This window comes from Rhopilema esculentum, chromosome 7, assembly GCF_057945365.1.
Source record: "Rhopilema esculentum isolate cy_ngs chromosome 7, ASM5794536v1, whole genome shotgun sequence".
NCBI lineage: Eukaryota > Metazoa > Cnidaria > Scyphozoa > Rhizostomeae > Rhizostomatidae > Rhopilema > Rhopilema esculentum.
The window spans coordinates 3,636,872-3,913,840 of NC_142821.1; the positions used below are offsets into that span (position 1 = coordinate 3,636,872).

Here is a 276,969-nt window from a genome sequence, read left to right on the forward strand (position 1 = left end):
CTGCGTCCAGACTTTACTTTCCGTTGCGAAGGAGAACCACTTACAAATAAGGGTTCTACTTGCATCTTGGATGTTTGCAGATCCTGGTGTCACTCTATGATTAATGGTATTGGTCGGATATTTTCAGCAAGGATTTAGATCTACTTTACAAAATTTTTAGTAATTTCTATCTAGTTGGGTTTTACTGCTCTTCTCGATGTATGTGTTTGTTTGATCCAAAATAATTTGAAGGGTGAAGCGTAAAGTAAACTTTGTTTTCTGGGTGTCAAGCACAACAAATTCAACTAAACATACCCATATAGATACAAAACAGAGTACAAAGAAACGATTTAACTAGATATTAACCAAAATGGCATAAAGCTGAAAAAGATGTAATAAAAAGACGAAATTTTAGTGCCTGTTGTTTGATTTAGTTGTCTTATTCTTAATGATATTTGGTTGCATTAAATATTTTGCAAGCATAATTTAAGGGTTTATTAACAACGATATGTTAAGGTAGAAAAGAACTGGCTGCTGGCTGCTGGCTGCTGGCTGCTGGCTGCCATTACCATTCACACAGTGCCAGTTTATTACATTCATGATCAAAATGCAGAATGCCAGTTCCGACCGCCATAACATAAAACCAAACAAATCTCCGCCTAAAATTTTGGCGTGAAAAAAAAGGGAAATCGCTCTCCGATGGATTTCTCCGGCGGGAGGGCCTCGGAATGCACCCTGGTCAGTGTACAAGTAGCTTGGTAGAGAGCAATAAAAACAGCTGAATTTATGTCAACATTTCATCAGCAGTTTGAATGCAATCTGTGAATGCGAAATAGACAGAAAGTCTATTTATTGACGAGACAAAAAAGATAGAAAAATAGATTTTGAGATAACGTAACAGCCTTCTCCATTAAGCCTCGGGGTCTCATCTGAATCTCAAATGGGCAAATCAACACAGATAAAAATAATTTTTAGCAACCATAAAAATGGAATTAGCTGTAAAATAATATTATGTTTTAATGTTTTAGAAGTATGAAGAAAAATGTATTATTTTACACGCTTTTCAAGTCCTTTAAAGTGTAAAGCTTTGGGTGGGGGCTTGATATAGCCAACGTTTCTAAAAGACTGAACACTCCAAGAACAGAATGAACACCCAAAGAACACCCCAAGAACACTCTAAGAGCAAGCTATCAAGGGGCTGAGCACCCTTTAAAACATATCAAAATCGGCATATTACTCGAACAAAAATTTGGTCAATCAATCAAAATTAATTTTGGGGCGGGGAAGGGCTTGATAAGTCTAATGCTGTTGGTGTTGCTACAACCAACTTTTGTTTTGCGCGCCGAAAGTGTGAACGGGGTTTATACCGTCAACATTGCTAACGTTCGACCGACATAATCTGTATTGTTCTAAGAAAGATTTACAATAAAATCCTTTGTCAAAAACACAAGCAATACCATGTACTCAATAAGGAACTGTCGGGGTTCAAATACTATCTTGACAAAATAAAGTTGCTTTTTCGAGTTAATATACTCTAATCTTGGAAGAGTATAAGTGGGAGCCCCTCAGGGCTCTGATCTCGGTCCGTTCCTATTTTAGTTTTTTGAATGACCTTCCCCACGTTATTAACAACTCAAAAGTGTCTATGCATTTTGATAATTAGCCTGCGCGCAGACCCAGTATTCTTCAAAAGCGGTGCATTTGACTTCTTTAAATATGATGATAAATTTCTTTTTACTAAAGCTGGGGAGACTCTCTATAATGCCATTTGAGCCCCACTTCCAGTACTGTTGCTCTACCTTTGATTCACTCCTGTGTCTTAATTAGCCTAGATCTTATTTAGCTTACATTGAGTGAAAAAATAATAAATATAACTAACTCTGTTTGAATATAAGTAAAACTTTATAATTTTTCATTCTTCCTCAGCCTCATTACCACTAGACATTAGGGGCTTGGAACTTAGTCCGGCAGTCCAGAACTCAGCTTTGAAATCAAAATAAAAGTCTGCCATTTTGTTTATGGGGCTAAGGCAAGCGTCTTTTGCCTTTCCTTATACTACATTTATGCATCATTGTGTCCTATACTAAGTGGAAGGCGGCCGGAAAATCAACACGTGCTCAAGACTAAGAGTATTCCTCTTTAAATAGATAAAGTCAAATAAAGTAAAATCAGTCAATTTAAAGAAAAAACCAAGTGCTTTGAGGAACCTTCAACCTGCGTTTTATATGTATTGTACTGTATGTGGACAAGGCCTGTGCGCTATAGAATTAGGTGGCAGAAATATCTAAATACTGTCATAATTCTGCAGTGTAGTCAGAAAGAAATTCATATTCTGAAGGGAGAGGGGGGTGATGCTAGAGAAGAGCAAAACATATTTTGCTTTAAAATCTATACTTAGCTTTATAAATAATTAGCCTGTGGTTGGAAAATTTGATGCGGTCGCAGCCCCCTGACGCCCCACACTTCTCAAGTCTCTGCTTCAATGTGTCATTTATAAGATGTGCAATTTGGACATTATATAAATGACACATTGAAGCAGAGACTTGAAAGCAAAAATATCAAATTGATGTAATTTAATTGAATACTTGGCCCATATTGACGATCAAATAGTATGTGAGTAGATGTGAGCAGATTAGCACACTAATGACTTTTGTTTTTTTTGTCATTTTCTCAAGTCGGTCAAATCAAATATCAGTTGGTATCTAAAATTCAAAATAGTTGCAGGCTAAAAAAATTTTGCTTGTGGGCTAAATTTGGTCCCAATTTTACTGTACGCGAATACCCTTTAGTCTCGTGGCCTTGGTTACGAAAATCTGTTCTCATCTCAGCCACCGATCAGTGCTCCAAGCCCGCTCACGAAAACAGCAGCAACAGATGTCCAGAAACTGTTCTACAGCAATAATCGGCAACCAATAATGAATGTTGACTTTGTTTAATTGCCTAGAAGAAAAAAAAATTGCTGACTAACACTGAGTGCTTTGAAAGAACATATCTAATAGATCGGTGACCCTTGCCCGTATGTAGCTGCGCTTCTATTGATGAGCAAATTTGAAAAGATCACGAAAGGATCAGCGGGTATAAAAGGGCAAGGGTGAAAGGTGAAACTATCATTTTCCAATGAGAGTGCATAGGACAGCGGACAAAGAACACAGTTTGGAGCATATAGGACATGGCTGTGGCTAAGTTTGTAAAATACACGCTCTATGCTGCGTTTTTAGCATTGTTTTTTCTTTTTGTCAGGCTTTTGTATTTCATTCCATTTTTTAAAGAAAAAATAATAAAATGGTTTGTGAACCTCACTTATCTGAAAGGAGATCAAATCGATGGCTGCATTCTAAACTGGGCAATGTTCAAGGAAGTTCTGTATGCCACGAAGCAGCAAATTTTCAAAATAGCTTCATTACAGCTACCAGCACCCGATGCAGAGCTATTCAAAATCGACCAAAACAGCAATTATGAAGAAGGTATTCCAGAGATAGAAACCGAATGGAAAGCAGAAAGAAACAGTCAAACTTTTGTGCCTACGAAGTCAACTGTTTCACTAAGCAGCCTGATGCGCCCTGGCGTTCCACTTGTGCTGAATTTTGGCAGTTGTTCCTGACCTCCGTTCATGGCAAAACTGCATATATTCCGTCGCATGGTCAGAGACTTTGGTGGAATTGCAGATTTTGCTGTCATATACATAGAGGAAGCACACCCAGCGGATGGCTGGTTCTTTAAGGTATTAGTTTTACCACAGAAGTTTTACCACAGTTCGATCATATCCCTATAATGAGTCGCTGTGCAGTAAAGATATCCCATACATGTACCGTATTTAAGAGTAAATCTATGTTTTATCAAGATTTCTATGCTTCGTGCTTCGATCACATATCAAGCTGTTCATGATATCATAGGTTTTATCCATTTACTTTATCTTTTATGAACTCGTCCCACCGCTATGAATAATCCAGTTTGTGAAAACGGCTTCAAGTTTTCGGTAAAGCTTTTATTTCCAAATAGCAAATATTTCATTTCGTTGCTATTTTTACTGAGACATATTTACATTCAAAATGCAAACATATGCTTGGCAAGTCAATCTTCGAAATTTCTGTTGCTTTTGGTATGTTCTCAACGAGATTATTAGTACCACCTGATCGTATTTATGTTCTAAATTTTATATCGTGTACGGTAGAGATCATCTTGTTGCAGCATATGGAGTCCATTTGGTCTTATCCAAAAAAAAGTACCAGAAGGTAGACACAAATGCCAGTTTGTTACTCAATTAATCTTTAAGTGCTCCAAAGGTTTACTAGAAAAAATTTCGCTGCGCAAAACCATGGAATTCTTTGACCATTTTGGGATAAAAGCATATGTTTAAATTATGCTTAGCTGGAATATCATTTGCTTTGATCCTAATAATCACTCTCCTTTAATAAACAGATGCTCCTGTAGATGTTCAATAAACATTTACATTTTTGTACGAAAATATATAGAAATAAATCTTGACAGCTACGCGTAAAGTGACTGGAACTTTTGGGTGTGACAGTCATCCAGAATGAGGGGTCGAAGCAATTTCATAGCGATGATGAAATACTTTCAAAGTTGGCTGAAACATCTATGTGGGTAAATGCCCAAATGGTCTCGTGGCCATGGAATCTTTTAGATAATTTCTACAGAAATTTAGGCTGCAGACACAAAGCTAGGCGGTGATCATTTGCTAATGTGACTTTCATCCAAAACTAGAATTGGAAAATATGCAGTTGTTGAAATAGCTCGATATTTCGCTTGTGACGCAAATATATTTTAAAAGCATTTTACCAATCAGAAATGACTGAAATTTGGCTCAATTTTCATCTCATGTATTCATTTAACGCCAGCCATTCGCACGCGAAAATGTAATCAAGGAAGAAAGCAAACAGTTTTTGGAAAGTTTCCCATTTATATATAGAAACCATAAAAATGGATTGATCTGGGTAGGTCAAAGGCGCTAAGTAAACCGTATCTTAAGTTACCTGACAAGCTTTTAATCTTTTCATTATATACCTTTTAAGCTATCAAGCGCTCTAATAAAGCATGAAAAATGAATCACTCTTAATGTTGAGTTTAAATTATAAAATATAAAACAAGGCTGGCGCAAAGTTTTAAACCTGGAATATCCGGTAGCAGCACCATGGGTCTGAAAGATACCATGATTTTATTCTAAAATATGTTTTATCATTATAGTATGTTTAAACAAGTTTGCCTTTGCTTTCATTGCAGCTTTAGAAGTTGATTTTTTTAAGATAAATAGATAGATCTTGTTCATTTCTTTAAAAAATTTAAAAAGGGCCGATTTTTTCCATCAAACCCTATCGGTTTGGTGTAATTCACTAAAGAATCTTGGTAAGGAGGGCATCTGTCCAGCCTTTTTAAGATTTCTGAGCCTCAGCAAAAAAGTGAAGTAAAACTGAGAAATGCAAATTTTAATAGAAGTGAAATTGTCATCAAAGCAAATTTTAATAGAAGTGAAATTATATCAACTCTCTCAGAGATTCAGCCCTGTCCCGCTACCAGGCAATCTCCCTGGATTGTGCCTTCCTTACGATCTCCAAATTTTATCTTATTTCCTCCCGATCTTCTCATATTTTAGATTATAATATTTTTGCGAAACACAAATTTCTTTTCATGAGCTGTAGTGTAGATCTGTCATCTTTTAGTAATTATGAATCTCATAATTGCATTTACATGTGAAATTCGCGAGAACATCTGGCTTCAAGCTGCTAAAAGCTTAAATGTTTAAAGCCGTAAAAATCAGAATCTATAGTTTGAATCAAGGCACACACTGTAGGTACACTAAGGGTTGCGTGGTCCTCTGGTTAACATTTTTGCATGAGACTCTATTTCAATGCTTGCTTTTATTTTGTATGGAGATACAGATATTTGATGAGCAAATAGCAAACATTTCCAGAAAATTGTCATTTTTGTAAGACATTCATTAATTAAAGGTTCATTAAACTTTTTTCTGCCGAAATTCCAAGTGTCACTAAAATCTACCGATGAGCCAGATTTGGCCCTTTGGCTATAAGTCTCCTGTCCCAAATGCAAACCTTTAAATTAGTAGCCTACCGAGCTGAAAAGGTTTCTTGGGTATGCCTCTGGAAAAGTAACATTTGCATTTGGCAATGTTTTTTTAAAATACCTTAGCTGGAATATCTTGTCATATTGCCCTGTCTACATTTCAGGATGTGCCTTTATCCATACCACAACATAAGACCATGAAAGATAGGATTGATGTGGCAAATATTTTGCAGAGCAACATCCCAGAGGCTCAAGTGTATGCTGATTTGTTTACGAATACAGCAGGCCTAGCTTACGGTGCGCTGCCTGAAAGGTTATACGTGCTTCTGGATGGAGTTGTTGCGTACGAAGGCGGCGAAGGCCCGTACAACTATGATCTTGATGAGCTCCGTGAGTTGCTGGCACGTTTTGCGGAACAAAGGAACGCAAGCAGAAATGACAATAACAATAACAGCAATGGGGATACTGACATGAAAGTTTTTTAAATTTACAATTTATGAACATTTAATTGGGGTTTCACACAAGGAGGTACTGAATCGCATTTTGTATTCATGTCACTATGCTCTCACTGATTTGTAAAAAAAATTTCAATGCTCATAAAACGAGGTGTGGACAGGGGCGCAATAGGTGAGGGGAACACAGAAACTATAGCCACCAGACTTGTTGGAAAAGTTTGAAAGTTTTGCTGCTTTGTCAGAATACTTAGTAAAAATCTGTCTTTAGCCCCCCTCCCAAGAATTAAATCCCACCTTGCCCCTTGGCATGGTTTATTGATTAAAGAGAGATGTATTTGTTTTCTGTGTAATAAACAAGCCGCTATATTTTTTAAAGTTTAAGTAAAATGCAAGACATTTAGAAATTGTTTTCTCTAAAATCAGATGTGCAATATTGCCCATTTTGACAGTATTTTACAATTATTTAAGATATCAAACATAGCCGATTTGATCCTCAGTTTTAGTGCATGTTTTAGGGCAAGGAATAAACATTTTGACGTGTAATATCACGCAATCATGCAAAGTTTCTGCGTGATTTCAAAACGTTGCCTGACTCTTTGACAGATATTCAAGTTCCCTTGACACAATAGTGTCTTAAAATGTGTGCACGGAAGCCGTTGCCTGGTGAACGCCAGTCTCATTTTGAGAATTTGTTGCGAGTGTGCGTTTTGTTCCCAAATAGCTGCGCGCAAAAACATCGAATGGAAGCTGAGGTTTTTGGATTGACAATGAATTACACATTATCAAACCTTAAAGAGAAATTTCGCATAAGTTACAGAAAAAGGAAACCGACTGTTTGTGGGATAAGTTTCCTTGTTTGGTTTGCTATCTGCAGTGGCAGAAATTCATTTTTCAAATGGGGGCTCCCCCCCCCCATACCCCGCAATTTCCGCAACTGGCTATCTGCACTAAATGCTTAAAGATATAACCTGACTATATTGATGTTTTATGTTTCTAAAAAACTATTAAAACAGCAGACATGAAGCGTTTCTGCGTCCAGACATGAACTGTGTCATAACAAATGACATCCCAAAAAGACATTCATGCTAATGTTTACCCTGATGGAATCGCTTTGAACAGATCATGGCATCTCCTCAAGAACGAGCTCAAAATAAAACATTAGAAGCTCTTTCAATGTCAACCCGAAGTATTACAAAGGGGAATCAAAAACATCAAATGCAACGATGTGCGTGCAGGTATTTGCTGCGTGGAGAATGCATCTTAGCGCCTTTAATGCAATAAAACAGCGGATAGTAAAGGGCGCAGCTGGAATGCATCTAAATTGTGCTTAGCACATACATTTAATTGTCTTGAGTGCATCAAGGAACAAAGAAGCTCGCAGCACCAACCTTGAATTTTTAAGTGAAATCGACTTGATATTGAACGCAATTAAACCTTTCCCACGTAAGGCATCGTCAACAGTGTTGCGAGATTCAAGGAAACGTACTTTGCAATTACATTTTTGCAATTACATGTAATCGAAGGAATCATTAGATTGATACCATTCTATTACCATTCTTTGCAAACTTTTCAAATTCTTCATAAACACTTCGAGCTGGTGAAACAAACATAACAGGAAAAGTTAATTGTAGAAGATTTTGTGTTAAGCCTGTCATGAAATTATTCGTAGTATAAATTGCTGATAATTTGAGCTTGTAAATCGTTTGTACTTCTAGTTTGGGGTCTGGAACTCAGGCTAGTAAATCGTTGCTGGTAACCAGGAAAAGATTTGTTTTGATAAGCACAAGATTTGCTACATTTTCTGAAACTTAGGGATATCCAGTGGCGTCGCGTGACCATTCTCGGTTGGAGGGTTAAAAGGGATGCAAAAACATATTTTACCGACAGAAATTCTTTTGTTACATTAATATTCTGTGAAAAATTTAATTCTACCGACGAGTTCTCTGAAAGTTGGGGGTGAACACCCCGCAGCCCCCTCTCACCAACTCCCCTCCCCCAGCCCCCCTCCTCCTCTCGCACGCTACGCCCCTGGGGATATCCTATGCAATATTCAGTTTCTGTACATTAGTCTACAGTGCAATTTTGCTAGGATAAATTCAAAAACGGAATTCTTTTTGTTGACAGACATAGCGATAAAATGGCCAGTAATTATTTAAAGTTGTAATTATTTCTTTTCGTATTTCTCTTCTTGACGTGTTACCCTTCTCCAGTATTTTCATATTCGTGTAAACTAGTTTATAATTTATGCTTTTGTAATTGTTTGAGCGCTGTGTTTTGCTCTTTAAAATGTATTTATTTATCGATGAGTTAGAAGGGTTTTATGACGTTAATCAAGCCAATGTATTAGTACAGCTTATTAACTGAGATTAATTGACCCATCAGCCAATATAATATGCTCACGTGATTCATTTTTGAGATTTTTTCCTCCTTTGAAATGTATCCTAGGTAAAAATACACTGTATCACGTTAACATTGTGCATCATTGTGTTTGGAGTTGATTTTGTATTGCGACATGTGCTTAAAACCAGAATCAGTGGCAAAAATTGAGCTTTTAGAGTTATTCAGCACGTACATACAGTGAATGTTTCAAGTCACTGGCTTGAGTATGTTTGAATAGCTTTTTTTCTCCTGTGCCTAAGGCCTAAATATTAAATTCTAAAGATCAAAACAAATTTAAGGAATTACCCACCACTTAATAGCAGCATCATGAAGGGACTGGTGGACAGCCCCCAAGAAGTTTTTGGCAGGATTGATTTTACACTTCGTCTTAAATTCGACGAGAAAATGTTGGGGGAGGGGATTTATTTTTGCAATGTATTTTTGTCATGTAATTCTATGATTTTGAAGCTGCTTAGGCGTAACAAAAAGTTACTTATCATAAGCATTCCTTTTCTGTGAAGTAGGCAATGTCTATTGGAAAAAGGGCCTACTCTCTTTATTTGATCCCCCTCACAGCCTTGTGCCTGGGAATGCTTCTACCATCGCCGATTAGAAACCAAGGTATTCCAAGGACATTTTTACTCTGATTACTTACATGATTCTGGTAAAGGGTGGGGTCAGCCTTAATTATGCTGGGTTGACAGGGAGCTTGCCCAGAAATGTATTAGAGGCCACACTATCTTGAGTGCTTAAAACGCCCCATTTGTAGATATTGCAAAGGAAACAGCAATGAAGCAGTTGTTTCGTTTTAGGCTGAATAATTCAGTCCATGCATCATATAATTAAAACATGTTCTTTTTATAATAATAATAATAATAATAATAATAATAATAATAATAATAATAATAATAATAATAATAATAATAATAATAATAATAATAATAATAATAATAATAATAATAATAATGGAAACTTTTCATTTTCAATTCAATTAAAACTACAATTACAAATTTCACTATTACAAAGGTAATTTGCAATTGGCTAGCCTGGGTTTACAAAGAAAAAGACTATTACAAGCACAAACTAAAGAAATTAACAAAAAAAAAAAAAAAAAAAAAAAAAAAAAAAAAAAAAGGAAAAAGTATGTTCGTCATTGTTTGTTTTAGAAGTCGTCAGTAGCAGAGATCGTTAGAACTGAAGAAGTTCAGGATTATTCCAAGATTTATTTCTGCGGCAGAAAATGTAATAGGTAGTACGGATAGTTAAGTTGGATAGTTTGGAGATCATGAAGCGGAGATGATTCTCGCTGATATCTAGAGCGTTGCACATGTCGATGAAAGAGGAGCAAGAGAGACCAAAGATACCTAGGGAACTGATAGAAAGATTAACAAACATGATAGAGGAATAGGCTGAGCTTAGGCTGTGAATGAGATTCGAGTATTTCTGTCTTTTGCGGTTAGCATTAACATCCAAGTTAGTTTCGTATCCTACTGTAAGCTCGAGTATGAATAGTCGATGGTCAGAAGTGACTAGAAGTAGATCAGGACGGAAAGAGTCTCCTGTTATGATAGAGGGTGAGAGATAACCTGAGAGATCAGCGTAAAGAGAGCAATTAGGTACAGCTTTTAAAGATTGTGCTAGGAAGTTCAATGCAGAGTTATGGCGCCATGTGTAACGGCCTTCTTCGAGGTATGTTTTGCAGCCTGCAACAATGTGAAGTAACGTTTCTGGCATATGGCAAAAAGAGCAATCGGACGACTGAGTAATGTTCCATTTAGATAGGTTTTTTCGCGTGGCAAGGGAGTTGCTAAGATATTTGATAGTAAAACTGTAAATGTTCTTGGGCATGTTGCTTTGAACCGTGGTCCATATTTTAGAGGCTATAGGAAGAGAGTGGTCAAAGATGAAGGAAAGAACGGTACCTTGAGATACAAGATGGTTTTGAAGGCGCTCTTTATGTTCTGATCTAACAGCCTTCAATACTTCTCTAGTATTCCTGTAAACATCATATTGGATGTTCATGCTCTGGCTGGTATTTTTCCACAAAGATTGGATGTTTTTGTTGGGAGAGGATTTCAGTGCATTACGACAAACAGTTTGACACTGCATGAATTTAACAGAAGGAAGAATCAAGTTAAGACCGAACTGGTTTTTGACAGAATAATGCCACTTAAAGTAGCACTTATGGGTAAATCGAGCCAACGGCGGATAAATGCAGAAACTTGATTATCAAGGTTTTCGACGATCCAGGTTTTTGATAGATCGGCTACTGTGAGGTGCCACGAAACTTGTGAGAGAAGATAGCTGTTATAAAGAAGCAGCTTATTCTTTGGATGGAGAGGTAAAGAATCAATTTGCGTTAGGAGTTCTGTGAAGATGGAGCTGAGCTTAGACATATGTTCTTGGTTGCTCATATTAAAGTCGAAGTGACGCCCAAGATACTTAAAAGACTCTCCAGTTATGACAGGAGGGACCATTTCATTATTGATGAAGAGCTTTGGCTGATATTGTAGGGAGCGTGTTGAGAATTTTTTAATACCAAAGGTTGTGCATTTGTCTACTCTTATAATCATGTTAGACCATTGACACCATCTTGTAAAGCAGTTTAAGAGTAGCTGGTTTTCTTTCTCCCCGTTTGTAATGACTGCAGCATCGTCTGCAAACTGAAACCAGTGCTCTGGGGTAAACATACAGTCTGGTTGGCTATGGGGAGAGAAACCAAGTTGTTTGAATTTTTCTGCCTTTATGTATTGAATGAAAGTGTTAAAGCACATGTTAAATAGAAGGGGACTTAGGCAATCACCTTGAAGAACTCCACGCTTAACAGGAATAGCAGGGGTAACAAATTTATCTGTGATAATAGAGGTTTTAAAATTTATGTAAAGACTAGAAATCAGGGACTGGATGTTTTCTGGTACGTGGTGATAAGACAGAACAGATTTGATTAGATTGTGATGAACCTCTCCGAGGGCATTTTTTAGATCCAATAATGTTATGACTAGAGACCGTTGTTTTATTCGAGCTTTGTCTATTATATGGCTCATCATCGCAGTATGTTCTAGTGTACCCGATATCTGATGGGTAAAACCTTTTTGAGTCTGATGTTCTATGAAACTATTTTGTTTGAGAAAATCAAATACAGAATCTCGGAGGCAAGATGTGAAGATTTTTAGTGGGACCGATTGGAAAATAATAATAATAATAATAATAATGATAATAATAATAAGTGGTTCCCGTGGTGATTGGTGCTCTGGGAATGATTACTAAGAAGTTTGAGGGATACATCAAGGAATGTGATGACAATATCAGGATTGAAGTAATACAAAAAACAACTTTGTTAGGTTCTGCTCGAATCTTAAGGAGAGTACTGTCTATGTAGGACACGGAGAATGAAGCCTTGAAACCTTTGGTAGCTTGTTGCTACCTGCTTTCAAGGAATTTACCGAATTCAACAACTAATTCGAGAAATATGGAATTGAACATAATAATAATAATAAAAGAAACCTTTTTTGTTTTATATTCTTAAACACTACAGTTACAAAGCTCACAAGGTAAGGTACTTTGTAAATGGCTTGCCTGTTACACAAGTTGAGTTAATGTTACGCGTAGTCATAACAACAGAAAGATATCCTGAAAATAGAGAATAGTAATAATAATGACAATAGTAATAGCAACAACAACATTATTACAGTGTCAGATTGATTTAATACTTCTTCTAATAGGGAATACTTTTTACATACACTCTATAAACAATAAATTTAATCTATTAAAACTAATATATCTAAATGAAAATTCTTATTTCAAGAAAAGTTACAGAGCCTACAATAATCATTGCATGTGTTTTCTTTGAGTTAAGCCTCAAGGTCCTTTTGTCTAATACAGTTGCGGAAGTTATCAAAATTTGAACTAGCCCTTTCTTTTTCGTTTAATTTAGTCCATGCAAGAGGTTCTAGGTACCTCAATGAATGCTTTCCATACTTAACAATCTTTTATCTAGGAATTGTAAAATCTGCATTTCTGAGAATATCTTTTGTTTGGTATTTTAAATATGTCATTAATGTACTTTGGGCTCATATCATGTTTCACTTTGAAAATCATGATGGCAATATTTTGTAATCTTCGATTATTGAGCGTTTGTAGCTTTGCATGTTTTATTCATATAAACTATTCTTTTCACAAAAGACTGCTCTCAGTGCCCTCTCTTGAACTCTTTCAATCTTACGCTTGTGTGCCGCTTTACTCAAATGCTAGACAATATCACAATAGGTTAGGTGTGGCAATATATCAGTTTTGTACAGAATCAGTTTTGTTTCAGCAGGTATAAGATTACGGATTCTAAATATTACTCCAGCTCTCTGACTCGCCTTTGTACATACATTCTTTATATGATCAATAGAGTTCAATTTGTCACCAATGGTGACCCCTAACAACTCTATTATACTGGTTTGTTCAATGTCTTGTTCATTAACTTTCACCCCAATTTTTGTATCATTTGCTTTACTTTTACTTTCCTTGATAACCATTGCTTGATATTTATCTTTATGGGCAATTAGAAAGTTGTGCTGATACCGTTTCGATGTATTTTCTATATCACTGTTCAGTTCTTTTTCCACATTTTGAATGGATTGTCAAGACACAGACATCTGATGATCGTCTGCATTCATGATTATTTTACTGTTTCTTATTTTATACGTCATGTCATTTTGGAATATTTTCAATAGGAATGGACCAAATGATGATCCTTGTGGGCAACCTCTTTTTGATATTATCCAGTCACTTCTGATGTGCCCCATCTTTACATGAATATATCTATCCTCAAAGTAGAATCTTATCAGCATTAGTGCATTTTCAGTGAAACCATAGCTTTTAAGTTTCTTCAGGAGTAAAGGTAGCCTAAGCAGGCTAGAGTCAAGGTGGATGCATCGAATCAAATGCTTTGCTCATCTCAGTGAAGAGTATGCCAAAGATTTCTTTATTATCAAGAACTGCTTAGAATAATTAGCATAATTAATGTTGTTTCTGTACTGTTACCTTTCCTGTAGGCTGCAGATCTGCTTGTTTGTGATGTTATCAGTTGCTCAAAGACCTTATGTATTGTAGATAGTGTTATTGTTAGCCTATGATTTTTCTTTTGATACTTTCGCTTCATAGTAACACGAAGACGAACAAGGCGATATTGCAATATTTTGCACAGATTGGTAAAAAAGCTGGTTTTTCCAATTTTTCTAACGTTCATGCATTTCCTGACAAATAGATTTCTGAGTGGATCTACCAAATCGGTCGATGGTGTTGAAAACTGAAAAGAGACTGGAATCGTATGGAGCAGCTACCCCAGCAGTAGATTTAAAAGCCCGGCTAAGGAAGATTAAAGAGTCAATATGCAGCTTTGATTAGAATTTAAAGAATCTGAAATCTGAAATCAGACCAATTTGAAAAAGATAAGGCTGAAGGGAAATCTTAACTCGACAAACTTCAGCCTTATTACACAGCTGTTAGCCGGATGAAGGCTATCCAACGATGCAGTAGTTTTGTGGAAGGCCAATACATACAATGCATACCTTGGCAGGAGTTTATAATATGGGCGGAATTTACTGTTTTGCTTCAACATTTCATTTTTCCTGGCAAAGCGTAAAGACAGAACCAAGGAAGATTTTACCTCAAGTTCATTTCTAAGAAACTTTTAATCAAAAGATTCAAGGAGGATTTTGAGGAAGGCAAGTAGGGTAAAGCTTCATCATGAGGAAGGTTGCGGCAATCTCTGAACTCTGGTAAGAAATAGAGTGAAAACGGAAGTATAATAGAGGCATCATTCTACCAATGTACGCCTTTCAGTTGTGAAACAACTGAGTTGGTGTCCATGGTAGCCATCTTGTTCGGTTAAGTTTAAGTTCAAAGGTTTATGAGAATACAAACAATTGAATAATTTACTAAGGATTGTCGAAGTCCTTGCATATTTTGTTTCGATATCAATTCAATGCTGCAGTTGGAAATTTTCTAATAAGCTCGTGAAACGGACATGTAGTACTCAGTTTGATAAGAGCTGGTGTTTTTGTAAATAGCTACCAGCCAATCATGATCTGTCCTATCTCAAGATATTGGTAAAACTTTTCATGATCAGTCTTTGGGTACTCGAAGCAAAATACAAAAGGCATTGACAGTCAACCTATCAGAAACATTCAACTGAAATACGGCGCATATGTTACACGGGAAACAATGATTTCGAATTTTAACTTTTTCTAGTCCACTAGGCCTTTTTCTATCATCCTTCAAAATATCTTGTTAAGTTTGATTATCTATCTTATGTTTTGCAGAGGTGCGATTAACATCGACCATAAGAGTGGAATATCACAGGGATCCTGCCTTGGGCCTCCTTTGTTTGCAAATGACTTTTCATATCTTATAGTGGTGTACTTGAGATCACATCACATAACAGTTACATGTGCAAACAATAGGTGGATAAATTAATCACAATGGCCAGGAAACAATCCTATTTCTATGAATATTCCCAATTTGATAGAATATTCCATTGCGAAGAAGGCAAAAGGGTTAAAGCAGCGGAACATATAGGAATGAAAATCGAAGCAAATCTTATTTGAGGTTTGCAATCAAAGCGTCGAGAAGGAGAATAATAAGGCTTTTGCGTAAACCTGGTCTGATGAAAGCTACAAGAAATAAAGTTTTGTCAGTGTCCGAAATTCTAGAATAGGACTAAAACATTGCTACTTGGGGAACTGGGGAGGTGACACCTACGTATCCAGAAGTTAATCATAGACGTTTCTTTAAGATAAATTGGCGTTGAAAGGGCGTTTTCTGGCGGTAAAAAGCGCTTGGCCTAAAGATTTTTGTCTTGTCTTCAAGAACATAGAGGCTGGCACTGCTACAGGGAAGAATCACTGCCTAAAGTCTTCTAAACGTCCTCTTACACCGCAGACCCCTACCCCTAAAACAATTAAAGACTGAAATGTAGTTTTAATTTGAAATCTATTAGGAATCTTTTGGATGACGCTCAACCTCTAAAATTAATACAAATAGTGTTGCCTGGAGGGTGAAAGCATCTATGTGTTGTACCATCACGATGAGCACTTATGATCATAAGTGCAGAATCATATATTGAGAGGAGTTTCAAGGAAAGTCAGCTGATCGATGTGATAAGAGCACTATTGTACCCTCGTTTGTCTTTGTGTTAAAATCTGATAACTTAACTGAGGAGTATTACGGATGGGCCATAATATGACGTAGATGGGCCATAATATGACTACAGGGCTGACGTAGACTTGATTGGCAATCAATCTGTTTCGCTTTAAGTACTTACTAGAAAATTGACAACATGGTCTGCTTCTAAGGTGCCAAGGAGACATGGGGAATAAAAGAGGCGAAGATGTGAGTAGCAATTATCATTATTGCGTTATCTGAATGCGTTCTTGGTTAATAAGATTTGATTTGTAGATGTACATTCAACGTAGACGATTAAGAAGGGCGTAATTACCAATGCTTTTGTCTAAGCGGGATACGTTCATAACAAAGTCAGTGGATGTGCAACGCCAAAGTTTCTGGGGAGCGTATACAAATCGAAGCTTCAAGATCAGATATTACGGATAATGAATTGGGAAAGACTAATGGAAAGGGCGTCATTGTCGACCATCAATATAGGCTGCTATAATGAGATGTTGATGAACTGATCGTTGCAGGGCTATGAATGACCACAGCCTGACAGTTATGTATTTTGTCACAATCATCACCACTATCCTCAATCAATAATTATAATATGGCAATCTGTTAGCAAATACTTTGTGAAAATGATCGATTACTAAAGTAGCACTAGACTAAAATTGTGCATCAAGAGAAAATTGTACCGAACATTACGGGAACCTTATAGATGTGGGAAATCAAGCGTTAGCTTGAACTAAGAGAAAATGCAGATACTCACAGAGCATTATTAGTTTTCAAAACTAACAAAGTTTTGAACTGAGCCTGCCGTGCTTATTGGAATATGGGATGCAGCATTTTCAAAGAACAAGGGGAGGTATCATCTCTCGCAACTTGAATTCTGATGGACCGAGCAAAGAACTGTAGCTAATAGTTGGGGGGGGGGAGAGGCAAACCGTAGCTTATTAGTGCGGGGGCAAGTAGGGCACCCATGACAGACTTGCACGTTTTACTAGAGAAAAGTGTAGAAGCACATTATTTATCGTTTTGCCCATTATTATAACGGGAACTCTGGCGTTACAAAACCACTGAACTGCGTTACACCAACACCATTTCCTAAAAATATACAACTAAACTGCTACCAGCCTCCTATCAATCATGGTTCGGGCACTCATAAAAATTGCATACAAGTAATAAATGAAACCTTTATTATTTTGGAACCCGTCTCTGCTCTATCTAATAAATCCCACAACGAATCTGCAAAACGAAAGACGGTTGCAAGAACTTACACCAACAAGCTGAAGATGACTTCATACAAAAAACCCTCAGCAGAAGACCCATTTCTGCCGACCTCTGGTCGTGATAGCAGTTGGATGTTCGAGTTTTAAAAAACAGCATTTGTGGATCTTAATAGCCTTGCTTCTTGAGAGAAATGACAGCTCTTTAGAATGCCCGAGCCATGCTTAAAAATTGACTTCCATTTGATACAGTGTTGACGTAACATAATTGAATAGATTGCTAAATTAACTGCGGATATGGACAACAAAATGTATACATTTAGGCGTTTTTAACATTAAGTATTAAGTTATACAAAACTAAATCTTAATTCAAAGAAAAAGCGCATTTCTGACTTACGCGTATAGCTGGGAAAGAAAAGTTCAAAAAACTATTTTACATAAGCTAAATTTGACAGTTGCAGAAATTATAATTTAACGAATAATTCAAAGAAGCTTGCAGTCTTTGACTTTTTACCTGGCTAAGTCTATCAAATAAATGCCAATGATATTATAAATAATTATGCTAATAACCTCACGATAATTAGTGTCACTAGTCTTATTATAAGAAGTTAAAATTCGAAGCAAATGACGACAGAAATTCCATTACCTTAACAAATAAATTATAAAGATTGATTATTCTTTAGAAAAGCTGCTACGTAGAGGTAAGGCTGCTACGCAGAACCTACAAATCCTGGACTGCTATCAGTCATCAAAATATTGCAGAGGAGAGGGACAACTACCTGTCACCCAGAGACTGGGTAATCAACCCCCGTCAATTCAATCAAACAGCCCATTCGATGGGCTGAAACAGGCGTCAGCTCACTGCAAGGAGGGGGGATGACTCGGTAGGGATTTCTGTCCCGCCTGTCAAGTGATTCTCAATGCAGACAGCCTTTCTTCTTCAGATGTACATATTCACGTTTGCAATACATTGTAAAATCTTCGCTCATCAAGTCCTGGCTTTTCGAAAGCGTGTTTGACTCGGTGCAAGGGTTGGAATTTATAGACTGCTTAAGTTCGACAACCCCTGGGTTATAATGCATAAATATAAATGCCTTAAAGATTGAAGCATTATCGAAAAACATAATCCAAAATGCTACCATATAGCAATAATCTGCCATTAAAAAAATGTTTCTCGCTAAAGTACTAAAAACGCAGTCTTTTTGCATTAAGCGTTCAGTGATAATTCATTCTTTTTTTGGAAAGAAATACACTTGAAAATATTAAACAAACGATTATCAATATTGTACCTTATCTGATTTCCCCAATTCTAGTTCCACAATGACCTTAAAATGCTCAACATTGCCTTCCTTCCCTGTACACGATAAAACAGCAATATTATAATCTTGTGGAATAAAAATCGAATTCTTCATGGCACGATATGCGTGTGATATGGACGGTCCCCTAAACTATTTGCTGCAAAGAAAATCCAAAAAGCTGCCAAAAGCAATAAAATCATCCCAGCCTTTCTTACACTGAGGACCGGAAACGGGAATCTCTCAAAGTTTCACCATCTTATTTGAAAACTCTTGTTCGACAAATGAGAAACCAACCCCAGCAAAATATCCAATGCAATTCTGTGAATACTGTTAATTATAGTCAATAGGATGCATAACCTCCTGCAATTTGTGGACGATGTTTCTCGCCAGGTTGAGTACAGCCTTCGCATCATGTCGCTCCGCCATTTCTAAAATAAATACTAAGATGTTAACTATAATTTCATTTTGGCTTGTCACTGTTCTAGGGATTTTCTTTAGGTGATATCTTACATGTGATCTCGACTTGAAATTAAAGGGCTATTTAGAATCAATTTGAATTTTTATAGCCAAATATTTCTTTACGGAAATTGCTGTTGATGTAAACGCGCACTGGACATGGCAGTTGACCATTCTCGCGATATGTAGATATTTGATCTAGTTTTTTGAATATTGAAATATGGTTATATCGGAACTTTTAAAAAACCAGCAATGACCTCTTCCCAGAATTTCAAGCAATACTATTCATGAAATTGTGCATAGTTCATGAGTGCAATATAATTAAGGTAATTGTAAATAGTTTACTAATTGCTATGGTGAAAATGCTTAACTTGTTTACAACGAAGAACAGTACAAACATCAATGATAATCAAAACCGTTCGTCGAGCTGTCATTTAACAAATAAGACCATAGTGACAAATATCAAAAAATTTTTATAAACAAACCGTTAAAAAATTTGATTATGTCGGTCAAGTCCATGCTGTTGTCGATAATAATTTCTCTGTAATAAAAGAAAAATATTATTGAAAAAAACCCAAAATATTAAATATTGAATAAAAAAATTTTCGTAAGAAATAATCTACTGTAATATTATTTCCCACTTTTTGGACAAGTGTCCTTAGAATGTAAATCTCAAATGATTCAAGACTCGATTATCGATATATGATTTCAGAGTCGTAAATCACTGCTAAACGTGTTGAAATGAAACAGTGTAGTTCAACAGATCTCCTTTCATCCATCATTGGTAAATCTGATGTAAAAATGAAGTCTGGAGGCAAATCAACTATTTTGCTTATGTTGGTATCTACGTAATCACACAAATATAGACTATGTGTGCAATAAAGCCATACAAGAAAGAAACAGGCTCGTTAAAATGCAGGATAATTTGCAGCGTGGCCTGTTAGTTTCGAAAGAAGAGTCTTTATCACATGCACCTTAATATTGTGCAGTATATAAACATACAAGAGAACTATGGAATAAGGTGTGAAATATTACCGAAAATTGATATTAATTGACACGTCATGTAAGATTTAGCTCTCAGATTACAAAAATGGAAGTTATAAATACCTGTATAAAACAATTAATGCAACAGCTACGAATAAGCTAAAATTTGGCGCAGAAACATAGGTTGCAGCCCATATTGTTTCCCAGATCATGAAAACGTCGCTATATTGGACTTCTACGAGAGAGGAATATGGCCTACGTTATAATCAGCATAATTGGGTATTAACCTCGGTTCCTTACAGAAATGGCAAACACGAAGGACAAATTCATGTAAAAAGCATTCGCTGTAATTGCTCTGGAAGTAGCTAATTGACAATAAAAATAGATTGAAGGGTTTTAGAGAAAGTAATACGTAATATGGTCTTATGAGGGTGGCTCAATGGCTGGAGGCGCTGACTACAGACCCAAGGGTCCGTGGTCCCAGTCCCTGGCATGACCAAACTTTCACCCAGAATGAGGAGATTCGCCAGTAATTCCAGGCATAGGAATCACGAGGTGTGGTCGTATCGAGAGGAAGGACCAGGACACTGGTTTATAAGCAAAGTTTTTCAATTCTTTAAAAACTACCTTCAGAAGGTAGGTAGCAACAAAGACAAAAAATATATGTCATTGGATGTGTGAGAAAGTATCCATTTTCAAACAAAACTGAACTGTCGTCTCCAACTATCCTTTACTAAGTCCCCTTACCAAAACGTTTCCCTAACTAAGCGTGTTTCTTGGGCACACGCAGAAAACTAGTACAAACCTCTTTTAAAATCTAACAAAAGCCATCTGTAGCAGAAATAAAATATCGAACTGTCTTCATCACGGTAGAGCACTTCGTAAAGTTCAGGATCTAAAATCTATGGTGAAAAAACCAAAGAAATTTATTTCGCTTTTAATGTTATATATAAAAGACCTAGTCTTGAATGAAGCTAGAATAAATTTTTTTCTTGCTCATAAGAATAAATCTTCCGGTCTGCGATTACTTGAATCGGTTGAATAAATTTGCAGTAATCTTTAATTCGGTTTTCTTTAATCTATTTAAGCTATAATCCCTTCCTTTTGCTCCATTCTTTTCCTCATTTGCCCCTCATTTACTATATCTTCCCCCTTTCATTGCATTTCATCCTCTCTTTGAGGTCCTCTGTTGTTTTTCTAATTGTACTTTCAACGCTTTATCTAACAGCCTGTCAGCAATGGTGACCTGTGTGAGTCTGTGAAATATTACGTCATGACAAAATATTGTCCATTGCATAATGTTTTAAATTATTGATAAATCTTAATCATTTTAGTCATCAGTCTTTCAGTCTTAAAGATTAAGTTTCAAATCACCAAGAAAACAATGAACTGATGGATTGCTGGCAGACGAGGTTTAGACAGATCAAATATATATGATTAAAAGGGCAATTACCTGGAGAATTGATTGGATGTTGGCAAGGTGTGAATCCATTGCGGTACCATGAGGAAAATTTGGCTCCATTCTTTCCATTAGCCTCACGAAGCAGCCATAGGCTTTCGCCTCTGAAAAGAAGAACCAAGTTAAAAGCAATGGCGAATCGTTGGTTTTCAACATAATTCGCCTACATACCGATATATAAAAGAATTCAACATTGAAATGATAAAATTCACTACAACATACTATAATAAAATACAGCATTATCTATATGATAACATATTAATCATGTTCCTCGTGACGTCATGATGATCCGCTATCTACATGATATATTACGTTGCATTGCACCTAGATGATACGATAAAGCTAGTAAATATAGTATTTATCGTAAAGGTTTACCGTCATCAAATATAATCAGAAACGGCGCACAAAGGTCACACATTCCCTGAACATAGCCAACTTCAAGCCTTTCCCATACGTAACTAAAAAAAGAAACCACGGCAAAATCAGAAAACGAATGGTTTACTATTTTTTATAAAACCATTAAAAAAGCATTTTCATGTTTAGAACATTCCGGGGAGAACAATTTATTGCTGATTTCATTCAGTGAAGCTAGATGAGCAAAATCCCTTACAAATTCTATTTTCTAATAATTTGCCAAGATAATTCTCAAAACCTAGTTATAGAGAAAAATTATTATTGAAACTTAATCTCATCAACAAGATTAAAGTGCAAATAGGCTCGAGAGCTGTTTTTATCAAAAGAGAGAACATACAAAGAGATTAAAGTGCTAAAAGTTAGCAGGCAAATGCAAACCTCATAACAACATTTCGCAATTTGCTAAGATTATCCGAAGCAAAGTAAGGATGGTTTCGATCGCATCTCAAAACATCTTTATCAATGCGGTGAATATTCAAGGCAAACTCTCTCAATACGTCTTCCTAGAAAAGAAAATTTTGATTTTCGAGACCAGCAGGCAGGTGGCAAAGAAATTATTTGCAAAGATATCAAAATCAAAGACTGGCCTAGTGCAGATTGGTGAGGTTCGTCAAAAATGGAAGAGTAAGAATATCTAAGGACCAAAAGGAACGCACCGTTATTTAGTGCGCACATGAATGGCCTCTGGGAAGTCTTGGTCAGCGGCAACAAAAATATGCGCGGACTATAAAAACTAAACACCACCTGTAGTTAGCTTGCTCCTTCGTTGCGTATCATAACTGCTAAGTTTCTTGGACTATTTATGATATCCGATCCTCTTTGGATAATATTCAAAAGACACCCTTTGGAGTTTCTAATAAAGAGTTTGTTATAAAAGAATAAGTTTATTACTGTTTCATTGTACTGGAGGAAGGCCGATTGCATGGCTAATGCAGTTGTAAACCTACTATGGCAACGTGGAGCGCGTAGAAGAAATCGGGCTTGGACAATGGGGAATTTCATGACAAATGTCCTGAGTAGTCAAACAATAAAAAGCCTTGAGAAAATCCTGGAATAATCTTCGACCTACTTGAAGCATATTTTATGTCTGTTGAAACAACCTTTTAAACTTAAGAAATAGTTGTTCCATTGAGGGTGGATGGAAAAAAGTGGTCTGGTCAAAAAAATGAAAATCACATAGGAAGCGAAGAAAAAATGTGAGAGTAACAAAGGGAAAATTATAACAGCACAAAATAAAGAGAAAATACCAACCTAGTTTAGGAAAGTCAATGTATCTGCTTCCTATGTGAAAGTAAAAAGGAAAGAACTAGACAAAGAAGTAACAGCACTCACCCCGTATGCAGCTTCCAGTGCAGAAGCAGATGACTTTCGGTTGTCAAGGTCTTCTCCATTGACGATAAAAAACTTCGGCGCATCTACCGAATCTTTCTTCGTGTCGTCATATCGCTCACCAGTCTCCGGATTGGTGCTCGAGACAGACCGGGATCTCGTCTTCAGAGGCTCCGGGTACCCTATATTCCAAAGCTCGGGATCATCACCATTTGTCTCCCGATTCTGTAAACATGTTAAGCATTCAATATTGTCCATACTACTGTCATTTAATTTTCCGTCAAGTACACGCTGTTTGCTTTCGATTATCTTCTTCCCGCAAGTGTTACACGCAATTTCTAAGTCAAAACTAGTCGATGATAACTGTTCTAGACGTTTCGACGTTGGTTCGCTTTCAGTTCGACGGCGTAGTTGCTTTTTCTTTGATTTCTTAACAAGGTTTCTCCATGCTTCGGCACCTCGTTTACTCGCACTATCGACCATTTCCCGTAAACTGTCTTTTGTTTCCATTAAGCTGGATATGAGGGAGTTCTTATTCCATTCCGGATTTCCTTGGTGAAGATTGGTTGTGCTTTCGTTACTGCTTCCAAAGCTTTCGTCTCTGCAACCATCAATTACCAGGCTGTCAGACTGGGTATCGCTTTGTGATCCTTCTGAATTCATTTTCGTTTGCAAAATAGAACTTTCCCTCGATTCACCATCAACAGAATCACTCGTCCGTAACTCGACATCTCCGAAACCTGACATACTTAGCAAATCTTTCTCCTTTAGTCTCAGATATTTCTCGAGTTTTTTGCATTCTTTAACAATTTTGTTATAATCTTCACGTAAGTGTATTTCTGCTTGCATCAAATCTTCTGCAGTTGATCCAAATAAAACGTGTCCCAGTAGATATGGCCAGACCTTAAAAATGAGAAAGGAAGATCATTCGTGGACCAATACATCTAACAACATCTGATAACATATGACAACATATGACAACATATGACAACATATGACAATCATATGCTTTGTTCTTGTACGTTGGGCCATTAATTTTTAGAGGACTATAAATATTTCACAAAAGAAAAGCTACATGCTAAACCTCTCTATTGCAAAGATAACTAATTCTAGTAATAGGGTGGGGGGGGGGGGGGGTTGGGGTGTTTGGTTGAAAAAAAGAGATCATAGTAAAAAACAATAGTATCAGCTACAAAGAAGATACCTTAAAATATTTCTGTAGTAGGCAGAATAAAACTTCTAAAAAGTCTATATTTGATTGTTGTGTAACAAAAAAGTCTTTTCTTAATATTTCAATGCCAATGGTAATACTTAAAAGACAAGTGGGAATATATTGCTGTAAATTGTACCTAAATGAAAGAAAATAACACGAATAAAAAATTTAAAACGGTTGATAGCAGAGATAACTGAATTCATATCGGAATCATCTTCGTAGCCTTAATAATTAGAAGCTTAAACAAGATTTGAGCTTTTTACCTTGTATCGTATTGATGGATGGACACCACCATAATAAATGTACTGCATCATCAACATCATATCGTCAATCTATGAAAAATGAGGAAATACTGTTTCAATTACCAGTGGATAAAAGACTGCCAATAATACTGAAAACCCTTTACAAAGTGCAAGGTAATAACAGCGTAGTTCCAATATTTTATTGATTATACAAAATCGTCCAGTATTTGATGATATTCGACGGAAATAACTACAGAATTTAATCACATGGGTGTGACAATCAAGAGTATCAAAGCACCCGGATAAAATTGATTTAACACACTCTTCGTCAAGGACGTCAAGGTTTTTTAAATTTCAATGCAATTCTCAAATTCCCAATTTTAATAACTTAAGGTCTGGTCAAACGATCCAACATTTCACCTAACATTTCGCCCATCTCAACCTAACATCTCAACCAACATGGTGTTGGGCGAAATGTTGGGTGAAATGTTGGATCATTTAACCGGGGTTTTAAAGAATTTAAAACAACAGTAAACCTGTATCTTAATTAACAACGGCTGAAGAATCGAACTGAGCAAAACAATTCACAGACCTGTCCTTTGGCACAGAGTCTGTCAAACACTTTTTCAGTGACACCACTTTCAACATCAGCAGGCAATTTTTCTGTAAATCCGATTGGTAAGATTAACGATGCCAAATGGGTTCGAACAGTTTTCAAGTAACGGCAGTGTGCTATCCCTAGATTCAAAAAGAAGAAAATCTAATGATGGGGGAAGGGGAGCGCAAGAATCGCATTGGCGAGTACATGTTTCAGTACCTAGGCAGCAGAGCTTGAAGAAAGGGATATCTGATTAGGGAGGGGGGACACTTGGACCAATGCTTGAGTAAACACTATTCCCCAATTACAGCTACCGCCTCCTGAATTAAAGCAGGAACTAGAAATTACCCTCGATATAACAAAATAGATGCGGCTATTTTTGTCGAGCTAAATATTCTATGTACGATAACAGTGTTTTCCAACCACGGGTTTTGTTAGGGTTTTGTTAGGGCATTGATTGGTCGAAATACAACCAATCGGGGGCAACCTTTTATCTGACTTCCTCTTTATGTTCCATGGCTAGATACATTATCGTGGCATTCATGGACTCTGAGTGTTACATTAATAATAACTGTCTGTCAAGAATACAAAAACAATCGGCGTGGCCTTAAATCCATTTTTGAAAAGCTAAAGGACACACTGCATTTTTTTCAAAATAAATACCATGCCACATGGCCACAAAATTCTTTTACTTTTTAGGAGCCTTTTAACTAAAAAAATTCTAATGTATGATAGCATTGTATCAAAAAATTCCTTATTAGGAAAGGCACAACGTCCTTATTAGGAAATCTCAATATAGCTTGGATTTGAATCTTCAAGTAGTTGTTATTTCAAGAAAATTTCATCTTTTGCAGTAGTAACCCAAAACCGAATATAATTTTAGCTTTAACTGTGAGTTAACTTAAATCACTTTTTCGGTAATAAAGTTTTGTAAAGTGTCTACGGGTATCTGATAATTTTACCTGCATGTAACATCTGCTAACTTTTCATTTTAATTTTCAAGTATCCTGGATCTTGTCAAAGGACCCTTATTTAACAAACATATTTGTCGAAGAATGTTTGCGTCCAGGCTTTTAGCAAATAGATTATCTCATAATCCCTTCTTGTAGATGTGGATAACTAAGTAGATTTCAACATCAATCGTTTTTCCCTTTATCTGTACTTCAGTCAACTATAATAAGTGTTTTCAGCTCATTACCTTCTTTAAAACAAACTAAGAAATGAATGGAATAAATGAATGAATGAATGAATGAATGAATGAATGAATGAATGAATGAATGAATGAATGAATGAATGAATGAATGAATGAATGAATGAATTTGCTGCTCTGATTATTGTTAATATGGTGGGAAATTTTCTGCCAATTCCCAACATTTTCTGGGAACCTTGTTTTTAGGTTCCGACATTTCACTAGAAACTGTGTTAAAAACAGGTGAGAGATGAATTATTGCCTAGGGTGAGGCTGACGGTCGCATGAAATAAGAAGGCTTAAAAACACCAAAAAAGCGCAGAATCCTGCAAATGATCTCAAAAACATTGAAAGATGGATTCTAGCCTTGCTTAGAAACAAATCACCAGCTGCAGAACAACTGTGTTGATCATTTGTTTTGACTCATAGATTCGCTAATGCCCACCACGTTGGAAAGATGAACTGACAAAAGCCCTTTAACTTTTGCGTCAAGAATTCGGATATGAGATTTTCAATGTAGAAAGAGGAAAATTTCCCGAAATTAATCTGTTTTTTGAAAAATTTCGGTAAAACTAGAAGGAATACGGATAACAAAGGATGCAATGCAAGCAAACTAAAATCAAAGCAACTTTCAAGATTCTAGTTGTTTTGTACATCGACTGATTTCAGTTTCCAACCATGCAAAATTTCAGGCCAAGGCAGGTCATAAAGGAATCACAGTATTTAAGCCCAGGAATCACAAAGGAATTAAAAACAATATTTCAAGACACTATAGAAAAGTGTCAATGGTTGGGAATTCAGCAAAATGGGACAAAAATAAAAGCAAAAAGTACTGTTTGAAATGGTTAGCACAAAATAATCCCTTAGAAAAATTTAGAAATCATGAAAGTCTTTCGATCATGAAATTGAAAGGAGGAAATAAAAGTTGACATGCTATAAAATTGTCACTTTTGATTATGTACAAAATGTAATTATTCGATTTATGAAAGAGAAACTAGACTGCAAAAGATCCAAGTAAGATGGGCGAAGAAAAAAAAAAGTATCTGGTTCACAATACTTACATCCGTAAAACGCCCTTGACAATATCTGATGTTTCATTTTGTCATATGCCAACTGGACTGACACCCTACAGGAATAAATGAAAAACAAATTAAGTATTACAGCACATGTTCTCTCCTTCGGTGCCTGCCCATTTGTGTCTCATTTCTATAGTAGATCTTTACGTATTCTTTGAGCTAAGCTCAAGTTGTGTAAAGCATAAAATTCAATTTATTATTCCAATATAATCCTTTAAGGGTTCTTGGCCTAATTCATTCAACCTAACTTAGTTTAACCCCAGAAATAGAGCATATTAGAACGACTTCGGTCCAAATTTATTCTTCTTTAACCTTCTCTTGTGTAAACAAGGAGGTCATTATCGCTGGCTATTTAGCCCCATAAAATCAATAGCGTTGCAATATCCACAATGTTATACCGAAAGTCTAGCATTTTACACATAACAAAAATATAATGTTTATCCTATATTTCTTAACATTCTACACGACTTGGTGTGATATTCATTCCTCATTAGCAGAGCTGATGGTGAAGATACAATTAAAGCAGCCAATCGTTGCTAGCACACAGGCAGGAAGGCACTAAAAATGGTAAAACAATTAGCATACAGGTAATACGATGCTGCAAAGCTTGGCATTTCATACCTCGCTGGTATTCCACCGCTACGCTGCAATTTCACATTATGCATTTTCGGCAGTAGGTTTTTTCTCTTTTCTTCCTTTTCCTTCCAGATTGGCAGAATTTTGCTTGGAGTAGCATTCGATAACAGCTTTTGCAGTTGTTTCTTGTCTATAAGTTGAAGGATTTAAGGAGAATATTGACAATGTTCGAAAGAGAGAGAGAGAGAGAGAGAGAGAGAGAGTGAGTATAACATTCTTGACGGGTATATGAGTGTAAATGACTACCTTCCTTGCAAAATAAGAGCAATTAAAGCTTGTGCCGGTGGTTTTCCTAACAAAACACATATCTGTAGTGTACGTATGGATGAATAGATTTATCCTTCAAAATATAAGTCCCAGACAAGGAAGGCATACTTCTGTTTGGGGTTTTTGTGACTGTCAAGTATATCAATATAATTTACAATAATCAAGAGCTAATTTATTATACATGATAACGTAAGAGTGCATTATTCTTTGCCGCATGCTCTACCTTTTGTTTTCATCAAACACCTCTTACATCACCACCACCACAAGCAAATTAATGGGGGCTTGTTAAGTAAAATGAATAACTCAACTACCCACCCACGATGATCAACTTGTTTAATAAACCACCCATACATAACCTTAAAAATATGAGAGCAGTACGAGATTGGCAAATGTAATGCTAAAGCTTCTACTTTTCAGTCTCTACTACCCCTTACCTACTGCACTTGTCTTCATTCCGTTAATCAGTCTAAATACGAAATCCTGTGACACGTTTCCATTTACTTCCTCGCCAAGTTTTGCTATTTTCTCAGTCAACAAATTTCTTTTGTACTGCGGACCTTGCGCAGAGTTGATGCTCGCCAAATTGAGTGGAGGGTCGAAACGCCCCGAAGGAGACAAACCTTGTTCGAGGCAGGTTAAAAATGCTAGCAGCGAGCCGGATGGGAATGAAAAAGGGGGAAGCTGTAGCCCATCTTGGCCTATCAAAACAACAGTTCCATTCGTCCCATCACCTGGAAAAGAAAAAGAAATTTTCAGCCGAATCTTCCAACCACGATGTACAGAAAATTCTGCGCTATAATTTTCAATGCATCCAAATCTCGCAGCATCAACTATAGCTGCACTTTAATACAACAGATAAATTTTATTTTGGTTCGGTTCATAAGAAATATCAGGTCAGGACACCATTAAACTATTCTTACTGAAGCTAATTTGCAAAATGCTAACCAATACACTTTAATCTGCCAAGTTACTAGCATTTTAGGAAGTGAAAAGCTGCTGTACTTGAAGCCAAAAGACACGACGGTCTGGGATGGTCTGCTTTTATGAAGATATTTACAAAATACACCAGCAAAGATCGCGATTCAGCAGAAGACTTTAATTAAATAGAACTTACTTTCATCAGTTTTTGAATTTATTATTTCCAAAACAGGGCAAAATACTGAAAGCCGAGCAAATATTTTATGGAAGACCGATTAATTATCTTAATTAGTTCTGAGTTACCTATGAAATGGTTTTTGAAGAAACTGAATGCATCTAATTTGCTTTAAAGATAAGGAAATAATTTGCTTTAAAGACTAGGAAATAGAATGTCTGAGCGGTTAGCAATAGCTCAACACACTGCTATGCACAATGAGAGTAATCACAAGCATCGTTAAAGGCATTCTCATACCACTCTGGTGACAGTGTAGAAAGACAATGTCAGACATGTCAACTGTCAGCACCCTGTTCCAGTACAAGCTCTTTTCTGTCTCCGAGGCACCACTCATCATCAGGTTTGGTGTCCATTTCAAAAGCAGCGATTCTGGGCATTTGTGAATAGACAGGTAGCCAGCAACAGGTTTCTCAAATTCTGGCTGCAATGAATTATGCTTTGTTCATAATAAAAGGCGATTTCATTACGGTTTTTCTTGCAAATACGATATGAGGATGACATTGCAGTATTCTGTCTTACTTCAAGAGGTCACTTTGGGATTCAATGAACAGTCTTTTTCAGAAAAATCCAATTAAGAATTTATTTCCACTTTCGGGTATATTGAGAACATAAAAAAACTCTAAGTAGTTTTGTTCATAAATGATAGGTGCGAAACTGTCGGAAACAACTTAAGATTTATTTAGCAAAATGCAGCTATTGTTAAAAATTCTGAAGCTGCCTAAAAACTAGAAAATCATACCATGTCAATAACAACATTATTTTTGCCGAACATCAAAGAGGAGTGAGCATTCTGGTGCAGAGAACCAACATGCTCTCTTGCCAGCTGCGGAGCACTTGAAATCGCCTCACTGCTGGGGCTCATAAATAGCTGCGGCTTGCTAAGCTGTGGAGACGAAGATGCTGGGGTGCTACCGTAAATGCGGTGGCGCATTACAAGTTCATCGGCTGGAGGATCAGTCCAAGTGGCCTCTGGTGTTTTCATCTTCGAATAATCCAACGAGCACGGGCCATCTACAAAGATGAAAAGGAAAGATTTCGTCTATAAGAAAAGCCAGTATAGCCGTCTATAAGAAATATTGCAACTCTACAAGATATCTACACTGCAAACATTACCTGTTATTCTTAAATATTTGGCTTGAGGAAGTTAAGTGTCTACTTGAAACAGAAATGCAAGATAAGATGTTAGCTTGTTAAGTCACTTCGCTGTAAAAATTAGGTTTTCACGAATGGTTTTAATGAATTGCAGTGCTGAAATTCCACAGCAAAAGATCACTATCACTAACCGTTCAAAGAAATGAAAAACACTTTATAAATTCTGGTATTCGGGGGCGCAAGGGATACCAATGAACCTCTTGGGAAATTTCGAAATGCTCTTGAAAACAGTAATTTTCAAATGGTCTGATGTATTGCTTGAAAACCTCTTGATATAAATTGACAAATTGTTGAACTGTTCGTGCGTGCATGAGACTGCATGACTGCATCAGGCCATAAACCAAGAATAATAGGCAATAAGATAAACAATTAAAGATAAATGAAGATGCGAGATCGTATCGCAGGCGAAGATTTTAAATCATCAGTAATAGCTGGATACCAAGCCAGATAACTGGGATAATTGAAAAGAATTCGTGTGATTTGTAATTTGTCAGCTGACAGAAAAGCTGTTAACCGCCTTACCTAACAACCAAACGAGCGAAGGTCCAAACACTTGATCAGCGAGAAATGCATCACTTTCATAGAACTCTCTGGCAGTGAAAACAAAAGAAGTTTTGTCAAGCTGTTGAAGCAAAGCTAACTCTGGTGCAGACAGCGTAAAACATAGACTAATAAATCTGAAATTACAGGTACGTTGCTATTATACGAGAGAAGGGAAAACAGAACACATGGTGTGGGCAGCTGCCTTTTTAAAGAACAAATAATCCTGCTATAAACACATTAAATTGCTACGGAAAATAGTGCAAAATTATTAATCATTAAACCAGGAATGGATAGCTACTCATTCGCATTACGAAAACTGTATTTGTTGACTTCACATCGGCGTTGACTCATCAAAGGATGATTTGTGAATCACAGACGGCGATAAAATCAAGGTGAAATATGCACTGCCGCTTTAGACGACAAACCGCCGCGGGAAAATTAGCTGCAGCTGCAACTGCAATGAAAATCTCACTAATTTCCATTGTATCAAAACTTCACAAGCGGTGTTAATAACAAAGCAAAGTTGTGGGTTTTAGCATTCGATAAGACGTAATGTTCCTTACTCGTAATGTTCCAGAAGTGTTCCGATGATTTTAGAAAGTACGCGTTCTAAAAGGGCAAGCCTTATCCAGAGATGCTTTCCATGATGCCCTGACACATTGTAGCCATTGACTTTGGCAATGTTCTTTCGCTGTTGGTTATCTAAAAAGCAATCAGCTGCGGAACTCAAGAAACAATACTTTCTAAATTGAAAACGGTCATTTAAAAGAACAGAAAGCGGCTATCATCATGCAAACTAGTCTAAATAGATATTGCCAGAGCATATTTTGCTCATTAAAAATAGACCCTTTGGTTGAAAGAAATCATAGAAATTGAAAACATGATTTCAACAGTGTTGGACAACAGTAATAAGAATTTAAGTTTCATATATATGCTTTGCACGTATGCTATAGATACTGAACTCCAATTCTGACTATTGCAGTGAATAAATAAATCGGCGCATTCGAAGAGTCAATTTTCTCTGAAAAAAGCCTTTAAATCTTAACGGAAATTTTTAAGCAAAAATATTTTCTCTAGAACCTTTATGAAAAGCATTATGATTTAAATGGAGAATGGGAAATTTCAGTTGTAATTCAAACATCCTGATGTCTGCTGCAAATTCTGATTGCAAGCAAGCCTTTAAGATTAATAGCAACGGAGCCAGTGCAGTCTTAATGTTTGAAGTTGTAATGTGCTTCTTTGCACAACTAATTATAGCAGGCACCTGTCGTAGATATTCTGCTGATGTTGTCGTGTGCATCGCTGCATTGCTTGGCAATGTCACTCGCATCTTCGTCATACTTTGCGAATTTGCTGATGAGTGAGTCCGTTGAGCTTGATGACAGGAGGCCCCCAACTCTTTTCTTGAGATGATGGCCTAGGCAGGCATCAACAGCAGCTGAAAAGTAATTGGGGATTTCATTTAGATAGAAATATTCTCTACTGTTGAAATAATTGCCTACTGTCACAGAAGTTTCTATTCTGTGCTACTGTTATAGAAGCAATAAAGAATTTTGATTGAAAAAGGCAAGCGAGGGCAGGCATCATAAACGCTACTCACTCCACCTAAAATTCAAAATATTTCGCATTATGCTTGAAAATCATAATGAGCAATGGTATAAAAAACAATTGTTTGCAAGTAGGAGCCGCGCCAATGGGGCTGCATGGAGCCATGACCCCCTACATTTTCAATAAGATACATATTGTTGATAATGGATAGCCAAACTCTTTCTATTACTTGGCAACTTCATTTTAAGTTCACCTCTTAGCCCCTAGTAAGTCATATACACAAACAGGATGCTTTCTATTCATGAAATTGTTGAATTTTAACCAAAAACAATCTAATTTAAATTTAACCTTTCAGATCATTTCATCAAAAGAAGTAAACTGTCTTTTGTGTTTGTCTGGTGCAAAGACATTCAGTTTATATAAGCGATTTGGTCTAAAGTGAACAGTCCAAAAACTCTGGAAACCGAACCAAAAACAAAGCAAGTTAAGCAGACTTATACCTAGAAGAATCAACATATTTTATAAACTTATAATTTATAGCCTTAGCAATACCCACTATGTAGCAAGGTTACCAGTTAATGGCCAAAGATTTTACAGTTAACAGGCAAAATCATCCAGCAAAAAATATACGAAAACAGAAACAGCTACATTTTGGCTAATTTTGTGAAGAAATAGTGTAATCAAAATTGGTTTTGTACTTTAAGAAAACTCTCACTTGCTTTCATTTTCAATTTTTTGTTCTCTTTACTTTGTTTCGTGCATTGGCATTTTCAATTTGAGATTATTTTAGCAAAATATTAAATATTGTCTATACAAAAATTGTTGTTTCCTTGTATTTTTGTGGTTTTAAATGTGTTGAAAATTAAGCCAACTTTTGCTTTTTTTGCCAAATCAATTTCTGATGACCTTGGGGCTTTAAAAAATGGCAGGAATTTGGCTTTCAAATGGCCAAATGGCAATGCTACAAAGCAAGCTCTTAAAACACCCAAAACAAATATGAAAAAATCCTACAAAATCTAAGCATATAAGCACATATCAAAAAATTGACATGACATTTTTTAAAGTCCAATTAAAGTCACATCTTGATGTCATAAATTAAAATCACATTTTCAATCCTTGAAGCAAACCATGAAAGAGAGGGAGAAAGAGATAAGAAATATAGTTGTTAGTTTTCAGTTAAGTCTCAGAGAACATACTCTGTTGATCAACTACTTTTTATTTATTATTGAAAGACAATAAGCAAATGTTCCTCCCTCTTTATGAGGGTGTTTATAAACTAAGGCTGCAATTCTCATAGCATTTTAGCAATGATGATTACTTACATTAGATCCTCAATTATCTGTTCAGCTTGGAATGAAATATCAGAAGAGCTGTTCAGATTAGCCAGAAGTTTGGATGATTGATGGTAAGTATTTGGTCAGGAGAAATCACACAGAGGACATAAGAAAGAGTCAGAAATATCATTCTACCTTACAGTAATGCTCAGCTCAAAAAGGGCATCAGATAGATTTGATCAATTTGCCAGAGGTTTGCTTTCTCTGGTAAGATGGATTTGCTAATAGCGATATCAGAAGGCAAACTAATTTAGATGCTTGTGTGATACCAATATTCATTTTAGGGCTCAAATTTCATAGGAGATGTGCTTTCATTAGTGTTAGTATCGATGAAAATATGTTCAGATATAAAACATTATACCTAAAACCTGGCACAAAGCCAGCACTGAAAAGGTGGGTGGGCAACAGGGGCAAAGCCAAAATTTGTTGTTGTTGGTGGTTGGGTGCTGTATTGCTCTTTGCCGGCAAAAGGGCGTTTTACGCTTTCTAGGTGTGATCGCAAAATAAGTTATTGTAAGTGCTGCTTTTATGTGTTCTATTTCAATATTCAGAATTATATGATCAGCTTGTCAACTGAGTGAAGTGTAGGAGCTTGTTGCTTGTTAATTGGTGGCAAGAACTTGAGTAACAGTATTGAAGAACTTAGTAGCAGTATTAAAGAACTCAGTAATGGTATTGAAGAACCTTCAAAAACTTAATATTTTGCAATAGATACAGAATAAGGATAAAGATTTATTATCTTGCACTTAATAGAGAATAATTAAAATGTAATTAATGTTTTGTAGAGTCTTATTTTTCTTTGCACTTTCAAAAAAGTTTTGTTTCCTATAACGTATTTCACAGAATAAATCTAAAAATTAACTGTAAAATAATTAATCTACATTTTTAGACAAAACAGATTTTTGAATGGGTACAGAGGGGCACAAAATTCCAGTTGGGTGGGCAATGCCCCTTGTGTCCCCTTGGCTTCGTGCTTGCCTAAAACAATGTTCTAAAATACGAGGTTCAGATAACCAAAATTCAGATAGAGGAAGATGCACATAACTGAATTATAATTTCATACCACATAATGAAGAGACTGAGCTGCTATCTGCATGCACAAATCTTCTTGTAACTGCTTCTTCCATGAGTCTTTTGGCCTATCAGAATAAACAAGTCAATTGTAATGCTTGGCAAGAAATATTAGCAGCTATGAACAGGCAATTTTGCCTTTCGAAATAATCAACATCATGGAGGTTATAGGAGCTGAATAAATGAGTTGGTTTCAATTACAAGCATTCGGGATTCTAAATTATGCAATATATTGTGATTTCAATCAAAAATAGAAAACAGAGCTAAAAAATGACATGGGGCAACAGATCTTTAAGTGTTAAGAATCAAATTGAATAAGGAGAGGAATTTTTTACTGAATGTGATCATAATCCATAAAAACTCTTGAATTTTATCAAAGTGTATAAAGAAATAATAATTCATTTTTGGACATTCCCTTTTAATAAGAATATTAATTTTACTTTATCAAAATAAAGTATAAGTTAACATTGACATATAATTTATATTTTAATATATATTTTACCTCTGTTTGCCAAAAAATCATTAAGATTTAATAATAAAACAAGTGTCTTAGAATAGACAAAAACAACAAATACACATGCAAACATAAGGCTAAAGTCATTTAAATCTGGAATGCTGAGAGCTAGCTGGAAACAAAGGAAAGGTAAATTTAAGGCAGATGTTTCCACTGCTTGATCAGCCAAGTACCTGCAGAGTGTGGCCTGACCTATGCAATGGAATAATGTAGCTAATGTTCTTAACTTACATTGAAACAGGTGAACAACTGCTAGTAAAGTGATAAGCAATCAACTTTGCAGAAGAATTATGCTTATCCTTAGATTGAAATGAAAAACTTGAAACAGACGGCGTAATTATGTGAATTGCACATGGTTAAAAGTTCCAAAAATATGTGACAGCTCTTGCATAAGGGATTTTACATTTGACTGTAGAGTTGTCTTTGGTGAAAAAATGATCTGCACAACCTATTGGACAGAATCTTGCTTCAGAAGCATTTCAAGAAAAAGTGAAAGACACTGAGGAGGTCTGAAGGAGAAGTTGAGGAATACTGAAATGAGGAATAATAATATAGCTTATGAAAAATAAAATCAGATCGAAGAACTTATCAGTTAAGTCTAAACGTGCTTCAAATTTTGCTTTGTTTTGGTGAACATAGGCATTTTTGTTTTCTTTCACTAGATGGGTATTTTGTTGTCTTGATCAGAATTCTGTAGCAACAGAAGGCAATGAGCATGGTCTGATCAATGAAACTTTTCTAGTCTAATGTTTCAGAGAAATAATAAAATTTCCTTCTCAATTTAAAAGTAGAGGAGCTTAGAAAAGAAAGACTACTTTTCAATGTTAACTATGGCTGGTTCTATGACAACAACTTCTGGTAAAGTTTACGAGTGAAAACCTTAAATTAAATGATGGCAAAAACAGTTTGCTCATCCCAAAGAAAAATGAAATTCAAACATAAAAAGCACCAAGAAGAGTGAAAAAAATGGAACTCTCAGTTAGTGGCAAATCAGAGCACTAATGTAGTTTGCATGCACTTATACATTTTCTTTTGTACTACTGTGAAGGAGACTATAGAATGAATAAATGAATTTATTTTCTAGTGACAATGAACATTTGTAGTCATGCCATAAAAATGTCAACAGTATGCGAAAAATAATATTATAAAAGTCTTCAAACAATAATTTAGATTGTTTTATCCAAAATGTTCACAAAATTAAAAAAAAATTCTCAACAAATCAAAAATTAAACCATCTTTATATTTGTTTCTAAACAACAAAATGTGATATTTTTAAGTAAGTTTCATAAAGTTCAATCCTCAAAAAATCAAATAAATGTAATGAAATAAAAAACTAAAAAACATCCTAGCCAGAATACTTCATCAGAAGTTTCCAAAGTAATTCTACAAAAAAAATCCAAAGTCTATCTTATTATGAAAATATCTGTTGACAGAAAACTTGGAGGGATTTTACAGGATAACTTTCTTCTGTGATGATTCCATATGCTTCCTTTTCATGATGTGTAAACTTAAGGTTAGGGTCTACAGAGTGAAAAGCCACCAATCCCAGCCAAAGACTCCATGAGATTACAAAAGCATAACCCTTTAAAACAATGGACACCTTTGGAACCCTTGGTGTTCCAGTGTGATTTCTGAAGGCATGAATATATGGGAAACTGTAAACTGAATGATGAAACAACTTATAAGATGTTAACAACATAGCATGGAAAAATATGACAGGATGTCTACAGGCCAGTGGGAAATAATAGTATGCAAAATAACTGGACAATGAAACAGAAACAGATTTTGCCTAGCTTTGTGGAAAGTAAAACCTCCAAATTCTTTAACAAAGCACAGCTATTTTTAAACTTCATAATGCCTTTAATAAAAACATTGAAAATTATTGGCATATCACAAGCCTGTTAAGATAACTTTGAAACCAGAAAACTTTCGTTGTGGCTTCCTTCTAATTCAGTAAAATCTAATTGTTACTCTAAATAGGCTTTTTAGCACACAAAATATAAATGTTTACTGTGCATGCTTAATGTGGTCAGCAAATACAACCTCCAGATTCAATTTGGATCTATCAGTTCCACATGAAACATTTCGTTCACGTAATAATTAGGATAAACATTGCAAAGACCTAACCACCTGCAAAATCACAATTTTCAGTAGAAATAAAATTTAAATAAGTTCATATCTTTCCACAAATTTCATGTTGGTACTTGAAGATATAAATATAAACTCGCTGAATTTCTACCAAACCTAATTCAGGATGCCAATAAACAAAAGTTATATTCTACTTTGCAGCCCAGCACCGTGGCTCAAGAATCATGTCAATTTGCATACTTCTATTATCAACTAGACTAGGTCTTTTGATAAATTTTTCGAGTCATTGGTTTTTCTACTTGAGAGTGCTACTTGATATCGACTGGACTGGGGAACCTTGCTAAAAATTAAAATTATCACATAATTTTTTATGACAAACATGCCCTTGCGAGTTAGGGGGAGGTGCATAGCTATCATAGCATAAGACTGGTTATGACAAGGGAAACACCAGTAAAAATAAGATTTTGTTAATTGGTTAATCGAGTTGAGGTATGATTATGAAGCGAACAATTGTAGTGACCTAGCTTAGTCTGTTTCAATCTCTTAGTAACACCTGCAGATTATGAGCATCAATATAATCTTTGCCCAAATAGGCCTAGGCCAGGCTAATGGTTATCGGATCCTTAAAAACGACCAAGAAGCAACGGGTGATATCTTACCTCTCTCTTGACATTTTCAAGCAGTTCTTCTTTCTCCTTCGCAATTTTCTCTTGCAAAACTATACTGCTGTCACTTTTGCGGATGAAATCCATCTGCTAGGTGTGCATAATCTCCAAAATTACATCTTTTTCACTGCCGGTCACTGCACTCAGTCACCATCACATCAATGTCGACTGAAGCATCTGCTCTGCTCACTTGTCTGCATCTTAACTGTCATATCTCTGGAGGAGTTGCCATGTAGAGCTGAGGCTTTCTTTAAACAGCCGTACATACATAAACACATACATTAAATACATGCATACATGGCGTTTATGAGCATATCCACAACTAAAGTGTGGCTCTTCAACTCAGGCTAAAAAGGTTCTGTCCCCTATGTTTACAATTTTATTAAAAGAATAGTAAAATTGAAAATAAATGGAATGTACACGTCAAAATGAGAAGTTAAAGGATTAGAATAAAAGGTTAATTGGCAAGTCGTCCGTTAGCTTGCATAAAGAACACTTTCCGCAGGCTGTTACAGAACGAAGGCAGAGTTGTTTCGTGTCGAACAGTAGATGGCAGTTTGTTGAAATGTTTACTGGCATCCTTTCTACGGCATTTTTCTCGGAGCTTTGCCGATGTGCCCGTAAGAAAATACTGCAAAATAAGCAAGATATCACTATTTGATTAAAGATAAAGCAATTTTACAAGGATAACCAGTACAGTAGAAAAATTATATTGCTAGATGCGCTGCTTTGCTTTGTGCTGTGATTCAAGTGATTCGTAAAGTGTTCAAAATGACCAAGCCAAGATGGAGGATGTATGTAGAAGGGGGATACTGCTAGTTAGTCACTAGTCAAGATTTTTGGCTCCAGTTAGTCAAACAAATTTTTAGTGCAAAACTCCCGGTTTCAACATTTTTTCATAGTTTCATTTACTAACAGGGCGTTTAGAAATTGTTATCCTCATATCATATCAAAAGTAATGAAAATTGAAATTTTTTTCAAACACTTCCCCTAAATTATCAGTTAATAAGCAGTGGCAATGGGCCATAACAATGACAGTAAACTTTTGTGCTCATACCCCTCTCCAAATCTTGGCCAGATCTTGTCAGGGTCTTGGAGAATCAATCAGCGCTTTGTCATGGCTTGAACAAAATAGAATGATTGTGAACACGAACACATTCCATGCACTTTTTGTTAAAAAGAACCAGGGGCGTAACTTGGCCAATAGGTTTGGAGGGGTGAAAAGGGTTTCTGCCCTGCAAAATGAGTGGTGCCCTGCAGACCTCGTAGCAAAGGTTTGTCTATAGGTCACTAGTGAAAGCTTTACCAGTGTAAATTTGTCTTTACCAAAAACAAACTTCTAAGCAATAAAAACAAACTTGAAACTTCATTGCCTATGAAATATCTATTTTTTTACGTGAGCGTAAATTAAATGTCAAATTTGATTTTCCTTTGTAATAAAGCTTGTATTTCATGGCATATCAAGTTTAGCGAGGTAGGAGGACCCACCATGGTTGGGTCCGACGCGAAGAAAATTTCGAAATTATACCCTGTAAAAGGACTAAATAGCATCTCCCAGACTAAAGTTTAGCAAAATACTATATTGCTAAAAAACTGATTATTGTTTATTGGAAAAATAGGGAGGGAGGATGGTATGCTAAAACTCTAGTGATAGACGTTGTGGAAGGAAAGAAACGGTAACCTTTCATTTAAGATTGCACATAGTTGTGAATGACAGAGCAATGTTATTTTGATTGGGAGAATTTTATTTCCTGGACAGAAATATGCAGTTTCCTATCTCGAAAAGGCCGTGTTTACACTTCCAAAATGAAAACATTGCCATGATACAGAAAGTAATTTACTGAATTAATGCAAATAAAAGAAAAATAATAGAAATATACGTGAATAAGTTAGCAATTGGATCAAACAAAATCGGCATCTTAACATTTTATTCACTTTTTATTTCATACACTGTTAAAAAGATATAGAAAAAATGATAAAAAAATTGGGGGCCTCCAGCTCTCTATTCCCCCCAGTGGCGCCGCACCTGTCATGAAAATAATTTACAACTTGAATTAATTTGTGTGGACTCAACCTTGCCCTCATAAACTTATGCATCAGTCAATGCATCCATTGGCTATGACTTTCGGTAAGGTCATACTTTCTCTCTGCTAATAACGGAGCTCTTCCTGACATACCTGTTCCGTTCTCTAAAATGCAATGTCAGGAATGGAGATTCATAACAAATATAATATTTCGTTTCAAAATTGGTAAACGGCTCTTTACGAACTTCAGAGGTGGCGTTTCTGCGTGGCAATAAAGCTCTTCTTGGCGCCCTGCGAAATCTTCGATTGCCCTGCGAAATCGGTTATTTTTAAGATTAGGGGGTGTCACACCCCCGACACCCCCCTCCGGAATTTTCGCCCCTGAAAAAAACCAGACAAATGCTTCTGGCATAGATCTTAACTTTCAAGGACATTCTATCAAATCTGATAAGACTGTCAAACTCCTAGGTGTAACACTAGATTACAAACTGAACTTTGACCCACAATGTAACGTTTGCAAATATAATGATATCGATATTCTGTAAATTTTGTCCATTCATATCCAAGTTGCTTCAAATATCTAGCTTATGTATGTACGTATTTATTTCCTTAGTTATTTCCTTTTCATTTGTTATACAGTAGATTCGATTTAGATTAGTTGTATGTGTATATATCCATATAACGTACTATATATATATTTAATAGCTCCTAACTCTAAAGTTTAAAAAAAATATAAATAGATACTCAATAAAAAAATAACTTGGTTGACGTTTCGCTATAAGCTTCTTCAGAATAACTAATACATACATCTGGAGCGTAAAATAAGGAATACGAAACAAATGAACAAAAGGTAACACATTTTACAAGCAAGAACAATAATAGCTAATTTAAGAACATAATGATAGTTTCTTAGCCCAGCCGGAGATGAGAAAAGATGGATAAATACAATAGATAAAAGAACAATAGAACAAATGCGATAGCTGAAAGCAATAGCGAATTAAAATAAGGTAACAAACAAACAAACAAACAAGCATTTGGGTAAATCATTAGTCTTGGGTTTTACACATAATCAGCCATTAGTCAGTTGGCAAAGCAGTCTGTTAGTCACCTAGTCAAAACCCCTTCTACACCCCCAAGATGTGTTAATAAGCGTTAACAAGTGTCTTGGACTTTTTATAAATAAAATGTTAAACGATACAGCTGCTTGTCTCGACCAACTACTAGTTCTTACGACAAGGCTGCTTTCTCAGTGCTTTGCTTTTTAGCATTGTCTTAAAAGAGACGCAAATAGTCAATTGTATTATGTCCCTCTTATATAGCTTGATTAAATGAAATTTAAGAACGTTTGATGTATGACAAGGTACACCTTTTTATGTGTCAGGGAACACTGAAAAGATTATTACCTGTTTAAAAATCACTTTCGACTGGTACTTAGATTAAGACAATAGAAGGTAGTTGGTGTCGCATTCATTGATCTCAAAAAGGGCATTTGACATCGTAAACAGGTCACTACTTTGTAATAACCTGGAAAGATACAGAGTTCAAAATTAAGAAGAGCATTTGTTTCAATCTTAATGCTCTGGCAGGCAGCAGCTTTGTAGAATGAATATGGTTGACATTAGAGTACCTCAGGGCTCATGTCTTGGCTCTCTTTATTGCTTGCTTATATTGGTTTGATAACATCCTTAAATTTCTTCTATCTCGGCGATTAGCTTAATATGACCTATCTTTTGCTACATCATAGTACTTTAGATCAGCTAAATGAGATCATAAATGGCGATTTAGTTATTTTGATCAATGGCCTGAGGGGAAGTTAATGATTTTGCAAAAAATATATCAACTCTTCACAAGTTCCAAAAGTATTCTGTGAATAAGATCTGGAAGTGCAACACGCTAAAACCCAGAATGCTAAAGAAATAATATAACTAGTCTTCTAATTGATAGGTCTCGACATGGAAATGCTTGTGAACACGGTACCTAAGAAAGTTTGCATGTTACATATAACATGTTTTATTTTACTAAAATTTTACCAAATGCAAGACATCCTTAAGCGATCAACATGATGTTTTACCCAAATTTTTATGCTTCTTCGAAAATATCTAGTACAAGACAACTAATTTCTAAGCCTTTATAAAAACTCGACTTGCAAAATGCATATACAAAACAACTGAATATGCAAAATTTAGTCAAATCTGGAATCATACTTAAACAAGAGCTGCATAAAATAAAAGTAGCAGATACACTGTTATTCAAAGCAGATACGCTAGAGAAAGCATTTTCTAGTCAGTTGGTTCAGAACTAACTTTGGCCTTTAAAAGCATGATTCAAATGTTCTCTCAGAAGCCCTGTTTTGACTACGAAAACTTGTTGATCATTCTAATAAGAAAGTGGTAGCATTGTTTAGATATTCAAAGAAGAAAAAAATTTAACAAGATATAGTCGCACTCGGGCGGTTATTTTGTATCTGTTAATCATATTATCAAAAGTTTCTGATAGAAATCAATGTTTATGACAGAGACAATACTGTTTACCTATGTGTTGGGCATTGCTCGATGTCGTCAAGGCAGAGCTGAGCACACTTTGGTGTGTACAAGAGAAGGGCTCTAAGTTGCTCTGTCGTTAATTTGATGCCGTATAGATATTGTTGTACATGTGTTAGTGTATAGAACAAGACAGTTCGAAGTTGCTCTGTTTTAAAGTGGTTGATGCCGTATAGACAGAGCTGTACTACACGTGTTGGTGTATAGAACAAGACGGTTCTAAGTTGCTCTGTCTTAAAGTGGTTGATGCCGTATAGACAGAGCTGTACTACACGTGTTGGTGTATAGAACAAGACGGTTCTAAGTTGCTCTGTCTTAAAGTGGTTGATGCCGTATAGACAGAGCTGTACTACACGTGTTGGTGTATAGAACAAGACGGTTCTAAGTTGCTCTGTCTTAAAGTGGTTGATGCCGTATAGACAAAGCTGTACTACACGTGTTGGTGTATAGAACAAGACGGTTCTAAGTTGCTCTGGCTTAAAATGGTTGATGCCGTATAGACAGAGCTGTACTACGCGTGTTGGTGTATAGAACAAGACGGTTCTAAGTTGCTCTGTCTTAAAGTGGTTGATGCCGTATAGACAGAGCTGTACTACACGTGTTGGTGTATAGAACAAGACGGTTCTAAGTTGCTCTGGCTTAGAATGGTTGATGCCGTATAGACAGAGCTAAGTTGTATCGATTTGGTTTAGAAGCAGAGGGATCAATATTGCAACTGCTATTTTAACGGCTAACGATGTCATTTTTATTGAAACAACTATCTGCAAGCAAAATCAAGGCCAAAAACCATTAAACAGCTAATCAATAAAAAAAGGTAACGTTATCAAATACTGTAGGTTGACAACATTTTGGCTGGAAATTAATTATACTGTGTCGAAAAGCATCATTTCTGAAAATATTTGATAGAATGAAACAAAATTAATTTTAACAGAAGATTTATAATCAGATGATTCAGGGTTGATGTGACGTAAAAAAGTTCTCGGCATCAGCGTGTCAGGCAAAGATGAATAACACAAGCAAATTGTTTATGAAATATCAGTTATGCATTGTTGTTAGGTTAATTTAAGATGTATTTGAAGACACCTTTATGTGTCTAAAAAGAGTTTGGCCTTGGGGCAAACAGACAACCAAATTGAAAATGAAAGGGCAAAGCTCAGCAATTGATTACTGAAAAATCTGAGTTTAAGTTAACAGACGCCATAGAAGACAATCCAACACGACCAATTTGATTCTTCTTAGCATTTCACACTATGGCAGGTTGAAAATCATTGGAGCGAATCAGGCGACTGCAACACGAGCATGTACAAATAATGTGAAGAAAATCACCTAGCAAAGGTTGTCTATTAAAAGATAATGTCGATGATATCACGAATGAAGCAAAATTTGATTGGTACAACTATTCAAGCACATGGTTGGGAATGGTAAATCAAACAGGTAAGCTATCGAACTTTTCCAATTCAGAAATGATCGTATTTTTCGCTGTATGGAAAATGATTACAAAATGTAGTCTAAACGATAATTTGTATTTTGAAAGTAAAATTGTATTAAACATTGGCTTTGTTTGCTATAAGATCACTTATCGAAGCTTACATTTCAAAAGTCTTTAAAAACAAAGCTTTTTAGTCGGCCTAATTAACATCGCCTGGTGGTTGCCAGTGATAAGGCGCTTTTCAATAAAAATCAATGAAACAGTGAAATGAAGTCGCTAGGTTATCGGGCAAAGTGAAGCACGCTATATTCAATGAGAAGCAAGAACACGATTTTGGAATGGGTGTTTCACGATATTGTCATGCCCTGGGGTGCATGTTGTCTGTTAATTGCGTATTGTTTTGTTTGTAACATACAGACCTGTCAACCCTCCCGGTTCAGCCGGGAGACTCCAGGTTTTGACTGCCTTCTCCCGGTCTCCAGGTTTTTAAAATGTTTCTCCCGGTTTCAAAGATGTCTAACAGAATGGTCTAGGAATATTCTTCACCGAATGTTTGATTGAACTGCGCATCTTATGCTTCAAAGATTTTCTTATTACAAAGGGATAATTAAGATATAATGGTCACATTGAATTCCACATGACAATAATATTTTGTTAGTGCTAACTGATTAACAAAAAAGCACTAAAAGTTATTATGAAGATACTTTTCTTGATCACTTTTGTCATTAACTGTTTGTCGAGCACAAAATTTTATCAGGTATATTTATTCCCTTAACAAATTACTGTGATCTCCCTGGTTTTGACCGAATCTCCCTGTTTTTCTTTAGGAAAAATCTAAAATCTCCAGGTGTTGAAAATTTAAGGTTGACAGGTCTGAACATAAGAGGCATTTGATACGAACACAAGCCAAAGCCATTGCTCATAGAATGGGCGTGAAGGAATATCCAATAATGTAACTAGAGCGATGTTTGGGTGTAGACACACCTCTTCAATGAGACAGTCAATTTGACACATACTTACATTTTAAACTTGGGGTGGACTTGCACGGATCTACTAACTTTGCCTCGTGATATTTGAATCTTAGCAATAGGTGAAGCAAGCAAGCATGTAGCTGAGTAATCAAAAAGCTTGCGATGAAAAAGGAAAAACTTTCATTCAAAATCTTCCCCGTCAACAGAGAAGGGCAGTGTCGTCGCGTGACCATTATCGCTGGGGGGGGGGGAGGGGTTTAGTGTAAGAGATGCAAACCATATTTTGCCAACAGAAATTCTTTTGTTACATTGATATTTTGTTAAAATTTTAATTCTACCGACGAGCACGCCACGCCCCTGGAGAAGGGTTCTATGACTCTGCTGGGTAAGTCTTGAGATCATGATTATTCTGGCAAAAACATGATCTTTCAGTAGATAGCAAAAACACAACATTCCGATCCCTACCTCTCAGCACAGTGGCCAAATTAGCAAGGAATGTATTGCCTGCTTCAGTCCAAACCTCAATTCAAGAATTTAATTCCCTTTTTGTTACCGATAACATCTAAAGACGTGATCTTTTTAAGAGAATTTATGTGGTTCGTTGATTGGAAAGCTCTCATCAAACCGCACTATGTGTTAAAAACACGACTAGAAAGAGTTTGAAAACAAAAACTCTAAGAACAAATCACAATTCTACCATGAGTGAACGTCTTGGTAGAAGTCAAGAAAAGTTGCGAATCTTTGAGAAAGAAATCCAAGCAGCTACACCATCAACATACTTCAAGTTCTTAGGTGGGTCGGGAGGGGGAACTTGATTGAAGAACCCTGCCATTTTTAGGCAGAATCCAAACCCCAGTGAACGTAGTTTAAACCTCCTTTGCAGAAAGGTCTTAGAAATTCATACATTCTTTACACCGTGATCCTGTCCCTAATCTTCTGAGTTCCAGCTACCTAAATCCAAATTCCCAGTGCCGAAATGATTCGATCGTATTCTGCCACCTCAAGAACTTCTTTCAGGTTGTCATAAGATTTAAATATGGAAGGCAGAGATCCATAAATGAAGCCTTGGTATTTCTGCTTTTGAAATTCTGTCATGAAGCGGACTATTTTCTGGCTCTGGAAAAATATTTGAGATGTTGTTATATATTTTAGATCTACTCATATTCTTTGTTATGGCAGTAGACTTAAAGGGGCTTAAGTCACTGCCAATTAAAGGTTGGCCTCGACAGAGGGCTGATGCTTAATGGGTCACGAGGCTACTGTTGCCAAAAGACAATAGAACGAACTAAATAACGGAGCATTCGAGCGTGCAGTAAGCTAGTTAAAGAACCCGGTATCTGGGTAGATGGCTCTAATCCACCAAGGGCAACATACATACATTGTGGTGTAGGTGTGCAGTGAGATAGAGACGAGATCTACGGTATGAAACTAAGTTTCCTTTCTTGTTACAATTTTGAATTTATCGTCAACAGTTTGCTTAAGGGTTCAAATGTTTTTAATGCTTCTGATACTTGCTAGAGCACCGAAGTAAAACCAAGTTTTCGTTTCCTTAGAGTGTTTTTGGCAGAGGATAAAACCAGTAGTGTAGCGTGACTTTTTCAACTGGGTATTCTCTATTAAACAAAAGGGTGGGGCAGGGTGTGGCTCGATGGGGTTTGATGAAATAGGGGGATAATAGGAAGATTAAAAGGACTAGCAATTGATATTTTATCCAATTTTCTTTTTGGTTCGGTTGGCAAGTACTGCACTTTCAGGACGTTACTGTGATGAAAACGATACTTTGCTAAAGAACCCAACGCAAATACACTCTTCAAACTCATTCATTGCATCAAATTACCACTAACCATTTCATCAAAAGTAATTCAAATCAAAACATACCATTGATAGTCAGTAAAAATATACTTGTCGAAATATGTCACAATAGTTGTTGTCACATTAATCACAATTATCTGAGTCAGTGTAGCATTATGTTTGAAGTCACCTTTCCTTTCCACTTTGCTGTTAGTAGATTAAGATTAGGGGTCTAATGAGAGAATGATTATGAAACAGTAATACGGACATTGCAATAGTTTTTGAATGAAGTCATGTTTACTGTTTTCGATGAAGCTCCATCACTCCAATCGCTCCAACCTCCATTAACTGTATATATCGATCTCAAAACGAAGCTATTTTGAACCGACTTTGTTTTAGCTGATTAACAGTAAACATTATTCATGGAAAGGAGCATTTTGATTGGTTAAAGTACCGTCAAGGTGGTATTCACTGCGTATCCATGACCGATCTCCATTCAACATGAAGTAGTTAATCCCCTTTTAAAGGCATGATTCATTTGTGTTTAGTTCCAGCAATAACAGGACAACTTGTCAAGGAAGTGTCCCTGATCTCAGGGTTGCCAGATGGGATTTACAAAAGAAAGCCAGACGGGTAACCAACTCGGGCCAAACTGCGCATAAAAAGGGCAAAACAAACATTTTCCAAAAATACACAGCAAAATGGTAACATGAATTTCCACGCATGCGCCTTTTAAATAACATTCCAAACTAAAACAAGTACTGAGAGTTTTTTCTTTAAAAAAGTTCTTTTGCTAATTGTGGGGGATTCTACAGCGCGCATAGCAACCATTTAGTTATGTTATATTCTTAGATATATTGCTTTTTAAAGACAACATGATTTTCTCTATTAATTATATATTGCTTTATTCACTTGAGGACTCGAAGTAGCTTAATTTGTTTTGTTATGATATTATATTTACGTACTTGTCTCCTGTTAATGTGTACGTGAACAAGGTAAAGGAAACTGATATTCGTGATGTATTAAAAACCTACGTACGACCTTTGTATCGGTATAAGCAAATATAGGTTCACTGATTTGACATGTTGATTAGCTGAGTAATGTAAATTGAGTTTATAAAAGTACAGTAGGGCAGTGTTAGCGTAAAATGTTTTGAGGAAAGACGTGTAGATAAATTGAGATATGATGAGACAAGGCGTACGTTTGAGTTTTATTTGAAGAGATTTCTTGGTTCGTGGAGAAGTATATATGTTTCGAGCCAGCGTAATTGAGATAGATTGCGATCTATAACACTAATGGTTAGGTTAGGTGGTAGTATTTGACATCTGGTTTTGCACAGTGCAGCAGTGCTTTTTCAATGTAAGATTTGCTTGTTTCATAAGGTGTTAAAGTTTATATAAAACAAAGAAATGGCTTCCAGATTGCTGCTGAAAAACGCCCAAAGGCCAAATTTTTGTAGTAGGCCAAAAACAAATTTGCAAGGCAATTTAACTCCGAAAAAGACCAAAAATTGAAAAACTTGGTCTGGAAAAGTCCAATCTGGCAACCCTTTCTGGTAACTGTGGTAAAACTGCATTGTGTGGTTTTTACCGCTGGATTTTTAGGTTTTTGCTCTGCCGTGGCTAAGCACACTTGAAAACCGTAACCAAGACTACCGGATGAAACCAAAGGGTATGAGACGGTTTCAGAAACTGAGATTATTTTAATCAATAAAAATCGGCTTTAGATATTGTGACAGAACAATGCCTTCGACGAAAGAACATATCATAATAATCACCTTTGTGTTATGTATAAAAGTTTGAAAATTATTGATTACGTTAGACTCATGATGAAGTATTTCTTATAAGGTCGTAAAGATACAATTTTCTTAGGCTGTTGCAATCTTTGCATCAACTTTTTGATACACTAGATCTGTTTTCCTCGATTAATTCTGTTCAAAACGTTGGCAAAGATCAAATTCAACTTGATAGAAGAGAAATAAACTGCATTTTGCGCTGAAGATTTCATCGATAACAAAGCGGCTATATTTCGAGGTGGCAAAACTACTGTAAAGAAGCAAGCGGCACATTAACTGGAGGAAAAGTGACCAGGTATTCAACAGGTAACAACAAGCTCATTTACGATGAAATTCCAAATATTCCAAATATTCCACAGTCTTATTCCAAATAGAAACCTACAAGACATCAGTATTCTCAAAAGATATTCAGCCGAGAAGGCTGCTAATTACAAGGTTGTCTACAAGGTTGTCTAGTTTAGAATTTTGTAGGAGAAAGATGCCAGATTATTTCAGGCAATGGTTTTTGAGGATCAGCTCCCTTACATTTCCTTATAGGAGAAATTAGAGTCTGCGCGCAGGCTATAAATTTCCGTTCACCTTTTGATCCTGATAGGACATTTTATACTTTCAAGGCGTGTCAGATAAAACAGTGGTGTTTTAGCTGTTTCTTGTGACTTTTGAGGCTGATGCAATTATAGGGGATCACCGGCCTACAGTAGCCTAAAAGCAAGCCTGCCAGTAGCTCTTCTCACACATGTAGCCAAACTGTAGTTTAGTCTCTAAGTACTACTTTATTTATTTCCCCTGTTCTAGTAAGTTGCCCTACCAGGGTAGCGATAGACACATAGAATTTGAGATGGAGAGGGGTTTCACAAGCGGTGAAGTTAAACATAATGACAGTGAGTTCCGTTGCTGCTTAAAAGCAGCACAGATTTTAGAATCAAGCTGTTGGGTTTCTTACATACAAGATAATACATTTAAATTGACGTTTTTTAATTCAAGGGTCATGCTGAATAGTAAACAAGGATACCCAAAGAAATCAATATAGATGGATTAAGTATGAACTGTCTGTAATTGAAGTTTGATTGTTTTTTTTAAATTTTGGTCCATTTACAAGCGATTTAAAAAATCAGGATGCCTAGATTCTTATAAAAAAAACATTATCTAAGCTTGCAGGCTGCAGCTTCTTACTGTCAACCCCTGAATCAGCGTTTTGTGGGCTTATCATTAATTATGAAACTTTTTAGTTTGGGCCTATATGCAGAAATAATATTCATATTGCTATTATCATCTTCTCTGCTCGGCTCTCGGTCAATGTCTCGTTTAATTTTGCTTTTTATCATTGCCGCTGAACGCTGAATGTTTTATCGGTGGGGACTCATTAAGGGGGGGGGGGGGCTTATTAAAAATTTTACATCAAGGGTGGAGCTTAGTCGACTGTGGCTCATACGAGAGGGCCAATTAAAGAAATTACTGTAAATGTCCATTTCTTTATGGCCAGGACTAACTGCCACTTTTCATCAGAACCTATCGGTATTGTGTTGCCACTTCGCTAAACAGACCTGCAGTCAGTGGCAACCCACTACACTCTTTTTTTTATAAGAACCAGTAAATTTAAGTTCAGGCTGACTGTTCTTAATTTTTTCGAAAATCTGAGGCTGGATTGTTCTTAATTTGTTCTTGAATTAAGAGGGTGTAAGCGGTGCTATTGCTAGCTTTTTCGCTCTAAGGAGGTGTTCAGTCCTCATTTGCCAACAAATTGAGTGAGACAGCCTTAATTTGCTGATAAATTTGAATATTCACCGAAAAAGCACTCACACATCGCTAAAAATCCTCAATTTTGAGAAAAAACGTTGTTCAAAATTGCATTTTGCAGAAACTCAGCCTCAGCTTGTTCTTAATTCGTTCTTATTTTTCGACCAGTTTTGAGGCTCGTGTTCTTATAAAATTGTTCTTATAAAAAAAGAGTGTAATATGCCTTATATTTTTTATTAGTGAGCAATTTGCTAACAGTCGTTTTGAGAAGGAGAAAAGTTGGATGATTTTATACACAAGGCAGAGAACCATTAACACAGATCAAAGTGACTTTGGTGTGGTCATAGGTGTGACTGTGGGTGTGGTGTTGGGCGTGGCTTCTAGAACTTGTCTAAAACACAGTCCGAATATTAACTTTTTAGAGCGACACCACTAACTGCAATTGGTTAATTTGAGCTTTTTTCACTAAAACATAAATTCGTGACTCAAAGGACGATCTTTATTGGGTCGGGTTACGCACAGGTTGGCATACCTAAACTAAAATGTTGAAATATTTCAACTGACAAATATTTCAATCATTATTTAAACTGATGTTTAAACTATCATTTCAACTTATATTTCGACTCCTATGTCACTCCTTAAAATGCAATTTATTCGGGGGAGCATGCCATCGGACCCGCCTACTTGTGTACTGTAAAAAACAATGCCAATAGTTCTTCTTTGTAATTCGTATTTCACTTTGCGGTATGAAATAATACTTCAAAAACTTGTGGCGTCTGTTTCACTTGAGTTGTTCTTTTACAGTTTTGTGATCAGATCAGAAACAGCTTTGTGATGGTGAGTTTGTAAAAGAAACCGGATGTGATGTGATAAATGTTTAATTTTGTGTATCTCCTCAGGCTAATCCAGCCCGCAGTTCAACCACTCCAAGCAGTGGCATAAACCTTGAAAATGGAAAAGGAACCTTTGCGAGCCGAAGCACAATCTACTTATTCAGCTGATGAAAAAGCAAGCAATGACGGTAGTGGGATCGGAGTCGCATTTTCAGGCGGAGGTATCCGTTCTGCAGCATTCTCCTCTGGCGTTCTCCGGCGTATTCTACAGAAGAAGGTACAGGTGGCATATCTAAGCTGCGTCTCCGGTGGTGGATATACAGGCAGTGCATACGTGGAATGGAAGTATCGTAATGGTGGTTTAGACAATCCTCAATGGCACGAAAAGTTCTTCAACCATATGCGAAGAAACACGAGCTCACAGTGCAACTGGAGGAACCCAATACAAGGACTTTTCGACTCTATCTTTGTGGTAGTGATGCTGATTTTCGTTGTGTTTCTTATCCCTGCTTTGATATGGATGCCACTAACATTTCCACTCGCTTACTTGGTTGATTATTTGCTTGGGCCCCTTATGCGCTCAGGTTTTATCTGTGAAGGGCAAGCTGGCTTTAATACGACTTTAGCTAACCAGACCGTTGTTCATATAGTTCCCAATGATCAATTAATCTGCTATGCTTTAAAAGACAGAGAAGCCCAAACACAAGCAATTCTCTATAGCAGCCTTCTCATCGGAATCATACTCTTTTACAGCCTAGCTAAGATTGTGAGCAGCCAGGCTCAATATTTTTTTCAAATATCAACGGGAATAACTACAGTATTACTTGCCTTCACGTTCCTGCCATGGTTTTTCGAGCTGTATATAGCCTCTGTTCCTATATGGTTGACTGGAGTCGTCCTTTTGCTGGGGGTCATCCTATGGATGGGCATTCCTCCGCTAAGGTCCAAGGCTTCCTGGACGCTGCTTATTTATGTTTATACATACGGGATCAAGTACAGAGTGTACAAGAATCCAGTACTTGGTATTAAATACGACGAGAGAATATTTCTAATTATAACGTGGGCTGCTACTGGTTTGCTGTTGCTGGCGCCGTTTCTAAACATCATTCAACGAGGTTGCATCCACACTTTTTACAGGTAAAAAGCTTAGCATCGCTATCTCAACTTGCTTAGCGTGGCAGTAGGAGATTTGAAATAGTATGAAAGTGAGGGGGCGGGGGTTGTGGGGCTGTTGACATCATTTTTTTATGGCATGTCGGCCTCGTTTTAACTCGCAGCTGATATAAACAAAAATTCCCAATACCATCCTCTTTAAACAAATTCAAAACTCTTTGTAAAAAGCCCACTCTTAGTCAAATTTCATAAATACGTGCTTAGAAATAAATAGCAAATTTCACTGGAAACGCGAATATTATAGATATATATTTTACAGAAACAACCTTTGTATGCGCACATCTTTTTCGTCTCTTGAACAGAGACGAGGCTTCTAAACGACCGGTCTGCCCATGCAACCGCTTGCTTCCTAGATAGTCAATACCTTCACAGCGTCGCAACCCTCGGTTATTCCAGTAGCGCGGTTTCCTTAACCTAAACACAATTTAAAATTGCTTCATAACAAGTGTTTCTTCAATTTTGCATAGGTGCAAACTCCAGAAGGCATTTTATACGTCTCAGAGTGCTGGTTTTTTTGGATGTGGCGGGATAACATGTGCTGATTTTCTGACAGCAACAGCAGGTTTTGTGAAAAGTGAATACGACAAAATTGAAGAGCAAGATAAACAGATCCTGACACTTAGAGATCTAAGGCACATCCAACCGCTCTATGTTTGCAATATGCTGGTCGATAACTGGATTTATGAAGATTCTTCTGATCCGGACGTAGCTTTTACTGTCCTAACAATCAGTCCGGAGCTTATAGAGCGCATTGACGATGACGACTACAAAGATTTCGACGAAAACATGATTGGTCCTTCAGATATCAAGCTCTCAGATGCCATGGCAACATCTGGTGCTGTCGTATCATATCATATGGGTGGATACAAAAACGAGGCAGCTCTTAGCCTCCAAATGATGTTTGGTCTTACGATGGGGAAGTCATGGCTGGCAGATAAGAGGCTTTTGAAGAAGAGCACATGTGGAGTTGTAAGAAAAACAAGATTCTTTTTGTAGCAAAAATTTTATCTCCAAATCAAAAGAAACCAGTTGAAAATGTTTCTAAAGCTTATGATATATTGTAATAACCAAATGAAAGTGTTGAATTTGATAAGAGCAAGTTTCAAGTTTACGTATTGAATGACTTCAAGTGAATCTATAGAAAGTTGTTCATTTCCCGTCTTTTCAAGCAGCTTCATGTTGATAAAAATGTCATTTCACGCAAAAACATTGAAAAAGGCAATAAAATTAAAAATTGTTAATGAAATACAGTAGGTTAACAGCTTGTATCTTGAGATAAATCGTTTGTTCCATATACAAGATGTTTATTATGATCAAAGTGCACAAAATATACGGTACTACTTTTCCTTACTTGGCAAATTCTAATGGAACATTTTATCTCTAGATCGTGCCATACATCATTCAAATCATTTTGATGGCGCCATTGCTACTTGTGCCTGTGGTCGACCTAAATTGGTACCTGCCTAACATTGCTGGCTATATGCTTATGGGTATATTCATTGGATTTATGGTGCTTCTTATCATGATTTCAATGTTGCCAACTGGAAAGAGCAGGACCAGCCAACTGGAGATGTTTGTCAGGTAAGTTTTTCCATCATTTCGCAGTATTACTCATATGAAAAATTCATTTTCTGTGTTATGTAATTTGTAGACTATAAAACGTTTAAAGACAGAAAGCTGGACGATGCAGGATTCTGAGAAAGTCAAAGGTATTTCGTTTGGAACAGGCGGTTCGTTTGAGTTTAGTTTCAGTTTCATTTATATTTAAATTCACTCTGCATACAATCTTATAAATAACAATAACAACAAGTAACAAAACTACAAGGAAATAAAACACCATTACAGAATATTAATGCAATGATATGGAAAATTAATACAATATACGCTAACAAAGAGAAAACATGATAGATTGTATGGAGGGAATTACTTAAAGGAGTATTTTGCCTTTATCAAAGAAGTATTTTGCATTTGTGTGTACAAGCCAATGTTGATAACTTGCATTGCTTAAGGAAACAAATGCATAATGAAAATAAGAGAAGTTATGATACGAACAAAAAACAAAAGCGACATTGCAAAAGCTCTTGCAATCCAGATCAAGAGAAGATTTTGCAATTCAGAAACATCCTGCTCATTAATCTTCCCTGCCAAATGTTTATAGTAGATCATGATAATTTTTGTGTAAAGGTTTTGTTATAATTTTGTTGCTTTGCTGTTGCTTTATACTTTGAACTTCTTTTTAGATGGTGCATTGTGAATATTTATCAAGTACGATTCCTGCGGGAGACTTTGATGATAAACAACATTGGTGAAGTTCCTCCGCCAATTTTGTATCTGAGTGATGGTGGCCATGTTGAAAATCTTGGCGTTCTAGCGCTACTCAAACAGCGAATGAGGAAAATTATAATAGCAGACGGGGGCATGAAATCAAACAACGAGGAAGCCGGGATTGATCTTTTGCACTCGCTAGAAATGGCGAGGAAAAAGTTGCGGTGTTCCTTCAGCGGAGTTGACGGTCGTGACATTCTTGAAGATCTTCGCGATAAATTCGTTGAACCAACATTTGAGAAATACCCACGACATTACAAATTTAAAGTCCAATATTATGAAAAAAACGAGAAAACTGGAGAGACAAAACAAGTCGGCGAGGGAGATATACTGCTGCTAATGCCAAGGCACCCATCTGAAGGCGTTGAAGCAGATGTTGAGAATACCTGGGCTGAATACGAGGCTGATACGGGGGTCACATTGAAAACGAAGAAATGGGGAAAAGGCCCGGTGTTATCTGAAAGAGAGGCAAATAGATTGACAGGAGCGTTTTGCGAATGTTGCCATTTGGCTTGCTGTATGAAATGCTGTGCGCCGTTGTTTGGTCGATTCCCGCAACATAGCACCGCAAATCAGTTTTTCACACCGGCCATGTTCAGTGCTTATCACAGGGAGGGATACAGAGCGACGGTAGAAAGCCAACTGGACGATTTTCTGGGTAGTTAGATGCGCTCAAGGCCTCTCGTTGGGAATTAACTATGAGTGCTCATATTCCAATTCAAGTGTCTTAAGGCACTATAAACTTAGAAATTTGAATTGATTTACTAGTTTATGTTGGTGTTATGTGTTTTTGTGGCTCTCACTGGAGTGAAAGGACAATTTTTTAATATTTTAAAAACCGTGGGTATCCTTTGAACACATCATTTTTGTAGATCGCTGTGTACTTTATATAACGTGATGAATATCATTCAGGCTCGATAGAATTGTATCACCGATATTGACAAGCAAGCCATGCGCGTAGATGTTGTTAATCGGTTTTATTCAACACTGACAACATATACACGATCTAATATGTAAATAAATATACTCGATCTAAATTTATTTTTGTAATTAGCTATTTTCAAGACGCTTGCAGTGGTGCTAATGTCTATTAGGAATATGAAATTATGAATTATCAGTTTTAACGTAACTTTAAAAACTGATATTTATTAATCAGTGCTGAGATATGACCATGAACATGTTACAAAAACATAAAAAACGCTGCTAAGAACTTATAGGATAATCACCAAAAAATTATACTTTTTTAAAAAAAATAGAATACATAATTTTGAAGTTTAAATGCATATGCCAATAACTTCCAGAATAATCACCAAATAATAAGATTTTTGTACAACACGTTCAATGGGTCTGATTCACACGTTTACCTTGCTGGTAAATGATTGGGTGAAGAGGCAAGTTACCTGACTGTTAAAAAGAGTTTTCAAAATCTTTTAACCCCTAAATCAATTTTCAAATGCAAAATGTTAACAACATCTGCATTAACGACAATATGTTCAGCTTTTGTAGCAAGAAAAGTCGACCTAACTGAATCTTTTGCGAAATATTGCAATTTTGATATGGCAGCATTTTCCTTGAAAGGTTATGCCTCAGGGAACCTACAAATAGGTAGCGAAATGACTTATAGGTCATATGTTGGCAATGGCACTTTGTTGGAGTTTCAAAACAAAAAAATCAAATCTTTTCCAAAACATGTGGTTCTTATTGTAATTAACTACCAGTCTTGAAGTTTTGATTTTTTCATAAGCTTTACATTTCTGAGGAAGGAAGTCGAGAACTAAGTCCTCATGAACTCTCTGTGACAGAGACAAATAAACATTTTTCTTCTTTTTGCACTCCTGAATGTTCATCTAATAAAACAGTTGCCAAAAATTTATCGTCTCCCTAATAGCTTCACAAATTGTCAAGCAGCCCTGAACTGTATACAGCTGTTGCAAGCTTATCTCTTTAGAAAAAGCAAGCTAACGCTTTTGAAACCAGGACGAGCCTACTAAACCCGCCCTTGATACATAGCGTTCCTTAAAAGGGCAAAGAAAATATATCTTCAAAATCAAATTCCGAAGACGGCACGAAATAGCGGAAACATCACAGTACTTTTCGTCCGATTCATTTAAATCAAATTTATCAATTATGTCAAAATTAAATTCATTTAAAGAATTCTGTCTCTTAGAAGAAAGACATTAAAATGTTCATTTAATATCTTGATGCATTTTGTGTCGATGCAGATGCATTTTGGATATACTGCAAAATCTACTTTGCAGATTCACTCAAGGCACAAATTTAACGCATGTAAAACATGTAAAAATTTGGGTTGTGTGAAATTTTCGAGCTTTTTTTATTATTTTTACCATTCTTCGTATTAGTTCATGCTATTGGAATTAGCTCCTTATGAATAGCATAGATTATCTTGAGAAAAGTAGTTATGAAAATATTAAACTTCATGCTAAATGAGAATTTCTACAAGTTTATTTTTCATATTTCTGCTTGAAGCAATGTGTTCTTCTTTTCTATGTAAAAATTGGCTAAAAGATTTTCAATTAACTTAACTACAAGGACTTTTAAGAGACATACACGGGCGGTATCTGTTCCTTGGCCAAAAGGAAGGGAAAATCTTAAAATTTTCTGGCGGTGCAAAAATCAAAATGGCTTTAAAGAAGCAAACATCAAGCCAGATGTTTCGCAAAAAATTCCCTTCTAGCTTGAATTCATTATCTAAGAGGAAATTAATTTAGGGGAAGGTATAAATCCGTAAAAGCAAACATAATATAGGAATTAATGAGCTCCAAGCATAACGAAAAATCTTTAAAAAATGACTAAGCTACGGCAAAGGAAAAACAGACTTGATACACAAAAATTTTAAAGGAACGTTTTATGATCACACTCTATTAATATTTACAACCAACTGCAATAAAGTAATACTTCTGATACATGCGCCTAACTGGCGTACAAAAACCGTAGTTTGGTAGATTGATTATGCCAATCTCATATTTTACATACCAACCAAATTTGCTCGCTTTGTTAATCTAATGTCTTTAAGTGAAACTTAGGTACAAGGACCGAGACGCAGGGGGGGGGGGGGGGTGGCCTTGAACCCCCCCCATAAAAACCTAATACCATAAATAAAATACTTGTATTTTGTAAAATATGGCTGTTGTTACAATTATTTATCAGGCCCCCCCCTCTAATAAAAAGTTGTATCTCGGTCTTTGCTTAGGTAGACATAAAAACAAAGGCATACGAAAAGTCTAGATTAAAAATAAAAAACACTAATACTAAGTAAAAATGCAAGAATTTGGGAGGAAGATGCTAGAATCTGATAGTGAGAAGGTATGCAGGTCGAGCAGAATCAAAGATATCGAGCAACAAGAAAACATTGCTTGTCAATGTTAAAAAATGAGCTTTGAACTTGAAAAAATCAAATAAAAACAGGCTTTTAGCACAGCGGGTGCTCTCTCTCCTGGACTTGTCTATATATTGACGGAGCTCCTCCTTCAGAAAATCCTTACTTACCAATACCTTTAAAGTTAGTTAGTCTACAATTATATTGCTGTTCTTGATTGGTGATCTTACTAAGTTAAACTGAAAACCATTGTTATTTTGATATGCAGTCATTTTAGAAATATTTAGTAATTTAAGATGAAAATGGAGATTAAAATTTATGAAAGCATTCCGTGTTCGTTTTGCGTTATTGCGGATCTATAAAGAAGCGGCCTAGTTTGGTTTTCAACAAAAATTACATTAAATCTTTAATAAAAAATATTATCTTCTATTCAAGACAAACACAGAGTCGTGTCTCACGAAATAATCACGAAATAATCACGAAATAATCACGATGACCCGAGGTCTGCCGATCCCATCAATGATGTCGAAGGTGATTCAAGAGTCCCATAGTTATTTGTTATTGACAGCCAGTTGCGAGACTCCCGTGTCACTGCATCCCTGAAGGTCTTTCGACTCCATCCATAAACGAGACTGTTGAGAAATCCTTGCAGTGGTGCCGACAGGGTCTTAGGATAATGAAAAAAGGCCTATAAGTACTCCAATAGGTTGAGAAAGTGCTTGCTAAACGAAGGTTTGCAACTGGGAACAATTACGGGAAGAATGAGGTCAAATTTGGATATAGCCTACAGAATTTAGGTCTAGGAAGAAGCAGGCATGAAAATATGTTATTCTCTTGAAATCTTCACGAATTCTAACAGTCTAGCGATAGGCGACATAAACAAAGTCCATTTAAATCAGAAGCCAGTAAAGGGAAATGGACAGAAAGCCTCGTTTCTAATAAGAAGGTTGTTTAAATTCAAAAAGAGGATTCTAAATTGATATGATAGAACCACATACACAAACATTGATTTTCCTAGAAATTGGAGCTGACTTGAAAGATTTTAAAAATTTAAAAAAAAACAGTAGAGACTTCGTGAACTTTGATTGGTATTCTATTTGTTAACAACTTCTGTGATTTGTTACCTCGTCAGATTCATTTGCTGCTAGAATCATTTCGAAATATCAGATCTTTAAGCAAACATTAGTTTGCACATTGCTATATCCATACTGAAACCTTAATAGCAGAAAACAGCCACATCGAATTTCACTTCAGTTCTAGGCAAAGTTAACAATTAACCACTAAACATACTTGGATCACATAGAGACTGAAGTACTCGATGACCATTCGTTCGTCTCTCTTAAGCAGTCTGAGAGATGCTAGAATAAGTGCTGCAAAGAGAAATTGAAGCTGTAAGGACTGCGTTATGGAAGGAGAGTTACATTGCTAGTTTTAATTTGCAACTAAAAAATGTAAGCGTTGTATATTTAGGAAATCTACAAGTAGCTCAACGTGAATGCATCAATCTAAAACCTCTTTATCAATAAGATACTGTGAAATATATTTGTGTAGTACATATAATATTACTCTTATAAAAATCCATTATTCTACCACTGGTGATTTTACCTATCAACTAGAAATAATAAAAGTCAGCAATCAGGAGAGTGATTGCCTTTAGCATAGTTAGCACTGCTCTATAGATATTTCTAAATCAATGATTCATGCTCGTTTATATGTCGGGCTTTCATGTATAGAATATTTGCCTAATGACTGCATTAAGAGTGAAAATCGGAGTTCCAACCTAGAACAGTTTTGCTTTATACACAAAATAATAATATAGATATTTGCGGTGTTTTTTGTGTAGCTTACAGTTTCTTCGCTGGTCAATCCCGTTTTGACGGGTCGCTGGCGCTTTCAAAGCTGCAACCAATGAAATGTGAACGACGGGCGAAATTTAGCAAAAATACTCACCTGGAGTCCAGCAATAAATGAAAACGAGGACGTAAGCAGTAGCACGATGTGTCATCGCTTTTATAACAACTCGTTGTCTGTTTGTGTGGAAACCTTAGAAGGAGGAAAACCCCATTTTAATTAGCAAATCATCTTCATTTTAACAAGAATAACAAAAATACTACAGCATTCCAAGCATTTTGATTGCATTATAAAGCACTAACAGTAAAAAGATAAATACGAAGCGAATCAAAGAATCCACTCTTTGTTTTCATACTTACAAAGTAGCGTCTTTCGATACATCCTTAAAGTCGAGACGTACAAAACCTAGAAAGATGCATCTTAAAAACTCATCCAAAAAACTACCTCACATAATTCAAAACATGTCGCATTGAATACTATAGTCAAAATAATATGAAATTTGGTAGAAAATTTTTTCATTCATATAACATAGCTTGCCTGTCCCTAGATTGGCAAATACTTCTTGCGGCAAAAATGAAAAAATCACAGGGTCTTTGGAAGTTTAACTTCAACGCATTCGAGCAACGACTGGATTTTTACACTCAGTAGACAACTTTAAGGGTTAATTTTCGAGTTTCTAAAATACAGGAATTGATATTTGATGTCGATCTATCAAGCCTGTAGGAACGAGATATAAAAACAATATAGACTTTGATATAAACACATACAAAAACTCACACAGAACAGCGATCCAATATTTTGACAACTCTTTTTCGGTGATAATCTTTCGACAACAAAAGTACAGCTCAAACGCTTCATGAAACCATGACATTTATTTTGGGCAACGTTTATAACGAAAGACCAATTTTTTTAATGAAAACCATATACTTAAACCCAAATCCTGAAAAATATACCTCTGTTACAAAAATCCCCTTTTTTCTGTACTTTCCAGAATATATTCTTTAAGCAACGTCTGCATTAGTAGGGGGGACGGCATTACCATTTACAATCTACAAAAGCTTTTGTGAAAAAGACTAAGAAGCGTGATATGAATGCTACATCGCCTTTGTGCACCTTTGTTCATATACATTACCATTTTATACGCACGCAGAAATGTTGGAACAAAGAGTTAAGGTCTGCAAAAAAATTGTCAATTATTTGACAGAGTTATTGAAACAATAACTTTTCCAAAGAAAATTAGTTTTCGACTTTCAAAATGGAGGAATACAGGAAGTATCTTCAAGTTTGGCAAATTAAAATATCAACTAAACTTACGATAATAGAAAAAACAGCAAAAGTCAGGGTTGCTATCATTAGGACATAGCCATTGTATTTACCAAGTTTATCATCAGCCTAAAATTAAAAAATTTGATTTCAATTCATTCCATTCAGACCTAAACTTCATTATCACAAACAACAAAAACTATACGCATCATATACTAAAACCTCGAGACGGGCACATAATTTTACTCAAAAACTATTACCCGTAGCTAAAGTCTGGTATCACTGAACTACACAAAGCAACCCCCCTCCCCTACTCCCAGGCAGTACTTCTGGCTCCATAGGTGATCCTTAATTTTAGTATTAGTAGAAATTTTGAAAAAAAACCACGATACAAACATATCAACAGCAGAGGTCGAGTTAAATTTTTTGTGTGTAATATGCACCAGGCCAAGTCAATCCTTTCCCCGTTCTTCATCCTTTGACTCTCTGAGGCTCTGGCCCCAGGGTACGGACCAATGTGCAATGTGCACAAGGAATAAAATGCAAAACAATGCTAGTAAAGAAAATAAATTTCATGAAGAGGGGGGGGGGGGTTGGAAATAAGCCGAACGAGTAGTAAGCTATACCTAATTGGTTATATTTTCACCAAAAGATGTTCATTTTTCGACCAGAATCTAAGTTTGGAATAACTCACCGTTGTTGTACGAGGAGCATCTAGTAATATGATGCATCTAAAATATAACACCGATATTTAACGAGATTAAGTATAAAATATCATTTTATTCTACTTAAAGGCACAATGTCACAATGAGTTCCAGTGGTCATCTGATTTTTCATTTGGTTAGTCATACAATGGGCTAAAATGTTCTAATCTGCAATCCATGTCCCAGTTTCTCAATTGTAGATATGGCTGACGAATTATTGCTGGCATGAAATGTACACTGAGTGACGGGACATTGCGCTTTTAAACTGATGTGAGTTGGAAAGTGGGGAACCAGGATGTGTAAACTACAAACTAATAGCAAAAATGTAGCAAAGAACCTCTTTTGTTTTGCTAAATGTGAGAGAATGAGCCGTAGCTCCTTCACCAAAGACCACGATAAACAGTATTACAAATGGCTACTACTATGTGACATTTATTGCAGCCAGCTAATTACTCCTTTTCTAGTATGAATTGGTGTTTGATGAAGCATAGCATCAGCATATACAATTAACTGATTTAAGTTACAACTAACAATCCTCCTTACCGTTGGCAAGATGCTTGTTGTTGAGTGATCTCAAAAATCAGAGGTGCAATCAAGACCATTGGAAGCAACCTATCAAATTGTACACGAAAAATAACTTTGAAATTTCTGGTGCTAAATTTGCATACACAAGATATATAATTATTAATGCCTGCAGATGTGAGTCTATAAATGCATAGAGGGTCTCCAGGAAGGTGTCATAGTTTTAACAAAGTTTGCATTTTTCCCATTTGACAAAGTTCTAGTTTTAACAAGTTTGAATGCAATTCAAATCCCTCTGACATGGTCAGATTTAGTCTATTTCAAGTAAAAGGGGCTTGCATGGTCCTTCACCAGTAAAATTTTCCACATTTCCTTTTATGAATAGTTTTCTCTTTTGTTTCTATACTAAAGATACTAAACAACCTAATCATGAGTAAAGCAAAACCAATTTGGATCAATCATTGTGAAATGGTCAGACAGGATCAGATAAAAGTTGTATTTGCATCCGAAACAGATGAAATCAAAGAGTGCCAAAGTTACAAAATGAGGTTAAATAATGGACATACCACCAAACTAAATAGGCAATTGACTTGATCCGCTCTGTGTTACAGCCATTTTGCCCTGAGGTCTAAATGGAAAAAAATGGCAATTAAACAAGTAAAGCCAAACATCTAAAACCTCTCTTGCAACAAATTCTACTGCCAAATTCACCAATTTCGGAGATTTTTAGTCAGTAGGTGATTGCAAAATGGCTCAAAATAGTTTTGTAAACTTCCTTTGATATAATACAACCAACAGGTGTGGATGAAAATTGAGTAATTATCGAATGCTACCTAGCAGATTTCTCTTATCCCTTGAATCATTTTGATAATAATCTTTCAAAAGTAAAAGAATCAGAAGAACTGAACCTAATACTCCATGTGGGATGGCAAGTGATTAATTGGTCAGAGCTGACAAAGAGCCATATAAATGAATCAAACAAACATTACACCCAGATGCAGGTACAAAAAATAAAGTTGCTATTAATGCAATGAAAACATCAGTTTTCTTGATATTCTGTTTTACCATAGTATTTATAACTTAATGTTTAGTTTTTGCAGTAGCTTCAAAAATCTGTTGCTTTTTTGAAGTAATCCGATGTAAAAAGATAAAAACAGACTTTTAAGAATGCTTTCTTTTCCAAAATAAAGATTGTAACGATACATTGTTTGATAGATTGTTTGATAAAACAATAGATAGATTGTAACATAATAAAGATTGTGGGAAAATTTTTTAAAGTTCACATTGTGGAAATGTCAAGGAATGTCAATATCCCTAAGCCCTTGTCGCTATGACATAACAACTTTAATAGCTATCAAATAGTATAAACTATTTGTTACTTTTTGTTTGGTGTGTTACCTATGAACACCTATTTTCAAAATGCGGCATTCAATAGAGGGTGGTGTTAATCATAGGGTGGAGTTTATCAGAGGGCAGCATTTATTAGAGGGCTGCGTTTATTAGAGGAAATGCGGTACTGATGCCACAAAAAAACAAAATCTCAGTTGCTACAAAAAAGCATTATAATTTTGTCTTGAAATAACACCTGCAACTCTCCCATGCTGTCAAAAAGTACAATCCTATCTTTTTTCTCTTTCATTCTCAGGAACACATTCAATGCATAGTTGACCGTTAAAAAGAATGTCATCAGATGAACCATCTGTAAGGGAAAATGAAAAAAAAATTTCATTGCTCATCATATACCTGCATTAAATAAGATAATAAACAAAACTTTATCTATCACAGGTACTTATTGTGTCCAGAAAATGTTGAGAAATGAGCAGATGGGCAGTCAATTTGATTTTGAATATGACAAATGCTTTCCAATAAAATTGTTACAGATAAAAAAGGCTTCGAATGCAAAGGCTGTTTAGTATTTTGTAATTTACTTATTGACATTCATGGCTCTACTTTATATATTGAGATATAGAAAACTCCAAAATAAGCAGGAATCACAGGGTATCAGGGTGTGCTGGGAAATTGAGGGAAAGTGCTGATTGCTACAATTCTTCTTGGCCATGTATGCATCCTTGCAATTTTTACACCAGTATCTTATTCTGCAGTCATTTATACAGCTTTATCATTATAGTAACCTTTATTATTATTATAATATTATCCTGTCTCGAATGGAAATTCTTTTAAGTACCTCGGTCGTCATTTTGACTTTGAAATGACAAACCAAGAACATAAATCTGATCTTTTATCATCACTGTCCAACATGCTCAAACAAATTGATTCCCAGCCTCTACATGCAAAAAATAAGTTGCTTCTTTATCACAACTTTGTTCTTTCTAAAATCTCTTGGAACCTTACTGTAGCAGATCTTTCAAAGACGTGGGTTGTCGAGAATCTTGACAACCTTGTATCCAAATACATCCGCCAGTGGCTCGACCTCCCAATAAGTGCTACCTTGAGTAGCATTATTCTTTCTAAAAACCAGTTTGGACTCAGCCTAACTTTACCATCCGCCAAATTCCTACAGTGTCAAACTATTTTACGCAACGCATTGAAATCTTCACCAAACGATAACATTCGCTCTTTATGGAAAAATACCAGCAGTAGCACAAATATACAATATGATATATATAGGAACACGAAAGAAGCATTAAAGGCTGTCCAGCAAGAACATAAAGATCGTCTGCAAAACATTCTAACTTCCCAAGGATCTTTATTGTCACATCTTTTTAACCAGGATCTTCCACAAATAAACAAACTTTGGTCAAGGTGCAAAGTAGCATGCCTCAGAATATTTTCAATTTCACCATAAGGTACCTGAACAATACCCTTGCTACACAGAAAAACTTGAAAAAGTGGAACTTGAGCCAGACTTCTGATTGTTCTTTCTGTTTTCTGCCAGAAACCCTCCTTCACGTTGTTGCTGGCTGCAAAACATACTTGGAACAAGGCCGATACACCTGGCGTCATAACTCTATCTTAAACTTTCTAGCTACGTCTCTTAAAGCTGTTAATGAATCTACCATCTACGCTGATATACCTGGCTATCTTTCACCATCAATCATAACTGGAGAAAACCTTCGCCCAGATCTTCTCTTGAAGACTAACAACAATTACCTATACATCTTAGAGCTTACTGTTGGTTTTGAATCCAATCTTGACACAAATGCAACAAGAAAACACAACAAGTATGCTCCTCTCCTATCTGACTTACAGCGAAAGTTCAAATGTGTCTCTTTTGTGAATCTTTCTATGAGCTCTCTTGGCATCTTTGGCAATTCCTGCATCTCTTTCTTCAAAATGTGTGACTCTCTCTCCATCGATCAACAACAAAAACGGTATCTCATCTCTAAACTTTCCAACATTGCCATTCGTACTACGTACTACATATTTTGTTGCAAAAATAAACCATGGACAAATCCGGAATTACATCCGTTTTAATTTTGCTTGTTTTATTTTTCTCAGTTTTTCCTTTTACCTTACGATTGTTATAGTTTTTTCTTGTAAAACCAGGCTAGCCAATTGCAAATTACCTTGTAATAGTGAGATTTGTAATTGTAGTTTAAGTTGAATTGAAAATGAAATGTTTCCATTATTATTATAAGCTTTATTATTATTATTCATAAAATGTCCTGGATTGTATTCTCATCATTAACACCTTGAATTGACTTGGTATCCACAGTAACTCAATCAATCACACATTTTTAGCATCCTCTTATTGTATGTGTTTACACCCAATATTGTAATTAAGTCAATAAATTCATCAAGCCATAGGTCCACACAATGTATTTTACTGGCTCCTCTTCTACATGTTAAGGCAAATTTAATAAGTACTTGCAACATTCAAGGAAAAATATAGGAAGCAACAACACATAAAAGATAACAAGCATCATTAACAAGCATCTAAAACATCATTATGATAACAAAAGTTTGCCGATACTACTATGTCAGCAGTGATTAAGTAGACAACAGAAAAATTAGAATAAATGATTATAAATTTGATTTTGCTGAGAAATACCTCACAAAGTGCTTGCCACGTAGCACAAAAATACCCGATCTTCAATGGAGGAAAGCCCTGATTCTCATGCTTGAAGTGAATGATTGGCCCAGTTATCCAAAATAATGCTAGCAAAAGGTCTGCTATTGACAGATGGAATAGCGAATTCACCTGCAAAAAGGTTATTTTTCTTTCAATTCCTATTCTTAAATTTGCTATTTTAATAAACTAAACTTAAAAAAATTTAAAATTTACATATTCAGGTAAAGCCAGATTTTTATCTTGCTAAATAGATCTGCATTACATTCCGGGTAACAATGGAAAATAATAAAATGATTACATTTTGAGACTTGGAAAATTTTGAAACCACAGATAATACATTCATTATTAATTTATTAACAAATGTTTTATCATAATTAAAGATGATGAGATTTGTTTATCATCTTCCCAAATGTTTCAAAGGTTCCACTCCCAATAAAATGACATTTATATTACAGTAGGTATGTATTACAAAAAGTAATAAAAATCTTAGGAAAAACACAAAAACAAACACAGAAAGATTAGAACTCAAGGGCAAAATACTTACATCAGGGCTTCTACATATTCTGTTGTAAACAACAAAGATGATGACAGATCCAGCACCAATTATGCTAATGTTGAATTAAAAGGAATCAGTGCTATCAAAAGCAAACAAATGAATCAAAAAAATAAAATTAGTATTGTATATATCTGTATGGTCAAAACATTTTCAGGGTGTTTACAGTATCATTGTTTAATCATTGAACACATAAGAGAAAGCACTGCTATTGTAAACCATCACAACACTCCATCAAGTTAATCTCTTCAATTGATTCTAATGAACAATCCTGGATGACTTAATTTTGCTCCTCGGGTCAAAATAAAATTCCTGTCATCTTTTGCTTTTCAACCACTATTTCACTATTATGATAGTTTATAAGAAATCTAGGCTTCTTCATGGTCCCACATTTTTCCTATCAGTTGTTACTGCAGCCTACCTTTTTTATATTTCTGCAATCAAAACAAATTACAATCACATTCTTGCCTAAACATCATTCATTTGAAGCCATATAGCTTCTTAATAAAGACTCAGAATCATATACTGGAAGTCTTGATGATCTCACATCATGGAGGATCACTTCAAGCCTTACACTTTATTCCTGTGCTTACCTCAGTGAAGATGATATTATACTCAGGATACCAAGTATCTTTATCTACAAGAAAAATAAAGGAGCAACGTTGGTAACGTTTCCCCCAGTATAAGGCGCCCCAGTATACGGTCCAGCCCCAGTATAGGGATTGTCAATCAAGATTATGTTCTTAAGTGCCGCCAAAGCCGTTTCGGTTCGTTATCGTCGCGATGATAGATAGAAGTTATTTCAAGTCACAGCGGCTTCTCGGCCAGTAGACATTCAGCCATACACTTTCAGCAAGCGGCCATGTTGTAACAGCAGTACTTGAAAGACATTCGCGTAGCTCACCTTTAAAATATTATACCTTTAAAACTCATACAAAATATAAGTTTAGTTGTTTAAGTTTCGTTTTATTTTGCTCGTACCAAGTTTTGGTGCGACTATCGAGCCGAGTAACGTGGGAGCCTTTAGCAAGAATATAGGGCTCGCTCGTTCAGCTGACAACTACGGGGGTCAAATTGTTTCTAGGATACAGTTTTGAAAAAATCTTGACTGAAACTGTTTCGCCGGCCAATTGAAATCGGTGCACTTGCGTTGAGACTTTATTTGTTTTATTGTTTTGTGGGGTTCCTGGTGTTTAATGTTGCTTGCCTTGTTTATATGACGAGCATTGACTGGGGATTTTTATGAACTAGAAGTTAGAAGAAAGAGGGTTTCGCTATGTTCTCAAGGTTGCAAATCAACCTTTTGATTATATGCAGCATTCTGAAAATCAAGTCCACATGTCACATTGCGTTTTTTGCTTGTTCAAAAATTATCTTCCCCAAGAACTACACCTCGGTTGTGGGAGACACGCGCGGGGCCTTCACCCCCGGGTCAGACATAGAGAATTCTCAGAGTAGCGCGGACCTCTGTACACTTTTGCATAAATTTTGCCTTTTGTATGACCGATTATACCTTTAAAACTCATACAAAATATAAGTTTAGCTGTTTAAGTTTCGTTTTATTTTGCTCGTACCAAGTTTTGGTGCGACTATCGAGCCGAGTAACGTGGGAGCCTTTAGCAAGAATATAGGGCTCGCTCGTTCAGCTGACAACTACGGGGGTCAAATTGTTTCTAGGATACAGTTTTGAAAAAATCTTGACTGAAACTGTTTCGCCGGCCAATTGAAATCGGTGCACTTGCATTTAGACTTTATTTGTTTTTATTGTTTTGTGGGGTTCCTGGTGTTTAATGTTGCTTGCCTTGTTTATATGACGAGCATTGACTGGGGATTTTTATGAACTAGAAGTTAGAAGAAAGAAGGAAACTCTAATTTTAAGGAACCTGCACATTTTGATGAAAATAGGTGACTTTTTGGCGGGACCCTTTACAAATTTTTGCGGACAATGCTAATAGGTAAGAACAATCCATTTATGATTTTTGGTATCAAGATCGATATTTCATCTGCGACAATTGATGATACAAGAGGTCGACCGATTACACTTTTGACATTGCGTTCATGATAACAACATGGTTGTAATCGTGATGTTCATTTTATGCATTTTATCTTGATTTCGTGATTGGGAAATATGTTTGAAAATAACTTTTGTTTGGAAGAATCCAATGAAAATTTCGCCTAATTTTAACGTTAATAACAATTAACGTTAACGTTAATTGACATTAAATATACAATTGACAGTTTTGATTTTGGTCATATATTGTTTGTTTCATTATTTAGTACTGGCCAATAATTTATCAGCCAAATTTTGCAAAAAAGGCAGTGAGAGGTTATAGAGGCAAATTCTTTCTCTGCACATTCAAAATGGCGGATATGTGGATAATATTATGCTGAATCAGCAAAAATTAAAATAACTATAATATCTGAATGAGCAAGGATATCAACTTGAAATTTTCAGGTTATTTTTCTCTCAAAATGCTAAGTATCTGATAGGAGTATCAGGAAAATTTGAGAGGGTGCATTACATGACTGTCCCTCATTGGCATGGAATGACCCTGTTACAATTACAATTTTGTCTTCCTAAACATTGCTAGCTTTTCTGCAATTGACCCATTTTTTAGTGAAGCTAGTAAGAATTTATTCAAACTTTTCAAATTAACGTCTACTGCAACTTTCTTTTCGCATGGGCTCTCAACTGGTTTCAAACAAATGGGTTTTCTTTTCCCTTGTAAGGTTGCAGAATCTTTTTTCCATTTAGAACCCTTACTCATAGCCATTTCCTTCCTCTTTTTATTCAGCGGGGCATGTTGTGATTCTGTTTCGCTTCCAACTGCAGTGCAATTTTCGCAAAACCACTTGTTCTGCCTTTTTATTACTGCTTGGACACATTCTACGTGGAACCATTCATTACAACTATCGCAAGCAGTCATTGGGGAACCCCGTTCATAAATATCCCCAGTCAATGCTCGTCATATAAACAAGGCAAGCAACATTAAACACCAGGAACCCCACAAAACAATAAAACAAATAAAGTCTCAACGCAAGTGCACCGATTTCAATTGGCCGGCGAAACAGTTTCAGTCAAGATTTTTTCAAAACTGTATCCTAGAAACAATTTGACCCCCGTAGTTGTCAGCTGAACGAGCGAGCCCTATATTCTTGCTAAAGGCTCCCACGTTACTCGGCTCGATAGTCGCACCAAAACTTGGTACGAGCAAAATAAAACGAAACTTAAACAGCTAAACTTATATTTTGTATGAGTTTTAAAGGTATAATATTTTAAAGGTGAGCTACGCGAATGTCTTTCAAGTACGGCTGTTACAACATGGCCGCTTGCTGAAAGTGTATGGCTGAATGTCTACTGGCCGAGAAGCCGCTGTGACTTGAAATAACTTCTATCTATCATCGCGACGATAACGAACCGAAACGGCTTTGGCGGCACTTAAGAACATAATCTTGATTGCCAATCCCTATACTGGGGCTGGACCGTATACTGGGGCGCCTTATACTGGGGGAAACGTTACCAATATGGTTGAAATAAAGAATTGTATAAACAAGGCGCAGAAAAACTGCTAAGTTAGTCCTGTAATTTACGTTAAAGATTGTATACATACAAGCATACAAACATACGTAAGCCCTTTTAGTTTTTGAATACACAAAAACGTCCACACATAAGTAACTAATGTTTTGAAACTCATTATGTATGACTGGGGGTCCAAACTCGTTCATTTCTACTTACGTTTTCAACAAGTTTCTCTGCAGTTTTACTGTCTATCAGCGAAGTACAAAATCCAAAATCATTGCCAGAAACTTGAAGGGACTCCATTTCCAGTAACAACCTGATCTCTACGGCTAAGAAATCTCCTAAGCAGCATTAACGAACCTTGACCCACTGACGTTTCTGTTTTCGTTTCGAAGGTCGTTCTTCTTCTCCATTTCACGCAGCCTCTCTTTCGCTTAATTATAAAACGCTAACATCTGCAGCTGCACTATGAAGAATTGAGTAAAAGGGGTCGAAAATTTCCTAGCGAATTCATTCAAAATGGAAAAACGTCCCCTCCAGTGGATATTTGAATATCACCTTGGAGGAAACAGAAACTGATAGAAAAACAAACTAGCAAAGAAAAGTAACAGAAACTGATAGAAAAACAAACCGAGGTGTCATGAAGACCCTGCAGGGAACACGTTGTACATAATGAGTCTTGTTTCTTTTTTTCCGTGATGTTTATAAAGGGATCTCATCGAGATTGGGGGGGGGAGCTGATTTTTGGATCATCGGTTGAGTGTAGATTGTTGGGTTTATCGATTTCAACACAAGCGCGTGCACAGAATAAAAATTGGATATGTTTTGGGAATGTATTGTGGATATCATTTTAGTAATCATTTTGAATCTAGATTGTAGATTAACTGTTTCCTAAGACGACTGATTGAAAGAACTTTGGAATCATAGCTAGTTTGTTTCCCTCTTATTTTCTTGAACTGAATTTATCGTACGGGAACTTTGTTCGGTTTAACTATTCCTGCAGAAATTGTTACTTTTATGGATTATTTGGCAATGTTATACATCACGAGGAATACCAAAAATCCGGTGCCAAAAATTTGGGTGGACTAGTTTTCGGTGGAAAGAAATTCGGTCACATTTTTTAAATTTCAGTGTAAATTTCGGCGAGAACGTGAAAACTTCGGTGCAAAAATGAAATTCGGCGAGAAAAGAAATGAAACATTTTCAATAAGTTTTTTCTATCTTCAACATAACATTTTCTGGAACGCAATCATAACAGCTACGAAAATTGAATAGTTTGATATCAGCCCAATAAATGGAACTGAAGAGTAGGCCAGAATGTCAATTTACAGGAGGTCTTTTTTATAACCTATGGCAGAAAATTAATTGGAAACGTTTATAGTTAACTCTTTAGGATAACTCTTTACGATAACATAACTCTTTAGGAATCATCAGGGAAAAGTTGCCGTGATACTCGGAGTGTTCTTGTTGTTGTGTCTTATCGTGTGACATCGGCGACCAGTTTACGTCATTCTTTTCTGCTTTCCTTACTTCTAATAAGTACCAACATCCTGCTTCATTCTGCCAATCACTGAAGATGTTTGAACTTCTTCTTCCTCTTGCCCCTGTTCCTTTTATCTTTCCCGTAAGTGTAAGCTTTTCTGTTCCGTCTTTTCACATGCAGTATCAAAGGAACTTTTACAGTTGTTTCTTAACTTTTCCAACAGCCTCTTTCAGCTCCTCCTTCAACAAAAACATCTTCATTTGTTGAAGACTTGTCCATCTTGTTCTTTATACTCTCTAAAGAAACCACATCTCTGCTGCAATGATTCTCTTTCCATTTCTTTAGATACAGTCCATGGCTCACTTCCATACTTCTCTTTGAGTAGCAACTTAGCATCATCTTGTTCTGTTCACCAAAAGAGTGTACAGCTCTGCCTATGCGGTATCGAGGACTTTATGCAGACCGGTAAAGAGCAATTTTCATTAATTAGAATGATACATAAAAAACTGTTAGCGTTTGCAATGGTGGATCCAGTGTAAGATTTCGTGTCAAAGGATATCAAGGAACAATTTTGCATTTTAACAAAACGAGACATCTCGATATAAATATACTGTTGTCTACCAAATACTGACGGCTAGACTTTAGGAAGTCAAACCGTTAAGAGATATTGCTACAAACACAAGATAGTTTTTCTTCTCGTTAAAACTCATGTATAGAGTACGGTGTCATTCTTTTCATATAAAAATCAAGATAGGTTAACAGTTACAATAATGTTTTTGCGTCCTCAACAATCAATGATGCCCAGGCAAGTCTTTAAAAGATGTACTTTAATGGGATCTTCGACAGATGCTTGGCAAGTTAGATAATAGCCAGCTTAATGGAGACTAGCATAAACTTGAATGAACATTTAGTAAGTTGACTAAGTTCCCCGTAAGGTAGTGCACACATCTCCGGATAATTGAGCTGTGACATGTTCACAATGACTTCAATTTATGAGCTGTTGTGCCTCAGTGTACATCAACTTTGCTTGGTGAATCAATACTGGGCTTGACTGATACATCATATGTAACTTGGAACCGTATTTGCCAGACGACGCATACGCCTAAAAGTGAAGCAGATTAGTTACATAAAATTTTTTTAAAAAAGCAAACGGGTATAGAGAGGCTGAAAGTACATTTTCTTCATTTCTTAAGAGGCAACTAAATGTTAGAAACGTTAAGTAATTTGATGTTAATGATATGGAGCAGGTTAACTGATCGATTATCGAATGACTAAACGGAAAAAAGATGAAAGATGAAAGAAAGGAAGGGAATAAACTATAAAAAATACGAAAAATTAAAAAAAACTACGAAATAATAATGGTACTCACAGCCTTATCGCCAACATTACTTATTCACACAAAATATCGACTGAAGATTCTTGGTGGCTTTAAAAATGTTTAAATCTACTATTAAGCACCAAGTCATAACTTAACAAGTCACAGTCCCAGCTAAAACTGCTCTTCAAATAACGTCTATTCAAAGAAATATTTGCTTAAATATTATAAATACGAGAATTTTACAAAATTCTGCTAAAACGAACCTCGTATTTCTATCTTGATCGCGCAGTTTCTTTTCCATTTCGGCATCGGTAAGTGTTTCCAAGAATGGACACCAATGGTCTACGTCATTTCCTGTTCTAAATGGGTTGTCTATGGTTGGCAATGGCGCTTCACTGAAAGCATATGTCTTTGTGTGCCAACTCAGTTGTCCGCGGATGCTGTACGCAATAGCAGTGACGAATTCTCCGCCTAATCCAAGGTCTGTACATAATGACATTGCAAACTGCTCAGGGGTGTTCAATGGCTCTGCCATGTCCCATTCAAACTGATCGACCAGTGAAACATTCCCAACATGAATATTTAGCTAAAAAACAATATGTCAAAATAACATTTAGTGAGAATCATTCACAAAGTTTTTGGATGAATAACAATTCTTTAAGAAGGTAGCAATAATATATAAACCTAATACACGGCAGTTTGAATATGATACTAACATGGGATCCTTTACTCAGCTAGGGAAAGTACAATCAAGAAAGCATTTGAAACTCGTCATACAAGGAGGATTCGCAGCTGTATTGAACGTTTACACATTCTATAAATTCATGCTAGCCAACACGTTTTAGGGATTTGTCTCAACAACTGTGTCCCAAGATTGTAGGTGATTTGCAAAAACAAGATGAGTTGGTGTTAGGGGGGGGGGGGGGGAGTATGGGGTTGCCATACAACATACAAATTGTGTTAGGTTTCTCACATGTAACAGCTTCAACTTTCATGTCCCAGAAATCATATTTAACTCTTTTGCAATTTAAACAAATAAAGCTTTATTATTTTCTTGTATTGCTTTTCTCTAGCAGGATAGAATGAAACTTTTTCCACCTAAGTATGGGAATATTTGTTTACAGCACTGTTGATTAATTCATTAATTCATTAATTCATTCACTCATTTATTCATTTACTCATCCATTCATACACTCATTCATTCATTTATTCATCCATTCATTCACTCATTCATTCATTCATTCATTCATTCATTCATTCATTCATTCATTCATTCATTCATTCATTCATTCACTCATTCATTCATTCATTCATTCATTCATTCATTCACTCATTCATTCATTCATTCATTCATTCATTCATTCATTCATTCATCCATTCATTCACTCATTCATTATTCACTCATTCATTCATTCATTCATTTATCTGCTCATTGTTACTCTTTTAGGTAAGTAAACCCAATTAGTTATCATTCACTGCCATGCAGGGGGCTGGGATTGCAAGGGGCTGGGATTGCAAATTTGGAAACAAAGACAAGTTTTTTTGCCACAACCAAGGAAAACAAGACAAAAACCTTTATAATAACTCTTTGATCAGCAGCATCATCCATATTGATTTCTGTTTCTGTTGAATGTTGTTTGATTTGTTGCTGAATAGCAGATGCAACTGCTGGCACAAAGCTGTTAGCTGGAAGGTCCAAGTCATCACAGAAAACTTCAGCAAATGACTCTGGTGTAATTAGTGTCTCTGAAAAACATTTCATAAAGCTTGGCTCGTTAACAAGAAAGTTTTCAAAAAGAGCTAACAACTGAGTGGAAGTTAACATAGATTTCTGCCCAGATAAGACACATCCAAGCTACCACTGCAAGGAAGAAAAAATTTAAGCAAAAATTTATGACTCTGACACTGTCAAACCACCTGATGAAACATTTTTACATGAAATATATCCATAATAATTATAATTGCTCTATCTGCAATTCAGTTTTCCAACCATGGTTTAAATAGGTTTTAGGTCCTTAACAAAACAGGCAAAACTTCCAATGAAAAATATTTATTCTTCTTTGCAAAAGTAACAACAGTGGCCTTTGAATATTTTGCATTATTCTCATATAGTTAGCATTATTTGTGCATCTCGTTATGATAAGAAAGTCGTTGCAGCACATGCAGTACACATAAGAATACAAAGGATGTTGTGAACTTACCATTTTTATTCCAAGTAAAGGAGTCCCTTAACTTCTGTCCATCTATTTCAATGTCTAACCTTATAGGTATTAGTTCTTCTGGTAATGCAGCTGCCTCGTGTACTGCTGCCATATCATGATCATCATAGCTACAAATAACATGCAACATAATACCATATTTTCAGCATTAATACACAACTATTAAAAATTTCTTAAACTGAAATAGCTAGCATGCCAGCAACTTACCTGTCATTAAATTTATGATGAATTACTTTGGTTAAAAGAAAAATAAAATTGCACAAAATAAAAGGGTCATAACTGATAGAAATGTACGGAAAAGTCCCTTAGAAATGCAGTAATGTATTGACAAGTTAAATGGATGACAGCCTGAACTGCATACATATGATCAATCCTTGCAACAAAAATTTAATCTGATGGCCCTTGACTTTTATAATAGCAAGTGCACTATTTGCAGATGATTTCAGTTGCAAAATATATTGAATTTGTCATTTAATTTTGAATAAGGATGGTCCATTAATTTAACTGCTTTTAGCAAAGGCATTATCTAGTTTACTTGATCATTATCAATTGATATTCCAGTTGACCAGTTGACAGAGCATGACAAATGCATGCACTCAGCAGGATCAATTTATTACAAGGTTATTGCCTAAACTTTTTTGTTTTGTCCCCCCAGAGCCTTTTGGCTGGCCCTATCACTGATTCATAGGCCTGCTTAGTGTCATCCACATTATAAATATATGACAGGGTGACAGACAGGACCTTAAGTATGACAAACCACAAAGTTAGTCTAAATGCCAACAACTTTCCCTGGTCAAGGATATTGTATGACCTACCAAGTCGGGAAAGATTTAACTCTTTTAGGACCAAATCTGTTTCTGTTAATAGGAGTGGCAGCTGGAACTGCATCAAGATGATGGGAACTGTTCGGTAAAATATTTGGCAACCAAACATTACTACCGCGCTTGGCCTTGTTTCTATCCACATTCTGTAATGCAACCTTTTCACGTAATTCAACCTTATACTTGTCATCATCACCCTCGAGAATCTCTTCTATCTCTGTTGCTCTAACAAGCGTAATGTTTGTTGCCAGGGAACTTCCACTGGCATTTTCTTGTGAGGCTATTTTTTTTCTCTCGTCAATTGTGGCTAGCCTACGCCATAAAGATGGATACTTCTTGTACAAAGATCCTCGGAAAAGGCGTAAAAAATTTCCAACTTCACTGCCAATCATATAAGATTCACCATCATCCTCTAATTGAAACTTTTTGGGTTTGTTTCCATAAGTTAAAGGGGCAACTGAAGAGTTTGCTGCTTTCGGAGTCGCCATCTTTTCTTTGTTGTAGAGTTGCCTCTCTCCCGATATCTGTCGTTTTAGGAGTGAGACCGCTATACCCTTCAAAATTTGTGGTGCAGAAGGCGGGAAGATTTGAGAAAAGTGGCTGAGGGGATCGTATCTGCAGTGACCATTGTCAATTTATTAATTTTTTCCAGCCTCTCTGAATGTCAGTGACTGTCAGTGGCGTCGCTAGCTCGAAAAAACTGGGGTGAAAAAAAACAAATTTTCTCGGTCATGCCTTTCAGACTTTTGGAAAATCCTTTTTTAATATTTTTTACCTATTTCGAATTTTTTTGACAAGCAACTTTCTCAAGCAGCATTTTCCGTAACGGTGGCTTTTCTGCCAGTGCGAGAATCGAAATCGATGTGATCAGCCTAACTCCCCCCCCCCCCCCAAGGTTTTTCAACGGATTACGAGGAATTAAAAAATCGACTTCTGGGAAAACTGTGGTGGACATGTCCATCCCGTGGCGACGCCACTGGTGACTGTATCCATTCACAGAAAATTTATAAACGTATGAAACACTTCTGTAGGGTAAAATTCGCTAATTTTATCGTTAATATCTTCTTCTGAGTCTCTGGCACCCTGCGTACAGCTTAACAAGACTTCTTACTCTCCCAGTTCCCCTCTCGAATCCAAAATTTTGACAATGTTGATGCCTCGTTCACAATTTTATTAGCCTATTCAATATTCAATAGTTTATGAAAGAAACATTGTACAGAGGAAACGGATGTTGTTTAAATTCATTATAATTCCTTGTAGCATTTGCTGTTTATGCTCGTGCCTTTTATGCTAGGGGGCCTGTTAGAAAGTGGATTTGAAGAATTCTTCATCTTCTTTCAAGGAAAGCGTTAATTTTCCTTTGTCAAGTTTGTTTACTATAAACAACTTAGTGCCGTTTTCATTGGATTAGCAGGAATAAGTAATAAGGCGTAAAATAAAAGATACCATATCATACCATTTTGGCATTATCAGATCTCTGAGTTCTGCTCTTCTCTTTAGCTTTTTAGGCTTTATTTGATGTTGTGTTGAAACACAAGAGTTTATAAGTGGAGCAAGATGTACTTCTGTACCTTCGCCTCTTAAAGCTTTTACCGGATTCGCAGTCCCATGGATTTGGTTCTGCAAACAAGGTTTTTTGATAGGCACAACAAAACCACGCGATTTCGTTCCACCAGGACCTTTGAATTGCTGACCATCCCCTCTCAAGATTGCTTCACCGTCTGATGCTCTAATGCACATAAGCTCCCAATTTGCAAGGACTCTATTACTCACTCCAAGTTCAGATAAAATTTTCTTTTCATCTTTGGTAACAATTCTACGCCACAAATTGGGGAATTTTTTGTATAGGGCACCTTTGAAAAGATCAAGTCGGCTACCAACCTCACTTCCAATCATATAACTCTCATCGTCACCTGGAAAGCGGTAAACTGTTGGTAAATCCATTGCCTTTCTCAAAACCAAAACAAAATAGTGATAATTAAAGGTTTATTTGTTGCTATGAAATTCTGTCGTTTTTCGTTCGATTTCCAGACTTTTACCTGACTTTAACCCGGAGCAAGTCACGTGCTTCTGTGATGGTTTTATATTTAATAAATTGAGCTAAGAAGACTGATATTCACTTGCTCAAAATGAGAAACAAAAATCTGAACAAAGTTTTCAGGTCATACACAAACAATTACTGGGCAAAATAGTGAATTATGGGCATGAAATCGAAGGAAAATACCAGATACTGATTCGCTTGAAGCTAGGTAACTTTTTAATTTACGAAACTTTGAAGCCAAATTCTAGTTAAAAAATAGTTTCTATGCAAGCCACTAAGATTAAAAAATAAACTTTAATTAGCTTGCTTCTATCTCGTGTCAAGAATGAAGTCTTCAAATTAGTGCACCCATTTAACGAAAAACCGCATGAAACCGCAATTTCTTCATCGAGAGGGATCTGGGTCGAGCTACTGCTAGTGGCGCGAAAGTGAAATTTGTTTTGGATGACGCGTACAGCTAATAATCAAGAGGGAGGCAGTTGGCGGCCAACATGAAATTGGAAAAATAAAGAAAAAGAAAGTGAATGAAAGGTAAGCCTATAGGATTCAAGTTCTCGTCGAATGAATTAGAAATAAACGAGATTAATTTGTTTTGTTTCTTCTTTGATAAAAAGATAGTGTGGAGCACCGTGTAATAGACCTTCAGTTTTGAAAGGTGTGTTGCTTGATTATAATGGTGAATAAGAAAAGAAACGAATAAGAAAATATTATACTGAATAATAAAATATTATAACATATCAACCCATGGACATCTGTAAGTTCTGTTTTTTATATAGTGCATAGCCACATGGTAGGTGTCAAACCGACGTTAAAAGAAGCGAAGTGATTTTTCTTGATAAAGATTGGGTGTACAATTGAATGTGTTTATCCGAGTTAATTGTTAAACCCACCAAACCGAATGGTAGACTTAAGCCATTACAGTTTACAGTTTTTAGAAATTTATCTGAGAGATATTGTACTTTCTTGCTTTGGAATCGAGATCCTATTATTAATGAATCATTCTCGCTATTCCTTTATGAATCCTGATTATTTCAGTGTTTTCTTTTCTCCTTCTTCTCCACATTTTTTCTGATTTGCCTAGCGATTCAGAAAGGTCTTCCACCTTTCCTTTCAATGATATACCTAAAATGATTTGAATTTTGCCTTCACCTGTTTTATCTGAGTTTGTTTTGAAAGTTGCATCCTTTCCTTGCATATTGCAACATGAAGTCCTATCATGATAAGTAAGAGAACTAAGATAATCTAACTAAAACCTTATATTTTCTTCAGCTTGTGTATTTTTTTTCTTAGTAGTAAAACCTCTGTTCTCAAAATAAAGACTGTCATTGGCAGGAGTAGACCGTGCAAATGGGACCGTGGCTTTTGCATGTGTATCTGTGCTAGTATGTTTTATAGCAACTTTTCCCTGGCCAACTATTCTTTTACAAATGAAAAATGACAATCGAGCACATTAAACAGGAAGCAAAAATAAAAACGTTTTCTCCATACCGAAAGATTCACCATTTTTCGAAATCCTATGATCTTAGTTAAAAAATTACACTTTATGATCTAGAAAGCTGCGCGTAACTAAACTAAATTCTTAGCTTCTGTTTGCTTAAGCTCCGTCTTAAGTGCTTTATAAGCTGTGAGTATGTGTAAGCTGTAACTTTTTCTCAACGCAAGCAAAAAGAAAGGTCAAATAACTCAATAGCCTGGTCTAAAAGCTTTTAGAAATTCTTTTTCAAAGTTTTAAGCTATGAACGTGAGCTAGATCGCTTTTAGTAGTTTGTTTTTCCGTATTATAGCTTACCATGATAACAATGGGCAGTGCCAGGAAGAAGATAAAATGCATACCTGCCTTCGAATATGTTTTCTTAAAAAAGTAAACCAAACTGTGAACTTTATTAAACATACCCTTTTTGGAATCATTTACTTGCACAACAAGTAAAAATGTAAAGTTTGCAATTTCAACCGATCTGTACAGTCCTCAAGCCATCCCACTCTTATGAACTTATTCAGTAAGATTCTTCCTACTAAAGACGTAAGAATGTCTAGTTATGTATTTGCTATGAAAGTAAGAGTCAACTATGTATTTCTTAAGCAACACGAAAGTCAAGAGAAGAAAGTTGTAGTAAACTGATAACTAAATGGTTTATATCCATTTGTGACTGAGAATATTGATATATCATTTACTTAGATCTAGCCTTACTGTAACTACATTACGAATTTTGTAGGATAAGCTGCTCCAAACAATTGAAATGCAGAGGCAAGGCTTCCTATTCAATCCAACACAAGGAGCTTCCCCCCGGTCAAAACAATCAGCAAGGCAGCATGAAGCGAGTAGCGGTGAATTTGGACCGATCGGCGGTGCTCCAAGGTTCCAGAAGCTTTCTACTCGTACAAAAGATCCAGAACCTTTACTTTTGGCACAGGAAACAAAGAGTCGGCATCATGAGGATCAAGAGCACAGAGAACCAAGGACGGCAGAAAGGCTTACGACCCTACATTCACAATTATATCAACAAACTGAGAAGCTGAGACAATGGAAAATCAATACAGAGATACAAATCAGCGACAAAGACAGGAAAATTACAGAAGCATCCAAAACAATAGATTCCCTTAGAAAGTCTATTCTTGAACTGCAGCTCTTAAACGAAAGTGTAAGTTCAAAGCTACAGAATGAGAAGGCCCTCCAAGAGGAGACAAGTCAAAAGATCTCGACAACACGTAACATGTGCAATGCTTTAAAAGAGCACTTGGTAAGACTAGAGAATGGTGTGTTGACTGGTGAACAAATGCTTGGTGTTCAGAGAGATGATGCAAAGCAAAGAGCTACAGATTTTCAAGACCTTGCGCTACGATTTGAAGAGCTTCAGATAAAGGTGACTGGCAAAGAGCATGAGATGGAGCAAGCCCTGATCCGAAACAAAATTGAGCACAAAGAAGTAATCGAGCGCCTAGGAAATGAGCTTAGTGATATCGAAGAACGCTACAAAGACCTTGCTAAAAAGAACACAAACAGTGAAAATGAACTGAAACAAAAAAACGAAGAAATTGAACAAGCGAGAGAGGAGATCAATAGAATAAGGGCAGAGTGTTCATTTTGTCAGAGTCAAGTAGAGGACACAAGTAATGCCTTGAAAGAAGTCGAGATGTTGCTGAAAAATGAAAAGAAGGAACAAGAGAGAGCAATGCAGGAGTATCAACAACTGGAGGGGCAGTATAAGGCTGAGATACTTGCTTTAAAAAACTCTTGTTCAGAAAAAGATAATGAGCTGAGGCTACAAACAAGTAATTTGCTTGGCAAAGAAGAAGAACTCAAAGAGTCAAATTCAACCGTCAGTAGTCTTAATGAAGCACTCCTGAGAAAAAATCTGGAGATAGAAGATTTGCTGGGACAATTAAAAGAAGCTAGCGAAAAAAATTCTGAAATGAAGTATGAAGTGAGCAGTCTAGCTGAAAAGTTACAAAATTTACAGCAAATTCTAAACGATGTAGAGTCTTCATTGAAGACGACTAAAGAAGAAGAGGAAAAAATGAGGATATTATTAGAAAACGAGAAAACAAGAAATTTACAGCTCAAAGAGGAGGCAGAAATTTTACAAAACGAACTCAACAAGGCTAAAGAGTTAGAATCTGAAGTAAACAAAATGAAAGAAAAGATAGAAGAGCTCGAAGGCAACAAGGAAGAATTAGAGTTTCAAGCTAATTTTGCCATGTCACAAGTTGAAGAAATTACGTCGCAACTCCAGGCAATTACCAGCAAAAATCAAACATTAGAAGACGAAGCAGCAAAAACAAAGAAAGATTCTTGTCAAGTAGAAATCAAGCACGAAGAAGCTTTGAAAGAGCTGCGAGCTAAAGAAACCAAAGTCGCAGAAATGATTTCAGAGTTAAATAAGTCAAGAGAAGAATTCAGCCTTCTTCAAGCAAAATATGAAAAAATGTGCCTTGAAAAATGCAACAATGAAGGTACACTGCAGGAACTAATGATGTCAAGAGACAAGTCGGTCAATATGGCAGAAAATAAAGTAAAGAATTTGCAAGAAAGAGTTTCTACAAAGGTAAAACAAATCAGTAAATTACAATCTGAAATTAAATCTCTGAAATCACAGCTAAAGTCTCAAGAAAAACTGACACAAAAGATGGAAAGTGACCTTTCAGCTGCTAATGAAAACTGTAAAGCTTTAGAACAAAGTAACACAGAGATTACCGATGCTATCAAACAGAAGGAAAAATCAATAGAAGAAAGTTATGAACAATTTAGAATGACATCTGACAAGAAAGAAAAGGAAAGAGAACATCTTGAAAAAAAGATGGATGAACTAAAGAAAACAGCAGAGATCTCAAATGAACAATGTCTATTTGCTCAAAAGGAACTAGCTAGTGCAAAGCAAGCATATGAGGCAGACATATCCGAAATGTGCAGGACACTTGAAACGTACAAGATGGAGAACGAAAAGTTGATGAATGTCAAAGAAAAGGAGTTAGACCAGAAGACGAAAGACATATTGGAATCTAAAGACAAGTTGGAGTCTTTGGTAAGAGAGAGAGACCAAGAATTACAGATGTTTCAAAAACAAATCGCAGAAAAAGATGAAAAGATCGAAGAGCTCATTCAGAAATTGATAACTGCAAACAAAGTTCCCAGGGAAGAAAAGCAGCCGAAAGCTCCTTTCGATATGGACGTTGAGATGGTTTCTGTGAAAGCTAAAGGCCGGGAAGAGATTGAATCTTCAAGAAAATCTCCAAATGGAACCATGGATCAGGCTCATACGCAGAGAACAGAAAGTCCACATGTACGAAAGTTGTTCCCAAAGTCGCCACTTGCTACACCTTCAACAACTCCAAGAGGTATGTTACAATTACCTTCATCACATACTTTTCAGTAATGCTCTTAATATGCTCAATGAAAATTGGCATTTTCAAACTACTGAATAGAAACAGTACCAATTGCAAGGGAGGTTGGTGTACTGATTCTATTTAATAAAGCCCCCAAAGTATTTTCAGGTAGTTTCTTAAAGCAAAACAAAAGCAATCTTGTTTTGGCCTTTTTCATGTTTAGTCACCTCACCGATCCGTAATTTGCTCCGTGATCGCAGTACTAGATGTTATCCACTTATTAATAGCTAAGATATTGATAAATGCTGAGGTAAAGCTGTGAATAGAATCGCTATATGCTTCTTTACATTTTTGTTGATCAAGCAATTAATGAGCAAGTAGGATGCTATAAAGCATGTTATGATTTCGTTAAAAATTATTTTCACTAAGATGGACAATTGCTTTCACATTTTTTAAATTTCACATTCTTCCTATTGAATATCATAATTAAAACTTGATTCCTTCAGCTTCTTTGCAAACTCCACAAAGCATCCTTCGATATGGAGACGACAGACCTGGTAAATCAAAGAGAGTTGCATTCAATTTTAATGCTGATGAATCTTCAGACGAAGAGGATCCATTGAACAAAAGGCAAAGAGTACCAAACACCTCAGCAACATCTAAGCTGCCAAGCAAAATAATATCCGTTAAACCCACTGTCCGAGAATCTCCCAAACTGGTAGTGCCACCGACACCAAAAGGCACCAGGACAGAGAAAGTCTATAATCGAGGACATTCTGATAAAAAATCACCTGGCTTAGACAAGGCAAAGAAAATAAGAAATTCGGAAGAGATAGACCAGTTTAATAAAATCTTCCCTAAGCAAACAGGAGTCGAAGAAAAGGGAAGAAAAAGTGAAGAGAAGTCAAAGAAACCAGCTTTCAAGAGCAAAATCAAGAAGGTGGTGCCACGAACAAAGAAATCTTCAACAGAGAAAATGGATCTTTCATGGTTTGATGCGGACTCAGCTTTTGGTTTTGGATCTGAGGAATAATTTGTAAGAACTTCACACTGTTTATGAAGTTAAACATGGTTTGGGTTCGCAGTGAAAAAACGTTGCTAATCAATGAGTTACTGGATTACAAGTTTGACATCTTCTTCCCTTAGAAGTCTTAATAAGGATCTAAGTTGTAAAATGGATTTGGATTTTTAGACTTCAATTTCGCTTGTAATAGCTTAAACATACTTGAAATTCTGTCATTCAAAAATTATGCATTCGCTAGTAATTAAGAACATTTATACTGATGGCCTTTAGAATACAGTTCCTTTGATTTCAATAACAGTACTATGATCGTTGAATAGGTCTTGCTGACATTCCAGAGACTTTGAAGACTGTTGCAATGGCAACTATAGCATATGCTCATTGCTAACCATAACATTATGGCTTTAAAAGCGTTTGTTTACATGTATTTGAGTTTTTTGATTTTTTCACCGACTATGCTGATAAAAATACAATGAGTTGCTGTATTCAAGAGGGGTTTTATCACGCATTATTGGGCTTATTTGTATTGATGACTTCTTAAGCAAGAGATTTGCAAGCGGTTCTGAAACATTGCACTTCAATTGCCATCAGCATAGTTTGTAATAATTTTACCAAAAAGGCTAGGTTTCGATATCTTTAATCATCAATGGAAAAGTGTAAATCATATGCTTGAACTTTTGCGAATAATTCAAGGTATTTTCTTTGATTGGGAACTTCACGCATACATTTCTGAAACTCAACCAAAATTACCAAATATTCGAAGCAAGGAACTTTTACAAGTCTAGGAACATGTAACAGAAAAACATGAATTGTAAATGAAATTTTGTAGTGCGTTAAGTGAAATTGTGCAGACTGCTATCCACCATAATTGAAAAGAAAAACTTTGACAATATCTTCCTGAGTAATGAATACCATTAAGGTTCCACGTGTTTTCTTTATTTTCGATGCTGTTGTTGTTAGTTGCTATGAATTCATAATTTTATCAAGAAAGCATACTGTTGCGTAATTGTAATATCGACAATATTAAAAATAAATAGGCTATTTTGCATTTAACCATAATACGTTGACTATTCGACAATGCCGATTTCACTGTTCAACTTATAGTATGATCATAGAATTTATATTGTTATGAAACAATTGTAAAATAAAGGAATGAAAAGGACAAGATTTATTTTTGTATCCTAATGCTATTCAAATTAAAAAAACACAACTGCGTATAAAAAGAATTACTTTTTTTGCAGTTACAATCAGTTTTGTACGAAACAAGAAAATCTTGAAACCTTTTTTCAAAAGGATACTTTCTAGCCGAGATTTGGGGTCAACAAGTATTGTGTTACTCTAAAGTTACAGTTCTGGAAATCTTTGTACCTTGTATGTTTATTTTTATGTATTTTAAAGCAAAAATTCCTAAAAGAGCTCCTTTTGTTGCACATGAAAGATAAAAGAAGAACTTCTAAGGACTCTTCTTTAACTTTTAATGCAATATCAATAATATAGAGAGAGTTACCTTTGAAGCCTAAAGTATCTGCAGTATTTCACAACTTTTCTCTAAAGGAATTAAGCTGCATCTTTGTGACAATTCAATACGATTATTTGTTTTATAGGCAACAGCTTGAAAGTCTCTTTCTCGCAAACTTTTCTTGCAAAGAAAGTCTCCAGTTTCTCCCTTACTGTTTCTAGTGGCTTTAAAAAACTGATTATTTCATCTTCAAATCAGAAAAGGATTTTTGGAAAAAGACACAGAGCCAAATAAGCACGTGAAACAATGCATGTTTATGGTGTTTTGTCCATTAACACTGTCCGGTAACCTGCGGAGGTGGGCCAACAAAGCGTAACGTTATTGGCCTATGAGCATCACGTGACTTTATTTTGCGACCAAAGGTCCTGACAACTCATTTCGCTTCCTTTCCCAACAACTTAGAAGGCGTTCTACACGTGCAAACATCATTGCAGACCAGAGATACCAAAAGTAAAATGGCCTACCTTAGCTGTGAGCAGAAAAAGGAGCTAAAGCGGGTTGCTGAGGCAATTGTTGCTCCAGGCAAAGGCATTTTAGCTGCGGATGAGAGCACAGGAACGATGGGCAAAAGACTTGCAAACATTGGCCTGGAGAACACCGACGAGAATCGCAGAAGGTATCGAGAGCTGCTGTTTACTGCCGACAAATCTATTGCCCAGTATCTTGGCGGTGTTATTCTGTTTCACGATACTCTGTATCAGAAGTCAAAGGATGGCGTGCCATTTGTCCAACTTATAAAGGAGAGGGGAATCATTCCAGGAATCAAGGTTGACAAAGGCCTAGTAAATTTACCAGGAACTATCGACGAGACAACAACCCAAGGCCTAGATGGCATGGCTGAACGTGTTCAGCAGTACGTGAAAGATGGTGCTCAGTTCGCCAAATTCCGTTGTGTTATCAAAATCAACGTGGCAAATAACGTACCCACCGATGTTGCGATTCAAGAAAATGCCCAAGTCCTCTCGAGGTATGCAGTGATTTGCCAAGCCAATGGCCTCGTCCCAATTGTGGAACCAGAAATTCTTATAGATGGAACACACGAGCTTAACGTTGCACAACGAGTGACAGAAAGGGTTCTTGCATGTGTATACAAATCCCTAATAGACCACCATGTTTACCTGGAAGGAACGCTTCTCAAGCCCAATATGGTAACCCAAGGTAAGGCAACATTGCACTGACTCTTCTTTCTTTCAGTCATAAGGTACTTGTTGTTTGATATGAAACAACTATGATAAATAACAGAGAAAATAAAAGGGGGCGTTGTTGGAACGGTTGAAAAAAATTGCTGATTAACTTTTATCAATCTATCTCATTTAGACCTGTTGTTTGAAAAACCTCAAGATTATGGAATAAACTCTTCAACATTATTTACCAGTTTTTACTCTTAAAAATTTTAGAATTGTAGTTATCTGAACTTGGGAAAATTCAAGCTAAAACTAAAGACCATTTGAGTATAAAACTGAATTTTCTATAGCCATATCAGCCTAAACTCTGCTGCATCATAAATAAAGCTTAACAAGATACAATTTTTCTTTGAATATTTGATCATCAATTTCACATCTTCATTTGTTTATATTAATTTTAATTGGTCTTGAACAGGACAATCTTGCTCAACAAAGTACACTCCACAACAAATCGCAGAAGCAACCGTCACCACTCTTCAAAGAACCACCCCTGCTGCAGTACCAGGCATCACATTCTTGTCTGGTGGCCAATCAGAGGTTGATGCAACTCTTCACCTTGATGCCATTAACAAACACCAAGGTATTAAAGTTTTTTACCAGTATTTAAAAATTAATGTGTTTGTGTTGCTGTTATTTAGTAGAAAACAAGGTTATTCACTTTCTTAGCAAAGACCAAGGCCAGGAGAAGTTTTCTGAGAAAGGGACTAAAGCCAGGAACTGCAACATGAAATATGCATCCAACAATAGTATTTTTCTCCATCTTGGGGGGTTGCTAGGGGTAGCAAGGGGTAGCTTGGGGGCCTGATAATCGTACAGTTGATTGATGATTGCATTGAGCGAGAAACTTGGAGTAGCAACTTAAAGTTGTGTGAACGAAGAAAAGGCCACTGTAGCAGGCTGCTCGACGGGCTCCAAGGAGTTCTTGCAGCGAAAAGTCGATAAAAATGTAGCAAATATGAAACATGTAGCAAATCAGAGCAAAAGTTGATCTTTTGCTCTGATTAAGCCCCGTATGCCGGGGCGAAATATTAGCCTTTACTGATTTACGTGGTTTTATTGTTGTTTATTCTTGGCGTATTGCTGTGTTTCATATTTGCTTCAACTTAGAATTGACCTGTTCTTTACATAAAATAGTGTACAACTCTGTCTATACAGCATCAAACACTTTATGACAGAATGGTTGCACATATTTTATCTTAATGTCTTTGATTTGTAACCATGAAAACTTTTTTGTCAAAAGGCTGGTCGCACAAATTTCTTTTTTCCCAAAGTCAGACCCTTGATTAAACCTCCACTCGCGTCTTTGTCTTCAGAGAATAATTTCTTATATTTTCAGTGAGTTTGATTAAATTTTTGTGTTTCTATTTTAAAAACAGGTAAAAAGCCATGGGCATTGACCTTCTCCTATGGCCGTGCCCTGCAAGCTTCAGTATTGAAAGCTTGGGGAGGAAAGGAAGAAAACGTTGCCGCTGCACAGAAAGAATTGTTGAAAAGATCGTACTTGAACAGTTTGGCAGCACTTGGGAAATATGACGGAGAAGAGCTGTCAGAAGGAGCTCAGCAATCACTCTTTATAAAAAACCATTCATACTAAAATATATGCAGACTGAACACAAACTGATAGCATGCTGAAATTATTTACAAGTGAGATATTTAATATGACTGGGATTTTTCAATTAACAGTGTAATTCTTATAGAAAGATAATGTTGTGGTCCATGTTTTGAAGTTGGCGATAACATCTTTATTTTATCTTAATGCATTCTTACAATTGCTGAATAAAATAACATTTAACACCTGCAATGACAGTTTCTTTATTTGCTATTAATGGTTCCTTTTCCTGAAATTATCTTGCCAATGGAAGAAGAGTAAGTTGTGCTTTTGATTTGGGAAGTTTTGAAATATGGCTATGATTAATTAATTGATCATATCATATATATTTGATTAACCATATGGTAGAGCTTGGAGGAAAAATAAGTACACAAATGCTTAATGGATCTTATGTGTGGGTATTTTGGTTGGAACTTGTGCATTTACGGGTAACTGGGTAAGTAAATACCATTAAGTTAATATAGTATCACAATCTGTAGTTAGAACGCAATCAAACATTGAAGATTCAAACTTTAAGATAAAATTCTACCTTATTGGGAAATTCAAACTTTAAGTTTAGGATTAATGTTCTCTACTGAGAAATTTGACATCATTTATCAGTTCCAGCAGTGCCTCTTGCAGCTATAAAATGATTCAAAGATGTAAAGTCAGACAAGATTTGAAAATAGATAGATGATTATTTTCTGATATTTGATGCAACCAGAATGGCATTCCGAAACACCCTTTCACAATGAAACACACAAAGGTCCCAAATGTCTTAATATGGAATAGAATTTCAGATTCTTTTCTAAGTTTCAGTTTTTTCATAAAACTTAAATGAAATTTGTTTATGGAGATAAGAAAAACTAAATGAGCTAGAAGCTTGTAGCTATTCTTTTAAAAATATGACTGTGTTAAAACTATATTTAAAATTTTCTGTGAAATGTAATTTGTTGGTCCATCTGGTACTCACCTCCCCAGCTGCATCAACTGCTATAGCCCTCATCTTTTCAATTGAGAACTGTTTTTCAAGAAAAAAGATCAAAGGCACTTAGGTAAGAAAGTTTGGTTAATCAGTGTCACTTATATTGTTGATCAACATAAAAACAGGTTTTCTTTTCCATATTTTCCAGCCCATATTCCACCAGCATTCAAGGGTTATGACCAAAATACACACAGGTTCAGCAGTCTCAATATAATCAACCCCTCAAAGTATGATAACCTTTCAAAATAACACCAGTTAGTGGTATGGCTTTGTCAACTAATTGCCAGTCAACTAAATGCCTCTGGTTAACCCAATTGAGGTGCCTTTCATCAATGATTCATTTTTGCTTCACTGCCCCTTAGTCGAAGAGTTTTGGCTGTGAAATGTAGGCAAAATTTTTCGAAAATCGTTTTCTCCACATACACATATTAGACTAAGATGAAGGCTGCTTGAAGGCTGCAATGTGCAGAAGCTCTAATTGCTAAAAATGCATAAGAATAGGCATCACTAGAAATGGGTTAATTGTAAAAGCAAATTTAGCATTGATAAATTCACCCTGAAACAATAGCAATCAACAAAGATTAGGAAATACAAAAGGACTTATGGGCATTTATTGCCCAAAATCAAACATGCTCAACTTTTAAAATGGAAACTCTGGAATGTTGATAATGTTAAAATGTATGGCAATAATAAGGCAACCTCTGCGAATACACTAGGCATCTTAATTTACATCTTTTTTTTCTTTGAATTTCTAGTCTTAAAACATATCTAGTGGAAATTTAATTACAGAAAATTTCTGTCGGCATCGCTCACATGTAGAATTGTAAGAAATCTGACTAACCATGCTTAGGACCACATGAGCTAGGCTTGCATTTTCAGATTCCAACATTAGTGACTGTATCAACCTACAAGGGAAGGGTTTCTGCCAATAAAAATATGATACTTAGGAAGGTAGTATGGTTTAGTATGAAGGGTTTTTGGCTTTGATGATGAAAGTGAGCTGACAAAAAGTATAAAGATTGAAACCATATTTTACTTGCCTTACACTTAGAAGCCGATTTTCCATGGTGGCATCAGCTGATTGAAAATGAATAAAAATAATTATATTAGAGTTATTTAAAGGTTAATGTCCAAGGAAACCAGGCCTTGTGAGGAGCAAAAAGCAGGTGCTTCACAAACAGAGTACCTTTAACCTTCTAGGCGCTCAATTTAGCACCACCATATATCATCAATAACAAAATTTGGTTGTCAATTTTAATACATCAAAGCATGCTAGGTGCTTGATCAATAAAGCTCCAGTGCTTTCCAGGTGCATGTGGAGGTGCTTGATCGAGCTCTAGTGCCTCTTCTTGCAAGGCCTGAAGGAAACTAACTTGTAATTTGGAGTTGGAAAAAGTAGACACCCTTACTTACCCTTAATTACGGACACAAGTGTTTGTAGCAAAGACTTTTTCTTCGCCAAGTATTTTATTCCTTTTTGGTTGATGCTGCAAGGGAAATAGAGATGTTCATTCCTTTTGTAGTTTCTTCAGATTTATCACAAACATGTATATTACAGATTGGCACCAATGATTTCATTCAGCCACTCAAGTAGACCACTAAAGTTAATTTCAGGTTTAATAAAAGAAATGTCAATAGTTAACCTGGTATTGTACAAAAACTTCATGCAAAGGTTTCTCATCTTCATCTCCTGTTTCCTTTCTGGCAAAATTTTGCAGAATGTGAAAATAATGGAATCAACCAGCTTCTCTCCATTTTCATTGCTCATCAGAAATTCTCTCCCATAAGATGAAGCTGCAATATTGGTTGCCACACCGCACAAAGCCAGAACAAATTTGACCTCTCTTGAGTTTTCATCATAGGATTCATTTTCAGACAATGTCAGTGAAAAGCTTTCTATTGTGTGGCATACCAGTTGAATGAATTCATCAGTGTGGGTCTAATTTTAACACAGGGAAAGGGAAAAAGAAACACTGGGTAAGAAAAAATATCTGTTAACACTGCAAAACAGTATTGTCAAAATCTGTTTTTGTTAAAGAAAAGAATGTTGAATAATATTTTTGTTAAATGGTGAATAATAACAAGTTCAAGATGAACTAACAAAATTCAAGAAGTGACAGGAAGGAAAGAAAATTGAGGGCCTTCAGAGGTCAATGAGAGAGTGTAATGTTTGTTACCCCTGCAAGTATGGTTTCTGTGCAGTCTTCCCTTTGTGAAAGCCGCCAAAGTAGAGTGCATGTAGCTGCACCCATGCGAGAACAGTAGTCTGATTGCTGCGAATTTATTTCATTTAGCTCTTCTATGGCTTGCTGCAAAAGCAAAAGAGCTATTTATCTCATCATGTAAATCATTGTTGCTTGCATACAAATTCCTATTATTTTTTCTGATTCAATGAAACACAATTAAATGAAACTTTAAAATACATACTTTCATCTCAGCTTTTTCCTGAAAAGTAAAAGGATCAAAAATTTAGTGCCATCAGTACTGTTTTATTAGAAGCAACTAATGAAACATTATCAGCATCATGAAAGTAATCATCATCAGCAATCAATCATCGACAACAGCAAGCAATCATTATCATCTATCATTATATCCATCATCATTCATCAGTATACTAATGCACATGATACAGATTCTATGCTTCAAAAAATTGCTATAACTGTAACATTGCTACAGACTAGGTATTCAAGACTTTTCAAAGTAAAAAACCAGAGAAGGATAGCCTGTAGCATTATATGCTAAAAAAAATTTTTCACATTTATTTTCAAAAATTGGTTTTACTTGTCTTTCTCCTTCAAGCTCGGCCAAGTTATTCTGGTGTTTCTTTGTTGCCCTGTCAAGCTCACTTGCCACTCTTTGCTTTTCCGCCTTTGTTTGTAACAAAGCTGTGACAGGAATTTTTAGTCATTACAAAAGTTTACTTGTTTGATTACCTTTAAAGTGTTATGCTTGGGCTAATGCCAATTGAGGTCAATTTGAAAGCTTTCATAAGTTTATTTTCATTTAAACTGAAGTCCATGGTAAAAATTATGAGGCATAGCAAATAGGAAAATCTTATCAAAGAAATATATGGCACACCCATCCTTTTGTATTGAAGACAGAAAGATTTTGCATGTTGATGCAAAACACCTTCCAAATAGTCCATGCTTAATACAGCTCTACTCAATATTAGATAAGGTTTAATTTAGATAAATTGATTCATATTACATATTCCAAGACACATCTATTAACAGTAAAGTAACATACCTGCTTCTGTCTTATCTAGTTTAGTGTATGCCAAATAAAAATCTTTTCTTAGAATCTGCAATTGAACAATTTATTCTGATTGTGTTGTGGATGTGTGTTTTAATTTGGAAATCAGTTAGAATGAGAGAAGGGGAATCAGATTGTTTCATGTTTGAAATATTATTAAACTGTCCAGAGAAGAAAAAATAATTAAAATATTATTTTGTTTTTTTCATAATAGAGTAACATCTGAGGATGGTCAAGCTTAAAGCATTATCGCAATTTGAGATAGTACATACCTTAGGAAGATACTCTTTGATCTGCATTGCTTCTGTTGTTAACCTTTCAATATCTTTTCTACTAACCAGGAAGTATTCTTCAGACTCTAATTGCTTTTGCTAATGAAAACATGAACAGAGCTCTTGCAAAAAAAATCATTGGGGGAACTTTGTGTCGTAACCCACAATGGGGTGCAGTGAATTGTTTTGCAGAAAAGGTAGTTTGAGGGATATTTTAAATATATACATATATAATTCACCTAAAATTCCTGGAAAAGTACCAAAATTATCAGAAGGTGCCCCTTGTTTCCAGTCCAATTTTGCTCATCAAATAACTGTTACAATATCTTTAACTCTTATTGCTCATCATTGGATTTGTTGTTCCCTACTAATAAATGTGCCCAACAAAGCAAGTTACGGTCAAATTTTAATACAATTTAAAAGGCATTGCCAAGTATAAGTTCTTAGCTTACCAATTTATTCCAATTTTCAGCTGCAAGTTTCAGTTTTTCTACATGTTTCACTTGATTCCTTAGCTCAGTGTAAACTTGATTTGCTTCCACCCGTATTTCTTTTGTTGCACATAGCTGCAATAATGTTGAAATGTAAATTAAAGTCCATTTTTAAGACATACACCATATCTAAATTAAAGAAGTTGTCATATTTGATGGTAGGTACATGTGTGTGTTAAGTATTAAACTTTAGTTTTTAATCATAGTTACAAATTTTGTTGTTGTTGTTAGGAGGACTGGGCCATGTAACTTTGTAACCCTGTGATCTTGCCTCGTGTTCTTTTATTCGTTCGCTTGATATAATATAAAAATGGCGTTAAGTATCGCGTATTTATTCCTCTACTAACTCGTTTATCCACCACGATGGCTAGTTCAACAGGTTATGGGCCCAGGTCACGCCTGACATTCGATGGTGATGAGAGGAAGTATGAGCTGTGGGAAGTTAAGTTTTTAGGCCTAATGAGGCTCCAGAAACTTCATAAAGTTATTCTCCCGGAAGAGGAAGGCGGCGTCAGTGATGAAGAATTGAACGGAGAGAAAAATGCAGAAGCATTTGCCGAGTTAGTTCAGTGCTTGGATGACAGAAGTTTGTCTTTAGTGCTGCGGGATGCCAAGGACAAGGGTAGAGATGCTTTAAAGATATTAAGAGAACATTATCTTTCGAAAAGAAAACCAAGAATAATTTCTTTGTACACAGAGCTAACTTCACTCAAGAAAACAGATGAAGAGAGTGTCACAGATTACATAATCCGTGCTGAAACAGCTGCTACATCTTTAAAATCAGCTGGTGAAACAATCAGCGACAGCCTTCTTATTGCAATGGTGTTGAAGGGGCTACCAGCGAAATTTAAACCGTTTTCAACTGTAGTTACTCAGAAGGACAAAGATCAAACTTTTACTGAGTTCAAAGTAGCCCTGAGAAGTTTTGAAGAAACTGAAAAAGCCTACTGTGAAGAGCCAAGAGACAGTGTAATGAAGTTTTCTAAGCGATTTGGTTCTGGCACACGAAGAAAGCCTATAGTGTGTTACACATGTGGCAAACCAAACCACAAATCAACTGACCCAGAATGCCCTGAGTATGGTAAGAAGAAGAAATGGTGTCATTATTGTAAAACCAATACACACAATACAGATGTATGTAGAAAGAAGAAAGACTCTGTGAAATCAGTTGCAGAATCAGCTGCAAAAGAAAGCCCTGAACAACACTCTTTCATTTTTAAAATTGGTTGCAGCCAAGATGAAATATTTTGTGAGGCTCATGACATAAAAACAGTGCTTGTTGATTGTGGTGCTACGACACATGTTGTGAAAGACAAGTCGTATTTTATAAATATGGACTCAAACTTTGACTCAGAAAAACATTTCATTGAACTAGCTGATGGGAGCAGAATAAGAAATACTGCACAGGGAAGAGGAGATGCACGTATCTGTCTTATAGACTCTGATGGTAATGAGCAAGAAGCAATTCTAAAAGATGCTCTTTTTGTACCAACATTCAAGCAAAACATCCTATCTGTACAAGCTGCTACAGAAAAGGGGGCAGAAATAAATTTCAAGAAAAATTCAGCAGAATTAATCAGTCCAAATGGCACAAAATTCAATATAAAGAAGAGTGGTAGACTTTATTACCTATGCAGTACAGTCTTGACAAAGAGTACATCACACACCTTGAAAGAATGGCATGAAATAATGGGACATTGTAATTCAAGAGATATTATCAAATTGGAAGGTGTTGTAGATGGTATGAAGATTACAAGTAAAGATAGTTTCCAATGTGACATCTGTACAGAGGGTAAAATGACACAGTACAGAAACAGAAGTCCAGATAAACGTGCCAATGCACCACTTGAGTTGGTACATGTTGATCTGGCTGGACCGATAGAACCGGCAGACAGAAATGGCTTCAGATATGTGATGTCCATTGTAGATGATTACTCAAGTCTGATCATGGTGTACTTTCTGAAAGGAAAGAATGATGCCATTCATGCAATGGAGAAATTCTTAGCAGATGTTGCAGTCTATGGAACAGTTAAGAGGATGAGATGTGACAATGGAGGAGAATTCACAAGTGAGAAGTTTAAACAGCTATTGATAGAGAATAAAATAAAACAGGAAATGAGTGCACCTTATTCTCCTCACCAGAATGGAACAGTGGAAAGGTCCTGGAGATCCATTTTTGATATGGCAAGGTGTCTGTTATTGGAATCTACACTGCCAAAGTCACTATGGGTATATGCTGTGATGACAGCAGTATATGTGAGGAATAGGTGCTATAATCCAAGAGCAGAGAAGGTAACCAAATTACAATGAATCAAACTGAATATATTAAGAGAGTGCTTGAAAGATTTCACATGACAGATTGCAAGACAAGAAGTACTCCTTGTGAAAGTTCATACAAGGCAAATGAAAATACATCTGATCCAACTGATTCCAAGTTGTATAGAAAGATAGTTGGAAGCTTGATATATATCATGACTTCAACTAGACCTGATTTGTGCTATGTTGTCACCAAATTAGCACAACACATGGCAAACCCTACTTCAGCTGATGAGACCATGGCAAAACATGTATTACGTTACCTGAAAGGAACAATGAATCAGAAATTGATATTCCACAAATCTAAAGACGAAATGCATTTATTCGGATATTGTGATGCAGATTGGGCTAATTCTGAAGACAGAAGAAGCATTACTGGCTATGCATACCAGTTAGTAAGCAGCGGCCCCATGATATCCTGGAAAAGTAGAAAACAAAGAACAGTTGCTCTATCTACCTGCGAGGCTGAGTATATGGCCTTAGCAGAAGCAACACAGGAAGCAATATTCTTAATGCAGTTATTGAAAGACATGACAAACTCTACTTTATATGACAAGTTTGTACTGCATTGTGATAACCAAAGTGCAATAGCTCTAGCTAAAAATGCTATGGTACATCAAAGATCAAAACATATAGACATAAAATATCATTTTGTTAGATCAATAGTTTCAGAAGGTATTATGGATCTGATTTATGTTCCAACAGCGAAGAACATTGCAGATGTCTTTACAAAGCCAATTGCCAGTTTCAAGCTCAAGAAATTTATTGCAGTAATGATGGGAATATAAACTTGAACTATTTGATAACACTGCGTTTTGTTGTTCTTCATTAACTAGAATTTATAATTATATAATTACTACATAAAGTTTAAGTGGGGGTGTTAAGTATTAAACTTTAGTTTTTAATCATAGTTACAAATTTTGTTGTTGTTGTTAGGAGGACTGGGCCATGTAACTTTGTAACCCTGTGATCTTGCCTCGTGTTCTTTTATTCGTTCGCTTGATATAATATAAAAATGGCGTTAAGTATCGCGTATTTATTCCTCTACTAACTCGTTTATCCACCACGATGGCTAGTTCAACAGTGTGGAAGAAATTTGGAGACAACTGGGTAAGTTCTCTTTCCCCATTCACTAACTCCAATAGTATTTGAAACCCCTTTTTCAAAATATTGAAAAAAGTAAATACCCCAATAGTTTTCTTCTTGTGTCATACATCCAATTCTTTTTTATCTGCCAGACTGGTTAAAATCATTAACCATCTATTGAAGCAGGCTCTTTGATACATAACATTTGACTGCAGCAAACTTTTGTTCTCAGTTATGCTATTAAGGCACGGTGATTATCCATATATTTCTAATCTACACTAATTAATGCTTTCGTGCACCTAGCCAATCCTTTTTGATTTGATAAGTTTGTGATTTAATGCTATTTGATTATGTAAAGAAAAATTGTGTTGTTATTTTAGTTGCACAACAACAATCATTTTTTTATGCAAGATTTGTCAGATATTTTTTCTCGCTGGAGACGTCCTTAAAAAAGTTTGAAGCGCATCAGGGATCATTGAACAAAATTTGATCACCTAATAAAACAAGGCTTAGAAATTTCATATCTTTCCAAAAAAGCTTCCACACCCTGGTAAGGATGAATAAAAATGATAACTCCATAAACAAACAAATTGAAACAGATGTCTGCCAAAAAGGAATACAAGCTCACTAGAACTACTTACAGCTCTTTCAAGGTCAGTTTTGTCAACAATTGCCAACTCTCGTTTCGTTAAATCCATATTCGAAATTTTTTCTTATGTTGACATTTTGTTGAAAATGACGCAATATCTTTCCCGCCAATTTTTTAATTTACTCGATCCAGACCTTTTCAGACGATGGCCTAACTAGCATTGCCCGTGCCAGATAGAAGCATGTCTCAAGAATCAGAGGAATCTGACGAAGGTGACAAGTATGTCTTTGTTGCCAGAATGGATAACGCCAGGAATCTTACAAATGTTTTAAAGGCGATTAACTTCAAAGATGTAAGTTTTTAGATATATGCATTTTCATTTTATTATCAACAATTTAAAAAAAATAAATAGTAGATCGTATTCTATTAATATATTTACTATATTACACCAGTTCACTACACTCCCCTCTTATGGTATTATAAAGATATAATCCAGTTTTGATATGCTCATAAGTAAAAATTGAACCAAAAAATGCTGTAAGGCCAATGCTCGTTGGCAATAGAGCAAGGAGATAAACAGTAAACATGCATAAAAATAATGATAATAATAATAATAATAATATCAGATTTATACAGGTTAAATTGGTCAGCAACAACGTGCTGTTATCAGTAAAGGACCTGTCTAAAATATACATGGATTATCGAAATTAAAATTATATACATGATGAAAATGAAATCTTAAAAGTCAAAGGTAAAATTTTGACAAAAAGTCCTAAATCTTCAAATTGAAGTTTTACACTTCATTTTGTTATTAAAAGTCTTTGCTCTTCGAAAGTAAAAGGCCTTTTTGCCTGCTTCCCATTGTGCTTTGGGCAAAACAATATTTTTTGCATTGGCACGAGTACACTGTCTGTGTTTTACTCTAGTGAAGTAGTTTTGAAAGGCGTGTGGCGATGTGCCATTCAAACTTTTGAAAACTTCAAGATGCATGCAGCCATCACATTTATCAATAATATACAAATATTTTGTTACATTTCATCTGTTAGTTAGTCATGAAATAACAACTGTTTTTGACTCTATAAGATGAACAGTAATAAAAGCCAATCAAAACCCAGCTTATCCTTCCCATGTAGTTTAGCTATTAAAATAGAAGCAAGGTTAGCTAAAACATTTACCAATTATTAAGCCACATAAATAAAATTGCACCCCTTTTAAAAATGGACCAATCAAATGGCCAGTCTCTTTATTTCCTCGAAAATTGGTATATTATAATATTATTTGCTAAGTAGAAGCCTGTTTTATACTTTTTCAGGTAGCAAATGTCTTTTTGTCAGAGGATGGTCTAACGATAACAGTGGAAGATAGCAAATATATACAAGCCAGTGCTTTTGTCCAGTCATCTATATTTCAGGAATATTCATTCAAGGATGAAAATGCTGTTTTCACATTAAATCTTAATGTTATGCTAGTAAGTGATTTAAGGTCTCTTTAGAAACACAGATCACTGAATGACTGCAGAATTTGTGCACAAATCTTTTTCTTTTTATATTATGATGGAGCCTCCTTTGTTTGTTGTCATCAAAGCTTGTTCCTTACGTAATCCACAATGTATTTAGAATCTCATTACTGTGTTAGCCTTTCCAGCCTCAATGAAAATTTTTTCATATCATTCATAACATTTGGAGTCAAGCTGGAATTCTTTAGCTCATTTGTATGTTATGGCATTATTCAGTTAAATTATTTCAATTGTGAAATATGAGATGAATTCCATTACTTATAAATATGCATTATATTTAATCAAGGAGTGCTTGAATATATTTGGAAGCAGTAAAGATTCTTGTTCCTTCACTGCCTTGAAGATGTGTTATGGGGGCCACGGGTCACCACTTAAGCTTATGTAAGTATGAGTGTTGAAGCAGTTTGGAGTTTTATTATTGGTATTCCAGTAATAATAATTTTTTTCTATAAAAGACCACTGGAATCATCATAAGAATCTGCTTGTTTGAAGGTGGTTTTATGTCGCTATGTGACTAAATTTTTAAGGCTACATCTTGTTTTATATACATGGCATCATTATCATTATTGAGTTTTTTTGTAATGCAAAATACAGTATAGACTTATTTTGCATTTATCCTTTAAACACTATATGACAACAATTTAGTTATCACACCTAACATATTTAATGCAAACGTAGAAAAACAATGTAGCATGCTGTTCACTTCTCCACGCATATAGAAGCTGGTTTACCAGTTATATTATCTTGGTTTATTTTACCAATTCCATCACATCACAGGCTAGTTGAAGATGCTGGCATTTTGACTGACTGTAGTATAAAGACACAAGAACCTGATGATCTTCTTGAGTTTGATTTTTCTGGTGAAGATGTTGAAAACAAAATTATTATGAAGGTATTTATTCGAATTTTTGTTTCTTAGTCAAGGCATATAATATTGCTAAAATATGTGTTTTGTCAACCTGACAAACAACAGCCAATTCAAGAGGCAGAAAGTCATTGTTCATAGGGGGGGGGGCAAAAGCACTAAAGATATGTTTTAAATGGCAATTTAGTGGAAGCTGGAGGGCTCTTCTGGTCATTTCTGCACATGTTTTTTAAAAAAAAATTCTCAACAATCTGGCTCCAATTCTTTTACTGTTTTTTTTCATTCTGCTATATCTTGCATTTATTTGCTGTATTTACTTCATAAAGAAATCATTGAATTTTGCATTTTCCCACTGAATCATAGGAAATGAATTGTTTGATACTAAAATTTTTTTATCAGGTGTTATCTCAAATGATGTTATTTGCATGTAATATTTTCCCACAGTCTGATGCCCTTAAAGATGCATTTGCAGAGCTAGATATGACAAGTGATTTTATTGAAATACTAATGTCTCCTGATGCACCATATTTCAGAATATCAACTTATGGATATGCTGGCAGTAGTCATGTAAGTTACATTATTTACATTTATTTGTTATTTGATAATTATTGTATTTTTTATCCATTGACTGTTTGGCCATAAGCAGTCTACCAACAAGTTTCTCAACCTTTTTGAGATTGTTAATTGGCTAAAAAAGGAAACAAATAAAGGTTATAACTGCCTCAAAAATGAATTCAGCTGAGGTTGAATGCTATGACATATCACTCTTTTAGCATTTTAGGTTCACCATAAAAACCCAGCTGGGTAGCACTTAAAGCCATATTTAAGCCAAATTTGTTGTTTTGTGTGCTTGATTCTTAATTGAAAGTTGAATGCATTGCTAAATGTAACACTGGTGTTTGCTGTTAGAAATGTACAAAGTTTGTACGTATCTAATCATTGAACTCTTTTTCAGGCTGACTATCCCAAAGATTCAGACCTTGTCGAGGTCTTTGAATGTAACAAAACACAAACTAACAGGTGAAAATTTTGATCTATTGCCTAAACAAAAGGCTTGATTTTTTATAAAAGTTGTTCTTAATGCCACCTATTTTTTTCTGCAAAAATATCCTTGATGTAGCATTGTGTTATCAATTTTTCCCCTTTGACATGGACATGCTGTTTTAATTTTACCTTGTCACTGTTTCAAAAAACTTTGAAAATTCAAAATGCCATTACTTTTTCATTACACTTTTATAATATTTGACTCTAAGTTATTTTTAAAAGTTTCTTCATTTCTTTGTTGTTTACAAAGAAAATAAATTTTAAAATAGTAACAGAAAGCAATTATTTTGAACAGGGACGAAAACAAGTGGTTAATTTTGGGGGTTTTTGGAATGATAAAAATTCCAACTTTACATAAGATGAAGCACTCTTCTTTGATCAAATACTTCTGCTGCTGCTTCTGCAATGTTTTCTGGCTCCTCAGCAGATTTATCATAGCAATTTATGATAAAGAATTAAGGACCTTCACAAACAACTAGCATAGGCTTAGCATACACTCATTTTTATAATAAGTGTTGAGAATTCCTATCACTGAAAGTTCCCTATTTTATATTGAATTAACTACTCGTAATATCTTAAAAAATTCCCACTTAGATTTTTTCTGATCAAAACAGGGTATTATTTTTTCAAATCTGTAGGCTCAATACTTTTTTTAAAGTTTCCGGCTTTTTTTCTGGAAATTCACCTTCCCTGTTCAAAATAATTCAATTCAACTCCCGTCAAAAAGAAAACAAACGGTGCAATGGTGCAATTTGAGATCCAGTGGAGAAGGGCTTCACAATAGAAAAATATTAGTGGATGGGTCTGCTCCACCCTGTGAATTTTAATAAGATTTAAAATGTTTACATTTAAAATCCCGAATTCCTAAAATATAAAATTCACAAGTTTTGTCTTAAGAAAATAAGTCCAAGTAAACAGTAATGGATTTTCCAAACTTTAAGGGGGCATCGCGCCCCTACGCCTCCTGTTATTTAGGTGCCTGATTATGAATAATGAATACGTTTACCAATGAATACGAAATTAAAAGCTAAAAAATCAATGACAACATGGCAAGTTTCTTTATTTTTGTCACAGAAATTATTTCATTTTTTTAACTGCAATTGTTTTAGATTTTAGAAGTGTCTTGTGCTAAGATTCTTACAAACTGGTTTTTTTTAAAAAGTTTTTTGACGTAAGGATCTTAGAAATTATGATTTAATTATTGATTCAGTCATTTAATTACTGTCGAGTTTGTAGGGTATTGTTCAATGGCTGTTGTGATTCATTTTCTTCAGATACAAAACAACGCTGTTGAAACCATCGACAAAGGCACTTAGCTTGTCAACTAAAATTTCTATTCGGATGGATAAACGTGGTTTTTTGTCCATGCAGTACATGATCGTGACTGATGACAGGCAGATCTGTTTTGTCGAATTTTTGGTATGTTGTAAATTCTTATTAAAAAATGGTTTTCCTTTAAGGGTAGTTCCAAAGAATTTCTTGTTGTATTTTATAATTATATAGCCAAAGGATTGTAAAAACATTGTTTGGCTTTGCTGACAACAAATGTGGAACAAAATACTGAAAATACTTTAAGACAGACCTCGATAAATATGAAATAGTCATTAGTGTTTACTATATGTTTCGTATTATTAAGGGAAATGAGAGTTTGTCTTTTTTCATCAATAGTGTTGTCCAGATGAAGATGTCGGCGAAGAAGTTGCTGATGAATGAGGTCATATTTTCCTCTCTGTTAAATGAAGCAAAGTCTTTTACAAGCACGAAGAGAATGCAGGTTGATTTCATTTGGTCATTGAAAATACTAAGAAGTGAATGGACTTCATTGTAATTTGAAAGATGCCAGCAACTTCGTTGTTTGTCCTCCCAGTCCTGAAAATGAAAAGGAACTCAAATGCTGTTCCAAACGCATTCAAAACTGCTTATATGGTTTTGATCGCTTTTTTCTTCGTTGCAGAAGTGCATCCACTTTTTACGAACTCATGCACCCGCGTTATGAGGGTTATTTTGTCGTTTTAAACCAGATTTGGACCCTCAAAGAATCTCTTTTTGTTAATTAGTTTTAAAAACGTTCGTTTATTGGAAGTTTTTCATTACAGCGTCTATTCAATGCAGGTACTTTTCGTATACTTTCTATAGCTGATTAACAAAGAATCCTGGCGAACCCTTGCTAATCAGCTATATAGGCTTCACTCTATTGAGAGGATCAAACAAGATCTCTAGCACAAAGGAGATCGATAAACTTTCATTTAGATTTTCTCGAGATTTAAAATTGTAAATAAAACACTGCGTTATTTCTTTTGTAAATATTACTTGATGTGCATTTCTAATTGATCGTTTAAAATTTGGAGTCAAATAGATTTATATTTACCAGAACATGTGTATAATCATTATAGATCAGTTTGCTCAAGAACAGGTCGCTAAAAAACGGACCCATTTTTCGTTCAGCTATCTCGTGTACTGAGGATTTAGAATCTCCTGAACAGCGACGAAGTGCAGGGGGGGGGGGGCTATTTAGGCAGATATTTGCCTACCATTAATGCGATTAACATTTTATCATATTTAGACAGGATTTTTTCTTTTAAATCTTGAAATATTACAAATGGTTAATCTAGAGAGTTAGTTAATCATCCGAAAGTTCTAAATTGGCCAACCAGACCCAGTTTGTTTCCAAAAAACGGTTTGTAAACTTGTCACAGTTTGCAAGCTAATGGATGAGACACCAATCTCTTTGGTCGGTGCTTGATTGTAACCAAGTTGGTATGCTCAGCCACGCTTCAGCTGGAATTTTATAAATCTGCCCAAAGTTTTTTAGAACGCTAGAAATTTTAGATGTTAGAAAGACTAATGCTAGGAAGTCCACCATATTTGCCAGCCTGAATATGTAACTTAAATTTTGTAACCGAAAACTATGAAGGAAAATAGTTTAGGTCAGCAATTTTTCTTCATATTACATTTGAGTGCTGTCGTCGTTTTGCGGTTTTCGTACCTATCAACTAGCAATCTACTATCTACTATAGGACAGCAATATCCGCATAATTTTCCCGCAAAATGAAAACGAGGTTTTGTGGCCTAGCAAAGGTAAAAGGGCAGCTCTTGCCAGACTGGAAACTTTGCTGCGCGCCCGCAATATATTGCCCGCGCACACATTTGCGCGCTTTTGCATATTGGCCGCGCAAAATCCCCTAGATCCCTTGACAATAGGATTTAACATTATTAACAATAAAAATAACTAAGAGTGCATGATTTCAGGCGCGCAGTCTCAAATTTTCAAAATAAACTTGCCCGCGCAAGAAGCAAAGTTTCCAGTCTGGAGCTCTTGTAAGCCAGTATTGGTTAATTGCCAACTTTGATATGTGCATAGTATTCCTGCAATTCTTGAAGAGCCCTAACCTGCAAAAATCAAAATATTGGCTCATTCTTGCAGCAAACCGAGATGAATTTTTTCATCGTCCGTCTAAACCTGCAGATTTCTGGGAAAACCAAGAACACGTGATTGGAGGTGAGACGTTGTTGCCCTGCTAGCAGATAATTTAAATTTACCCGGCAAAAATGTACCTTTATGTTTTTTGCTTAGTGATTTGAAAATCAAAGATTCCGTATAGGGGACTTCTAGTCCTGTTGTTCGTGACTGATGACGATTCTTCTCCATCACTAGGACAGGATCTTACGAAAGGGAAAGAGGGTGGCACATGGCTTGGAATGTCAAGGAATGGCAAAGTTGGTATGTTAACGAATTATCGGAGCAAGGCAGATTATTTGCAGGAAAATGCCAGCGGAGTACTAAAACCAAGAGGACAAATTGTGGTCAATTATCTCACAGAGAATCGGCACCCACAATCATATGTGCATGAATTAATGGCTTCTGAGAAAGAATACTCCCCCTACAACATTTTACTAGGGAACTTTACAAAGAATTCTGGATTCAATTTCTATTATGGATCAAATGCAGTTAAGATGACCGAGAAGGATTTTGAACTGGAGCCAGGTATCTAACTCCATTTGTGGATATCAAATTATCAACATAACTTGTTTTAGGGTTTTGTAGATTTTGGGAGGTTGTAGACAGTTCTTGTTCAGGACCATGCCCTCCTTTGTTTTTCCCAAAACAGCTTTCCACAAAAGCTTTTGTTTTAAATCTAAATATCAAAGCTTTTCATTCAATATCCAATTATTTTAAAATTATGATGATAATTCCTGAAAATAATTTTTTGGCTTTTCTGTTTTTAGTATGAGCATGATTGCAAAATTGTTTCAAGAGAGATAGTAGAGAGGAGAAAAACTACAACATTGAAGCACACTTTTCTAGTTGTTATAAAGTGACACTTCCAATTAAGAAAAAAAGTGACATTTTCAGGGTCACTTTTAAGGACATTTCCAGATAAGTGCATTTCATTTTCAGCAAATAATTCTATAATTTTCATAGGTGTTCATGGATTAAGTAATGCAGAACTGAATTGTTCTTGGACGAAAGTTCAGAAGGGCAAAAGGAAATTTGAAGAAATTGTTAGCAATGATTTTGAAAAAGAGGAGCTTATACAAAAACTGCTTGAGTTGATGGAAAATGGTGAAATGTAAGTTGTTTACGAAGAAACTGCAGCAAACTTCAAAGCCAGTGAAATAAATCAAATAGAATGGATTTTTAAGAAAGTAATTATATCCTGCTCTGGAATACAGAGAATCATTAAAGGCAGTATGTCATGCCAGTCATTAGTTTTTTGAAACAGTGAGTTTTCATTTCGTAACAAAAGATGTCTTTTACTTGCTATTGATCAGTTATATAACTTGTCACGCTTCTCTAATTTTGAGGACCCTTGAAATTCAACAATCAATTGCTAATGAACAGCGCGACACACTGCCTTTAAAAGCACCAAGTTATGATGATATGTGTACCTAATACTTGTCACAATATTTGGTGGGCCTAAGATTTTTTCAAATGTAATTACCTTGTGGTAAATTTTGTCAAGGGGAAGTTGTAAACAGTTTTGGCCAAAACCACATGAAACTATAGTGATCACACCAAATGTGAAGGACCCCCTACAGGGGATGCCTATTTAGCATGACAGACTGCCTGGTGACTTAGGCAATGACAGATATTTGCCAGATCGAAATTTGGAAGACTACACTGGCTTTAAATGCAGTTTTTCTGGAAAAGAAATATTTTGCTCCCAGTAATTTGAAGTGTTTTCTAGTCAATCAAGACAATACAAAACATAATTGTAATGGTTGTAGGGCTTTCCCAAAAAATACCTCGCATCAGTGGATCTTTTATTTTTTTTCATATATAGAAATTACCCAGATCATGGTGGATCAGACCTGCATCTGGATGAAGAAATAGCAGTGCCACTCAGTGCTATATTTGTTTCTGTACCCAAGACTATGTATGGCACAAGGTGTAAAGGCTTTAGAATTTATCAAATTGCATTTAATTTGGTACTTGTACCATCATCATCCCATCATCATTCCTAGTTCAATTTACAATGGATTTTGTCTCTATCTACCAGGGCTAACCTCACACCCCCATGTTAACTCTAATTCTACCAAAGACTATCAGCAGTCTTTTTTCTTAATCTCATTCTGTTCACATCTGCTTTCACTCAGTATATCTCAATGCATTTTCCTAGGTCTCACGGCATGCCTTTTTGTCTTCTTCAAGATTCTCAAGTGCTTGATCACCTTCCATGACTCTTTTTTATCTACCTAAACCACCAAAACATTTATATTTTATGTTTCAGGACAATAACCATCATTTTGGTTGATAATGAGAATCAAGTTACATTTCTTGAAAAAACAATGATGGATGCAATGAACATTTCCAATCCCAAATGGCAAACAAAGAGTTATGAATTTACTTTAAGTTAAGTTTATTCTTATTAGTGGCTTATATCTCAATGTAATTATTTCATTTGATAAAGAATAAAACAAACAATAAAGTTTTGAGGCAGGCTGAATAAAAGATTTCAACAGAAAGTAAATCTGGTTAATACAATTGAATATTTTATCCTTTTAATATTGAATAACTATGTTTTTAAAATGCTAAAATCAATTTTTTTATTCCATCTGTATCTGATCTGGATTAGAGCCTGCATATTGAAACTCTAGATTAAAATTTCCAAACTTAGCTACACCATAATTGCTGCATAAGCCCTAGTGCAAGTGCAAGATAAAACAGTATATAAAATTGCACAATGCTTCTGGCGTTGATGGTTATTCCTCATGTTTTAAGCCTACAAAACATCACAATTTCAAATTTTGGGGGGCAAGCCTATTGTTTTTATAAGATGATGTCACAATTTCCTATTGCTTTGAAACAAAAGATCATAGCCCTCCAAAGTATTGGGGGTTGGGGGTGGGTGACTGCCCCCCTCACCCCTCATATTTCTGCCAATGATAGCTAAGCTGTTGTAAAATTCAGAAGTAGGAGTTCAATTTGATTTCCCACCCATTATTCAATGTTTTATCAACCTCTATTATTCTGAAAAGCTTCTTTCTGTACCAGCCAATTTAACTTTTGTTACATTTTATCCTACAACAAGTTTGACTTTCTCACGACAGCCACAGATCTACATTCAATCATTCCATACACTGTTACCCTCAATAAAATAATAACATATTTTGAATTCATAACAGAGATACAGAGATGAAATTCAAGGACATAATAATTATTATAAGGAATTCTCCATAGTTTGGAATGACAGAACCACCAAGTTACTCTTTATATAAATCTCTGATAATTAGAGGATTCCTAGTGCATGTTTTTTGATAAAACATGTTATTTGCATGCAATACCAAGTGCTGTTAGTATTTAGCAGCAAATTTGAAAACCCTTCTATATATAAGGGCTATCAAATGTTTAAGCTTTATACAAAAGGCCACAAAGTTTGTTTGTAAAAGATACCTTTACAAAGAAGAGTCATGTATAGATGACATTGAAAAGTTAAAATGGTATGAATTTGAATTAAATAAGGAGCCAAATGCTTCTAAGAAACATTGGGATTAATTATTTATCTTTCATTTTGTGAAATGTCCATGATATCAATTTTAGTTTCCTTAGAAAAAGCAAAAAAGTCAGCTAGATAACAAATGGTATGCAAATTTTTGTATTTTACTGTCCTGTTTTTTTCTTGGCAAACCACTCATCACTTTTGTCTTTCTCGATGGCCTGTTGATTGATACAAAAAATATAAAAATATTGATTGAGAATTATTTTCTATTGGTTAATAACGGCATATGACAAGATTATTAACACTGTAACCAGGCCTGGCCTTTTGAGGCGAGCGATAGCTTGCGCTCGTCTTCACGCTCCCCTTGCAACTTGAGGTGAGCTGTGCATTGCTCTCCTAAACAGAACATGAAGGAAAAAAGCTCCCCTAATATTTTCATTCATTTGCCCTTTTCTTATTCAAAGAACCTTTAAAAACTTACAAAGGGTAATTTTTTTCTAACAGCAATTTATCCCATCATTGGATATTTTGCAATTAATTGTTTGCCTATCAGGTGGTTTTTGTTGTGGTGGTCAAAAACTTCAGTCTATTTGGCAAATTATAGTGGAGCAAAAGGTACGTTTGTAGAGCTTAGAACCTTTCAATCTTATTAAAACAGACATATTCTTGGTAGGAAAGTCGAAGAAATTGCTGAGAATTGTGGATTGGGGAATAGAATAAAACGGCAGGTCCCTTCCAGCATTAGAAACAAAACTCTACCTCAAATAGAACAGCCTACTCGGTCTTGCAGATAAAAAACTACGACTAAAACTTGCAATTCCATTATTGAGCAGCATTTACTGGAAAACCCAGATTGTGGGAAAAACTATAACAGCGACATTTTTCAGACTGGCAAAGCCTGATCATTGTTGCATCTAGAAGTTTATGAATGTATCTACTAAATAAATATGACAAAATGCTTTTGTGTAGACAACAGAATGAGTTCGTTTTCATCTTAGGACTCCATTGGTAACATTTTCAATAGGAAAGCGGCATTGATTGGGCAACCCCAACAGTCATGTGCTTGCGTTTTCTAATTGGCTTATTTCGATCCACAACTAGGTCTTTTCCTAGCGTAGAGTTTTCTGTTTAATACTCTGAAGAGTGCTAGACAAATAACTTAAGTTTGTTTCAAAATTTGCTTTTCCAAGCCATTTTTGAATTCTGTACAACAAAAAGATTGTTATGCAAGAGAATTGTTATTTGTGTTGTGTAAGCTTTATATGGAACTGAAAGAGTCCATTTGTTAAATCATTCAAGTAAAAGAGCACCTGAGCCACAGTTAAAGCAAATATAAATTGAAAGAAGTAATACAGCATACTCCTTGATTTAAAGGCTATGTAAAGGTAATTGATAGATACTAAAGGGGCTTAAGCCATCTGTCGATTGCATTCTATGCATTACTGATTTAGCTTGCCTCAGCAAATGAGAGGAGCGATTCACAGCTCATCTACAAAAATACACAAGGCCAGGCTGTAATTCCTGCAAATTTGATTCAAATTACTCCACTCATTTACCAGCAATATGGTCTCATAATATTATTTTTCATGGAGTTTTAAGCCCTCAGATAAAAACCACCAAAATAAGGCAACTAAACAATAACGTAAATGTAACAATATTGAATACACACCTCATTGATTAAATGATCTCCTGCTGGGTCTGGCTGAGACAGCTCTCTGAATGCTTCATCTCCAACAAAGCAGATTTCATGTCCATCCTATGATGCAAGTATGTCTTTTAGTGTCTTTAAGTATGTCTTTAACAACGTGAAGTGCAACAAACAACTTGTCTCCCCTCAAGAATTAATATTTCTTGGTTGCCCACTTCATGGTTTTTTGTTACTGAAAAACTATCAAGAAAACAATTTTGATTTCTTTCACCTGTTGTGTGCCTGCACCTAACTCGCTCAGGAAATTTTTGATAATGAAAGTCCACTTTCCCATAAATATGTTTTTCCAACTCTCATCTCATTTGACAATTTTTTCCTTTAAGTATGGTCTATATTCCTACACATAAAAACTTTCTCAGACATTAATACCTTTGTAACTATGTTTTCTATGACATTAGAAAGATTTTAAAGAATTCCCAGCCAATATAGCAGACTGCTATTGTGACCTTTTCTTTATTCACACAATATAAACAAAAGGCCTTTTCTAAAATATTCATGCATTCAATTGTTCGGTATTGTTGAAAAGTGAATAAAAAGCCACCATTTTGAACCAGGTGGTGAAATACTTTTGATAGGGTAGTGTTAATTGGAGCCCAATACTCTCATTTAATATGCCTAAAAGCATACCATGTTTCAGAAGTATGTAAGCATAAAATTCTTAGTTTATCCTTTTGTACAGCATCACACGCAATTTTTCAGGGTATTATACTTAACAAGTATATATCCTTAGGCACAAAAATCCAAGCTTACTGGATCAGCCAAAATGACAACTTGTACTGTTGCTTTCCCTGGAGTATCCAAACTCACAAGGGGTGTTAATATGGTGTTTCCACTATCTTTTGCTTTTTGCTCAATTGCTGGAAGGTCTTTGCTGACACAAGAAAAGGCAATTCTGCCAAAGGCTGTAGCATGATCCACTGGTCCTTCAAGTTGAATAAGTTCAAGACTACACTGAAATAAAAATTTCATATCAATAAATCTAATAGGATTGCAAATTGACTGAAGCATATTACATAATCGTTTTCTCAACTGTTAAAATCAAGTGTTTTAATAAATGGTACAAGAAATTGCTAAAAATTCAAACTTAGTGTCTCCTTGACAAAGACTTTCAATTTGCATATGTTCTGACAAGTAGCAAATTTACCATGCCCAAGCTTTGCATTAAATGTGACTCTGCTGATCACACATAGAGAAAGTTGCAAAGTAGAATTACTTGTGGTCAATTATAATTGCTGTCACAACTAAGAGACTATCACAATCAAAAGATCATATGCAAATTGAAAACAGGCATTTTGTTTCTGAAAAGTATATGTTGCAACCTCTCCAAAAAGAATTAATTACATCATCTTTGTGCAATTTTTGCCATGTACAGGAACAACCTACCAATTTTATGGCATAATGACCAGTTAGACTGTAGAATAATGATTACCTGCTGGTCACTAAAATTTAATACAGCATTCTTGTCTGATTTGTTAATAATATTCATTCCCAGGATACCATTCCAGTAATCTGAAAGAACACAATTTAAACAATATTTCTATTATCCAGTGACAGTAACTGAAAACTATAATGCAAAATTCAAGTTGTTGTAACCTATAATGCAAAATTCAAGTTGTTGTAACCTATAATGCAGGAATTCAAGTTTCTACAAAAATTGTAATAACTGTATAAACTGTATAAAGTACAATAAAAAAGCACTTTAAAGCTTGTACAATATGTGAACAAATATAACTTGAGCACCTCTGAAATTCGTTACAAATATTACATGGAAGAATACAGAATTTCTGCTCACTCTTGTAACAATCTCAAAACCATTAGGGTAATGAGAAAAAGGGAGTTGTAGATTTTATTTTTTGTTTAAGGATGTCTCTACCAGAAGTGATTGTATATATTTTCAAGGAAAAAGTGACTTAGAAATTTATGATGAAAAATTATGCTCCTTAGAGATGAGAATGATAAATAGGAGAAGCTTAAAAGCTTTTTTGCCAATACTTCAACTGTCCACATCTATTACTGATACAAGGTGATCTTAAAAAGTGTCTGCATTATTAAACTAACAAATATCAGGTATTAAGAAACTTCATACCAATAGACTTTTGTAGGTTTGAAACACCTAAACTGATCATCTTTACTGGGTCTGTATGGATGAGAAAAATTCAACATGCTATCACTGAACAATTGAAAAATACCTAGTGTGTTTTTTTATTATAGCATTAGCTGTTTAAAGGTGTTCAACACCAATGAAGAAAGAGGACATTTAATATGAAACATCGTATCTATGAAATTACAATTTTGGTATATAGAAGATGATTCTTTGTTACTACTTTGAGTTTCACACTTAATGCAATCATCAGGTAACTGTTGATCACCAGCAACTTTCATACAATATATGAAATAAGACAACAAGATCAGATGGCTGAATTAACTGCTTCTTCTAACAGCATTTTGCACCATTTAGTGCCCAAGAAAACTAAACTAATTTATCATTAAAGAAAATCACTGTTCAACTGGTCTGTCATAAAACACTCAATGTTGTACATGTCATAATATTGCTCAAGGCAGAGCTGTACATGTTGTAAGTGTGTAGAGCTGTACATGCTATGGTGGCTCCAATTGTTTTACATAAGGCATGAAACCCTGTTGCAACCTAGAACCCGCCTGTGCTATGCATCATAGCATGATTTATTACTAACAAGGTAACATCAACAACATGGATTGAAACATTTCTTCTAGATAAGTTAAGACCAGAAAGAGTATTTACTTTTAGAATTTTATCATAAAAATTTTATTTTTAAGGAGGAATGATTACCTGATCCTTCTTTTTCTTTGTTATACACATAAAATTTATATCCATCAGGGGCTTGAAGTAAATACTTGTCATCACCCATTTCAGAAAATTGATATCCAACCTTTTTAGCATTTGGAATGATGTCTGTTGAATAAATACTTAATCCCTGTTGGACATAAAATAAACAATAACTTGTGATCAGGTATTGGTGATCTAGATACACATTCCCTACCAGCAAACTGATGCCTGTACTTTACAAGGACCCTAACCTCGGTATCAAACAATTTTTTTGAAAATACCATCAATAAGGGTAGCTGAGGTGGAAACCCTCGAGGGTAACAGGTGTCAAAAGATTGGATTTGCTTTGCACTGGCCCTTGAGATTTGCTTTGTTACATTTTGAGTTGGTGGATGATGCTAAAAGCAACATACACTTTTTGTTACAATGGCAAAGCATACCTTGGTTACTTGTAAAATCTAATCAAACTATAAAATCCAAGCAACATGGCAAAACTAAGCAGTGAGCAGGCCTGGCCATAAGACCTTTAGCAGGGGAGCATGAAACAGCTTGCCTAGTAACTTCCAGGTGAGCTATTTGTTGATGAACAAGAATAGAAACAAAGGAAAAACTGATTTTAAGGAGTGCTATTTTATTTTTAGATTAGTTTAGGAAAGCAATATGTAGCCTCTCTAGCATTTGAGGAGAGCCTGGAAGAGAGCAAGAGCTATGGCTCTCCTCAAATAACCAGGCCTGAGTGAGCATAAAACCAAGTAAAATATTATACAAAGTAAAAAACATGTAATAATTTGAAGCAAGGTAAATTAGAAATGTGAAACCTGAAAATCATTTCCAACTTTATACTCCTTTATTCCATAGTTGTATGTCAACTCTACTACAAAGTGATCATCCTCAGGGCCATATCCAACCATAGATTTGCTCCATTTTCCATCATATGGCCTTAAACCAGAAAATGTTGAAAACACAAGTTAATAATTTTCCTTTGTCAGATCTATACCAGGAAGATAAATAAAAGTGAAGGATGGCTGTGACATTGTTTTGATTTTGGAGAATTGAAACACAAAGCCTGATTACAAGCCTTTATACTGAGAAGACAAAGCTCAACCTTATAGTTTCTATGTTATTACATATACTTGTGCAATATGATTAAACAGCTTACCCATTGCAAGCTGCTTTGCAACCTTCTTCAAACTCCTCATGTCTCAGAATCTACAAATAGTTAGATCACTTTAATAATTTGAAGAAGCCTCAAGTTGGTAGGTGTTAAAGAGAGGAGCTTTGCTCAGCTGACTTGAGAGGGCGTTTGTTTAAAATGGCATACATAATATTTGAAAAACAACAAAATTTGTACTCAAATAAACCAGATAAAAATGACCTGGCTACAAATTTCTTGAATCAAATAACATGAAACTGAATACAGAAACATTGAATTTTATCAAGAAGCATTGAAAAAATTTGGGAGCAATTAAGCTGCTTCTTTCAAATGATCAAAATCTAACAGCATTACAAAGGCAAGGGTAGTTAAAGGCTTATTCTACTTATGGTAGTAAAAAGAGGGCTTATTAAGGTAAGGAGGTTACTTAAAAACATATTTGAGAGGGGAATCATTTAAGAGGGAGTTTGCTCAAAGGAAAAGCTTAATCAAATATTAAGGTTATCTACTAAGTTTTATCCTAAAATGCAAGATGCAAAAATGACTTGTACCAAGTTTTTAACTGTGTTTGTCAGTAATAATACTTCTTTCAAGTACAAGAAGTAAGCTGTTTATGTTTAAATGCATCAATACAATGAGTTTATCTAAATCAAACATCAACAAAGAACAAATGACTAGGTGTCCGATGTCATGTGACTGGCATAGAGTGTTGTGCTCTATTAATAATATTTAGATCTAATGTAAAAATTACAATTGCAAAATCTTATAAGTAACGAAAAAGAACCTTTCTTTAATTTTAAAATCATAGCCATGTGTGTATAATCTCTGGTCGTTTTGCATACCATACCTCATTGGAATCATTGGTGAGAGGGCAAATTGTGGATCTCAAAATAAAAAATCAGAAACCTTCATTCCGAGGACATTCCTGTAGAAATCTGTAGTAGCTTTCCTGTTAGCAATTTTAAACACAAAATGAAGAGCTCTTTTGGTTGCCATTTTACTGTCAAGATCCCTGTTAATGCAATCAAACACAGGAAGATTTACGTGCTCACGTGAACCTTCTAAAAAACTTGACCACAACAATTCGGGCCCAACAGCCTCATATTCCTTCCGTGTCTCTCTTTCGTGCTGGGTCATGTTTATCATTTTAGTTTCTTTGGTTTCGTGCCAACCGACGTGTTGCTGGAGATTTGTAAATTAGGGACAAAGAGAACTAAATTGATGAAAGCAATTGCTTGTCAACGTAAGAATCATTTTATTCTTTTTCATAGTTAAACACCATAGAAGTTGTTTCGGCTTATCAAACTCGACTGTATTTTGGTTAAAGATATTTGAACTTGCCAGCGGTAATGGCACAATCGATCAATTAAAAAGCTTCGACGTAGATTCGCTGTCCCTCCCACGTTGCCGATGGGGCTAGGATGTTATGGACTACATTTGTCAAAGAGAAACAGAACGTATTTTTAGAGGCTAGTCTGCACTTCGAAACTAGATTTTCTGCCAGGCATCTCAAGTCGACGTGGTTTTCAATGCCAGTCACCCAGTCTTACCACACTGTAAATGCTCAGCCAGATTTGTTGAATTCCATCTTTGGTTTCCATCGCTTCCTTTGCCAGCACGATCGTAGCTCCATTTAAACTAAACTTCAACCTTGTAAGTTGTTTTGTTTGTTGTTCCTTGAAGCTTTACTGCTATATTGTCAAGTGAAAGAGAGAAGCATAGAGACCTGAGTGCAAAAACTGATTAGAAAATAGGAAAGACAGGAAGAGGAGATAACGAAAAACAACGCAATTAAGTTTGATTGTGCTTGTTTTTTATCTTAAGGCCCAATAGTGTATAAATGGTAGGTAGGTAGAACTGAATTATAGAGCATAAGGTGACAAGGAAAGAATATTAAATAGATATATATAAATATATATATGAAGGTTACAGAGTCTTGCAGAGTCTGACATTTTTGGCACTTTCAAACATTTACTCAAGGCTTGAGGACACAGCCCTTTAACTTTTATGAAAATTTTAGGTTTTCAGAGTTTCAAAGCAGCCCTTTGAAGGCTATTAATGTGGTCATTGCTTTATGAATCACTGTTGAATTGCTTTGCTGGGCTCAGGAGGGACCAATTAGAGGACATAATGGTCCATCTGATGTAATTCTCATCCATCTGACTGGCCATCCCCCACCCTTTCCTCGTGGATCTTCCTTTCCAAAAGTCTTTAAAAGTCCTTTAACTATTCTTCTTGTTCTTGAAACTGTTTCAACGTTTGCTTTCTCATTGTAATGGTATTCTCTGTCAATATTGCCACCTAAATCAAAAGCTCCAGTCCATACCAGACTAAAAACTTTGTTGCGTGCCTGCAATATATTGCCCGCACACTCAAATTCTCAAATCCGTGCACTTTTGCATATTGGCCACGCAAAATCCCTTTTTGAATACATTTCACATTATTAACAATACAAATTTCTTAAAAGTGTGTGATTTCAGGCTCGCAGAAACATAGTTTCCAGTCTGGAGTCCATACCTGCAATCAGGCCTCTCCAAGAAAAAAACAACACAGGCTATAAAAGACCCTTGCGGGTTTGGCTACGTGGACTATTTAGCCCTTGCAGAACTGTTTTTAATTTTTTTACATTTGTGTATATACAAAGATAAAAATGCATTACCTTGCCAATTCTTAAAACATTATTTACCTTAAAAAGACATTTAAGTGTGTATTACTACCATTTACTTTTGTATTACCACTCCTTAAAGCCTGGTTTTCACTAGAGTCATAAGGGTCGTAAGGATCGTAAGAGACGTAATTTTAAGATTTTATGACCCTTATGATCAAGTGAAAATACCAAGAATCATAATCGTAAAATAATTAAGCACTTGATGTTATCTCTTAAAATTTTTGACATAAGGATCGAAAAGATCAACAAAATTTTCATTTTTACGATCCTTATGACCAGATGTTCCTTTGTTTTGAGAATTAGGTGACAAAATTTCCAGAATTCCAGTCAAAGGCCGCACACATTGCTCCTTCTTTCTTTGGCCTTAACATGAAACTTTTTCTGTAAACAAAATGGATCTATCTCCCTCGGAAATATCATCTATCATGAAGTTCAGCTGCTTGTAAGACAAGCCTTCGAAAGACTACAAATTGGCAAAACACCTTGCTCAGTTCTTCTTTGGAAAATTTTGCGAAATCCAAAACCCTTTCTTTCCTCATATTTTATTTACTTGCATTTCTTTGATGCCTTCATTTTTGATTAGAATATATACTGCCAGGAACAAACGCAGATTCGTAGCAGCCATGCTGTATCCATGCAGACAAGTGGGGGGGGGGGGGTAGGGGGGGAAGAGCGCCCTTTTCAAATCATAAGAAATCTCACTACTTTTACGATACTTATGATGCTTATGACATTGTGATAACAACAAAGGATTTTTTATTCTTACGACCCTAAAGACATTTTAATGATGGCATTTTCATTTGGATTATAAAAAACATAAGCGACACAGACTTAACAATTATTTTTTTAATGATCGATACAATCCTTATGACTCCAGTGAAAACCAGGCTTAAAAAGAAGAAAGAGGAAAACATAACTTTTTTTGGAATATAGAAAAGTTTTGCTAGGTTTTGCTGGTCAAATGTGGCTTTTTTGGGAATGCCTAGTTTTTATTTTGTGACTTGAACAAAAATTGTTTCGTATTTGACAGCATGGTGTAACGTTATTCACGCTATATGTTATTTCTTTCATGTGAAAACATTTCCTATTCCATTACAAGTTTAAGCAGATAATATATTAGTTTGTTAACATGTGATAGGCACATAGACGTGTAAGATCTCTTTCTCTTTACTTACTGACACCCTGATATTTAGTGGTAAGTAGTACAAACATTGGGGAGCTAAACTGCATGGATTAAATGAGAACACTCTAATTGAAAAACTGTGAAGGCAGAGAAAAGCCCTCGCAAATTTATTCTGCTCAGGGTTTGCATGGGCTATAGCCTGCGTCTCTGGGAAAGGCCTTTCTCCAATGTTTCTAAGAAATTAGTTAGTCTATGATGAAAGCTGTGCTGATGCAAGGAAAACAGGTTGCTTTTGGCCCAGGACTAGATCATGTTATTTCTTTATGTTTGCTGAAAGTAGCTATTTCCCAGGTTTTGTTCTATGCAACTTTAATATTTTGAATGAAAATTTGTTAATGAAAGTTTGTTGAGTTCTATTGAAGTATGGCATATTTTCTTAGAATGAACTTGTCAACATCATTTCAGCTTAGATGTATTGCAGTACAAATTGAGATATGAAGTTTTATTGCATCATTGTTTCTTTTCCATCTTAGTGATTGCATTAGTGATTGCAATTTTGTGATATCATACTTGTTGCATAATTTTGAAAGAACTTTTATGAGCAAAGGATAATGTTTTCCCAGGTTAAAAGACAATTTTTCGCATTTAGTACTTTTTTATATTACAAGAAACATTTACTTTATAAGGCATTTTGGGTCATGTTAACTGCACTGCAAAATGATTTGAAAATTGTTGATTTTGAAATGTTGTTTTGAAGTTATAATTTTTGCAGCTTTTCGGCAAGCTGAATGTATGGCAGGTTATATGCCTAGCAGTTGTTGTCACTGTTGCAAAATGTGTAATTTATATATTTTGTAATATACACAGTAATTCTAAACAGAAATATGCATTATTAATTATATTTTGTTTTCAATTAGATAACTTTACAAAGCCATTTGGATGTGGAAATATGTTTGATGCAGAAAAATATTTAGCAAGGAACAATGTCTGTCAATTTTGGAGACAGACAAGCCACAACATCAAAAGGTTAGTAGAGAAGATTTTTGCAAGCTCTATATACATATATAGGTTCTTGTTTTACTGTCAATCTTTTTTTAATTTAAACAATCAATTTTTGATCAATGCTTTATTTTCTGTAACCTTTTGCATATTTATTGGTTATAATTTTTTTAATAATATTAAATTTGCTCTAATAAACTCTTTTAAGCACATAAAAGGAAAACCAAACAATTAAATTTAGATTTAGTTTGATGCTAAACCTGAGTTTGATTTGAACTTAATCAATCATGGAGTACCTTTTGTTCTGGTTGTTATGTAAAAGCCCTAGGTTAATATCTTGGTTTGAGGCAAAAACCACTAATTTAACTTGGTTTTGCTTTTAACCTAGCAAAATTTTGAAAATATCCTGTTTCAACAAGAATAAATTCATATTCAAAACAAAAACAAAAGACTCACAGAGAAGACATTTCTGCAATTGTAACAAAGCCAAAGTTAACATAGCAACATACAAATTGCTCCTTAAAAAATGTCTAGGGCACTGTACAATATTCTCACTCCATTATAACCCTTGTCGGCAAGCTTAATTTTCTTTCAACAACTTATCAAGCTAGGTAGCCGATAAATCGTTCCCCATTGATAAATTGATAAATGTTAACAACATGTGGACCCATATGTTGACAACATTATACCATTAGCCCTGATGATTTAATTTTCGAATTGGCTTTGTCTTTTGAATAGTGAGGATGAGTTTCTAAGAGTTGAAAATCCATTTTTAAGCTAGTGTTTGCTTTTTAAATGGTTGCTGCAAAATGTAAAGCCTTATCCCCCATTGAATGCTGGAAAATTGTAAAAAAGTATTTTAAGCTCCCAATGTGTTAGATTGATATACTGAGTTGAGCCAGATGCTTTTTCAATATGACTCATGGTAGATTGCTGCACTTGGGTGTTAGTGATTCCAGGCTGATTTCAGTGATCCACACCTATCAGCAAAAATACAAATAACATATGCAAACATCAGTTATGACTTTGTTACAGTTGTAAATCTATAGAAAGGGCAGGCCACTTACCAGAATGACAGAATTTGCAAAGGCATATCATCATCCCTGAAATTTGTTCATTTATTTATTGGATTCTTAAGTGACCAGTTAATTTTCAAGCTAAATTATAATCTTAAATAGTCATACAGATCAACAATTGATGGGGAACAAGATACAAAAAATTGTTGTAACGGTTTTTTTGCAGTAATATGCGAGTGAAAAAGTGTCAAGGCAACCTGTTTCTGCTTGTTGATTGTAGAAAGTGATTTCGTTTTTACGTTGGTATGCTATCCTTTGTGTCAATCATTGAACGATTCATTGATATTCTTCATCCTTCAAAATTGACAAAGATGTGTCGAATGCTTGAAAATGGCTGCCTACTTCCACCTGTTTTCGCGGCAGTAGTCTATTACTGGGCATTGAAAATGGTTTTATTCGATATATCAAAGGCGTAAAACACCTGTTTAGTAAATTGTAATTGAAAGATTAATGGCACCTGTGCGAGTGAATTCTGAAAGGATGACAAACCGATCTAATTAGAGTACACGGGTAGCTTAATTGCGTTTGTCATATACAATGTTTTAGTCCATGTTGATTTAATCGATTCATAATTTTGCTGTACAAGGCCTGTTTAGATATTCTCGGTTAGATAAATCATTCATGAGGCAAACAATGCTTGGATACGCTGTGTTATCTGGAGTATCAGTAATTTGTACATGGTTTGTTGTTGTTTGCTAGACAACAGGGTCAGAGGTCTATCGGCTTAGTTATCAGTTTGTTTGGATTAGACTTCGTTAAGTATGGTTAACATAAAAACTGGATGATAAACGAATTCGAACCCAGGATATTTTGCAAAGAGGGAATTCAAGATGCAATTTGAAGTATGTCGTTTTAATCCTACAAAGATACTGGGTTAAATTGGTCATTCCTGACCGATAAAGCTACTTGGTTTATTGGTTTCAATAGACGGTCCAATGTTTCGTTAAAATGCGGTTTGTCACCCTTACTAGATTCAGTGTCGCTTAACAGTAAGATTATGCGAGATCAAGAAACATTCGAAGACCTGTAATGGTACATGGAATTGGAGCTCTCGTTCATCACAGCGTTAAACCAAATCGTTGTTTCTGTTATTGGCTCTTATTTTTTAGCGTCAACTGATATCCATAGACCATTACTGATGTTATGAATGTGCCTGGAATATATTCGCTGCTCCAGTTTAGTATACATAACAGTAAAATTATGTTTGTGAAGGTTTTGAAGGAACATGTTGATTGATCTTGTTTGGCTGCGACTGAATCTTTGACGCAACTACAAACTTTGAGCCTAAACAAATCTCAATCAAATAAGGTAGACAAACTATTTAGTCCGCGGATTGCTCGTTTTGGCAATGCTCATGTCTTGAAGTCAGTGTAGTTTTATAGCAACATATTTTCAGGCTTCAGGTCAATTTCTATATAGCTTTTTTCAGAATCGATCGTACATATTTACATACTTTGAAGATATATTCCATTGATTATAGCGAAGATATGATTTTACTTCCGTTTGATCACTTTGAATGCAGTTATCGTCAACAACTATTATAAGCTGTTCAGTGGTCTGACTCTCGTTTTTTTCTAGGTAGACACTTTTAAGGGGTAACAGTGCTATTAGAAGATCGATGATTATGATTTATAAGGAAATGTCTGTCCAGTGGCATCTGTTTAGGGCTCTCAAAGTTTTCGAAGCTTTTTGGGTTTTGTTTTGTTTTGTTTTCGCTCATATTTCTCGATGGATAGTCCTGTCCTTGGATCTAGCATAATTCTCGGTAGGCCGGCTAAAGACCCCTGTTTGGGTCCTGGAAATGTTAGGTATTCCACGTGATCAATGAAGTGAAATGTAATCTGTCTCCGCTGCTGAAAGCGGTTTCCAAGAAACCTTTCACCTGCCCGTATTATCTGACATTTTAGTCGAGAGCATCTGGTCTGCTTAGATAACTTTGTCTACTTGTAGAAAATGTCCTTCAAACTCTTTGCATCCGCAATGAAGACACTACTTTTCAGACTGTGTGTATGCTCTGAAGAATTTAACGCTGCTTTCTAAAACCACCTTTTTTAACTAGCAGCTTGACAATTATATTTGCCTATTGTAGCAGTAAAAGATTTTATCTTGATTTGAAGATCTACATAAAGACAGGATTCGCATACTTTTTTTTGGCATATGCATGATGATGTTCGTTTTAGAGACTTTTCTGACAACCTTCTGACATTGCAGGTATCAAAGTTCTCATTGAGAGCAATTGTAATCCAAATCAAACGAAATCTGTAAAGGTGAGCAAACATTATTGTATTTTATTCAAAGTTTGTTTGTCGATATTCAATTAAATTGCAGTTTCGTTTGTATTGACGTATGTTGATTTTCTTTCCATTGCTAACATACCAGATAGATTTTATATGGTGTGTTTTGGGTAGTCAATTTGATTCGAGCTAAGGTAGCCAAGGCTCGAGCTCGGTTTAAGTATTTTTGAAAGCGTGGAGGGAAAGTCAGGACTGTATGCTTGCAAGTATCGTTATGGACTCACGGAAGTAGCAATGCTGGAACGCAGATTTACACAGGGTATTTAGACTATTGAAATCAGCTGTTTTCTACTGGTTCAGATAAATGATATTTCGAAAGATATGTTATCACGACTGTAGTGGCATTGACACGAACTTCACGGTTGCTAGTAAAGCGGTAAAAATAATTTTGGTTCAAAGCTAAAAGGTAAGTTCCTGGTTTGCTTATGCTATCTCTAAATAAATAAAGGAATGAAATAGTGGATAAGTCAAAAAGACAAGATGTTTCAAGTTTAAATCCAAGTTAATATTGAGAATAAGACAATTTTAATTATTGTTTGATTCTGACTAACATATTGCTAGAATATGAAGTGTGACATAAATTCGTCAATATTTTACATTAGTATTAATGCTTGTGTAAGTCAGCAAAAATTAAGAACAAATAAGACTGTTTTCACATACTAGAGCTGTACAGATGAATTTTTCCAACACAGAGTTTTAAAATCACATTGCTATGAAGCATGGCAAGAATTTCCCTTCGCTGAAATATTTCCAATTATTTTTTGAATCATTGATTGGAAAGCGTAGCTTTAATGTAAAGTATGGGGACCACGATGAAAATCATTTCGAAAAAGATAACCCAGTGTGGTTATCGACACCCCAATGAAATTAAGAGTTTGCTAAGTTATGTTTGATACGAGTAGATTTGACTAAGCCATGTTGATTATTCAATGACTAAGACATATGCTAGTTCAAATATTCCATATTTTTTATAGTAATTAGTCAGAACATTTCACGACGAGTTCGTTTCATCTTCAGCTAAATGAAGAATATAGGATTGCCGTAAACATTTCCTATGTTAATTTTTCGAGAAGTGATGCATGGTAAACGTTTTTAAAAACTATTCACCTGCTCAAAGTACAAATGTTCAATTGGTATAGATGCAAAATTATCTTGGTCTGCAAATGATATTAATTATAATCAAAATTGAGAATAAGCCAAAAGATACATTTGTAGGAGATGAAGATGTACTGAAATTTTGCATTTTTTCGCTCGAAACTTTCTGTTCATTTACTATTTCATAAATTGCCGGAAATGCAAATTGAAAATCGTGTCTCTACTGCCACAGGATTAATTTAGATTTATACACCATATAGCTTTGTGTAAGATATTTTTTCAACAAATTCAGAACATCCAAAGTAAAATAAAAATTTTTTTTTGCATTTTCTTGCCTAGGGCTAGTCTTGTTATTGCATTAGGTTTAGAAGGCCTCTTTCCTTTGTTCTAGCATTCTGATAAGGAGGGGAGACCTGCAGATGACAAAATTTTCGTAAACATCGAATTTCCATTCATGCCTTAAAATAGAGTCGCTGTTAAGCCATTTCACAGAAAGCCTTAAATCTAGAGCTTGACCTGTTGTACGCACAAACATGAAAGATTCTTTTGCCGGTGCTATTGTCAACATCCTGAAATAACTGTTAAATTATGACTGATTGTACTTTCAGTAGGTCAGTTTCAGGGGGTAAAATAACTATCATCACTGTCAGGTCAAATACCTTGTGTATTGTGGTGAAGTTTAACGTTGCTAATTAGTTTTGCAGGCATTTTATTATTGAGATTATTTTATAGAACTGTGCTTTAATGGAAAGAAGCGTGTCTTATTAGACATAAAGATTAACACACACTCTTTGTTTTTGCTGAAAACCGCTATTTTATGTCTTGTGAGCAATTCTTTGTTTTCTTTGTCTGCATAAATTTTTTGCCAGTGAATTTTAAAAACTTATACAGTCTTCTTACATTTCAAGTATTGCTTTTATTTATAATTGCATTTTGTTTTTCAGAGAAAGAAAAGTGGAAGCAATATTGAAGCAACTGTATCGAAGTTTGCTAAATGCCTTAGAGGCAAAAGAAAGATGGGCTCTGGTGAGTGATTTCATTTGTTGATAGAAACCATCATAGATTTGAATCGTCTTTCAAGAATTAGAAAGCTACAATGCCTACTAGAAGTCTTGGGACAATGACGTCAGTTTGCAAGGTCACATTCAGCCATTAGGTCAAATCACCCTCTCCCCCACGAAATTATGTTGGTTTACTATAAAACAGGTCAGGGAATTAGAAAGTATCTTCTTTTGCGTTTGCCTTATGCCATTCTTTAAACTATTAAAATTGTTCCAGGGAAAGGGGCGGAATTAGTATTTTTTCGGAAAAGGTATGACATATGAAATGAAACGCAAATTGCTTGGTGTTCCAAGTACTTTTGGCCATGATTGTAGTTTTTGAAGACATAGATCCGGTAGCTTCACAGTGAAATGCTAACCCGGATCGGAGTGTTTGCTGGCTGTAGTGCTCAATGACTGAGTCGGCCCGGAATGCTAACAGAAAACCGGCCACTTTCAACTTTAAATTGGTACCTGGCTTGGATGTTGATGCATTGAAAGATGAACAGTCCATTATCAAATTTTTCCACACTCCTGAGTTTAGTGCTAAATTGTAATTGTGTTCCAAACAAACGTGACAAGTTTGGATATAGAAAGAATTAATGAATCTTTCGCTGTTCGGTTCGAAATCAAGAGTCTTTCTGAAACAATCTGGACGACATTTGTTATCCAGGCCGCTTTTATCATCCGTACACAATTTGGCAGTAAGCCTTTCCGTGCATATTCATACAAAGAAACAGGGGCGGACACTTGGTCAAATATTTGGGGGGGGCAGGCTTTTTGTTTTAATAAGATGACTTCATGTTTCCCACACAAGACCATTATCCTCTAAAACATTGGGGGGCGGTGACCCCCCTCGCCCCCCAAGTGTCCGCCACTGGAACAAACCCTCCCATAAAGGTTTTGATCCCTTTACTTTTCTCGCGTTAAACCCTTGGCAGATTAAGGGCCTTGTCATCTTGAATGGTGTTCTCTTTAAAATTTACAAATGGCTCCAGAATTATATAACTTTTCTTCAAGTGCAGGCGCAAGGATGGCATTGATGCTGGGATGGTTTTGACCATGCATCAAGACTTATTTCGCAAAGACTTTCCATCAATTTGTGTCACCAATGTTGTTCTGTCAGTTTGTGACTGTCGTTTTGTGAAATCTTTTACTCGAGAAATAGGGCTTTTTAGAATAGGGCTTTTTACAAATGTATAGGTTAACTAGCTATCAGGGGTCTGGGACACAGGCTAAGGCTAACGAGATACGAGTATTGTAAATTATGTCATTTTTTTCTTATAGACAGAATTCCTTTGTAAATTTATGTTTTAATCGGTAGGATGCACAAAGCATGCCGCCACAAATGTTGTTGCCCCTCTGGAAGAAGCCTCGACAATTTCAGTGGAAAGCACTGGGTAAGGAGGAGATTCACACTATATCGATATTCTGTTAAGCTATTTTTGGATAAAGTCACAGCTGTTTTGCTGTTTCACGGAGCTCGGTGTGGAAGCTGGATGTTGTTTAGACGAACGGACTTAAATGTTAGAGTTCTTAGAATATAAAGTGTAGCATAATAAGTGATTAGTTTGGAAGCAAAAGCTGAGTTGTAACTTGAAGTGAACAGAATACAAAGAATAAAATGTACGTGAAGTTTGGCAGCTATTACGTTATCCTTGGCAGCAATGGCGAATGACGAAAAACGTGAAAAGTAAAAGGCCTGAAATGTCATTAATGAGAATGCAGTGCTAGATTATTTGATTTTGTTCAATGTGTTTTCCTTTTTAGACCCAAAGTGAAAAAGCTCACGCCAACTATAAAGAAACCAAGTAAAGAAATCCGACCTGCGTTATCGGAAACATACAGCATTGAATCTGTCGATCAAGTTCTTGGGAAAGAGTACTACGAGCAAGAAAGAACAGATCCTGAGCTGTTACAGACAACTACGAACAAAACTGGGGATGAGAACACCGAAGAAACTATTCGAAGTAATAGTAATAGGAGTTTGAAGTCTGTCAAGCAAAGCACATCTAGAGACAGTTTAAAGCATTACACAGGACAAACGAACCTTTTAGACTGTAAGCAGGTGAGAAATAGAAGTGTGAGTGACGAAGTCTTTGATAATGGACAAGTAGAAGAGAGCCGTGAAAAAGCATCTAAAGAGAACATGCAGCTGCCACCAGTGCCAAAGCGTTTAAAACGGCAGCCCACTATAGAAAACACCTTGTGCTTTCAAGAGGTGAGAATTTTTGTATTCTTGAAAATTATTTTAGGCAAATCATTTTATACTTAGCTAGATTTTTACTGAAAATCTTTCTTGTTTGTTGGAATGAGATGTTGCATGTTGACACTATCTTCTTCCCCTCTTGCACTCAAAGAATTTTTAACAACTTCTCTCGCAGTTACGTGTAGCAAAATTCAGAATCTTCTTTATTGCGTTGCCTTTACAAGACATAAATGCGTCAAGTCACAATGATAGGATAATGTATACAAAAATATACTTTCCCATGTTTGTCGAATCATAATCGAAGTGTTGGGCCTGAGACTGCTCACGGCAAGTTATGTCTTATCAATTTTGAAAACAGGCTCCGTCAACGACCGGTTGTAGACAATTGTTGCCGAGATTGCACGGAACTCTATTTTTATCAGCGACAGTAGATGACGAAAGGTTGAGACCCCCTACTCATCATGACTTTATAACTTCTTATCTCGAGATCTAGTTGCCCCATTGCCAAGCTATATGTTGTTTCTTATTTTTCGCAAACATCAGCGTGTCTTGCAGTGCTTCGTAGTGTTAAGACCCAGGCTCCTACTTTGTTTGTGCACTATTTTGTATTTGATGTTCTCTTTATCATCTTTTGAAGATTTATCCTCAGTAACTTGTGTTGAGGGACCAAGGCTCTTTTCAATAACAAAATTAGATGATATTGATTAAATCTGTTACTTTTGCCAAGCCTTTCTCCGCTTCCATGATTTCAATTATTGCTATATTCTTTATCGTCGATCAATTTTTGTTGAGGAGATTTTGCAGTTCACTTGCGCGGTGTTGGTAGAATTGCTCGTTCACCATACTCTAGCTTATATATATATCAATAGAAACATTTCCTATTGCCGCTGTAGTGGAGTTTCTTAGATGTATCCAGTGGCTTAAAAGTGTGAATGGTCAGGTTTTCATGTACTTTAAAAAGTTTCCTGTAGAGGATAATGCGACTTGTACAAGCTGGAAAGGCTCTCGTTTTCTTCTTTTCACAGCTATAAACTGGGTACTGCTAGATAAATTATTTGATTTCCTGTGAGATTTGCTTTATTTTCTTCCTTGCATCGAAATATCGTCAAATATGGCCTATGACTTATCACAATTTCTTTTCCTTTATGCGTTTTTCTCTGTCTCTATCATTGACTCATCTTAAAATCCTTGAAGCAAAGTAAATGTTTAGACTAGATTATCAGATTTCCAATTGCTGGTACCTTTGGACTAATATTTTTCTATTCCTATTTCATAACACTTTGCTTAGGGGGATGTTTGGATAATTAGGCGCTATGAGGCAGTTTTTCTAACACTAAACTTAATCATCAACAAGGTCTACAAAATATTGCTTTAACGACAACAGAGAGTTCTGTACTAAAGAATTGGTCAACTTGCGATTGGGTAGCTGATAGAGAATTTAGTAAATAGGATGAGAGGATATCTGTGATGTTTTTTTATTATTTAAAGTAGGCCTAATGGTTGCTCGCGTTTCGATTGCAATATCTTCTATCATTACTTAATAATGGTTAGCTTGATTATGCATCAGAAATTGATTGACTGATGGATATTCCTTGATTTCGGAGAGCTCCCGCTTGATAAAAACCCAGTTCCACAGTCATGAAACACTCCGCTTTTTGCCAAGTTAATCGAGAGGTTTCGAGCAGCAGTTTTGTTGTGAAATTTTTAATCCGTCGTGAGAATGCTGTCTTTTGTACTGCAGGTGTTGTTTGGAGTACTATTTTTATTCGGGCATTAGTTTAGTATGGACTTGCCAAACCTGAATCTAAGTCATATTGACAAGTATTTGAGATGAATAGCAGCTCATCGATGTGCATCATGGTAAATATGTATTAACCTTGTAGTAGATTTTCACTAATATATCGCTGCTAAAATATATTTCGATCGTTAGGATATGCAGTATCTTTGCTTTTCACTTAACGTATTTACTGTCTGGCCACGTTATATAATAACGACCTCGATATTTGTATTGATATGTAGGCGTATTTGCGCTTTTTCCTTCTTTTCGAAATGCACATAGCATCTTCGTTGGCTTCGTTTTTGTAAACAGAATTCATATTAGATAAAAATGGTTTTGAAAAGAATGTTTCTGTAGTCAATATAGCTTCAGATTATAGTATTTTTTCTAGCTTGAATTTTGACAATCTAACATTTGCCTGATTTATACCTGGTACTAGAAATTTTACCTTCTAGTACTAGAGATGGGATTTTCATTTACGTTTATGGCGACGTCTATCCCCGCCATTATTTTATAGAAGTGAAAGTTGATGGTTTCTTGACATTTTTCTAGTAGCAGCAGATTTCATGACAGCTTCTTTTGTTATATCGAATTTTAAACCTGTAAAATTTCAAGGGGTTTCTATCTGAATCTTTTGTCGCATGATTCATCTGCATTTTTACATTCTTCTTTGTTCTTCGGTTGGTCTATGCTTTCGTCTCTGGAACATTTTATTTGTGATTTAGCGTGTTGATTTTGTGCAAGCCTGCCATAGGCCTTTTGAAGTGACCTCGCTGTCTTCTCGAATGCCTTTGTCTTTGAAAAGATTTGCATAATGGTACTTTTTGGAATGGGACTTTTTACTTTGTTGCGAGTTTGCCGTATTTGGAAAGCCAGGCTCATTTTGGTTGTTCAGACCATTCACATTGCGCGCTGGGAGAATTTAGTAGCAACGATACTGTGGCCTGTATGTAAGGGTGTATGATAGTCTAGTAATTGTACTCTCATATAAGATGCCTCTTGTTGTTATTGGCATTTAGAAGTATTTTGTTTGATATTAAATTGGAGATACGTAACATCGTTGTGACGGCCTACCTGCAGTTTTTATGCGAGTAGCCATAACAGCCCATTGTCTGTGGGGATTTTTTGTCATGGCTCCTTATTTTTGTGTATGGTATGATTATGGGCTGGCACTGTTGCCATGACAGTACGAGTTTCGATTTTAGTTGTGTTAAATACTTCACACCACATTTGTCACATGCGCTTAAGATACTCGTTAGGCACTTACGTTTGTACTACAGGTGGACGTGTGTTAGTTGCTACAAACACTGGTAGATTCGCTGATTCACTTCTTGAAATTGCATGTTCCTTAAACTAACGGTATTTCGAGGACTTTCTCCGTTTTCTGTTCCAAACATTTCTAAAAGTCCTTGTTGCTTCAATCAAAGGTGTCTTTTCTAGTATGCTGTGTTGATCTCAACACCTTACAGTAGCGTCAAGTTCCATTCCTCTGAATTTCCCTGTTCCAGCGGCTCGCAGGAGCAACTGCAATAGCTAATGCTAGTAACCTTCATAGAACAAGAGAACCAATCTGGTTGCTTTCGTCCCCATTGCCCTTCATAACGTTTGACCTTGGCCTAAGTTAATGCGTTTGATGTCTCAATTTCCCTGTTGAAGTTACTAGGTAATTGGTCACTGTATTGTGGAATGCAGTTTTTCCCGCTTATACCTTCAATAAGAAAAAAGCCGAAGAATTGAAATATTGGCGAATAAAAGGTTTTTCAATCGATTCTTTACCGATTGGAGACTCAAACTATACTAAGGTTAATAACCGTTTAGTTTTTACTGCCTCAATCTTCACGCTGTTTATACGTCATATCAAGAGAAATCGGGTTTTGGAAGCACAATGTTATATAAACAAAACTTCTTGACGAATCTAGATGCATTCATAATCATGTCACATTGTAAAATCTTTTGAATCCGTAATTGTATGTAAACTTTACATTCTTATTGAATTCGTATTTCAACATCTTATTTCAGCAACAACATATTTTGTCAGTATTTTGCCTTCTGATAGATATTTTGACGCCAAAGCCACTATGGTGTTCATTAACGCGGCAGTGAATGTCGAAATGCTTAAAAATCCCCTTGCTTAAAAATAGAAATCTAGAATGGGTATTTTTGCTAGCAAGTATGGATGTTTTTAATTTGTGATTTAGGAAAACGCCATCAGACACAAAAAAGCAGTTGCTAGCTCTCTTCTTTGTGTCAAATCTGTTTAAAAGCCTTTTTGTTTGACGTTTAATTTGGGCATCTAGCTCGATGAATGTCTTGATCCAGAAATAGTTTCAATCTCTCAAAATCTTTTTTTGGGCTAGACTCTGATCAACTGATTTTTTGTCATGCAGGATGACCAGATAAATCATTATCAAATACAAGAGGAAATTGGTCGGGTAGGATTCTTGATTTGTTTTTTAAATGTAGATACTTTCCACTTTTATCTAACATGTTTATTAAGTTTTTATAGACTTTATTATAGGCTATTATAGAAAAATTTTACGTTTATAAAGCTTATCCTTTTTGCTAAACGAAAAATTGTGTAAATTCCGCATTATAACCTATTTTTCTAAGTTTAGTTCGAAACATACAAGATTTCTTATCGTTTTCGGAGCTTTAGTATAAGCAATAGTTAACTGTCTCCGTGTAATGTCTTTTATTGATAAAAACGCATTCATTTGCGCGACCTCTATTTGCACATAACCTCTATTTGCTTCCCAGGGCTCCTTCGCAACCGTCTATAGATGTCGTTCGTTAAAGAACCAGGTTGAATACGTAAGTTGACGACCTAAATTTCTACATTTGAATTTTGCAGTGTAGGCTGGGTTTGTGTTTGAGGTATTGAGAGTATTAAGGAAGCTTTTAGGAGTTATTTTCACTGAAAGGAAGCAGAAATGAAGCTTATGCATGTTTAATACGTCACACCATTTATATGCCAAACTGTCACAGCTCGATCAACCAACAGACCGCTATTGCCGCTGCAGTCCTTTATACTTATAGCCCATTCTGCCTAAGTCAGTTCATCGAAAATATTTGTGTTGCTACATGAAGTTGTAGCTATTTAAATAGAAAAATTGTGTGACCATAGTCGTTATGCGGGTGATTCAAACCTTCTCGTTGCAAGGTTCAATAAAATAAGGAGGGAAACACTCTTGTGGGAGGGTTCTGCGGATTAATGGATGGTGGGAGCTTGCTTCATTCACGTTTGCTTGCTTGCTTGCTCGACTTTAAACCTAAAGGATTTAGGTTGAGTTGCAATTGAATCCCAGTATCCTTTGCCAGCAGGCCATTGCTGGTAATGCATTAGTAGGCTCCAATAAATGAATCAAAATCAGAAGAAAACAAGCAGCATTCTGTGAGCTGACCTACGTCACAAACCATATCGAATATCGACTTGTGTGCAACAAAGACACTTTCCTGTCCAAGTTGATATTCGATTAGGTTTGTGACACAGGCTACCTGTAGCAGGGCTGAAAAATTATCATTTCTAGATATGCAGATGTATAGCAGGGTCGGGTCTTTTTTATTTGCTGTCGTTAATATTTACATCAACTGACTGAGATTAAATTATTAACATAAAAAAATCCATGTACCGGATTGTTTTTTTATTTGACACGTTTGCTTAAAAAGCTTCGCTTCTCTTTGCTGTTTCCCTTTGTGCTCGATTTTTTTGTTGGCTAAAGAAAGTTTAAGGATCTTGTAAACCAAACCGCATAGCAATAATTGCCTCTATATTCGTTCGACCCGACTTACTCCATCCCTGTCCATATACAGCCTTCTTGCCAAATGGCGTTTGTTTGGATTATATTTTGATTTTCGCAGGCAATAAAAGTCATATCGAAGAAAAGACTGATCAGAAAGAATGGTCTGATGGGTAAGCATTTATTGCTCTTTAATACCAAAGATGTGTATGATATAAGTGCCAGTGTCCATTAGATCACCTACCATATGTCGACCTTCAGTTAATATTTGTTTGTTTAATGACTATCCCCAGAGGTGAGTAGTTTAAGGTTGGAAACCAAAATGTGGGTAGTTTAAAGTGGTAGGTCAAAAAGTGAGTAGTTTGAGGTGGTAAACCATTAGGTGAGTAGTTTAAGGTTGGAAACCAAAATATGGATAGTTTAAAGTGGTAGGTCAAAAAGTGAGTAGTTTGAGGTGGTAAACCATTAGGTGAGTAGTTTAAGGTGTAAAACCCGAAGGTGAGTAGTTTAAGGTGGTAAACAAGTAGGGGGGTGTCTATAGTGGTAAACCAAGAAACTGATCAATAAAGATTGGTAAATAATATTTTTTGTGTTACTTCGAGATAAATGTTAATTTTTTATCCTTTCTCGATAAACGTAAGCTTGTCTAACATCATAAACGTGATCATAAACGTAAGGAAAAATAGTCTAACATCTTGCTGCGTCATGCTCATTTCTATAACAGAGGAATCATTTGTTTAACTTTGATCATTAATTGATTTATTCATTTGGCCCATGGCTAGATTCAGAGGAAAATAACCACTTTCTACAAAGCAGCTAATTGGATCATTTCTACACAATGTTATCGCCAGTACTTAGTTATTAATGCCAAGTAAATCACAAATAACTGAGCCAAGTTTTAATTAAAGTTTTCTTCGATTTTCCAGGAACAGAAGTAATTAATCCACCACGTACTTTAATCTTGAGACCGATTGGAATTTTTGTTTCTTTTTCAGGTTCCAATCAAACAACCGCAATTATTTTAGCTAAATATACATAGAGTTTTTTTAATTATGAAAGAATGTAAAACCTATTTGATTTTGCTTTCCAGCTCGCCACCCACGCAAATCCAGAGCAAATCCTTTGGATGCTTTGCACAGGGAAATCGCAATTTTGAAGAAAGTTGATCACCCCAATGTTGTCAAGCTTGTCGAGGTCAGTTTTTTATCAAAGAGTTTTTGATAAAAACTACTTTTTGATGAAAATACTAAGGCTTTGGTATGTAGCATTTTTGAAAAGGATATACACTCCTTCTTAATAAGGAACGGACTAAGTCTTAAGATGACCAAATGGTAAAGAAATTTAACTTTAGCATCAATCGCTTTCAACTTTAAGAAAATGATCGAAAGTCTTCATTTGTAAAAAACGATGAGGCACCCATTTCCTGCTCAATTTTCGTAGACAATAAAAGGAGAACTCCTTGTGACTGATTAAGTGTTCTGTTTTATTTTATGAAATGTTATGCTTCGTGTTTATAATTGATAGTAGTTCCTCATAGCGTTGGGTACTGAGAAGCTTCAAAAAAACACAAAAAGTAAAAGCAAAAATTCAGAAACTTAGTATTAATTGTGAGCTTTGTTTCTTATAAAAATGCGTTTTGAGAAAGGGAAATGAATGTTAAAGAAAAACAAGAAAAAAGAGCAAAAATAATGAAAATGAAGGAGAAGAAAGAGAGAGAAAAGGATTGAAAGGAAATTGTGTGAGATATTAGCTATAATCTCAATATTTTCAGGAGTCCATTTGGAGCCATGAAGCTGCTTTTAAGTCTTTTCTTACAATACTTTGTCTGATGCTTTTTTCAAGTACTTTATTAGATTTATGTATTGAGAAGGAATGGGTATAATCGTGGATCATCGTTTCAAGATTCTTTTCTAGAATCTAAAAAGCTACCTTTAAAACACTGATTCAATATATTTTTAATAGTTGATCGTTTAGATGGTTTGCTCTGATAGACCATAGTCAAAACCTTTTGAATTGATAGCATGAACAGAATGAACAGAAACTGCGTGTGGCATTCCGCGCAATCATGACATTTTTGAATTTTTGAATTGAATTTTTTGGATCCTTTTATACTGATGATCGATTGGCATGATTAGCAAGGGGTCGTACTTGACCGCTAATTTTCTTACAAGGATTCTGCTTAATGAATTGATTGCTTTTAAGTTGCAAATGAGTTTAAAGAAGGAATTATGAACTATGAAAATGATTCAATCACGAGGGAATCTTGTTTGTGGTGACTGGTTTTTCCTTAAAGAAGTAAAGATTCCAAAATCCTTCAAGTTGGACCTGTTCAGCTTTCAATTTTGACGGATCATTTTCGAATAGTTACGATGCCCGCCAAAAGTAGTTAGAACACCGAGATTGTACTCGTAATAAATGTACATTTTTCAGTTTATTTCCCTGTTTAAAGCAGACGGAACCCTCTCCCCCCTTAAACAATGTTGTGAATGAAGATGAACATGTCCCTAAACATGGGTTACACAATTTGCGCTCCAACATACATTTGTTGTCATTTTCCAGTCCGAATCCAACATTGTATATGGGGGAGGGAGATGTTTAGTAGGAAAGATGATTGGACTGTTCCAACACTTTTGGCGGGCATTGTAGTATAACATTGGTCACTCATGAGTTGATTTTAGCATGCTATTGGTGACGAGGACATTGGTAAAACGTCACAGACCTTTTGTAAATGAATTCTCTATTATCTAGTATCCTATCAATATCTGTTTGAACCTTATGTACTTCATGTAGATCTTGTTCAAAATTTTTAATTGTCCCCTTCCTTCACACAGGTTATCGATGACCCGGAAATCGACAATGTTTATATGAGTAAGTGTTAATCTCAAAATATTGAAATAGTAAAAACATGTGAAATTTTGATTCATCACCAGGTATAAGTTACCTCAAAATATACTGTTTATTTTTTTAGTTCATTTAATCCTATGTTTAGTAAGACCCTAAATGACATTACCTATTTGATACGAGGCGAATTTTCGATGGCGGTGAATCAGAATATGATTCAGGCTGTACTAGCATCAGCCACAGTAGCAGCCTCCTCTCAAGAAATTGCAAAAATTGAAAACGGGGTTGTGGCCTGACCATTGGCGAGAAAGCCTGTTGGCATGGAAATTTGATAGAGAAAATTTCGATCGAATAATGCAGTTTAATTTCACTGAATGTGTTAATTTTCTTCAATGGACAAGCAAATTGGACTTCCTTTCCCAGGCCTGAACTTTGAATTACCTCTAGGGGACATATCAAGATTACCTCAGCAAGAAAGGTTTCTAATTATTTTATGATAGCATCAATGCCCTTGTCCAAAGCACTCAGTGTTCGAGTCCAAAAGTGGTCGTCCGCAGCCAACGCCCCCCCCTCCCCACCACTGTCTGCTGTATTTCCCTGGATGCTCCTAATTTTTAACTCAAGGGATGGTTCTTATTAAGATGAAGCCCATCCTAAAGTACTTTAATAAGAATTATCTATTCTCTATGACGTAAAGCTTTTCAGCCATGTTGCCATTTCCCGAATTTCTTTTGATCATATCTCTAGCCTAACTATATCTCTAGCCTGGCCTTCCAACAAACAGCAAACACGCCTGAAATTTCACAGCACACCTCCACCACAGGACGTTTCCTAAAAGCCATGTAAACCGTGTTTTTGCTCATTTCTTTCCCCATAGGTTTTTCGCTCATTTTCTAGACAGCCTGTTTCATACTGTATAGAAATCGCTTGATTTTATCTGAAAACTGTTTTCTATAGCTGCAATATGCAATTGTCAGTTATTTTGAAAGCAAAATCAGTTTTAAGTATAGTTTAGACTCGGCGTCTTCTACCTATCATTTCTACATTTTTCCATTAATTGTTGCTCATGGTTGACTATAGAGAATTTTCTGTCTCCTACCTCTTCTGAGTATTAATATGTTCCTCCAGGTGTTTTCCAGATAAAGCTAATTTTTATTCTCGTCTTTGATAATCATCCACCGCCATTATATATTCATCATCTACTATAATTAGACTACATATGGTTTGTTCTCCTCCGTTTACAGCGTAATCAACCGCGTGGATTTAATTGACAAAATCCTCAAAAATGATCATCAAAGAGCAGATAGTCTTTGAAAATCATTTTTTCCAATAATATTAGTCGCGTGTCAAGGTACTGTGTTTGGCTATCAAAAAAGGTGCATTTTCTGCACAGCATCTTGTCTGATTATCTCGATATTGCGCAAAGTTGGTTATTGAAAAAGGCAAAGCAGAGGGGATTGACTCGACGGTGGATAGAATGACTTTGTGAGAGGGGGTTGGGTCCAAAACTAGCAGTGCATGATTTGAAAATGTTTGGAAAATCTTCTTGATCCTCTTTTGCTATTCAATTAATCATTCTATCATGAAGATGTAGCCTGAACGAAATCATATTTTTAAATATTGCTTTAAAATCCTTCACGGAGTAGATTTTTCCTGCCCTGCCGTGCCTTCCTAAAATATTGGGTTTTGGCTGCTTTTAACAGAATTTGTCCGCAAAGATGAAAATCCAGTCTTACATTGCGGTGTTATTTATTTTTGGACCTTTCGTGTGGTGTCTTTGTTGTTCTCAACCCGTTAACTTTGCTGGTTGAAGTTGAATAATCTGGTCAATCCGCATTCTGTGAGCCTTTATGAAGAAATCGATGTTTCTTTTTCATGTGTTCTTTTAGGTGATAGATGATATAAAGATTTCTGTGCAAGTGATATATTCTATTCCATATCATAGTTCTATTTCTCATCATTTATTTTTACTTTTGTAGTTTTTGAGCTGATGGAGAGGGGGTACGTACGAATTTGCGAATATAATGCAGAATTAGAATTAGCAGAAATTTATTCTTAGCTCCTTGCTCAAATGTGTTTAGTTTCAATTTTTACTCCGTTTTTTGCTGGAAATGATTGTGTGTAGTGCCAAAATACTCTTTTTGTTTAAGACCTAGTTTTGTAGCCTCATTAACACGAGAGTGGATCCAAGCATGTTTTCATCCATTTGGATCCGATTGGATCATGTTTACATTCATTTTCTGCGTGGATTCAAATAAAAAAGGTTTCGTGTAAATGCAGACCGATTCGTATTGATTAGGTTTCGATCCCGTGAAAACGCGGTCTTAAACTTCAAATTTAATGAAACTTCGTTTTAAATTGCAAGTTTGAATAACACGCTCTCTCAATTTAGGCCTGCTCAAGAAATTCCAACCAAACACCCGATGAACGAAAGCAAGGCTCGTCGATATTTCATTGATATGGTGTTGGGTCTAGAATATCGTAAGCTTAGTTTTTTAGTTTTTAGTTGCTTATCGTTGTTTTTTTTAAATCAAGACAAAAGCAGAATGAAACTCTGTTGGCACCTTAGGGGTGTTATATTCTTGTTTTATCACAAATAGATCTTAGTCAGAGAGAAACAACTGTACACATCGGTCGAATAATAACAACTGACCAGAACAATGGTTAGGTATAACAACAACAACATATTAAAATATCACAAGGATTACGACATAGGGTGTCCATGTTTAGACTATATTACAAGGGGCAACAGTGGTGTAGTGCTAACAAATTAATAAGAGGGGGAGGGGGCTCTTGCACAAAATGTTACGAAAAACAATAGCAAAAGTAGAAATTTGCCAATTTTGGCCATCAGCAATTGAACTCAACCACCCTGAGCCCCCCTAGCTCTACACCCCTGGGGCACCCTAGGTATCATGTGAAAATGATGTCGAGAGGGGCATGCCCTAGCGTGCTTTATTTGTCTTCGACCAACAAAGAAAGGTTCCTGTCTCCGGCTGATTTGTTTATTAGTACTGTAAAATGAAATGGGTAAGCAAATTAGATTGCCCAGAGGAAGATTTCTGCCTGTTTGGGATGTTTGGGATGTCATAAACCCCTTGAGAAAGTCATGCATCAGCCATCTTCTTTGACCTGATTTTTATGGTGGACTTGGCTCTGCTGTTACTTATGTCAAATTTTGCAGTTTGTGGAAAAGGGTTTACATCGCCCGCATCGTGAAATGTTGATCCGTTCGACTATGTAAGGACAATTCAAATTTGCAAATAATCTTTTTGTGGTACAGCCTTAAACTTTCAAAAGACTCTTTTTCACATCTTCGGATGTGATCAAATATCACTTGTGCACTGCCATGATTCAACTTTTAATTTTCTGTTACCTTCTTAGTACATCACACGAAGATAATTCACAGGGATATAAAGCCAACTAATCTTTTGTTGGACGCTGAGGACCACATCAAGGTATTGCTTGTTACTAATCCTTATACTAACTGAAAAATCATGTATACGATCTGAGGCGACTCTGTTGATGTTCAATATAGATTCAACTGCTCTTAAGGTCATGGAATAGAGAAACCCAATTCTTGTCCAAAAAATTGGTTGTGCGGTAACCGAAAATCTGATCGTAAATTTTATTGGTCCATAACGCAAATCATTGTCTGTTAGCGGATGTTATTTTCAGAGAGCGAGTTAAACTTAATAAATTAAATTCTTAGGCAAATTTTCATCTCTTTTTTATTTCCACAGATGTATGAATTTTTTTCCTTCACATTCTGTTTGCAACCTTAAGCAAAACTATTATAGAGAATTGCACCAAGCAAAAGATTTCTCAGGGCCGTTAAAAGTGTCACCTTTCCACTAATCAATTGAAACTAATCACATAATAACATTATCTTCACAATTACGATAAGAAGTTCTTGGCAAGTACTTTTCTTAATTACTACTCATTGGAATTTTGCATTGAATCTTCCCTTCGTGGGTTGTTTTCTAGAAAATATCTTTCTTTGAATCTTTTTTTTCCTTAGCAATGATTGTTGATACCTTTTCCTCTTTTAGATTGCAGATTTTGGAGTTTCAGATATTTTCGAAGGAGAGGATGACATGCTTAATCGCTTTGCCGGGTCTCCTGCATTTCAATCACCCGAAGCAATTGCAGGTAATAAATGCCAACAAAAATCCCAGCCTCTGGGTCCTATGCTACCCGTTGTTGAACCAGAAATGGTTACAGATCGGTGGTGGACACCTGGAGGGCGAAGGGGGGTGGTCGGCTCCGAAATATTTTTTAAGGCAATGGTCTTTTTTCGAAAACAATGGACATATTATCATTTAAAATGGAAATAAAAACATTTGAAAAACTTTACAAACTGTTACTTTAAGGCTTTATGCATTGTGATGACCCTAGTCAACTGGAAGATTATCAATACAATAGGCCTGCCCCCCCCCCCAATATGTAGTAGGATTAATACTTTGTTTATCACTCTATTGTTGTAATTGCACATGCGCACTGTAAATAGTATAAAAGTCTTGTTGTTGTAATTAAGAGGAGAGTTGTTGAGTTGCAGAAGAATGATTATCTTGTAATGATATTTGCGTGTTGATATTATGGTGAAAATTACAAAGTTGAGTTTCCCTTAGTGTGAAACTAAATATAACATAAAGCTCTACCACAAATATCAATATTTGACCAAGTGTTCGCTATTGCTACAGGTTGCATCCAGGGTGAAAGGGGTGGTAATGGCTTTCTACCTTGTTTACACCTTCAATTTTGTGTTCGCATGTGATAATGTTTTGCAGGCTTTTTGTTGCCAGTTTGCGATTAATGATATAAAATCTTCCATGTTCGTTCACAAGGTGGTCGTGTAAAATTCAGTGGCAAGGCTGCAGACATTTGGGCAATGGGTGTCACCTTATTCTCATTTGTGTATGGCAAGGTGAGTCAAGAATGCTTTATGAAATTAAGTGGTTGGATTTCTTCTTTCGTGTTGATCTATGTTTTGAGTATGGTCGGTACTCTGTTAATCCTCTTTTTTTTTCTATGTAAGTCTTACAAATAGTTATGATTTTGTAGCCTGGTTTTGTTTCTGACAGGCTTCGTAAAATTTATTGATAGAGAAACAAAATAGTGCGCTCTTTTACAGTATCTAAATATATTTCATGCTTTGTATAATTTTGCCTTATTTACAATTTTTCCAGTTAAGGTCACAAAGAAAATATAAATCTTCATTTCTTTAAATAGTATTTGATATCAGTTTCCTAGGCATCAAAATTTATATTTTACTTTTTATCATTCAATCGAAATGAATTATTACAAACTTCATTTTTGTGAAAATTCAGCATTTTCATACATGCATCTATTTTTTTGCCTAATTCTGCTGATTTTAATGATAACGTCGAATCGAAATGCATGTTTGGAAAGCTGTTCTTTCCTTTCCAGTGTCCATTCTACAACACAGATATGCTAATGCTATACGACATGATAAATAACGATCCGTATGTATATATTTGTTTGTACCTTTTTGCCTTGTGAACTTTCTTGCGTGAAACCTGATATTATATTGTGGATATGATAGCAGATAAGGCACATAAACATCAGACTCTTCACCATGAAAATAGACATGTTTACAACTTTCAGAGCAAACTATCGAAATCTGAGTACCTCTGATCTGGGTGCATCCATATTTGAAAACTTGTCAACATCCTCCCAGCAGCTCATGATATTTATTACAGTATCTTTCTAAAATAAATTTGTCAAAATCTAGCTCTTTGTCCAATAGCACCCAGCTCTGCCAATCGAAGTCCAATCACCGCCACTGAATTAGGTTCAAAACTTAAGGATTGCTTAAATTTGAACCCAGTTCTGACCCAAGGGGCAAATCACTCATGGCAAACATTTATACCATGTCATGTAAATCCGTGTATCGTGAGTTGGTCTAGTCTTGCAGATCTGTTGCATTTGATTTTATTAGGGAAATTGTCTTGAAATCGTTTTCCATACGATGAATCGTACATTAAATTATCTTTGCTTCATTTTAGGCTCGTCTTTCCAGAAGAGTAAGTACACGTTTTTAGCTTTTTCTTTTGCAAAATTTCGTCTAATGTTCTGACAATTGTTACTCTAGTTGCCATTTGAATTCAGTTCGTTCTCTCATTATCTGCATCTCATATTATAAATATGAAAGCACTGGCCATTTGCCAATGTGTGGCTGATTTTACCGTAAATCCTCGAATTAGCCCCCCCCCCCCTTGAAAAATCTCCTCCCCCCCTCGAATAAGCCCCCACCCTAGAACTACACATTGTCAATAAGCCCCCCCCCCCTCGAATAAGCCCCATCCAAAAATATAAAAAATTATTAGGCCCCCAGGGGGCTTATTCGAGGATTTACGGTATTGCGATGTAAGATCAATTTCCTGGCAGTCAACGTACCGTCCATTCTTTTAGGCCTGTTGTTGATCCTCAGCTGCAAGATTTGATATCGAGGCTATTAGCGAAGGATCCCAAAAAGAGAATCAAAATGCAAGAAATAAAGGTAACTGAATTTGGTTTCATCCATCCTATCAGTATTATGCTAGTTTATTTCTGATTCAAGACAAAAATGTTTTGCGACATTGTAAATGCAACATAGCGCGCATGCAAATTTAAAAGAAATCTGGCTCAACCTACTTTTTCTGGTAGGATTCTCATAGTTTAAAATTAAGTGGATTACAGTGATTCATTTGTAACTAAACTGACCCCCTTTAGAGCTGTCGTTATCTCAAAAGACCTTCTTATGGTTTGGCAACCGTTTCATGAAAGATATGATATTTTTTGATGTCCTTATTTCTCAGAAGTAAAAGTTCTTTAAATAAAGCGATTTTTACACCAATGTGGAATGAGTTCAAATATAAAATTACGTAATTTACCCTGTAACAAAATTCAATAACACTGTTCCAGGAGAAGAACTGGCTTTGTTTTTTTCAAATGATACACAGATGCCTGTAGGTTTGGCAGTTATTTTTGAATCACGGGTAAAAGAACAAGCATCTCCCTTCCCTCTTCCCATTCAAACATTTTACTATTTGTCTTGGTTTCTGAAACCCATGCCTTCGTTTTGATGTTACCACACCTCGTGCTTCCAATGTCTTTCTACGCAATTATCTGGCAATTTTTTCTTACTCTAAGGAAGAGTTTGGTCAAGGTAGGTACTCGAAGAGTCGGTTTCAAGGTTTTGCTGCTTACGTAACAAAACAATGAAGTTTTATCTTTTGTTTAAACAGGAGCATCCTTGGGTGACCAAAGGTGGACGCGAATCACTTCCAAAGACAAACGAAAACTGCGTTGTCATTGAGGTCACTGATGAAGATGTTAAGAACAGTATTACACTCATCTCGAGGCTGTCCTCGCTGGTACGCATAATATTTGCAAAATGAATATAATAATATAATATATAGAAAATATAAAAGATATAATATGATTTAATCTTTGTTAGGTGATCGGTAGATCTCTGAGCATGCAGCCATTTTAAAATGGCGTTTTCAAATGTCTACAATTTTAAAATGGCTTTGAAAAAAGCAAACATTTTACAACATATTAACTAAAAGCTTTCTCGACTGACACTCCATTTTGTTTAATATGTTGTAAAATGTTTGCTTTATTCAAAGCCGTTTTCAAGTTCTGTACCGGCAAAGAACTGTCTACAACTTTAAGTTATCTTTGTAAAGAGAATTCGCTTTTAGTGAAACGTATTTTACAGTGGAATTGACACGAATGCTGTTCTGGAGAATTTGTTTTTCTATCACATATTTGTCATTTTATCAGTTTGATGCAGAGCTTTGACAGCTATAATTGCATAAAAAATACCTCTGCTTTTTTAAGACTTTATGTTTTGAACATATACAGGTTATATAACAGTTATAGAGGAATATATATTTAGGTAAGTTGCAAAAACCAAGAGCTTGCATGGAGTTGTTAGTCATGTCTTCGTCAATTATTGAGTACACATTCTTAAATATTGATACCTTTCTTTATCAAAGGTTCTTGTAAAAACAATGCTGAAAAGAAGGACATTCTCCAGCTCGAAGCAATCAAGACGGTCGTCAACAAGGTCAAATTCAACGCCTGATGTTAGTCAGTCGGATCCAAACTTTCCTCTGCTGCAGACTCGAGTCTCAAAATCGGCAACTTCCCTCATGGCAAGCAAACTAAAGGCATCTTCTGTTAGTCAATAGGGTTTTGAGGATGACTCATTATATTGGAGAAATTTTCCCCACTTAAAGATTTCTGTAGATACAGCGAATGCTTATACCTTTAAACAACGCCTCTTTCCTTTTTAAGAGAAGATTTTGATGGTAACTTTCTACTTGTCTAGAACGAAATAGTCAGAGGACTCTGAATGAAAGTAGTGGTTTTTAAATAAGTCGGTAGAAGTTTAATATATTAGTTTTAATATTAATAAAGTTTCGTATGCTATGGTAGAATTTTGGTGATTGTTTAGCAATCTTTGCTATTGCAAAAAACGAGAATGCGGTTGTATTGTATTTATCTTTTGATTAAAGGAATTTCGAAGCAGTATCATCACATTCGACTTCAAGAATGGGTTGTTACGTAGGTTAAGGTTGGGCTTTTTGATTACCTTGCATCCGATTCAAAATATGATTTACCCTGGGAAGATCAGATACAGTTCCCTAAAAACTTGAAGCTGTTTTCGTCATTGCTACTTCCATTTAAAGCAATTAACTTTTGAAATGTGTTCAGAATCCCAGAGAAAATCATTCCACTACCATGCTCATTTCCAATTGTTATGTAGCACCTTAACAAGAATCATTGGTTAACATCACATCACATAAGTAAAATTATTAAATCACACAGTAAAATTCTAAAATTTTTAGAAAGGGGACATATTTCCCTCAGTGTCCTTGCCCCTGTAGTCACCCTTGTCTAAGACATGTCCCAGAAAATGGGGCATGAAGCAAATATGGTGTCATCTTTGTCGGATATTGCTATCAAGTTCATTTTAGCATCCACACAATTATCTAAATTCTGGATGCTTTTTCTGGGAGTTTCTGTAAAATATTCTCGGGAGTGTTAGCGTGTAGATAAGTAATAATGTATATTGATGCTTTGTGTATTTTTTTACGAAGGATATTGTCAGCTTTTGTTTAAAGATACAATTTTATATAAAAACAGTCGTCCATTTTTTAATCCTGCTTCCTTTACTGTTTTTTGTGATTGTCATAGACCAGTCAATTGTCATAGACCAGGCGAAGAAGGGGGGGGGGGTATCGTCATCCATCGAGGGAATTTGCAAGACCAACTCTATTTGGTCAATTTCGATACGCTGATTACGAACATTACGAAAGCCTCTATTTCACTTTCAAACCTCGTTTTCGTCCAAATTTTAACGTTGAACGAAAGTTTGTAAATGAATCGATTTTTATCAATTTCGATGTGCTGATTTCAAAAAATTATTTTATAAATGTAAATTCAGTACCAGGAAGCCTCTATTTCATGTCCAAACCCCGTTTTCATCAAAATTTGAACGTTGAAAAAAGTTTGTAAATTTTTTATTCTCATCAATTTCGATATACTGATTTCGAAGGTTGATCTCATACGGCGGAATTCTGAATGCACTGGTCCCTTTTTCATGCTGAAATCGTGTATTTATCGTTTTCAATATTTCTAGAGTAAAATCTGCTGCACACATAGATTTGCTTTAAAAGCTTAAAAAAGATTATGTCAAAAGGCATTATAATACGGCTAATAAACATTTAAAGTTGTAAACAATCTTTTGGTGGTACAAAACTTGTAAATGGCTTTGAAAAAAGCAAACATTTAGTAAACTAAAGCTTTTCGTCTGACACTCTTCAGACTTTAAAGGGTCAGAACATAGATCGAAAACTCTACGCTAGGAAATATATATACCCAGTTGTGGATCGAAATAGGCCAATCGGAAACAGGAGCACATGACTGTATAGGTTGACCAATCAGTGCCGCTTGCCTATTGAGAATGTTACCAATAGAGTCCTAAGGTGAAAACGAACTCCTTTTGTCTACACAGAAGCACAAATGTTCATAAATTAAATGACGAACTATCATGCCCGTTTGGCAACGATTTAGCAACATACTCTATGAAATCAACAAAGAAAAGTTAGCAGTTCAGCAAAGAGGGGATCCAGAAAAAAGTTTGACCGTTGCAAATTTGCAAAAGAAAAAAGGTGCTAAAGTTTTATAACATTGACAACTAAAAACAGAGATATATTTTCTGAATAGCAGCATAAGCAAAATATCAAATCAAAATAATGGGTTTTCTACATCATGGATGAAGGGGTGACAATAGCCTGAAGTGAAAAACAGTGAAAAGTTGTGGATCACCTTGTAAGAGACATTAAGACAAATGCATGTGCTCTGTTCTGTGGGCGTTCTACTTTCGCCATAAGAATTTGAATTTGCATCAAAAAGCTATCTTTCCTGAACAGTGAGTAGCATTACAAACATAGATGCAAATAGACTGGAATGAAAAACAGTGAACAGTTGTTGAACACCTTGCAAAAGACATTAAGGCAAATGCATGTTTTCTGTGCTGTGGGCGGCTACTTTTGTCATAAGAACTTGAATATGCTTCAAAAAAGCTATCTTTCTTGAACAATAGCTGTAGCAACATGGATGCAAATAGCCTGGAATTAAAAAAAAACAGTGAACAGTTGTTGAACACCTCGTGGAAGACATTAAGACAATGCATGGGCTCTGTCCTCTGCCCCTCGCAAGTAATATCGCTATTGGAAAATGAAACTGTCATTCTCGATTCCTGAAACTTTCAACGATAGAAACAATTAAAATTTCCGGAAATATTGAACTAAATTGTCAACTTTAAAAAAGTCGCAACTGTCTTCATCCGCCCGTGCAGCAATCAACGAGAAATGAAGGGAAAAAGAGAAATGATTGCTATCAGGCGTGGCTTTCGGTCAAATCAACTTAAGTGGCATTTGGGCAACAAAAACAGCAATGGTTGTTTAAGTGTTTAAGTGTTTAAGTGACAGTAAGTTGTTTGTGTTTAATTTTCAAACGTGTTCATGAAAAGTTTGGAAAATTGTGAAAGGGACATTCTAAATATCGCATTTTTCAATATTATATGGGGATAAACGTAGACAAAGATTCTATTATTTATTTCAAGTAATTTTTGTAATTAATGTTGTACTTTTCGATTAATTTGACTTTTTACTTTATGTGATTAATTTTTTATTAAAGTGTGATTATTCTCGAAAGCCTACGTGATTTTAAGCAGTGATTTGCGTGGCCGCGGGCGTGCCTGTATCAGAATTGAAGATGACCTTTTTTACCACGTTGCCTGAATCTTACGATGAAAAACGAACACCAGATGTTTTGATAAGCACAATATTTTTATGAATAAGCTCGAAAACAATCTTCCTAAAGATATCAATATTCTATAAACCTTATCAACGCCAAGGGAAAAATATTTTAAAAATCTTAAAACCGTGTAGTACAAACAAAAATTATGGCTTAAAACCTTCTAAATGCACACAGTAAGCTGACAAAATTTAAGTCACCTTCCTAAATTAAATAGATTTTCAAAACTTTAGGTTTCTCATCTACAATCACTGCCAAAATTTTTTGGAACACCTAACAATTTGGGATGTGCTTGTCTATTTTTCGTTTGTTTTCTTGAATACTACCACTTCCGCCCCCCTTTCCCCCCAAAACAATGTTGAAAGTATAGAAAAATATCAAACAATCCACAAGAAAAAGCGTACTCCATAACCCCTTTCTTTTTTCTATAGTAAATCAACATTGTTCCTAGGGGGAGAGGGGGATGGCTGAATTTGCCTTTGAAAACCTACGTGTTCCAAGACTTCTGGCAGTGATTGTAGCGACTTCGTCGCTTATACAAATTACGTAATATTGAAACCGAGGCAAATTCAAAATGCTCGACCTTTACATGTGAGTTGTCATCTTTATGGCGGAGTTCTGTTCTTGGAAATCACTGAAAAGATAGAAGTAATGGAAGAACGGACACAGACGTTGAAAAGATGTTTCAATGGAATTTCGACTTCTTCCTTGAATGAAAGAAAGCACTTGATATTAACTATTTTGGTGCCCTGTATTCAGCATGAAGGTAAATTGCAGACTCTCTTAAAGACTGGCCTTCCGGTTCAATGGGGCACCAGTGTTTAAGACCTTTCAATCCAAGTATCAAATATATTGTCTGTTGCATATAAATGCGATGATACATATATAAGGCTTTAGCAATACCATGCTATAGACAATTTTTCAAACCAAAGAGATTTATAAATCATACTTAAACGTTTAACATTCTTTATATAAGATTTAAAAAAAATTATGAAAACTTGTTCTACAGAAGCATATGCATAATGTTAATGGGTTTTGTGACCTAGCCTTATTTTGGTTTGGATATCCATAACTTTATCAATAACTCGTAAAAACCAACGCTTCATTTCAGTGCCAAATGAAAAGCAAGCTACTCTAATATAATGTAATTTGGAGTAAATTATTTTGATAAAATCATAAAATCAATCCCTAATGGTTACTGAGTTTTAACTTTTATGTACGTGTATGAACTCGTTCATGAAAGAAGTAAGGAATCAAAGTCCTGAAATAATGCAGGAGTTTTTGTATGTTTGGAAAGGGAAACAGATTTTGATACTGGAATGAAATTACTGCTAAAAGCCAAGTTTATACCATAGGGGGAAACCATTATCTTTCAGCCTGAATAGTATAAAAGGGTAAATCCTACTTGTAAGGAAAACAAGAATCTGAAGTTAAGTAGTGTTTTGTTGAATAGTGATTTGCAGAGATTAATCACTTATGATGAACACCATTCAGTTCAGCATAGTTCATGAGTAACAGCAGTGAAGTATTTTTGTGTTAATCAGTATTATTAAAGGGACAAAGCTTGGAGGGTCATGTTGTTTGAGCTAATAATAATAAAGGATGTATTTGTCTAGTAGAAAGAATCTGTGTCAAATAACAAAAGGCAGAGTAGACAGAAACTAATAGCTATGGATTTTTTGAAAGGAGATAGTAAGAAATCTGAGCAAAAGAATAATTTTTCTTTCATGGAGAAATTACTGTTAATTTTCAATTTAGCCCCCCCCCAGATTTTCACTGATGCTGAAATAAATAAACTTGACAAAAAACAGAGATTTTCAATTTATTCATTGGTCGCTCAATGCTTCACATCAAAACAAAATTCACACCATGTCTCTTCCAGTCACGACAGATCAAAAGAAAAAGGTTTAATGTGCATTAAGCACAGGCCATGTGAGAACCTTTTACCAAATATACAGGCCGTTGGTACTCTGTGGGATGAAGTCGACCTTTCCGAATGCTCGATTTCAGAAAGTGACATGGCCCAAGGAGATATTTCAGAATTAAAAATTAATGACAATGACAATGACAATATTATTGATTATCAGTTTACCATTTATTATTAAAAATTAGTTTACCATTCTAAATGCTTTTTATTACAAAATATTTATTAAGCCCCTCTCTCAATTTAGCCCCTCTCTCAATTCAGCCCCCCTCTCTTATAAGCCCCCCTTTAAAGTGCTGTCAAAAAATAAGGCCCCCCAGGGAGCTAAAAGAGAATTTACAGTAGTCTATCAACAAAGGCATCAAAGAATGAAGGCATTAAAACAAAACCTTACCTGTATTGTTGTTGATTTACATTGTCTCTCTACTTAATTTCAGATCTCTCAGAGGCTCAGTTGAAAGGTGTTGCAAAAATTTTGACAATAACAGTTTTTAGATACAGGTATGCTAGACATTTGAAAACATGTACAATGTTGATAACTGGACTTGAAACGTTTTTTAAATAAGCAGATATAAACATGTTTCCATCTTCAACAACTGTAGAATATTTTCCTCAGGGTCTAAAACCTTCATTTTGGGGGTAAGGAGCATTAATGGATCAAGCCCATGTACAATATGTTTTACTTTTATATGGCTCCACGAGTTGTCTCCTTGCTAGCATAAATAGTGTTTCCGAGGTACAATCTCTTATGTCTAGATGCATGAAGAAAAATAGGTAGCATAATGTCTCTAGCCTTGTGTGATTACTTGAGTTGTAATGTGAATCATTAAAGAAAGATTTGTTGTATCTTACTTAACCAGATGCTTGTGTTTTTCTTATTCCTTGTAAATTTTATACAGCTGGTTATTGATATTCTAGTGACCACACATCAGAAAAGCTTGTGATACATGCTTTGAAAGTTCTCATATCAACACATGGTAATTATTTACCTCCATTCTTTTTTGATGATAGATTTGATATCACATTTTTACTGTCAAATACTTAAGTGCCCTTTATGATATGTTGTTATGTCAAGGTGCTTGAAAAATTCCAAGTTGCTGGAAGAATTCAAAGTTCCTATAGTTTTTTTTCAATTGTTTTCCACTCAAGATCTAGCATCATAATTTGTTTACATTTTGGCTATTGCAGGTGTTATCTCAAAGTTACCAAGCATTGATAAGTTTTAAAAATTATAATTTTGATTTGAAGGATATCAGTGTTATAAAATGAGTATGATAAGCCTTACTTATTTAATTATTGTTTTATGCATGTATTAAATATTTTAGGATCAAGAGCTACTAAACCAGTTATAAGTGAACTTGCAGGCCTGGCAGGACAGGTAAACAAAACTGGGTTCAGGTAAGAATTATTTGGAATATTTTTCTTTAAAAAATCATTGTTCCTTTGTGCAAGTTAGACACTTTGTACCTGTTTCAAATTAAACTTTTTACATGAAAACAAATCAATGTCAAAGGGTGTATACCAAAGTAGGAAACATAGTATCACATTTTCTTTAGTAGAAGCTGTTGAAAATGTTTTTGAGATTGGGAATAGTAGAAATTATTTACTTGGCTTGCTAGTCAATATAAAATAGCTATTATTGTTATATAGATTTTTGATAAAAACACAACAATGTTGCCAAAATATATGGCAAAGTTGCACTATAAGACTTCTTACACTTTGATGAAATATTACCTGTCAAAGCCTGTTGGTAAATTACTTTTGCTGCTTCCAACCATTTGAGAGTCCTTAAGCATCCTACTGACCTGGATGAAAATACGATACTGTTGATGATTACAGAATGGTACTGAAATTACAAGTCATTAATCACAATATCTTATTGGACTGATATTTATATAATTAGACTAGTACTTGTCCTAACAGACTAAATACAATTTTGGTATAAAATAGAAAGTGAAAACAATTTTTTTGTGTGAGTGGTGAATTTTCAGCAAATTTTAACTGCTCTGCTCTACCCATCATAAAGAACATTTTTATATCACATATTTTTATTTTTCAGCAAACCACTAGCAAAAGTTGCATTGCATTTACTTCACTGGTGCAGAGTTATTTTTGAAATTCTCAACAAAAGCTTAGATCAGGATGATTTAACACCTTTAATTCAAGCAAAAATTTTGTTGACCAGTAGGCTGTTCTCGTCAGAAAGCAGAACATTAGCTAAAAAGGGATTTAAAGTGCTATCAAAATTGTGGGGAAAATTTCCAGAAATTTTAGAGAAGTCATTGGAGAAAGCTGTTGTATTGAATCAGGTACTTATAGCATGGTTTTTGTATGTAATAGCAACTTTGAAAATAGAAATTCAGCTCAGCTTTGTACTGTTAATTTGTTTGAACAGTGTGTCAATGTATTTCAAATGATCACATGCCTGGGTGTGTCTTGTTGTTCACTTTTGCCTGTGTTTGTAGATTCCATGTTTGACAAAAAAGCGGAATATCATAATACTTAGTATTGAAAGCAAGTCATTAGTTTTTATCAGTGTATCTAATTTAGGATATTGGTAGATTGTTTTGTAATACACTGTTTTATAATTCTGTTGACAAATTGACTGCACCACATGAAATCATGAGCTTCCAGTCTTCTTTTTTCAAATGCTGTGCTCTGATGTATAGTCTCTGCTATGATCTTCACAAAGACGTTATTCTCTAGTTATTTACATTTAGAGAAAATTAATTTATCTCTTCATGAAAGTATTACAGAGTTTCAGCCAAAAATTTATGTATTCTTTACAATGATGAATTTATTATCAATATGCTCTCCGTGTGAGTACTGAACCTAGACTGTGCATATAAAGTCTTTTGGTGCATACAACATAATAAACATATTTTAAGTACTAAATTTGTGGTAAATTGCCTCTATTTATTTGTGTATTTTAAGATTCTAAACTCTTGTTAATTGTGCAGGGCACAATACTTGCTGTGACAGTCTCATGAAAGCAATCATTCTAATTGTTTTTGCAGCCAGAATCATTGTGTTTTTCTGCTATCTGCTTTGAATATTTGTCTGAAAAGAAAGAACTGAACAAGATTGATGACAAAAAGGTAAAGCACTACATTTTTTATTTGAATTTTTTAAAATTTTAGTAATGTAAAACACTGCTGTATTTCAGTTTGTCTGATATTTAGTAATGTAAAACACCCTCTGGTTTGGCTGATATTTGAATGAGAAAGTCATGTTTTGAATTTTTGTTTTGGAGATTGACAGTATTTGCGCAATCAAAGCTGATATGTTTATTAAATCTGATTTTTAGTAGTCATATTGTGATGATTATCTTTTTTACAATATTAAGGGTTTGCTGTTAGATGCATATTTGGACCAGTTTATCATCTGCAAAGTTTCTCCCCAACTTGAGTTTATGGTAAGCATGTTATAAATGCTGTTCTATTTATAATTTTGATATTTATTATCACATTCATACTTTTTATTCTATTCATAATGATCTTAAGAGATGGTGCAGTTGAAATAGAAACCTTGTTAGGGAAATGCAAACTTTGGAGACACTTCGAGACAAGCTGATGCAAAGGCTTCTGTACTTTTCAGTAAGATGTGTTGTTAATAATTTATAAACACACTTTTTGTGTTCTACGGACTTCTCTCTTTGAAAATCAAGGCATTGATGATCTTTGAAGATCCAGCATTGTATGCAGAAAGACATTAGTTCAGAAAGCAATATCACTTTCTGAAATTTTTTCCAGATTTTTGTAAGCATTTAATTTTTGCTCAAGACTGCCAATTCACTGAATATCTTTAATGGATAATAATGTTTACAGTATGAGTATATATTATACTAGTCATTTTTAAACATTTTTTGTATATTTCAGCGTGGAATTAAATATCTACTAAAGCATGTTGGGCATGATGAATTTAAAAAGTCAATTCTACCCTCGATTAAAAAGGCAATGCTTAGAAATCCCGAAACAGTCCTTGATTGTGAGTGGATTAACTGTCGTTGCAATTAGTGATATTTTTGTCTGTGATATGCTTGCTCATATATTACAAAAGAATACATTTTGGTTGGCTGATACCTGGCAATTTGTTCTCTATTGCACAAAGTTCAAAGCAGAATTGTTAGGATGAGGCTTTGAGTATAATTCACTTGCTCATAGAGGTATTCGTTTCAAAGGCCAGTCATATAGTGACCGATGCCATACAGCAATAGCTGTACACGTTTTGATATAACACGCATAGGACGTTTCTTAGTCGTAACTGTTCTGAATTTTTGCATGAAACGTTGAACTCGAATTTGAAACTTAAATCTGTCCTTAAGTGTAATTTAGTCTTTCATTCAGTTTGATAAGCTTCTAACTAACAAGTAATACAAGCCACGCAGCATTTGTTGAGTATGGGCAGTCGTTTTTTTTTGGAACTTTATTATTCTTTGAAAAGGATAATTTTTCTTTCAGAAGTTTAAAAGTTGTTTTTCATATTTTCCGTCTCGCTTTTAAAGTAAGAATTGATACTTATATTTAAAGCTTTTCTGTTTTCTTTTATATCAATAAAACGTTGCATTGTTAAAAGAGATATGTTTTTAGTGTTGTGATTGATAAACTTATTTCATGCTAGCAATCAGCTGCTTGCTTTCTCATCTGACCATCGATCTATCACAATATGCTGAAGATATTGGAAAATCCTTATCGGGTAAGTAGCTAAAGGTTTTCATTTTTATTTTATTTTTGTTCTGCTCAAAGTTGTGATTTGAGGGGAGGGGATGTCAAAGTTTTTGTCATAGACATCAACTGCCAAATATCCTAGTTCCTGCGATACAAGTGTTTAGCGTTCTCGACTGTTGCTGCCTTGAAATGACACAATAAGAGGTGGCGCAATTAAAATAATGTTGATGGCAATGCTTTTCAAGACAAGAAATTTCAGAATTTGATTTTGAAAGAAACAATTTTCTTCCTTAGCCCATTTGATTGGACAACAGGATGAACTAAGAGCCACTGCTGTAGCCGCATTTGGTAACGTTGCTAAGCAATGTAGTGATCCGGATGCGGTTTGCAAGCTGATAGATGTCCTTACTGGAGTGTTATACGGTATGCGTTTGTTTCATTCTTTGTATTGAATTATGTGGCAGATTTCAATTAAAGCAAAAGTTTCTGGTCTCCTCTTATATTCCATATTATCCTTTTCTTCTAATCTTGAGGTATGCTGGCAGCTCATAGAACACAGCCAAATTTCGATGACGTACGTTCAAGCTCTCCAAACAAAATGCTTTAGAAATTTGACTGCTGGTCCCTCAATTTTGTCAAACAGTATTGCTTAAAGCTAATTCCTTCATGACATTCCTGGATTTGTTCATGCCTGTGAAGTACAAATTTTTGCGATAAAGTTTCAGTTTGGATAACCGTATTTATGGCATTAGTTTAACTGCTGGTCGCAAGATGAATTTTAATGTAACCTTGCATTTATTTCATATATAATATTGACTCTTTTTATTTTGCTGTTTTGCTTTTGATTTTTTGTGTATTTTCCATGGTTTGGGCAGACAAAAATATTTCATGGGCAAGTTCCATGCCAATGATAAACTTTGGGCAAGTCTTATAGATTACGAATCTTGTTCTTAGGCTCCGAGGGAAAGCTTACTAAGTTCGAACAAAGATGTGATGTTATTGCAGGTATCTTTAATTTTTTTCGATTTGATATCATACTTTCGTTATTTGCTGAAGGACGCTGATTGCTTTTAACCGAAACACAATTTCTCACCATATCTGTTGGCCTACAATCTTTTACAGACCTTGTTGAGATTGTTCCCTTGATTCACTCTCATACACTTTAGGTTCGTGGAACCAGTATTATTCAAATTCATTCTTTTATTTTCCATTCTAAGCCGTTCTATGTTATTATTTATCATGTAAAGCAAAGTTCGTCAACATTCGATGCCAATTGTTAAAGAGGAAGCCATTCATCTCCCTTTAATTACTTGCAAGCAATTTTGTATTTTGTCAAAGTTTGCAAATTCATTTTCATCGAAGCAAACATGGTATCTTCGCACATCCATAGAACATAGATGAGATAAAAATAACTTATAATAAATGACATCTTTTTGCATTATTGTTCACCCCCTCCCCCAGCTTAAGATTGATATATCTGCTATTAAAGGGCGTACACCCCAACGTTGAATGGGGTAGAGGCTTGACTATGAGATACATGCTGCGGGGCATTTGTTTAGGCGTTTGTCCCAACAGCTCTGTCCAGGATTGTAGACTTCTGTGGCCTCTTATTTTCTTCGACCGTTTTTCAGCTCTTGTTGCAATCAATTGCAATGCTGTCAGTGGAAAATCTGCGAAACAACGATTAGCAACCCTTGTGTACGACAAAATGATGAAATTCATTGAACAAGAAGGTGAGAAAGGACTTTGCATGTATTTTTGTTTTGTTACACTCTTTTTTTGGCAATTACCTAAGTGAATTATACTCTTTCTCATAAATTGATGTCGTATATTCTATTTCTCAATAAAATGTTATCAAGGTACACTGAAGCCTGAAACATCATCTTTACCAGTGTATGCCTGAAGCAATTTGGATAAATGAAGCTTTCACAACATATGACATGCCTTATTTTATCTGTTAAGGACACGAAGGGACTTTATGCAGTGCCTTGAAAATGTTGCAACTCTGGGCCAATCAAATTTCTAGCGAAACTCCTGAAAATTTTCCCGAGATTCTCAAGGTACGTTGTTTGATTGTAACTTCTCACTTCCATAACGTCTCATGTAAATATAAGAGTTGCTCAGATGTTACTGTGAACCTATCAGATTGCATTGAAAATGAATGTGATATTTTGCATCTTAAAGGAGCAATGTACGTTATGATTTTCCATGTTTTAATTCAGGACTTCACCCTTTTATTAGGGGTAAAAAATTAGTCACTTTTTACTTTTCAAATTAGATTGATTCATATTAGATTGATCTTCGTTATTTTGTGCTGTTCCTGACCATTATTTTGGTCGGTTCCATGCACAGTCTCTTTCTTCTGAAATGTTTTGATAGCTGTGAAAAAGTTTTAAGAGTAACTTTTGTCACTAAGTCTATGTTAAAGTGAAGTCCGCCTTAGAAGTGTGTTGATATCTTTCACTTTCAAGTAGACAGCGTGTTAATAAATTTTATTTTCTATATAGCGTGGCTTAACTGCAAAAAACTCCACAACTTTGGTTAGGACATTTTATTTGCAGTTTGCTTCCTGCATGTATAAAGGTACGTCGGAGAAAACAAGGCCAGCGTTGCTCTATAAGGTGGAAGTTTTTCTAGCTTCCAAATCCAGTTTTTACTTAAAATCTTGCTTTTCCAAACTTTACTTTTTGCAATTCTGCTGCATAATTAATGAATAACAAAATAATCCGACTGACTATTGGAAACTTGATACTTTAGGGAAAGCAGTAAGAATTGTGACCTTTAAGAAAATTGAGGTGCCATATTGAGAATTCACAAAAATGCTATATATCTTTACTTCGACGTGAGATTTTTAAAATCTTTAATCGTTGTCTTAGTCGAAAGCTGGCAATCACAAAATAGAGATAAGTAATGACAGTTGTTTCAATGTGAATGGTTCAGTAAATATTATCGTTGTACGAAGAAAAAAGAACACGGAAACTATTATGATGAATTTGTGAATTTATGATGACAAATATGATGAATTTGATATACTATATATAATGCAACACTAGTGTTTCAATTTTTTATTATATCGTAGATAGTGGTGTAGTTAATTTGCTGTTTTATTAATCTAAGTAGAAAAATGAACTTACAGCATTGTTGAGCAGAAATTAATGAAATAAGGAAATGCAATTACATTCGCCAGTAGAGAATCCCTTAAGCCCCACCTGAAAGCAAAGTTCGTTTTCTAGACTTATTGGTAAAGGAATGAGCTTTCTATCAATATGTCTTATATTTCCAAAGGAAACACTCTTTCTGGAGCTATACCTTTGATGGACACATTTATTCAGGTACATTTTACCTATGTTTTACCACGTTTCGTGTAGCATAATGCTTTGGTACTGATGTTGTTATACTGATACTTGATAACAGGACTCGATTTACAGTAGACCCTTTTGAACACGAAGACCCCCCATCCCTCCAAAATTCATATTTTCATAGATTCTTGTTCCTATTATTTGTCATCCCTGTGGTGTAGTGGATAAACTGTTGCCTCTCGGTCTCTCGCCACGGTGGGCAGACACGTACCAGTTCGAATCCATTGTTCGGACCTCACAATATAGAAAGTGTAAGAAAATGGAAATCAGTTTAGCGGCAAGGAAGGCCTACGTACCTGGAAACCAAAATAATATATATTTATGTGATTGTTTATGAATTTTTGGAGAAATGGAACTCTCACTGATGACTTCGTGTGAGAAACTTTGTATGTAAAATAGTGTCGATATAATCTTGAAATCGACAATATGGACTTAAAAGTCTGCATTTTCAAGTTTGCATGACGAAATTCGAAATTGATTCTAAACGAGGCGGTTCTTGTAAACGAATTAAATGAGGCTGTTTTATCATGACTGATATTTATTCATCTCTATTACCATGTGTTCAGCTCTTCGTCATCCGTATCAATGTATGTGTTTCTGTTCAACATTCATAGTCGTATGCACTGTACTCCCTGTGTATTCTAGCACTTCGAAAAAGATGGTGGCCAATCAGCACTTGCGCCTGCAGTTACTGAAGCCCTGAGCGCCGCTGTGAACCTTGCAAATGTTGCAACATTAGATGATGTTTCCAAATGTAAGTACTGTTTCAAAGATTTATGGCAGCGATTCATTTACAGAGAACAGCTGGGACACGTAGACCTAACAGCGTTATACAATTTGAGCTCGGCAAATGAAAATTTCAGACAAAAAACAGTGTCCTGAGCTTCAACGAATCTTTCAGGCTGCTGCTGCAAAGGGGTTTAGCGCAGTGAAAGGAACAAAGAGGCCTTGCGGAAAACTTCCTTCAAAGGCAACTGCAAAATGTAGTAAATTGTTACTTTTCGTTTTTTACAAGGGGACTCAGCCCCCAGTCTCCCAGCTCCCAGCTGTCCAGCCTCCCAGCTCTACACTTCCCTACATACATATATTCGTTTGTGACTTGTTATGGTTTGGTAGACCAAGAAACTTCCAGCCATCTCTGTTTTTATAATGTTTTCCTAGGGATCTTTAGAGTAGCTGGGGAAATATCACTCTGGTTCTTTAAAAAATCTTTCCACCATTAGACTACCATCATGTCGTAGGGAAAAGCTTTGTTTGTTTTCATGATTTAATATGAAGCCGCAGAAGTCGTATGTGAAGTTTTCAGTGTAATAACATTTTACTCTTTTGTTTGGGTAAAACTGTCCCAATTATTGAGTAAATCAAAGGCATTTTTGTGTTTGAATACAAAAGCATTATCTACGTATAATTTCATTTAATTTTGGTCTTTTTGCAGCTTCAAAACTTCAGTCATTTTGGTTGCTAGTCTTAAATGAAGAGAAATGCAGCTTTACATCTGAGAAGTTTATAACTTCGGCTTCTGAACTTGGTAAGTGCACAGTGATAACAAAGCTTTGTTTGAATTTTGATGCATAAAAGGAGAACATTAAGTATCTTATCGTATAGCTTGTTATGTTGCCATAAGATGGTGTGGATAAATAGAAAGCTTTATCTTTCTTGCCGATAGCGCCAGCTTTTTCATTCTCCATCAGAAACGGTGTCATGTTAGGTTTACAAAAAACAGTTTTAAAAAGATTCAGTTTAAAGAAATATTTCGATATAATGTCCTAATTCATGTTTAGTTTCAACCTCCACTTTATCTTTTTGCCAATAATTAAAACCCGTATATGTATAAAAAGTATTTTCAATAAATCTAAAGTGTAAAATCTCTTAACAACATGCAGCTGCTAAGTCCTTAGATTCAAGGTTCGATTTATTTCCTGTAATGCATTTTTATCTGCCTTATGCAAATACAAGAAACAGCTTAAGAAGCATAAAGATCAAGAAATGTTAGGTTATGATTTTGTTAAATTGTTTTGTAAGATGATATGTTATTATATTCCTTGATAAAGAAACAATTTAGCTATATGCCCAGTTACATAAATGGTCTTGTTAAATGTTCGAAGCTATTCATTCCTTTGATTCATTTCTTGTATTTTTCAGCCCTGGAGCAGCTAATTATGTTTATCACAATTCTGTTTACAAGTCATTCCAATCAATTAAATGAGAAAACATCAAGGTAATTTTTCATAAAGTGGTTTTTGTTTTACAACTCTTGAAGATTTGTATTTGCAAAAAAGCAGCCTGTCTGAAGAGATTTTGTCAGATAATTATAATTTTTTATGCTAGCTTTCTTGTGATTGATACCTATTAATTTTTTCTTTTTTGATGAAGTCGAAAATTCTATTTGTCTTCCGTGTTTTTTGGCATTTATATTTATTGACTCGAAATCAGTCCAATTATTTTATGACGTTAATCATCAAATTGTCCATTGTAATGATCAGCATTATTTGGCCATGATTTTTGTAATACTACAGCGGATTAACAACCCTTTTTTATCTGCATGCTTAATTGCGTTTAGGTAGTAGACTGCTATTAGTAAGTAAGAGGATTGTGAACGTCTCCAATCCATAGGCCTTGGTATCGTGCGTTGGTCCTCATTTTGCTGCACAGTGCGTGGAAGACAAGAGCTGCGGGTAAAAAGGTTTTGAAGACAGTATTAGAGTCAGCACATTCGGAGCCTGCAAATGTGCAAATGGCTATACTAGAAGAGTTTCACACTGTGCTAGCGAGTCACAAGGTATGCATTTGTATGAGACAATCTAGTTTAGAAAACCACCCTACTGGTACTAGAAAATCATTTTCTTGAAAGATAAACCTTGAGAAATTTTTGAATAAATTTATCAGTTCTTATATAATAATTTGTGATTCTTTCTGCATCAAGTAAGAAGGTGTGAGGATATTTGCTTATTTCTTTGCCTTAAAATGTTTATTGGCTTTAAGAGATTTCCAACACCAACAAATTTCATACTAAATTTATCGTTATTTGTATATTTATATTTTGAAAACTGATGTTAATATCTACAGCTACCTCTTTCAATTGGCAACTGTATTTGATTTCAACTTTAATGGTGTAAAGCGTGATTCAACTTTTGTTTGTAAAGTAACATTCTTTTTGTTTAAATTTTCAGCCGGCGATGGAAATAGAAAACTCCACTGAAAGCTCTTCATTGAATTCGAAGCTTCTCTTGGAGGCTTTGAAGAACATTGTTTTTACGTTGAATTCACCAACTGATGAAGAGAAAGAAAATATCTGCCTCCGGGTTTTACTCGACGCATGTCACCCGGCTCTCGGTCAGTTTCTCTAATTTGTTTTATCTTAGACATTGAATTGCACAAAATTGACATTTGAGGCGTAGAAAGACCATGTTGTTTTGTGCCAGAATAGAAGCTTCTGCCAACTTTTTCGTAGATTTAAGGACAAACGCTGCTTCACCCATCTGTCATTTAGCCAATTGACCAGTTAGTGAGCGCGAGACAACTGATTGGCTAATATTGATTGACGGATGTCATAAGCTACTTACTAAGTATCTGTCGGTTGCTTTGAACCCAAGCCACATATAAGTACAAATAATAATTATTTTTATTTTCAATGTTAACAGTCGCATTTTAGGTGTTTTGATTTTTATTTATCCTATTTGACGTATAACACGCTGAGCTGTGTTGCCTATACAAGTTCGACAGGGGACTGTCTTCTAGTTAAAAGTAGCATCGCTAAAAAAACTTTTTCATAGCTTAATTTGGAGATGGATGTGTGGCATGCTCTAATTGACTCCATGTTGCTTAAACACTTAGCTGCTGTAAATAATGGCACCAGTGTTGTGCCTTATACATATGACCCACCATTATGTAGACGTCCCTTATTTTCGAATGTAAATTATTTGATTAGAAGTGAGACCAGATTTGAATTTGTTAACGTTGTTCATTCTTAAAAATTTTATTTGTGAAATTATCCAACCAGTACGATTTTTTTTCAAAATCTAAAATGAGTTTTTTTTTTCAGTTCAACGTGATCCAAATCTTTGGAGGAAGTTTTTGCTCACATTTAATATTGATCCTCTGGAGTTTGTTAAGAAATATAAAGATGATTTGTTTTCAATGGTAGAAGGAGAGAATTTAATATCTGAGGTGATTATGAGAAAATTAAGGTCTTATTGTGATTAAGATGAATTACATATAGTATTTTTCTCCTGTCAAAGTATTTCTCCTGTCATCGCTGAGCAATGATACACCTTTCAACATGCATTTGATCCAACTTCAGCTCATGAAAAGTATACGTGTAAAGAAGATGAAAATTGAATCGATAGTTTCGCTTGAAGTGACCATATTCCATGGAAAGCACATTCTTTTCCTTTTTGATCTTATTTTATTATCAAAGAATTGCAAAACATGTTTGCTTGATAATTTCGAACTTCATGAGAGAAAATATTATAGCTTATTGTAGTTTCTGCAAAATTTGTTTGTATGGTGTATATAAGAATACTTACAAAGTCAAGAAAAGTGTTCCTCTGGGCAAATAATCCAAAGCTGTGAAAAGTCTTCGCCAGGAGAAGAATGAAAACAGGGCGGGATTTGGGTTTGGTTTCGGTTGTTTTCTTTGGCTGCCATCATGATCGTTGATCGCCTTGCTTTCAAGGCTCTAAATTCTTCATAAGTGTAATAAGATATGGCAGAACCCTAAACTCATAAAATTGCTTTAAATCCAAGCTACCTGTCAATGATTATCTTCGTAGGCCCGAAAGTCAGCACTGGCCACTGTTTTGAAGTGTGCTCCGGAAGCCCTAGTGACCGAAATCGTAGACAAGTGCATGAAAGGCTTTGGGGATCCAGCTTTGACTTCCGTTACTCAGACTGAATATGAAATCATGCAGACACCAGATGGAGAGCTGTATGATAAAACGATTATAGAAAGGTAAAATTTTTAATTGCCAACTCTCATACAACTCGCTCTCATACACTTTTGAATATGGGACCGATTTTCTTCACATTCATTCTTTAAGTTCCGATTCTAAGCCATTCTATGTTATTATTTACCATGTAAAGCAAAGTTCGTCAACATTTGATGCCATTCATCTCCCTTTATGAATGCAGAAGCCATTCATCTCCCTTTAAATACTTTATATTTTGTCCAAGGCTGCAAATTCATTTTCATCGAAGCAACAATGGTCACACATCATTGGAATGTAGATGTGATATAAATCACTTTAATACCTGACACCTTTTTGCATTAAATTGTGTCACATTTCTTCTCTTCATTCCTGATCTTATTATTCAAGCGCCAAGTCGGTTGTCGAGAGCAAAAATGTCAAAAGGGAGTCAAAGGCTTATTCGTTCAAAGAACAGAAGTTGGATTTGGAACTCAAAGAGGTGCGCTGTTTTTCTCAAATGTTTTTTTTGTCATTTATTAAAACATCAGGTTTTTGCTAATTTCTTTTGCTTTGTTTTTATTGCTAAACTAGAAGTAGCAATTGCTTCATTGCTAAGATCTTTTGGTTTTATCATTCTACTTCACGTCTTCCTTAGCAATGCAGTTTTATGAGGATTAAAAACAAAAATATTGAGCTTATAAATACTCTCAATTTCCAATGCTCGTGACAGTTCTTTTGTTGTGTTTGCTTCACATATCAAAGTGGATATTCTCGAATCTGAAATTGCTGCTACTAATGTCAGCGGTCAAAAACTGAACATATGCGCTGTCAGCAAATCGTATATTTCTGGTTTCCGAACATGTATGCTTTGCTCCTTTGTCGCTTCGCAAGAATACTCTTATCTCTGATCTTTACTGGAATGGCGTTTAGAATGGAATCCCCTTGTCGGCAAGCGATGAAAAAATCAACGGAGCAAGCACGGTTAACGTCTAGGAAGAAAATTTTGTTGCAGCAACTCCGTGATACAGGCAACGTGATAAATTGGGTTCTATTCAACAGAGCAATCAGTAATTATGATGACGATGCATTTTTGATCTCTGCAATGTAGTACTCCTCGAGAGCTGAGCAGAATTTTAGTTTTGCTGCTTGCCTTTATATGAACATCTTCATTTCTTGTTTGCAAATTACAGGAACTCAAGAAGAAAAAGGGTGGTAGCAAGGCAGAAGAAATGCCAAAGCTTTCAAAGAAGCAACAAGAAATGCTTGATGATCAACGCAAGAATGAAAAGGAAATAAGAGACAGGCTTAAAAAGGTGAATAATTGTCAATCGCTTTTCAGTTTTAAGCTGCCGTTTCCGATTGTGACGATTTTATGAACAGCTCCTAGCCTGTTTTAAATGTGGCAAAAGACAATTTAAATTTGCATTTGTATCTACCTGTTTATTTAAAGGGTATTTTACCATAGCAGTGGTTCCCTCATGCATTTGCTTTGTATCACACACTTGAATTAGAAACTTCATACTCTTTCTAATTTTTTGCTACCTTGTCTGTTTAGCTTCTCTTTCATTAATGTTCACAACTAAGAGCATTTTATGCATGGCTAGGAAGACTTTTCCTGTAAATTGTGTCTTTCTCGTTCCAGATCCAGGATGTTTTTATGAAATTCGTCACAATGATGAAAGTTTCCACACAAGCCATTCCACATCAAATCGCAAAGCATTGTACTGAAATTTCAAAATGCCTTATTGCTCTTATGTGTTCACCCCTTGCTGCTGCCAGTGTTGTTTCCCTCTTCCTCGACCTGGGAAGATGTGTATTTGTTGGAGAATACAAGCACCTTGGTATGGAGAGTTTCATATTCCTTTTATACCTTTAGATCGATATTCCATTTAGCTAGGCGATTATGCATTTAACGTGCGTTTTTCAAATTGTACAGCCAGTGTCTTGGTTGTTCAACTGTTTTGAATTACCCGATAGTGCAAGCGAAGCGAATCATGTTGAAGCCTGTCTTAGTTCAGTCAATTTCAATTCAATTTAGCTCTGTTTGAAAGGAGTAACAAGCTCCGAGATTGAATATACAATTATATTATGTGGATATATTATTTTTTGGCAGAAATGTAGCAGAACTCAAGCATGCTTCACTCCAAATTAAAATGACAAAGTGTCTGTCTGAAACTATTTTGAAGTACAGAAGTAGTTTCACATAGGGTACCCGAAGCTTTGGTGATAAAAATGTTTTATAGCGATTTTCAGGGCTTCTTTCTTTTTGTTGTGATCAGAAATTGTAAATATTGGTAAAATTTGAGTTCATGTCCAAAAGCTCTAGCACTATTCTGTAGTATTTGATTCTCTCCTTATATCAAGTTTTTACCAGAGCCTTTTTAAGTAAGCCCCTGGAATAATGGACACAACAGATGACACAAAGGTATACAGGCTATATCGGAGAGAGGTCGAAAAATTGCAACACTGTCTACCAAGATTTGTAGGTTTTACGTTATCACGCATGCGTAACACTATCCTGTTGTGAGGCATGATCCTGTTTTTTGACAGGTGATCTGATTGCCTACGTAACTGTTCGCCAACTGCAGCCGTCATGTGAAATAGACGAAAACTGGTGCGTAGAGGACCTTCATAAGGAAACTACCCGTGCAGTTGAGATCCTGCTCTCCTTCGTAACGACAAGAAATGTTCCTCTAGTCATGACGTATACAGAGAAGAAAGTGTTTTCGTCATCAGCGTTCTCCTACTGTCTTCCTTTGATTCGAGCAGTCTTGAAGGAAAGAGGGGTACATGTGAAAGGGGACGAAAAGACAAGGCTTGACGTGCTGCAGTTTATGGCACTTCACAGCAAGGACAAAATCAACAAAGAAGATATGGATGATGAAAATGCCGCTGTACGTTCTTATTCATTCATCATTCATCTCGGTTTTCACAGGAAGCTCTTCATAACAATGTAATATTAGATTTTGTCTGTACAAAAGCCAACAGCCTTTCACAACTCTGGTATTGTCAAAAATGGCTTTTATACTGCGAAATTCCAAGAGTGCAAGAAACAGCAAAAAAACTCTCTGGAGTTTGACCCAAAGGGCATTTGTTTAGGCCGCTTTTTTACACAAAGATTACCAGGCAAAGTCTTGCAGCCAACTTTCTATATTGAGCTCCAGATTATTCCAGATTCCAGCTCCTAGTAGCACTTGTTTCTTTGCAATTTCAAATTACGCGATTAGTTTCGGTTAATCCCAAAACGCATTTTATTTTAACAGATATTAGTAATGATATCTAATTTAATGGAATAAAGATAAGTTTACCTCAATTTCGCCATTTCACTTATGTTGTTCTTGTGAAATTATAGTTACATTTCAAAGAAAGCGCAATGCTCCTTCCACGGAAAGAAATGCTGTCTATTTTGTCTGGTGTTATTTTGGATGCAGAAGGATACAACAAGGAGGCCAAAATCCAGGTAAAAATTTTTTATAATAAGTAATGTATCTTGTGTATCTTTGTAGGAATGCCTTGTTGTTATCTGATGATGTGCCAAGAATAAAAGTTTGTCTTATTTTTGGGGATCTTGTGAAAGGAATGCATTCTTGGGGGTATGATACTAAACAATGACAGACCCGGAAAAAAGCTCCACGTTGTTGAGAAAGACAATAGGTTTTTGTCTCAAAACAACAGGAAAACAATTCGATTGTTTGCTAGGCAATTCTTATCCCCAATACGTTTCCAAGCTTCCTCCTTTTACCCCTGGATTTGTAATAAGAATTTCTTCATAGACAGTTTTTGAAGCATTGGCTCAAAGGTCACCAATTTTCTATACATTTTTCTCACCATACATTGGCCATGGTTAACAAGAGGATTTATGAAAAGGTAATTGTGGTGCCCTTAACTGCAGTTTAGGGCTTTGCTGTCAACTAAAGTAGAAAAGAGACCCCGAATCAAAAAGAAATATTTCGAAGTCTCAAAAGTCTGAAAATGTACGAAGTCTCAAAAGAAGTCTCAAAATGTACATAGATACCAGAGCCATTTGGATATGATTTGGCTATGGCTACAAAACCTATAGTTTCTACAAAAACTGACGTTCTTGCTAGTTCATACATGACTAGTTTCAGTACTCATTGTTCGAGTAAATGGGAACCTCTCTACCACTTTTCTTCCAGCGTGTAGCAGCGCAAACACTGGTTGAGGTGTGCAAATCTGGGAGTGGCACAGATGGGTATGACCAAGCTGATGTCGAGATCTTGCACTTACTGTCGCGAAATCTGATGTCTGCATCTGCCACGTTGCGTCATTCCTCATTGGAAGGTCTTCATAGTTTAATTGAAGTGTTTCCACAAGAGGGAACCGAAGACAGGGAATCACTGGCAAGCAAAATATTGCTGGCAAAGTTTGATGTTGAGGAGAAGACACGAGAACTTGCTGAAATGTAAGTGATGTGTTAAAGGAATGCCTTTTGTAAGAACTGCTTTTCTTTTTTAAGAACTGTTTTTTTAAAGAACTTATTTCCTTTTTATGAACTGCCTTTGTTAAGGAATGCCTTCCTTTTAAAGAACTGCTTTCCTTTTTCAAACTCATTCGCTTATGTTCTTCTTTCTTAGCAAAAGGCATCACATATAGTACTTCTAATTTAAATAAATTGCATTTTTATTTCTGTGCAACCATCTTGCTCACTAGATTTTGCTTGTTGCTAAATTCTCATTGATCAACATCGCTGACTACCTTTTGTTTTGAAAATAGAATCTGGGATGAAGCTGCACTTAGCATTTCTCCGAACGTATCAACCGAGCTTCTACGTGACATAGTTATCCCACTAGATAATGTTCGAGTTGCGGGAAGCTCGGCTTTGGCAGCTGCAATAGAAACGTACCCAGACATGGCGCCTATAATAAGGGACCAACTGATTGAAATGTACGAAGAAAACAACAAGGTATAAAACACATTTACTGCCATTAGCCTTTATTGTTAATCTTCAGACCCGTGTTTAGTTTATTCTGTATGAACACGAGTTTTTCTCATCAAATTGGATCCGCATTCTGATAACAGAAATCGTTTAGGCCTATTTATTGTACGTTAACATCTGATGATTTTCCTTCCTTTCTTAGTATTTATAGCATACTATTGTTTCAAACCCTCTTGGTGCATCGAACCAGTCAATTTTGTTTTTTAGAAATAACTTGCCAGATAGGCCTTTTACAAAATCCATCTAGGATGCGATGTATTAGAGAACTATAAGACTAAAAGAATTGAATTTGATAATCACTTTTTTATGTGAATCAGCCTCCTAGCATCTGTGTCTCCCTTTATTCATATAGCCATAACTAGTGCCCTAGTTTAGGCAGCTTGTCCTTCTGATCCTCAATCTCTCTGTCTTTCTTTTTTTAGATTCCTCCACCAGTGTTTGACAATCTTGGTCGAATTTCATCGGCCCCTTTTGTTGACAAATGGGAAGCTAGAGCCGGCATTGCTATGTCACTTGAGAAGATTGCTTCTTTCATCCCATCTGAAGAGGTATGAATAAGTCTGAAATAATTTTTAAAAAGCTTGTTTGACAACACCTAACCATTTTTAGCAATCATATTAACTTTGGTAATCAATTAATTTAAGTTTCAAAATGGCTCCATATGGGAATTCATGCGTGTATGCTCAACCTCTGTCATTTGAAAACTTCAGCAATTATTGCACGATCCATCAATGAATTCCTTTATGTTCAGTCCAAGCGACTCTCCTGCTATTAATATCTATAGAAACGATTTCAACTGAACTTTATAGCAAAATTGCACCCCATGCAATAATGTACTTTGACCTTGCTGGCTATGGGATGTGATTGACAATAGTTTCCCTTCTTGACTAACCTTCAGACGTCTTTACTGTGTCCTTGCCTTCTAGATCGCAGAGCTTTTCAAATTCTTTGTTCCTGGTGCTCTTGGTGACAGGAATGAAATAGTCAGGAAGCAGATGCTTGATGCGGCAATGGCTGCCATCAATTCTCATGGAAAAGTATTTATTTTCATGATTTCTTACTACCTGTTTATTTAAAGGGTGCTTTGGTCAGCTGCCTACCAGTCCGAAGTATTGATTATTTTTTTACTGGGCTGGTGACTGGAATTTTTCATAATAGAATTTAACTATCGCACATGGGCAGTTTAATCAACATTTCATTTACAAAGTAAACAAAATAAATGAAAATTACGGATATGGTGTAAACTGGAAGTTTTCTCGTCCTCTAAGGTGTATTTTTTTGATAATTTGGCAAGTCTGCTAGTGCCATCGATAATACATTCCTGCCATCAAAGAATTTGGATTTTTAGGCTTATAACCATTTTCATCAGTAGAAGTGCTGTTCTTGTTTTTTGCTTCCTAAATTTTCAAAAACTGTTTATTTTAATCCAAGTGAAGCATGAATTGTGGGTTTTTTGTAATTTATAAATTTTGGCTGTCCACAACGACTCTCCATTCAGTTAATCGCTGCAAAAAAGAACCTGCGTCTGACTGATTTCAAGAGTCTCACTGTTCTTTGTTCTTATTTCAAAGGTGTTAATAGTCATTTCAAGGTCCTTATTCCAAAGGCTATATTACTAACATTTGCGGAAGTAGAGCCAAAATATTTAATGTAAAAACAGCTCAATCCATTTTTTGGAGACTCAAAATTGTCTACAAATAACCAGTAAAGAGTTTGGGGGTGGGGGGGGGACTGTAGCTTCAAATCGCCAACACATAAACATTCGCAAATGATCATCTTTCAAAATTTCATTAATTTGCTAGCTACCTTAAGAACCTCGTGTAGTTCAGGGTTTAAGGAAGGTTCTGAAACACAGAGTTTTCATCAAAGAAAAAGAGTTCTTAAAATTCTTGGTACTTTTTGAGTCTTGCTGTACCATTTTGATAGATCCTTTTCAATTGCCGGTTGTTAAATCTGGAAAGGCCGTTAAAGATTTTTATGTTACTTCTCAACTATTGAAATTATTGTAACGCCGGACACCTTGTCGTTAAGCTCTTAGTTTGAATGTCAACTGAATGTTCGATCTTCCTTTTTCCTGAAACAACGATTTGTCTCTAGGAGAATATTAATGAACTGCTGAAGATCTTCGACGAATTTCTCGCCACGGCTGGCCAGACGTCATCACACGACATAATAAGACAATCAGTCATAATTCTTATGGGGTCCCTTGCAAAGCATCTTGATAAAACAGATCCAAAGGTAAAATTGTATTGCCTGTATCTTATTTATTTCACTCTCTGTGTACACCCTTTAGTCCATGACACTGAACAGTGTGATTGAATTTTGTTACCCGAATTCAGTAAAAACAAACCTTTTCAAATATCATATTGTCTGAGTTTTTACATTTTGAGTTTTTAAAAAGTAAGTTTTTAATTCATACCATTCCAACCATGGAAATGTGACATTTTTACTAGTTCTTCTTTTAGAGTATGTTACGTCAGCGCCATAAGTTTTGATGCCTCATTTGGCAAAACCTGCAAAACGACTTTGTCTCCGTTTTTACTTTTAGCATTTTCCTTCCAAAGGCACTATATCTTATTTGCTTTAATCTTTTGTCTTTTAAAGTGTCCTTCAACCGCCATCTCAAACAATAACTACCCGTTCAAAGTGATTAGAGCCCTCATTTCCCTGTGCTTGCTCTACTAGCCATCTCAGTGCCTATCCTTACCTTATTTTTTTCTATTTCAGATTCGACCAATCGTGGCAAAGCTCATGGATTCCTTGTCAACTCCTTCTCAACAGGTACACAGTCGCCCGTTAGCAAGCTTCAAACATTTTATTGGCCATATCTCACCCATTTTTGGACATATTTAACTGATTTTCGCATTTAAGAGTATTTCATTGTGTTCTTTTAGGGTTTGAGGTCAAAATTTGAAAATTCTAACAATATATTTTTATGACGTCACACTGAAGAACTCTATTCTAGAATAAGCTATCAATGAAAAGGGCCCCTTTAATTGATAAAGGGGGGGTTCCCTCAAATTGGTCTGCCCTGCCAATAATTCAAGTGCTTCATTATTCCGTACATAGCGATAATTTTTTCTGTTTTCTCTAATTTGGATAATAAACGAATATGAACAGTAAACAGTAATCTTCAATCAAGTGTTCTTACACATTATTTACAATCATTTTCTTTACTTTGTATCATCAAGCCATCCTGTACTAAGACTGGTTTGTATTTGACGTCATTTGCTTCATTTAACAGGTACAAGAGGCTGTAGCTAGCTGCCTTGCTCCCTTGTGTTCAGCGATCAAAGATGATGCTCCTTCACACATTAAGAGACTCTTAGACACGGTACGTGTATTAAACTGGCAACTGGGTTGTTCAAATTCCTTTAAATTAACTCGATCCAGATATTTGTTAGCAGATGCCTAGCGTTTTTCTACCCTGATGAACCTGTTTTCTCAGCCTCATTCCGCTAGCTCTAACAATTTTCCATATACACTTGTTAAATGGCTTAGAGCTATTCAGTATCAAGTTAGGGCATGAAAACCCACCCAATCTTCAAAACAAAAAACACGAAGACAAAACAAATGTAGCTCCCATTTTTCATGCCCTGTATCAAGTATTCAGTATTCAGTTTGAAGTCAAACAATTTTTCGCGGCATTAAAGGAGCCTTAGTAACTAAGGGTCTTAGCGGTTGAGCGTATAATCAAAACAAGGCATTTGACGGAGATTTTGGGACAAAGTGCAACGGCGGAGCTTTTTCTGAACATGCCTTAGGCTAAAGCCAGACAAAATTTCTTACAGTGAACTTGTAGCAGGTGGAATGGTGGGCTAAGGGAAAGGTTTGGTAGACTCCGTAGCTGGTTTGTTGACTCCGAAAAAATGACAACGTGACGGTCTTCTCCTCACTTTGATCTTCTAATTTTCTTTCTGTGCAAGACATACCTCCAACACAAGTATTGTAGGAGTCATGTTGCTTTTTTATTATCAGAAAGACGACTATAGATGCACAAAGGCTCTTTGTTGCTCAGGCCTTTTTTTAGATTTAAAAATATCTCAACTAGTATCAATCAACTAGCTTAAACCAACAGGGAATAGTTGAAAATTTTAATAGCACATGTGTAGGAAGCCATTGGAGATAATAAGGATACAGAGTCCCATAAACCATTCCCCTTTCTCGCTCTTCCAGTGTATCCTAGCTTCCATGGTCGTTTTGAACTGCATCCAGGCCGCGTATTATGTATTGCCGTCTCTTTGCGACCTTTTTACTTTACAAATTATGAGTTTTCTAATTTAAAGGGCAAGTTCTTTTAAACAATCTGTTGTCACAATTCAACCCAAGTTTCAGGCAACGTCAACCAAATTCCTCGTCAAAATACTCTCATAGATAAGAACCTGGTGTGAGAAACGTGGACCGTGAAACTTCTTCAAAACAAGAGCAACAAGCAGTCCCTTGAAGTAGTCTCCTTAAATTTTATTTTAAACTCTTTGCTTTAGTTCTAGTTCCTATTTAGTGTGGATTGTAAGAGCAAAGACACATTTGACATTTCCTTCATTCGTAGCTCATGAATGCAGAGAAATATGGCGAGCGGCGTGGCGGTGCCTATGGCCTAGCTGGGATGGTCAAGGGGCTTGGCATTCTCTCCTTGAAGCAGCACGATATCATTGGAACCCTTACGACTTCCATTCAGGACAAGAAAAACTATAAACACCGGGAAGGTATGCTTTGAGTTTTCTTTTAGGGTTACCTTTAATGTGAGACCATTATGGCAATAAGCATAGTAATAATGTTGATCGTGATCATCACATGCGAGGGGCGGTTCACTCTTGCAAATTGCGTCCGAGATTTTGCCTAAAACAAAAGGATTTCTGGGAATTTTCAGATAAAACAATAGGATTTTCACGAAAGGTGTACGAGATTTCTTGGAGTGATTTGCCCCTCGATCACATGCATAAATATTATCTGTCATATTATACCACAATGTCGACGATGCATGCAAATGAAGTATTTTCAACAATAAAGCTATGTTTGTATAATACACAGAAATGGAAATCTCTTTTTTTACTAAGAAAGCTTTGCTCTGATTTCAGCGTACATGTTTCGGTAACAGGTGCTTTATTGCCGTTCATTCGTGACCTCGACATTTTTGCAATCGCCTGTTTTCTCAGGATGTCAGTTTTTATCAAATTTAAGTGAAAATCAATGAAATCGCGTCCGATTGAAAGCCAATTACAAAAGAGGAGTCATTTTAAACCAATTATTGCACACGGAGAGCTGGCAAAAGAGCAATGCAGGCTGAATATATGCCAAATTTTTATTCTAGTGACTGGAAATTTATTTCATTAATTAATTTAAGCATTGCGCTGAAAAGGAAACGGTTGTTGAAAGTCACAAGATGCAAGTATAACTCAACTGCTTATCAAATAATGGAATCAGTCCCGGTTGGGTTCTTTGTCTTTTTGTACATAGTTCGGTAATTCGTTTTAATTTGTGTTTTATCTGCTTAACAAACAGATAAATAGTTATCGGCAGGTCTTGTCCTATTCACCTGCTTAATCTTATAACGCCAACTTAAAAATTATCTGCATACACTTTAAGATTAGATTTTGAGCCAAATCCAAAATTTGTTTCTGTTTCAGAGTAAGCAAATTGTTTCGGTGTGGTCTGTTCTTGGAAGATATTTAATAGATAAAAATTGGTTGTTATATATTGAAATGAATCTGAAACCTATTTCTGTTGAAAACTAAAGCAAGCTGGCTACCTTTGACTTGCTAAAATTCTTCGTTCTGAGTTTTCTTCAAGGAAAATACAGCTTTAAAAGAGATTGTGCAAATAGTTATTAGCTTTTGTATTTTAACTGAGGCTGAGTAAGTAAACTTAGCTTGTGCATATTTTATTCCTTTAAATCATATTTCTCATCATTTTTTGTTACTCTTTCAAAGAAAATCAGATGATAGTTGTTCTTAAAGATGAAGTTTTTAGAAGAGCTTACGTCCAAGATTCGCCATTCACTATCACGAAAATACAATTAATAGCAACTGCCATGCCGATACCACTAGCAGTATAGTAACACATCAGAATCCTGCTGTCAGTTAAAAGCAGTACTGTTGAATAAGAATGGGTAGATTTATTTACAAGTGCAATTTAAAAGAAAAAGAGGCTAATGCATTAGAGGCTGCAGCTATGGTATATTTAGAAGTGTTCTATAGCGTGAGTTAAATTGAGAGTTGCCTCAAATTGCTTTTTGTTATCGGCTTCATGTATTGTGTCTGTACAATTTGGTCAAATTCTACCATATCAATAGTTATACGGATAATCCTTTACATCAGAGAAATTTAACTTTTTATGTATGTGAATTTGAAAGAGAGCTAGATGCTTTAATAAAAGCAATCGACAGATAGTTGCTTGAGACATCTGTCAATCAAGAACTGGCCAATCAATAAACTTGTCTGTGGTATTACGCTTCTTGATTGGCCAGTTTTGATTGTCATTGATTAGATGTCATTGTAAAATTGATTGTCATTGATAAAAGAGATGAATGCTGTTTCTTTATAGGGGCACTGTTTGCATTTGAAACTTTTTGCAACATGCTGGGACGGTTATTTGAACCATATGTTGTTCAGCTACTGCCTCATCTTTTGCTCTGCTTCGGCGATGGTAATCAGTATGTTAGAGAGGTATGGATGGCATTTTATTTTGTATTACTTTAGTATTTACTTTTCTCGTCTTTTTATCTCCCTACACAATATCCCACTCTGTAAACATTTCTGCCTTTTTTCTTTGTCAGACTACTCATATTTAAGGAGTGTACTTATTAACCTAAGATACCATAGAACAACGCGCGAAAATAAAAGTTGAAAGTGTCTTATAAAAATACTCTATAAAACTGTTCGTTCTCCTTTGATTTCTTCATTGCTTCTTGGCTTAACCTTGAAACCAGAAAAGAAGTTTTCAGTTTGTTATCAGTTCCTTTTGTCTAGCTGTATAAATGTCAGTTTAGGAGGGTCATTTTGTCTCTCTGTTGTATTTAGGCCGCTGATGAAACTGCTAAAGCCGTTATGAAGAATCTTAGTGCTCACGGGGTGAAACTTGTCTTGCCCTCGCTTCTTAAAGCATTGGAAGAAGATTCTTGGAGAACCAAAACTGGTAAAAAAATCTTTATTGTAGCAATGGCATCTTGTAAACATGTATATGCTGTGTCTGCTTAGAGAAGATGCCGTAAACAGACCTGATTATTTATCAGAATGAAACATGCTGGTTTAAGTCATTAACTATCTATTAAGCGTGTATTACATTTTTGTAAAGAGTCTGGTTGCAAGCATTGATGTGAGAATATCAGGGCTGTTGATTAAATTAGAAATATTCATGTGCTCATTGTGCTTTCTGTGATGTAAAGGAAGATCCGGGAGATCATGTCCTTTTACGACTTTTCGGTTTCTGTTTGCGCTAGTTTATATTCAACGGTAAAAGGCTAACTCAAGTTCAACAAAGCATTTTAAGAGATGTTTTTTTTCAATCATGCGTAAGTAGTGTTAGGTTGCCGAGAAGCTATATGTACTAGACATTGCCCTGATCCAGGGAGATCAATGCTTTCAGGTGAGTTAGTACAGTGGTTTCAACCACATTTGCTATCTCATGGCATAGGCCCGTCAATATTCAGCTACGTTGCCACTACAACAAAAAACGGTACTGAGCTAAACTATCTTAAGAGGTGGTATTGGCTTTTAAGCAGGAACTGTTAAAGAAAACATGTGCTACTGAAACCGTTATGGGTTGATATGTTTACAATGCAAAATGATTGATAGTGTTACTGTTTGTTTACAGGCAGCATTGAGCTACTTGGAGCAATGGCCTACTGCGCACCGAAGCAGCTTTCTTCGTGTCTTCCCAACGTAGTACCGAAACTCACAGAGGTGCTTGCGGATTCCCATGTCAAAGTTCAAAAGGCTGGTCAGCAAGCATTGAAGCAGATTGGATCGGTGGTTAGAAACCCTGAAATTCAAGGTATCTTGTCTTGATTTGTGAAAATGCTAGAAACTGCAAACACCCGCACTGTCTTCATCAGCAGCCCATGATCCTATATTATAATTTTGATTTGTTTTCCTTATCTCACGGCTCTTCAATCAAATCAATAATAAGGCAGGGCTGCTGTATCAAGATAGTGTCATTGTGGGATGAAAAATGAACAAAAAGGTAGAAAGGTTTTTTAGAAACAGCATTGAATTATGGCGTATAATTCCTAAAAGAATTAGGCCTATTCAGCTTGGCTAAAGGCCTATATGATCATCAGGCATCAGGCCTGACCTGCTTAGGTTTAAATAAGCCATGAATATACCCGATATTTCTGCGTACAAGGAGGCCTGCCCTTAAGGCTACATGGATTGGAAATAGCCCAGCTTAAAGCTCTAATTTTACATGTATTTCTCGATTTCTCTCAATTTCTGTCAATAAGTTGTGTCTCTTCTCTAGAAATTTCGCCAATAATTCTGGCAGCATTGGCAGACCCAGGTCAAAATACTGTACCGTGCTTGCAAGCTCTGCTAAACACGTCATTTGTGCACTTCATCGATGCGCCTTCTTTGGCATTGATAATGCCAATACTTGAGAAGGCAAATATCCAAAGATCAACAGAAACAAAGAAGATGTCTGCGCAGATCATCGGGAATATGTACGCCCTAACAGACCAGAAGGTTAGATGGCATACTGCATTTCTTTGAGTTGACTTTGAGGTTACGCCAGTCTTGAGTTTTAGTCGACCTTGAGTTTAAACAAATCTTGAGTTTTAGTCGTATTTGAGTTTAAGTTGCTCTTGAGTTTAAGCTAATCTTGATTTTGAGTCGACCTCGAGTTTAAGTCACTCTTAAGTTTAGGTCGATCTTGAGTTTTAGTTGAGGATGATTTCACAAGAAAGTGCGAGCAAAACAGTTGAAATTTTCCAAAATGAACATCAATTTTTGCCACAATTGAAGAAATTTGTTTCTCCTAATAAACCCCTAATTTAATGTCTATTTTCAATTTTCAGTTTCTAGATTATGCGGCAAAAATTATTTCAAAATTGATTTTGAAGGGGCAAAAATGTTTCCTTTTAAGAGAAATTGTAGAATTCCAATACTTTTATTGTACCAGAAAGAAGTTGAATACTTGCATAGGATGTTCTAAAAGAAAAGTTTTGTTTTCACAGATAGTTGAATTATTTTAATTATTGTCCTTGTCAATTGTACCTTGTTTTCAAAAAAAAGAATCTTGTTATCTGCATGTCTGTTGAAGTCTATTGATCCTTCCTACTTCAAATACACTCATTGGTATAATTCTAACCCTTATTGCGATTGCTTGATATCAAACATTAGCAATGACACGCGGTCCCATTTGCTTTCGTGTTAGGATCTTGCACCGTACCTCCCTGCTGTTATTCCTGGTTTGAAGAAGTCATTGCTAGATCCATCGCCTGAGGTAAGTCACCTGAGCTATGCTGCATGAGAACCATGTTGATGACGTCACCAAAATATATTTTTAGAATTTTTAAATGTAGACTATATAACCTCTAAGAAGGGAATTATGAAATTCCTCTTACTGTATTTAATTTATGGTTCATTAGTGCAGGCACTTTCCCACTCAAATTACTTTATTTTGGTCTTGGTTCTAACATCTATAAACTATGCCAAAACAACAATAATCCATCAGCGAACTTCAGTTCTTTCTTTCTTATTTATCTCAGTCAATTTGCAACAGACTTAACCTCTTTTGAGCATTAAGAGGTTTTTATTCAAAGGAATTTCATGGCGTTCTTTTTGGGATATGTTGTCAAAAGCAAAAATTTAAAAAGTAAATTTTTGCTGACATCCCTCTTTTTCTTCGTATCGTAATTCTTATTCAATTGTTTTGAATTCTCTTATTGCGCATGTCCTAGCAATGTAAAGACCTAGTAATGTAAAGACCTAGTAATGTATGTCCTAGTATGTATTAGAACGTGTCGTATCTGGAACATTTCATTTTCTTTGAAAATATATTGGAGTTTTGAAATTAGATTTTTGAACTTATTGCTTCCCTTTTCTCTTAACAATACGGATATATAATTTCTCAAACTTTTGATAGGTTTTTATTGTTCTTCAGAAGTTATTATCGATATATTTTGTTATACAGACTTTCATTTTTTGGTTATCATCGTGTCGAAAAGAGCTGCAGGATATTCTTTCTAGTGATTTTTATGATCGTTTGAATGGCATTTATGGTCTTTGTTTTTCATCAATCATGATATTGTTCTTTGGTGTGATTAATTATGAATTTTTTTCACTAATAAATGCTTGTACATCTGTATGCGCTTCTGCGAAGTTATTGTGAATTTTTAGCTATAACCTTGTTTAAGCGGTAATTGGATGTTGCTCAACGTAGTTTTCGATCATGCTTTTCAGGTTAGAGCTGTGTCCGCACGTGCTCTCGGTGCGATGGTCAAAGGCATGGGTGAGGAATCATTCAGTGACTTGTTGCCATGGCTATTGGAAACGTTGACGTCAGAACAGAGCAGCGTTGATCGTTCTGGTGCTGCGCAAGGTAACCTTATTATTCACAGCGACAAGTTCATTCAACTAACCTAATTAAAAGAACAGTACTCTGCTATAAAGTAGGTTATCATCCATTTAAAATGCGGTAGCAATCAAGGAGCTGGAAACAGCTATTGTGAGCTTAAACAAGGATTTTTGAAGTTTTAAGCTGCAAATGTCATTCCGCGTTTGCTTATCTCTGAATTGCCATATTTTAAATACCTTTGCAGCTTCTTGTTGTTTGAAATGCAGAATAGTTTTTCAAAATGGAATGGAATTTTGTATTTAATAGGCTCCTTCCTGTCATACGCTAGGTGTGGATCGTAGAGTAATTGAGTCTGTATGATTAGAAAAACAGCCAGTGAACTGATATCTTCTCAGTCAATGCAAGAAAACCTTGTTTATTTAATCCATATATCGATGAGTTAATACCACAAAAAGAAATTCGATTTCGGTGTGTATTGGCTTAACTGTGAGCATTTCATTTCGTGAAGATTTCAAAGCTGCTTAAAAATCTAAGTCACGTAGCGAGAAATCGCCATCAGGAGAAATTTGGATTTTGTTTCCACCTTTCCGCTTGTTATTGATGATTCAGTAAGATCGAAAGTATATCGATAAGGATTTTTCGAGCAATTTACATCACGGATTTCGCGCTCAGAGAGAGTTATGTTATTGCAATGAATATTTTTTTTACAAATGCTTTCCCTTTGCCTATTTGTAAATCGTTTCTTTCGTCCAAATATTTCTGTTTTCTAATAATGGTTTTCCTTTCTTATAAAGCTAGCCGGCCTCTATTACGGGACACATACAGTGTAAATGACTTCGATAAGAACGATTTTTTGTATTTGTTTTATCAAAGTTGAAGATTTGATGAAAAACTAAAATTGAAACCAAGGCAACATTGAAAGTAAACAGGAAACGAAGGAGCAGAATGTTTGGTGTTGGTGTTTAGCTGTTTATTACTATCTAGTTTCAGAAGGTAGTTTTATGACACTGCAAATCTTTGCCTATCCTAGCCACTGTGCCTATCCGATCCTAGCCACTGTGCCATGTAATCATCACTCTTTCATCGGAATCCATGTGTAAATGGTGAACTCTGTGGCAAATGAGGTAGATTTCAACACTAGCACCAATATTATAAGATTCTCTCAATCAAATAGTTAGAAAGGTTTTCATATACTGGTTCATTAAAAATGTTTCTCTTTAGGATTGGCTGAGGTTTTACATGGCCTGGGCACTGAACGGCTAGAGAAGTTGATGCCTGACGTCATCAAAACTACATCTAAGGAGGATCTTGCTCCCCATGTCAGAGAGGGATACCTTATGCTCTATATCTATTTGCCAGCTACGTTTGGTGACGACTTTGCCAAATATGTCGGCCCAATTGTGCCATCACTGCTTAAGGTACTGTGACTGCCACGTATATGCGAATTTACTCAATTGCCAGTCACTTTAATTCATGTATATTCCCTGGTTATAAATATTACATTTGCAAACAGTCTTTTCTTTCATGGATGCCAGATAAACATATCTGGTATTTTCAATATTATTATACAAAAAACATTTATATGAATCAAATACAATTATAAATAGGTCAAGAAGGTGAACGGAAATAACTTCAAGGGAGCTTCTTTACTGTTGTTCACATATTAGTATACAATTTTGAGTATACCATAGATTATATATAAAAATCAAGTTATAAAAATCCAATATACTTATCTTTTTTAAACACGTAAAAAAGACTAGTTTAACAATTAAAGCACGCCTATAGTAATCGATTTCTTGCTTTTTGCTCCATTTTTTCTTTAGTGAATAATTCGGTTTAATTTCTTAACCAAAGGAATTCTTTTTTGCTTTCTGATTTATAAAATTACTTTCTAAAAGCAAATATTTTGAAACATACTGAAGCTTTTAATCTCATACTCTTCAGAATATATAACATCAGAACATAGATCGAAACAGATTTTCATGTTTATGTATAGCGATTATAACTGCTAAACCGAAATAAAGCGATTATAATCTGAAACATGTCTTCATCATAGGTTTTGGGGCAATGTCAAGTAGCAGGGCCATATCAAGTAGTAAAAGATTTTCAAATTCTTTGCCACCAAAAAATTGTTTCTGGAAAATTCTTATCCAACAAAATGTACAAAAAGATGGAATAACTGCAGAAATAATGGATGTTGTTTGTATTACAGGGTCTTTCTGATGAGTCAGAATTTGTTCGCACTACTTCGTTGAAAGCCGGACAAAGGATCATTACTGCTTATGCAGACACAGCACTCAGCCTGTTTTTACCAGAACTAGAAAAAGGTTTATTTGATGACAACTGGAGAATTCGATACAGTTCAATCCAACTGCTTGGTGATTTGTTATTCAGAGTCACGGGCGTTTCTGGAAAGATGACAACTCACGGAGACGAAGACGACAACTTTGGGACATCACATTCAACCAAGGTATGGTCTTTCTCGGGGTTGGATACTCCATTGCTAATTCAAGATTTTTCATCGAGTACACTTATGAGATTATTTTTGGAACCCTTCAAACAACTTCCTTGCAAGGAAGTTTCTCTTTTGAAGAAACTCTATGCTTCCCCTTGGCAGTACCCTTTGTTTCTGCCTTAGTTTTATTTTTGGGCCTCTACAATTACACAAATCTTGCGCCAGTGAAAAACCTGACAGTATACATTGATGACAAATTTTCCAAGATAACACTGAAAAGTTATAACCTAGAGAAGGAGTCTTTCATAAACTTAGAAGATTTGAGTTTTAGAACCGGTTCCAAAATACCAGACAGCCGTTTTCCTAGTTCATGTTGAGAAGAGCCAACCATAGATAATATCGGGTTGGAATATTATCTTTGTAAGTTTCAAGAACGTCATTCAAAAGTAGTTTTTTTCTGCTTCATTCTTAAACTATTAAAGTTGTCCATGCATTCTTCATTCTATCCGTCTCGTCAGTTAGGAAGTTTTGTCAGTTGCAACTAAAGTCGATTTATGTTCAACTCTATAATGTGAACAATGGCTTTCAAATCGTGCCACTCATAACTTAAAATCGGCTTTTCGTTACAAATTCATTTTTATTATAGGTAGATTTGTAGGTAAAGATTGAAAAACATAGATCATCTGTGAAATAGAAAGCGTGACCTTGATAATGAAATGATAGAAATTTTTTTTTTGAGAAATAGTGACAAGCAATGCCGATGCATGGGAAATAGCTTTACATTGTAAATCTGTGCTATCAATTTATATCATAGGCCATTATTGAGCTACTTGGATTGGAGCGTCGTAACCGAGTTCTTGCTGGCCTGTACATGGGTAGGTCTGACATTGCAGTGTCCGTCAGGCAAGCCTCTCTTCACGTGTGGAAAGTTGTTGTACACAACACTGCGAAAACTCTTAAGGAAATACTGCCTACTTTGTTTTCGCTGCTGTTGGGATGCCTAGCAAGTGACAGTTACGATAAAAGACAGGTATTTTTACAGTATTTTTAATTGCATGGTAGAATTATATGTTTTTCCTGGGTTATTCGAACAAACAACTATTAGTGATGGCAAATCAGAAACAAGATGTTGCCTAGGTTTTGGTTGAAATAACATGACGCTGCATCTGATCTGTTTTCACCATTCAGCATCTTCGAGTATCAGTGAAGAAATATGCCTAGAAGAACCGAAAAAGTAAGCTCTTTAGCCACCCAATCATTAGAAATTTCTCTTAAGAAATATTCACGAAAGCTTCAACGCATTTCTGTTATGCTGTCCTTATTTATAATACGTGTGCTATTAGCCAGAAATGTTCTTTCGAGATCCTATTCTCCTGTTTAAAGCTTTTTCTTTCATTCGCCGATTTTAGACTGCAGGAAGAACACTGGGGGATATCGTTCGCAAACTTGGTGAAAGAGTGTTGCCTGAAATCATTCCAATTCTAGAGAAGGGACTTGACAGTGACCGCAATGATGAAAGACAAGGAGTTTGCATCGGTATAAGTGAAATTGTCAAATCTACAAGCCGGGATATGGTATGTTCAAAAGATTTTACCCAGAAGGCTTCTCGTTCGAAATTTTCATTATAATTACGTTTAATTGAGTTCTTTTCATTGTAGTTTCCTCAGTCTCATATCTTTTAAGCTGTTATTTTAAAACTTTCTCAGCAACCCTTTTTTAATACTGTGTCTTTCTTATAGAATCCCATGTACAATTGTTTTGCATCCAATCTCATTTGTTTATGGCTGTTTCCTTCGATAGATTCTCGCCACATCATTTCCAACCACTATTCATTGAATATCCCGTGTTAAGATTTAGGAGCCCATCCATAGTGAAATTGTGGTTAACATCGGAGAATTCGTCCCGTGACATGGGGAATATTTCCCTTTCTCAATCAGCCATTATTTACGACTTCAATGTTTTACCCCGCTTAAGACCATCTCCCTTATTCCATTCTTGAGTTTATTTTTTCATGTTGCCCTGAGATAATACAAATTGGTCAAGATTATCACAACTACACCAGGCTAAATAGCCTTTGTTCAGGAAATTTCCAAATAATAAGCGACAATTTGACAAACGAATTCTTTATCAGTTTAAAAACCATCGTTGTTTTCGAAAATTGGTCCTAGACATGCAGTCATGTTAGAAAATTCTCCGTGAAAATAGCAATATTTTCTTGGTTTTAGATTGTCATGTTTGAAGACTCTCTGGTGCTTACTGTCAGGAGAGCCTTATTAGACCCGTTGCCTGATGTCCGCGAGGCAGCCGCTGATGCCTTCGACAAACTGCACGATACGATTGCCCAGAAGGCATTAGATGGCACTTTGCCATATGTACTGCAGAAACTGGTTTGTGAAGTTTGTTTTCTATATTTGTTTTACATAATTTCAATTCTTCCATGATTCGTCGTTCTATCCATATAAGCACAAAAACCGCTATTGTGTAGACAGAAGGATTTCGTTTTCACCTTAGGACATTTCAATAGTAACATTCCATTGGTAACATTTCAATAGGCAAGCGGCACTTATAGGGCAACCTCAACAGTCATGTGCTCACGTTTCTGGTTGCCCTATTTCGATCCACTACTGGGTCTATATACATTTCCTATCGTAGTATTTTGATCTATGTTCTGACGTTTTATACTCTGAAGAGTGTCAGACGAAAAGCTTAAGTATGCTCAAATGTTTGCTATTTTCAAAGCCATCTTCCATAATTGCAAGATTTGAAAAACTTGGTCTATGGCTAGGACACCTATCGAATCATTATTAATTTTTCTCTATACCTTTCAGTTGTTCTTTCTTTTTGGTCATTGCCTCTTTTCTTAATATTGTTTGCAAATCCATTTAATTCTTTCTTGGGAAAGTCGCGAGTTGTTACCAAAATAGGATCAGCTTTTAACCATTGGAAAGACTGGAAAAATGCCTTTTGTGAAGATCGATTTTTTTTAATGCTTAGATAGTTTTGAAACTATTATCTTTAGCATGCTTGCTACATATTTCATTGACAGAATTTGCACTTATTTACACTAGGTGAGAATTTTACATTAAAATAGGAGACTTTCTATAAAGTGGACGTATGGAATTTCACAGTTTTTTACATATTTATTTGCAGTATTTATGATTGGAATCTCAGATCAATGGATTTATGATTGTCATGTTGCAACACAATTCTGCGTAAAAAATATTTGCTTGTGTCAAATCAGCCTAAGCGTTGAAATTTCTCAATAAAAATTCCTTCTTCCGAACCTTGCATGTTCCTCTATAGCTTTTTTAATATAAACCAAATGATTAACAAAGTTTCGTTTTGTTTTCTTTAAAGAATGAGGATGAATTTGCTGAAAGAGCTTTGGATGGCCTACGAAACGTGATGGCAGTGAAAAGCAGAGTTGTATTGCCCTTTCTCGTTCCCAAGGTGCGCTATAGATTTATTTTTAGGCTACTTTAAATCGACCCTTATTATTCCTTTAGTAATTTTTAAAAGATGTCTGCGTTGGATTAATTAGAATCAGTCGTTATCACTGTTGAAAGATTATCTCTTCCTATCTCTCAAAATCCGCTCATTTCTTCCTCAATCAATCAATTTACTTATAGGTAGATTGGTTTATGTTATATGCGTCTCAGTGGTTTTAGAGCCTCACAAGAATGAACTGTCATATGAACTGTCATGTGAACTGTTTTAACTCCGTTTTGTTTCTTTGCCAGTTACTTTTTAAAGTTGCAAGCTGTCTGGGTCGTTATTAAGTGTTATTTTTTTTAGTAATAGTACGATATTACCACCTTCAGAGGCAAGTGAATGCAATATTCAAGTGAATATTAACAAAAAGAATGGGGCCTTAAAATTTCCCTTAAAACATTTGCTGGATACAAAGTTGCAAATAAAATCATTAAGAAGAATGTCTTATGGAATTTTAGTGGTGATTCCACTGTTAATTTGTAGCATAGTGAATTAGGTATGCTGCTGAGAACAAAGCAAGCTCAATAAAGTCGTACAAACTACTCCCAAAATTTCCCATTCTGTTAATATCTTTGTTTAAAGTTTAACGGTAGAAAAGATGATTGATTCAAACAAAGACTTATATCGGTACACGTTAAAGTTGCAACTTATCATTACGCCAATCGTTCTTGGCAACTTAGCACTTGTCATTCTTGCTTCAAGTCACACTGTAAACGATTCACACATTAAACATGGCTCTTTTAGATGGTGCTTATAAACCCACTAAGGCGTGTCCTTAATCTCTTCTTGAAATTGTCCTGGAAAGCTGAGCGTCGACGTGTTCCTTTGAGCACCGTTAATAAGATTAAAATGCGGTGTAAATTCAAGAAGTTTTTCTCTATTATCATTGGCAAGAAGCGTTCATTTGCTTGCAAGCTTAGCCAATGTTTTAGGGATATTTCTATCCCAGTAAAGGGTACATGCTGTACGGTTTTTAATTTATAAGGTTTATCTGTGAACATAATCTTGCTAGATGATCGCGTCCTTGTTGAACGTTGTTGCCCCTTGCTGTTCACAGTCCACCCACCTATCTTTGCAAGAGTGTCTCTGTTACATAAAGCAGAGGGTTTACCTTTGCCAAGGAAAAGCTCCACGTTACGTTGGATACATAGCTTTTAACTTTATAGCAGAATTAAATCTACGCGCGTGCTTATACAGTTATATACAATTAATTACCCCTGCTTTGTAATTACAACCGATCTCTTTATCCCGCAATCCTATTTCTATGCTGAGATCGCAGCCGCACGATTATTTCGTTATCTACTATAACTAACATGTTTAATAGTGCCAATTATTTCTACCAATAAAGAAGGCAACATGGCTAGAGGAAGTGAAAGTAGATTTTGTTTAGCGAAGTGGGAATACTTTCTAACAGGAAAAAACGTATATTATTAACTTTTGCTATAGAGTTTAAACTTTTGAAACCTTTGGGTAAGCATTTAGGGCTACTTTTAGTCTGGATCTCATTCAATAAAAATGGCCAATATCACGATGGGGGGGGGGGTCGTCCCCTTGCCCCCTTCCAAAATCCCAGATACGCCATGATCCGTCCAGTTGAAAAGCTATTTTGCTAGAATTAGTGTTCAAGAATATTTCAATGATTTAGAAAGTTTTGAAATGTGTTTGTTTTATATTGTCAAAAATAACAATGTTCTTTGTTGTTGTTATTTTACTACGAACTGGGGTCGCGTATTTAAGTGTACAAAGAACGGGTATTTCAGGTCATCTGATGAATTGGCTTCAGTTTGACAGTGTTAAAGCTGTTAGAAAGTTCTCTTTTTTATTCATTTTGCGAGCGCCCTGCCACGCTTTGTGATCGAGAATAACGTAACTGAAAAACTTCAATTTGGAGGATGCGTGCCAACGGATTCTGTATGATACATCTAACTTATGTCCGAACTCCTAGTTACTGTCAAAAGTCTTGAGAAAAATATGTTTCTTTGGCTTTTTTCATAATTTTGCCTTTCTCTCAATAGTTCGGTTTTAACGTCTCTTGTTGCTTCACCAGCTCACTACGCCCCCGGTCAACACACGAGCATTGGCTATCTTGTCGACTGTTGCCGGAGATTCGTTAACCCGCCACCTCAGTAAGATTATCCCAGCCATGTTCCAAGCTATTGACAAAAGCAAAGATGCGGAACAGCAAGAACAGGTAGCCATTTTAATTCTCACCCACGTGATCATTGTTAGGAAAGATTACACCTTCACCCCATTCCTCTCTGTTCCTACCCTCAATAAACCACCTTGAAGGTTGATTTCTGAATCCGCTCGAAATAAGATGAAATATTTCATGATACAAAATTTTAAAGTTGCCGGATTATCCCACATTTCATATTCAGTGATGTGTCGGAGAAAATCATCTATTTGGCGTTAATGAAATTCTTATTCTTGACATTATGGGCGTTGAATAGAGAGGGCGTCATGATAAAAGGGAGTTGATAGATCATTATTATTATTATGACAGTGAAGGCCTTCGCATTCTAGTGTTTATTGTTGTTTATCAAGATGTATCTGGCAAAAATTGTGTTCATCATTTGGAAATATAATAAAATAAGTTTCAAGGTCTATCAGTCTTGATTTTGCTTGTTGTTCTACCTTTTTGTAAAGTAATGAAACCTGTATTTTCCATTAAATGAGCTTAACAGGGGGGGTCTTTAAAGACTTTACAAGGTATCAAGTAGAGGAGTCCCTTGTGGTGCCAAGCAGCATTTTTTGAGCTGCCAAAAAGGTGTGATACTTGAATTTATATTGTTGCGTACTTAGGGTAAAGTTTTGATAAAAGAATTTTGATTGTCTTAACAGGCTATCGAAGGCACCAAGGCATTGATACTTTCTGTCGAGAGCAACACTGGCATAACAAGCATTGTAGATGAATTTATCGACTCTTCAAGACATAATTCTCCTGGAGTTCGTAAGGTTGGTGTTCATTGATGCAATTTCTTAACCGTCAATAACATGACTTCTAACGGTGGAGCTTCGTTAACATGCAAAATTGTACGCACAAAATTGAAAGCTTTTGTTTTTCTCAAACGTATTCTGAGAATGAAATGATCCTGTATGTTACAGACAGTGTTTTTAAGGATGTTTAATCCTATTTAACATTTTCAGGTTTGATTCACGGTACTGCGGCGTTGAAATCATTTTAATGACGTAATTCACTGATAAAATTTGAATAATATGTCAAAGAAGCTGTATAATATATAAAAAGCATATGCAAAAGAAGCGGTGTAGGACAAGCAAGCATCCTGTGATGGCTTTTGTTAATGTACACATTTTAGTGTTTTGTTCATGTGTAATGTTTTAATGATGTAAGAAGTATGTGAAAGAGTCCAAATCCTCGTGCAGATGTCCATTAACCCATTTGAATGAAATCAACTTCGAGAAAATTGATATCATCATAATAAAGTGCTACAATGCTAGTCTGGCTTAGAACCTTGTCTATTCTTCTAATCAAATTGACATTGAGGGCAACCGTTGGTTTTTTCAAGGCATCAGCCATAATCATCAAAGCATTCTGCTCTGGTTGCAAAGCGGATTACAGTAACTACGTGCAGCAGTTGCTCAAGGTGATACTTCAGTTGATGAACGATGCTGACCAGGGTGTTTACACTGAGGCATGGGGAGCACTTGATGCTTTGATCAAGGTCCGTTGTTACTAGCTTTTTCTCTTCATAGATACACCAAAAAATTTTAATTCTACGTAACTATGCCTACGTTTAATTTTTTGCCGTTAACTCTGCGTAACCAGCTGTGAGTGATATTTCTTTATCTTAATGATACTAACTGTTGAGAACAACAAGGGTGTCCTAGAACGTTTCTTGAGACAAAAATGAACCTTTACTAAACAGTACTGATGTATTGTTTGTAGAGGGTGCAAAAGGTTGGTGCATTTAGGTGAAGTTTAGACCAGCCTTTCTTGCTTCCCTTGATGTTGTTGCGATGTTTTAGAATATTCTATCTTAAGACTTTCCGGTCTGTCTGTTTTACCCTATCAATGATTAACAAGCGCAAAAATGGTGTCCCTAATGCTGCCAACCTTACTCCCTTTTTCTTATGACATCAAGATTTTTAGCATCAAGTGTTTTATCTACGCAGAGGCTAGATCCAGCAGAACAGATGCAGCACATTGGCAATTTAAGAACAGCTATCCAGTATGCAGCAGAAGATGCGAGGGAGGGGGTAATCCCTGGTTTCTGCATCGTTGGAAAGGTAAATGGGCATCTTTGCTTTGTTTTTATATACCATACTGAGATAACTATTGTTAAGTAAATGGAAACACAAATATCTGTCCTATAGAAACATGAATCTTTAATCTAGCACGATTTATTTCGTTAAGAACAGAAACGTTTTTGGGATTTCGAAGACAAGAAGACATAAACTGATAAACTGGCTTTCTCTGAAGTTGAACAACCATTTATTGTATTTATGATGCTGAATTTGTGCCTTAGTGTGAAAATTGAGATTTAAAGCATTTTGGAAATTTGAAAAATGAAAATCACATTGTTGGTGTCTTATTCCTTTTACCTAATCGCAGAAAAGAGTTTTTAGGATGTTTTTAATTTTTCATCTTTTTACATGTTTTTCATTAGTTCCTCCCTCTTTATAAAATGTTATTTGTAAAAGTATGACACTACTCAACTGAACAATACAAAGCTAAAGAGTATAAACAATACATTGAAGGCATTTGTGTTCTGAAACCCATCTGCTGTACGCTTGTCTCAATTTTGTTTATAATTTGACTTGTTCTTGTATTCACTTAGGGAATCAATGCTATTTACCCAGTATATAAGGAGGGAATATTAAACGGTGGTCCAGAACTGAAAGAACAAACAGCCAAACTCCTGGGAGAAGTGGTGGTGCTTACAACTCCAGAGGCACTGAAGACAGCATTGCTAAATGTAACAGGGCCCCTCATTCGTATCTTTGGCGATCGTTTTAACTGGAATGTGAAAGTCGCGATATTAAATACACTGGCATTGTTACTTAAGAAGGTCAGTGTCACCAGTGTTTTACAATAAATATTTTTTACGAGACGCTTTCTTGTTATCACGAGTGAGCGATCTTTTGATCCCTTGAAGCCTTGATCCCTCCAAGCCTCGATTCCCCGAAGCCTCGATCCCTCCAAGCCTCGATCCCTCCAAGCCTCGATCCCTCCAAGCCTCGATCCCCCGAAGCCTCGATCCCTCCAAGCCTTTATCTCCTTCTGCTTTTCTGGTCTCAAAATCAGCTATTGAACTAAACTTTGATCCAGCTGAATTTGCCTTGCAGTTACGTTTGTCGTCGTCAATCCATTTTTTATGAAAAGGGATCCTATATTAAAAACTTTTATTTATATTTTAATGCAACTAAGACGTGGGCGATTTTGGGAAATTTTTATACCATGGAGAGTTTGCTAGCTGTGAAATTTTTTATATTTCATCTTTCTTTATATTGGCTTTGAAATAAGCAACTTTTCATGAAAAATTTTTTTCGTGTTCTTTTCATGTGTAATTCTTTGCTATTCGGTATGAATAATATGTTTGATGTTGTTGAAATATTATGATGTTGATGATAGCTTTCTCTATATATATTAATTATGTGATTGTTACTTGCAGAACGTATGTAACTGAATATTTCGTTAAATGCCATTGTATGTAGAAGATAATTTTTAAACAAGATCTTGATAAATTTTCTTTAAGGTTGGAATCATGCTAAAGCCCTTCCTGCCGCAGCTACAGACAACCTTCATAAAAGCTTTGAATGACAAGACGTTGGCCGTGAGGGACAAAGCTGGTGACGCTCTGACATTCTTAACTGCTCTTCACACGAAAGTTGATTCCCTGTTTACTGAGTTGCGAAATAGCATCAAAAACAATGAAGACACAGCTATAAGGTTTTCTATTATTTATTAACAAGTTTTTAACACCAATGCTTTCAATTATGTTTGGACACGGGCCCTTCATAAGCAAACTTTTCATCTCAAACACTATGTGAATTATGCAACTTTTGTAGGAAAAACGAATCAAGACTCTTCGTAAGAATCATTAGACTCTTTCATTAATACGAATCTTTCAGAATCTAAAAACAAGGAGATGGAAAGAAATTAAGTTCAAATCTTGAACTGATATAACCCGAAAAATCTTGAAAAGTCAAACATGTAGCATCTTATTGAAGCACATGAATCATTATGCCTACTATTTTTCAGTTACCAGTAAAAGAATCCCACGAGTGATTGTCCACTATATTTATACCCAGTTATCTGGTGGGCTGCTTCTCACACTAAACAAAGCAGTTCTCCTATGAAAATGGTTTACGTTTAGGATAAAAACATCTGCCAACATCTTTCTATATTTTCTATCGAAGGCTTTTAAGACCAATCCCCCTCTCTCTCTAGCTGTTTACTTTAACTGTTTATCAGTATGAATCCCATCGTCCCCCCTCCCTTACCTATTTTCTTGAGCCGATATATTACCTTTGTCCCGTTTAGTTCTTAGATATACCAAGTTTCCTTTTTGTTTTCAGAGAGAGTGTTTTAAAAGCACTGCGATCTGTGACGTTGATAGCTGGGAGCAATATGAGCGAAGCAATCCGGGGCAGTTTGGTAGCCACTCTCGTCCCCCTTCTTGCCTCAACCGAGGTAGGATTTTGATACAACTCTTCTTATCTTCTGTCGATTTGATAGAGTACTTCAATCCATCCTGCAATTAGCAATTTGATTATGTTATTACACAAAACTACTAAGCATTTCACGACAAAATATCGCTTTTAAAACTATTGATGCCGATATGTTAAGTGACATTTTCACCTTGTAAACTTGATGCCTTGACAATGTAGTTTTGAAGTTGTATTTCAAAGTCAAGACACAAACGATAAAATTACTACCAAAATTGCCAAGATACTCTCCACAGTTCAATTCTAACAAATGACGCCTTGCCCCAGACATCCAATTTCAGTTGGTTTTACTATCATCAGCCACCGAAGAAGTGAAGCTTTTTTGTCTTCTGGCATTATACCAGCATTCTGTATTCATGTATTGCTTTACTCGAGCTCTGTTTTTGAGCTGTTGCTTGACATTTTCTATAAGCAAGAAACATCCGTCTATATAGCAAGGATTAACATGCCACAATACGAGGATCGCATCATTTTGTGATTCATTTATTGCCAAACATACAGGAACATACAGTCCTTGCTGTTATAGAGTGATCAACCTTTTTTTTGGGGGGGGGAGGGAGGGGGTGGAAGAAGAAATAAGTGACAGCTTAGATAACTTAGGAGAGTAGTTATATCCTGTGCTTGTCAACTTTTGGGTATTGTAGTGTTCCAACTATTTTAATTAGGGATTCTGATGTGTGTTATTTAAAGGTTGGATGAGCATTTGTCTCGGCAGAGCAGTTTTTTCATTTGGTCAAGGTCATTTCCATTTAAAATGAGCACGATACTATTTCTTTATGTTAGGATGACGTCAGAGTTGGAGCTGGTGGCGTGGTAGGCGCATTGTGCATTGCTTTGTCGACCTTCGAATTAAAGGATCTTCTAAATGACGAGCTACTTGGTAAGTTTCGCACAATTGCAATGGAAATTTTCATGTCAAATTCCCATTTTTGCATAAATTTCTCATTAAGCTTTTCTTGTCGATTTTGTTAAGTTATGAATTTTACGAGTTTTTATCACATTGCTTGACACTAGGGAATTTTTTTGCAAAAATCACTGTCAAAACTGATAAATTTTTAAACTTGGCTGCAATAATAATACTGAAATCTGCTCAATGCCTTTTAGCAAAATGAAGCAAATGCAGAAGTGTCCACTTTATGTTAAAAACAAAGTTCATGAATCTGCAGGTGCACAAGCTGTCAATTTAACTGCATAATGTTTTTCTTTTATTCTGCTATAATGCTTGAACCGTTCAAAAGAAATTAAAAAGCTACCCAATAGACATGTTTTATTACCTGCCTAAGGCATATTTTTCAAGATAGCAAGGAGGAATTAAACTCTTAACTTAACCCAGTAACGTATCGACAAAGTGTAGTGAAAAAACAATGGAAAATCACTTTCATAGAATTGAATATTTGCTTAGCATTCTTGTATGGAAATTACTGATGTTGTTGTTAGGAATGAAGTCCTTCCTGGTGTACATCTTACTTTTCTCGGGTTTTCAATGTTTTGGAAGAAATGGGTTGTTTGACAGCAATGGACTGTTTTAATGTCCAGGCTTTCAAGATTTGGTAGTGCAATAAAGTCACCTATCTTGTAAGGTCTTCATAAATTTTTTGAGATTTCTTATCCTATTTATTGCCTCCTGTCCTTATTCAAAGGACATGTTTGTGATAGGCCTAAAATATGAACAAGGTTAAAGCTTATTATAGTTTGATATGAAATGTCCATCTCGGTTTGCTTTTAGATGCCAATGAATCTTTAGATTGGACTTTGCGTCATGGTCGAACTGTGGCACTATCATACGCCATATTTGATGCACCCGAAAAGCTGGATGAAACTGCTGGAAATGATCTCATCGCCAAAACTGTCTTAAAACAAGCAAGTGCTGACAGGGTATGCAAGTTTGAATAGACGTCGATGCTGTAATTTTACCCATTTATTAATCCAAACTTGCTATTGGCTATAACGCAGTTAAAGGAGTGTAGCTAAATGTGGGGGCACAGCAACTGAAGGTTTCCTGTATTGTAGTGAAAGGGGCATTGTATTAAAATGTTCTGAGTAATGCTTTCTAGGATAAATAAGAATTTAAGACCACTCCTTTTCCTCTGGTGGCCGCTGAGGGACCCAATAGCCAGAAAATGCGGCTGATCTTCCCTGACTTTAGGCCTACTTTTATTGTAAGTCTCATTTCAATTAAGTGGGTGCAGATTTGTTACAAAATAAGAATCAACAGTGTGCTTGCTGTTATCAGCCAGATTAATAATAGCCATTAATTTTAGATTTCTGATCAATCTGATCTAATTTTAGATTTTGGATTTAGATTTCTGATTTTAACTCGCGATGTGTACGTCATATCTCCAAAAGGGACATACATCGAGTTTGAGAGAAAAGAAGGAGTGCACATTTGCCTTCTTTGGGACTTTTATTACTTTTTTCAATAAGCACGGAACTTTGCGATACGAGTTAATATATTTTTTTAAGTGCATCGAAGCAAAAAAGAATGCTAGAAAACAAAGTCTCTATTGCTGGCGACTTCCTGTTCTATAGCTTCTTTGCATGTATTGTCTTTGCGCGTACTTTTTGCGTGTAATGCCTTTGCATGTAAGGTTCCTCGTTGCATGTCTTGTCATTTTGGCCTTTTTTCTAGTTTTTTTCGTGTTTTTCATCCTTAGATTCTTAAAAATTTCCAATCAGGTGCACTCCAAATGAAATCTCGCGCTTAACTCACGTAGAACAATGTTCTTTTCTTAAATCGATTTTATCCTTTATCGACATTTTAAAATCTACCCAAAGAAATTTCTGTTTTAAAACTAACCTAAATTCTCTTGTGCAATAGGCATGCTTAGCGGCAGTTGTCTTGAGAAATTGATTGTGTTTTTTTTTTATGCAGTATGATATTAGGCCGGTTTTGAGAATATAGCCGCAAAGCATGCCGGTTACGCAAGAACATGTAGGTCAATGCCGGGCTGGGCTTTCATGTATTATCCTCTCAATAGTTTCTTTATCAAAGAGAGCAAAAAGCTAGATGAATGTGTTGAAGCTTGGCAATATTCGATAAACTTTCATTTAAAAATAATCTAAGTTTTGGCTGTTTGGTTGATTAATAAATCACATTCCATTCTATGTATTCAATTAGTTGGCAGACCACATTCCCTTTTTGTTTTCTCTCGTTATTACTATGAAATATTTTTCTTGGTTTCACGATTGCTATTATTTTCCAGATTCCAATTTCAATATACGGCGTACACTCACTCGGTCACTTGATGATTTCGAATGCTCTCTGCAAGCAGGCAATTCCATCTATTGTTCTTGAAACAATGAAAAAGGTAAGCGAAACTTCGTTTGTTATGTTCATCTTGTTTTGAAAAAGCAACATTTTGTTAAGAAGTAATGTCATAACTCTCCCGATGATGTTTGAATGGCTTTTTAAAGACTTCGTGGAGAAACGGCAAAGACAAAGTCTGAAGTTCCCCCAAACCAATTCTTTAGGTTATCAAATGAAAGCGGGGTGATTTGGACACCTACCCCATTTACTGTGAGAGTTTCTTTATATATGTCTCTAATGTCAGTGTGGAAAAATTAATTCATTAAGCCAGGAAAAGAGTCAAAGTTGCTTATAAGCCTTCATGAAATCATTGTACTGGTGACATCATTTTGGCTGAAAATACAGTTTGGTGCAAGTGACCCTTATTCACAAGCAGAAAAAGCCTGATTTAGATTTGTACTGTTGTCACGAAAGAATTCAGCCCTCGCTTTTTGAAATGTTTCTTAAATCTAGGGTTGTAGACATTTCAGAGAAACCCCACGCAACCGACAAGCAAGATGTCTTATGCACAGGAGAGGGGGGCTCCTGTTTCCCTTGCTACCTGTGTTGTTTCCCAGGTTTTTCAACATGGGCGAACCATTTTCTGTCCCCCTCCGGCTACCAATCAGTCTGTGTTCCCAGTGGCGGGACCAGCGGGTGGTATATGGGGTAATTTCCCCCTTTTTTGTCAAATATGACCCTCTAAATTCTTCTAAAAATTAATGAAAATTCCATAGGTAGGGGTAGGTCAATTCTTTTTAAGATTTGCCGAACGAATATACAACTGTAAAAAGCCTCAAATGAAGAGGCAATAAGGGCGTTGTCTAATGGCTTACGCACATAATCCTCCCATTCTGAGCCATTTGTACCAAGTGACAGAATTACACATGAATTTGTACCAAGTGAGAGACAATTTTCAAATGAGTAAACTCGATCCAAAGTAACATGCTTGGCAGAACGTCAACTGGTTTTAGTCTTTTTTCATCTTTATTTATTCTCGAACGCTACCAGTCCTTCATGCAGACTGATTATTGTAAATGGCGGGGCTGGAAGTTTTGTCGCTTTTCACAAGGGCTGTTAGCATTAAACAGAAATTCCTGGATAGGTCCAAATGTTGACTTTGATTGAAATGCTGGCTTCCTTGCAAGTTTATTATTCAATTGATATTTCTGCATTTTTCCTTGCAAGTTTATAAGTTAATTGACATTTTTGCACTTTCGAAAGTTGCGAACTTCTTTTGCATTTGTTTGGCCCTTCGGGAGCATTCATATTCGGCTTTATATGTAAACAGAACCAATGTTTTCATAACCGTTAGTGATCACGCAATGATCTCACCGGGTAGTAACGTATTTGAATAAAATAAGCGGAAGCGATTAAAATTGTCCTTAGCAATTTGCCTAAATTACTGCATTAATTAATCAGATACGTTAATTGTTAAATACGGCGACCTTTTAGCGGAGAAAATCCTGAGTGCGCTGCCTTCCACATGTATTTTCTGGTTTCCTTAGTCACCGATTCAAATCGCTTAATCACTTAATTGATTTTGCTTGGAACTAACTTCCGTGTTTACAACTGTAGATAAGGATGTATTAAATATTCTTAATGCCCTAATGGCATTTTTCCTTTGAGATGTTTACATGTCTTCTAATTGCATGCGTGGCACTATCAAATTTTCTTTTCGTCCTTGTCTCTTTATAATGGCGTCGTGTTGCGTTACCGACTTGCAGGCTATCGCCAAGAATCCTCCTACTGGGAGGTTTACAAAAGATGCATTTTCTCAAAGCATGAAATTCCATTCATTGATTAAGAAAGAAACTTCCAGAAGTACATGCTTTCCGCCACTATAGAAAACGAGTTGTTGTTGGTCAAATTTTTGTTTTTTTGTTCTCTATGTTGATGATATTTCAATCCATTAGTGTTGCAGAAGTGATATTTCAAAGGCAGTGTGTCAATACAGATTGCTTGCACGTTTTTTAAAGTGCTAATGAAATGCTGACATCAATCAAGCTTTTCCTTAATCTGATTGGTTGTGACCATTCTACCTCTACTTTGATTGGTTAAGACTGAGCTCCACGAAAACATGCTACAGTAAAAACCTGCGTATAAGAACCTGATTTTTTTCATTTATGTCACAAAATCATAATTTTCATATCATGCAGTAATATTATACCTAAAGACAGTACAGACTTAAACAAAACAAATATATACTCAAACAATCACATTGCCAAATCTCTGAAATGTCATTTAAAAGACAAGCTTTATGTGTGGAAAACTTGGAGTAAATGAAAAATAAAATTTTGCACTTTTAAATGCTTAATATTAAGAGAATTTATTGGAATGACGCCAGCAGTAGACACAGTATTGCACCTTGGCTTCAAAGAAAAATAGTTTTGCCAAGTTCGTTTTAGATATAAGCAGATATTCATACTTTGGTTAATCTTATCTTTACTTTACAAAATCTTTACAGCAGCGCCACTGGTAAGAACTTAACTTTAAATTTTAGCCTGAAAAGTTCTTTTGTGTGTGGAGGAGGCCTAAATTTGAAGTTTTAACCTAACAGGCTCGCAAAACCCAGGTTCTTTTACGCGGGATTTTACTGTACCTGTACAGTCAGACTGCCTTTAAGATACCCGCCTTGGCATCACATTAAAAATTGTAGCAAATTTTTTTTATTTGTGTTATTGTGTACTTCAGTGAATTTTGTTACAGTTTACTTTAGGGAACTGTCATTAAGTCTGGTCTGATCGGTACCAGGGCAGAAGCAAATCATTGAAAATACCAAAACTCTTATTACAAAATATATTTTATTGGAAAATGAGAATATGTCGACAAATGCTCCTACTCTGCTCTGAGTTATAGCGCTACATAGAGGAAATTCAAAGCCTGGCCTCTCCTCTATAAATGCCTCAACCCTGGAGAGCTCTTTGAAATCGATAAGATCTTTTTCAAAGATATGCTTGAGATTGCGCAGGTAGTCCCTTTGAAGGTTCAACCTCACCTCTTTCCATCCACTTAAAATTCCAACACAACCGATATTCGGTTGACCCTTGTAATTGCCACTCGGCTGAAAGTAAAACTACATAATACAGTAACAGCTTTTGCAATACCTCTATTACAGGGGGTCTAAATGGGAGATGTACATATGTTTTGGCGCCACAAGAAACTGCCCATTGATCGTCATACCCCATACAGCTCATTGTAGTGCAGAAACAAGAAGAGTTATCGTATTAGATAGCCTTGACGACCAGGCATTTCCTGTTTACAAGTGTACCTTAATCGGTATTCCAATGCCACAAATACCTCTTTTTGATACCAGAAATGCCTTCTCAGAAGTGCAATTTGCGTCCTTTTTGAATACTGTTTAGAAGTCGTTTAGGATGTTTATCTGAAGTTCCCCTAAACCAGTTGTTTATTATAAATATGCTTGTAGTTCTAGTCGAAGCAGACTTTTTTCTAATGAAGATTTTTGGAAATGGGTGATGAAGTTTGGCTGGATTTATCGTGCATCATTTTGGAAAACTAACATACATGCATATCTGGGTTAGCTTAAAAGATCATAGTATGATCATACTGAGAGCTACTTGAAATTGAATAAAAGAATTCAAAATGTCATTTGAAAGCTGATCGCTCCATTTGAAGCTAGTTTTGTCAAGTAATGCATGCATGGAAGCTTATTTTGTCGAGTTTCTGCATTTCGGTGATATATTATCTGCATTTAGTATGAAGTTTTCACACTTTCCATAATCTGTAAATCAGGTGCAACATAAATTGAAAATAAATGGGTCGGATGCTCAAGAAGAATGTATGTAGATTTTGAAGTTGTTAATTATAGTCGTATAGATAATACAGAGGGTAGGGGTATTGGGGGCAGGGAGTAGGGGCAGGGTATCGGGGGGCTGTTAAAGGAGAGATAATTGTTGAAACCCATGTTGTAAAAACCTTTGGATTTTAAATCCGAACTCGCCAAGGGAGGCGGACATTTACTAGACATGTAGTCGGTTGCCCTAGAAGAACAGTTAAGCGAAAAGTTTTCAAAAAGATGGTAGTGACAACTTAGAAATATGTAAGGTGATGGCGACTTTGAACGCTGAATTCACTTGGCCCTTGTATCTTAAACTTTCCTGTTGTTTTGCTTTGCTTTTAGGGATAGGAAAAGTGTTTAGAAATGCTTTGCTACGAGATGATGAATTTCAAATGTTTTTTTTAAGTCAAAATACACGATCCTGGTGTAACAATTTTTGGCAAAATTGAAACAATTTCAAATATGGTGCTTTGGTCTCTTTAAAAAGCCATTTTATAATTTGGGATATTGAATTTTAAGCATTCTGAACCTGCAGTCTTGTACAGTTGTAGGCCCAGAACGTTACAACGTATGTAAATTTAATTTGATGAAATTTGTAAACACGCATTTTTGACCCATTAATACAGAATGATTAGAAGAAATTTTATTTTTGTTTCAGTCTTTGCAACAATCTTCCAATGATGTACGCCTTGCAGCCGTTAAGACCATTGACTACGTTGCACGTAAGATGCCAAGTGTGATAGAATCAAATGTTCTGAAAGCGTTGCTGCCAGAATTGGTATCGTGCTGCAAGGACCGCAATACCTCAATCAAAGCAATGTCCGAATTTGCCTTGATTTCGTTTCTGTCACTTCGAGATAGCGATCAAAAATTCGAGGTAACGTGTTATTGCTAAATTCTTCTACCCCAAATACATTTGCTTCTTCAACTATCCACGGGAATCCCCTCGTCAATCACAGAGGAAGAATTCCCACATTTACGTTGGTTCATCGCTTAATCGAGATTCTAGCAAATCTAGTAAACCTGCCAAAATTATTATGATCAGGGTGATATTTTCTTTTACTCAGTTCTAGGCCAAACCTAAATTAGCATCTAAAGATAAGCCCCTGGGAGTAATTACGTAACTTCATGCTTTCCTCAGCAAAATACCTTTACGCTAAACAACCAAACGTAGTTTGATAATCACCACAAGTTTCTCTGCACCCTTTGTGAACCCCTGCTGCGAATGCGCTTAGTTTCCGATATCACTGAAATGATCCCAGCGTGATATTTATGTGCCATGTCATCTATTCTTTCTTTTTCAAGAACATAATCTCTTCTTTCTTTTTAACTTATTTTAGCGTTACCTAGCTTTTTACCATTAATTGACAAAGCATATTTTCTAAATAGATACAGGAGAGTTTCTAATATCGCACCTAAAGCTGCAAGTCGAGCATGTTCGAAATTTATTGTTATGGAAAACACTACAGGCGTTTAAAGGAACATTTTCTGAATATTATTTTACCCTTTTTGTGAACGTTTCAAGAAAGGAATCTCTCTAAACAAGCTGGAATTTTAGTATAAACAAAATTAACTGTTCTGTAACCACAACTGTTGAAATTCCTCAGAAATTAATGGAGACCCATGATCAAAATCTTCATACTTTTAATACAGAGAAATAACAAGGAATTATTCGTGCTGCTCAATTTTGCAAGAAATTTTTTCTCTGCATTGTAAACTGAACACTTTCAATGTAAGGCCTTGGCAGTGTTTCCGTCCATATATACGTATTTAAAATGACACGACTCTTTTAATAGCCGCTAGATCGAATGAAATATTTACAGTTTTTCATTATTTCTTGTGCCATTGATAAAACATATCCATGCGATTAAACATAAGATAATCTTACACAGTGTTTACACTCTTTTAATTTCTCAACACCAATTTTTAACGCTATCTTGATCAGTTAATTTTGTAACCGGCTCGACCTATATTTAAGTGAAAAAGGGTTGTAGTTTCTCTGCATGGTTCTCCGATAAACCCGAGATAACAATTGCTACGTCCTTTCCTTCTTAAAATTTCTTTGCAAAATTTCGGCATTTCATGACCTGCCTAACTTATCTGCCATCAAGATAAAAATATTCGGTAGTTTTTTCTAAAGTTATCATCCTTACATGTCAAAGGTGACGTAAATGATTCATTCTTCCCCCGCAACATGGCGAGTACCAGGTCAGGTGCTACAGTAGTTCTATGGTTGTTCATCTCTATTTTCGTTTTGATGCGCTGCTTAACGTGAGTTTGTGGAGATAACATGCTCGATTCAATGTTATTGTGACGTAAGGTTTGCCATGATGATCGTTGCAAGTATTAAGAATGATGGTAGGCTAAGATAAAAGTGCCTGCTTCCTCTTTATCTTTAAGTTACACTTTGGCCTTCATTTTTACCACAACATAAGTTATGGCACTTCTTGTGTGCATATGGCAGTGAAGCCTACAGAGCTTTTATAACTCTTTCACTTGGATATGATGAATCGGTCGCTTCCATAAACGCTGAACCTTACGATCAGCAGTCAAAAACTACCCAGCTGTGTACTCCATTAGCTTAAATTTCAGTGGAGGCAAAGTGTTTCCTTATTCATCAACAAATAACGAATTCGCATTATGCATTGAGATTATACGTGCTTGGTATCGACACAGATGTATCGTTCTACAAAGTATCAAGGCAATGACTGTGATTTTAGAGACACGTCATCTGTAATATTGCTCACGCTCATGCTGAACAAACCTGTTTACGGAGAAGCAGATTCATAAGATCGAAAATATTCCCACATGAAAACGTCGCTGTGTTTCCTTCTCTTCAAAAAGAGTTAACTTCGAAATTTAGACGTTTCTCAGAAGTTGTCTGGACGATCGTTGCAAAATTACTCGAAACGTTATGAAATAAAGGCATGGGTAGAGCGTGGTACCTTGATCGGAATCAATAAAAAGCTTTCTTAATTAAAAACAAATCCCTATGCTTTTTATGCAAAACAAGAAAGGTTTGAACAAGCATCTTGAATAAGTCTCTGTGGTTTTCTGGCTCTGACACGAGTTTAAACGTCTTTTTTTAGCTTTAGGTTATACAATTCCACTTCTTTAATTAGAAAAAACATTTTTGAATTTCAATCTGTTTTTTTATCTATTCGTCATTTCAAAGCCTTCTAAATCATACTTTCAAGCCTGGTATAATGGGTTTTTACAAGAATCGTCCACCTTCTGGTTTTCCTGTTTCTCTACGATTCGGAATTTTCTTCCTTCGATTGAACTATTCAATTCTGTGTCCTTCTTACTTTTAAAAAACTTCTTGTATCCAATAATTCAAAAAGCAGTTACAGTGAAGTTGATGTTTTTCCTTGTTTCTGCTAAAAACTAATTCCCGCTTTAATTAAGCTAATTCAAGGAATGGGCAAGGCTTTTGCATTTCACGAGCAACACATTTCTGTAGATTTATAACTTAATCCTGTCTTTTTACTTTTGCGATCTGTTGAGTGCATGCTTTTCTGTTGCAGGATTCGCTTGAAATTCTACCGCATGACGTCAGCGAGCGACTTGGAGAGCTGCGTCGAATCACTCTAAATAAACTTTTGCAGTCATGTGAAACAAGAGAAGACTACCCATTTGAGGCTCCAAAAGGACAAAATTGATATTTTATAGATTCATCGATAAATATTTGAAATGTTGAAGGGTATATGATTCTTTTGATGGTTTTTCCTTTGGTTATTTTTCTGCTTCATAATAAACAACAATTTGCGTAAGGCAACTCATTCAGAGTAAGATTAGTTTTAAGGGTTAGATTAGTTTTAAGGGTTTTGTAAGTTTTTTCTCTATCTTCTATTTTAACATTTGCAATTTGTTTTTGCTACAGTTGTCACTTGAAGAAGTATTTTGTAGAAGTCTCTGACTCTTTCCCGTTTCGCAACAGATTTTCTACGAGACCTGTATAAGTGCTGAAGAAGGAATTATATGAACGATCTGCTGACTTCGAAAGTACATTCTGTGTCCAGCATTAAAGCAGGCAGTGACTTTTTCGGGTAATAATACCCCAGAGTTTATTTGATGTGGAAGAAGTTCGCAGGTGAAGTTCTTGTATGATAACAGCCATTAACTGTCTCTCGCTGCAGCGTGGTTTAATGCAGCTGCTCTTGTCAATAATTCAACAACAGATTAAATGACCTCTCTTTGACAGTGTATTTCCTTTTATCTGTTGTAGGCGGACGTTCTATGTTCCCCGTGCGACGCGCGTTGAGTGAAATCCTTGTCAAAATAGATTTTTTGCAATTCCACGTCAGATACCCTGCAATACCTCTTCAAAATGACCCCGAAATTTGAGGCCAATTTCCAATGCTTTGAATAGAACCGATGATACTGCGGTCACTGATTTGGATCACTTGATGCAACTACCTCTTCTGCCCTGCCTCATTTTGTAGTGTTATTTTTTACAACGTGAAAGATTCAGTTACAGTCTTGCGATAACTTCCTTATAATTCAGCAATCTAACAAAGCCGCCAAACCAGTTAGATCTTAAGTGCTTCTACAGAAAAATAGATTTAATGGCCAGTGAGAAAATAGCAGATAAAGTAAAGGTTTACCCCTTTACATAGGCGTGAGGGGCACTGTGGCTGGGTGGGCTGCGGCCAAATAACATTTATCGCATTTCAGGCTCCATTCGGGCGATTCTATTTAAATGAAAGCAAGATCCATATCTAAATGATAGGACAAGATCCATATAGAGCCCCCCCCTACCCCTCCCTCCCTCCTAATCATTTGGCATCCTCTACACCCGTGCCTCTTTGCCCAAGAAAGCTATGGCTACACTCTAGAACACACTTGGTGAGAATGGAGAGATTCGTTTTGCCAAAAAATTTATAGAAGAAAAATTATTAGATGAACAAATTGAAAGAAAAAGCCATGTGTTTTCGAAAATTTTCTCTCACGTGAAAGTCAGAGAAGATTTTGTCCGCTAATAAATCGTGCTACTTAAGATATCTTGCAAAACTGTTGTAATGGGGTATAAGAAACAATTAACTATAGTATAAAGTTTTAGAAATTTCTATGTTGAAATAAGAATCATGCTAAGGAGACCCGAGCCTCAAATCATCAAAATTAAGAGCATTAGATAATACAATTTTTTTTACAAAAACCCAGAAAAATTTGTCTAAGAATTACATCGATTATATAAAATATCCCTCATTTTTCTGAAGATGTTATTGCTACGGGCTTGTGGAGAGGGTTCAAAGTGGAAATTTGCAAAATAAGACGTTTAATAGGACGTTTCTGTTTGCTTTTTTATCTTATGAAACGTAAAGCTATAGTGAACCACATGACTGAATTCATTAGGAACGCCTATGGGATTGTTCAAAATGAGTTTGCATATAAATTGAAGGAATAATAATTTAGTATCGCCACTGAAATCCATTGTATTTCATTGAACAGTATGTGAGCCATCGGGGTTTGCGGAACAGCGAAATTATGTGGAAAGTTGTCGCGGAGTATGCAGTTTGGCAATTTCTCGACGGAATTCTCCGCATTTGCCCGAAGCGGGATTTTTTTGAAAATGATCCACTTAAAAGATTTTTTTTAAATCTTGCGGATTGGTGGAATTCTTCTCCTGATGTTTTGTTAAAATGGCCTTGCCACATCTTGGTTTTCTGGTCAGAAACATCGATAAACTATTTTGGGATGCTGAAATTTGGCTAGAAATAACCGAAACAACGGGTCTCAGCTAATATTCGCGCGGAACGATTGATTTCTAGCCCCCCCTCCCTCCAAAGAGTTAAATTGCGCGGAACGATCGATTTCTACCCCGCATGTAACTTCAGTGCTGAGCTGCTGTAGGGGAGAAAGAGAAGCGGGATCCACATTTCAACTTGGTGAACGATTCCAGTTTTTCCATAAAAATTCTTTAATCCCCTGAAACAGAACATCATTTAGGTCCAAGGGAATCTGCCCTTCCTGTCCCTTCTTCCTGGCCACTTGCAATGTTTCTGTTTTCAAAACCTTCTTGACAGGCTGCTGGTTTAAAAAAACATTATAAAGCATATTTTGAAAAAATACAACTTTTTAAACCCTTGCTGTGTGAATGAATATCATAATTCGGCGGTTGTTTTTTTGTTATAGGTGAGTGCACGCTGAGCAACTGCATCAACCGCACTGGATAAATGTAAAACAGTAGAAATTCTGCATTTATTTGTGCTTGGCGGTCGTTGGTAAAATCAGGCATGCAATACGAACAAGCCTCTTTTTGCAATACCCTAGAACTCTGTTAACTATTGTACGTACAATCGGTTCCCCCGTAGACGTTAATTCGACCAAAAAGACATTTAATAAAAGAAAATACTAATTGGGCTCTGGGGTTTACAAACATGACCGACAATTTCATTGATGAATATTTCAAAGTGTCTTGCTTATACCCTATGAATTCGCCAGAAACTTATAAGCATAAAGCTGGGAATAAGGTACTTGAAATTCGGGCGGATGGTTGCTTTGCGGCCTTTGTCGGTTGGATACGTGCATATTCAGTCGAGCGAATTCATACATCACATTGTGCTGCCTTTGTCTTGACCCAAAGTAAAAGTGATTCCCTATAATTACGGTGCCAAATGAATAGCGATTCTCTCAGTATTTTCTTATATCTTATTATTCTATGGGAAAACACCAGCTTCATTGCTTTACTTAGCCCCTTAAAGGTAATCACGTGTATTCCATTGACCATACCGGCTTTTGCCCTCTTCGACGCAGAGTTTTAAGGGCTTTCGCAGAGTTTATAGCTTCCTGTATAAGTCTGGGAGCGCTTGTCCAGCCTTCTTGTTTCATCACATGGCAGTCGGGGTTCATCGTGATTTCTGGTAAGTTTCTTTACTCACCTGCATATTATATTTGTTGCGAAATATCTTCCCAAAATGGCATTCAGAAAAAGACATCACCTGGAAGATTGCTGCAGATGATTTGCGTATTAGAGTGATGTGTAATTCAAACATAAACAGATATACATCTGATCTAACCAATGAAACTTCTTTTCTGAAAATTTCAAATATTTATGTTTCTTCAAGAAATGAATTCATGGCAATGATTCTATTTCGTAAGAAGTAAAAGACCTCAGAAACAGGCAGACGATATCCTACGGTCTCTAGCCTTTGTTTCTGACTTTAAGCATTTACGTGAAAATGAATCTGGCTTTCTGCAATGTGGGAAGTGGCAATTACTTTCTTCTGCTTTTGATTTTATTTCTCGCCATAATAATGCTCTCAAAAATCTCTTTTTAACTTCATTTTCGTTCTTGTTTTAAAGTAAAAAAATACCTCACAATGCTCTTATGATTTCAATCAAAGCTATATTACCGTCCACGGTCTTCCAAGGGGATTTCGTCTGAATGCTCGAAAATGCCAAGCCTTTATTCTGGACTAGTCCGGGAATGTTCTTCCCCAGTGTTCTTCCCTTTCAAATGTTGAATGCTCTTCCCTTTCAAATGTAACACTTGTGTTGGTTTCTCTCAATTTTTGCATTTCGCATCGTTTCTTGCCACCTTTTAGCAGCTTGTGACCGGTGCAGATTTTGGCTATTCCTTGTTCCAAGGACAGTCAGTGACAGCCCTCGACACAGTTCTCGTCTAGTTCATGTGCTCCCTCCATCTTTGATTTTTCATTTCCTTTGCCAGTAAAACTTTTAGCCATATTGATCCATATCCTTAACATTTTACCATTAATTTATTCCCAGAACCTTTACGTAGAGATGTCTCTTTAAGAAATATGACATTAATTTTCAAAAGTATACCATCTCAGACAAAATCGGACTTATTCAGAATTTCAGTCATAGTTCTATGATTAAGATCAGTCATCTTTAATCAACATCGGAAACCGATTCATATGCTGTTGTGGAAGCAAGGAAAGAAAGAAAGAAAGAAAGACAGGTTATTGAAAGTGTTAAATGCTATCGAAAGTTCCTAATAGTTAATTATTTTTCGTCTAACTCGTAAGATGCGACATTTAAGCAAAAAATTTTTTTTATGACATGATGCATTGTGATGGAAGTTAGAAAACGATGTTTAACAAACAACAGTAGCAAAGATCTTTTGTTCAAATTAGATATAATTAAAAACTTTCAGCCATCCTCTTTGCCCCTTTGATGAGCTTTACCGAGTCTGGTGATGCAGCTTATAAAAGCAATGGATTATATGAATAACAAAATAGGTTACGTGAAAAGTCTATGTAATAAGAAAATGAATAATGATAAATTAACTGACATTACGTCCCCGCATATAAGAATTTATCAGAGTACTATTTTTACTGTGCAAATAAAGTGATGGTCATTGCCATTGTGGAACTGTCTTGAATGTGAACATGATAAAATTATTCCAAACTTCTGCAGCTACCAATTTTTACTTTCTTTGTTTACAAATGGGCTTTGCAAATTTAAAAATGCCATAATACGTTTTCAGAACTGAAGAGCTCCTATGCGAGGCACCTGTTTCACAATATTTGCATTCATTGAGACAGAGAGAGGCAGCGGATCTTTGAATAACTAATTTCATCTGTCGATTGAATGACAGAAAGAAAATGACTTTCAAGGGTCATCTCCTCAGCAAATTTTCATGGAGATGTTCGTGCCCCAATACCAGTATTGTCTACAATGAGCTGTTGTATTTCTGTCATTAATGCTTTTAAACAGACTTTATTGAATGTCACTTAATATTTAGATAAGGTGAGGGGCAATAATACTGAATTTTTACAGAAACAGTCGCAGAAATAACAACTTACTTGTTCGAGTAGACAATCGACCACAGGCCATCGTTCAAGCAAAAATTTAATCGTTTTGCATAGGCAATTGATGATAACCTCAATTTAAAAAAGGGCAGGGTGTTTTATCGCTTGTAACCTACCAAGATATAGCACTTGAATCTGATGTTGATATAAGGAAACACAAACAAGTGACATTTTTAAGAATCGTCTTTGCATGCCGTGTCAAATTTTGTCGCTTAGCAGCGTCTTCGGTGATACCTTGGCTCTCAAGTCCACCAGCAAGAAAACTATTCATGCAAAACTCCCCGGGAGACTGAGAAAATTATTCTGAAAGTACTGGCCTTGTTTGCAAGAGAGTTGACACGCATTTTAAGTAAATTTTTCAGTATTGGCAGAGAAGAAGAAGCATGAGTTTAACAAGATCTCGTAGAAACGTTGGTAAGATATGATTGTTCTCTCTAGGTACCAACTGCTTGAGCTCGCGGGCCTAATTATGTTTGAATGTATATGGTACATTGACCATCATTGGTAGAACGCTTTCAATGTAATGTGAAATCAGAAACAACCGAGAGCTGCCTATTGGGAAAATTAGCATCTTTAAGCCTCAGGAAGGCAATAAATCGGCTATTGTTTTCTACAGGGCATCGCAATGCCTCTGGGTATAATTCAATTTATGATGAATAATACCTTTTGCATGCAGCCGTGGCGATCGGTGTAGAAGAGCATTACAATGTTCTCTCATTCATTGAAGGTTTTTAATTCTAGATGACGTGCAAAAGCAAAGGTAAATGGCGTCAGGAAAGATTCTGTCTCTCGTGCGGCCAAAGAGCGTTGTTAGTGGACTTGCCGTTCCCATTAGCATGGTCGTAAGTACTTTTCAATCGATATTATTAAGGCAGATTGCTGCATCAAAACGCAAACTTGGCTGTGTATTCTTATTTTTGTATTAAAATGTCATCTCCTTAGCCCGTATTCGATAGAGAATCCTGTTGAAAGTGTAACGTCTTTTTCGTGTGCCTTTTGGCAAGTATTGTTGAGTATTTTTCCCTGGCAATCGTATTACTTTTCGCAAGCTTTCTCGAGCTGCAGATGTAGTCATCATTTCGATAAGACCTACTTGCTTAGATCATTCACAAAAACAAAGCTAGCTTCAAACGGATATCTAGACCATTTTTGAGCTTAAAAAAATATTGTGGTCCGATTATCTTAAATTCGGGTCCGATATCTAGAGTCGATGAGTTTTCAATTAAATGTCTGCTGGATAAGACAGTTTTCTCGATGTGCACCTTTTACACTCATCGATCAATGTATATATATAATTATATATATACAATAACTACACTCTCCCTCATTATTCTTTGAGTTCAAATACACTTCTATTTATGTGTCAGTTTTTCAAGGTATTTGTTGTGAAACATGATAAAGAATAACTTCAAAAGTTTTTTTGCTGTTAGAAAGCCACATTGTAACTTAACATGACCAGTTTTAACCAAAGCTTCATGAACTTGAATCCAAGTTGCATCCTATGTCTGCTTTACGCATCTTATTTTATTTTGTGCGGTTTTAGATGCAGCTCTACTTTGTGCTTCTCTTAAATCATAATGCCTTGAGTTCTCGTATTTGAGAAACTGGGCATTTTGTTTATAGATTGGATCTTTTCGACTTTGAAACATAAAGAAAGTTTGATTACGAAAGTTGCCCAAGTATTATAGGCCTGGTAGTGCATTTATTCAAGGCAACTGTACCCTCAGAAGAACTTCTGCTCAGCTAGACGTTTTCGCGGTTCTCCATTTTAGACATGTCTTCCTGCTCTAAAATTCATGTGCCTCTGACTCCTTAGTTCAAGTCATTCGGAAAAGCCAAAAGATGGACGGGGGGCAATAAGTGCAGATTCTTCATCGGAATTTAAAAGATTAGGAAAGTTGCAGTAAAACATTAACGGTTAAGATTTTTCTTACCATGGACAGAGCGAAGCTAGTTCTAATAAATTTTTCAACCATCTGGGGGGTACCACAGTTCACCCTTTATAAGGATTTTGATTTACCAGCAAAGACTAGGAAGGATTTGCAGAAATTTTAGTGCTCTCCCTAATGCCGGAAATTAGTTGCACGCTAGATTGTGTCCTTGCATTTTCCTTGCAATTCCTAGGAAAATACCTGTACTGCATCTATCAATTAACTTACCGGTAGGATGAATTCTTGATAGTGATTCTAGGAATATCTTCTTCAATTTGGTTTATCTTATTCACACATGTTTCCTACCCTTACGTCAACGCTTGGCTTTTGCAATCAGGAAACAACAACCCCTTCTGTGGGTATCCCCCTTCCAATCCTATCCAAAAATACTTTGGGGTTTTTATCAAATAGTTTTTCTGTTTTTTTGATCAATGTCATTGCTCATCAGTAACTTGCGATCAGCATTTCTCTGCTGATCAAATTTTTCGTCAATGACGTCACATTTTTCTTATATCAGTTTCCCTGTCGTCGGCCTTAGTCTGCGGTACGCCACCAATGCATGGTAGTTGCAGTTGATTGTCTTTGTGTTATCCAGTGCCAGGCATACAACGTGTGCCTTTTGTGCAAGAAGTATAGTCATGACCCCAACAGCCATCCTTGGTTTGATTTTTATCGCTAAAAAAGATGACCGGTGTCCGAAACAATTAGAAATTCAACTGTATCAGTCTGAGCATAGTATTTTCCTTTTTTGAAAAGCAAAACAGCAAAAGCTGAAGTTAACTCATTTAGGCTAAACCACAACAGCCACGGAGCATTGGCTGTTCTTCGAACAACGGCGGTAAGACCCATGTTTTGGATACAGCCTTAGAGACTTGCTATAGATTCCCCCTGAATTCAGAATTACTGAGAAGGCAAGGGGGGCTTTGTATAGCCTGTGCTCCAGACCCCTTACTTGAAAGTTAGGGGTCTGGAACACAGGCTAAATTTGTAGAGAAACACCTCACACTTTAATTGAAAAAAATTGAAACCAGCTTGGCTAAAGTTTATCAGTACCAAAAGAATGGCAAATAAAACTTTGTACTTGCAAGTCATGTTGCTTGCAAATCATCATGAACGACGCACTCTTTTGTATTAAATCTCAAGGTTATGCAATCGTCAATGTTTGCATGAAATATTGATACGTTTTCGTATCACAGCTGTCATCTTAGTTGTGACTGCGTTGTTGGGATAAAAGAGTAGCCATATCCCCCTAAAATCTTTACTTCTCTGTAAATCTGAAACTGCCTTTATCCTCAATTATCTATTGCTGTTAAATGTCCACCCACTCCTGTCTTGAGATTGACTGCGTTGATGAGCGAAAACCTAATTAAAAAATACGGATTTTTTTATAACAGAGACACCCTAGTTGTTTAGACTGTTCATTTGTTAGAACTTTATATGTGTGTCATCTGCCAAACACTCTTTTTTAAAAGACCCATTTGGTTTCTGCCAAGGTCCGAAGTTGTTATTTTTTTGATCTTGTTTGAACATTGATTTTTACAGCTACATACTGTAGATTGTTTCTATGACCTTTAACCAAAAGATATGCTTAAATTTTTTGAAGGTACGGTTGATGAACTGATGAGGCCTGCTCTAAATGATGACGAGATAACATTTTCAAACACACATAGTTTTTCCTTTTTTAATTTTCAACCTGTTCAAGTTCATGTTTTATTTCAGTGGTAAGTTTTGTTCCTTCAAATTATGTCTTATAAATAAGGAGTTAATAACGAATGAACATAGGTGTTATTATCCAAAATAAATTTAACACATATGATTTTGAAATAAGCTCATTTGGAGTATCAACACCCTTTCGAAAAGAACACCCTTTCTCTGCAGAGAGCCCTTGTCTTTCAGTGGCGATGGTAATCGTGGGCACAGGGTTTGTTTGAGAAGAAAGAATGTAGCGGAGCCAATTTGAAAACTTTAAGGATATTTTGCCACGTGCATTTCTGTAAGAGATTCGGTATCGTTTTGTACAATCCCTGCCAAAATTATTTTATATTGTTACCGTAAACTAAACTCCTGAACATTTTCTGTTGCATCCCTCTTTCTCCCTCAAAACAGTTTTTTCATGTAATGTATATGTGGTCCAATTGGTTACTGCCAGGCTGTAATTATATTCAACTCAACATCCGACTTAAACAACAAGCTCACTTAACTCGACAAGGTCCAGAGCCTATTGACCTCCCTTTATGCCAAAAATTTAAATACTATCTTTTCACAGCAATTTCACCTAAGTTTAGCTTTCATCTGAGCTTTTTTCTTAGCGTTGAAAAATGAAATGTCTTTCCAGCACGAAGTGACGAGAAGCCACAAACATTTGGCTACATGGCATTTTTGATAAAAGGCTCACATGGGGCACGGGGTACAGGGTAAAAAAACGCCAAATTACGAAGTGTGCATAGTGACGAACGCCGGTGCACGCCAGTGACGAACGCCGGTGCACGCCAGTGATGAACGCCGGTGCACGCCAGTGATGGACGCATCGTTTTTTGCGAAGCAGCTTTTTTTAGCCAAGCAACTGTATTTGATTAAGCAAAAAGATATACTTCTTCAGACAATTGTTATTAACAGTAGAATGCTAATGTATGTCAGGTGAAGGCTGATTCTCCTTCTCCTGAAAAACAGAGTTGATTTACATAATGCAGGACATGGGTCTTCAATTACAACCACCTCACACTTTCACAAATGTATTGAAGTGGTATTAGAGACTTTATATTCTCAGTCAAAGGAAAATGCAGCTGTGGGCACATGAGTTAGCTCCTCCTCTCAATTGATTTTCAGAGACTTTGCTGTAGTTTTTATTTCAAACGCACAACATTGTTTCTACAGCAGATGTTAGGGAACATGAAACTCCCATGCAAAATTGTGCAACGGTCAGAAATTTTCCCAAAATTTGCCATGTTTGGTAGACACAATAATAAACACATTTAGCACTAATCTCCTGCTAGCAGCATCAACAAGTTTGAGGCTGGCCGTCCTCCTTTTTGAAGGCAAAACTTATAAATGGCAGCAACCTGTCTTCTTTCCTCTGCATTCTGCACCCCACACTGCCTTCCTCTTATTGCCTTTCATAGCAGAAACAAAGTAGCACTTGCTCGTATCCTAGATAGTAAGGATGACTCCATATTGTCTGGTATGCCTTAAAGTGTTCAAGGGACTTTTACTCAGGCAAACATGTAATCAGGTTTGTTGGCATTACCCTTCTCTTTGCTCTGACTTTTTCAAAACAGCCCTTCTTTTCCGAAAAACTATGGATGTTCGTGAGGATAATGAATGTCACTATTTGCAGCCGCCGGGTTTTATTCGCTGTCTTCAGTCACATTCCCGTTTGCGAGTTTCTAGATCAAGACAAGTCCACCAAGATCTTGGCTAACGATTTTGCCAGACACACAAAACTAACTGCACAAGCTCTAGCACAAAACAATAGAGCTATGGACAGGAACGGTGGAACACGGAGGCGTACAGGGGCAGTTGCTCCCTTTGCCCTCGCAAAACTGAGCATTTAACTTAATTCTTATTGTTTTGCCTCCTATCCTATAGCGCTTTTAGTGTCCCTTGCTATGTAAGACTCCCAGCTCTTTCTGGATCTCTGCATTTCTGCTCTTGTCACTCAGGTAACGCGAAGACGTCGCTGGATATACCACCCAGACTCTTTCGAGCGCGTAAATAGAAAACCAAGCGGAGGAAACACTCCTCCGCTTAACCCCTCCTATCTTTTATTTTTGCGCTCGATTTTATGTGGCTCTGGTATCCAGGGCATGGATATGCATATTTTTGCTGAACCAAGTTTTTACAAGTGTCGCTTCTTGTGTCTAACACTCGGCACCATACTGCATAAAGACGACATACCCCATTGAATCTTTGGTAAAGCGGTCACTAGAAATCAACGAGACATACATCATCATATGATTCAATTCATTGCTACAGTCCAGATAATGGGCTGATATCATTCAGCTGTTTATGTCGAACCAAAAGCCTCCTAGTAGCGTCTGTATCTTTAATTAGAAATGAGGTACCAGGTATTCAAGCTCTCAGGGGGTAATCTCAGTTTTTTATTCGCTAATGAGTTGCCAGGTACCGCCAAGCATATAAGGGCTCGAAGATTAGGAAGGGAGTAAAACGTTTCAATACGCTAGCAACCTGAATGAAGTATGAATCATTGGGTGATTAATTGTACCTGGGGATTATTGGAGGCATGGGGGCTGAAGCTGCTTCCACTCACTTCTATGCATGCTATCTGTGTAAAAGTAACAAAATACTTTTATCTAGCAAAGATGTATTGAAGTTTTATAATTTAAATTAAAATAGGCCATAAATTCCATAGCAGCATTACTCGCAAATACCTGAATATTTTTCTTTATTTGTCTCTTGAGAAAGTTTTAAAACAGACAATGAAAGTATATTATTAAGACATGCTTGAGGCTTCTGCTGGAATTATTCATAGCGCCAATAGTATCTGTCTTTGTGGCCAGTCACAGATATCTTTTGCTTGTTGCGATGCTCTGTATTTCATTGCCAATTGACATTCTAAACCAGTCTGATCACATGAAAATCATGGTACATACGATGGTTTACATTACCGTGGTTTCGAGGCCATGATTTGAAATTTTCTTTCACTGCACATTTTGTGGACTGATGCATATCGCGCAGGGATAGGAAAAGGAGTTATAACAATTCAAAAACTTTTGCTTTCTGGTAAAAAAAGTAATCTAAAGCAGACTTGGCCTTGAATTTTCTGCACCTACCCTTAGCAATAGATATCAATTTTTACACATATACTTGCCTTGAGATTTGTAAGGTAAATCTTAAGGCCACCATACCAGTTGCTCATTGAAAAGCAATATTTGAATGACAGTACAATTAAAGTAAAATTATAAGTACAATATTTGAATAATTTTCTACTGGATTACCTATCTTAAAGTTATATTAGCTCAACGGGATAATAAGTATACATCCAATTTCTAAGAAATGTTTTTTTCTAGGAAAAGATTTATTTGAATATTTCTCCTTTTTCGGCGACATGGTGCCTCTTCCTACCTGTGCCCTACTTACTTTGAAATGCTTCCTTCGCCCCTCTTCCACGATAAAAAACACGGGTGACTGCCCTATTAATATTTGCATAATTCTCTGATCGCTTCTTATTATTTTTCAAATTTAATATTTTTTATTTTCAAATTTTTTATAATTATGAATTTTGCTAAAATTTTTTTGTGGCAAGGCCTTTTTTATTGCAATCTTTTTTGCTTATTGATCTTACATAATATTATTCTTAATGTTTCTAAAATTTTTAGATCATGTAATTTCTTGTCGCTTGCAGTATTCTTGCGTGGTAAGCTTCAAAATTATAGAGAGAAAACGATTGCAGTGTGTTAGATAGGGGATACACTGCCTATTTCAAATTTTTCAAAATGTTTCACAACAAAAAGCATGCTTTATTGGCAAATTTTGTATTTTTGGTTATTTACGTTTTAAATCTATCCAAATATTAGCCGAAGGTATTTTTTACAGAAATTTCGTTCTTATGTTAATAAGACAAATGTTTTCTAATAGGGACACTATTGTAGATAATGAAATTGTAAATAGTCTAGGCCGAGCTGCTTCGTCCATTTGCAACGTGTTGTTAGTTCTGTTTATGCTAGTGACGTGTCGGCAGTGGCGTGCCAAAGGGCTTTTGAGTGGGGGGTGGTGGGGGGGAGGGGTGTAACATGATAAATTTGCCGACAGGGTTGATTAAAGATAGCGCACAAATTTTACACTCTTGTTCCTTAGTGGTTCCTTTATGTCTAAACTGGATGTAACAAAATTGCAAACTGAACTTATCTTATTGTTTTCAACTTGATTGAAATTTAGCAGATTACTTGCAAAATACTCATGTTATTTCGTCTAATGATCCCAACGAAAGCGGCATTAAAAATAATTTGGATCCCTGGAAGGTTAGGGTCAGGAAAATATTCACACCATCAAACAATATCGATATATATACATATAGTCCTGCATGGTATAGATTTATATCTTCATTCTTCTAGTTTTAAGAATTGATCAGCTATCTGCAACTTCATCAAGATCCAAACGATCTAAAATGTCACTGGAACATGCAGCTACCTTTAGATAGTCTAAACGTTATTCTTTCATTGTCGAACGGAGGTAACCCTTGAAACCAGCTGTTTGGTTTGCAACAATTTATATGTAAAAACAAAAACGGCAACAACACTTTCTATCGTAATCTAATTTTTCCCCGAAATACCGACATGCTGTTATAGTTGTGTCAAATTTTACTGACACCCTCCCCCCACACCCCCTACTTCGGCACGCCCCTGCATGTCGGTTTCCAGTTATAGCGTGGAGTAGTGCCCAGGCTATGAGAAATAGTTAGACTTTGCCTTATGTTAACTTTTGTAAGCTCTGTGGCAAAAAGCGATCAAGTTGACAATACACGCATCAATTTGCTGGTATTGAATTACCTGGAAATGTAAGGGGAATGAATTGGGCACAATGAAATATGATCCCACTGCGGGGCGATTTCTTAAGTCCCTGCGCTTTGTGCTTAAGTATGATATTGCAAACTGGTTTTCTGAGCACAGGATATGCAAATCCCGACCAGCCAGCATCTCAAAACACAATATACGAAGGCTGGAAAATCTGGAGGTTCAGTGATCAAATTAAAATTTTATAAACTGTTTCATTCGATTTTCCATTACTGGTATCAGGTCGCTGTAAAAGCCTGTTTAACTTCATAAAAAGAATCGAATGGATACAAACACAAAGATACATTCCAAAAGTAGGTTTGAAAATGCAGCCTTCAGTCTCTAGAGTCCTTAAAACGGGTGTAAAGAATTCGATCGATCTCTTTTTTCGCTCCCAGCTTGAGACTGATAAAAAACCAGGATATTCCAAGTTTTTGCCAAATGGCCGGGTAAAAGAGAAAAAGCCGGGAGAGTTGAAAGGTCTGCAAATGTTCCGTTTTGTTGGACCCTAAAGAAGGGTCTTTTGTTTTGCACCAATTCGCACTTGCCCATAGTATCTTTTTTCACAGACAGGATATCACAAACATCCTTGCCTACTTTTACAAAAAGCAGACTGTAAGTTCAGCTGCAAAAATCTTTACTCACCACTGTTTGCCAAACGGGAGATGGAAAAGAGAAGATGTTCCATATCTTCTATTCTGCTCATTATACTTTGCAGTATTGGTGCGCTTGTAGGCGGTGGCGGTGCCGGTCACTAGGCTGTTGCAAAGGGGCTATACAAAATAAAACTTTAAGGCCAAATTCTGTGAGCACATTGCATTGTCCTATCAGGGTACGCCAATAGGTAGTAAACACCCGTTACTAGCTTTGGGTACGTAAAGGCAGCTTCAAAGTATACAAATTACATCACAGAGGATACTTTGCCGAAATTCTACCACTCCCCAAAAACATTTTCCCGTAGAATGTAGACGAAATACAAATAAATCCAGCCGGAACTAGGGGGAGGAAACGTGTCCCCCATTCCCACCCTTAGCACCGCCGTTTTTATGGGGCTTTTGCTTCAGAACTAAAAAAATAGCCAATTAACCAAGTGTCCTTTGCAGAGTTGGCATGTAATTTTTGTGGCAAAAAGTACTAAACTTTATCTGCGATTTGCACCCATCTTTTTCTCTTTGCGTTCACACTTCAACTTTTCTAGTCGACACTGTATTTAGTCATCTATAACTCAGTATTATGCCCTAGGATTTGAAATTCAAAACTTCTTTTTTACTGTCTTTTTTACCGAAAAGATATCAACATTTTTAAAAATGAAAAACTGACAAAAAGTGTGAACAATTACCAACTCGCACCCCTGGTCGCCTGTGAACCTATTGAGTCTTTTAATCTAAATATGAATTTAAGGCTACGTATATTTCTAGACATTTCACTGTTTCTTCAGGTTTTTCATCATGTATCTAGGTTGTTTGGAATTGTTTTCTTTATATATGCATTTCTTGGATTTTACACTTGTTTGAGTCAAAATCCTCACGATTTCATATGTTTTAGAGTGCCAATGCCCTCGATGCTGTTGTTTGGACAAGGGAAGTGTTAAAGCAAGGATATTATCTTAAACGTTATCATCAAAAGGGCTGCATCAATGTACGTTTGATCCATAGAAAGCTTTCCATGATGGTATTTGGCAGGCACTGCGGAGCAAGGAGGGGCGTTTCTGCCAGGAACTTAGAAAACTGACCAATGGACCGCTAGACAAGCCTCTTTTTATTCGGTCCCCCCCCCCCCCCCCTACACACACACACACACACACACACACACACACCTCAACTCTATTCAGTGCCTGTTTGGGCAAGGAAATGTAGGTTGCTGTATTGCTGAAACAGAAATGCAAAAAGTGTGTTTGACATCAAAACAAAAATATTTTTGAAACACTTGAACCTTTATAATGAGTCGTAGGTAGCAAAGGGGGACCACGGGTAAAGTCATGACAAATCTGCAGCCTCTTTGTTAGAAAATTAACAGATTTTCAAATAAAAATTTTGACCTAGCATAAGCAAAGATACATTTGAGTCGAAAGCCTGGATTGGAATTTGAAAAGTTAATTTCGACATATCTGGGAAATCTCTGCTAATTTTCCTGGATCAAAGTCTTTAACAGCAGGAGATACAGACCAATTTTTCCAAAAAAGCGTTTCAAAGTAACTGGAAACATACGGGAAGCGTTGAAGATTTCCCAACTCTGCTGTGAGAGCTAGGGTTGGGGTGATGTTCCGATACCCTTTGAAGCACCGAAATTGTAAACTCTCAAAGGAAAACAACTTGCAATGGCGGACTTGCAAGAGATACTTGGGATGCAATTACATCCCGGGCCCACCCTTCCTTTGATGTTCAGAGAGCTCCTTTCTCTACTTAATTCTGTTGATCACCAGACAGAGCCTTATAGTACATGCAGCAGCGTCTATGCAAGTGATACCTGTTCACTCCAGGCAATTTGTTTCCAAAAACAGAAAGTTCGAATGGTCAAAAGGGGTCTAAGAAAAGATGATGGCGAAGGAATCTCAAGAAAAAAACCTACCAGGAACTCAATTGTTAGGTTTTGACTTCGTTGAAATATATGCAAAAGAGCAGAGTAGCTAAAGTTTTTGAAAATTTTTCCAGGATACCATGTTTGTTTTTGCAACTTTTGCAGGCGCCTTAACTCCATTGCTTTTTGCATGTCATTCCAAAGAAGATCAAGCAAAGTCCTCGATGAAAACACTTAACTAACACGTGGCTATTCCTTCTCTTTGAAACATCTGTCTGGTATTGCTAGTATACAGCGATCGAATTTCACAAGATATGTGTAGACATTTGCATATACTTAATTATGTATATTTCATACTAAATCTGGCATTTTCGAGGAAGACTGCTGAGCATCAGTCTATTATAGGATAATTTAGAGTGGTTTTGAGAAGTTATTTATAGTCATTAACAACAAAACAGACACACTACTCAACTGTATAAATCAGGGAAACTTTTTACATAAAAACTAGTGAGAAAATTGCCCACTAGGCCCTAAGATTCCCACGCAAGCAGACCCATGATTCTGCATCAGAGATTGTTTTTTAAATTAGCTTTGAAAAACAATTTGTACCGTGTTAGGTTACTGCTTGGCTTGTGAATGTTCTACCTATCTGTAACATTTTTGTAGCCACAACCATAATGGTAAAAGTGCATATTCGGTCCCCTGTTTTCTTGGCTCTTAAAAGCGTCAGAATAAGAAAAATGCCCCTTTTGCAGCTAAATCCCAGCAGTAGAAATTCTTTTAAGGATCTCCTAGGATACGTTCTTGAACATGGTCGCGCAGATGCAGATGTAGTCCTCAAAATGCTTAATTAAGGTATTGACTACTTTCCCTCCTTTAAATGCCTTTCGTGTTCAACGTGCTTTGATGTAGTGGCAGTCTCTTTCAGTTTCTTGCGATCCTTGTTTACTCTTCCAAAAGCCCATTATGGAACTTTTTTGAGATTCTGGACTGAACTTTTTCAACAGGCTATGGCGCAAATAGGATTTGTTAGTCATATTCATTAGTGGGGCGTTCGAGAGTTGATTTGCTTTCATTGACTAAAGTATAGTGATTATTCAACAAAACGCCCTTTTATAAAGATATTCATGGTTACGACGTCGATTTTTAGAATGTAAAATACATTTGTTTTTACATTTCAAATACTCTGATGGTGGGGCAAAAATAGGTGGTTGGCTAAAAAAACATTCATCTAGACTTGGATGGGTGTATGATAGCAATATTTTGATATTATAACCGTTCCTAGAATAGATAAAGTAGTAGGTACGATACCCCTTATTATGAGGGAGATCTGGGAGATCTAACTACCTTTTGAAAGCGATACGCATTCAATAAACAGGTGTGTGTGTTTGGGGGGTGTATTTAGAAATGAAAACTGCTACCCTTCTGTAACTAAGAGGAATTTACTGCCCTTTTCAAAGATTCATTTTTTTCCAATTGGCATTAAGTACTACTACAAATGACATTTGCCACGCAGCTTTCTCACCCTACAAGCACTGAGTACCCAGCATTCCTCTTTAAAATGTAAAAACTCTAACAATATGGCTCAAACCAGCTCATTCAAAATTCATTCTTGGGTGACTGGACTCTGTTAAATATTTTTGGGTTGCATGATGGGTAGCGCTAGATAAGTCTTATTTGCCTTTCAAGGATTGTGGTATAGATATATCGAACTAATCGACTTTGTTATCACATACATCTCGCCACACTATCAAAGACGTTATCTAAAGAATCCGCCAGGTAACGAAACCAATAATAGTACTATCAATTGTCTACCAGAGAAATTTGGTCACTGAAGTAAAACGAATAGGCTACTATGACACAAAATGGGCGAGAGTTAACCTCTATATTTGAGGTTGTCTTCTTACCCACGATTTGTAACGCCAATTGTTATTGAAATCTGAAGGATTCAGATCTAATATTGAAATTGACGGGGACGCTGCATAGGTCTTAATAAGATTGATCAAAAGGCATAATTGATCATGGGTACCAAAATCAATTATGCAGATACACCGTCAGGAAAACATCACGGCCTCACGCCATTGACCTTGTCGGAGGAAGTTTGTAGAAACAAAAAAAATTGAGGAAGTTGGCCAAAATATTGTAAACTTGAGGAAGTTGAAAATTTTCATTACCTTTCGGTTCTTAAAAATAATCCATGAAAAAAATTAAAAAATCCAAATTAAATTCAAAAACCTCTTGTTCTTTTGATGTGAATATGTTTACAGAACTACTTTACACTGTAAAATTTAGGCATTAAATGTTCATGATCTAAATATCTAAATTATGACAAGCTTTTGTTAGTAATCGATATAATGAAGAATTTGCTCGGCCGAAGGAAGATTGACAACTTTCCTACCCCCCCCCCCCCAAACAAAAAGTTGTATCTCGGTCTTTGATGGGCAACAGGATTTTGAAAAAAATAATTAGTAGAGAGTGCGGGAAAATAACCTACCCGAGCGAGGCTCGAACTCACGACCCCTGACTTTGTACGTCAAGTGCTCTAAGTGAGATTGCAAATGCAGGCAAAAAGAGGCAACTCCGTAAGCTGCAAACAGACATTTTACTTCTGTTTCTGAATTCTGTTGGGACACGTGCCCTGGAATTCCCGATACCCCCAGGGGCATTACAACTTAATATAGTAAAGAGAGGAGTTTTAACAGCTGCCAAATGATTGCATTAAGCGTTAAACCCGGATTAGCTGTTCTACTCAATACACCAAGAGCATAAAAGGATAATATATAGCCAATGAAAGATTTGGGGTTTTCTGATCATTGATTGTTATTTTAGCTTGGTCCCTAAGTTTATTTTACATAAAACAAATTACCATGATTTGCTAGCAGAAGATCCGGTACTCATGTTGGCATACCACAGATATAAAACGTATTTCACACGATGCTTTGTCTTTTCGTCCAAATAAAACCATTCTCAAAATGTATTTTTCGCGACGCCATCACTCGAGAACTCTTTTGATAGAGAATATAGATAAGCGATTGTAGCATCTCCGTCATTGTTTTTTACATAAAGAGATTACTTCTGCAAGAAAAGGCGTGGCGAAAATATCCACTTTATTATTTTCAACTCTTTTTGCCCAGCCCCTTGTCAAAACAAAGCTTTATCATTGTCATATCACCATAAAAGAGATCACTGATATATAGATAACAAATTTTTGTGCAATCATTTCAATCCAAATACAATTTTACTTCAATACAATTTCTGTGATACAATACAGTTTGATTTCTAAGGCAAGCTGAGTCACAGACAAGAGTGACAAGCTAAAAAACAACTCTTCCTAAATTTAAAAAATTTGAAAGATTTGATCATCACAAATAAAAACAAATATAATTTGAAGATTGCTTTAAGAGTACAAGCTCAGAATTCAAGCATTTGCTCTTTCAAGCAGCGTTTTCGTTCATACCAAGTAACAGCTATGAAAAATTTTGGTTTGAGCCTATAACCAAACTATTCAGTAATCTTCTATAACGACCCATCGACAAAAATACTATAGTTTGCGCTTATTCTGATTTGGTTTTATGGACTTCTGAGCAATTTGGTCGTAGATTTCATTCACTCAAGAAAACTCTAAGCGTCAAAATGCCAATATATAGAGCCTGCAAAATTTATATTATAGTATTGTAGCCTGAGTTCCATTACTTTTAGAAAGGTGTCTGGAAATGAAGGTACAGGCAGGCCATGCTGATTCTCATTCTGTAGGCTTTTTATGCATAGCCACATTAAAATTGACTATGGCCAATAGATAAGGATAGGAGGGCAGTTTTCATCATTGATAATCATATCATTATTTGATTTTACCGTTATGAAAATTTTTAGATTTTTTATCAAGACGTGTGTGAATATTTATGATAAACTGGTTTCTATGCAGATGATTATCGCAATCGCGCTATATTTTCTGTTCTTTTTTCATTTTAAAATTGATAGTGAAAGTCATCTGTGAGTTGCTCCTTGCATTATTTTGTTTTAAAACTGTCATATGCTGATGCTAAAATTTTGTTAGAAAGACGTATTCGTTCTCTAGTGTTTTCTTATACAACCCAAGCATTTTTGCATCTTTGGACCCCCATCTTTGGTCGAGGAAAAATTATTTTACAGCTACATAATTGTTTTTTAGCATCAAGCTACAACCCAAGGCGAGAGGTGACTGCCCGTATAAATTAGTACATTTTTTTTACCAAGGGCTCAATAATTATTCCTCGTTGAGGTAAAAGACACTTCTAATAGAACTTTGTTTTGCAAAAGAACCTAATCATAGAAGGTTGAATTTTTACCTAATGGAAAATACTCTAGTAAGGTACACTACTTTGGCTTTGAAATAAGACGGTGCCTGGAAGCTTTTGCTGGACATTGTGCACCTTCAACTCTAGTCCCAGCCTCGAGCTCACAGAGCCTCTCTTTGCAAAAACATATATCCTGTGATCTTAAAAGCAAGTAGCTTTCTGTTGTTTGGCTCCTCGTAGAAACAAAAGAAACAGAAATAGGAACAATAGACCTATTGGAAGTAACATCTTCCATCATCTGTCAGTACCATAAAATATGCTTGCTTGTCTTCTTTTCAAACCAAGCTTAAGTTCACGACACTTTCACTGCAAATTCAAACACGACTGTTATGGCTCACATCTTCGTCAATAAAAATGTGATAACATAGTTTTTCTATAACACATGATATGAATAACGCAATCCATACTTTTTATCTTACGTTCCTTGTCCCTGAAACCCATTGCTTCCGTTTAACAACAATAATGAAATCTTCTTGTTTGAAGAAGTCGATACTGAGTAGAAAATTCAATAATCTGAAGATATAAAAGTTATCTCTTTGAGTATAAAAGTCTTTTCAACGGCGTAACATTGCATTTTGAGCCGGGTTAATGCCAAGGACAACTAGTGTTATTAAAGGCCGACAAGGAACTAAAGTTCGATATCACAGAATATTCCGGGTTTCATACTTGCCTGCAGCTTGTACAGTTCTTTGGGGTGCGGGGTTTGGGAGTTGTAGATTTTGGTTTGTAAGCATTTACTGGTCAAATCCAATAAAATATTAGCGACCACGAATTACTCATTTGTTGTAACCGACATGTAAATGACCGAGGAGGCAGGTGCAAAAACATTCCGTTTAGGTTCTTCGTTAGTCAGAGGGACAGTAATTTTATTTAAAATAGCCATACTAATTTGGAAGTCTCAATTCATTTCACTTATTTCAGCTAGGCATTTAGCTTATCTATACCACTAAAGTATTGGTCAGCGTAGTATGTATTATAGTTGGAATATCCCGTAGGCAACACAGCCTCGTTTGGCTCGTGTCTCCATCTCCGTAATGCTGATTGGCTATCGATTAGAGACAACAGAACGAGGCTATATATTTTAATCAGGCTTCCAGTTGTGACTGGTAAAAGTCCACGTGGCAAAGTTGTTGATATGTTATGTAAAATGTCGTCATGTCAAGTTAGATTGTTGTTCAATGCTCCCAACCCGGGGGGGGGGGGGGTACTCCCATTAAGGCCTTCCATTACGAATTCTGCATTTTGCAAGTATACTTGACTGTGTATCCCACATGTAAATGCATAGAAAAATTAAGATGATGCATGGAAGTGCAATGATAAAGGCGGATTTTGAGATAAGAAGATCCAACTTGAATACAATATTCTTGTAAACTAAACCTCGGTTTTGCTATTTCAAAGATGTGATAGTTCAATGCTAGGTTTTTATTATTTTTCTTGCAATCCTCTTTAAATTAGACCTTGGGAAATGGGTAGACTTTAGGAGTATTTGCTGAATCTGTTCTTCCGAGCCAGTAATCCACCATACGCTGGCCAGGACCAGGATATCTTGATTAAAAGGATAACAGACAACTGACCTTTGTATTTTGATTGAGTTGTTAAGCATTTGAAATTATCAAGTCAATTTTTATACTCCAAAAACGTGGTGCATAGGTTATAGTTTCTTATTTGGATATCCTCTCCACTCCTGTTTGTTTCTCTATACATCGAGTATGTCTTGGTCTTTGTTGAGGCTTTAGCAGTGCTAAGGAGAGGGGGGGTCAGGGGGGTCACCGACCCGGGGACCCATAACTTTAGGGGTCTATAGATAATAACTTTGTAAGCAGTGCAGTTGATAAACAATTGATAATTAGCGATTCAGGGTTTCCATTATCAAAACTTTTCAATAATAGAGAAATTAATAGGAAAAACCTTTAAATGAAATAAGGTAGAAGCAGCAACAGTATTAAAACCCATTACGTTTGTCAAACAGAGCTAGTAGCTTTAGGTAATTTTCTAATTAGCTAACAAAACAATTTCCAAGTCTTTGCAAAAAGGGTCCATTATGGGGCTATAGTAAAGTTTTTCGGAAATTTCAGTTCCTTTGGACAATTTTTTAAACGATATTTCAGCTGATGCAACACTAGCAGGCAAAGTCAGAAACAACCTTAATGCAATGAAAACATTGGGAAATAAGCGTTGGAAATTCAAATGATTAAGCTTGTTCAACAGCTGCATTGGCTGATGCTTCTTAGAATAAGTGAAAGCTTTTTTGCTTGGTCATCTCCTTAATCTTGTGTATAATCAAAGAATACTGAACCCCTCCCATATCTCGCCAATTGACGTGAATCACCTGATCATCTTTGCTGTAACACTATCAATAATAACAATGCCGACATTATCTTAAATTTTACCAAAGGCCTTTTCCTGTTTTTCACTTCAAGATAGAGACAAACGTGACTGATTTCCCTTGGTCTTCAATTTTTTGGAACATCTAGCCCCTCGTCTAAACGAGCTTCTTCCAAGATCGAATCAACTAGTTTTATATTGACATTGAAAGGTTGCATTCTGATTGCTAGGTGTAAAGTTTTTCAAGTTATTTGAATAGTGAAAATCTATTTGGTGGAGCATGTCCGTTTTGATCAAATTTAGTATTTAAACGTTTTTCACTTCCTAAGATTTTTTTAATGTAAAGAATTGCATATTTTATAGTTAAAAAAAATGTGCATGCATTATGACGATAGTACACCAGTCATGCTTAAACCATGCTTAAACTTTATTAAAAAGACTGGAGAAGTAAGAGCCACCATCGCAATTCCAGCAACCAAAACAGCCGTAATTTTAGCAAGAATCGTCTCAAAAATTTTCTCCGGGCCCCTTAAAAGAGTGTGCCTTGCTTTTTTCTTTCGTTTTGACCCGGGGCCCAGAAATCCTTTCCGCGGTCCTGGGCTTTGGAGTCACTCTTGGCACACCGAGATTACAATTTTTTAGCCTATTTATCTCAATGTAATGTGTATTCTTTTAAAACTGGCGCCAAAATTCCCGATGCTTTTGGTCCCCTTTCTGGAGCAAATAGATGTAAGTGGCTTCATTCCAGATTTGCAAAAATGTCACTATAAACTTCATAATCAATCCGCTGAAGAGCATGAAATTCAAAAGTCATAGAATTCAAAAATCAAGGAAAGATTATTTATTGCCCTGTGTAGATTGTTTGTTATCTTTTTATGGTTGCCAGGGACGTAAGTTGATGGATATTTTTGGTAGGGGGAAGGGTAGAAAATTTCAGGCTTACAATAATCCATTGTAATTTTCTACTAAACTTTTACGAAGCTTTTGTTCACCGAACCTCGCCATTATACGGTTCTGTCTTTTCCTTTGTGAATTAAGATAGCTCTCGGCATAATCCTAATGTAACATCATTCTCTTGTGCAAATAAAAAAATTGGAATTACGACTTCGTTTTTCCAGTTACTCTCACTCCCACGGTATGTCCATGCCTGTATTGTATTTTATGTTTTGAAATGGTTTGCGGTATGGTGATGTGACATTTGTATTGTTCTCTTTTGCGTAAGCTGTTCAAAAGCTTTCCTCTCCGAATGTGAAGGATTTCAAACCAGTGCTTACTTTACTAGCGATGTTACTTGATCTGTCTTGATGCTAATTGTCATGTTCGCAAAAAATTGGCATTATCTATGAGAATTTAATGTATTCAGGGGGCATGCCTATCTAACAACTTATTTCATAGGAGGGAGTTATAGTAGCAGGTTCATATTTCAAAGGATCAGAAACATTTGGCCAGCCATGTTTTGGAACTGCAAGCAGCGTACAAATAATAATTGCTGCAGTCTTATCAAAAGGTCTGCAGTCTTTCTGTAATCTTTTGTTTGGTAAAATAACATGCTTTATGATTCCAAAAGCCCCGAATTTGGCAACAGCAACTTAAATGAAGCTGTGCAAGATAGCGATATATTTTGAACAATACACCACCTAGAAGAAATGTTCCAGAATTTTTTTTGCTTTCAAAGCATTCTCTTATCGTTATTAATTTGAGTATTCTCTTTACATTTATTAAAGCTGGATCATTTAGAATTCGGGATCAAATTAGTGGTACCTTCAAATATCGTAGACCAATTTTTGGTCCTGAGCCAATCACTGACTGCCTTTATTAGCACAATTATTTTTATCACCGAAAGCTTTTCCTTTGCACCCAGGTATTGAGTTTTAAAGGTCTTCATTTCATTAGTCATCCTGTGGCATGACAAGGCACTTTGAAGAAAGAAAAATATTTTTGCTAATAGAAATATAACTTTTCAAATGAACAAGGCAAATCATTCATTTATATAAAAAACAATAGTAGTCCTAGAAACGAGCCTTGTGTGACACCAAAAATAATCCTATTGATGCATGATGTTACACCATTTATTTGGCAAAATTGTTTTTATTTTTCTTAATGAGAGGCGAACCACACAAGTTTACGGCCAATCATGACATATTTTATACGTTATTTTGAAAAAAAATCAAGATGAACAGTATCGAACTCTTTGTTTAATCTTCAAAGATCACGGCATTGCTATATCAATTGTCCATGTGAAGATATCAGTCATAAAACCCGTTTACACTTAAAAAAAGAACGGGACTCTTTGGTTTCGTGCCTGAAAAACGACGATAGCCCTTGCGTTTACACTAGGTATCTTGGTTCCGTGCTAGTTTGTGAACGGCTCCGTTCTTCTTTAGTTTCGCTAAGATATGAAACTCTTCGGTTCCATTACTACTAAATCGTGCTTGTTTTCTCTCGTGTAAACGGTCAGTAACGGAACTTTTTTTGGTTAAGATTGAAAACGGGGCTTTATCTAGGGTTGGGGCGAGGCTTTCTTAAAATGTCAGACGTCATGGCCACTGTGCTGCGCATGCTTCGCATGAAGGTTCCATTCTTATTATATTCAAGTGTAAACTGGCTCAAATTTGGTTCCGTTCCCTTTTGCTACAGTGTAGACTCAATAAAAAATAGAAGTATCGTAACCAAACAAGAATGAAACCAAAAGTTCAGTTCTTTTTTCTGTAGTGTAAACAGGGTCATAACTACTCTTCAACAGGTATGTTACAACGCGGCGCAGATTCATAAAATCTAACTTGTTTTCATATATTGACCCATTTTCATCAAGATATGAATCTTATTTTTGTAATTGAGCTTTTTGGGTGTTTGGTGGGTGGGAGGCAAAGCTGATATTGGTAGGGAACTTAGTGAAAGAAGTGAAAGATTAAAGATGTCAGAAAGATTCCCCCCTAAAATGTGCATACAAACTTATTACTAAAATAGCTGGCCTTATCCCTAAAAATTTGCGGACTACTCTTTTTCCATGGTTATCGCTAGGAAAATGTGGTTCTGAATGTTACAGAATATGCCCAGGCGTAGGAGACATAGGGACTGGGAGAGCTGTCCCCTTATCAGGCAAAATATATCCCATTTCAGGCTCCATTGTGGGAGGGGGGGGGGTTCTATTTCGATGAAGCAATAATATACGGGCAAGATCCAAATTTGATTTCAATAGGCTTCTGGAAGCAGCAATACCTGTCTATGAATTCTGGCTTAACAGTTACTTCATTACTTCAATTTAGATAAAATTACAAGGAAAGTCACAAATGCTACAAAACAAACGTGATAACATCAACTCGATAGATAGTTTTATTCCGCTTATTCAGAACAAAATGCACAGACAATCTTTAGTTTCCTACTATCAAAAGATACATTATCGAAAAATTTTTTGGGTTTAATTGATGTCGGACTTGAGTTGGCTACATTTAGAAATGTATATACTGGATTGTCAATTCTCTATCTACGATTTCAAGGAGCTTATGATACCACAGTCAGATGAGCAAATATGTGCAATCAGTATTTTGTAGCTAGAAGCAAGAAATCAGCAGGATTATGAAAGGCAGCGAATTAGGGTTCGGTGTTTTAGGGGCAATAAGTCCCCTCCCTTTAGTTTGATTTACCAACCGTCATTTTTTTATCATCTAGGACATGTGAAGTACTTCCGTCATCTAGGACTTGTAAAGTACTTCCTTTTACTCTTTTCCTTCACGTACCCTTTTTGGATCGGGGAAGCTGGATCAGTTTTCAGCATCCAGCCGCTTAATTTAAGCATTAACACAACAACAGAAACTGGCAAAAATGACCATTTGTATCCGTGGCAGTCGTTTTATAACCCACCCAGTCTTTTTGTTTAAAATTTGAAAATTCCTCCTTTTTACACGTCTTAAAAAAGAGATATATAACCTTTTTAGTAAAAGCAATTAAATAAAAACAAGAGACTCAAAACTGGTAAAAAGTTTAAAAAAGCCGAAGCTGAGCTACTGTAAAATTTAATTTTTGGACAAAGCTTTGAAACCCCTTTAGAAACAAGGAGTTTTTGCCATCTAGGGGCACTTTTTTATGAATTTTGAATTGTTTTCGACAAATAAAGGATGGCTCACTCACTTTCTTGGCAAAACAACCCAGCCTCACGATTAAAATTAAGAGCAGCCAAGCCAGGGACGCCGGAACGACCAAGGAACAACGGGAGGGACAGGGTTATGTAAAAAGGACGTTTGAAAGATAATTCCCTGCTTCTACTTATTATGTATTAATTGTCATATCATTTCGTATCTCGAATCTTGGTTAACTTTTGGCATGATAGTTTTTTTACAAGTTTTGATAAATTTTGTCATGAATAAGGCCCAACAGTCAAAATTTCACAGGAATCTTTCTGGTAATTACAAAAGGCTAATGTCAAGGGTACTTATATTAGAAGGGCCCTTTGGTCCCTCTTGCCCCTCCTATCAAAAGGCAACAGGGGCGGCTGACCCCCTGCGCCCCATTCACCGCTCCGGCGTCCCAGAGCGAAGATGGACTTCAGTATGCTGAACTTTATAATAAAAGGAGTGTATCCTAGTTTTTGCGCGCAGGCAGGGATGCCTGCACAAGATTAGGGCAGGGGGAGCAGTGTTGGTGCCGAAGGCAAATCGTTGAATTTTTTCTAGGTGGGAGGGGGGCGAGGGTGGGGTAATATAATAAAATATTAACTTGAATATGTGCCACCCATACAGCTGGGTTTTTTACCATCAAAGATTCTAAACATAAAGAAAATGTTGACGAAATTATCCATAAATGAAAATGGTTATTAAATGGCCTTGTCACTCAACATTCACAATATTTGGTTTTATAAAAATCATGCCTGTTATAAATGGGTTGGTTGTAAAATTTGATTGCCCGCTAAGTTTTTATACTGATCTACCCATCCTCCTTAGGTTCCGCATTTTTTGTTTATCATTTGATTATCTTTGCCGCTCTTCCTTTGTGGCCGACCTTGTCACAGACAAACTTTTCATTCTCTGCATTTTTGTGCTGCTGTTATCATCTTCCTAGTATTTTCTAATAGATATTAACATAACGAGAGTAGTCAAAGTGGTCATCATATTTCAGGGCATTTCGTGCCCCTCCAGCCCCCCTTGTGTAGGCGCCCCTGCGCGCAGGGCATCATACGCATCATAATTTTCACCCTTTAACAAAGTCCCTGTCTAGATCAAATAGCATCATTATTTTAAATTTCATGAAATTTATTTCCAATTTAATTTTCCGACAAACCGAGTGTTATGCCCATTTTCTTTCACAAGACAGCATTTCCAGACTTATTTATAGAGGTCTTTCAGCTGTCTTGCTGCTTGCACACAACCGCTTATGCATACGGGAACCAATCTGTATAGACTTTTGATCCCCAGGTTTTGTCAAATCTGCATGTGATCAAGTACCCCCGTCTGTGAAAGCCCCTTGATCGAAGCACCACAATTATATTTTGTTATAAATAATGAAACTTTGAAACCCCTTTTTCGGATCCCACACTGACCAAGCACAGCAGATAAGTGAAAAAACTTTTCGCTTTGTGGGGATAATAGTTGACGTAATCTCCACAAGCATTGGGTCAAATAACATTATGCAGCTCCAAGACACATGCAATATGGGAGCAGCGGCACAAATCAGGCAGGAATTCTTAAAACCTTTGTTAAAATACAATTACTGGTCTGACAAGATGCTTTTTAAACAAAAGCTCATCCACCAAAGCATGCATAATTCAAAAGCTCCCAGTTTTTGGTTTGCTATAATCAGGCTGCAATCCAACTCGACAAAAAGTTATTGGGGTTCAATTCACCGAGAAATTTCTGCGCTTTTGTCAACACGCCAAAATCGCTTTTATCATACCTGAATTGTGCGGTTAGTTTTGAATTTAAAACCGTCTGATTCCTTTCAAAGACATTTCCGGTTTTTGAAGATCCAAAATGCAACTGTAACTTCTGATGCTATTCTTTTACGTGGACTCCCAGGCAGGTGACGGGTAATATTTGGGGCATGCCCATCTTATTGTTTTTTTGCGATCACAGGGTTTTCCCCAATCGATCGACTTAGCATATAAAATTAAAGTTAGGATTTGAATCGTTTGTCGACTTCTTGTTCTATGACTTTTAAATCAAAATAAAAAAATTATCTTTTTAAAAGGAACATGATCAACCGCGGAAGAAAACATAATATTGAGAAAATTTCAAGACCAAATTTTATGTACGCTGAAAATAAAAATTGAAATTTTAAACCGACAAATGCAAAGTTTAGTGATCTGTCATTCTTTCTAATTGACTTTGGTAAGAACATCGTGCCGTATTATTTGGAAAAGCGAAAAAGCCGGTCAGCCGACCACTTCCCTTCCTTCCCTCCACTGTCGCTTCAGCTCTGAACAGGTTCCCATGTGATCTGTCAATTTTCGTTGAACTCCGTCTTTCCCCAAGCACGTTGTTTTACAGGTGTTGCTTTCGGCAAGCAGTTTTTCAAGGAAACTGCGAAATGCATTGAGAGGATACAAGAAAGTTCATTGTCAAGAGAGAAATTATTACAAAGGAGAAGAGTTAAAAGTGTGATGTGAGATCTGCCATAATAACCCATCTGGCAGTTTATGCATTATAATGCGCGCGAACCGAGGCATTGAATGGCGCACAATGGAAGCCGCGGGCGCAACATATGCGCGCATCTGCGCATGGCATTATACAGTAGCAAAACACTCGCACCGCACAACAAAGCAGTACGACGGATCACCCGTTCAGCACGACACTATGATATCGAACATTTACAAAGTTCAGACAGGCGTGAATTATTCGTGACCGCGACAAAAGCAGGCATTCAGGCAGTGAACGTCCTCAGCAGTGAGCCATTTACCGGTTCCGTGGCACTCTCTCATGCTCATATAGTGTCTACACGGCAGTTTTATGCGGCAACAAAACAGTTTAGGGGCAGACATTTCGAGGGATTCTGTTCCTAAAATGGCAGCTATTGTACCACAAGTGCAGGCTAGCCCCAAGTCAAATGGCAATCCAGTTGATTCAAGTGAAATTCCAGACACGGCCAAGTCCAATAAAGTGGTGAGGATTTATTCTTCTCGTTGTTTTCGGTTTTCTAATACTGTTTCGGTGCTATTTTCAAACTATACCGAATGCATTTTAAGAGCTTGTTAAAAGACGGCAATGATATCGGCAAGATGTCATCATGGATACCAGTAAAAAGTTATTATTTCTTGCTACTGTCCTCAAAGTTTTACCAATAAAACTCAATGTTTACATATTATTCGGAGGTATCAATTTTTAACCTTTTTACTGGGGGAAATTGCAACTTTTTCATTGAAACTGTGACTGCGTACTCGTCTATTGTATTATCTCATCCTGTAAATACCAAGAAGGCAAATGTTTCTATTTGCTTTGAAAATACCGAACTTCGGAAGGATGGACTTATATTCTTGTATAGTCTCAAACGATGCCAGAAAATAGGACGAAAAATGCATATGCGAAAACCCATCAAGGGCATTGTCTACAAATCCAGCCTAGAGCGAGGCATTTTCGACAAGTTTTGTTTTCCTGTTCGACGTGGAAATCCCTACCTGTAGAGGGCATTCATTTTGTGGTATATCCACCCGAAATTACTAATAAATTTCTTTTATGCGATTGCTTTTTGGAAAACTATTATTTTTCCGGACAGACTTTGAAAAAGAAATATCGTATTACACAGTGATCCTTTCCAGGTAAGGGACTTAAAGATTTTGAAAAATTGAAACTGTCGCATTTACGTGGCGAGAGAATCCAACCATTAAATCCGTGTTATTCATGGTTTCAGAAAGTCACAATTGCCTTTTGTATGCTGCATTCATCGCCTTCAAATGCCGCTGTTGTAAGCGTTACAAAAAGAGGCAGCATATTTTGGTCGCATATTCTCCCTGGATGGCGATCTTACCGCGAAAGGCAAATGTAAACATTAAAAATCCGGGGGTATTGTACACGCTACGACTGCCTGCTGCCAATAAGATGAAAAATTTCTATCTATCTTATGATAAAAAATAACCAATGGGATTTTCTGTGAATCAGTTATCATTCATGTCGTTACCAAGTTATGACAACTTCTTAAAGTGTCAAAATCTGAATTGACATCAATGAAGTCTTTCTTAGCAGAGATCAAATATTTTTAGAATAAAGGGCATTCTTACATCTTGATTTCATAAGAAATGGACAAGTGATCAACTTATCTTATCATTGTAGCATCCTTTTTTGTACCCCCCTATAAAAAGACAATGCCAAGAAACCTTTTCAAGAATCCTTTATGCAAGGGCTTCAATTTTGCCATAAATTATAATAAAAGTGGCTTGTTATATTTGCTATATATAATGATTCATTGAAATGCTTCTGCTGCAAGTTTCGATACTTTTCCATTGCAATTACTTGAGAGCCTTCAAACCCATCCCCAAGATGGCTTGATCATTTACTGTGCTAAACAGACTTGTACATGAATTGCCTTTAAGTTTACAGCCTACTATACTATGCGCCAAAATTTCAAGGCTGCTTTTAGTAGCAGGAAGAAATGGAGGTTACTGTTCCCCGTTACATCTCATGGGGGGAATGACACACCCTTACTTACCTGGAATGTGATTTGCTTGGGGATCAGATAGTGATAAAAGAGCGCGTCTAAAGTTATGCGTATCTGACGAAAGAAATTCTTTGGTTCGAATTTCTAGTTGCACTGGATATGATAAATATGACTTGGTCGTTCTAGTCTGATAACTGCCTTTTTCTTGACCTTGAGGTGAAAATCCTGCGCATCATTGGTTTTATCCTTTACCTATTTGGTTAGGAATAAAATAAGCCTCTCGAAAGTTTTCAAGAGAGCAAAAAGGAAATTTTGTTGAACGATATGCTGTACATCATGAGGGAATTTTATGATATTATAATATACTAAAGGAAACAAAACTGCTGTTCTGATTTTAAGTGCGATCTTGATTGTCATTATTTGGCCACCTTTACCTGGATATTTTTATATGAAACTGTTTTATGTATCGTCTGTTACAGTTTCGAGAACTGCCTCTTAGCCAGCTGTCGCCTGAGTGATATATCCTTGAGAAAATGCCACGAAATTCTATTGTTTTTGGTCGTTTCATTAAACGCATTAGAATCAGCCGTGGTCAGGCCTATCGCAGGCATAAGGCATCACTGTAAATTTGTGATAAGATTTGTGGAGCAGCATAAGCAATGTTTTTTTAATTATTCATGGAATAATTCAATTTTATAGTAGTGCTTAGCTTTAAACAGTTGCTACATTATGCTGCATGCATGTCAATCAGATTATGAAGCTGAAGTCATGTAACTTTATCCGATAGTGGTTTTCCTTTCAGGCCGAAGCAGACAGTCCAGGCATTTGCGTGAATGTTTAGGCCATTCCAATTAATTGACACCGCAAAGGCGTCTAAAAACCAGGTTGCCAAGAAATATTTTTCAGATTAACATAGCATGAAATTCTATTTGAGCTATTCAAGCTCCCAGGTCTATAGTGAAGTATGAAAGCTTTACAGCATGCCACCATCTCTTATGGCACATTGATTGTTACAGGATACAAAGAGAATGATCGCCGTCATATCCGATGGGTGGGTGCAATCGAGGCGTATTAAAGCCTTTAAAGCTGACCTTAGTTGACGTAGTCAGTGAGCTTTTGAATCCATTCCAGGAAGTGCACTGTCAAGCATCCAAAACTGGCTATCTGCTAAATTTGTTGCCTCCTACATTACTTCAAACAAATCATGTTTTTTTTATCTTTTTTTCTAACGTTCAGTTATGTGATGAGCTAGATCCCGGCCAGCGCGTGTCTAGTTTCATCTTATGCTAATTTCTTTGATTATTGACATTTTTCGTTTCTTGAACTCAGACAGTGTTTCATATTATTGCTTAACCCTTGCTTCAGAACATACTTATTTGTGTCGGGTATGATCTTCGTTATTTATCCAACAAAAAGAGTCTTAGGGAAGGTATTGCCAGGCAGTCTGGGTTTGGAGACCGACCGCGACCGGTCTCAGTACGTAGTGAATGTATACTGCAGCGAAACGAGGACGCTTACTGGTGGGTATATTCAGAAGCAAAATTCCTGTAAGAAAGAATGTTTGATGTGGATCTGCATTGCTGGAGATGTGTAAATTGAGCCCCTTATTTTGAATGTTTATATGAAAGAGAACATAGATTACTAACGTATTTTCATCCTCCATCTGCAAATAAACCAAGTCAGTAAGGAGGGGCGATAAATTGAGATTTTTCCTAGCCCCCCCCCCCTGAACCCTCTTTATCTACGCCACTGAACCAAACTGTAAAGGTTTTTTTCAAAAACGGTGGAAACTAGGCATCTTCTAGATGTGGTAAACAAAATCTTTTGTTTTTCAATGACCAATCCTTGGAAACAGTTCAGGCGAATCCTTGAAAAGCTTTTTCTCCCACTCCCTCTTCGCTGCTTCACGATCAAAAGCTCCAATAATGACAAGAATCAGGAGTAGGATATCAAGTATTTTATTTAAATGTTAACTGATATGTAATATTGGGAAGGTGACCAAGTCGACAGTGCTAGCAGCGGGTAAGCCATGAATATGGGCTGATTATACGTGGCAAAGCGATAGGGAAAACACCATTGCATGCTGGCATGACCCTGGCATGCTTCAAAATCAGCTTTGCAAATCACTTGGGTATCGCTGTTTTTAATATCCTGATTCTCTTGCGCTATACCTTCGCTAGTAGGTAGATTTCCTGCCTTGCAAGTGCAGAGCGGCTGGCAATATTTCAGAGTCAAGCGACCTAGGTCTTCTTGCATCTCCGGGTTCCTGTTGCGTTAAACATAGCAGTATGTGATTATTCCCATACGGTTGTCGAAACTCACTATTTTCATGCAGTGGATAGGGCGAATGCAATGTCCGGCCGGTAATGCAACATTTCGTGACCATTTACAGAATTTTAATTGTGTAAGCTATTTGCTGTAATTATTGCTTCAAAATCAATAAAACTATCAAACAAGTAATAAAAACCAACAATGAACAGATCTTAAAAGTACACCATGTCACCAAACTTGTGCTACCAAGCGGTTACTAGCACCAAGGCTGTCACATAACTCATCATTATTATCATCATTATTGTTGTTATTATTGTTTTTCATTTGTTTTCTGGTGGCAATAATTAATTCGTTGTACCTATAGCTAAAAGCTATGAGCCAATTGAAACCGACATTTAAAAAGCTAATTTGCAATTTCAACATCAAAATAATGCAATTATGAAACTTTAAATAACAATTATGTTTCAAAATACAATGCAATATAAAAAACCCAAAATATTTCTAAAATATTTGCACAATCTGCAAATGCAACTTTCTCCGTGCCATTATGTTATATTGTCTTACCAATAATTGTCAAAATTTCATTTCATCAAACCTAGGACATTCCAAATTCACATACAAATTTCGATAGGGCTTTAAATATTTTCACATTTTTCGTGTAATGTAACTTGTCACTTTATCAAAACTGTCATGGTCACCGCAAGCTCGATACGTTATCATTCAGATGTATGACTTTTGCTTTCACCAACTTCTATTTTGCTATCCAACATAAGACTGTAAGACCGTTCGTGCTTCTCGTCTGACTATCTTTGAATAAATATCTAGGAAAGATGAAAAACTTTTTGAATAATCATACTTGCTGCATAATCACCACCATTTTTGTCAGTGCAATTTATTGCAAATCATCAAACCTGTGAGCGAAACAGACTTTTCACATCTTCAAAATTATAAAAATTTTTAAGCTGTTAATGTCATGTACCGCTAGGTATCTGTCCAATTTATGAAACCTGAAGTATTACTAAGCGGTATCAACTATCAAGATTATTGTATCATAAAGTGCGTAATATTATCAAGTATTCTTATCAATTGTCACGTATCAGCCATACACCATCTATGTAACAAGCGAGTCTAACGCGTAATCAACTCAGGTATCTCTGTAAGTTTGGAGATTATTAAGACTGTCATATCAGTTTGTCGTTAATTTGTTCATGTTGCTTCTCAAGAAGTATTGTTTTGGATATCATCAAGCGCAAAATATTGTCAAAATATCATCTCAGCTGTCAATATTTGAACAAGTCTGTCAAATTACCTGTCCAGGATATTTTGAAGCCTGTTATTATATTTCGCTGTCATTTTATCAAGCCTGACTTACCTCTACGCCTATCGTGTGATTATGTTTTTATTGTTTTCAAGCTTTCTAACAACGTACCTACTAATGAAACATCATTGTATCTCTTGTATAAAGTTCAACTTTTCTTTTTGCTCAATGCATCCTTCCATGACTTTAAATCTATTTCCTGTCAATTTTAAAGTAGATTTCGGGGGAAAAGACGATATTATGAATTGGTGCGCAAAATTAGGATATCAATTTTTTCAATTCTTTGTTTATTTACTAGCAGCTTTAAGATTTACTTTTATGAATTAATTATAGGATGATTTATGCTCGAAAGAAGAAGCTTTTATTCTCAGCTGTCATCAGAGCTTTCTTTAGCAACAGTTTTGAAATTGCATACATAGGCCATGGGGCAGAATCGAAGGAGAAAGCTTTGAAACCCTTTTAAGTTATATCTTAAATCTGCCATTTTAGCTACGCAAAGTCGATGAAGGTTCTACCATAGATAAACAATCATGAGTCATAAATAACTCAGAAAGAAACTTCCCGTTTTGATTGCTCTTAATCTTCAGGAATTACACAACGAACGTACATCTATATCTATCTTATGTGAGAAATAAGGAAGAAAACTTGTCATGAGAAAGCATTTCATCATTATGATATACAAGACTTTGTCTTTTCACAATTTTATTTCTTATTTTCAAACGATGCTGTTTATCTGCACTGAACTGTTTTGTTTTTCCAAGCCTTTTAAGTGATAAGCGCAGTTTTACAAACAGCTGTAATAAATTGACAGTTAAAGTTCATAATTCGCAAGTGAATTAATTACTATTCTGCAATCTTCCTTGGTAACTGGACGATCCACTCAATTCCATTAGTCTTTTCAGTGAGAAGTTCCCATGTTTTTATTTGTTAGAGAACAGAGTGTCTAGGTTTTATCTATAGATTGGCTATGGCAGTTTTAGAATAAGAAACCACAGATAGTTTATGGAATCTATTGGCCATTGTAATCAACGGACTATGCTGAATGACTGACCAGACCAGTTGTCTTCGACTGAAATGTTGGGGTGATGCTCAGTTTTGTATGATCATGTTAATTTCAACAGTTACTTCCGCAATGTATGTTTTCGGCTAAATCAGCATTTTGTTATAAACATGCTTGCGTCACTCTGTCATTTGCAGCAAAAGGTATATCGTTGATTTGATGCCCAAGTTACAATAAACTGTCATCTTGCTTATACTAAATTCAATCAGATGTGGACTTTGTTGCTTTTTATGAAGCACCTTAAAATTGCACCTTAAAATGGGGGAAGGGACACAATAGTTTTGCAAATGGACGTGACTGTATCCAAGGACCAAGATGCCGGGGGAGGAGAGTCCCAAAAAAACATACAGAGTATGTAAAATAGTTTTATTTTGTGAAATGTGGTTGTTTCTACACTTATTTATTAAGGATGACCATATCCGCTCCCAACAGAAAGTTGTATGTCGGTCTTTCGCTGTATTTCAAATGTAGATACTGTGGACTTCAAGCAAACTAAAGTTACAATGTCTTATTTTTATGTAATAACAATTTATGGAATATCATTGAAGACTTTTTGTCGATCTTTGCCTAGGGGTATAATGCTATGAAGAAACCAACAGACACTCTCGGTCTCCATTTTGGCTAAATTAAAATTAGCAAAAATTCTGAATTGGTTATTTGTCATTTTCCAGCTTTGGAAAAAGCGTTCGGCCCCCTTCTTTGCCCCTGGAATATAAGCTTTTTAACGGGTACCAGTGGTCAGGGCCGCCTGCGAAAGAAAAGGTACCCTGCCAGAAATTTTTTTTTGCTTTCGCGTCGTTTAGGTTAGCTTAAATGCATTGGCCCCTAGATCTTGTGGTCCTGGAGCAATGCACCCCCTGCCCCCTACCCTCCTGTGCAGTCCTGCCAGTATTGCCGTTATTTTTATCAAACCATGCAAGTCTTTTTGGTTTTGTAAGAGCATGCGATCTGCTAAAAGGGTGCGGATGGATTGAATTCAACTCTGCCACAAGGAAACTTTTATCTCAAAGTAACGCAGAGCCTTAAGATACTTCGGCTGCTTAGCATATCCAACAAGCATCTTCTTACGAGATGGATGCAGTTGACCTGGATGGCCTGCAATCAACTCTATCGACTGTCAAGTTGGTTTTCGTAACGAGATTTGCTGATGGCCTCGTAATAAAGATAATCAAGGAAGGGAGCTTTGGAGGGTTTTTAAATTTTATGAATGAATTCATGCAGTTCACAAGAAAAAAAGGCGAAAAAAGCCGCGATATGCCCAACGTTTCATACATTATTTATTTTTCTAAATTCACAGTGTTAATCACTACCCACTAGCTAATGCCTCAAAGAGCTAATCCCAATATGGTCATGGCGAAGGTTATCGCGTTCTTGTTGAAGCTAAAACGAAGTTAGGCTCGAGGATCGCATGGAGAGTTTCCTGGGTGTTTCAGACTTTTTATTGTCAAGAACTAGCCTTTGCAGCTGGCGATTATGTAAGAATTTCAAAAACTATTGCCAGTGGTTAAGCCATGCGGAATCTTAACCCTTACATAGTGAGGGATTTCCCACTCGTCTTTCCAGTCAAATGTGTGAGAGCGTGACGTCAATTAACTCCGAAGCCTTGCGCAAATTGTGCCCCCTTTCCCAACTAATCACCCATATACTGCTCGAGAGGCAGTACACAGCAAAATAAAATATTAATCTGCTTCTCAAAGCTGATTTACATCTCAAAAGTAGCTGAGCAAGCATAGATTTTGGCCAGGCCGAGCTTGATACACTGAACTCTTACGAAATCAACAGATGACTATTTGTTCGAATTCCTCTTAGATTTTAAGAGTGAAAAGGCACTAATTCATGTTCTCATGGTCCGTTGGTCATTTACTTTATTTGGTGCCTTTTTGCTCCCTCTTGTCATTTTCCAAGTTTTCTTCGACATCGTATCAGAACTCATTTTATTGTAAAAATCTTACGTCTTATGAAACTTTGTTAAAAAGCTAAGAATAAGCATGCCATAAATTTTTCATTTCCTCCTCTTATACGAAGAGTAGCAGAATTTTAAATGGCTTTTCTCACGATCTTTTCGCAAATTTCGATAGGTAGATTAAATATTCTTCTACGGGATTTTGCTCTATATAGAAAACTTGTGTTGAGCAGTGCTATTTTGGAACGGTTTACTATTTTAATTTCAAGTCTCGTACCATTTCTTTCTCCTGGGAAATTTTGTTTCTTCTAAATAGCTACGAGCGATCGTAACAAAGTCACACAATTTGTATATTACGGGAACATCGAACGCAGTTCCAAGTGGAAAAGCGAAAGCCTAAAGGCCCTATGACTTTGAAAAGAGGGCACGTTTCCCAAAGTCTACAGGAAGGCATTTTCCAAAATTTTTGGGGCACGTGGCCCTAATGTTCCAAGTTTTGTTCCAAGGTTTCTATACATACGTCAATTGCTGCTATACATAATTTATCGCTCATGTTTATTCACACTCAGTAAAAAATTACATGCATTATTGCTTAGATTCGCCAATTCTTTAGAGCAAAGTTTATGTGCATTAAGTTCCCGAATGAGCACAATCATGGTCGAGCTTCAAACAAGCATCACGTGTACATTAGAATCTCGCAAAAGATCTAAGGTTTTTGCATGTACATTTTAAAGAAGAGAAGCTTTAAATGATTAAAATGATATGACAGTTATCATTTATAAAAATCTTTTGGGTCACGCCATGTGCCAAATGTCTGCTAGCAGAACGTTTCTTTAGATGACTGCCCATGATTGCACGTTGATACTTTAATTTGGTAGTTTTTGTACTAGATTTATTTCATACTGCCTAATAATAAAACAATTTATTGTTGCAATATTTTATAAAATTTCGAAAACAATGCTGTCGATTTTCAATCATTCCAGATAGCCCTGCTATAATTTCAGTAAAAAATTGTTATGATTTTTGGTAAATCTCTTTTTTCAGGTAACCGTTTGCAAACAAGGAAGCCCAATAATCAGAGTCGAAAAAGGAACCACTCTGGGTGTGTTGAAGCTGCTGTATGAAGCAGAAAATGGCCCTCAGAAAATTCTTGGTGTGAGACCGCAGAAAACATCTGAATCAATGCCGTGTATTATAACCCTTGATGAGTCAAAGTTGACAGAATCTCTTTATGACATTCTTGTTTTTGGTAAGTATTATTATTGTTTCATTAGCGGATTCGAATGTTATATTTAAATAGTCAAAGTCAGTGGCGCAACGGGCAAAAGTTTCCTTTAGTTTGAAAACTAAGGGCCCCTAACCTTTAGGGGCCCCAAACAAAAATGTTTTCTACGTTATTTTACTTTGAAGTGATAAACGAATTCAAGGTACCCAAAGCCTGTGTGATATATTAGTCTAAATTAATGGAAAGTCTGTTGATTAGCATTTTATGTAATGCTTATACTGTTTCACAAATGCACCTAACTGGGGGGCCCCAAACTGAGTATTCCTAGGGGCCTCTGGTGCCTCCGTTACGTCACTGGTCAAAGTAGTAAGTCAGAAAGGCTGGTTGGTTACTAATATCTCAAAGAGACGTGCGGGGGAGGGAGCCACTGGTGGGGTTGTGAAATGTTTTCTGAAATGCTTTTGTTTGTCGCCAGAGATTCAACCCTAGGCCTTATTTTACTGGCTTCCTCTCCATTGAGTTCGTTATGATTTAAACATGTCTACACTTCCTTGCGTAGAGGAATATCAGCCAGGCTGCTGCGAAAAATGTTGCCCCAACATGTTATCAGAGAGATAAGAAAGAGCAAGGCGTTCGCTCGGCGCTAGTGAGCCTGTTTGCGCGAGGTGTTTTTCTTTGAATTACACTGAGATTTGGCGGGATTTCGGTAACGATAACAACTGAACCACCATCAACACAATCAAGTCATCACAGGGCCCTCATTAAAGGCAAATCAAGCAATTGAAAAAGTCTGTTCAATATTTAATTAACATGAGAGCACCGCGCTACCAGATGGCTGCACGGTCGGTGCACTAAATGAAGCCATGCCCGATTTGCATTCACCGCATGGCATACATTGACCTTCTTCGCAATTATTCTGCATATGCAAGGCTGCCGTATGCTACATTATTAATATAATCAGCTTTCGAATAGTTTTAAGCCATAGTGCTCTTATAAGCTACAGTAATCCATCGGTGTCTCGTAGCCATGAAATGACAAATACTACAATACAAACTACAAGATTAGTGGGTGGTTGCTGAAAGATCTAAGCCAAGAATGGCCCTCATGCCAAGTCGGTTAATTATAATTGCATAAGCTCGTTTCTTGCAAGGAAATGTCATTTGGTATGAGGGTTCAATGCAGTTACTATCCTTGCTTCTTCTGAAGCCAATGCCACTTATGAAACAATTTGTTACCTTTGTGTTCCAATCTGTTCAAATTGTTTGCTCTCTTTGTGTTCCATTGGTTGATCACAATCAGCGTTATCTATAGATAGCCAATAGAAAAGTTCTTAAATCTCCGAAAAGGTATGAAGGCAGCATCAAAGCTGTTAAGAAGCAATATTGAAAAAGCAAGATGTTAAAGTAAAAAGCTTTGGAAACTGCATAAAGCCTTACCCGGTTGAATCTGGTTGTCACTTTTCTTGTTCATCGTAACCTTTTATCTTGTCGATCAAGAACGAGTATCACCTTGTCATACTACTCAAAGGTAATAGCAAGAGCCCCGGGAACTGATTACTTCTGATGCTTAATTGTATCATATTGTATTGTATCGTATTGTATTGTAGATTATTTAATGTTAGTTTTTACAATAGTGAATATACTCTAATTAAGACTAACATTAAGTTATTTCAAGGATTGCACAAGACAGTTCATTTACTGAAAAATAAGTTTTGATCAAATTTTTAGATTGTCAAGTAATTTTGTGCTGTCTTTATTGCATCCGGAAGTGAATTCCAGATTTTAGGCCCTTAAAAACTTAATGATCTGATACCATTATTGGTAGTTCTGGCTTTTGGAATGTCAAGGGGGTTTTAAGTAGCGCATACCTTATTTCTAGAGATTTTTGCCTGCTCTCAAGAGATTGCGCTTAGATCTAATGGACTGCTCTAATAGGATAGATTGCCATGAGCTGTTTATCTGAAAATGTGAGCGATACTCGTTTGGCTGTGGTATCATATATAAAAAATAGTTCATTTTTTAACGAAGTAGGTAATAAAAGTGTAATGAATAAACAAATAAATGACACGAGCATCTTCATAATTGGGTAATTGATGTAGCTGAAATCCAATATTGCTGAAATAGTAAGACTGTTAAAATTAACGTTATCGTACAAAAATTGAGCATCGCCCAAACATTTCAGTCAAAGTGGTCTGGCAAGCCATTTCGTTTACAATGGCCAATAGATTCTCTATGCTATCTGTGGTTTCACTTCTCCATATAATACTCCAAGGTTATTAAAACGTGCTTTTATAGCGTTAGAACACTGTCAGTCATGTTCTGCCTTCTTCCTTTTACAGGGACTATTTCCTTCTGAATCTGGATTTACAATTTTTTGGATTGTAAATCCAGGCTTAACAAAAGTTTATCTTTTCTTTTCTAAAAAGGGTGCATAAATATTTTTAGGACGATATTTTCACTTGCTGGTTCAGGAAGGGGAAATTTTTAACTATGTTGTGAGGTAGTTTTTGTGCAGCCATTTGACAAACATATTTTTCTTTAAGTCTTCATCGACATGTGTTTTAGGGGACACATGGCATGCATACTTAAACATGGAAATCTATTATAAAGTGGATTTGCTGCTGCGATATCATCTTATATACTTCGATCAGCAATGACATTATCTGTGAAGATGAAACCCTCTATGTCAACTTGAATCTTCAATCAGTTACTGTGTGTTTATCCTGGACTGAGGCCCAATACGACAGCCAATAATCCTGGGGAGTTGAAATCCTGCATAATTACAGGAGCTCGAAGATTTCCTTATACCTTAGCTCACCGCTAAACTCTTCATGCATTAGATAAGCAGATAGTTGTGAATAAAAGCGTTATAATACAGACAGGTGCTGCGGCTCTAATGGATTTACCCTAATATGAGGACACAATGCATTTTTGTAAATGAATTTTAGGGCCTACTCTTGTTCAATTTCACATGACAGGTTCGATTTTTAATTGCTTTTCATTGTCATAGCCGCAACTGATTCCAGGGACGGCGGAAATAAGGAGGCCGAGGGGGCTTTAGTCCCCCCAATAACTTCCTAAATTTACATAAAACCATACACGAAATCGCTTTGCTCTTGGATTTCGAATTTTTACCCTCCCCCCGGAAGTTTTAGCCCCCTTAATCTGTAAAATGCTCCACGGTCCTTGACTGATTCGCCAATCGCCAAAGTTGAGTATTTAGAATGGTGAATATTTCTTTTCACAATAACGAAACCAATAGGCTTTATACTTCATAGAGTAAGGATGTTTGTTGTGCAAATGAATGAACCGACAACATATGATTTACATGTGGTGTTCTGGTGCAGCTCTCATGGACTGTGATTTTCCATTCAAATTGCGCACAGCTTTTTGCGCACAGATTTCGCGCACGACGTTAAGGGGTCAGCTGTTTGTCTTTAGAGCTTTAAGTGGGTGTTTGAGGATAAAGGGACAATCACATCCGCACAGTGCTCGCTGTTAGTTCCGCCGGGGGATAACGCAACCTGTAAGAGGTCAAATCCTTTGGGAAGACAACCTAAGAAGCAAACAAATATGAAATTTCAAAAATGCAATTTGCTAACGAATATTTGTAATGAGTTTTCTTCCATAGATTGCTTATTTCAATACTCGAACCAGGTACCTGAAAATACCAGGTAATTCATTTTCAACCTCACCACTGATTTGTGGGAATATAGGTAGTCAACCGCCTCCAAACTTTCACAGAGGTCAAGATAATGCATTGCGGTAATTGATTCTAACTAGCTAATAATAAAATTGCCTAGCACCATGGTTTTAAAGTCCAATTTTGTATTAGCCTATGCTAGGTGACCATTCTCAAATAAGAACTCCCATTTACTATATTGTTATCGTAGGAAGATCATAGTTGCGTTGTCTTGCTGAGAGGGTGCATTGTTCTGTATCTATCGAATGCTTTTGTCGATTAATGTGTTAGAATACAAAATATCCAGTTTGCTTTACAAGCTGTTTCCAGGCTTGTTCTTAAACTTATACCAATGAATTGACATAAAAATCGCTGAAAAATTGAATGGTAAACCTTTTATATCAACCTGGACCGCTAACTGTTTTATATTGCAAATCTTTCTGAAAACATCGTGGATATGTTTGAAGTGGTCGTTTAATTGATGGCTAGAAAAATTGCCAGCCGGTGCTTGGGTGTGCTGGTAGGGAGTGATAATTAGAAGGGTGACTATTGGATGACCCAGGAATATGTGCGATTTATCCCACTTACGCCAGTATAAAATTAAATCCTACCTGGAGCCCCTTTCATCCTTCTGGATTTAACTTGGTTGAATTTGAATAAGAATGTAAAAACGTTCGTATGCCCCTTTGTATAGTTAATGCAGATGCACCTGCGTGTTGGGTTACTTTTCAACGAGGATATGAAATTATGTTATTGTATGCGACTTTACGGCAAGCAGATCAGGGAAACCCCGCCTATTTTATAAGCAACCTTAATATTTATAGTTTTTTAAAATCGCAAGGTGCGTTGTTTTTACAATAAGTCATACGATTCAAACCGCAGTCAAAGGGGCATCGATAGTAAAAGGGTTAAGAGAAATCTCCCTTTAAGGCGAATTAGCAGAATCTCAAGCATTCAGGGAGCTTGATTGAGTCCAAGTGTCTTTCGAATATCGCAAAAACCACGTCAAAACTAATCGATAATCTGTCTCGTGTTAATTAGCTTGAGAGTGAAATTTTTTCAAGCAGATCACGATTCTGGCCTAGGTTTGTAATTCTATTTTCTCTAGTGAGGGTATTTTCTCTAGTGAGGGTATTTTCTCTCATATTTTCTCTAGTGAGGGTATTTTCTCTAGTGAGGGTATTTTCTCTCATATTTTCTCTAGGTACGTATGATGATGAAACTAGCATTAATAAAAAACATCGCCTGTGTATCACTGGTGTAGTGCTATCAAAATAACAGGGGGGGGGGAGTCTCGCACAAAATGTTGCAAAAAACAATAGCAAAAGTAGAAGTTTGCCAATTTTTGGCATTGACAAGGGGGGCTAAGCCGCCCTGAGCCCATCTAGCTCTACACCCTTGCTGTGAATGTAAAACCAATTGTTTGCAAGTGGTCGTATTGTTAAAATAGTCTTTTTATTAATCACTTTGTTACTTATAAAAAGACTTGACCCTTGAGGCTTGCTGATTAATGATTTGATGCGATCTGGTTTTAATTTGGATGTTAGCTACTCGATTGAAGTTCACTGGAAACGTTGTTTTTCTAGATAAATGTGGCTCACCGCAGATTCAAGACAGAGGAGATAGAGATCGTCAAATGTTTGGCAGCCAAGAACGGTATGATAGATACGCCACCGCGAAATGCATTGATTGCTCAAGAGAGTCATGGAAGTCAAAGAAATTCACGACAACAGGAATGAACACTGAGGTCAGTGTCAATCCGAGCATAGAAATAGACTTGCGAGTATTCTCTGGTATTAATGGAACGAACAGTATCCATTACGTGCACCCGCAAACGTCAAATGCTGCATCATACAACGGTCGGCTCACTCGCCTACGGTCATCGGTTATGAGACAACCGCAGCCCATTGGCCCTCCTCCCGGCATTGTCCATATGAATGGCGGCCGTAAAGAGATAGCTGTTACAGCACTCCCTGCCATTCAAGTGAGTAGCATCAAGTCAATGGCAAGTGCAAATGATCTAGACATACCCAGACCAAGAGAGGGCTCGCCTTCCCTGTCACCCAGCCCAAGCCGTGAAATACCACCAGTAGCATTCTCTACTTTCCAAGCAACACAGATCAGCTATCCTAGAGGGCAAGCGCCTTTCCACCCACATGCAGACATTCGCTATGATCAGCCACCGACCTTACGTAGTCCACAAGTAAGAAGTCCCCATGAAGTGCAACGGAGTCCTCCACATATAAATGGTGACGCTGCTCCACATCATAGCCACTTGCAGCCACCAACTGTAGCTATGAAGGAGGATAGTCCAGATGGTAATCCAACGGTGTATGTGCTTCCCAATGACTTTGATCTTAATGGCGGCTATGAGCCTCACTTTTCTGCATACGGTCCTCTTAGCCACGATGACGTTAGACGACATGATGAGATGCGTAGGCATGAAGAGATGCGACGCCAGGAGGAGGCCCGCAGGCAAGATGAAATGAGAAGGCAAAGGGAGGCAAGGTTGCAAGAGGAGAAGAGGCTGGAGGAGTCAGATGCATCCGCTGCTAAACGGATGAAGCAAGAACCAATGCCGAGTTTTGCACTGCCAACTCAGGTGCGTTTTTTAAGGCCTCTACTTTTGTATGCTCATTTCCTGCACGTTGTTTTATGGTAAATTTCCACATGGTTTGAAATAGGTTAGATTGTATGCTCGTTTCCTTCTATGTTCCATGTTAAGTGTTACCCAAGGGCCAAAGTTTACTAGCAGCTAGAACTACAAATTGCGGAACTGGAATTTTTAGAGACGTTGGCTGTACTAGTAAGGCTTCTAACAGGAAATCTTTGCTAATTTTTTCTGTACAAAGTTTACTATCAATTATATTCTGAATCACCAATCCATTTACTTTTGCGCAACATATGGCATGATTTATATTCCATTTTATTAATTGTTTTTGCTAAATCCATTAACTGAGCTGAATTAGATCCATAAAAACAGAGGAAGTAAGAGATATGGCAAAGAGATATGCGCCACGCTCTTAGCATACCGTAAATTCTCTTTTTAGCCCCCAGAGGGGCTTATTGTTTTTCAGCACTATAAAAAGGGGCTTATAAGAGAGGGGACTAAATTGAGAGAGGGGACTTAATAAATATTTTGTAATAAAAAACGATGTTTAGTGGTAAAACAAGTTTTTTGTTATTTGCCAAATAAAAACCATCAAATCAGCCTTCTACATCATGCCATGTCGCCTTTTGAAATCGAGCATTCGAAAAGGTCGACTTCATTCCACGGAGTACCAACAGCCTGTAATTTTGGTGAAAGGTTCTCACATGGCCCGTGCTTAATGCACATTATGTTTTTGTCTTCGGATCTGTCGTGACTAGAAGAGACATAATGTGAATTTGATTTGATGCGAAGTATTGAACGACCAATGAATAAAATGAAAATCTCCAAAATGGAAATTTTGGAGAGGTTAAATTGAGAGGGGAGGCTAATTAAATTTTTCTTTCTGAAACTGGGGGGGGGCTACTAAGAGAGGAGGGGCTTAATTGAGGGCGGGAGGGATTAAAAAGAGAATTTACGGTAAACATTTTTCTCCTATTTTCACTAGCCTTCAATTCCCTGACAAATCTTGAAATCTTGTTTTCGATGTATAAACTAATGCATTGCTCCCTAATTACATGACATATTTTAGGTATTAAAGGTATGATAAGTATTAGGTATGAGGGTATAAAAAGGTTTTTTAGTGTGACGCATTTTTCTCTAATTTCCAGGTAAGCCTAAATGACTCAGAAAACATGAAGCCTGAAATCAAATTTTCACCTCAGAATTCAAACAGCTGCTCTCCTTCGTCTCTTCAAGAAGAAAACGAGAGCCCAAACACTGAAACAGGCAATACACAAAAGCTTTACTGCAAGATCTGTCACAAAGTTTTCAGTACCAAGAGTCTGCTATACAAGCACCTTCGAGGCCATAGTTCAGATGAGAAGCCTTATAAATGCCAAGAGTGTGGACAGGGGTTCACATTGAGCAGCAATCTGAGACAGCACAGAATTATTCACCGAGGCTACAAGCCCTTTCAGTGTGAGTATTGTGGCAAGAAATTCATGAGGTCAAATGTATATAAGCAGCATAGAAGGATACACACTGGAGAAGAAATGTATAAGTGTAGCCTTTGTCCAAGTGAGTTTCTTCAGAAGTATGCCCTAGTGAAGCACATGAAGAAGCAACACGACGTAGACACTGGTGATAATATATAAATCACTGGTATGCATGTGATAAGCACATGAAAGTAGATGGTAGAGCACGTGAAACGTGGCAAGTAGCACTCAAGAGGTAGTATTGGTAGATTCGTTAGGAAGTTTTGCTGTCACCATGACAGTTTTTGGGGTTTCTGGGGGTATGAATTCGTCGTAGATACATGGTAAGGATGCATAATTACGCTTTACCGCCTTCTGGATTAGGGTTCCTAGCAATGCGACTAACATGTACGTCTGGCTGCTTCAGAGCAGCAGGCGTCACTTGCCGTTTTCATACGATTGTTTAAGGCTGTATTGAATGGTCTGTTTGGGACTGTTGTAGCACGTAGTTCGTGAGGAGTGTGTTAGCGGCTAGATATGAATTTAATAAAGCAGTTACGAGGCTGGATCAAAGTGAGGTTTTGGAAGTTTTTACCAGTAGCTTGATTGACATTTATCTCGGAATGGAGCAGTGGCCGAAACTGAAAAATGTCCGTTACCCAAATGACGCAAACTATCTTCTACCCTTGAAAGCTGCATGCAAAACGAGATGTCGAAAACATGGAATAACAGGGAGATATATTTGTCTTGCACCATCTGACAGCCACTAAGAATATCAATATAGAGGAATTGGGATGATACTGGAAGCTGGCTCTGCAGAATAGCCAAGGTAGGCAAATAAGTAAATTGTAAAAAGATACTTGTGCTAAATGGCAAAGTTGTGCTAAGTGAAGGGTAGTTTACTTTGTATGACTAAAAGCTTCGTCTCAGTGAGGAACGCCAGTTAGCCGCCTTGTAAAGGAAATCTTTCATTTTTCATACGAACCTATTTGTTCATTCATATACTCTAAATCATTGACAGCTTAGGAAAGAAAATGCTTCTGCGGAGGAGTCGCTTTGCATTAATTTACTACGTGGCTGAGAAAGTTTGACTTTTTCTTAAGCTTTGTAGAGTTTGAAATTTTTTAAACACATTTCTTTAATTTCAAAACTGAAACCCCTTTTTACATTGTTTCACTTGACAATCAGTCGTTAAAATGTGATTTTACACCAATTGCCAATAAAAAAGAAATCTGGAATTGTTACAATGTTATAGTATAACAAAAGTTAAGAGTCTTTTCTTAGATTTTCACAATATTGAAAATGCAAGTATAACTTGAATCCCATTGTTGTGAAAAAAGCTTGCTCCGGAGCAAGCAATGCTATATTAGATTATGATTAAATGCAAACCGGGAGCATTTTTCTCTATAAATGTACATTAGATCGAAGGTTGTAATTGTAAAATAGTTGGTAGAGGTATTAATTTATATTTCTCTTGATTGTTGTAGTAATTGTGACCAAGTCATGTAAGTAAAGTTTTAATTCAACAAAGTTGTAATAGCATTTTGTAGGCCAAAAAAAAGGTATCAGTAACATGCTTTGAACAATCCAACGAGCATTTTTAAACTTCAAAATCTATATAGGGCCTTGCGGTTGGTATCTTGTCCTGGTTCCCATAAACTTTTTGAGTTGTTTTATTACCTTTTCCCTTAAACGGAAATTTCAAAAGTCCTTTTTAAAAGATCTGTATGCATGGTCATGCATTAGTCCTAGACACAACGGTTAGCAGTTTGTCACTTCGGGTATTTGGTCAAATGTTATAACACCTTGCGACAGTTGTGGGGAATTCCACCTACATTCTTACTCAAGAAATGTTTTTATGGATTACCTGGCGCTCTCTGTACAACGCAAACGAGAATAGTGGCGGTGGTTGTTATGAAGGTAACCCCCTGATTTTTTAGTATTTACTTCCCCGCCAAACTGCACGCTCTGGCAGGTTACCTGCAACTGTTAAATGAATCCTTTTGTTACCATGATATCCTTGTGTCTATTTACTCAAACCGCAAACAAAAAGGCAATTTATTTCTTTAAGGCTAATGCATATCTTTGAGACAATGTCTGGTTTCTTTTTACTTCCACTACAGATGTCTGGCTCGAAATTTCGCTCAATTTGATCCATAGGTAAATGTTTTGTCTCCTCTTAGGCCCAATATTGTTTTCAATGGTACTTTATGCAAAAGACTGATGCATTAGGATAGGCCTGTATTACTGCGTGGATTCTACTTGCTGACCCGCTCAACGAATAAGTTATATTGCTCCAAATATCAACTAAAAATCCAGTTCAATTTGCTTTGCAGTTAAGTTTACCATAGAGAGAATTGCCTCCTGGCTGTTCAAAATTAGCAACTGTACAGTAATAATTCAGGAATGGGCTGGAAAATTTGAATTTAAAGCACAATATCTACAAGAAATGTTTAATGCCTTAAGTTGGAATTTAGCACAATAAGTTTGTTTGAAAAGTCCTGTTGACAATTAATACCAATTTACAGCCTATATTGTTGTCAGCACTTATGCTTACTGCAGTATTTGGAACTGTCATTGGCCAGGTGGAACACTTGCTAAAATAGTAAGATTTCTATAGAGACAACTAGAAGAACCTCTTTCGGGAGACAAGGTACTTTTGCAAAGTTTTATTATCTCACGCCTCTAAAACTAGAAGGAAAACCAACATAAAGGCCAGTTTCGTGAGTGAGACTTCATATAAAGCTTCTGTACATTTCTGGAACGCTCTCTGGCAACTTCTAAAAGATTGTGAGGAGAAATAAAAGATGTTACTGCGAAGGCGGCTTTAGCTTTACCTAAATGATGTAGTGGCGACATAAAGCAGATTTTGAACTTGGTATGTGAAGGAAACTTTGTTGATGTGCAGAAGAACCTGATAGCGCTCACTTGCCGAGCTATAGTTTGAAATAGTATCTTGTTAATGGTGACCCTGATTTCCCTGAGTAAATGAGATAGCGAAAGATGATATTCTACCAGTCACCAAAGGCGTGGTATGCATTTCTAGTGACTGGATTTCACTTAGGTATCTTGATACTTTAATAGTAGCAAGCTTTCTCTCTAATTAGATGCACTCTTTAGCTTGGATCGTATCTTCTTTTTCCCAATAGAAAACTGAGCAATTATCTCAACATGCTAGCGTTAAGGAACTAGGAGGGTTGTTGGTTTCTCAGTTACAATCATTGGCTACCTTACTTGACTGAATTGTAAAAGTGTAGATTACTGAAATTACGTATTGTCTTGGCGTAACCACTAACCACGTTGATAAGACGTTCCAACCTTACTCACTTAGCAAATCTCATTCTAAACCTCACATGCCTTGCCCTTTGAAATACAGTAACAAGAAATTACCATGCCAAACAGACAAAAGCTGCAAAAGATCAGACGGCCGGGTACAATAAACTAGACGCTGTCTAGACTTGTGGTTTGAGGAGTAAGCCACACTGGCCTATTTCGAAAAGGTAATACAGTTATCTATAGCACAGCGGGATATGAACAATGCCACGGTAGATATCTAGCGTTGTCCATTTGACGGTGTTTGAGGTAGCAAATAGCTTCTTAGCTTTATTGCGTAGCTCAAAATAGCATTGCAGAGTTAAAAGAAGTTTATCCTTTCTAGCTAACTGTTTTCAATAGTGCCACCATCCACACAGTATACGTTTGACACATCATCAGGAAAGAACTCACCGCAGTTAGCTCTTCCACGCGTCATGCGCGCGGCGAAAACCTTTATTTGCTCAGCAACAGAGTTATAAAACACCCTTAATTGTTGCACTATGTATAATCTTGTATAGGAAACCGAGTGACAAACTGCGTAACCTATCTACTTGTCTCTTTGCGGATACGTGTTTGCTTTAAGAATCGATTTCTCGAGGCAGAAATCGAAAGGGATGCTCTCAAAGCTTTGTTGCTGCTGCTTTTCTTCCTTTTTTATGGAAAGAAATTTTGTTTTAGCTTTTCATTTTTTCTTCTTTGTTTTAAAAAATGTTTTGTTCCATGGAGTTACGGCTAGCTTCACCTTCATTTCGCTATTGAATGACGCGAGGTCTTTGTTGGAATGTTCCTGTCCAGTTAAGATTCCGTGTGAAATCTATTGCGGTAGTCATTAACGTGTCTAACTGTTCCTCCACGTTCAATAGACATCCCAACACTAGGAGTTCAATTGCAAAACATAACTTGTTCCTTGCGATAAGAATTTAGCTGGTTGCTTTAATTAACCTACTTTAAGGCTAGCCGTAACTCACCATGTTTTGGAAGGAGTCCGTAATTTCATGGAAATCCTGAAATACCACCACGAAGGAGCATGCTTATTCGACACGACTGCTCTTTCCGATTTTGGAAAGTGATAGTATTTATCATGGCTAATGCAAATGGTATAGTTCTTTTTTGGCATTTCAAAACTTGCCATTTATACGGCTTGGACTAATCAGAATTTCCCTTGATATTGCAGAGGCGAAAACTTAATGGCATCTTTAGCACAAGCCTACTGGAGCACTTCACAGTTCTGCTCAAAAATTTTACGCATGTTAGTTCTAGATTTTAGGATGGCCACTTCCCATCATGCCACGCGGGCGTAACAGTCCTCCTTGAATACTTTTCCTTGGCAAGATTCAAATACCAAAGGGATTTTCTCTAAATCCACCAAACGAGACAATGCTCCAGACATAATCTTGACTGAGATAACACATACGCCTAATTTCGAGGCCAGCGAATGGGTGCAGTGGCTTTCGTAAATAGTAATCCTTGCTTCATGTCACTATATTAACTTCAGTGGCGAAACGAGCGACTTATTAGATTAATGTAAAGTTTTTGACTTGAGCCTTTTACGATTCAGCCCATGCTTGGCAATTGTAAGTGCTCAGTAGTCTTGAGGTTTTTCTTCTTAGAAATCTTATCCCCAGATGAAATATATTCTTGGTCACTTTTTCGATTTTGATATGCATGGTTGGTTTAATCAATTGCAGTCAAAGCGAATACCGCAGCTAAGTCGATCGCATTTACTCGCATTTGTGCCTAAACAGCTCTCGTTGTTTTGGTAGTTTTGTTACCTCGTCAATCTAGTTTCTATATAATTCTATATATGCCCAAGAAATGGGAGGTCAAAGGTCCTTCCCATAGCCTTCAAATCTAAGTTACTTATAGGGAAATTAATTCTAGAATATAAATTATGGACTCCTTCCACCTTATTTTGTTCGGAACCAATATCAGATGCCCTGAAATTCTGCGTATCAAGTTTTTATTTCCAAGATTTTTAATGATTAAACGATTTTAGAAATTGATGAAAATTTCGGCCGTTTTCAAGTTGGCAAAACTTTAACTGCTTACTCTTTAACTTATTAAAGAACTTCAAGGTATCTAAAAATTATGGATTAGCAATTAGCTGTAAAGTATAGTATTTATTATTTGAGAGTTAGTTAATATTGCTTTGTTTGTTTAGCAAATGATCGGATTTAATATAGTTTCTTTGCAGCAAATCGTTTGAAAAGAAAAACTAACTATTTATAAAGACTTTGTTACTTTTCGTTCTTTTGGATAGGTGCTCATAGTTAGTTATTAACATTTTCTGTTGGGTATTTTAAAGTCTCTTCTAATTTAGGTCTCCCGTTTGTACTTCATTTTTAGTAGATGATAATACACCTTCTTTATACAATCAACTGTGTTTTTTCCTTATTTTTCCTTGCTGTCGATATCTTCTAGTCCCTATCAGGCATAATAGTAAGAATTTGAGGTTTCGAAAAGAGGATTTCGAAAAAAATTCTCCACTAAGTAAACTTCATACAGATGTATCGTGAAGCCAAGAAAAGCACATTTCCAAGGAGAGGCCATAGGAAGAAACAACCAATTCACTTTTATTTACTGGTTTAGAATTTTTAAAACTTGCTGAAATAACAGGGTTTACAAAACAAACAACGTGAAACTCAAAGAAATAGCATTTTTAATCATTTCTTAATTTTTTCACTTATAAGGTACTCTTGCTATAGCAGCTCAAAGTTTTTCAAATTTCAAGGCAGATAACCTTAATCTATATCTCAGACTGAAATATTGTCTTAAAGATCGTTCTTTCTACACTTTCCCTGGAGCTGCTTAGAAGTAAAGCTGGAAGGATAATATCTCTCTTGCCGTTTTTTTATTTGCATGACAGTAGTCCACAGAAGCTATGTTTTAAAATTTAGGTTAAAGAATTGATTAGTTTGAGCATGAATGTTGCTGTGTATTTAAAACAGCGTTCAAATAGTATTTTAATGTGGAGGATTTGAATGACAAATGACTGCCAAGATTGAAGTTTTCTACTTGATTCTGTCGTGTGTCGACATTAGTTAGCTGACATCCAAAAGTCTTATGGTTTATTGCACAATCTTTTCATTTCTTAAAAAATTTATATCAACCAGTTTTCAACCAAAACAATAAGTTTAGGTCAAATTTCGTGTCCAAGGTTGAAGCCACTAGTCGGAAGTGAGTCTTTTCCAAGAACATCAATTTGAAGAGAGCCAATAGCCTCTCCCTCAACAAGGTTACAATCGAATATGAGGCTGTAAAAAACTTTTATGACAATAGCGGGGACTTGATACAGAACTTTAAACGTCTGTATTGCAAAGAATCAATTGAATTTGGAGAATTTCATATTTCCAATTATTCTTTGCTAATGTGAAAAATCTTTCATGAGAGAATCTACAAAGCGAAGCGGCCTTTCACCTACACAAATGTTTGCCTTGTGCGCACTTCCAAATAGAGGACGGTAAACATGTTGTTGTAAAGGCTTTCAATTTCAAAGCAATAATGTTACCATCACATTGCCGGGGGTCTTCAATAAGTACGGCTAATAAATGTGTTCTCGTCTCTACTACCTTTACTTTCAAAATTGTTGCAATAACAACTAAGAGGCTATTATCTATATAAGTGGAATTCTATCGTGACTACATGGTAAAACAACAATTTGATTATATATTATTCCTTTAAAGTTATACTTAGAATCAGTGTATATTGAAAGATGTAATACACATCACAAATCAAAACATATTTAAATTATATTCTATTTTCATTAATTCGATACCAGGGCTGAAGCCTAGAATAGCCAACCAGAAATCACATGATATAATAACTAATTAATCGTACCTATTGACTCTCATCCCGTGCAGTGGTGCCCAGTGTGGATCTAAAATCTACAGTTTCCAGCAAGTATAGATTTTACGCATACAGAAAAGTGAGTGGATTTGAAGCACAGGCCTATCCATCCATCCTCGTGAATTTTGTTGTGTGCACCGCGTAAATTCTGGGATGTGGAAAAATTAAAAAACACAACAAAATGAAATGACTAATTAGATAGACAAAAAATTTAGGTTGAATATCACGTTTTCACGCATTCGACTGTGACAAAGCGCGCGTTATCCATGACGTCACAAGGTTTGCAAATATGGAAGCAGATGGCGTTTAGTACACTGAGGAGTATAGAGGTCGCTATTAGAACTACAGTTAAAATTGCTGAAGGGGGCAATATTAAGTCAGGTTCCATGTCCAATCTCTTTAAGCGCATCAAACTGTTCTTCTTTGCAAAGTTTCATACTGTTGTACCAAAGTACGACTGAAATACAATAATACCGTTTATTAAGGGTCTGGGGCAGTGTACCCCAGTCTTAAAATAGAACAAGGGGGCAGTTTTCAGATGGTGTTTGTATCCTATTATTTTCTACATATCAGATTGCAACCTATTGCAAAGTTTCCTGCTATTGTGCATACTTTCAGCAAAGATATCAAAATAACATCGTTAGTGGAGTCATGCGGTAAAGTACCCTAGTCCAAAATAGCCAAAGGAGGGAATTTTCAGCCTGGGTCTATATACTATCTTTTTCAGTATATCAAACTGCCTTATTTTGCAAAGTTCCGTGCTGTAGTATCTAAATACGACTGAGATGCGATAACCCTGGTATCGAGCAAAGTACCCCAGTCTAAAAATGAAAAAGGGGGCAATTTTAGTTAGGTTCTATATCCTATCTTTTGAACCGTTTCAAACCGCCCCCTGTTGTAAAGTTTCGTGCTATTGTACTTACTTTCAGAAGATATATTTTAATAACGAATCAAACTTCCCCTTTTTGCAAAATTTCATGCTGGTATTACAATTTGCACAATTGTCTGACTAACAGCCCTGACTAAGTGGTATAGTGTGTTTTTGTGAAGACGGAACCAACTGCAAACCTTGTGACGTCACTGATTCTTATGTTTTGTCACTCGCACTCATTGTTTTTAAAACTCCCAAAAAAAACTTTCCCGTGAAAATTTTCGAGCTAATTTTCGTTATATATTGCAACAACATGTAGAAGTTTTAACTTCTTTTCAAAAAACTATGTGTAAAATTTCATTTCATAGGCAATTTAAAAACTTTGAAGCGAAACGACTGTGTATGTATATTCAAGAAAATGCAAAACTTAAAGTATATAGATTCTAACATGCAAAGCTTATAGTATCTGTATTTTGTTTTTGAGACTGTATACCCGACACTAGAGGTACAATAAAAAAGAACCCCTGGAGTTATCTCCTTGGTGAATATGTAAATCGTGAAATTAATTAAGGTATCTGTTGCACAACCTACACTTTAATTAAACGAAAAGACTGTTTTGTGTTATTGATTTGTTTAATTTATGAAGCAACCTGCTTCGTCTGGGTATTCATATCCAATAACTTATAAATAGCTGCCCTCTAACTGAGATTAGGCATGACAGCAGCAACAACGAGCAGATGGCATGGCCTAATTGGTTTCTATTGGTTGCTATTGTAAAAAGGTATTTATTTCCACACACATAAACTGTGACATCTGCATTCCTATAGAGATATCTGTAGAAGTAACGGGAAGTTTTTGCTTGAAGTTGCATACTTGGAAATCATGACGTTTTTTGCGACAGTTAAGCATCACTTTTTGGAAGTTCCTTCCGATGGTCGAATCTGCACAAAGACTTTTCTTGACGCGTGTAGTTCAATCGTACCGTTTTTTGGTAAGTTAAGAAGACGGGTATACGTTGCTTCTAGTTACCACACCCACATGTTTTATTGCACTTCGAGAATATTTTGAATTATTTTTTTGCTGAATTTTGTTGCTAGGTATTGGCAAAATATCAAAGAAAGATCGGGCTTCCAAATACCAACTACCCTACATTCCTGCAATGCAGGTTTGAAGTTTGGATGCTATTCTGGATAATTAGCAACAAAGGTGTAAAAGACATATAGGCTGGGCGCGGGAACCCCGCTAGTCAGACAAAATTATGGCATTTCAGATTCCATGATGGCAGTTTTTTATCTCAAAAAGCAATAATTTGGGCAAAACCCATATTTACTCAAGCACCGGCGGAGCGTTGAGAAACGTAGGGGGTCTAAAAATAGTGGGGGTGCTAAAACGGTATAAAAAGAGGCTTTACTGGTAGTTTATTACTTAGAATTTTAATTTTTTGCAAAAAGTGGGAGGGCCAAAGCCCCCCCCCCAGCCCCCTGCTCCGCAGTGCCTGTTACTACCGTCAAAGAGAGTAGGCGGATCTTTGCTGTTTTTATTCAGCAATGCATTCTCACCAGTGGCGTAGCCAGGGTTGGAGGGGCAGAGAGGAGTCCAGCAGCAGGCAGTCTGGGAACCCCTGGAAAAATATTTGACTTTTCTATATAAATCCTAAAACGAAAAGGGAAATTGGAAAACATTCTGTTGAGATAGAGACAAGGGTCCCCTAATTTAAGAAATTTTTGTGACCAGGCCCTTTAGATTAGCTTAAAATACATTTCAGAAAATTTTTTACAGTCATTTGCTCGCAGTCATTATAAATGTTTTAATTTTGTCTGAAAAATCAACGATCATTGCTTTTTCTTATCCTATTTGTTTTATTGCCTCTTTCCTAACCCTAGCCAATTAGTCTCCATCAGTGACACCTGCAATCAAGGTGGGATTATAAGAGACAATGTGCCAAAAAATGGTGAAACACAAGCAAAAAGAGAAAATGCTTTATTTTGCAAGGGCAGTGGAATCGCTCATTCTACCCTCCATGGTGAAGGCATCCTTGATCTCCTTGGATTTCAGGCAAATGATTATAGACAAAACATAAGACTCCTCAGACAAACAAAGCCACCATCAATTAGAGATGTGGTATAAAGTAATCGAAAGAAAATTTTAAGATATTGCTTCTGTTCAGTTGGTACTCAGTGTAGTTTACAATCCTTTATTGCAAATTTATGTTTTTTGCAAGGGATTTTTTGCAAAAAAAATGCCTCACAAGATATTCCCTTCATAAGTTTCTTTTTTCATATTCATGCAAGAAAACATGTTAAGGAAATTACGAATCATATATTTTGAGAAAATAGAAGGAAACAGACCCAAGAGATGTAGAACAATACTAAAAGAAAATAAATTTTTTCAAGATAAGAAGTTCTATGAAAGGAAAGGAAACTCTCATGTTAAAAGAAAACCTGTTTTTCAATTGAAATTAAAATTCAAGATACATTAGGCTTTGGGGGCCATTGATGCCTTATCATTTTGGTAGGATAACTGAAAAAAAGACTTATTTTAATATTACTAAAATCAATATGATATCTCTTTACAGGATCAGAATAAACCCAATGATAGTTCGTAGCAAAATAGAGCTTTAATGACTTACTGTTGTTGTTGTCACAGCTTTTTTGCCACATTTGATGTTGCTGAGAAACAAAGCTACATATTAAATCAACATCTAAAATGCTTTTTGCAGTATAGCATGCTTTTGCAGTATAGCAGTTGAAGTACATAAACCTTACATACAAAGGCCATTTGCTGCATTTGCCTAACAAGCCCCAAGATGTATCTCTCATTGGCTCACAAAAAATTATGCCTAAAGTTTGCAATAAGCCCAGCTCTTTGATATTTCAGGAAAAATCCTGTTTCAGGAAAATACATGTTGAGCACAAGCAATACCTTTTGAATTAAGATTTGAATTAAAGTCTAGTCATGGGAATCAACTGAATTTTATTGCATAGATTAGTAGTTGGTAAATTAACCAAATATTTTGACTTATTAAAATAGGGTTTTGACTTCAAGCAAGACAAATTATTTCTCTCAGGTTAGAGAGGAACTGTTTGCATTTGTGCTACTTTATGCCTTTGGGTAAAAATAAAAATGAAGATCTTTGTTGACAGTTGCTTTGAATTTTTTTAAAGAAATGTGCAAAACTCTTAAAAGAGAACAGATTATGGCATCTTTGTGTGCTGAAAATACTTGTTTGTGCCTTTCAAGAACCTGTATTCAAATTAAGTTATACTTTGCTATAATTTTTGTGGGTTGGCTTCTTTGATTTAAAAATTCCATTTTGATTTATCATGAAAATTGAGAGCCTCCCCGTAAAAGGATTGAAAAATCTTGAGATAATATCATGGAATCCATTATCACACAATTACAGCCTAAAGATTGTGCTCTTTCATGTATTAATGTGTATATTCTGACTAGTTAAATCTGATAGGATTTGAACAAATGAAAACTAGACCCTCTTTAGGATTTTTAACTCAGAAATATTTATTACTTTGAGAAGTTTTGTATTGAATAGGATGAAGTTTGCTGCTTTGTGTTATATTTGATAGGATTAAAGCATGCATATTACAAGATTACATTATCTGTAATAATGTTTTACCTGTTGTTTTCTTCTGCTAAAATAAATTGAATGGTCGACATTGTATATGTAGAGTGTAAATACATGCAAGTTCCTTGAAGATGTATTGACTAGAAGACTTGTAAAATCATTAATCATGAATGGTCATAGCCGTCTAGTGTTCTGTTTGCCATGGCTCAATAATTTGATTAGGAACTATATAAAAACTAAATTATCTTCAAAATTCTTTGACTTTATTGTATTTCCGATGGTTACAATGTAGATGTATTGTCACTGGTATTAACTTAAGAATTTGCATTCCAAAAATTTCTCCAAACACATGATTTCCACAGTTAATGTAAAATGCTTGAATCACAAGCACTTTTCTTTTTACGGTGACTGAATAACTTTTTCTGTGGCTGAAAAACTTTTCTTTGAAAAGAAAATAAAAGATTATTCTTGAAAATGAATACATTTGATATTTTAATCACTCTTCAACTCATCAGACATAGTTTTTTCAAAAACAGCTAAAGTTTTATTTAAATCAAAACAAATATATATCTGTTGATATAAGTAAGTTAAGTACTGAGGACATACAATTTTAGAGAAAAACAGAATCTGGGTTATTGCCAGTAATATGCAATCATACCTATCTAAGCTTTTTGCGTTGCACCTCAATTAATTTACTTTGGTTTAACAAGACAAAATTTCAAAAAATTAATTCAATCTTAAGGCAGCTGCTGCTTAGAAAAATTATTGGTGTCAATAATTATAGAACCTACATACCAACAGAATCTGGGGGGGGGGGAGTCACAGCTTTAGCTCGACTAACTTCTTTTATATTTCAGGTAACAGACTTTAAAACCCCTTTCTAAAAGGAAACGAGATTGACTCCCAAGTTGACTTCGCTTATAAATGTTATGCAACACATTATGACTTTTTCTATCATTCATGCAATTTCTGTAGATTTCTGGTAGTGAATTCTAATCTAGTATAAATACTTACTCAGCTGCAAAAGCCTACCTACATACAGCTTGTGTAAAGTTATAGAACTACTTCAAGTAGCTGACCACACCATAATTAAGTAGCAAGAAGAACAATCCATTAATGATTTTTGATATCAAGATTGATATCTCATTTAAGACAATTCATGATACAAGAGGTCGACCGATTACACTTTTGATAAGTCGTACGTTCATTCATGCATTTTATCTTGTTTTCGTGCCCCCGAAACCTCCATAATTTCAGCCACTGTCTGTGCCATTCAAATCTTTGATCCCATTTTCCAAAAGCTCCCTTCCCATTTTAAAGGGTTTTGCAAACAATTCTTGGTCTGCATGATATTTCGCTTAAAGATATTGACTGAGATATCTGATCCGGGAAACCTGTTTGGGGAAACATAGTCTTTTCAAATCTATGGATTTCCTTAACAAAAAGCAATGCAGGGTTTCAGGGATTTAGAATTCTAACAAGGGGAAGGTCATGCACCCAACATACCATCTAAAGCTCTGCCTTTACGGTATTGAGCACTTTATAACAGACCGGTAAACAGCAATTTTTCATGCGCCTCTTTATGATATATATAGAATTTGAGAAAGTCGAGCTTAAACAGTTGGCAGAACCACTTTTAGAATCAAATATGGGTGCAGTCATTTAAACAATGAAGATTAATTCGTGTAGAAGGAAGAGAAACATGCTGAAATTTTTAGTAGATTAAGCAATATGAAAACTACAAACATACAAAATATATCGATGATATGTCATAATACTAGAAGTGATGGATTTCATGGAAATTATCCTTTGCTAACAAAAGAGAGAATTATTTGGATCTACACATGTTCAATGACGCATTATCTATCATTAACGATTACCGAAGAGGCGATGGCTCCTCGAGGTCATAGGAATACAGTAAAATCCATTCATTTTTATTTAGTTCGATCCGCAAATGCTAATGTCACCGAACTAGTCATTCCGGTCGCCTCTACGCTTCAATTTTTAAACAGAACAGAGATCACCACACAGTGTTTTATGTTCTTTGGGAAGTTTTTTTCTCGTCTTTACGTGAAGGCAATTCCTATCTTAACTGCTTTTATAATACCCCAGTTAGTGTGTCTAGTAATACATCCTTATGCTAATCTTGGTCCTGTTTTCTTTGTAGATATTCTTGGTGCTACAGCGTTTGCGCCAGCCAAGTCAGACATTAATGGAAACATCAGCGTAAGTGCCTATTTTGTGTCTCTAACCTTGGTTTTAAGCTGAGATATTTCCTCAAGAATCAAGCGTTTAATCACCGGTCAGTTGCCTTCTAAAACAAATAATTTCTGCCTTGCGTCACATCCAATAAATCCCAATTTTGTATGTAGGCTTTTTCGACAACTTTAGGTAATTTCCGGGGGCGTACCTTGACGATTTGGTGTGGGGGGGGGGGTGTAAACTGGTGAATTTACCGACCAAAATTCAACTCTTGCTAGTCAATGTATAACTTATTTTACAGTTATACATTGTGAATTTTAACTGTTTTATCAATATGACCTATGAGTCTTGGGCAGCCCCAGTGCCCTGATTTATGAACGACTAACCGGCCACTTAAAAGTAATTTAAAGTACTTTCTATCATTAAGCAACTATCAAATGAAAGAGCCCTGTCCATATCAAATATTTGCCTTCCTTGTCTTTAATTTAGACCATGAATCGGCAATGATATCTAGGTTCAAACTATCTAATAAAATATCATTGGAGCAGGCTGCTATCATCAACAAATCAAGTCGATCTTCCTTCATGGTCGACCGGAGATATGTCTTAACTTGCTGAAGCTGCGCTCGTTGCTTGTAACTGACACGGGGATTGTTAATGCCAACTGGTAAGCCTTTAAAAGACTGGGATAAACCTTTCCTTTCTCCTTCACCCATTGTGCTGCCTCAAGCAAAATTTTCGCATAGCTTTCTGCCAGCCTTTTTCCAATCATTTCAATATCTGCAATCAATACATTAAGATCTTTGAGGTCGTCAGTAAAAGTGTCATACAGTTTTCGAAAATCACTTTTAGTACCTTTAGATAGCTGGCTTGGAGCAAAGCAGTTATTGGTTGGATAATAGTCAAAAAGTAATCAAGGACAACAGCAATTTCTCTGCGATAATAGTCACTCAAAGTTTGAATGCTGCCAGTTTCATTGCAGTCATCGATTCATTTTGGAGGCCTTCGTAAACGATGCTTTTTTAAAAGTTCATTAACTCTCAAATTTCTGAATGGCAGCTGATATTATGTCACGAGTGCCAGTTTAATCATTGCGCATTTGAATTATAGCATCTCTTGTTTCGCATATGGCACTAAGACTTGCAATGACATCCTGTTGTACTTCTTGAACTTCAAGTGATATGCTTTTTATCTTCTAAATTACATTCTTCATGAATAATATGCTCAAGTAAAATTCAAGGGAATGAATTTCCTTAAGCAGATTAGCAGCTGTCATACGAGCCTCGCGATCACATTCTCTTGAGCATTCGATGTTTTTTAACGTGTCAATCAAAATCTCATAGCCAACCCAAACAGCTCTTATTGATTCAGCTCTACCGATCCATCTTGTCTTTGATAAGTTTTTCATTGCAAGCTCTTCCTTGAGTTCTTCAATTCTATCTTTCAATCTACCAAATCGTTCAGTGCTCCTTGTAAAAAATTGAATAGCTGCTGCAGAGTGGCGAAGAATTGATCAATCATCATTGAAGCTCGGCATGCATGCTCAACACACAGGTTAGTCCTGTGACCGAGACAGGTGATTTACGGGATTGATAGCCCTGATCGTTCTCTCAGCTTGGCTTGTGCTCCGTTGTATGCTCCAGACATTGAAGCAGTGGTATCATAACATTGAAAGCGGATGCTTGAAAGAGGCAGTCGGAGTTCTTGCAGCTTTCTATTATTTTTTGCGCAAATGCGTCACCAATCTTTTTAGTTATTTCTGAAATCTTTATCAGTCGTTCTTTGATTTCAAAATTTTCATCAACATACCTGATAATCAAGAAGATTTGGTCCACTTGACTAGAGTCAGGGGTTGTATCCGCTTGTGACAAATGCTGTGCAGATTCAAGTAGATTTTCATTTTCACTTTCAACTGAATTGAGGTCAACTTCACTGCATTCTGTTAAGTTATCATCTCCAGCAGATTCTCCTTTCTGATCATAAATTTTGACTTTTTCTGAGGTGACTGAATTTCCATCGGCACATGATCATCAGACCCTCCTTCATTCGTAATATCTCGTTTTTTATGACATACCGCATGCTTTTTAAGGCTAATAGACGCAAACGGAATTGCAGGCACTTGTAAAACGGAATTGCAGGCACTTCAAGAAAAGTAATATGATACTTTTCTTGAAAGCACTATCTCCCGATGCATTTCGATGGTCATTTTAATTCCCATTTGTTAGATTATACAATTGACCTATTGTTACGTACCCAAACAGCAACGTTAAAGTCCATTTGTTAGACTATACAATCGACCTATTGTTACGTATCCAATCAGCAACGTTAATGTCCATTTGTTAGACAATACAATTGACCTATTGTTACGCATCCAATCAGCAACGTTAGAGTAATTCTCTAAGTTGTTTCAATCATAAACAAACTTTCTCTATCGCAGAGTCTATTGTTTACAAAGTGTGGCAAAGAATGGAAATTATTACACTCTTGAAATAAAAAAAGTGCCATTAGAGCTCTATTAGGGCCCTGGTTACAATATTCAAGAAAAAACCTCCAACTATTTCAATTTTGAAGAAAGGCAATCACTTCAATAAAGCTACATTTCCAATTTCCATCAGGCTAATACAGCAGGGTCCATCATTTCCTTGTATGCTTGCATTAGTTTAAACTTGATTTTGTACTTTATTCTCGACTGAATCAAAGTGTATATTGACCTCATCTTTAGAAATTAACAAAGAAGTACGAAACTGACAGAGAGCGTTTTGCTGTGCTTCAAGCGTTCGTCGAAATTGAAAAAGCTGAAGGGACAACAAAGGCTAAAAATTCAGCGACAGATGCTCTTCTTTGGCTTAAAAGGTGCGTTCCTATTTGCATATAAATTTAATCATCGTAAGATTGAGACTTTAATGGCCTTTTTCTGTTTGACAACTGCGAGACAGCTGTGTTGCAGGCATAGGAGTCTGGATCGAGCGTAGAGATAGTGACGTGGGGGTCAAATGTAGTATTGACATAACAGTCAATCTCCCTCAAATCGAAGAAAAGCTCCCTAATTTGACATGAATCGAATGCTATTAAGTCGAATATATATTGCTTGTCTCTACTGAATCTGCTCGCGCGAAGCTTTCTTTATCCTCTGTTGGTTGTATGTATTCAGTTGAGTAAACGTAGAACAGAAAAGAAATTAGGCTAAAGAATTGAATAAGGAATCGTTGCTTTTTAAACTTTGAAATTACTTATTACAGTGTTTTTTCTTCAGGCTTTATAGCTATTCTCCAGCTTCCAATTTGACTGTAAGGATGAATTTGATTTCCGGCATGACCAAAAATGCAAAATCATTTAAATGCCAACATCGATTTCGACTCCCATTTTCTATGACGAAACCAAAGTTTTGCATCGCATTGTAGCACTTGGATTTCAGTCGACCAAAACTAACAGTGATAATGCTAAACATTTAATTGAACTTTACTTTTTTGTTTTAACAATCACATGCTTTTCAAATCACTGTTTTCAATTTCATTTGAATGAGTTTCAGTCCTTATATTGCAAATTTTAAATATATCAGCGAACGTCGAACCAAAAGCTACGAAATCGTCGTCCATATTGTTTGAGAATCTAATTTAAGTGAAAGTGCCACATTCTTTGTTTAAGTGACTCCAGTGATAGTTGATCTCGTTTTCACCTCACAGATCTCTCGAGTTCATCGGTGTATTCCTCGCTGACGTTCTAACTGGCCAGCCGGACTTGTCGAAGTGCGCCAAGAAGGCTTATGAAGCGTCCCTGAAAAAATATCATGGCTGGATGGTTCAAGGGATTTTTTCTGTATGTATTTAGTTTTATTTCAATTGTATTAATATCCACTTGAAAATGGCTTGAATGATTCCACGCACACCTAATTCATTCACAGCTCAGATCTTCCTAGAGGGAGAGACCAGTTCAAGACCTTGGGCCGAAGAAATTGTTGCTGGCAACTTTGATTTTAGTTTGTCAAAAACGATGCAGAATGGTACTGTTCGAACAGCAGTCGTAGGAATTTATTTGTCGATTTTATTTATGCGGATGTATCTCTGAGTGTTACCAAATTTTTAATTTGCATTGTTCTGCACGACTATTGTGTTTATTTTGACTAAGAAGTTTTGATTGTTCCTTTGCCTGCACCATTGATTTGGTAGGGAAGGTATTTGTATTTGTTGCTACCTAGCAACGGAATGCAGTTTATAGGACACTAAGAAGCTGTGCCTATCGAGCAGTGTCTTTGTCCTTCCTTTCAATGTGACCACACCTCATGACACCTGGAATTGCGGAGAGCTGGTGACTCCCTTTACTTTTAGTGGAAGTTTTGTCATTTCAAGGACTCGAACCCCCGACCCTTGGATCTGTGGTCCGCTGTCCAAACTAATGAACCATCCTCCCAGCTTAGGCCAGGTTGTATTCACCTCTTGATAGCAAAGATTGAAATTCAGTAGTTTTTTACTAAGAATTTTTTAAATTTACGTCAAGTAGAACTCCATTGTTTTAAACTAATCGAAATATCATGTTTTCATGTCAACTTATGTTAACCTTATAATAATTAAACGAAATTCTTAGTAGAAATTATTACTCCGAACTTATCATGGTACTCGCGACTGGGTGGGTATTTGGTGGGTATGTGTAACATGAACCGGCACAAACTACTCCCTTAGAAACTACTAGCAGTTGCTAACCTCTAAGAGCCTGAGTGTGCTCGTGTTTTGCCGACATCGCTGAAGCGTGATATCAACACGATCATGCCACGAGCAAAGCTTCCGCATTGGAAAGGAAAATATGTACAAAAACTTCCGCGGCATCACAATCAATGAAATGCACAGGCAAAGGAAGTACACAATTGGAAACTGAATACCATGATAAACAAGTAATTCCGCTCCTTCGTCGAGCGCAAGAGAAAATTATTAAGTGTCGTTGCCTAAGCATGTGTTTAATATTCAAGTACAAAGGAAGTTGCTGTTGTAGATGCATGATGCCGTATGCGAAATTACAGCAATCGCATTTTAAAAACCTACTTGGACATGGCTCTGAAAAAAGCAAACATTTTTAAACATGTTACTAAAGCCTGTCGTCTGACACTCTTCAGAGTACAAAACGTCAGAACATAGATCGAAAACTCTACGCTAGAATGTATAGGGGTAGTTGTGGATTGGTGGATAGTAAAAAACAGCATGTCCCTTCTAGCATTAGAAACAAAAAATTCTCCAAAAAAGAACAGCCTCCTCGGTCTTGCCGATCAAAAATGACAACCAAAACAATACGACATGTTTCGGATTATTGGCAAAGCCTGATCGTCGTTCCATCTAGCAGTTTTGGAATCTATCTACATAAACATGAAAAAGTCACTTTTGTATAGACAAAAGGAGTTCGTTTTCACCTCATTGGTAACATTTCCAATAGGCAAGCGGCACTGATTGGCACATGTTTTTACTACTTAGATAGATAAACAATCATGTGGAATATACTGTATCTTATTTTGAACATAAAGTGTTATATTTTTGTTTTAGAAAATTTTTTGATATTTTTTAAATGAATTTTGAATCATTTTTGTTTTAGCTTGCCATGAAAGCGGTACCTTACAGAGAAAACTTCATTGCTGCGTTGGCAAATGGGGCTTCTGAGGAGGAGGTTTTGAAGGATATGCAAGTGCATGTTCAATTGATGGGTAAGAATATTGAAGTTATCAACGACTTCTATGCAAAAATGGGAGAAGACAAGCATGATAAGGTCTAAATAATGTATATTTGACATTTTTAAATATGAATGTTAAATGAATTAGAATTTTTTCATTTTGGTATAATTTTTTAATCGTATTACTAGTTATGCTTACGTGTCAATCTTGATGAGCTGCCTTGCGAACATACAGTGACAATGAAGGATTCTTATTGAGTGTTTATGCATATTCAAGTTTTAACAGTAAATCACAGTTAATCATAGGCTCTGTTGATGCTGCCCTCTCCGAAATTTTACAATGCCAAAAAATGGCCAGTATCTGCAATTAACTATTCGGAAAGATCCATTTGTTTGATAATTTTGCTGATTAAGTTTCTGGCTTATTTATTAGTTGTTTAACTTTTTCAAATATTTATGAAATTGAAAACTTTAGGTATGAGGGAAAAACAAGCTTCCTTGATAATTATTTGCGACCCTGAAATTTACGAGTGTTTGTTTAGGCCAATTATCACAAAACAATGTTATTACAGAGTCACTTTTTTTCTACATTTGCTGTGCGAATTATTATTATTTTCTATATTATTTCTCTCATAAACCTTCTTTGTGTTGAATATTCATGATTCAACTAAGGTTATGTCTTGTAATCGTGTGCGATTTAAGTACATACTCAAAATGTGTTTTTTAATCGTATCTGACGCAAAATATGTCCAGCTAAAAGTTGTTGTTATCAGATTGTTACATAATTTCTTCAAGCGCTGTGAAAGGCATGAAAGGCGATCTAGAGTATTACTGACTCAATAAATCTTATTTATTACTGAGTGTTGTAATTTTATCCAAAGTTTTATTTTGGGTATGAAAATACAATAAATCGTATGATAACGGCGTAGCGGAGAATTTTAGTCTGTAACGGAGTTTAATTCAATTGTAGAAAGTTTTCTTGATGAAAACAAATAATTTGATAAATTGAATCTTATCATAAAATGGCAGACTACCTTGTGATTGACATATTTTGTGTCCCGTCTTCAGCAGATCATTAAACATAATAATCAAGATTGCTAATTATTCTCAGTAGTCTTTGGTGTATGCAACTAGTAATCCTTTGATTATAAGTTTTGCAGTAAAGTTATGCTGTTTCATGTTTTATCTATTCCAACCGGATGAATTTGATAGCAGAAGGCAGTAATTATATAGAGAAACGTATTAACAAAACAGAATGGATGATTCCCGAAGAAAGAAAAATGTCCCCAAAATTTTTGTGCTTGAAACCTGCCCTCCTTCGTGACGGCTAGAGTCTGCACGCAGGCTATATATAAACTTTTAATATAAAAAAATTTCTTTCACTACATAGTTTCTAACCATATTTCTAAGACTAATTCATGGAGACCTGGACTATGTTTCCAGAAAACTAATCTCAAATGTCCCTTGATTGAAATGCAAACAGAAACATTTAACACAAGAAATGCAATTCACACAACACGCGATGTTCGATTGACAACACGTGGCACGTGGTCAACTCTTGTCTGGAATCTAATCACGACATAAACATAGGCTAGCATGCAGGTAATTCAGGTGAAGGTAGGTGTGTTAGCGATCCAAGGAGCGTTTTCAGAGCATAAAACATGCCTGATAAAAGCATGTAAACAGATTGGAGATGATACAAAGACATCTAATGATCGTCAATTGAATGTAGAGGTAGTTGAGGTTAGGACCGCCAGTGATATGGATGGCCTAAATGGCCTAATCATACCTGGCGGTGAAAGCACTGTTATTAGCAGATCATTCGAAAAGAATGGATTTGGAGATGCTGTTAGAGGATGGATAAAAGAACAAAGAAGCCCAGTCGTCTGGGGTACATGTGCAGGCATGATTATGCTTTCAAACAATATAGAAAACAGCAAAATCGGTGGACAGACCCTAGTAAGTTAACATACTCCTCTTTTGAAGTTATGTAACACAGTATGGTCATGATGCTTTTGTTTCTACAAGCTATTTTCTATTTAACATGTACCCAAACGTTTGACCTGCTTCAGTTCAGATGCATATATGATTATCAGACAACAACGTTTATTTTATGCATACTCTCCAATATGGAAAAGAATTGAAGGAAGAGTCAATGAAGCTGACCATTGGTTCCCTTATGTATTTAAGAACCTTTAGTGTCAATAAGTGTATTAAAGCATGTTCCATTATGCAACCTCCACTAGTGGTCAATTTATTCATTCAACTTTGATACTGTATGAATCCTTTCAAGGTCTAAATGTTATGAGTGAAGTTAATCAATGTGAGTAAAGTTAGCTTAATTAAGTTAAACACAAAGCAAAGTCTGCTAGTTAGCTAAAGGCCACTGTACTGACTTTCCTCGATATTCCCTGTTGCTATGCTAGGGGCATATAGCTGGCTAATTTTTTCCCGATTGTTTATAGGAGATATAATCCATTTTGAAAACATTTTTTAAAGATGGCTTTTTGAGTTGCATTAAGAAGCTTTCACACATAACTGTGACATCAATTTGATTTACCATAGATCCTCTATTTAGTACTATATTTTTCTGATGGTTCCATACATCTTTTTGGACACAGTAACATGACTACATGCTTTACAATGTAGCAGCTGCCTGAAACATATTTTTAAATTTTCAAAGCAAGTTTTGATACAGATGTCTTCTAAAATTGGACATTTTTGGAGTCAGTCTCCAGTAGCAATTCCCCCCAGTTCTCAGCAGAATCGATGTTGTATTTCATCTAATTTCGATGAGAAAATGTTGGGGGAGGGGTAATATTTTGACACCATACTATTTGTGATGTAATCCTATGATTTTCAAACTGCCAATTATCAAACAAAAGTTAGTCATAGTTGTTCCCTTTGGATAAAATTGGCATTCCCTGTTGGTATAAGGGCGTTTTCTGGTAGTTAAAAGGGCGTGGCTTAATTTTTTTTTGGTTTGTCCCCCCCCCCCCCTCCCAGGCCTTGGTGGCTGGCGCAGCCATTGTCAGTCTCCTGACTGAATACCTTTCCTGTGTTATTCTAGCCAGTGCTTTTTCCTTACTGATATTTCATATAATGTTTATAAATGAAGATTTTGTTGTTATATCAAGACTGTGCTTTGATGTGTATAACAAGATAATTCATGTTGCAACTCAGAGTTTCATCTTAATGCAATCAGCAAATACCTCTTATAATGTGAGTATGAATTTTATTCATGAATAAATGTATACAAATAAAATTGATTTCTTCTTTACAGCTTGGGGGATTAGACATTGAAGTTTGCAGGAACTTCTTTGGAAGACAAATCAATAGCTTTGAGGCAGCTGTTGCTATGAAAAGTCAGAATCTTTCCATGATTGGGAATGAGTCGGATGCAGAACCATATCATGGTGTTTTTATAAGAGCGCCAGCTGTGATATCAACCAAAAATACTGGCGTAGAAGTACTTGGAACCGTCACTCATGAGAAGAGTGGCCAACAGGAAGTTATTGTAGCAGTGAAGCAAAACAACATAATGGCAACAGCTTTTCACCCAGAGTTGACTGATGATTTAAGATGGCATAGATATTTTCTGGAACTTGTAATTAAAAATATATTGTCTAAAGGACTTGTCTAGTCAACAAAATGTACTCTGTGTCCAATATAGATTACTTTGTCGTATATGGTTTGTATTTCAATTCTTAGTATAGCAAGTGCAAAATGTAAACTTTTAGTTATTTATTTGTTTCTTAACTTTTAGAATGCATACATTAAGTTATATGTAAACTTCAAATGGGTTTTCTATGATGTTGAATACATTTTGGCCTAATGCATTCATGGATTGTTTTATTTTAAGATCCTTGCCCTTCAATTTTAAATTCTTTTTCTACTTGTTTTTACTTTGCATTGAATCTGGGAAGGAGCATGAATTTTTCTATAAATAGGATTATCTGCATTTCTCTTTGAAATTTTTTCATCATGTCAGAAACAAGGTGCTGAATAGAGTTCTGCCTCAGGCTACTTTTGCCAACCTGTTTGAATGCCATAGCCTTATTTTCGGTGAGGTTAAGATAATTTTAATTTTTTAAAGTTAGTCACAACATATTTCAGTCACTTTTTACAAAAAAGCAACATTTCAAAGATAGCATTTTACAGGAAAATTATTTTTTAAGAATTCTCGTAATATCTTGGAGGGATGGGAAATCAAATGAATTTGTTAGAGGTGAAACTCAATGACAATATGGCAAAGTTGAAAGCCTTCTGGACATTGTAATAACACGGAATCTTCAATGATTTGGATAGGAAACAAGAAGCCATCTGTAATTCCATTTTGCACAAGCAAGTAGAAGGAAGCAGGAAAGTGGGAAAACCCCAGAGAATGTGGAGCGATAATATCAGTCAATGGACTGGTTGCAGAATTGAGAACTGAAGACTGGATGAGATGGGTGCACCAACGGCTATGGTCATGATAATGATGGTAAAGATTTTATGGAAAACTGGAGTTATCCATTAAAAGTGCTATGCTGTCCTTGCAATCAGAAATTCTTTTTGGAGAGAGTTTGAAGCTATTTTTTCAATTTGGAATTGTTTATTGAGGGTTTTATCTCTTCTCTGTCATTATGTTTTTAATTTTTTTATTAGCCGGAAAAGATTTTCAATTAGAAAAACGCCTCCTTCAAAAAGGTTGATAGAGAAATTTCTATTTAAATTACATTTTTCTAGTGAAGAAAGAACCCCCTTCCGACCAGTTATTAAAAATGTTCAGACTACGGCAAAAACCTCTCCACTTTAAACTCAACTTTTGCCCAGCTTAAGAAAAGTTTGATTACTTTTTGAAAGATTGTGGCCTTAATTTTTCATCCAACACATTTAATGCAATTCCTGATGTTAGACGATGAATTTTGATTGAATCAAAACTTGGTAATTTCAATCATAGTCAAAATTCCAAGATTAAAGCCACACTTCGATAAGCTCATAATTTCAACTGTCATTTCGAAGGTAACCTTCCTTTATTCCTTGCCAATCATCCCCATCAATTTAGACAACATTTTGCATAGTCATCACTTTGGAATCTGTTCAAATTCTGTAATAAACCCTAAAAAGTCAAGTTTTGCAATTATAAATCCTTACTTGTTGATCGAATAAAACAAAGGGAATTCAGCCAGGTTCGTCAAGATTATGTACATAAATACTGCACGAGTCAATCAAATTATTGGATACTTTTGCCCTTCTTTCTGACAACATAGCAGCTAGCGAGTTCTAGATACTTTCTATGATTGAAGCATTAACTTTAATGAAAAACCTGTTAATTTCAACCTCATTTTGCATGATGATAGCCTGTTTTCCAAATGAAAGCTTAAGTTGTTTTGACCCTCCTTTTTGACCAAATCAAAAGTATATAATTTTAACCACTTTTGGCAAAACTTACATCCCTACATGAACTTTGCAACTTTTGCAAGGATGTACTCTTACTTTTTGCCACTTAGAAATATAGGTATTTTCATACATATCATAGCTTCAAAATCTGACCAAGTTAACCCAACCTGATTTCTGAATTTTTATGACAGGCTATAGTCTTACCTTTTGACTGTTAGAAAAAAATGTCCCCTATGTTTATCAATACTATTCAATGACGTAGCTGTAGATTTCGGCTAGGGCGGGCAAACTCGAGCAAGAACCATACCTGAGGGGGACAGGCTTTCAACAAAAAAATGAATAAATAACAAACATATATATTTGGACTAAATCACGCTTACAAAGCAACTTCGAGTCAAAAACAGAAGAATGAATCAATTACAAAATGTCAAAAAAGCAAACTGCAAGTTTTTCGAAGCCACTCAGTTGAAAATTCCTTAAAAGATCTAGCTCGTGATTTTTTGTCGTAAAAAGGTGAGTCAAGGCACCCTAATGAAAAGGTGTGCTAAACCAATAAATTTAATTCCAGGCTGGTTCTTCTTAGTTTTTTCAAAAATCTGAGGCTGAATTGTTCTTAATTTGTTCTTAGATTAATAGGGTGTAAGCAGTGCCGTTGTCAGCTTTCTCGCTCTATGGAGGTGTTCAGGACTCATTTGCAAACAAAGTGAGTGAGACAACTTTCATTTGCTGAAAAGTTTGAATATTCACTAAAAAAGCACCTAAACATGGCTAAAAGTCCTCGTTTTTTAGATTAAATTTTGTTAAAAAATGCATTTTCCAGTAGCTCAGCCTCAGCTTCTTCTTAGTTTGTTCTTAACTTTTGGCCAATTTTAAGGCTCGTGTTCTTATAAAATTGTTCTTATAGAAAAAGAGTGCACGTCGCCTTCTTGGGGCATCAATGTACGTCATAGATTAAAAAGGCATCCACCCCTTGCCAAAGCATAATCACTCGTCTTTAGGATTCTGTATATCATAATCAAAGCTGGAGCACGAGCAGCGACTTCATTATTCTCCAGCAAAAACTTATTTCCAATGCCTGCTTGCACTTGCATTGGCTCCACATGCCACCTCTCTCTATTCTGTGACGATACAGCTGCACACATCACCTTTGAATATTTCAAGATATGGAATATTTTGAAATTAAAAAGGTTTAATTTTGCTTACTTTTCAAAAAAGGAAGTGTCCCCTCTTGCGAAAGCAATAATCTAGCGGAATTTTAATTATGGTTGATACTATCGCTTTAAATTGTAACTAACTAATTGGTACGTTACTTGGGCAATTTTTTCCTCACCTCTTGATCATTTGAAAACTTTTTAATTTCTTCAAAAGGCTTCCTATTTTCTACATCTTTTTCCAAGATTAGGGCAAGGTTTCCAAAGTAGCCTAACTTTTCAACCACATTGAAATTCCTTACTTTCTGCTCATCTTTTTAGGTTATACTCTTGCTTTTCAACCAATTAAAACCTTTGTATTATTTTCAGCTTTCTGCAAGGTTATAGCCTATTTTTTCAACCAAGTTAAAACTTTGTATTTTTGGTTCATTTTCTCCTGGTTATAGCCCTACATTTCAACCCAATAAAACCTTGTATTTTTTGCAACGTTTTGCCAGGTTATAGCTTTACTTTTTAACCAAGTGAAGTCTTCATATTTTCTGGTAATTTTTTCAAAGGTTATGGCCTTACTTTTCTACCAAATAAAAACTCGGTATTTTCTGCTCAACTTTTCAAGGTTATAGCCTTGCTCTCTAATCAGGCTAGAACATTGAATTTCTTGCGATGCTTCTCAAGGTTATAGCCTTACTTTTCAACCGAATTGAATCATTGTACTTTCTGCTCATTTTCCCAAGGTTATAGCATTGCTTTTCTACTAAAACAAAACTTTGTATTTTCTGCTCATTTTTAGAAGGTTATAGCCTAATTTATCTGCAAAACAATTTCGAATTTTTTGCTCATTTTTAAAGATTATAGCCTTACTTCATTACAAAATTAAAACGTTTTAGTTTCTGCTAGATTTTTGAAGGTTATAGCGTTACTTTTTTATGAAATAAAAGCTTTTTAATTTCTGCTCATTTTTTGAAGGTTATAGCCTTACTTTTTTATAAAATAAAAGCTTTTAATTTTTTGCTCATTTTTTGAAGCTTATAGCCATTCCTTTTTTATGAAATGAAAGCTTTTTATTTTCTGCTCATTTTTTAAGGTTATAGCCTTTCTTTTTTATGAAAAACAAGCTTTTTATTTTCTGCTCATTTTTTGAAGGTTATAGCCTTACTTTTTTATAAAATAAAAGCTTTTAATTTTTTGCTCATTTTTTGAAGGTTATAGCCATACTTTTTTATGAAATAAAAGCTTTTTATTTTCTGCTCATTTCTTGAAGGTTATGGCGTTACTTTTTTATCAAATAAAAGCTTTTTATTTTCTGCTCATTTTTTAAGGTTATAGCCTTTCTTTTTTATGAAAAAAAAGCTTTTTATTTTCTGCTCATTTTTTGAAGGTTATAGCCTTACTTTTTTATAAAATAAAAGCTTTTAATTTTTTGCTCATTTTTTGAAGGTTATAGCCATTCCTTTTTTATGAAATGAAAGCTTTTTATTTTCTGCTCATTTTTTAAGGTTATAGCCTTTCTTTTTTTATGAAAAAAAAGCTTTTTATTTTCTGCTCATTTTTTGAAGGTTATAGCCTTACTTTTTTATAAAATAAAAGCTTTTTATTTTTTGCTCATTTTTTAAGGTTATAGCCTTACTTTTTTATGAAATGAAAGCTTTTAATTTTTTGCTCATTTTTTGAAGGTTATAGCCTTTCTTTTTTATAAAATAAAAGCTTTTAATTTTTTGCTCATTTTTTGAAGGTTATAGCCTTTCTTTTTTATAAAATAAAAGCTTTTTATTTTTTGCTCATTTTTTAAGGTTATAGCCTTACTTTTTTATGAAATGAAAGCTTTTAATTTTTTGCTCATTTTTTGGAGGTTATAGCCTTTCTTTTTTATAAAATGAAAGCTTTTTATTTTTTGCTCATTTTTTGAAGGTTATAGCAATATTTTTTTATGAAATAAAAGCTTTTGATTTTTTGCTCATTTTTTGAAGGTTATAGCCTTTCTTTTTTATAAAATAAAAGCTTTTAATTTTTTGCTCATTTTTTGAAGGTTATAGCCTTACTTTTTTATGGAAAAAAAGCTTTTAATTTTTTGCTCATTTTTTGAAGGTTATAGCCTTACTTTTTTATGAAATAAAAGCTTTTTATTTTCTGCTCATTTTTTAAGGTTATAGCCTTACTTTTTTATGAAATAAAAGCTTTTTATTTTCTGCTCATTTTTTTAAGGTTATAGCCTTTCTTTTTTATAAAATAAAAGCTTTTAATTTTTTGCTCATTTTTTGAAGGTTATAGCCTTTCTTTTTTATAAAATAAAAGCTTTTTATTTTTTGCTCATTTTTTAAGGTTATAGCCTTACTTTTTTATGAAATGAAAGCTTTTAATTTTTTGCTCATTTTTTGGAGGTTATAGCCTTTCTTTTTTATAAAATGAAAGCTTTTTATTTTTTGCTCATTTTTTGAAGGTTATAGCAATATTTTTTTATGAAATAAAAGCTTTTGATTTTTTGCTCATTTTTTGAAGGTTATAGCCTTTCTTTTTTATAAAATAAAAGCTTTTAATTTTTTGCTCATTTTTTGAAGGTTATAGCCTTTCTTTTTTATAAAATAAAAGCTTTTTATTTTTTGCTCATTTTTTAAGGTTATAGCCTTACTTCTTTATGAAATGAAAGCTTTTAATTTTTTGCTCATTTTTTGAAGGTTATAGCCTTTCTTTTTTATAAAATAAAAGCTTTTAATTTTTTGCTCATTTTTTGAAGGTTATAGCCTTACTTTTTTATGAAATGAAAGCTTTTTATTTTTTGCTCATTTTTTGAAGGTTAAAGCCTTTCTTTTTTATAAAATAAAAGCTTTTAATTTTTTGCTCATTTTTTGAAGGTTATAGCCTTTCTTTTTTATAAAATAAAAGCTTTTTATTTTTTGCTCATTTTTTAAGGTTATAGCCTTACTTCTTTATGAAATGAAAGCTTTTAATTTTTTGCTCATTTTTTGAAGGTTATAGCCTTTCTTTTTTATAAAATAAAAGCTTTTAATTTTTTGCTCATTTTTTGAAGGTTATAGCCTTACTTTTTTATGAAATGAAAGCTTTTTATTTTTTGCTCATTTTTTGAAGGTTAAAGCCTTTCTTTTTTATAAAATAAAAGCTTTTAATTTTTTGCTCATTTTTTGAAGGTTATAGCCTTACTTTTTTATGAAAAAAAAGCTTTTAATTTTTTGCTCATTTTTTGAAGGTTATAGCCTTACTTTTTTATGAAATAAAAGCTTTTTATTTTCTGCTCATTTTTTAAGGTTATAGCCTTACTTTTTTATGAAATAAAAGCTTTTTATTTTCTGCTCATTTTTTTAAGGTTATAGCCATACTTTTTTATGAAATAAAAGCTTTTTATTTTTTGCTCATTTTTTAAGGTTATAGCCTTACTTTTTTATGAAAAAAAAGCTTTTTAATTTCTGCTCATTTTTTGAAGGTTATAGCCTTACTTTTTTATAAAATAAAAGCTTTTAATTTTTTGCTCATTTTTTGAAGGTTATAGCCTTACTTTTTTATGAAATAAAAGCTTTTTATTTTCTGCTCATTTCTTGAAGGTTATGGCGTTACTTTTTTATCAAATAAAAGCTTTTTATTTTCTGCTCATTTTTTAAGGTTATAGCCTTTCTTTTTTATGGAAAAAAAAGTTTTTTATTTTCTGCTCATTTTTTGAAGGTTATAGCCTTACTTTTTTATAAAATAAAAGCTTTTAATTTTTTGCTCATTTTTTGAAGGTTATAGCCATTCCTTTTTTATGAAATGAAAGCTTTTTTTTTTCTGCTCATTTTTTAAGGTTATAGCCTTTCTTTTTTTATGAAAAAAAAGCTTTTTATTTTCTGCTCATTTTTTGAAGGTTATAGCCTTACTTTTTTATAAAATAAAAGCTTTTAATTTTTTGCTCATTTTTTGAAGCTTATAGCCATACTTTTTTATGAAATAAAAGCTTTTTATTTTCTGCTCATTTTTTGAAGGTTAAAGCCTTTCTTTTTTATGAAAAAAAAGCTTTTTATTTTCTGCTAATTTTTTGAAGGTTATAGCGTTACTTTTTCATGAAATAAAAGCTTTTAATTTTCTGCTCGTTTTTTGAAGGTTATAGCCTTACTTTTTTATGAAATAAAAGCTTTTTATTTTCTGCTAATTTTTTGAAGGTTATAGCCTTACTTTTTTATGAAATAAAAGCTTTTTATTTTCTGCTCATTTTTTGAAGGTTATAGCCTTACTGTTTTATGAAATAAAAGCTTTTTATTTTCTGCTAATTTTTTGAAGGTTATAGCCTTACTTTTTTATGAAATGAAAGCTTTTAATTTTTTGCTCATTTTTTGAAGGTTATAG

General features: G+C 35.9%; 16 protein-coding genes across 27 annotated transcripts; 11 read left to right on the forward strand and 5 right to left on the reverse strand.

The window, feature by feature from the left end:
- Positions 1–2,823: 2,823 nt before the first annotated feature.
- On the forward strand, positions 2,824–7,372 carry LOC135683310 (thyroxine 5-deiodinase-like). The gene is made up of 2 exons (XM_065198529.2): positions 2,824–3,700; positions 6,180–7,372. The coding sequence occupies exons 1-2, from the start codon at positions 3,149–3,151 to the stop codon at positions 6,498–6,500; spliced, it is 873 nt and encodes a 290-aa protein (XP_065054601.2). The 5' UTR covers positions 2,824–3,148; the 3' UTR covers positions 6,501–7,372.
- Positions 7,373–16,228: 8,856 nt separating this feature from the next.
- On the reverse strand, positions 16,229–38,958 carry LOC135683309 (small G protein signaling modulator 2). The gene is made up of 20 exons (XM_065198528.2): positions 38,457–38,958; positions 35,188–35,263; positions 32,507–32,680; positions 31,806–31,944; positions 31,222–31,289; positions 30,287–30,558; positions 29,785–29,968; positions 28,829–29,125; positions 28,113–28,257; positions 27,477–27,541; positions 25,221–25,366; positions 24,650–24,718; positions 23,177–24,076; positions 22,223–22,347; positions 21,806–21,888; positions 21,425–21,534; positions 20,777–20,873; positions 20,095–20,206; positions 19,473–19,528; positions 16,229–18,959 (listed from the first exon to the last, which is right to left on the reverse strand). The coding sequence occupies exons 1-20, from the start codon at positions 38,547–38,549 to the stop codon at positions 18,862–18,864; spliced, it is 3,309 nt and encodes a 1,102-aa protein (XP_065054600.1). The 5' UTR covers positions 38,550–38,958; the 3' UTR covers positions 16,229–18,861.
- A 5,060-nt stretch (positions 38,959–44,018) lies between these two features.
- LOC135683449 (uncharacterized) lies at positions 44,019–55,858 on the forward strand. Of its 5 annotated transcripts, none has more exons than XM_065198700.2 (5): positions 44,019–44,460; positions 51,649–52,719; positions 53,223–53,724; positions 54,140–54,336; positions 54,996–55,858. In XM_065198700.2, the coding sequence occupies exons 2-5, from the start codon at positions 51,701–51,703 to the stop codon at positions 55,744–55,746; spliced, it is 2,469 nt and encodes an 822-aa protein (XP_065054772.2). In that variant the 5' UTR covers positions 44,019–44,460; positions 51,649–51,700; the 3' UTR covers positions 55,747–55,858. The 5 variants fall into 5 exon arrangements, with proteins under 5 accessions (XP_065054772.2, XP_065054771.2, XP_065054774.2 ...); XM_065198699.2 differs by lacking the exon at positions 44,019–44,460 and adding an exon at positions 46,684–46,846; XM_065198702.2 differs by lacking the exon at positions 44,019–44,460 and adding an exon at positions 46,740–46,846 and having other exon boundaries at positions 51,554–52,719.
- Positions 55,859–56,525: 667 nt separating this feature from the next.
- Positions 56,526–71,286, reverse strand: LOC135683579 (transmembrane protein 116). Its single transcript, XM_089109205.1, has 13 exons — positions 71,080–71,286; positions 67,937–67,980; positions 67,335–67,398; positions 66,770–66,919; positions 64,343–64,456; positions 63,324–63,385; positions 62,779–62,847; positions 62,226–62,262; positions 61,583–61,660; positions 60,628–60,673; positions 60,368–60,460; positions 59,708–59,787; positions 56,526–59,084 (listed from the first exon to the last, which is right to left on the reverse strand). The coding sequence occupies exons 1-13, from the start codon at positions 71,164–71,166 to the stop codon at positions 58,905–58,907; spliced, it is 1,104 nt and encodes a 367-aa protein (XP_088965331.1). The 5' UTR covers positions 71,167–71,286; the 3' UTR covers positions 56,526–58,904.
- Positions 71,287–71,849: 563 nt separating this feature from the next.
- Positions 71,850–78,663, reverse strand: LOC135683737 (SWI/SNF-related matrix-associated actin-dependent regulator of chromatin subfamily B member 1). Its single transcript, XM_065199086.2, has 6 exons — positions 78,115–78,663; positions 76,699–77,339; positions 75,866–75,993; positions 75,238–75,410; positions 73,928–74,250; positions 71,850–73,448 (listed from the first exon to the last, which is right to left on the reverse strand). The coding sequence occupies exons 1-6, from the start codon at positions 78,646–78,648 to the stop codon at positions 73,406–73,408; spliced, it is 1,842 nt and encodes a 613-aa protein (XP_065055158.2). The 5' UTR covers positions 78,649–78,663; the 3' UTR covers positions 71,850–73,405.
- Positions 78,664–80,886: 2,223 nt separating this feature from the next.
- LOC135683734 (uncharacterized) lies at positions 80,887–85,752 on the forward strand. Its single transcript, XM_065199079.2, has 2 exons — positions 80,887–83,578; positions 84,073–85,752. Exons 1-2 carry the CDS (start codon positions 80,983–80,985, stop codon positions 84,597–84,599), a joined length of 3,123 nt encoding a protein of 1,040 aa, XP_065055151.2. The 5' UTR covers positions 80,887–80,982; the 3' UTR covers positions 84,600–85,752.
- Positions 85,753–86,561: 809 nt separating this feature from the next.
- LOC135683739 (fructose-bisphosphate aldolase) lies at positions 86,562–89,091 on the forward strand. The gene is made up of 3 exons (XM_065199088.2): positions 86,562–87,264; positions 87,706–87,870; positions 88,667–89,091. The coding sequence occupies exons 1-3, from the start codon at positions 86,562–86,564 to the stop codon at positions 88,882–88,884; spliced, it is 1,086 nt and encodes a 361-aa protein (XP_065055160.2). The 3' UTR covers positions 88,885–89,091.
- Positions 87,771–98,059, reverse strand: LOC135683738 (heat shock factor 2-binding protein). 2 transcript variants are annotated; one of them, XM_065199087.2, is made up of 13 exons: positions 97,922–98,059; positions 93,840–93,953; positions 93,388–93,486; positions 93,110–93,164; positions 92,645–92,748; positions 92,291–92,308; positions 92,041–92,172; positions 91,507–91,802; positions 91,277–91,350; positions 90,904–90,940; positions 90,705–90,768; positions 89,852–89,899; positions 87,771–89,520 (listed from the first exon to the last, which is right to left on the reverse strand). In XM_065199087.2, the coding sequence occupies exons 1-13, from the start codon at positions 97,976–97,978 to the stop codon at positions 89,461–89,463; spliced, it is 1,158 nt and encodes a 385-aa protein (XP_065055159.2). In that variant the 5' UTR covers positions 97,979–98,059; the 3' UTR covers positions 87,771–89,460. The 2 variants fall into 2 exon arrangements, with proteins under 2 accessions (XP_065055159.2, XP_088965228.1); XM_089109102.1 differs by having other exon boundaries at positions 87,771–89,899.
- A 30-nt stretch (positions 98,060–98,089) lies between these two features.
- On the forward strand, positions 98,090–103,102 carry LOC135683742 (cell cycle checkpoint protein RAD1). Its single transcript, XM_065199090.2, has 8 exons — positions 98,090–98,221; positions 99,182–99,337; positions 99,672–99,766; positions 100,163–100,277; positions 100,695–100,817; positions 101,206–101,270; positions 102,569–102,713; positions 102,963–103,102. Exons 1-8 carry the CDS (start codon positions 98,111–98,113, stop codon positions 103,005–103,007), a joined length of 855 nt encoding a protein of 284 aa, XP_065055162.2. The 5' UTR covers positions 98,090–98,110; the 3' UTR covers positions 103,008–103,102.
- Positions 102,962–114,999, reverse strand: LOC135683741 (glyoxalase domain-containing protein 4). The gene is made up of 9 exons (XM_065199089.2): positions 114,809–114,999; positions 113,909–113,958; positions 113,568–113,688; positions 112,753–112,897; positions 112,030–112,080; positions 111,373–111,452; positions 110,694–110,894; positions 109,905–109,991; positions 102,962–108,453 (listed from the first exon to the last, which is right to left on the reverse strand). The coding sequence occupies exons 1-9, from the start codon at positions 114,896–114,898 to the stop codon at positions 108,397–108,399; spliced, it is 882 nt and encodes a 293-aa protein (XP_065055161.1). The 5' UTR covers positions 114,899–114,999; the 3' UTR covers positions 102,962–108,396.
- LOC135683743 (transport and Golgi organization 2 homolog) lies at positions 104,646–107,348 on the forward strand. The gene is made up of 5 exons (XM_065199091.2): positions 104,646–104,793; positions 104,950–105,279; positions 105,718–105,865; positions 106,580–106,684; positions 107,027–107,348. Exons 1-5 carry the CDS (start codon positions 104,646–104,648, stop codon positions 107,151–107,153), a joined length of 858 nt encoding a protein of 285 aa, XP_065055163.2. The 3' UTR covers positions 107,154–107,348.
- A 21-nt stretch (positions 115,000–115,020) lies between the features above and the next one.
- On the forward strand, positions 115,021–143,917 carry LOC135683735 (calcium/calmodulin-dependent protein kinase kinase 1). Of its 6 annotated transcripts, none has more exons than XM_065199080.2 (21): positions 115,021–115,145; positions 118,611–118,719; positions 121,980–122,035; positions 124,102–124,183; positions 125,522–125,597; positions 125,968–126,418; positions 130,571–130,615; positions 130,941–130,994; positions 132,042–132,093; positions 133,011–133,114; positions 134,752–134,788; positions 136,741–136,762; positions 137,154–137,242; positions 138,146–138,219; positions 138,814–138,913; positions 139,609–139,688; positions 140,192–140,247; positions 140,791–140,808; positions 141,197–141,284; positions 142,012–142,140; positions 142,768–143,917. In XM_065199080.2, the coding sequence occupies exons 2-21, from the start codon at positions 118,677–118,679 to the stop codon at positions 142,960–142,962; spliced, it is 1,851 nt and encodes a 616-aa protein (XP_065055152.2). In that variant the 5' UTR covers positions 115,021–115,145; positions 118,611–118,676; the 3' UTR covers positions 142,963–143,917. The 6 variants fall into 6 exon arrangements, with proteins under 6 accessions (XP_065055152.2, XP_065055153.2, XP_065055155.2 ...); XM_065199081.2 differs by lacking the exon at positions 115,021–115,145 and adding an exon at positions 115,168–115,555; XM_065199083.2 differs by lacking the exons at positions 115,021–115,145; positions 118,611–118,719 and adding an exon at positions 118,744–120,610.
- A 2,751-nt stretch (positions 143,918–146,668) lies between these two features.
- On the forward strand, positions 146,669–199,864 carry LOC135683733 (stalled ribosome sensor GCN1). The gene is made up of 59 exons (XM_065199078.2): positions 146,669–146,864; positions 148,460–148,523; positions 148,941–148,999; positions 149,348–149,420; positions 150,082–150,331; positions 151,040–151,120; positions 151,369–151,437; positions 151,901–152,009; positions 152,643–152,717; positions 152,984–153,112; positions 153,644–153,694; positions 154,321–154,422; positions 154,652–154,749; positions 155,197–155,272; positions 155,975–156,021; positions 156,694–156,802; positions 157,484–157,576; positions 158,191–158,266; positions 158,662–158,827; positions 159,219–159,381; positions 160,091–160,215; positions 160,821–160,999; positions 161,364–161,454; positions 162,146–162,268; positions 162,598–162,796; positions 163,506–163,849; positions 164,308–164,415; positions 165,113–165,378; positions 165,690–165,879; positions 166,335–166,460; positions 166,839–166,949; positions 168,010–168,150; positions 168,640–168,693; positions 169,157–169,246; positions 170,462–170,618; positions 172,456–172,577; positions 172,932–173,046; positions 173,725–173,904; positions 174,370–174,590; positions 175,282–175,350; positions 176,310–176,448; positions 177,646–177,842; positions 178,637–178,894; positions 179,694–179,909; positions 180,289–180,453; positions 181,105–181,266; positions 182,237–182,329; positions 184,419–184,562; positions 185,213–185,326; positions 185,899–186,054; positions 186,506–186,619; positions 187,171–187,401; positions 188,089–188,282; positions 188,912–189,026; positions 189,845–189,941; positions 190,788–190,936; positions 192,265–192,369; positions 196,808–197,026; positions 199,677–199,864. Exons 1-59 carry the CDS (start codon positions 146,750–146,752, stop codon positions 199,809–199,811), a joined length of 8,019 nt encoding a protein of 2,672 aa, XP_065055150.2. The 5' UTR covers positions 146,669–146,749; the 3' UTR covers positions 199,812–199,864.
- A 29,236-nt stretch (positions 199,865–229,100) lies between these two features.
- Positions 229,101–252,338, forward strand: LOC135683131 (uncharacterized). Of its 2 annotated transcripts, XR_016143860.1 has the most exons (5): positions 229,101–229,633; positions 238,719–238,923; positions 244,167–245,182; positions 246,340–249,359; positions 249,391–252,338. XR_016143860.1 is itself a non-coding variant. In XM_065198303.2 (4 exons), exons 1-4 carry the CDS (start codon positions 229,481–229,483, stop codon positions 246,823–246,825), a joined length of 1,860 nt encoding a protein of 619 aa, XP_065054375.2. In that variant the 5' UTR covers positions 229,101–229,480; the 3' UTR covers positions 246,826–252,338. The 2 variants fall into 2 exon arrangements, 1 of the variants encoding a protein (XP_065054375.2); XM_065198303.2 differs by having other exon boundaries at positions 246,340–252,338.
- A 3,061-nt stretch (positions 252,339–255,399) lies between these two features.
- LOC135683133 (glycolipid transfer protein) lies at positions 255,400–267,151 on the forward strand. Its single transcript, XM_065198305.2, has 5 exons — positions 255,400–255,668; positions 260,425–260,483; positions 263,181–263,311; positions 264,142–264,274; positions 266,033–267,151. The coding sequence occupies exons 1-5, from the start codon at positions 255,560–255,562 to the stop codon at positions 266,207–266,209; spliced, it is 609 nt and encodes a 202-aa protein (XP_065054377.1). The 5' UTR covers positions 255,400–255,559; the 3' UTR covers positions 266,210–267,151.
- Positions 267,152–267,473: 322 nt separating this feature from the next.
- Positions 267,474–269,946, forward strand: LOC135683132 (putative pyridoxal 5'-phosphate synthase subunit pdx2). Its single transcript, XM_065198304.2, has 2 exons — positions 267,474–268,066; positions 269,391–269,946. The coding sequence occupies exons 1-2, from the start codon at positions 267,704–267,706 to the stop codon at positions 269,748–269,750; spliced, it is 723 nt and encodes a 240-aa protein (XP_065054376.2). The 5' UTR covers positions 267,474–267,703; the 3' UTR covers positions 269,751–269,946.
- Positions 269,947–276,969: the final 7,023 nt, after the last annotated feature.

What these genes read in the sequence shown, in the direction of transcription:
- LOC135683733 (XM_065199078.2), top strand. Translation starts at nt 146,750, where the DNA reads ATGGAAGAACGGACACAGACGTTGAAAAGATGTTTCAATGGAATTTCG. An exon ending in TGGATTTGGAACTCAAAGAG is followed by an intron (nt 161,455 to 162,145) that starts GTGCGCTGTTTT and finishes TGCAAATTACAG; the next exon opens with GAACTCAAGAAGAAAAAGGG. An exon ending in CCCTTCTTGCCTCAACCGAG is followed by an intron (nt 189,027 to 189,844) that starts GTAGGATTTTGA and finishes TCTTTATGTTAG; the next exon opens with GATGACGTCAGAGTTGGAGC.
- LOC135683743 (XM_065199091.2), top strand. Translation starts at nt 104,646, where the DNA reads ATGTGCATAGTATTCCTGCAATTCTTGAAGAGCCCTAACCTGCAAAAA. An exon ending in CCAAGAACACGTGATTGGAG is followed by an intron (nt 104,794 to 104,949) that starts GTGAGACGTTGT and finishes CTCCATCACTAG; the next exon opens with GACAGGATCTTACGAAAGGG. An exon ending in TTGATGGAAAATGGTGAAAT is followed by an intron (nt 105,866 to 106,579) that starts GTAAGTTGTTTA and finishes TTTCATATATAG; the next exon opens with AAATTACCCAGATCATGGTG.
- LOC135683741 (XM_065199089.2), bottom strand. Translation starts at nt 114,898, where the DNA reads ATGGCAACCAAAAGAGCTCTTCATTTTGTGTTTAAAATTGCTAACAGG. An exon ending in AAGTTGGAAATGATTTTCAG is followed by an intron (nt 112,898 to 113,567) that starts GTTTCACATTTC and finishes TATGTCCAACAG; the next exon opens with GGATTAAGTATTTATTCAAC. An exon ending in CAAAGAAAAAGAAGGATCAG is followed by an intron (nt 112,081 to 112,752) that starts GTAATCATTCCT and finishes TCATCCATACAG; the next exon opens with ACCCAGTAAAGATGATCAGT.
- LOC135683742 (XM_065199090.2), top strand. Translation starts at nt 98,111, where the DNA reads ATGTCTCAAGAATCAGAGGAATCTGACGAAGGTGACAAGTATGTCTTT. An exon ending in AGGCGATTAACTTCAAAGAT is followed by an intron (nt 98,222 to 99,181) that starts GTAAGTTTTTAG and finishes ATACTTTTTCAG; the next exon opens with GTAGCAAATGTCTTTTTGTC. An exon ending in AACAAAACACAAACTAACAG is followed by an intron (nt 101,271 to 102,568) that starts GTGAAAATTTTG and finishes CATTTTCTTCAG; the next exon opens with ATACAAAACAACGCTGTTGA.
- LOC135683735 (XM_065199080.2), top strand. Translation starts at nt 118,677, where the DNA reads ATGTCTGTCAATTTTGGAGACAGACAAGCCACAACATCAAAAG. An exon ending in ATGTTGTCAAGCTTGTCGAG is followed by an intron (nt 133,115 to 134,751) that starts GTCAGTTTTTTA and finishes TCCTTCACACAG; the next exon opens with GTTATCGATGACCCGGAAAT. An exon ending in TCTCATTTGTGTATGGCAAG is followed by an intron (nt 139,689 to 140,191) that starts GTGAGTCAAGAA and finishes TTTCCTTTCCAG; the next exon opens with TGTCCATTCTACAACACAGA.
- LOC135683738 (XM_089109102.1), bottom strand. Translation starts at nt 97,978, where the DNA reads ATGGATTTAACGAAACGAGAGTTGGCAATTGTTGACAAAACTGACCTT. An exon ending in AAGTTTTTGTACAATACCAG is followed by an intron (nt 91,351 to 91,506) that starts GTTAACTATTGA and finishes TTTCCCTTGCAG; the next exon opens with CATCAACCAAAAAGGAATAA. An exon ending in CTCATGTGGTCCTAAGCATG is followed by an intron (nt 89,900 to 90,704) that starts GTTAGTCAGATT and finishes CTTGAAAAACAG; the next exon opens with TTCTCAATTGAAAAGATGAG.
- LOC135683309 (XM_065198528.2), bottom strand. Translation starts at nt 38,549, where the DNA reads ATGGATTTCATCCGCAAAAGTGACAGCAGTATAGTTTTGCAAGAGAAA. An exon ending in CTCAGTCTCTTCATTATGTG is followed by an intron (nt 32,681 to 35,187) that starts GTATGAAATTAT and finishes ATTACTTTTCAG; the next exon opens with CTGCTGTTGATGCCTGCCTA. An exon ending in TCTACACTGTCACCAGAGTG is followed by an intron (nt 29,126 to 29,784) that starts GTATGAGAATGC and finishes TTTCTTTTCCAG; the next exon opens with GTGATGGGACGAATGGAACT.
- LOC135683131 (XM_065198303.2), top strand. Translation starts at nt 229,481, where the DNA reads ATGCGGCAACAAAACAGTTTAGGGGCAGACATTTCGAGGGATTCTGTT. An exon ending in CGGCCAAGTCCAATAAAGTG is followed by an intron (nt 229,634 to 238,718) that starts GTGAGGATTTAT and finishes CTCTTTTTTCAG; the next exon opens with GTAACCGTTTGCAAACAAGG. An exon ending in TTATGACATTCTTGTTTTTG is followed by an intron (nt 238,924 to 244,166) that starts GTAAGTATTATT and finishes TTGTTTTTCTAG; the next exon opens with ATAAATGTGGCTCACCGCAG.
- LOC135683132 (XM_065198304.2), top strand. Translation starts at nt 267,704, where the DNA reads ATGCAGGTAATTCAGGTGAAGGTAGGTGTGTTAGCGATCCAAGGAGCG. An exon ending in AAATCGGTGGACAGACCCTA is followed by an intron (nt 268,067 to 269,390) that starts GTAAGTTAACAT and finishes TCTTCTTTACAG; the next exon opens with CTTGGGGGATTAGACATTGA.
- LOC135683737 (XM_065199086.2), bottom strand. Translation starts at nt 78,648, where the DNA reads ATGGATTTACCAACAGTTTACCGCTTTCCAGGTGACGATGAGAGTTAT. An exon ending in ATCAAAGAGTTATTATAAAG is followed by an intron (nt 74,251 to 75,237) that starts GTTTTTGTCTTG and finishes ATTGTTTTTTAG; the next exon opens with CTAAATATTCATGTTGGGAA. An exon ending in GATCAAGATAGAAATACGAG is followed by an intron (nt 73,449 to 73,927) that starts GTTCGTTTTAGC and finishes CTTCACTTTTAG; the next exon opens with GCGTATGCGTCGTCTGGCAA.
- LOC135683579 (XM_089109205.1), bottom strand. Translation starts at nt 71,166, where the DNA reads ATGGAGTCCCTTCAAGTTTCTGGCAATGATTTTGGATTTTGTACTTCG. An exon ending in CGTGGCAAGCACTTTGTGAG is followed by an intron (nt 64,457 to 66,769) that starts GTATTTCTCAGC and finishes TTTCCCTTACAG; the next exon opens with ATGGTTCATCTGATGACATT. An exon ending in GTATCGAAAGACGCTACTTT is followed by an intron (nt 60,461 to 60,627) that starts GTAAGTATGAAA and finishes CCTCCTTCTAAG; the next exon opens with GTTTCCACACAAACAGACAA.
- LOC135683734 (XM_065199079.2), top strand. Translation starts at nt 80,983, where the DNA reads ATGCAGAGGCAAGGCTTCCTATTCAATCCAACACAAGGAGCTTCCCCC. An exon ending in ACCTTCAACAACTCCAAGAG is followed by an intron (nt 83,579 to 84,072) that starts GTATGTTACAAT and finishes TGATTCCTTCAG; the next exon opens with CTTCTTTGCAAACTCCACAA.
- LOC135683449 (XM_065198700.2), top strand. Translation starts at nt 51,701, where the DNA reads ATGGAAAAGGAACCTTTGCGAGCCGAAGCACAATCTACTTATTCAGCT. An exon ending in AGAAGAGCACATGTGGAGTT is followed by an intron (nt 53,725 to 54,139) that starts GTAAGAAAAACA and finishes TTTTATCTCTAG; the next exon opens with ATCGTGCCATACATCATTCA. An exon ending in CAACTGGAGATGTTTGTCAG is followed by an intron (nt 54,337 to 54,995) that starts GTAAGTTTTTCC and finishes ACTTCTTTTTAG; the next exon opens with ATGGTGCATTGTGAATATTT.
- LOC135683133 (XM_065198305.2), top strand. Translation starts at nt 255,560, where the DNA reads ATGACGTTTTTTGCGACAGTTAAGCATCACTTTTTGGAAGTTCCTTCC. An exon ending in ACATTAATGGAAACATCAGC is followed by an intron (nt 260,484 to 263,180) that starts GTAAGTGCCTAT and finishes CCTCATCTTTAG; the next exon opens with AAATTAACAAAGAAGTACGA. An exon ending in TGGTTCAAGGGATTTTTTCT is followed by an intron (nt 264,275 to 266,032) that starts GTATGTATTTAG and finishes TTTTTGTTTTAG; the next exon opens with CTTGCCATGAAAGCGGTACC.
- LOC135683739 (XM_065199088.2), top strand. Translation starts at nt 86,562, where the DNA reads ATGGCCTACCTTAGCTGTGAGCAGAAAAAGGAGCTAAAGCGGGTTGCT. An exon ending in GCCCAATATGGTAACCCAAG is followed by an intron (nt 87,265 to 87,705) that starts GTAAGGCAACAT and finishes GGTCTTGAACAG; the next exon opens with GACAATCTTGCTCAACAAAG. An exon ending in TGCCATTAACAAACACCAAG is followed by an intron (nt 87,871 to 88,666) that starts GTATTAAAGTTT and finishes TTTTAAAAACAG; the next exon opens with GTAAAAAGCCATGGGCATTG.